The sequence below is a fragment of the Simochromis diagramma genome, unplaced genomic scaffold, assembly GCF_900408965.1.
Source record: "Simochromis diagramma unplaced genomic scaffold, fSimDia1.1 OVJJ01000682.1, whole genome shotgun sequence".
Classification (NCBI taxonomy): Eukaryota; Metazoa; Chordata; class Actinopteri; order Cichliformes; family Cichlidae; genus Simochromis; species Simochromis diagramma.
The window spans coordinates 1,846,919-2,089,424 of record NW_024387359.1 but is presented as its reverse complement, the minus strand read 5'-3'; the positions used below and the strand labels follow the sequence as shown (position 1 = coordinate 2,089,424).

The window sequence follows — 242,506 nt, the reverse complement described above, 5'->3', positions numbered from 1 at the left end:
TCTGTGATTGGCTGTAATCGAGCAGGATAATCACCCCATGGGAAGATGCCATGCCATAATTATGCATTTTGTTCAATTTTTAAAAGGTTGCAATCAATTCTAAGTGTCATTTGATAATTTTGAAATGTGGATATTTATATTCTCACTCGTGTGATTGCCCTCCACTTTCACAAACCTCTTCCGAATGTTCATGTGATTGTCTCTTTATTTCCTGTGAGCGTCATGTTCAGGAACTGGCTTCTAGCAGAGCAAAAAAAAAAAAAAAAAAAAACCCTACCCATCACACAAAGTTTGAGTCATCAGCCATAATCAGATCTTCATGTCCTGTGTCAGTGTATTCATTCAGCTATTGTGGGGGAAAATGCATCCAAATTATATGGGGCAGCTAAGAAATTGTTAACTTAACAGTGGTTGCACCTAAAGCACAATTGCATCTTTCTAGCACAAAGACATTACTAGAGAGAGATTTTCAAAGCAGAAATTTTATATAATGTAGTAATTTTCTTATTTGTTAAAAAAAAAAAAACTATAATTCCAAAAAGCATAATTTAATCTATACCTAATATAATGTAAGAGGATGGAGAAAACAAATAATATTAAATATTAAACAATTGTTAAAAAGAAAGATGTGACAATAAAAAAGAAGAGTGTTTTTGACACTTCAAAGAGAGATAATGAGATATTAAAGAGGACATAAGAGACAATTGATGAAATATTATTAGTATTATTGATCTCTAGCACTTGGCAAAGTACAAGACTCATTCCCTGAACACATTTTGTTGTTGTTTATAAAACTCTAGATAAAACTGCATCAGGAAATCAATCCAGGAAATGTGCCTCAGATTAGTATTTTCAGTTTTACCAAATATGGCACAAAAATTGTGATTTCTATTGACTGAGTTGAGCACAGTTGTAGCTTTTTGGGACAGTTTCTCCTCACTCCAAGTGTCAGCCATCCAAATGTAGCTGCTACCTGTGACGTCTTTAAAATATGCCTCGAGCCCTTATCTCCCACATGCTGTCCGCTCCCCCTTTTCGTCACTCTGTGCGTCACCGTTCGTGTCAGAACTCCTCATTAGGAGTGAGCTGTGTTTGTGAGTGTGTGTGTAATGTTTTTGGTTTCTTAATTTTCTCATAAGCATTTAAAACTTTGTGAAGAGAGCATTTAAATTTGAAATCATTTGTTGTTTACATCTGTAAAGAAATATTGTAATAATAAGACATAAACTAATAAGAGAAGATAATTTAAATATAATATAAAATCCCCTTTTAGAGATTTCTTTTTATTTTCCAATACTGACTGTGTGCTATTAGTAGCAACGTTTTATTTATATATCACACAAACTAAATTCAAAGTCTAAGAAAATGTCAAGGCAACATTATTCAATAGATTTTCTTTGAGGTTAACAATAAAATATGTGGTTTGGCACAGGGTATTACATCAGACACTCTTCTTGAAGCAACATCCAGTTGCTTCAAGAAGAGTGTCTGGGCTTGGGAATATCAGTGAGAATACACAAGCGTGTGGCTTGTAACCCCACCCACTTCTGACCCACCTGCAAACTGTGGCTCTTTTCTTTTCTTTTCTTTTTTTGCAAATATAAAGAAGGTCCGAGTTGTTTTCTGTTAAAAATTCATGAAGTTTTATTTCCCACTACTACCGATTTATAAAAAGGACTAGATGTTTGTTTTTTGTATTTGGTTTTTTGGTTCTCATATAACTAGGTGAATCAAGAAAATGAGAACTCAGTTGTGGAAACGACACCACACATGAGGGGTAAGCAGCCTAACAGATTATTAGATTGTATTTAGGGGAATAAAGCATGTTGTCTTTGTGTACTAACCTTGTACTTAATGTATGATGATAATGTATTTTGATTAAAATGGTATAGTTAGCTTCATTTATGAAGTCTGGTCATGTTTGCTTGGTCAGCCTCCCCTGTGACTCAGCCAGAAAATGAAAATGACAGGGCTTTTTTGTTTTTTTTTTGTTTTTGTAAAGAACAAATTAATATTTATTTTAAACACATATTGGTGTTGCTTAGTAACAAATAAGGGGGGCAGACTTTCTACAACAGATTGCCTTATCTGGGAAAGTGGTGTGCTCATCAGAGGATGACAAGAGGACAAGAGAAAAAACACTTTCCTGCTGCCCCTGCTGGAACATGTATGGCCTGATCTGTCTCTCATTGGTAGTCCAGCCTTTGTATCACTTACTGGTGCAGTTCTTCACTGAAAATTGTTCTACTCAAGAATTTACTAAACTGATGCCGAGATTTTAAACTGAAGCTGCTTCAAGATGAAATCTGGGTTTGAGCTAAACTTCCCAGGAGGCCTTTCTAATCACAGTAAGGTCATTAATGATTAATTAAGGACATCAATTAATCATTAATGTTATTTGTCAAAACAGACATATGGACTCTTTGGAGTTTTGTCAGTGAAGATCAGCAAATATGATTTTCAGTATAAAGGATATTTAATATCAAAGATCATTTTTAAATAGGATTTGATATGTGACAAAAGACGACTGCTGGCACCTGCCTGTCTTATTACTTTACGGCTTTCAGTAAGTAGTGACCTTTGGCAACCAACTGAGCATGTTCTGTGTCACTGAGCTACAATGTATTTGGGGTCATTTGTTAAATAAGAGGACACTTCCTGAACTCCAATATTACTGTGGTTTAAAGAAACTACACGACCAGGAGAAGTACTCTGGACTTCAAGACAGTGCTCATGTTTCCATAAATTGTTCATCTATAACAGATGCTGAGGAATTGTGGGTCTGTTAAATGTATAATGTTCAATTTCAAACCTGTATGGAAATGTAAGAAACACTTTTAGTACCTCATCATGCGACATTGTGGTTCAAGATCCACAATGTGTGTAACCTAAATGTGTGTATGTATAGGGTACAAAAGTCTTGAATTTCTTGTAAAGATTTAATGCAATACAGGATATTATAAAAGCAAAAAATATTGTTGAAAAGTGGCGTCGTGATTATGCAACTGTGATATTTTGAGATGCACTGCACTCAAAATATTGAGTGCCTGTATCTGCTCTAATCTCCTGTTGAGTGATCGACAAATAATTAATCATCTTCGCTGAGAAAGGCCAGATTCAAATGTCAAACATAATTTTCTGTAGATTAACAGAGTAGTTCGGTATAACTGACAGCATCAAAAGCAAGCTGTGAGTCCAAAACACACATGTGAGGAACATTTGAACTAAACTACGGCTTTATACAAAGAATGTGATGTGGCTGCTGCAAAGCTTTGGTTGACGATTCAACGTCTATCATACTGTACGCACAGGACAGGAAAAAGCCAATAATGTCTTAGATTCTTTGTGTCATGGAGTAAATGCGTCATCTGGCTTGTTCATTAACTACATCACTGAGCACAGAGAGAATACATAGGAAGCTGCTTGATTTAGTAACACAGTGCAACAGAACACATTTTCAAACATATAAACATAATCGGTGTAATGTACACTCGTGCAATTAGAAAAACATGTAACACATAGGCTTTAACAAAAAGGATTTTCTGCTGTAAAGCATCTGAGATCCTAATGGTCTTGCCACTCATTGCTTTTGTATCCACAAACTATTAAGAACAACACCTTTGTGAAGCACACTGTTGCACAGGTGACAGTTTTCTTCATTGATATTCACAAAATATAAATACAAGGTTATTATTTAGCGTCAATAGCAGCAGCGGCACATATGTTTTGTATCCAACTTTGTCCACACTATTCAAAAAAGATAAAGACCACCAGTGTGGCTTCAGTACGCTGTCACACATACACACACGCATACAGACCTACAGTTGTTGGCTATAAAGTCTTGGGCAGTCGTTCATCACCAGCTTGTGCCTGCACATGTCTCTCAATGATAATACACCTTCAGGCCTTTAATCACAGGTCGCCCCATTGGTTTGTGTGATTCAGGCCTTAATATTTTAGAGATACCGCCTGCTGTTTTCTCTGTAGTGACAGCAAGAGTTCGTTATGTACCCAGGACAGTCATCAAAGGCAGTGACATCATTCCACATATGAGGTAATGATGAAGAAACACGTACTCCACTGAACACATGATGGTTTTGCAGACATGGGTTTGCTAAGACAGGAGCCCACAATGTCTGACTTCACCTGATACGCCCTAAATCTCCTGCATTTAACTGGTGACACGTAATTATTTTCAACAGTGAATCCATGTTTCTTCTTACATCTTTGCAAATAACTCATTCATAACTGTAGTTGTGACAGAGATGACAGACACATTTTATTAAGATTTGCAGACCCTACTCTACCTCTGTTTTAGTTTTTTGGCAATCTACATTTGCCATGAATATTTCTATGTTGTGTATATAGATTAAAAGCACCAAATGTTAGCATGGAGCCAAAAACTGGATTATTTAAGCATGCTAGAGGGTGAACATGAGATTAAAAAAAAAAAGATTTAGGAAGCATTTAGCAAAATAACCAGTCGATGTAAACTAGAATAGAATAGAATAGAATAGAATTCAACTTTATTGTCATTGCACATGTCACAAGTACAAGGCAACGATATGCAGTTTGCATCCATCCAGAAGTGCTTTAGCCATGATATAGATATATTACAGAAATGGGTCTGTTATAGGTATGAAGGTACAAAAATGTGTCTATTATGGGTATGTTACAATGTACACGGTATGAAAGTATGTTATGAATATGCTATAACTATAAGTATGTACAGGCTGTAGTGGGTACACAAGCTATGTACAGGCTATGAACAGGATATAAATATGAAACTATACAGAAATATGCAAGTTATAAACAGTTGTAGAATTATAATTATCATATTGTACAGAATGATTGTTTATACAGAATTATACAGTAGTGCAGTTAAGATAAGTTAAATATGTGGCTAATTTCTACAGAGGCTATATAAAGTGCTAGTGGGTGTGTGTATGTTCAGTCCATTACTTTAACATGGGTCAGATATATATATATATGTATATATATATATATATATATATATATATATATATATATATAGATAGATAGATAGATAGATAGATAGATAGATAGATAGATAGATAGATAGATAGATAGATCTGACCCACGTTAATAGCTTATATTATCTTTGGGATATTTTAATATGCTTAAAAAATTTTCTGGTACTAGGAGATCAAATCCAAGGTCAAAGTAGAGGTCAAAAGGTCAAATAAAGGTAATATCTTAAAACTTGAAATCTGACTGCTTTTTTATGAATGAATTAAAAGAGAGTCCATTTTTTTCTTTCTTTTTTTTTTATAATAAGAAAACCCCGGTTGAGTGCTTTGTCATGCAATATCATTTTATTACAAAAAACGTTTTTGGTCTTTTTTTAATCAAATCCCCTCATAATGGCGATGGCATACTCCCTCACTTTACGTTCACCCTCCATGTCCATGATTCAGCACATCACCAGTACTCACACAAACAGAAGGTGACATTCATTTTAGCACCATTCCTTATCAAGAATGTTGATGACAAACTCCCAAAACAACATTATAAGTCTAATTCTGATAAATGCACACAGGGCGCTCACAGCATATAAAAACAAGTGTGGTTCCACCAAACACAAAAGGACACTTAATTAAATTTATTTACAATAAGATGAATGAAATTTAAAAGAAAAATCTATTTTAAAAAATGTAAAGTGGAGTGTGTAATATCATAATAGTCCTATGACACTTATCTTTTATTTTTCGTACACTTTTATTTCAATGTCCTCAGACATTTTATCTAATCAGAGGGACTGACTGTTACTTTCACTTAAAGCCATTTTAAAAACATTTGCAGTCAAATGCTACATTTGTCACATAAGATCCTGTTAGGATCAGTTATTGAAACAGAAATCTTCCACGTTGTTGAGTTTGATCGTCTGTAGCTCCTGGCTGTCTAATAGCCTGTAGCTGAAAGACACGCGGTTGACAAACTTCCCGCTGGACACCATCCTCACCACAGTGTTATCACAGCCAATCTTCATGTGAGCTGCAGGTAGAGCAAAAGGAAATCTTAAGTCTTGACTGGTGTTTTATTTAAAGAGAAGAGGAGGCAGAGAGATGGTGTGCACTTACTTGGTCCAGTGAAAGCGATGCAGAGGTCAGTAATGGGAAGCAGCTTTGATGTATCAATGCCGTTTCCCCCCAGCAGCTGTACAAAGTCCCCTGATTCTGCACATCCGGGCATGGATCTCTATGGAAATCAACATAGAGTGTGATACAAATACTAACTAACAAATACTAAATACTTATTGTGCAAAATAAAGGTACATATAGTGAATTTTTAAGGACAACATATATTATGAGAATATGTGTTTTTTAATAAAAAATATCCTAAGATAAATTATTTTAAGTTTGTAAAAAAAGAAAATGTCCTACCAAGCACACTTTAAAAGCTTTTTACCTTTTTTTACGCTGATGTTATTTTGTTTAGAGCTAAGAGAAAGCACAGTCTGGTGCCATTTCATCTCTTGGAGCTACACCTTGTTGTGACTCTCATTTAAATCACTCCATAACTGATTTGAATCTTATGCCTTATATACCTTATACCTTAGTATGAGATCTGAATTTGTTATGATTTTAGGGGTCTGGTCACTTAAAATCACTAATATTCTCAATGCAAAAATCACTTTTTACTTAAGGTTTCAGTTGCTATATAAACTGAGAAACCCTGTAACACTGAAGATGAATTAAAAGCACTGCGGCAATATTCAAGGGTGTTTAGTGACTTTCTTTACCTTGGGGAGGTGGTTGTAGTGGCCCAGGCTGAACTCTGAGATGCTGATCTCTACTGGATATATGATGGAGAAGCTGCAGTTTCTGTGCTGCTGTGGGATCGCCATTGTGTAACTGCCCTCTGGTGACTGTGACATGACATTGCAGGCTGCAAAACAATAGACAAGGGTGGATGTTGCAAATATGATCACTTTGATGGATGTTCAGATAGAAGCATAGGAATGTACACATAACCTAAAGGCTGGGGTTGTACATGCATGATTCACATATACATGGTGTTAAAGTACCTCTTCAATTTGTTGCATTGAATGACAAATGTCAAAAGGTCAAAAATAATTCTATGCTTGTGGTCTGTTACACAAGCATTTTTCAAAGCACTATTTCACTATTATTATTATATCTAATTAGTAAAGATCAGGTAGTTTCAAAGAAAATGAAGAAAACTTTAACGCCTTCACTGAGGTCAATCTCAAAAACACTTAAAAAGCAGGTTCATCATCTAAGTTGCCCTTTCCTTTCATGTTACTGTGGGAGAGCATTTGCAGCCTGTCCTTGGTCCTCATCCAGGAACACAGTGGTGGCAAATTGTCCACTAATGGTGCAAGTGATGACTAAAGCACCATGTCAGGCTGCCAGTATCACCACTGAATTACACATTAATTGCAGTGTAAATGGGCTGAAAGCTCAAATGGTTATGTTTATGTGCATGCAGGGAATTTTAGAGTTTACTTCTGAAAATGATCGTCTACATACGAAAGGGGTTGGTGTGTTTCCTGACTGTCAGGGTGAAGCTGCTGCCGGCACTGTGAATGCGGAAGAAGACCATGGCCACGTTCTGAGAAGAGCGCACGCTTTTCCTCAGCGATCCAGAGTCGCAGTAATCCACATAGCGCTCGAACAAAGGCAGTGGGTGATCGTGGGTGCTGGGAAACTTTTCCCCTTTCATCACCCAGCCGTCGAACACCTTGATGGGATATATATTAAAAGACAGAAGCTTTAAGTAGAATTTTATATTTAATCGCAAATTATTTCTTGATGGTTTTACTAATGATGAGAAAGAATATTAAACTCTTTAGGCTGAAACTTAACCAGTATGCAATCAATAGGGAAGTGATTTTCAGGTAGCTCACCTAAAGGAAGCAGGTTTGTGCCCAATTACTTTATGTTTAAAGAGCATTTTGTCTAATTAGGATCCAAGATAACAGACCCCAGTATTTGGTGACATGGAAACACAGAGCAAAAGCTTTATCACAAAAGCACAAAAAAGTCTATGTCATTACCTGTAATTATCCAAAAATCATGCAATAAAATAAAGTTTTAAGCCCTTCAAGCTCAACGTGACCAGATGCATCTACCCATCTTGTGATATTTTGCTCAATATAAGAGGAGGGGAAAGGTGTTTCACGAGAAGCGCTGTTAGCTTACAGTGATGAAGTCTCCTCCCGTGCAGTCAATGTCAACGCTGTCATAATCCACACTGATCACTTCATTGGGCTCTGCCATGAAGAAAGCGGCACAGCTGAGCTGAGGGCGCTCTGCTGTGAAGGTGAACTGGCCCTCCACTGCAACCATGTCCAGACAACCTGAAAGGCATTCCAGGAAAGAATTTGAAAACTTTGCCAACCAAATATGAAAAATTATAAATAAATGAAAACACATTGATCTACTCTAATTACTATTTATTATATTTATTATCATTTTTTAATATAAATATCTTTTTCTGCTGCGTTTTCATTCATTCTCTACATTTCAGCTCTTTTAGCCTATTGATTATACTTAGGTGTTTATCGAGAGCAATTTTGGTAAAACCAAAATTAAGAGACAGAAAACAAGTCTAATTTACCAAAAGTATACAAAAACGCTGCCTCCCCTTTTATCTGTTCTTCAAACGCATAAGTTGCAAAAATTAAAAAAACAAAAACAAGAAAAACCAGCATAAACCATCAATTATATGTTTATTTAAAATATTATAGATAGATGTCACGTGACTTACGTAAAGGTCGGCGATACATCAACTCTTCGGGCATTTCTCTCTTGAGTTCCGAGTTGAAAAATGAATATAATTCATCTTTTGTGATTTCGTTGTTCTACAGAGAGTGGGAGAGAAGTTTGGCGCGTCTCGTTTGTACCTTTGAATCTTCTAAGAAGTTTCTGTATCTGTCCGGACACTTACCTCAATATACCTGGAGTCTCCCTTGAGGACGGACAAGCACAACACCAGAAAGAAGAGCTGCTCCCGGAAAGTGCGCTCCATAACGCGCATCTCTGTCTGCAAGGCTCACCTGAGCGGAGAAAGTCTGAGCTCCTCCGCGACAAGCGCTGCTTTTTATAGGAGCAAATACTGTAAGGACCAAGTGACATGTTCGCCCACCGTGGACGCCCTCCCCTCCCATACGATCCACTCCTTAAGCAGCCAATTGCGTAGCTGTGACGAGAGCAAGGGACGAATGGATGAAAAAACAAAGACAGAAAGGGAAAAGCTGATCTTCCCTTCCCACTCATCTTCCCTCAAAGCGACTCAGGTAGCTGCTGCAGCCCTCCCAGACTCATACCGATCATTAAACAACTCACATTGAACATGTTTGCCCTCTTCTCTTTGTTCTAAATAAAAAGTGAAACGAGTGATGCATGCACAAGGGCCTTTTACACTGTGTAACAAAAAGGATATTAAATCCTTTCAGTACTGTGCAAAAGTATTGAGCCACACCTTTTAAAATATTGTATAGGATTATTGAACACAGGTGCAATGATCTATTGAGAAATGTGAAAACACACACGAACATGAACTATATAAGACAAAAACATAGTTGTGCATCGTTGTTATGACCACCTTTCATGCTTTCTTGCAGTTTCTTCAAATAGTCTTCAGAATTAGCTAAAAAAAAAAGTCCTCCAGGATTCTCAGAGGACATTCAAAGCTCTTGTCTGAATGTTGGTTACCTTTTCTTCAGTTCTCAATATTGCTACGGTCTGGGTTCTTCAGAGACCAATCCATGGTCCATGACTTGATGTGTTCCAATTGTGCACTTTTGAATCCAGGTGCTTTCACAGCAGTGACGGTATGTTTGGGATCATTGTCATGCTAAAAAATGAAGCCATTGCCAATCATATGCTTTGCAAATGGTATTGTATGGTGGACTGGAATCTGTCTGTACTTTACTACATTAATAATTCCATCAGTTTTGGAAACATCCCCAATACAACAGGCTGAAATGCATCTCTCTACCATAATAGAGAGACACGGCATTCCTCAAACTTTTTCCTCCCTGTACAAAAATAAAAAAAACATTTAGCTCCTTGGAGCAAAATGTAAAAAAAAGAGAAAAAAGCTGAAGACATTATTACACATTTTAATTTTTACCATTTTTAAATGACTTTAGATGCATGTTTGGAAATGTTAGGCATTGCCCATTCATTATAGGAAATATTAAAATTTTAAAACTTTCTGCTTTATGGATACTTTCATTGATGAATCAGAAGTTACATCTGTAAGTGACAAATTAAAGCACTGTTTCTTCGTGGGACAAAATATTAATGATGGCAGTTATCTTTTATGAAAATAATGTGACACACTGAATATTCTTTTTTCCTTTTACAATTTCTAAGACCTATGTCAATAAATTCTAATTGAAATTTTATTTGGGAGCAAACAAGAAATGATTATGCTATCAAAACACCCGGACAAGCATTAGAATATGGATGGATGGAAGTCATTTAAATTGGTCATTTTCCTGGAGGTAATGTAACTGAACCATGAAGCAGCAAAACAACCCCATGGTGGCATAATACTACCAACACCATGCTTGACATTTGTACAGTGTTCATAGGTTTGAAAGTGTCAGTCCTGGAGCAGGGCCTTCTTTCTTGGTCGACACCATCATAAATGCAAATAACTTGAACTTGCGGTTCTTAAACTGATGATCTTGGAATCTGCAGTTGGTTAGAAATGACTCCAAGAGACCTTCCCAGTTTGTATAAATCTACAATTCTTCTTAGTCCTTCACTGAAATTCATTTTTCTTGGCACTGTTTAAAACAATAAGCACTCTAAAACGAATCCTTTTTTCCCTGGCAAAGAGAAAATACCAGTTGTAGTCAACCATGGCCTTGGTCTTGTCAAGGTAAAAGATATTCTAGAACCTTCAATGTGGGCATCCATGTACTTGCTTGCTTTTTGTGACCAATCAGACTTGTCTGCGCAGAATTTACATTAAAATGCACCAACTACTCATGCATCCAGGTGGTGGACATCTAAGAAGCATAATAGGAATGATTACTCAACTCTCAGGTTTCCATGTCTGCTTCTGCAATGGAGTATAATCAAAGCATAACTAAAATAGCCACTTGTTACAACCAGAATATGCTCAAGAGCATCTCTGAATGCACAAAAAAAGATTGGATTAGCTGGTCTGATGAGTCTAGATTTTTACTGTGACATGCTTTGTATCACGCTGCTGGCAGTGGTACAATTGTGTAAGGGATTTTTTTTTTTTTTGCATATTCTGGACCCCTTAATACCACCTGAGCAATGTTGAGACACCACAACCTACCTGAGTGTTGTTGCTAACCATCTCCATTCCTTTATGAATACAGATAGTGCTGTTGAGGCATGGTGCTAGTCCTGCAACAGACTTGTGGCCTGTCCAGGATGTACCCTGTCGCTTTCTTAGTGTCAGCTTTGGATAAGTTGGATAAGGACTGAATGAAAAAGTCAGATCATTCTTACTCTGGACTGTTTCAATGTATGCAAAAACTGTTTGTACTTTTTAGTAGATTAAGCACAAATATATAGTTAAACTAACAGTGTAGCTTACTCTTAACTCAAATAATAATGTAGAGAATGTCAAACACAACAGAAACTAGATTAACACAGGCTGAGACAGAGGATGATTGTCTCTGTTTCTGTCTCACAGCACAGTTGGTTAATGGGAAGTTTATACCAAAAAAACACTGATTCATGTAACAACCTTCAATGTTTTCCACACCATTCACTTCTCACCCAGAGTTCATTCACTACGCCTGCCTCATGTTATGTAGTCATAACAAACCCTGGGGGCTTTCAGCACTGTAGTCTGACTTGTTTTTTAGGGTGAGAAAACTCGAGCCAAACACAAAACACCACGCAGTGTCTTAAAATGTCATCCTAAAATTTTTCATCCAGGAGAAACTCATACCATAGTTAATTAATATGATTTAACAGAAAAACAAATTACATTTGTAAAGAATGTTTGCTTATTTTCTGGGTCTGAAAAGGCATATTCACACATTATTTGTGTAAAGTTCAATACTGCAGAGAAAAGTTTCAAGTTGCATTCTCATTAAGAGTCAAGGACACAGAATACTTGTCTCCCACCTGTCTGGGCTCAGTCCCTGAGGTCTGCAGGTGCCTCTGGCTGTTGAAAAGGTCAATCCATTCTAATGCCGGTGTAATCCACACTCAAAACAACATGTTTGTTTCTCCAAGATAAGACTATGTTTAAAGAAACTGGAAAATGTATTACCGTATTTTCACACACCCTTAAGGCAAATCGAATTTTTATGTATGTTTTTGCAATATAGCATTTGTAAAAGTAATTGCATACCTGTCCCCCCACTGTTCAAGGTTATTATTTAAAAAGCAAATATAGTAATATATTGATATAAACAATATTATTTTAATAATAATGAGAGGGAATACTTTGTTTTCTGAAATACTCAGACCAGCCTGCTTGATGCCACCTTCAAAGTCACTCGAATCATCTTTCTTCCTCATTCAGTTTGAACTTGTCTTGATGATGCCCAAGAGGATTGGTTCGCTGCCTTGGGATTGGTTGATTAGATATTTATGTTAATGTTGCTTTGAAGTTGAACAGGCTTACCTAATAAAGTGATGGGTAACTGTATAAGATATTCCTACTGCAAGAGATTCAAGAAGATGTTTTGTGCATTTGGGTTTTTTCCTAAATTCTTCTCAGTTTTTTGAAGTAGTCTGTAAGCAGCATGGTTTGGCTTTTAAAGTTATCCATACAAAACAACTATGTTGGCTCAAACTACAGATTGTCAATGGACTATTAGTTAAATGTTATGTAATGGAATTAGTTATATGGCAAATGTCATTAAAGCTAAAGACTACCATCCAAACTTCATGAAGAAACCAGAAACTTTGCCTTTTTAAAAGAGCATCATAGAGATATGCAAGTTAAGTTTTATTCGGTGAGATTTTAATTTCTCCTGACAGAGATGATAGACATCAGTCTATAAAAGCTTATCATCATGTTGACCAAATAAAAGTTTAATCTAAGTGCCTTTCAAACAGTAAAGGAGCTGAGTTTACTGTGTCTTTACTCTCTTGTGAGGCAGAGCTGTGGTCAAGCTGTTGCTAGTCGGCTGTATTACGCTTAAGTAAAAACATAGAGGCTAAAATGCAAACAAATTAAATCTTTTTCTTGCTATGCATATTGAACTGGCACACACCATTTTTTTAAATGGAGTGTAATAAACAAGCTTTTATCCTTTGTTTATTATTGTAAATAGTAATAAATATCAAATGCTATATGCATCTCACCTGGTAGCTGGGACCTAACTGCTAACAAAGGCAAAGTGTTTTTCATTATTGTAAATATACTGTGGCCGTTTCTATGGTAGAAATTCTACATGCACATAATTTGCAAAGAACATATATTTTCAATCGCAAATACACTTTGCACGAAGCACACAAATTGTTATTGTTCTAGCATTCGAGCAATATATCTTCTGTCACTTTTAAGCCATGTGTGGAAAAAGTCTTTTGATGAGCTAATTAATCTGAGAAGATTCTGGCCATCTTAAGGGGTTCTGTAGGTTTTCGTTTGGCAGTAAGACTTTTTGCTGAGTAACAGGGGTCACTAAGCATAGGTGATGTCCATCGAATTTACATAAAAGACGGACTTAGTATCGGTTCCATCCATCCATCCATCCATCACTCTGTCCAAACACATTGACACAGAACGTATGTTGCAGAATGCTGTGTACACAATGAAATGGCAAATTATTAACAATAATAATTAGAAGGGCTTTTGGAAACCCCACCATCAAACAAAGCAAATGAGCTATGGCAGCTTTAAAGATCCAAACCAAAATGTACTGGGTTTTGTTTTTGCTTGGTCCCCATTTTTCTTCCAAGTTTCACGACACCAGCTCAGTGGTTTTTCGATAATATCCTTGACAGACAACAAAGCACTGAAAATGTACAACGACAAATGCAAACATTAACAAGAAGTGCTTAGAAGCTCTCAGGATATGAGGCAGAGTGAGAGAAGGTTAACAATGTTGAGTCATGCGTTGAAAACAAATGAGAAAAATACGGGTTAATTCTAAAGGCCGCAGGTAGCATTTGGCATGAAAGAATATCTAATGTAACAGATGTCTGTTTTTGTAAGTCGTAAAAGAAATAAGTTGTACACGTTGAGGTTGGGGAAAAAAATCTTCCCTAGATCTGTAACCTTGTGTTCAAATTGCAATTCCTAGGGTCTAAGCCCTGCTTTACGCATTCCCTATGTTCTTTTCTGCCAAAAGCTACTCTTTCACTTTTATGTCCATTTTACACAATGTGTGTGTGTGTGTGTGTGTGTGTGTGTGTGTGTGTGTGTGTGTGTGTGTGTGTGTGTGTGTGTGTGTGTGTGTGTGTGTGTAAGAATAATTGAAAATTATTGAATTTATTCATTCACACTAAACTGAATGCGGACTCAGGCTGATGGGGTTTTCTTATTCAAAACTAAAGTACTGGTGAAATCAACACAATTCATGCTGTGGAGGACATCAAAGTCAAATTTTCTGTTTTCTCACAGTCTATTTGTTAAATGGTTTCACTAAGATTTGCAAACCTTGCGTGGTGGAAAATTCGGGGCATTTTGAAAGTCAGTAGGATTAATTATCTGAAAACTGTTCCTGTGTGCAAAAACTGTGTTAATCCACTGTGTGTAGATAATGTGCAGGTCAGTGGAAACCATGACCTGCTGGTAGAGCTAAAGGACAAATCATTATAACACATTCTCTTGGGAAGATGAATGTGCCAAAACAGATAAATGCATAGTACAGATAACAGCACTCAATGTGCCAATACAAATTCTGAACATGTTGCCTCACAGGAGCCAAACAGTGTGACTGATACGCTGTGACTTGACTCTGACACTGTCTTGTATCTGCTCTTCTCTGACACTGATGAATGGCTTCACAATCATTGGAAAGTCAGTTAATGAAAACTTAAATCATTATCAAAATTGCAGTTCTTCTGGCGCTAATATATTTTCATTAATAAAAAAAATTGCCTTTCTCATCACACCATAAATTGTCACACCTTACAGATAGTCCCCCGATTCTACAGTTTGATGCTCACACCAATATAAATAGCTGAACAGGTCCAGGTTTGATCATATCATTCTGAGCTTATTGTTAAGCCACAGTGCCATCTTCTTCAATCACCACCTGTCGAGGGGGCATGCAGAGACACATCTACCAGTACCCGTTCATCTCACTGATAAAGCTTTGCCACTAATGTATAATCTTGCTACAATTTCTATCCATATTTTTGTGACTTTGTGGTGTTGTCCGCCTCATTAGCACTAATTGAACTGAATTTTCAGTGGAAGATACTGAGAACAATGACCCTCTTTATAGAGAACTTAATAATGGATTTTAAAAAATTCTGCTTTACTGTATGGATTTCTTTTTGCTAATTATCCTAAGTGATATCCAAACCACAAAGCAGCTCCTGTAACTTACATGAACTGTTATTTTAAAGCCCATACATGCAAACAAATACACAATTATACATAACACTCACAAATAATAAAAATGTGTTTCAGTATGCACAGAATACAAGTTTGCAACAAATGTTTGCTATTCAGTAGTAAGCAAACAAATATGCACAGATGAGTATACTGAATGCAAGTCAGCATCACTATTGACGATTCTTTCCCCTCACCCTCATTCAGTCATTACTACTTCCACTGGAGGGATTTCTTCCTGTTAAAAGGGAGTTTTTCCTTCCCACTCTCACCAAGTGCTTGCTCATGGAGGCAAATGAGACTGTTGGACTAATATTGCAGGCTCTTTACTTTGCAGTTCACAGAGCATTAAGGCAACAGCGGTCCACCGTGTCCATTTCATGCTTTGCCTCTCCAAAACATGAAATGGACGGGCATGCAGAAGTTGCATTAATAGCAGGGGGAGATAATATATTTAAAGCCACAAAGTACTTGATCATTAGCTATGGGGATAATATATGTTTACATGTAAGTGCATTAATAACTCTGTTTAAATACTTTCTCATGATCATTTTCATGTTGGCTTGAAATAAAATACCTCCCTCTGCTGTTATTCCAGTTTAGTACAACTTCTGCATGAGTGTACATTTCATGTTTTGGAGAGGCAAAGCGTGAAAAGGACACAGTGGACCGGCGTGTCTATTACACGCTTTGATGTGATATTATTTCAAGCATAACATAGCTTGTCTTTGAGCTGTATGATGTAGATTGTTGAAAAAAATGTTATATATATTGGGCAGTGTGATGGTACACTGTTGCCTCACAGCAAGAAGGTCCTTGGTTCAAATCCACCATCTGGTCATGGCCTTTCTGTGTAGAGAAACAATGAACTGTGGATCCTTGGGACAGCTGTTGATATTACCCTGTTACTAAAAAATACACTAAAGGCTCATTTGAGGACACAAACATAAACAGTGAAGAAAACATGACAACTTTTGGAGGGATATTAATAACACGTTTGTATCCTGCTCCACTGACAACTCGAATTTGTTTGTATCGTATTCCTCCTGTTTACTTTTCATGATACTAATACACTTACATTTCATTTCAGAGAAATATTACACTTCTTACACCACTGAACATACATATCAGATTTATTTCTGGGGTGAGAAATTGTTAGAATATGTATTATTACATCAGCAATGTTATATTATAATAATAATGCAATAATCTTAAAATACATTTGCTTTCTATGAAACAGTCCTACACAGTGACATCCACAGAGAAAAGTGATGATTGAACCGAAAGGTATGTATCCATGGACTCATGCATATTTGGACAAACATGCATACACACACACACACACACACACACACACACACACACACACACACACACACACACACACACTTACACAAAGGCTTATGTTTTGTACACTTTGATGGCTGAAGTAGGCTTTTGTGTGTGTGTGTGTGTGTGTGTGTGTGTGTGTGTGTGTGTGTGTGTGTGTGTGTGTGTGTGTGTGTGTGTAAGAAGGATTCAGTTCAGCCATGCATAATTCAGATTTAGAGAAACAAAGGCCTGCTTATGTCATAACAGTTTAAGCTACACATTCTTGCACGTTAGGCAGAAGAGACTAAAATCCAGCTTCCTGGTAAACAGGATGAGAGCATATTCAGCATCTTTAGCTTGTAGGTGTCTTCCTAGAAAGGTATTTCCTCATTTTTTAAGCAGACAAAATTGGTGCAAGCCTTTTTTATAGCCCTTTACATGTGTTTATATTTATTATAACTACTGCATATGTTGTTTTCCACACAGTCCTTCGCAATTTTTAATAATATTAAAGAAAAAGAAAAACTTCTCAACGGTCAGTATATATTGCAGTAATGGGAAGTCATCCACTGTACTTCTCATGCCCTCTGCTGGCTGGATGATGTTACCTGTAACTCACATCCACCTTTTTCAGCTTGTCTACCAGCTTTTACATATTTTACTGATCATTAATGTTTCTGTGAATTTTCAGTGCAAATCAAAAGACAGTTAACAGTTAGCTGAAAGTTATCATTTGCAAAGTTAATCATGCATCTTCACTCTTTACAAATGACATATTTTAAATGCATGTGCTGGCTCTAACTTCAGCTTCTGCTCAAACTGTATGCACACACAGTGTTGCTGACTCACAAAATGAGATACATTTCATTAGATAGGCACCCTCACAGCAAGAGGGTTCTGAGTTCCCACCTCCTGTGTGATGTTTGGATGTTCTGCCTCTGTTTGTGTGGGTTTTCTCTAGGAAACAGTCCAAAAGCGTGCTTATTAGAGTAACTGGCCAGAGTGTGTGTGGTTAACCTTGTGATGACTGCTGACTAAACAACATCCAAGCTCAGCTGGATAAGTGGTTAAGATATAAAATGTTTCAATAAAATTCATATCTGGAAATGTTGCGGAAGAAGACTTGTGCAAATGGATGTGGCTGTGGCTCAGGACATCCAACAGGTCATCTCAGAAGGTCGGTCCATCCAGTCTGCAGTTCTCAGGTTCAGTATTTTGGGCATAATCCTGAACCCCAACCTGCTCCTGATGCATTCATCAGGAGGTGAATGTTTGCTAGGAAGCACTTAAACATAGAAGTAGGTTGGAGTGCTCAAACAGAGTAAAAAACACACAAAGCACATTTACCATTTAGCAAATTTCATGCTCCAGAATTGAAAGTAAATATTCTTGTGTTCATTTGTAAATATTGTTCATAACGTTTTAATCAGTGACTTAAAAATTTTAAGCCCTCGCTTTCTTGCATCCCACTTTCCAGTTATATGTGACCTACAGCTTGTTTAGTGATAGCACTAAAGAGTCAACTGATGAAACTGAACAAGACAGCAAAACTTGTAAATATGTAGATTATTAAGGATCTTATTGCATTTTTTTTTTTTTACTTTACTGTATCAGATTTCAGCAAGCTTAATATGGATAGTGTGGAGATAAAAGCCTAAAGAATAACAAAATGACGTCCGTTATTTTTCAGTTTCAAATGATTTTTCAGGTTCCAGGCACAGTGATTAAGACCACATGGTCACATGGAGCCCCCATTCCACTCCCTCTCAGGGAGAATTCTTCTTTAACCTCTCTGCTTGCAATTTTTTGTGTCTATCTCCACTGCAGTTATCATAAAAAAGCATTCATCTTATGATCCTCCTCTTTGATTTAGGAGCTGGAGCCTATCCTCTGCTGTCACAGAGCAAAAAGCAGGGTATGTACACAAAAGGGCCCAAGTCTATTACAGAGCTAAAACAGAGATGACATTTATTCATAGCCAATTTAGAATCACCAATTAATGCATGTCTCCAAACTCCACACATAAAAACCCCCAGCCAGTATACAAGCAGCAAACATGAAGCAATACTATATATTACATGCAAAACAATCTGCTTTTGTTGTCTTTTTTCTTTCTTTTTTTAAATATGTCTTGAAAATTGCTAATTATTGTATATGCTTTTATTTCTCACAGGAAAGGTTAAATGTATAATTCAACAGAAAGTCTGAGTTCTGAAGGTCCCTTTTAATCAGAATATCATTTTACTACTTTGACTCAGTCTCAACAACAGTCTGTCTATCTGACTGTAAAAGCTGGTGTCTTACTGTCAGTGTTATTATTGTTAACTTATTGCAAGTGTGAAGACACACAAACAAAAAGTACTGAAAAAAAATTAAAGGGGGGACAGCTAGATTCTCTTTAACAGTTGGTCACTTTAGTCTAAAGAGACATTGTTGCATATGGAGACTTTAATGTCTACCTGACTGTGAGTCTGAGGATTTCACAAACTGATTATGCATTTCTGTGCTACAGTTTGTCTTCTGTTCTAAAGTTCTCATGTCTTCCTCCTGAAAATCCCTCTTAGTATGAAATTAGCAAACTCATGCTAAAAATAAACTAAATTACTACATTGTGATTTTTTAAAAAGTTATAATAACTTTGCTTAACATGCAAATCAAATACTGCATCTGATTAACCCAATAGTACTATTAGTAGTCTTGTACTGTTGTAGATGCTAAGGGTGGAGTTAAATATACTTAATATCTCTTTTGGTAGTTTAATCTATAGGAACACATTTTATGATGATAATGAGCTCTTTAAAAGCAGAGCACTTTAAAGCTGTTAAACAAATAAAAGGAAGTACAGCCAGTATCACGGCAGCTGGTGAAAGAAATGTATTCACATGACTTTCCAGATTCAAATTATGCAATCATGGTGTTTGATAAACTCTTCTGAGCTTCTGAGATTTCAATTTCAAATAATGGTACAGTCATATAATATGCTGTGCGCTGTATAATAATATACCATAAGGCAGAGACTTGGGACAGGCTGAAAATAGACTGCAGTTTGTGGTAAATGCAGATTATGAAATTACAAGGATGCACAGGTATTATTACTAACATAAAGTTATATTGAAAATGTGTTGCTGAATACTGGAAAGTGAGCTCAGGCGGTGCTGACTATAACTGTCAGATATACTGGTTTTTAAATAACCTGATGGTGGAGTATGAATGCCTCCTACATCTCTTTATACAAAATGTTGAACTTTTTCCATTTTACTTTTTGTGTTAACTTCACAGAATATCACATTACTACTGCTTTTCACCAGGCCGTGTAAAGGGCACTAGGGCCACACGGACACCGGGCCTGCCCGGTGCAATCTGAACCTAGGTTATGGAGTTCAGAGGCCAGCGTCTAACTAACCATCCAGCACTCTCTACCTGTGGAGCTCCACGTAACTCTGCCGCTCTTCCTACAGGTCTCAGATGCGGAACCAGTGCTTACTTAAACTCCCCGCTGTTTGCATTATATACTGAAGGACAAAATATTTGGTTTTGAAACATGAGCGGACTGTCATCAGAGGCTTTCCCCCCTAATGGACCACGAAAGGTAGGCGCTTGCCGAAGTAAATCCAACTCTTATTTTGGGCTTAAAGTGAAAAAACTTTATGTTAGTTGTCACCGTGCACTTCCAGACCTACTGCCTATAGCTTAAGGCTAGTAGCAAGGAACTAAAAAAGAGGAAATAATACAGGCTGAAATCTAAGATTATAAATTACACTTACTACCGTGAAAAGTGGAAGGGGTCGCACTGTTATCTGTTCTTAATTGGAACATAGCCGTTATTTTATTTCTGTGTAGTTCTTGAAAAAAAACAACGTTGTGTTGTTTTATTTAAATAATCAAATCATAAATTAGATTGTCTTGCTTTATACGCGTCATGTGTAAAACTCTGAGCAGACCACGTCAGAAAAGCTCATTAACATCGCTACATAGTTTGTAGTTGTCGTCAGCCAAGCTGGCAAATGAAAAGCGAGTATTTTCCCCTAAAATATAGCCTAGATAACTGAAGAGCTGCGATGACGAACCCTCAGCACGTATGAGGATATTTTATCCTGTACAACCACCTGACTGTGTTTCTTTCTGTTTATTTACCATTTAAACCAGCAGTTTATGAGCTCGGCCACCAGAGGGCCTTCTAAGCAGAAGCCTATTGCATACTGAGCAAGTAAAATTAGGTTTCACTGTAGGTTCAGTGCTCTTATATGCAAGTAACCAGACATTTTGTATTTAAAAACAGCGTTAGAGGAATTGTATTCATTTAGGTATCCATATATTTATTATTTATTTAGATCCTTAAACAAGAGACCATATTTCGATCACTTCATAGGAGTGACATCAGTGAGTTCTTGGACTACATACATGTGTGAAATTGAACTTTACAAACTACACACCAGATTAAAACAAAAAACTGTGCCAGAATGTTTGTTGTTTTTATCTAAGCCCCTACTTCTGGCATTCTTTACTGGGTCGGATTACACACATCTTTAAACATAATCTTTATTTTACGCTCAGCTAGACACCACTAAAGTTTTATGACTGCATCTTGAAGTGTTTTGACGCTAGTGTGCTGACAAATGCATTGACAGACACATAAACTCCTGCCAGTGTGCTCAAAATTGCCTTTGTCATGATCACACACCCACACACAGTATCACACAGGGAAATAGTGCTACGCTGTTGCAGCTGATAACAAAAAAACTGAATGTAACATTGTAGTATTAGTGACGTATGTGTGACAGCATGTGTACACAGCTTTCAAATGTTGCAACTGTGAGAGCTCAGTGTTTTTTACATACTGTTAAGTGGTTCAATAGAGTCACTTATGTAACACAAATTATAAGAAAATCACATGTTTAGTGTAGTTACATGTTATATGGTTTTTTAACTTAATTTATAAAGATTTATAAATTAATTATTTGCATTTACATATTATAAATGCATAAATAAATATATATAAATAAACATATTTTGCTGAGCAAAAGTAAACTATCCCATAGTGAATGTGAATTAGAGGGAAAGCAGCTTAAAACAACTACTAACTGTACTACGTGGCTACTTTTGACAAAGGACAGTGATTGTTAAACTTTATCAATACAGCTTTTTCACTTCTCCCTATTCATCTTTGAATATTAAACCTCCAAAAGTATGAGGCCATTTCTTCCATATCTTATTTCTGTGTGTCTGTCTCTAGGGATCACCTGTCAGGTCAATAAATCAAATCAGTTGTATAGTTATGTGGTACATGTGGATGGAATGGCTGAAGTGATGCTGAGAGAATCATTCACTGAAATTATATGCTTTGCTTGCCCACATGGACATAAACCAGACCTGCTGCTAGAGGCACTGCTAAAGTGCTTCTCTTAATATATTCTCATGTAGAAAACACTCTGTAACTGTATATATTTTTGCAGCGATACTTTGTTTTGATGGCTAGCCTTTTTTTCCCAATATTCATACAGTTATATGAATAACTGTTTTAAAGCACCATCAGCAGGAATACTTTCGAAAGGTTTTAACACTACCCCCTCCACTGACGAAATATACCAGCAATTTTTTTAAACATTATACAATAGATTGAAAAATAATATTTTATTTATGTGCAGTCCTCATTTAGGAGTCTTGCCTAAATGAATAAAGGGTGGGTGATTGCAAATAAAAAGCTAAATATGACTGTTTTGCTTACGGCTAAATGCAGCACTAAGTAAGAATATGTTTAAACAAATGTTTGTTATATGTTCTGAGATTATGTCATTCATATTTGTAAAGTTTTAGAAATTATAATGGAGGGTATGGCCTCAAAATAATTTTAATTGACTAATTTATTGTTTAATTCACAAAAAAGGGGGGGAAAGTGCAACACAGTTTCCCAGACCCCAAGGCAATGTCTTCAGTTTGCTTGTTTTGTCATCCAGTGCTTTCAAATTCACAGCATAAAGTGACAATGAAAAGAAAACAAAAACTCTTTTGTTTGTGAAATTATTAAGCAGTTCATGTAATTTTTATTCATTTTGCTTGATGGTTAAAATGATTGAAACTTGAAAATAATAATAGAATATTGAGCAAAGTGTGTTAGTGGTTTAAGTCCTTAATTGCTAATGTGAAAAAATAATTCAGGAAAAAGTACCTCGTTAAATTAGTTAGTTAAAGCACAAAGTTAACATAAGTCAATATGAATAAACTGTGCAGTTAGATTTTAAATAAATGATATGCAGTTGACTGTATTTTCAAAGCAAAATAAGTTTATCACATGTTGAATGAGTATATTAAACATCACAGTAAGGTTAAGAGTTTGTGCATGGACTGTATATCAGGCATTTATTAATGATGTAGAAATCATCACTGTACCTTTCCTGAAATATTGTTATTTTGTTTTGATGGTCATTCTGCATCCTGTAGTAATAGGTAGCCTACCAAAAAGTGCAAAGTATAAAAGATGGATATAGCCACCATGACATCACCAACTGGCTGGTGAGGTTCAGTTTGAATCCTCGGGTTGAGTGTTCATGCTGTCACCGTCTTGGTGTTTTGAAAGCATGTATGACAAACTAGAGGTGGATCTGACTGTGAAACCACATTCTTGTTGTCTAATCAGTTGTTAGTCACAAGTTAGCTTAAACTGAAAAATCTCTTTTTCTGATATACATGGACTAACGTGCACTAAATGTTTTATTTAATATGACTTAAAAAGTATGATTAAGACAATAAAATCATCAGGAAAGTATTTGCAGAGGTCAGGGCAGAGGATCATTCTCCCAAAGAATCTGGAGTATTTCTGCTACCACAGGTAACGCCCCCTGGGGGCCACAAAAAAATGCATGTTCATTGTAGTTATGGCTATGATTTTCAGACCTGGACGCTATGGCCATCATGAACTCAGTAATGGATACCAGCAATATGCAAGTAGTATCATGAAAACGTCTGAGTTATACATCAGGTCAGATTAATTCCCTACCACCAGTCCTTTCAGCTGTTAACATCAGACTGGTGTTATGTAGTCGTCTTGGGTAAGAAAAGGGTTTACAAAACGTCTTTTATTCCTACAGCTGTGAATATTTTAAATAAGATGTCATGGAAGATGGTTATTTTAATTTTGCTTTCATTTTGAAGACTTTTTTTTGGTTGTCATATTCTTGTATATATTGTTATTCTTGTACAGACTGCAATTTTTTACTCTAAAGCCAAATGTGCCAAAAATGAATTTATGTTGCTTTGTGACTATTCTATTCTATTCAGCTCTATACTTCACTGTTCCCTAATGCCCTGTTCCCAAACACACACACACACACACACACACACACACACACACATATATATATATATATATATATATATAGAGAGAGAGAGAGAGAGAGAGAGAGAGAGAGAGAGAGAGAGAGAACTGACCACTGACCAGAGAGGTTTAAGATTACACCCATCACCGGGTCAGGCTTCGGTAACAAGCCCACATTGTTAGAGCCCACATTTAATTTTAGTGATGGAAAATAATAATATTTTTTTATCCAAAATGTCAAAGCAAATAGTTTAATACAAAATACAATGGAGTGCAGTTTTATTACAGTTTAAATGCATTATGTGACACATCTGCTTAGATACTCAGTTGAAAAACATAATTATGTTTAAGGATAAATTATAATATATCAAATTATAACTGGCATTTACAGAATTTCTGATCCAGTTAGTATCACATTCAATAAACAAATAAGCACGTTATTACCAACTATCCTAATCTTGAGTGGAAGAATGAATGTTTAAATAGAAATATTATAATGATTATTGTGCTTACATGTCAAACGCTAGTTTATTTTTGGCAGCAGAACTGTAACAAAAGGCAATAAAAAATTGTCTATACACACATTTTATAAAACATTTTCTTCCAGAAAACAATTATGTCATCCCCCCCTCCCCCCATTTCGGCTGAAGAGTAAATATACCCTGTTCTCTAAATTAACCACGTGCCTAAAGGTGAGGCGGGAGGTTGTTTGAACAGTAAGTGGTGTTTCATCAGGTCCCCATTACTGTGATAGCATTATCCATAATTCAAGCGGGGCTTTAAAGGACCCCTGGAGTCACAGCATGGCCTCTTGGGAGTTATGAAGGCTCGTTCTGCAGAGTCAAAAATTATACAATGTTGGTATGATGGAGATAGAGAGAGGAGAGAGAGAGACTAGGAAGCAGAAAGGAAGAGAGGGAGATGGACCGTGGCCAATGATCAGCAAGCAGAATAGCTAAAGTAGAGAGATAGAAGAGATTTCATAAAGGCTACTCATCACAGGCCGAAAATGCGACCATGTCACCGAGGACGATCGGAGAAATAAAGCCGGATATGAAGCAAGAGGTGATGAAGAGCCGCCAGGTGGTTTAGACCATCTATTCATTTTATTCATTAGTCCGGGTCATTTGATGGAAGCGCCGGCGGGGAGAACGGGTTATCGGGAAGCTTTAGATCATAGCCTGAAACACATTTTGTCCTCAATATGAAGTCGAAGTCCAAAATCCGCCAATAGCGGGAGCTTGGGAACAAAACCGAATTCGTAGGTCGCATGTTTTAAATAATTATCTACATCTCACGTTTTCCCTCCCTTGATGTTCTCGAACGGAGGTGTGTGGAGAACAGAGCGATTCGACCCCGCAGCCGATGCCCGGAGAAAAAAGCAGCCTGTGTGCAGGCAGCTGTGGACGACAGGAAGGTGGTACCCACGAGTCGGTGTTTATTATCTGGGATCTGACTCCGGAGGCGCGTCGCTGAGGTATGGGCTGCGCTCCCAGTATCCACGTCTCTCAGAGCGGGGTGATCTACTGCCGAGACTCAGACGAATCCAACTCCCCCCACCAGACCACCACCATCTCTCAGGGCAACGCAACCACGCTCCACGGGCTCTTCATCAAGACCGATGCGGCCGAGACCATCCCTTCCGTCATCACCTACCAGAGTCGGCACTCGCGCAACAACTCGTGCCGGGATCGCAAGGAGAACAGTGGAGGGCACATCCGCATCGAGGCCGAGACGCAGACCAGCCACACCAGCGTCAAGGTACAGTGGCTGTGACAGTGGAACGCGTTGAATGAACCGAACATGGGTGTGCTGGCATATGGTCACCGCATCAGCAGAGTCGTGAGTGAAAAGCACACTTGCGAGAGGGCCATTGTTGTTGTTGTTTGTTAGTTGATGAGGCCCAAACCTGTGGGTCCGGGATTAGAAATCTGGCTGCAGTTCATTCAATCCCTCCTCATTAACTCGCCCTGTGTCAAGCCATGCCTGCAGCCAGCCATGTGTGTAACGATGATGATAATTGAATGTATGACATATAACGGTGGCCTTACTAAAGGATCTGGTGTAGGCAGGGTGTTATGCTGCATAATTGCATTTTAATGCACAAAATGTGTTAATCTTAAGAATGAGCTTACACGTTGACTGAGGACTCTGTAGCAGCGTGTAACACAATAAGAAGATAAGGGCATTTTAAGTTTCTATTGAAGAGTACCTGCAGAAGATGGACCATATTTGTGTTTAGTATTTCTTTATAACACGTGTTTGCACCACACTCCACTTCATTGTATCCACAGGAGAGTTATAATTGCTCATAAATGCGTTACTAAGCACTTATACATGATTACATATGTACTCTGCAGTGTGTTATGAAACCATGTTCTATATAAGTACTACAGAGTTTTAAAGGCAAGAGTTACCAGAAGTTTTTACTTTACAAAAAAACCCAAACTCAGGTCTAGCTTTCCCTGAAATCCCCACTTAGCGTGTTTCTCGCCATCAGCCATCTCATGTAGTCTAAATCTGTGCTATAAGAAAAGCTTGTTTGCAGGCTTTTGTTTATTATCTCTGAGTACAGCCCCAAAGCTCCAGGCAGAGGTTCCCGGAAGCAGACAAAGACATGAAATGAGCAACTGTACATGCAGTGGGTCAGTACTTCAGCAATAAAATGCAAAGTGTGTTTCAGATTGCCTAAAGTCAGAGGATCAGCTCAGATTTGATAACTTTGGTTTATATCCTTTATATCAACCCCATTTATGATACTGTTTGCTTTAAGATGTGTAAAAACCTATTAATCTAATAAATTAAGTCATTATGAAGAGGATTATTATTTGAGTCATCGTGGAAAAAAGAATTAATTGCTATTAATTTAATGTAATAATCTGTAATGCAGGAGTCAAGCTTTCGGAAACAGCCACATTTTTGTGGATAAGTACATTAAATGTATTTCAAAGTTTTTCAGAGAACAAGTTTTTTAAAAATAAACACTATTTTTTATACTGAAAAAAATGGTAAGCGGCTCACTTAATGAACATATTACAGATATTTAAAACGTTGATAACCACGTGAAAACTGAGACAAAACTGAGCACAGCACTGCTCTGCTCTGCTTAGCAGTTTTCAAATCTTTTCATGAAGTTCGTGTGCTTTTTACTTGATGAAGGATTTCTCTCATGAGGAAGCATGTGAACAGATACTTCTTCATATTTATGATCAAACCCCAGAGGATATAACTGTGTTTTGCTAAGAAGTAGTCTAGCAGATGATCGTGTCATCAGACTCTGAGAATACATTAACCCATTCAGGCCTGGATGAGATTCAGAGACTTTTATCTCTGAGGCTAGCATGGTTCCAGTTGTTTTTGATTGTTCATATTAAAAAGCTTTTAAATTGTCCTTATTTCACATTTGTGGATAGTCTTTAACACTTTTCATTCATTTTTCCTGATATTTGTCTTGTCTGCTCCTAATATGGAAGAAATTTGGCACGCGTGAAACGACAAGACATCGATATGACATGAGTCATTCCCACGAATGAAAACATTTAGTCACCTTAACCTAGACTTCTTGCCAGGAGCTGGAATTATAGCAAACAGTTTGGTAACATTTAGGTTCAGCAGTTGAGTACTTTTTATAGATTTGTGTCATGAGTTAAGTGTAGCTCAGACAGTGTGTGTGTGTCCTGGTTTGTCAGCAGTTCCTTACCGCTCTCTCTCAGTACCCCCCTCCATGACTGAGACAGGATCAATGATGCCATTTATTATTAAAGCCATCTGCCTTACCCTGCAGGATCTTGATCATCTGACACAGTGTTGATCACGCTCCTGTGTGTGTGTGTGTGTGTGTGTGTGCATGTTTATATACACCAGTCATTTGTTTACCCCTCTGGTCAGTACATCAGGAGTGTGAACAGTCACATGTAAAGAACCGGTACTGGTTTCCCCACAGGGCTTTATGCCAAGGCGCTGATTTAAAAAAGGAATACACCAACAAAAGCATGAATTGGCAGATTCTCACAATCAACCAGACACATTTTGTTTAGAACACAGACTGTATTTAAAAGATGGAAGTAATTTTTGTGACGTGACCCACTGGTTCCTGGAGTCTGCAGCTCCTCTTTGTTGGTGCTGATGGTTTCCGAGGTCACAAGGGACCATATTCAGACCATAGGGTGAAGTGCAAAATTATCAGCTTATGCTAGCAAACCTGGTTAGCAAGGTGCATCTGCATTACACAGACTCACATTTCTGCTTATACTGCAGAGAAACAAACTAAAATACTAGAATCCCAGTCTTTGTTTCAGACAGCACGCATGTTATTTGTTAGATAATTTCATTAAAAATGCTCAAATCAGCGCAAACACTCTAAAGACGGCTAGTTCACTAGTACGTTATGGTTGTCAGTGTTGCTCATGCAAATGTCAACTTGCATAATAGCAGATGCTAACACATTTGGTGTTGTTTCGGCACCTAGTTTAGTTTCGGTAACCCAGTGTTAGAGGCTGGGTTAGAGACACAAATGTACAAATAAGTTTGTCTTTACTAGCATTTAATAACATTTCAGGGTAGGGGAATAGAGATTGTCAGATGACAGAGAGGGAGTGTGCCGCATCAGTTGGAAAAGATGAGACATTCTGAAGAAAACTGCAGAAAATCCCACGTACCTCAAGCACTGCATTTCTGCAGGTTGATGTCACAGTTGGCATCCGCAATGACCAACACAACAATCATAACCACAACTATAGAGACTTTAATTAGAGGACATGAGCCATAGCAGATACGATCTGCCCATATTAGCACTCCTGTTAAAAAAGAGGCCATGCCTCTAACTCTAGGCCTTAATTGTTAATTATATATTATTTAATGAATTCTATATTGTTGGAGCAAATCGGCTTTAGAGGCCAAAAACCTTTGCACCAGGCTATGCATTATTTACATGTTATAACGTGGTAGTCCCTGGGGAGTGACTCATATTTATCATATCATATTTAACAAGTCCAACGTGGATTAAACATGCAAAAATTCAGCAATGATAAAGTTCTGTGTTCTTAAAAAATAAAATAAACCAGACCAAACCCAGTTAACACAATTCTTATAAATTCATGCCAGTTTATAGAAGGTCTATTTTAAGTTTTTTCTTTGGCAAACAAAAGTGAGATCAGGATTGGAACAGAATGTTGCTGCTGGTAATACATAAAGTTGTAGGTCAGCAACAAACAGACCAGTGCTGTGATGAGAAGATACACCATATAATTTGTGAAGATGCAATTTATTCACAAGTCAGCATATCTAATAAACAGACAAAACACATAATAACCAAGAAAATGTTTATCATATAAATTGTGAGACTGGATCCATTATACTTTGTTTCATTGGCTTTCCAGATTGTAATTTTGATTTACACATGACATCTGTGCAAGTATGCACACCAAACCAAAGCTAAGCATACACAAACCTCACGTCCTTTGTAATGCATCAAAACCAAAGCAAGAGCCCTACAAGCATTAGAGTCCCTCCTCCTCTCTAATTACTCTTTAACTCAGATTATTGATTTCATTTAAACACATCAGTGATGTCTTGCATAACAGTAAGAAGTAACAATGTAACAATTTATTTTGCTATTAAGGAGAACTCGTACATCCACTGCAAGCTCTGTGTTCTCTTTTTATTTTAGGTATGAGCCTGTTTTTCACACTAAAAAACAACTTTTTTTTTTTGCCATAAATATAAGATTAAAAACATAAAAATATATAATATAATATATATATAAAATATAATATTAAAAACATTCAAATGAGCTTTTTGTTTGGATGGGGGGTGGGAAACCTATGTCAGTGTTTTACACAGCACTGATGCAGCAGTGAATTTTTTAGCTGTTTGTAAGGATGACAGCACTGAACAAGTGAATCGTAAAGTCACAGATGGGAAAGGCCCATGGACATCCTAATGCAGAGGTTCAAGAAGAAGAATTCAACAGAAGCCTGCATTACAAAGCAGGATTAGGGGCTTAGCGAGCCAACTTCAGTTTTAACCCTGGGTTTTCTGTGTTACCAAGGTGGGTTCATCGTCACAGTAACACGTTTAGCCTACTCGTGAAGAGGTTTTGCTTGAGATAAGAGATCATCGCATACAAAACCACTTCAAATTGGCCAGTCAGTTCTCTGGCACATAGTCTCACCATTCCTGAAGTTAGCCTACTTGCCAGTTCTTCTCATCTTTCCTTCGTTGATTTGAGTAGAATCACACAATAATACAGCACTTTTATTATACACATACAAACACACTAGCACAGCACTGCTATGGCTGTCTTGCTCTGGGTCTGCACTATGTGATCAATCTCTTCATATTTTTCTAATATAGTTTTTCTTTATTTACAAAATATGCTGCTCTGCTGCAGTTAGACTTATCATGTTTGTAAGTGGTCATATGTAGCTATGTATTTGCATGCTCTTGTAGCTAGATTAGGTAACCCTAAGTTGATATATTGGGTTTAGTTTTCTAAGGTTTTCCATGTCAGAATATAATAAAAATCATCTTAAATCTTATAGATACTAAATAATAGTCACAAAGTATTGTAGTGTCATTATTTATTTAAGAAAAGCTGAGCCAAAATGTAGAAACTATGAAAACTAACTACACCCCGTGATTCATTTGCTTGTAGAACCACCTTTAGCAGAATAGCTTGAAGTAACTTGAAGTAGTTTTTCTCTGTATGACTTCATCAGTCTTTCATATCACCATGGAGGAATTTTGGCCAACTCTGATTTACAACATTGCTTCAGTTCATTGAGGTTTATGGACTTTCATTTATGCACAGCTTTCTTTTTTGATCAGGCTCAGCTCTAGATTCTGACTGGGCCACTGCAGCATTGTGATTCTTTTCTTTTCCAGTTATTCTGTTACAGATTTTCTGGTGTTTCTTGGTATAATTGTCCTATTGCACGAAGCCTTTTTGGCTGAGCTTTAGCTGTTGGAAAGATGGGCTCACATTTGACTCTAGAATGCCTCTAGAGGAGTTTATGGTCAACTCAATGACTGCAAGGTGCACGGGACCTGTGAATGCAAAACAAGCCCACACCATCATCATAATTAACACTGTTTGTGCTAATATGCTGTGTTTGGTTTTCACCAATCATGTGCTGCCATGTTATTTTTAAGAGGGAAGAGGCTTTCTTCTGGCAACCTTCCAAAACAAGCCATACTTGTCAAGTGTTTTTCTAATTGTACTGTCTGGCTTATTTGTACTGAACTTTAACATTTCACATGCTAACTGAGGCCTGTAGAGTCTGACATGTAGCTCTCAGGATTTCTGAGCATTGGGATCAATTTGCTGGTACATCCAGTCAGCGGATTATTAGGAACTTGAATGTGTTCCACTTGTGAAGAATCTTTCTTCGTCTAGAATCATGGACTTCAAATTGTTTGGAAATTACTTTTAATCCTTACCAGACTGATGGGCAGCATACATTCCTTTTTTAAGTTCATCGGTAATTTATCTTCTCCTTGGCACTGTGTTAACACACACCTGAATGCTTCAGGCCAGTAAACTACCTATACTTCTGTTTTTGTAGAGGAGCTCACCCTTGCTGATGATCAGTTAATCAAGTGCATTTAATTGCAAGATGAAGCAGTGAGGGTGTACTTAGCTTTTCTGTGTTATTTATTTAGTTTTTTTCTATGGTGACTGAGAAGTACCAGGAACAATCATGCTTAAATACTGAAATTGAGTTTCCCTTGCCAAATGGTAAACGACTGTATTTTTTACTCCACATAAAGTTGACTGAAAGCTCCTCCTGCTTGAGACCTACAGGATGATGCAGGACTTAGGTTGGGTTCCCAATCCACTCATGTAAGTTGGAGAGTAACACTACAATAGCAACCTCCTTAAGTCCCAGCATATAAATAGGAACAGAATAAACTAAACAGTTCGCAGTTACATTGCAGCTGAAACAGGGTGAATGTTGATACTGTTAATATTTACAGCTCCAGTCAAATTGGACTCCTCAGTCAACATGGCGTGAAAAGTGTTGGCCTCAACCCGACTCAACCTTAAGGCAAATACCTAGATCGTTACATAGAGGCATACTGAGAAGCTTTGATTTTGACCGATTTCTTCAAATGCTGTTCTGTGTGGCAGCTCTTTGAGTGCCAACCTGCTTCCTAACAATGACTAGATTAACATGTAATGTTTAACTTATTCCCTGACATTAACTAATAACATTGACAATTCTAATAAAAATATCTTAGCATGTTTTCAAAATGCTAAATTATGCAAACCAAACATGATAAATCCAGAAACGTGATCAAGAGCTGTTATTCTCTACAGTTCTACAGTTTGCTGTTACTTGTAGGATGAACCTAACATCTAAAGGTAGCAGTCAAGAAGTTTGTTCAGACGACAGCTTTAAGCCACGTCAAAATATCAGACTCTCACTGTAAGCTTATCATTGACTTCATGCTGTGGACAGAAGTCTAACAGATAAGACAGAGGCCGACCTCAAGTCCATGTAGACATTCTAAGAAGGCCACTTCAGTGCAGATAAGGTGAGGCCTTGTTGCAAGGACTGTGATTCATGCAGACACCAAGGCCTGGTGTTAACAATGATGAGGAACCTAATTCGATAAGCACCAAGTGCTTGGCATTTATCTGGCAATATACAAAATGAAAATCCAAAACATTTCTTTATTGGTTTCGATAAACTTGAAAGTGACATAATGCATAGAAGCAGAAAAAAAGATTTATCCCTGCTCTGAAGGACACAGTAACGTCATTCTGTATCACTTCTGATTTCTAAACAGTCTGACTTTCAACAAAAGAGCCACTCATAAGGTCGAATCTACACGAGAAATTCCCCCGCTTTGTCATTACTCAAAACAATTACACTCTGGCCCGTAAGCGTTTCTGTTCTCTAGCCATGCTGTAAACTAGCTAGTCATCTTCATAATCTAACATCAACAGAGAAAACACCTTCAAAGGACCACATCAAACATACACTAAGTTTGTTACGTTTATTGCATTCTGGGGGATAAACTGTTCAATTAAATGTGCTGCGAAATGTTTGATGGTCCTTCACAATGAAAGCAATGTTTGATCTGTATCATAACAATGTGTGTACAGTATATGCAATGACATTATATACCTGGCCTCAGGAAACAATTAAGGGGTTATTTATACAGCACCTTTCAAAGCCAACATTACAAAGTGCTTCACAAAAACAAAGACTGAAATTACTCCAAGATGAAGGCAGCTCCAACGTTCAGAAGTTTGTAATTAGTCGAAGATCTAAGTCATAGGCTTAAAAACCGAAGCCATTTTTAAGGGGGGTGGGAAGGAAGGGCTGTGTGACGTGAAATATTAGGTTTGTGTGTTGTATGTTACTCTGTGGTATAATTAATTTAGCAAAATGTGTGAAAAAACAAAAATAAAACAAAAACCAATAAACCGTCCCTTTTCAGGGGATTTTTGTTTTGTTTTGTTTTTCATTTTTGCTTGGAAGAAAAGAGACTCAAATGATTATTCATATTAACTATTTGTATACTTATCTATCTACTGCTGAGTTGTTCTGAATTTTGTGAACACTGGTGTCATGTTTTAAAATGCCAAATCAAACACTATATACAGAACCACTGCATATTGACTGTCAACTGGAGAGTATAACATCACATTTTGGGGTGGCTGTAGCTCAGGAGGTGGAGCAGGTCATCTACTGATTGGAAGGTTGGTGGTTTGATCCATGTCTCCCACTTGTCTGCATGCCAAATATCCTTGGGTAGTTAGTAAGCGCTTAAAAGCATAGGTGGGTGAATGTGGTATGTTGTGTAGAGCGCTTTGAGTACTCCGGGAGAGTAGAAAAATGCTATATAAGAATCACTCAATGTACATTTTCATGAAAATCAAAAGAAATTGGATTTTTAAAAGCCCATTAAAAAATTATTACGATGTTTTTGACGATGTTTGTGCAAAGTGTCGTTCAGATTGGCTCACCCGTTAAGGAGGAGATAGGGTACATATACTACATGTACATTTACAATTATAATAAGTTATACTCTGTAGTTTTTTGTTTGTTTTTCAGAGTTACAGATATCCTTGAAAGCTCACTTAAAACGTAACCACCAATTCAGTACAGCAAAGTAGCTTATTTGTCCATTGTGATCATCGATACTAGCATACACTATATGGGTCACACGTCTTAATCTTTGAATTCAGGTGTTTTTAGTCCCATTGCTACAGTTAATCAAAGACCTGTCCGTGCAGTCTGCCTTTCAAAACATTTTGAAAGAATGGTTTGTTCTAAAGAGCTCGCTGAATTTGAGTGTGGTGCTATAATAGGATTCCACCATTGCAACAAATCAGTTTCTTCAAGTTCTTCAAGAAATCAAGTTTCTTCACTCGCAGATATCCTGCAATTAAGTGTAAATGGTATTTTTAGTTTGGGAACCACAGCAACTGCCAAGTGTCAGAACACAGAAAGTTACAGAGCGAGGTCATTGAGTGACTGTTTAATATTGCTAACTTTTGCTATTACACTCTTATTGTTTCCACTGTAATCGCCATAACAAGATGTTATGAAAATGTGATTTAAATACTGTAGATCAATAAATCTTTAAACCCCTATTATTCTTTTGTGTAATCAACAAACATTGTTTCTTAATTTCTTTACATCGCGTGAGGTAGTGGGACATGCAGCATAATTTGGCAATTAATTATGGCCTGAATCAATAAACAGAAATGACTTGATTGATTTTTTTGGTTAATTTGTGTTGTACTGTAGGTTGTATAGCAGCAGCATCCTTTTACAGTGTTTAGCTCTGTTTACAAAGAACATATTACTGTAATTTAGTGTATTTTTGTGCCATTTTGTTAAAGTGTATCTTTGCAGTATATTTTGTGACTTGTTGCTGTAACAGTGTAGTACCAATATCGTCTTCCCTCAACTGTCTCCCATGTCTAACATGTAATGTCCATTCAATTACACATTTCCATCCTCTTTCCACTCATGTCTCCAGGCGAGTGGTATCAAATTCACTCTCACTAATGATGACACTGAGAAATTAGAGTCAAATCAACGTAGTGTATTGACTTTACTTTAATTGGAAATCTCTGTGTCATGCAGCTTTTTAACATTTGTTCTTTGGTCCACATAAAGAAAAAAGTAGATTGTGATTTTTTTTAAAGATTTTAACAGAGCAAAAGTTCTGTACAAGAGCTATACAAGAAGATTGTCCTAAAACGACCTGCCTGATTTCTGACAGCTACTGGTAGTATGGGACATTTAATTAAAACCAATAATTTCTTTTATCTTGTTCTTGGGAACTGGCTTATATGGCTTGTTTCATAAACCTGGACATGACAACTGAATACTTTATAAAGAAGAGTGAAAAAACTTTTACCTTACCTTTCTGCCAGGACACTGGGTGCACGATATAATTCAACTTGTATTAGAGCTGCATTACATTGAGACTGAGCTTAAATAAACATATTATGCTGTAGTTGCCTGGCTCTTTTCAGTTCAGTGACTTTGAGAATCCACTGTTCCCTCTCTGTCATTCTACATATCTGCTGGTGTTGGATTCAAACAAAAAACAGATGATACAAATTATGTTCTTTGAAAACAAATTTTGTCTCATGTCATGGTTAATGGGCCTCTTTTAATACTCCATAAAGCATTAGGTCAGTCAGTCTTTCAACCAAGTTTAATTTATAAGCCATCGGCATCAACTTTATTTATTTTTTTCATTTTGTGTTAGCTAGGTTGTTGGTTTTCAGCTGCTGTGGATATACAAGAAAGCTTTCATAGTCTCATTTATACCTGTTATTTTAACACGAAGAAGCATCTGTCTCTGCACTCGATCCAAAGTCTTCTTTCACTTATTTCCTCTTAATGTCTATTTGTGAGGACTCAATGAGGTCCCCAATGATGGCTTTCCTTAACACTTCTTCCATCATCTTCTAACTAACTTAGCTGACTGATCCTTCTCCAAATTGATCTCTCAGCACTGGTTAACAGTCCCATTTCTACTGTCTTCCTTCCTGTTCTGTTTCACATCTGGCTGTATCGTCCTCAAGTAAAACAAAATTGCTCGTATAATCAAGAAACCAACACTCAAACCCAATTATATATTTTGAAACTGGGCTTCTTGTTGTCACTGAAGCACTAAACAATGGCTCATTCCCCTCAGTCTTCTTATAACTACGTTTATGCTTTTAACACCGAGCCACCAGATGCTCTGAGTCTTTCCTACCAACTCTGTTGGGTCATTTCTTACTTGGTTGACCTTGTTTCTTTGTCCTGTTAGACCACACTATGTAGATAGTGATCCCTGCTCAGCTTTCCTGGAATGTCTTTGTGCTTAGACACAAACATCTCTGATGTAAGGACCACAAGTGTGAGACAACACAGTCCTGCATGCCTGCAATGTTAAGTTTAATCCACTTATTATTTTTTACAGGTGCTTTACAGTAACAGCGACTAGTTCTCTTCTTACTGTGAAGCAGAAAAATCACAAAGCACTTTGCACACCTGCTTTGCATTTGCTGGAAAATGACAAAACTTCACCAAGTTATTACTGAGAAAAAAATTAAACATATTGTCTCCACTATATTACAATCAGGCATTCCATATATAACTCTGTCTCCCTCTCTCTCTTTCTGTGCACATGCTTTATTATTTTTTCAAGTTAGTAGTTTTGCTTTAGTTGAAAATGCACATGCTTTTGTGCATGAGTAAACTGTGGTACAAAGCTCACTTTATATCTGTGTGTCATTTGCAAGACAACATGGGACAATGGGTGTTTTTCTGTGTGTGCTTTTATGGGGTTTTTTCAGCCTATGTGGCTCAGAGGTGAAACAGTGCTGGACTTTATACATATGAGGCTGAAAAGGTTCAGGAGCACTAAATGGAAATATGCAAAGATGGGTTAATGTGTGCCCAATAGACTGCATTTAAAAGAAAAGAGATCGAAGAATATGGAATGGATGTAGCATCCAGCCAGTGTGGAAGTGACCAACTCAGATGTAATGTAAAGACACAGTTATCTGTTGGTTGGTGCTGAGCAACAGACTAGAAAAACTAGAGTGTAAACTTCACACAGCAGCCTATGATATTAGTCAGAGATGCTAATTTTGCTGCATTTTAACATAGATGTTAAAACCTCAAGTGGCTATTTGACAAATTGTCATTTTTGCCACTTCCCCATTAGTTTCAGTTTTCAGTCCTGGAAGTCGCTGTTTGCTTTAATAAAATTAAGCTTCTTATATTTCAAGTGCTGTACCAGAAGTCTTGATGTTTGTGATAGTGGCTTCTTGAAATGTGGGCAGAAATATGTTCAGCTTCAAGCCTAAGCACCACTGACAAATAATGCTGTAATGATGGGTGGTTAAGTCATCGACTGCTGCCCGCCTCACTGCTTTAGTCATACAATTTGTATGACTGCGAGTAGAGTTTGTGTATAGCATGCGTTATTATGGCACTGGTGCTTCTTGTGGAATTAACAGACATCCTCCTCCCACTCTTTCTCCATCTCTCTCTCTGTTTACGTGTAGAAAGAGTACAAGCTTCTCTCCATGGGGAGGGGAATTTTAATACTGAGTGTTTAAAAGTCTGTGTTTATGAACACTTTAGCAGCAAAAGGCATTCAATAACAAGTTCCATTTTTAATGAGAAAAAAAGCCACTAATACAAAGAAATAAATAAATAACTGGGTATTGCACACATGTTGGCCACTATGATACAGTATGATATGGTACACTGCTGACTCAATGTGTATTTTGAAGTGTGGTGTAAGCATGTGTGTGCATGCATATGCTCAAGAGATGCACATGTAGCTGAGTTGCTTATTCACATCAGAGTGACGCATGTGCTTAAGGAGCCTGCTGAAGCTGTCCAGACAAGCTGCAAAAACACACGCACACACATATAGAGCGCAGAATGTGATGCTCCTGCAGTGGGATTATCAGGTAAACCTGTGAGTTCAATCTGCGGCTGGTGGTTAATACCTTCTAAAGAAGTTTGTAGCGGGCGGCTCCATTCTGGATTGGTGTTGTGGCATGAAAATATGCGTGTCTGCAGCATAGAAGAGTCATCACAAAATCTGTAGTTAAGGCTCCAGACATACAGATATTTGTTGTAGATTTAAAAGGCTATTTGTTATCCTGTTTGACTTCACGCATCTGGCTTGTAAGAGGAAGTACTTGGCTTGTTGCACTGGGGACTGAACGTGGGTGGTAAGGAAGACGATTAAAGTTTGTGAAGTGCAGCGGGGGCAGACAGGTTGTGGAAGGAAAAGCAATATGCTAATATGCTGCTGGACATTAATGGTAAAATGGTAAGAAATATTCACAGCTTTTTGCTCTGTCTGTATTTTTTTTAAGTGAGTGATTTATCCATTCTCAGTGCTGTCACTGTTTCTTCAACAGGTTTCAGCTACAGAAGAATGTGTAGGACCCATGAGATTGTCTCAAGAGCCAATTCAGGTAAGAGTAAGACAGCCCGTTGGGTCATGTTCATATCTAATGTTTAAGAACAACTGATGAGTGCAGTTTATGGCACCAAATTTCCACCCCCATAAGTGTAATTTAGTCTCCTAGATAAACAAAACGGATTCAAAATGTACTATGAATTCCCTGTTTGTGTCCAGTTGGAATTTCTATATGCAACTTCATTTAAAACAGGGAAAAACAAATACACTGCCTATGCTACTTATACCATTTATACTGCTTATAGTTTATATCACATTAGGACTTCTTCAGATTTTATCCCAGAAAAAAATCATTCCATCTCTACTAAAGGACGAGAATACTTTTGCAGATTGGTTTTTATTCGTAAAGCGACTTTATCCACAGTGTGGTTAACAGTATTTGCTGTGATAATGATTTACCTGACTAAAGTTGTTGAAGATAAATTTACTTTTTTGATTTAAAGTAAAATATGGTCTTAGCCACATAAACCCTGTTTGCCTTTGTAGTCCAAAATGTTCTTTTGTATGTCCCCGAAATAATATCTTCTATCCCTTGCGTTGCATTCATTCTTGAATCAGTGCTCTAAGACATATTTGCTGTGATGTTTTCTGGATATAGTTTGCCATTTTAGATTAATTTTATGCATCTTAAATACCTGTAGACACCTTGTCTGTCCTCTGTAATTTCGGTCTAGCTAAGATTTCATCTTGCCTATCAAGAACTCGAGTAATATTGTGGGGTTAGGCAGGGTTGAGTCAGGGACTGTCTGTACTCATCTTCTGGTTAGGGATTAGGACATGTGCTAACAAGATTTATCCTTATGTAACAGAGAAAGTAAGAGCTCTCGGAGGTGACTAGCTGGTTAGATTACAAAGCATTCCTTATTCCAGCAGTTCTGCTACTTTATTAGCTGCTCGTTTATTGCTTTTATTTGATTTGCTTTGGTTTAGGCTGTGCTGCTTTGACCCATCTCCGGGGGTTTTTGAGTTCAGTTCAGCTCCCACTCCAGTGTGGTGATGTGAGAGGCCTGGCATGCCACTCGTGTTCATGCTGAGCTAAAGAATCCCACTCTATCCCTTCACCCTCCTCCTTATTTACCAAACCCAAAAGCACTATAGCAGAAATCTCTGGCAGCATGCAAGCAGGTGGTGGGACCGAGGGCTTTATTAAAAAGCCTTTTTTGACTTCATCTCATGGCCCATAAAACCCTAAAACTGCTCTTTTAGTTTTACGTCCAACCTTCTGCTGGATCCATGACCTGAGTCGCTCCTCCTCTACTTCACTCCTTCCACAGGAACAGAGAGATGAAAAGAGAGATAAAATGTTCTGCAGGAGAGAGTTATATATTGTGAGTTTTCCTTGACATTTACTATTACTGCCTGGTGGCCCTGGAGAGTTTCAGATTTGCTACATACCTCCTCCATCAGCTTATCTAATGCTTCATGTGGTTTCACTTGTTACACACATAATTAATAATCTAAAGTGCATTGTAATTATATCGCAGATCCATGTAAAGAAAGGTAATTCTGTTGTTGAAAACTTTTGTCATTTTGTATCTTTAAACTTTTAATGCCTTTTTGTGTGTAAGCTCAACTATAATAAACAACTGCAATTGCAGTTGAAGCTGTTGCTCAAATAATTCATGTGTTCATCAGCAGAATCCTTAATGGAAGGAAGTTTTATCATTGGTTTACTAAAAATAAGAACTTGTTAAATGTAAAAGCAATGTTTCTGTGTCTAATTAATCCTTGACAATTTTATATGTAAGTTAAAGGCATCACACCTTTGATTTACATCTAGTTTATCGTGATATAATATGTTGAAAAACAACTTACTCATACAGACTTTGTGTCCTCTAACTTTGACATAGATTTACTTGGTTATTTATTTATCTGAAATAAGTCCTCAGACATTTATTTATTTATTGCAATTCTTTTCTTTTTAAAAGATTTTCCATGTGGATATTCAGAAAATGATAAAATCCAGTTAAAATTGATGGCCATTAACCAAATCCTACCACAACTAGTTAGGTAAGCGGTGTTAGGATTTTGTGCTTCTTATTTTTTGTTTTCTTTAATTTATTGATAAAATTTTAAAACATGCTTATTGGAGCACATAAAATTGTACAATGCAAAATGTAATGAGTTTGTTTTAAACTGTTTAAACTGCAGTAGTGCAATTATCATCATTAAGTCATCTTAAAATGGGACTTTAAAGTAATTTGTAATATCTCAACATAAGTAGCAGAGCTAAAATATGCCAAAGTAAAAAAGAAAAAGAAAAAAGGTTTAGACTGGAATGCTGACTGAAAGGTAATTTTTAATGAATTCATTAATTTATAATTATATTTAAAAAGCATGAAATCAGTGTTTCATTAACAGCCTGACCTAAACACTGTCTACAATTTTCAAACTAATTCTGGGATGTGTGTGTAATGTGTACGTAGAATATGCTAAGCTGGGAGGTACTCCAAAATATACACGATAAACTACGCGGGTTATAGTTTTGACATCATTCATATGAAGGAAAAAACTTTTTAACTAACTTTCCCAACTCCCCAGATATAGTGAGGAAAGTTGCTTTTGTTATAGTGTTACGTGAGAGTCATCTTACACTCTTGTACTCTCTTTTTATCCCAGTAATATCTAGCTCAGTCAAAACTGTTGTTAACCGCTATTTGAGCTGCTGTTCTGTCTTGTAATTACCTTGGATCTCAATAGGCATGCACATGTGGAGTTTCTTTTGAGCCACACCTGGCAATTCTAATTTTTATCCCACATTTAAATAATGTATCACTGCACACTATAGTTTCCCTGTTCTGCAGTTTTTTATCACTTCATTTTCTAATCTTTGGGGCAGTTTCCATCATATTCATCCAAATTCTACAGAGCTTATGACCTTGTAGTGTCTTGCAACTTCCCCCATTGAGCAAAGCATTGCCAGCAAAGACTTAACCTGCTTGAGAACATGATAAAAACCTCCCCTACTTTCTCCATATCCATAGGCTAAAATCCAGAAAAATGCACATCCTGCAGTGCGTGCTTTTGCATACAAGAGTCGGGACAGGGGAACAAGGGATGATAATGCTGTGCAATCCCAAAAAAGTTGATTGTTAAAATAAAATGCTGGAAAGCTGAAAGAAAAGATTTCATTGGCCAGCCTTTGACCTGATATACAGTTAAATGGCTCAAAGGTAGTTATCCCAGTGACACATCTGTTTGGAAGTCTCCCAGTGTTAAATGGCATCTGACTTGGGTGTGCAAACATGGCAGATTAACCTCTGAACTCTGAAAACAGCAGCAGTCCAGGAGGATAAGCCTCTGTGCTAGCTGAACAGTGTTTTCATGTAAACTATGAAGGCTATGACTTAACTGTGTCATTTGGGTGGCTTGATAGGTTTAAAAACTTAAATTGTATTTTAAGGGTATTGTAACCAATTAATTGCATAAACACACATCCATTTGCCTACCATTAACAGTGAGTTGCATTTAGAGAGGCGTCTAGCTCTGACAGATATGATGTTGGTGTGATGGAGTGCAACCATGTGTTTAAATATGTTTGACTGTGTGTATATTAGATGGTGGTATTAAGACCAACGGCGCCTCCTATCAGGCTTGTCATTGGTGACATATTTGGGTGGCAGGTCAGAGATGTGTGCGGTCTGTGTTGTCCCAGGGTACGCTAGGTACTGTGTGTGTGGAATTTCACATGTTAGCACCATGGTTACACAAGCCAGCACAGGATCAAAGACTGTAGATCTTTCACAGGCACTCGAAAATGGGAGCCCATTTTCTCCTCCTGTCCTCTCCTTCTGACATCGTCTTTTGGCAGTCTCACCTCTTCTTTTTCATTTTCTATTGTTTCTGTCGCTGCCTGTGAAGGACAACATATGAACACTCTGAAATGCTCTCTGCCTGATTTTACTGTGGAGAATCATGACTTGGACTCCCTTCTGCTTATTTCACCCACTCACTCATTAGCTTTCCCCTCTCTCTGCTGTGCTTCCATGCACTCTATCTGTCACTCTATCCTTTGTTGTCCTTAGAGGGAGTCAGGAGGTGATGCTGCTGCGAGGCAGAGCTGAGTACTGTTGATTCTGGCTGCAGTCCAGCTGCCTGCGTGTATATGTTGTGTTTCCTCACCACTGTACCAAAGGTGGTTGGTGTGTTCATGGTCAAAACACAGTGTGGGATCTAAAACATGTCCTCACTCTGCAGGTTTCATGTCTGTCATGATTCTGCGCTGCTCAGTTTCAGTCAAAGCAGTAATTCACCTCTTGGAGAAGGCATTACCATGACGTTTACATGATGGCGGTTATTCAGCTATTCATTTCATCCATTTTAAATTTCCCCAGTCAGAATCGGGAGGGGAGGGCGGGCAGGTGGAGACTCTCCTAGCATGCTTTTAACAAAAGATAGAGAGGCACCATGCACAGTTTGCCAGCTTATCTAAGGAAAGTCAAGCACACGGATGAGCACACACAATTTCCAATATTTCTCCCAAGCTGCATGCGTGTCTTGGGACTCTGGGAGGAAATCCACAAATCGCCAGAGAGAAAATTAAAACTCAACCCAGAAAAAGCAACAGAGCTGAGACTGAAAATCAAGACTGATGATGACACAGTTGACCATTTTCCCGCTGTTTATTTTTCTCAGTTTTTGATTTTACTCACATCGCTATACTAACAAAACAAATAAAGGTGGTAATACTATGTTTTACTTTACCCAGTTATGCAAGCTTTACAAATGAAGTAGGGTTTTTTAGCTTTTCGTTACATCCAGATAAACTTCCTGTTTTGTCAAGCCTACACGAACACTAAGGGAACATTATGTGCTAATTTCAAAATGAAAACCATCACTAGAGACAAATGACCGATACATTCTTATATATTACTTTCTCAGAAATGTTAAAATTCGATTTCTGTGCATCTATGAATATGCTCCTTAGGGCTCATTATTAGACCTCAAGGGAACAACCATTTCAGGGGCCAAACAGATAGATGTTCCTAAGCAAAGTCTCTCTAGGATCTTTGTTCTTCCCGTGCCGAGAGGTTGTTTTTCTGATTTCCTGTTACGGTCCAAAAACATGCATGTTAGGGTAATTGGTGGTTCTAAAATTAGATGTAGGTGTGGATGTGAAAAGGCAGCCTCCATGTGTTCGTCCTGTGATGAACTGCCGACCTCTGTGGACTGTACCGTACATTTTGTTGCATGTCGCCTGTAAAAGGCTCCTGAGATAGACCCCAAGATTAAGATACAAAATTGACACCAGAGGTCCAAGACCAGCCCCTGCAGTGTGCAAACCACCAGATTATAAATACCCTGAAAGAGGGTACAGTGGTAAGACTTAAGAGGTTACTGCCCCCATGACATGCCATCACTAAGGCTATCCCTAAAGGTACAATAACACATTTATTTTATGAGTAATGCATGTTAAAGGTAATAAATTGTTTCTGTTTTTTTAGCCGTTTCTCTATGTACTGTCATGTTTCGTAGCCTTATAAAATAATGATAATAATATATAGATTGTTCTTAGCAAAAGACAAGAAACAACCAGGCTGGATTTCATAAAATTTGTTGACATTTTAAGCACAGGCAAAGGAAGGAGCTGTTTTTGGTTCCAGTAAGAATAACATTAGGCAGCGATCCTGATGCGAGCAGTATTTCGTGCTTTTTGGTTTCTTCATTAGGGTGGGGCCTCTCTGTTTGCCATTTGCATGTTCTACATGTTTCTTCCCACAGTCCAAAGATATGCATGGTAGATTAAGTAGTGATTTGGATTTAAAACTGTGGATTTGAGCGTAATAATTTTGCATTACGTCAACATAAGGCTGTTTAATTTTTCTTTCATGCAGCCAGTTACTTACTTACTCCATAAACAGTGCATTATGTTAATCTACAAAAAGGGAGGAGTGGATATAATTTAAGCCAGAATTTGTACCTGTTGCTATTCACTGATACATGTCAGTAGCCTCATTTGTCCTGTAACCTTGTGAAAAATGTAACCGGCACATAAAATGTTCTTGGTCTGCTGTTCTGAATAGTGTCCTGTCTGAGTAGTAGGCAAAGTGAAATATCTATTTTATAATTATCCCAGCAATAGAAGTACTCTCTTACCCCCATGCCCATTTCCTTGTCTCTCTCCAGGTCTTGCTCGTGTTTGCAAAGGAGGACAGCCAAAGTGATGCCTTCTGGTGGGCCTGTGACCGCGCTGGTTTCAGGTGCAACATTGCACGGACGCCTGAGTCTGCTGTTGAATGTTTCCTAGACAAGCACCATGAGATAATAATCATTGATGGACGTCACTCACGCTATTTTGAGCCTGAAGCTGTTTGCCGGTGAGTGAAGTCTTTATGACCAGAGTCACTGGTTCTATATTTTCTGTAATTTCTCTATTTTCACTTCAGTGAATGTTTTGAGAGTGTTTCCTCCCAGCAGCTGGGAGAAGACATTTTAGGAAGTAATTTGGTGTTGTATTACATATTTAAGAGTATATTGATACTTCTTTAATGTTTGGAAACCATCTCCTTAAACTGAAAAAGAAAAAAATACTAGCAAAGAAATGATTTAACCAAATCCACATCTTTTTGCACGTAATCATGTGCAATATATAGATCAAACTACATCAGTCAAAAGTTATAGCAAGGAGCAGTGAGTACTGAAGCTCCTATAGCTTTGGGACTCTGTTGTGAAGAACTGGTTGGTGCCATCTGGTGTTCACTGAAAGCAACACAGAAGTCTACAACTTGAAACCTGATGCTCCAAGTTATATTTACAGATTCCTTTATTCAGTTTTTCTCCAAAAGGAAGTACAAGATATTTGACTTCCCAAGTTATAGGAAGCCATAGTTGAGCAGGCACTAAAGTGAGTCTGCACTTTGCTGACATGAAATCAGCCAAAAGCCTGAAAAAGCTTTTTTTGCCCATTTGTCCAAAGTGGCCGTGGCTGAGCTTTTCAAAAATATATGCGCCTGCGAAATGATCCCGTTCACTCCCAGTCCTGTGCCAGATGTTAAATCCTTACTGCTCATAGAGTTGTGTGCATTTGTTTATTCATTTACTTATTTATTTACTGAGAACGACCTGTAGTCCTGTGTTCTGGATACATTTCTACAATTTTCTTCTTTTAAATAACATGACTTTCAGGTTTTCAAGTCAGCTTATTCTTTGTTTTAATAAATAAATCGAAGCTGGATGTTCCTTCGATTTTTTGGCATCTATTTAAAGAAAAACTTTATTCCATATTATTTTTAGCCAAGACAAGTGACTACTACTTATGTGTTTGATTTAGTTTTCCTCCAGACCTTTTAGTTATTGGCCTATAGTAAAAAGCTGTGCCCATATATTTTCTTGTGATTTATTTTAAGTGCTTCATTATTTCCTCAAGTAAAGGAACAGATCCATTTATCTCCCGTCTCCAGAATACCACAGTTTGGCAACTCCTCCCTGTTTCCTCCTTTGCTCCTTTCCTCAATGTGTTTTTTTTTTTTTTTGCCTTTTCCACCTCCCGTCCTTATCCACCATGAGGATCTCTTCCATAATCCATTCCTTCTGTTCCTGCTTTCATTCTCTAACACTGCATACTCGTTCCTCCTCCACCTCCTGGCCCCTTTCCCTTACGCTTTGCCAGTGGCCTTGTGGCTTTGTGGCCAATCCTCTGAGGTACATGTTTGGTTTGGTGTTTCTGTGTAAAACGCAGAAATGTTCTGTCCTCCTTTTGAGGCAATGACATCAACCCCCAAATCTGTCCACATGTTTGTCCTGTACATGAGTCCAAGCCACTTTTCCTGAACTCCTGCTGACTTTGTATCTGTATTTGTGTTATTTTCAGGATGATCCGTGCCACAAAGCCCTCTGAAAACACAGTTATTCTAGCTGTTGTGCCACAAAAGTAAGTCGGAGTTAATCTTCTTTGTAAATTTTAATATTCTGTGTTAATAATTAATTAGAAAATTATTCACATAAGACTTTAAGGTCTTTAAGGCTCAACTTCAAAACAAACTTCAGATGTTTACAGTATCCCATTAGTATGGATGCCTTTGAATGGGGTAGTCTTTCAAAGGCATTTTATCTTACTATGTTGGGTTCATGTACAGCATTACACTTTTTTTAACCATATTAAGCAACCATGAACTCTATCAGGTTCATTTTTTAACTAGACTTTTAATTTGAAAATCAGCACATCAACCGATTATTCCAACACTTTCCAAAAAAAAAGTTATTCCTCAAAATATTTTCATATATTTTTATATAATTCTCTTAAAATCTGCAAGGTCAACAGCAACCTGTCTACGGTTATGGTTGGATGGTGGATTTTATTTTAGTCACATGCAGTGGCGGCTGGCCCATAGGGGGCGCTCGGGCTCCGCCCCCCCAAATGTGGAGGAGTAAAAATATATATTTTTTAAAAATTCATCAATGATAGTTTTACTATGTGTGTGCCCATATACAGCCAGGCGTATTTTAACATTTTCACCAGCTGACTCATTAAAGTTCAACCAACAAACGGTGTTTTTCTTCTTCTGGGGCGCTCGTCAAAGCGCCCTTGATATGCAGCGAAATAGCCTATCATTAAATGGTTGCCAGGGGAAAATAATAAATATTTGACCTATCAGCGTCGCTGAATTAAATGGTTTGGGGGCGCTTAAAATTGCGCCCCTGCAGAAAACGCGCGAAGATTTGCTGTTCTAGAATTTTACCTCAGTCAGTAGCCTAAGTGAGCTATAAGGTCAGAGAGAGACGATGGCAGCGGTATTGTTAACGGTTGAGGCACAGCCTCCCCCAAATTCGGTTAGATCGCTTCTAACCTACCCTTTTGCCAGAAGGACAATGGCAGAAAAACTGCAAGTTAAAGAGTTGGGACCTGACAAGCCCGAAATTCAACTAACCCAGGCAACGAAGGAGAAGTCAAAAGCATACAACAGGACTTTTTGTCGGAGTTGGTTCCAGCGCAAGTCGTGGCTGACAGGCTGTGCATATTGATTTATATGATGCAGCCGGCTTTATATTGTTGCTTGATTACACCACACAACATTGGATTGATGTAGCCTAAGTAATGAGTAAGTGGACACATTCATTTTTGCTTAAAGGCTACTGGATGCTAATTTCTTTCGCTTTCTACCTGTAACTTATGTAGCTAGAGGAAAGCTTTCTGTTGTGTGTTGCCATCTAGTGGGCATGAGGTATCACTGTATGAGTTAATCACCTAGCAACAAATTAAAATTGTGTTGTTTGATGTACTCATTAAATGGGTCATTTTAGTCGATATCATAAAAATTGCCCCCCCTGAGATTTTTTTCAGGAGCCGCCACTGGTCACATGGTAAACAGACAAATTTTCAGTTGCAAGATGATGTTATAATTTAGTATTACTTTTTGATTTTTAGATTGTTTGTTCAAAATAGAAGAAATGTCTATTAAAAAAGGATGGGTATCAACCAAATGCAAGAACTTTTTTTTTTTTCAATAATATGACTTTGCTGTTGAAAATCTTCTTGTCTCCTCACCCTCAACCCAGTCACGGCAGATGGCTCCGCCCCCCTGAGCCTGGTTCAGCCGGAGGCTTCTTCCTGTTAAAAGGGAGTTTTTCTTTACCACTGTTGCCAAGTGCTTGCTCATAGGGGGTTGTCAGATTTTGGGGATTTTCTCTATATTATTGTAGAGTCTTTACCTTACATTGCAAACTCCATTGAAACAATTGTTGTTTTCAATTGGTGCTGTTCATTTTGGATGCAATCACTCATATTTAAAAAAAAAGTTGACTGACTTTTGAGAGTTTAAACTGCACAGTTTTCCATTCATTGTTTGAGCAGACCACTCCAAGCATGATTTTGAAAAATGATTGTGGTTGCAGATGGTAATCATTCTTTTCTGTCACTGTATAGACCGTCTGACCAAGAAGAGCCATCTGTTCTTCCTCTCCTCTGCGCTGGATTTAGCAGAGTACGTCCAACAACTTTTGCCTGTGCTTGTAACTTTGTTTATATCAGATGCAGCCCTCAATGTGTTATGCTTGTTTCTCCTTGAGGCGTTTCATTGATCATCTAAAGATTTTAAACACTTAAACAGCAGCGTGTTGCCAGTTTTGAAAGAGGCACTTATTGTCCGTGTTTTTTAATGGTGTGAAAATGACGTTGGAGGTTTCAATACGATTTGCTACTGACTCATTCAATCTTTCCACCCCCTTTCTCTCCTTCAAATGTCACTTAACCTTGTTTGGCCTCCAGAGGTTTGTGGAGAACAACAGTGTGTCAGCATGCTATAATGAGCTCATACAGATGGAGCATGGAGAGGTGCGCTGCCAGTTCAAACTCAGGTACAAGTGGAGGGCAAAGACACATAGATCATATCATGCAATTATGTGAACATGCACAGACATATACTGTGTAAGTGTTCTTTGGTACTGACTTTCCTAATTCTTAGTCTGGTGGCTTTATTCATCCACAGGGCTTGTAATTCCATCTTCACTGCCTTGGAGCACTGCCAAGAAGCTGTGGAGATCACCAGTGAGGACCACATAATACAGGTAAACATATTACACACCTTCCAACGCAGCAAAAGCTTTTCTTTAAATCACAAAGCTAGTGATAGTGAGTATTTGTGTAATATCTGTGGCTTTCATCCTCAAGTAGTTAATCCAAAAAAACTGTGTATGACTTTAATACCTTTACATATAAACTGTGTCTCTCTTAGTTTTTGTCTTGGTCGCGGCAATTGTGAAATAAATAGAAACACAACAAAGCATCACATTTACAGATTTTACATACATTAACAACAATGTGCTACATAAAAAAGTCGAAGTCGAGTCACCGCAAAACAACATGTACCTCCTTATAGACAGATTATCCTTTCCCCCTCTGTATGGGGAAGAGGTGATCAGGGAAATTTAGACATAAGAGGACAATAAGAAAAATATACAACTTTTTCCTTTAATCTAATAGTTTTGTGGTTATTTCACAGTACGTGAATCCAGCATTTGAACGGATGATGGGCTATCACAAAGGGGAATTGATCGGGAAAGAACTGACTGAACTTCCCAAGAGTGACAAGAACAGAGCTGATCTGCTGGACACCATCAACAACTGTATCAAAAAAGGAAAGGTCAGTCCTGTACCCATTCATCTCCATCCAACCTATCTGTGAGATCTGACAGCATTTCATACCCTGACTGGCCTGTCGTCTCTGAAGGAATGGCAGGGCATTTATTATGCCAGAAAGAAATCAGGGGACAGTATACAACAGCATGTGAGGATAACACCAGTCATCGGCCAAGGAGGGTAAGCCAAGTTAAACAAGCGAACGTTGTTAGTGTACAGCTCCTAGAAAGAAATCTCTGATTCCTGTCCTCTTCCCACAGGAAAATTCGACATTTTGTAGCCATCAAGAGACCGCATATTGACAACAACAATCAGGTTGGTGAAATGATCATCTGATCGTTTACTCTGAAAAGTTTCCTTCCACCCAAGGCAGGGACAATCATTTCCATCAGTTTGTCACTAACACTGCAAAAAAGAAATACCAATCTGAATTTTAGTATGGGTGAGGCATGGCTAATTCTTTAATAATACTGTACTTAGTGTAGAAGCTAATTGTACAAACCTTGGCAAAGGAGAGGTCATTATACAAGGAGTGAAACAGGAGCTTCGGCAATAACAACTAGAAGTTAAAGGTTTTAATCAAATATTTACTCATTCAGGTACTTAAGGATTCTAATGTGGGACTCTCTTTCTTTGCTTACTTAGGGTTTTGGTTGGGTTTTGCTATAGCCACATCTTTAAATGATTCAGTTCTAATATATTGATGTAGTGCCAAATCACAATAACAACCACCTATGAGCAAGCAATTGGCAACAGTGGGAAGAAAAACTCCCTTGTAACAGGAAGAAACCTCCCAACAGAACCAGACTCAGAAAGCGGCAGCTATCTGCCGCAACCAAGTTGGGGGTGAGGAGACAAGAACAATTTCAACAACAAAGTCATATTGTTGAAAAAAAAAATCATATTCTTGTGTTTGGTTATTACCCATCCCTAAATGAAAAATATTCAGCTCCTACGTGCAGGTGCTTGTAGTTAAAAACAGAAGAAGAAGAAGAAAACGGGCAGCTACAAAATATTATTTGTGTTGTGGAGCTTAAACAAATGTCAAACTATCAGCAGCGCTAATGCTGCAGTGCTTTTTGGCCCAATCAAGTCTGGTGATGAAATATACCACTGAGTCCAAACTGCACTTAGTCACTGATTGCAAACTCTGCTGGCAGTTACATCTATATAAATGCTTCAAATGATCTGTAGGCTAAAGTGTCAGATTTACTTCAATACCTCAACAAAACATGTGGGCTCACAGGCTTCCAGCACTATTGAGCACCATGCACAGCTACTCTGAAGCAGGTGCCGCTACGCTCAGCTGGGTTCCCAGCCAATAACGTCATACTATGCTAAGCTACAACTAAGCACCAGGATCTCCCACTAAGGCCTAAGGAAGGCGAGCAGCCAGGCACCAAGGCTATTTATACCCTGGGCAAAGCTGCACAGGCACTAGGTTTAGCTCATTGCTCTCTTTCATCGTGTGTGCATAAGGTGAGTCAGCCACTGACATTTGACTGCCAAAGCCAAATGGCACTCATTCCTGCTTGTCGGGGCTGGGAATCCTTAGGCATGGCAGCGACTGATCCGATTCTAGTCATCCCCCACAACCTAAAATGTGCAGTGTCAAACTGGATGGTATTATCACAGTGTCATTTCTAGATTTTATTCATTTTTTACCACAAATTACCATAAGGAATTGATGCAAAGAAGCAACAAAGGTTTAGCTTTTGATGGCTCTCTAGAACTAAATCATGACCCGAGGCATGTAGTACATCTTCACTGAGATTATCTATTTGACAACCCAAGGCCACGAAGGCCATTTCAGGATACCATTTATGTGACATTGGATCCTCGCTTAAGATCTTTTCCTCTGAGCACTTAAAGCCCCACATTACTCCTCATCTTTTCCCACCCAGATGTTTGGCTGTAGACCATGGTTTCCGTTTCATTGTGTTGTTTAGTTAGCACTCCAGACTTACAGCAGGTTTTGGGTCAGTTTTGTTTGTCTTTCCCCTCATTATAATCTCAACTATTACAAGCTTTAGCCAAGCCAATTTAAAAGATGTCTGCTTGTGCTTTGCAGCCCAAGAAGAACATTAAATTGTAGCCAGTTAAATCTGGAAACTTTGCATGTCATTAGACATGTTTACACTGTCTTAATCCTATTTACTCAGTATGAGACACACTCAATGCCTAATAGCAACTTTAAGCAAAGGGGGTATAAAGAAAGACCAACTAACCAATTCTATGAGATTGAAATGGATTTTCCTAAATATGTAAAAATGATTTACAGTTATAGACAGTGTTTGTATACATGCATAAATGATTGCATAAACATGCAGGTTGCGCTGTCAGCAAGTTGCATAGGTGCAGTGAGTCACTGGGTAAGGAAAATCTTCTTAACCTGATTAGAGGCTCTACCCATCTGAAGAACCTGAGTGTGACTAACAGGATGTACCATGCAAATTGTTACCTATATAAATATGCTGTATTAAATATATGCATGCAAACACACATATATTTTAAGAAAAAGGCAGACACAGCAAACAAGTTTAAAATACACAAAAGCTCATAGCCATGAGTTCTGCCTTTCCAAACATTTGTGTACTGGGTCAGTTCATGAAATTCCTTCCTTCCTAGATATTCCATAATCAACCTTAAGAGACATTATTGCAAAGTGGAAACATTTGGGAACCACAGCACCTGAGCCACAAAGTAGCAGACCATGTAAAGTTGCTGAGTGCAAAGAAGTGCACAGCGAAAAAAAAAATTCCATCAGTGTGCAGACTTCAGACTCCTTTAACATCAGCATGAAAACCGTTTACCAAGAGCTTCAGGGCATGAGCAGGGAACTCCCACACGTGACCTTAGCAGAAAAAAGAAAATAACAGAATAAGCTGCTTAGCATTGGCAGAGGACATTTTGCAAGTTCTTAATGGGCACAACTCTGTTGTCCCCACCCACAGATGTATTTTACTTACAAGGAAATAAACCGGTTTTCCAATGGAAATAAAATTTATTCCCAAGAAGCACTCTTACAATAAAGAAATAATCCACCAAACACAAATTTCTTAACTTTTTAAAAAATAAATGAATCTATGATTTAGTGCATTGAAATGTATGTTACCATTAGCTTGACTCATAAGAATTGTATAAATATCACTATATAAAGAATCAAATGCAATTAGCATACTGCTAGTGTCACTGTGCTTGAGCCTATAGTGTGTGTTAACATGCTAAGTAGTTACTAGTTTTTAGTCTTTGAATTAAGAAGTGCTATGTCACTGATACAGAGACAGGGTGGGTTTATGTTTATTAAGATCTTGTCCTGCAGACATACATTTTATGATATGCCATTTTTATATACTACATAAATCCATTCTGATCAAACACGTTGGTAACACACTGGATCACTTTGCAGGCTATCCACTTTACTTACTTAACGACTTTAATACTGTATTCATAGTCATACTGAATTCTCCAGTCATACATAGGTTGTATTCACAATGCTCTGTTATAGTAATACAAACCTGTATATTCCTTGCAGTTCCTTTGCCTAAATCAATAATTTTTATAGACTGCTATATCTTAACAATGATACAGAAGGCTGAAATAACATTGGAACAAATTCTTAAAAATATAAAGAATGTTAAAATAAATCCAGCATTTTGCTTTAGCACCAAATGCATCTGATTATATCCATCACAGTAAATGCATATCCACAGTGCACACCTAAATTTTAATCATCTCTTGCTCTCTGTCCACCAGCTCCACAAGTTCAACAAGGAGGAGAGATACAGCGGAGAACATTCTCACTCAGGTATCTTGCAACATTTTTTTTTTCTTTTACAGTTCCTTTATCTCTTAATTGCAGAGGTGTATTTTATGGTTCTCGCAAGTAGAACTAATAGATAAATATAGAATGATATGGAATTATTTTCGGATAGGCTCCATTTGGAGAAGGTAAATTATAGAGTTCTAAAGCAGGGTTCATCCACAATGGTCTGACAATGAGAAAATAGGATGGATCATCTCAAACTGGTTTCTTGAATATGACAGCGGGCTGTACTCAAATGCATAAGGCATTGTAACCTTGGTTCTCTGAGTGAGAGAATGTCACATATTCCGAGTGGAGAGATAGTCTCGATATGATAGAGAACTCCCGTTTCACCGCATCCCAAAGGTATTCTATAACCAACCGTTTTACATCATGGATGTGTAGCCAACAAACATAAAGCAAATGCATGTGGAGCAGAATTTTTGAGGACTGTTTTCTGCACCTTGTCGAATCTTTGTCACAAAGAATTAAAGCAGTTCTGAAGGAAAAAGGGGATCCAACCCAGTACTAGTAAAGTGTATCTAGTAAAGTGGCTGTTAAGTGTATTAAATTAAATCAAATCAAGCAGCTAAAGCAAAAGTATTATCTATGCAGAATATATAAATGGCACTGTTGGTTTAATAATTTTTGGTTCATTAATGCGTATTTCATTTTAATGTTGCACATGCAGATGATTTAAAGTACTTATTAACTGCTGGGTAAACTTATTTCCAGTATTTAAGACTGCAGACTGTTAAGTAGCTTTAGCTTTAAAATAAATGTGATGGAGTATAAAGTAAAACACTGTAAATGCAATGGAGTTGAAGCAGAATGCTGAATAACAGTAAACTTTAAACAAGCTACAAGTACATTAAATTGTACTCGAGCTAAGCCCTTGAGTAAATCTACTTTGTTAAATTCCGCTGTCCTATCCATGCTCTCTTTAAATGTCAGTGGATATTGTAAGGGGGTCACCAAAGTAAACAAGTCCACGTTTGTTATTATTCTCAAAGATGAAATTACTTGATAGTATTACATGCATTACTTCCATCCGCAGAGTGCTATTCTCTACGACACCGAGACAGAAGAAAAGATTCGATGGACGACCGATCGGTGAGCTCCCGTAGTAGTGACGGTAAGGATATTTAAAATGTGTTTTATGTTTTTGAGTCTCTGTTTAAATTGGTACAACTCTAGTTTGCGCCACTCCAAAAGCACAACCAGACATCTAAACATATTTTCAATTGGCTTGGCTAAAGCTGATAACAGTTAAGATTATAATGAGGAGAAGATAAACAAAACAGGCCCCAATCCTGATGTACGGCAAGTGTGGAGCGCTAACTAAACAACACAATGTAACGGGAGCCATGGTCTACAGCTAAATATCTGAAGAAGATGTTTGAACACAAAACAACCGTAGGAGATTGAACATAATAAAAAAAATGTGAATAAAGCAAAGGAGAACACAAAATAGGAGTGGGCAAAGAAAGAAAGAATGAAGGAATGATTGGAGATAGCGAATGAGAGAGTGAGTCAGACTGTGTTATGGTAGGTGCTTGAACTAAAGAGATCGTACAGAGAGATGTTGAGGGCTGATAACATGCATACCTCCCTCTTCAACTCACTTTGACGCAGCTGCTATTTTAAGTTATCTCAGCTGCATGCTGCTTCTCCTCTGCTCACCCTCAAAATATTTTCTCTTGCTCTTTTTTATCTCTTTCATTCATGAGCATTTTGATGAAAGCCAAAATCGTGTTATTACTACTGATAATCCACAAGCCATAATATAGTGATCACAATACCAATACCATAATGTTTTCTACATTGCAGCTCCCAGTTTACAAAATCGAAGATACTCTTCTGTGGCCAGGATTCATTCTATGACCATTGAGGCTCCAATAACAAAGGTATGCTGCTTTAAGCAGTGGAGTTAATCATTTACAGTAAAATAAACCTTAAATGTACCAAAGCAAATGCTATGTAAAAATGACCAGAAGTCACAACTTGCAGTGTGTTTTTATCCTTCGATGCCAGAGACAATACGTTTGTGGGTTGTCTGTCCAGCCCTCAGCATGTACGTTCATCCATCTGTTTTGGGTTTTTTTTTTTTTTTCATTACAAGAAGTCACAATGACTCAACAAAGAACTTAGAAGACTTAACCTGTTAAAGGTCACTGAAGCTCCGAAAACACTTTTTTTTTCTTGGTTATAACTCTTTAAATTTCATACTCTTTTGATGACAGCATTGTACACAAATAAAATGAAACCTCCGTTTGTGAAAAAGTAAAATAGTGGCATTTTATTTCCAAAGTCAGCTTTATTGTGACTTCATAATGTTTTTCACTGTTGTGGCTGTTGTCCAAGTGACTCAGGAACAAACTGGAAGTGTTTGGACACATTTATAATATCTAACATATCAAGCATTTAGTAGCTTGAGGGACCACCTTTCACAGCAATAACAGGAAGTGCTAACTGCTAACTGGCTACTCTTTTCCCTCTTTCCCAGGTAATAAACATCATCAATGCAGCTCAGGAGAGCAGTCCAGTAACGGTAGCCGAAGCTCTGGACCGTGTGTTGGAGATCCTGAGGACCACTGAGCTCTACTCCCCTCAGCTTGCCTCCAAAGAAGATGACCCACACACAAGCGACCTGGTTGGCGGGCTTATGAGTGTAAGAATTAGTTAGTATACGTACTTAAACATTGGTTCATAAGTTGAGATGCCTGAAACACTTTATAAGGAGACATAAGAAACAGGCTGTTTTTAATCACAGTGTAAAACTGTTACCTCATGCATATAAAATATAAAAAGGTATTTTCATTCAGCCGAGAAATGTTTGCCTTCAGCAATCACGCTTGTGTTTTTGTACTGCCAACAGTTTTTATTTAATTTGAATTTGTTGAATAAGCCCAACTATGAGGTGAGTCACTGCACGCATACATTTCTGTTTTGAAAGCAAGTTTTAGGTTCCAGCAGCAATATTATAGACCGCTGATGCAGTCTATCAGTCAAATTGTTTAATGTATGATTTTTTCTCCGCAGTATAGATCTGCTGTGTTTTCTAGTAACTACCAAAAGTACATCAATTCAGTGACAATGTGATGGTAAAGGAGATACCAGCTCTACTTTTCTCCTCCTATTGTTATGGTTCAGGCTCATCCTTCAGGCTCATCTTGTATTCATCTCTCCAAAGAAGTTTTTTCAAAACAGGCTCTTTCTGACAAAGTCTTATCTGGCCTTCTTGTTCTTGAAAGTAACCAGTGGTTTGCACCTTGTTGTAAACACTGTATGTCCGTTTATGAAGGCGTCTCTTGATTAAAGACTTTGAGTCTTGACAAAAGTCTTCTTGTCAAGAGGTTTGTCTTAACCAAGAACATAATTCTTTAATTATCCCCTTTAGTTGTCTTTTAGTGTTGCTGTGCATTCATTCTTTTAAAAAATATACCAGATTGTTGATTTGGCCACATCAAAAATTCTTACTATCTCTCTGATGGGTTTATTTTAGTTCCACTGCTTAATTATGGCCTCCTTCACTTGCATCAATATCTCTGTGGACCTTATAGTTAAGAGTTCCAGTGCAAAGACACCAAATGCAAGTTCAACACTCAAAATCAGCTTCAGAAAGTGCCTTTCTGATGATGGGGTACTGTATATAAAAATATCTAAACTAAACAGTTAATGCAGTACTTTTAAACTCCATTGGTTAAAGCGCTGCACTGAATTACAATAATTGAAACACACTTTTAATGGTATACAGAGGCACAACTACAAAAGAAACTCTGCAAAATAAAGTTTTAAAAAGCTTTCTCTCCTTGGAAGTTTTACTTGTTTCACCATCTCTGTGGGGAGTGGCTCACTTTTGGAAGCAGACTCGAGTGGTCAGTTAGAGAACAGCAGTTTTCTTGTCTTCCATGTTGGGTTTATTTTGATGCTTAGTTAATCCACCAACTCTCCCCAATAAATGCATCTTTCACTCCAGTTTGTTGCACTGTGTGTGCAAGTTGAAATATTGAGCAAGACTACCACATTATTTGTTTTGGGGTTCTAATGGAATAGTCAGATGTTAAGAATAATAGGCTCACTGTCTGTCTCAAGAAACAAAATCATTTTCAAAAAATCATTTTCTTCATTTTTTTCCCTCCAGGATGGGCTGCGCAGACTCTCTGGGAATGAATATGTTTTCTGCAAAAGTAAGTTTTAATGCACTGTAATATCAATGGCAACAAAGAAAAAGAAACAGAGGAATACAGTGGGTACTATTGCACACTGGTGTGTTTTCATGAGTGAATATCCACAACAAGGGGGTGAAAAATCAATATATATTGCACAATAATCCTGTGCATTATGTAAATATTTAAATGTATGTATAACTATATTGGCAACACCGGGGCAATAACTTCATAGTAGCTAGCTGTTAATGAAGCATTAGGTTAAAAACATGTGGGACTAGAGATATGTTTGGGTGTTGCCTTTTGGGTGTTGAATGTGGTCTGTTATCTTGATGGAATCCCTTGAATAAATATTAAGTTTGAAGTTGTTGGCAGGATGAAAGAGTCGCAATGTTCTTGTAACATTGTACAGTGTGTATTTTTCCATCTCAGTTTATTACATAACCCCATTATAATGACTACAGTCACAAGAGCACTTAACTGAGAGATGACCCAAAGCAAGAGTCAATTTTCTGAGATATGGTCTAATTTGTCATTATGTTGAAAGCTGTGTCTTTGTAAGTGTAACTGCAACACCACCGGTGCTCCTTCACTTCTCTAAATAATTTTATTGCACACTGTATTGCTACCACAGTCTTTACATTTTCAGAACAATTAGCTATAGCTATTGGTATAAATATTACAGAGCCAACACAGGTACAATAGTTCTTTGGTCTTTTTATGGTGACATTTTTATGTTTGTGTGTGTGTGTGTGTGTGTGTCTATTAGACATGAGTCAGAGCCAGCTGGCTATCCCAGTCACTTTGAATGATGTTCCTCCAAACATCGCTGAAATGCTGAATGATGAGGAGTGCTGGGAGTTCAACATCCTGGAGCTGGAGGCAGCTACACACAAAAGGTACAAAGATGATATAATCCAGAGAGTCCAAACAATATCAAATTCCTTGGATTCGAAAAAGCTACATATGCTTATTGGCTTCAATTCATTTCGTTATCCAGTAGTGATCTGTTTTGCTGCATTTTTCTTACTTTAACCTGTTCCACGCATATTCATCCAGTCCTTTGTGTGATCCCCTGCAGACCACTGACGTACCTAGGCCTGAAGATTTGCACAAGTTTTGGAGTGTGTGAGTTCTTAAACTGCTCGGAGGCTACACTGCGCTCCTGGCTGCAGCTCATTGAGGCCAGCTACCACTCCTCTAACTCCTACCACAATTCCACACACGCTGCAGATGTGCTGCACGCTACAGCCTACTTCCTACGCAAAGAGAGAGTCAAGGTTAGAAGAAAAGCACACATATAAACTGAGTGAGCGGCGCATGAGAATGATAAATCTAAAACAGGAGATACTAAATAATATATACACATTTAATGAATTATATATTTAGGTTTATTAAGGTAAAATATACCAAAAATACACCCAAAAAACATGTTATGCTAATAACAAGAAAATGTAATGATACTGTTGATAGAAGATGTTGTTTGCTTGTGCATATTATTAAAAAAAACTCTAGATATGTTTGCATACCAGCATTTATTAAAAGGAACACAAGCAAAAGATCTGAATACGATTCATTGTACAATCCTAATTCCAAAAAAGCTGGGATACACATACAGATGAACTGGAATAGGACTGGGCGTCTCTGTTTACGGCACCCCTTGTGTTCTAAAACCAGATAAGCAGCAGAAAATGATGGTGGATGGATTTAAATTCACTTTTTTATTTTATTTGCAATTGCAACTGAAAAAAGCCTCATATAGCATCGTGCAATACAGATATAGTATTCATTATATAGATTAAATGAAATCCATCCATCCATCATTTTCTGCTACTGGTTTTGGAACACGAGGGGAGCAATCTAAACAGAGATGCCAGGACCTATTCCAGCAAGTTCTTGCATCCATATATGCAGAGCAGTCCAGTACTTATGTGGCCTTTTGTTTCCACTGTTTTCTTCAGAGCAGTCTGGACCAGCTGGATGAGGTGGCAGCACTGATAGCCGCAGCAGTCCACGATGTGGACCACCCAGGCAGGACCAACTCCTTCTTGTGTAATGCAGGTAGTGAACTGGCCATACTCTACAATGACACGGCCGTTCTGGAGAGCCACCACGCAGCCCTCGCCTTCCAGCTCACTGTCCGTGACAGCAAGAGCAACATTTTCAAGAACATCGACAGGTCAGTAGAAGCAGCACACCTGCTTTTTTTTTCTTTTTGTTTTCTTCTTAGTCACAGCTGATTTACATTAGCATGCAGCAACAATGCAGAATGTGAATAGATGCTGATTTTATTTTACCCTTTGCATACAGGACTCAGTTCCGAACGCTGCGACAGGCCATCATAGACATGGTGCTGGCCACAGAGATGACCAGACACTTTGAGCACGTCAGCAAATTTGTGAACAGTATCAACAAGCCAATGGCTGCCATAGAGGAGACCAGCACGAGTGTAAGTGTCAGATAGCTTCAGAGACACTCAGTAAGAGCAAATAATAAGGTGTATACATTTTGGAAAAATACTGAATGTAATAAACTTTTTAAAAGAAAGAATTATTAATTGTTGTAATTAATTGTTTTATCTCGACTATTATATATGTGTTAACCCCATAAAGCCTGAAATATGAACTCATTGTAGCCAGAATGTTCTAATCTTTGAAACTGGAGTGTTTATTGAAGGACAAGAAATGAAATATCAATTTTAAATTTGATTAGTTTTAATTTGTATCATTCCTTTGCTGCAAAAACTCCCAAAACCTCATGCATTGAATACTGGAGGGGGAAACTGTGACTGAGATTAAAATTTGATTAACTGCTCAGCAGTAGTTTGCTTAGTCTGCCGAAGGATGAAGGCCTGGGGAGAAAAAGAGCAACACTTCCTGTTTGGTTTACTTTTCTTTTTCTTTTTCTTTTTTTTTGCAAATAATACAAATGGTTCCACATTAGCTCTTTCCAGGAAACGTTCCAGGAAGTTATTAGAAATCAGAGTTACAAAACAGATATGTGATGAGACTATATGTCTCAGTATATGTGTTTGTGTGTCTTATGTCCTTCATTTTTCTGGATGTCCCAGATGGTTATATCTGCTGTGTCTTTCCCACAGAGCGTGAACAGTGACTGTGAGGGTCAGGCCAACATCAGAAACTCTCCAGAGAATCGTCTGCTGATAAAGAGGATGCTGATCAAGTGTGCAGATGTGGCAAACCCCTGCAGACCACTCGAGCTCTGCATCGAGTGGGCTGGACGGATCTCTGAGGAGTACTTTGCACAGGTGTGGGAGCATCAGTAAAACAGCTTAGTTTAATAGCGGGTTTAAAGCTTAGAACAGAATCATTACTGTGAAGATAGTCAACTGTTCATTTAATTTTATTTGTTTTTGCTTAATCACTTTGCATACTTTATTAGATAAATGGCCTCCTGCCGTCTAAGCTCCCTGTTTATTGAATTATGTGTGTTTCCCTGCAGACAGATGAGGAGAAGAGACAAGGGCTGCCAGTGGTGATGCCCGTTTTCGACAGGAACACCTGCAGTGTCCCCAAATCTCAGATTTCCTTCATAGACTACTTCATCACTGATATGTTTGACGCCTGGGATGGTAAGAGCAAAAAATTCAACTGTGTTCTGTGTTTCTCTCTCAGGGGTGGTTTTCCACGCAGTCTTCTTAGTCATTTTCTTCTTTGTTTCCATTTCAATAGAGTGGAGTATTATATTTGCACACATATTAAGTCTGACTGTGCAGCTAAAAGGTCAGGATCATAAATCATAGATTGGGACTTGCTGCTTAACAAGTTTAAATGTTTACTTTCACAGAACAAAAGTAACTGTTGTTCTATAAGAAGCCATTTGCTTGCTAAGGATTCCTCTAATGCTTTCACTCAGACCATTTCCCAAATGATCTTTCACATCTTTTCTCTTGAAGTGATAATTGTTTCACATTCTACATGTGACTGCAATCTTTACTAAATGTCCTAAAGTTACCAGCCTGCTTCTGTTAGTCCAAGCAGTCTTGTTCTCTTGTTTCTAAATACATTCTGTGGATGTGAGATTGATAAAAAGAAAATGCATTCCCGACAACACTGTCATCAACAGAAACTGGTGAGATTTGCTCAGATTGCAAAATAAAGACTATGACAAAGTTAAAAACTAGTAATATAAGCTGGACAGTTGCTGACTGGTTCATAGACCACCATTTAAAATGTCACAAAACGGCCGGAGGCCGAGTACCAAAAATCAAACCCACGTGCAGAAAACCCAAAGTGGAGGCTGAGGAAAGGGTTTAACAAAGGTTTATTAACTAGCACAAAAATGACGTTTACGATAGTACCTGACTTAAGGCTTGACTTATGGGGCGTGAGGGTCTTGGGGAGAGGGATAAGCAAGGGGACAGGTCCAAGAAAGCAACGGCAGCTGGCTGGTGATTAGGTACGTATGTGCAGGTGGGAGATGGAAGTGTTGAAGGAGAGGTGGTGCGGTCCAGGTGGGTTTGGTGGTGTGTGGCAGCTGTCCTGAGCGGTGAAGGTCCCGAGGTGGTGCAAGGGCAGGAGGGCAGGCAGGTGAGGCAAGGAGATGATTCTGAAAGCAGGCGGGTTAACCAGATTTCCAAGATGAGTGGTTCAGTGTGATGGAATTTCCTGGAGTAAATAGGGTAGTTGACGAACTAGTGAGGAAGCAGTGTCAGCAAGCAGCTTAAATCTCCAACCTGATTGCCTCAATCAGCTTCAGGTGAGGGAGGCTGTAGGCCCTGCCCACGGGTGGATAACAGGGAGGTCCAGACCTTCAGGAATTTTACAGCCACACACCCAGACCTTGACAGAAAAGGGTTTTTTTTCTTTTGTTTGTTCATTTTTGGGATGCCAGAAAAGGCCAGATTTGAGTGAAAGAATAGAAAGCTGCATCCATAAATCAACTTGATATTAACTGGAACACTAAATTTGGCGACTGAAAATCCTAAACTGTAAATTTATATACCAAACAAGACAAAACAGCAACCACCTGTCACTCAAAGCCAAGCCCCTAATAATTTGCAATAAATCACAACAACAGTTGCCTGAAGGTGCTTTGAATGAATCAATTAATAATACAAAACTTTGAGCCTGCAAGGCTTCGACTTGACAGCGTTATCGTTAACTTGGTTTCCCTGGGTCTTTTCCCGTGTGCAGAGATGGGCAGTAGTACTGTAATCAGATTACTTTTTTCAAGTAAGGGATTACTATTGCAAAAACGGTAATTAGATTACCGTTACTTTCCCGTAGGAACGCTGCGTTACTGCGTTACTAAAACCGTGATTTTTTTGCGAGAATGTCTCATGACAGTGACGTAAGCCAGTGCGACGTTCGTGAAAACAGCTGTGTGCAGATCAACAATGGATCATATATCGAGTGCGGGAGAGAGTATGAGCGTGCAGCGTTTAAAGCGTGGAAGTACTGACCTTACTTTGAGTTTGATTCCATAAAAAGTGACAAAAACATTAGCGTCCATCGTGCGTGGGAAGAAAACTTCTTTTTACAGCGAAAAAAACCCCTGAACTTCCAAGCAAGCACCGAGTGCGCAACGACGTAATGGGAAACTCACAGAGAAACTCGCGGATTCTTCAACTGACCGCCGAGGCACACCTGCACCAGGGTAAACCTCCGCCTACGCCACTCCTGCTTTACAGGTGAAAATAGAGCAAAAGGACCGCTAGTCTTTGACTTTATTTATTTTCTGCTGTGTTTTACTTGCATCTATTTGAAAGAGTGAGTGTAAACACACAAAAAAAATAATTTTATGTGCTGGAATGTGCAGAAAGTATGTTTAAATATTAAACAAATTTCTTCCAGTCAGAGAATGTTGCATATAATTAAATTTTTGCTTGATGCATAAAGTTAAAAGATTAAAACTAATAAAACAAGTTTTAAAAAGAGACTTTTCCATTTGATTACATTTTGTATGATGGATTATGCAGAAAAAGTAGAATTGGGCTGAAAGATCTATCGCTTTATCACCTATTCAGGTTGTAAATCGTGTTTTTTAAAACGTAACTAAGTAACTAAGTAATTAATTACTTTTGAAAATAAGTAATCAGTAAAGTAACGGGATTACTTTTTGGAGGAAGTAATCAGTAATTATTTACTGATTACTTTTTTCAAGTAGTTTGACCAACACTGCCCGTGTGTTATGAATAAATCGTATTTTTTTGGTACCGGTACTGGTTTTATTTTGTTGTATTTATCCGCGACACCTTAAAGGCCAGTCCGTGAAAATACTGTCGGACATAAACCGGTCCGTGGTCAATAGGATGCGACGCCTCCACAAAACAACTTCTGGTAACATAGAGGTCCAGGGAAAAACAGCCCTCTGCTCTCTTGTGCTGTGATCTCAGTAGACACTTTCCTAATAACTTTGTGTGGTCAGTCACAAGTGTCAGGTCATGTTGAAATAAAACATATACATTTTCTTAAATATGATTATTATTATTATTATTAGGAAATACTGTGGCTCAGGATTCTAAAACAGGAAAAATTAAATTTTTCTGGATCAGAAAAAGGAGAATTATCCAGGGTATGCTAACAACGGATCAATCACAAACTGATAGCCAGTGAGTGTGCAGGGTCCTGCAGTTATCCTTTTCCAAAACAGCAAGACTGCAGTGGCTCAGCTCATCAGCCTAGATGATGATTTCTGTTTGAACCATAAACCTTGCTTTGATTTCAGTTTAAAGAAGCTCCTCCATTAATATCTTCAAATGGCTGCTGATTTATGTATTAATGGTTTCTTTCTCTGTTAAGCCAGGTTTTAGTTTTCAGGATCTGAGCGCATTCACATATAACTCTTCTGCTGCACAAAATCATTACTATGAGTGCAGTTTGCTCCAGTTTGTTATCATCACTGAACAGTTTGCTCTCCTCTAACTTTACAGCTGGGCTTCATTTGTTGCATTAGTAAGGTAGAGCTTAACAGCTTGCACATGTAAAACTTATTCACCTACCAGAGAAAATATGCTGAAAATAAAAGCGTTAATGAAAACGTGACTCTTCCAGCTGTCTGTTCAGCATAAGTTACCATAGTGATTTAGCCAGGTAGACACAGAAGACTCTACCTCTAAGCTCGTCGTAGCTCACTAACCTATTAATCTTGCTTCCTGCTACAGCCTTATGGTCAGCTCTAATGTTCCTCAAGCTGTATTTGTGCATGTGGTGGGGCGCATTATCCCACTTGATTTTGGATAGGGGGATAAGTAACATCCGCATGAATGCCAGGACCTACCCTGTCCCAACAGGAAATTGCATTGTAACATGATTAATGTTACTTACTGCAATGTTGTGTCTGCTCAGTGTAACCTTTCTTTGGGGACAGGCACTAAACCAGTCTGGGTTAAGACCTCTGAATCACTTCCCACATTTCCAGTTTGTTCCATAACTCAAATGCAATAATTGAAACAATAAGGCATTTCAGTCCAACTAAAACAAAACCTCTGACAGTGCCATCTTGACTCCTGGCCTCTTTTATTGCCGTCAGTGATTTTTTTTCTTAGTAGATTGCAAGAGAGAAAATGACAGGAAAGAGATAGTGAGAGAAAGTGATGATGAGTGGAACGGGATAGTATGCTGCTTGTACTAGTTCCCCATTCCCACTGAATTCCCCTCTTAGCATAGTCTCCCCGAGAGGCAGCTTGTTTACTGTCAGCTCTGATGTCACGGAAAGATTCCAAACGCCAGTGGGATGAGGAGAAATTACAAGAGTATCAGGGGAGTGGAAGTCAGGGAAATAGTGGCAGGGATGAGGGTGGAGGGGTTGGCTACAATCACTCGACAAGCAGCCGAGCAGAACTTCACTTGCACATAAACACTAAAACACACATGCAGCCTCTTTCAATTCACCAGGGTCACTGTCAGGACAAGGCAGGGGTCATTGTTAGTTCCACAGATGCAGTGTGGCTCATCAACAAGGCCGGAAACAAGGATGTAAACAACACAAGCCGAAGCTGTGGTGCCTCAGGCTGTGGGTGTGTGTGAGAGAGAGAGAGGCAGAGAGACCTTTGAGCCCCAGCTGACCTTTAATGTGGGAGAACCATTGTAGAGTCTATGTAGCATTAGCAACTGTACACAAACTGACTGCACATAGCCTGCTTACAAATGTTAACAGTCCGTGTGGAATGATAACAGGAAGTCAGTGGCAAATGTAGGTGTTTATCCCTGATTTCCTGTTTTTGTGTGTCTGTGTGTGTGTGTTTGTTTGTTACTTTGTTTTTTGTTTTGTTTTTTGAAAATATAATTTACATATGTGTTTGTTGCATTCTCTCTACTGGGATTATTCATGGTTCTTTGAATAATCTGATATTTTGAGACTTGATACATTAAAATTACTTGTATAGATATGAGACATATGACCAACCAGGCTATGTCTGCAGGTGTCCCTTTAATCTTTTGCCAGCTGTCATCTGTCACCATATATGTTTCACATTTTTTTAAAACCACTATCAGGTGAAATGAATAAAAACTACAGTGTCAACGGGAACAGTGAGTTTTTTAGTTGCAGTCTTAGGCTTCAGTCACACAGGGATAGGGGCCTAGAGGCCAGTCACTTGGGGAAAAAAACATATACCGAGACCAGTTGCGCGCGGTTGCTGGCAGTAGCTGTGAAAGCGATTGCTAACGCCCCAGCTGTGCAGGCCAAGAGACCATTCAGTGACCCACTGGTAACCAGAAATGGCTAGGAAAAGTGCGTATTCCACAACCGGCTGCTGAAGGTTATTGCCAGTTGCTAGCAAGAAATTGCACATAGCTATAAAAAGCACTCTGATAATGCTTTGATTGACATGGATTTGTCTGCAAACACTACAAAGAAACTAATCATACTGTAAAGAGTTTTGAGGACAACCAGAATGCCTTCTAGTTGCACCCTTTGAACCTTTGGTTGAAGCTTTTAATGCTGAAGGCTGATGTTGTCCATTTCCAGTAACTGACAACAACCTCCAACAACTATTTGCCAACTAGTCAGAGAGTAGACATTTTTCCTAAGTGACCGGAGGTTGCCAGGGTTCTCACCACCTTTTACAGAGGCACCATTGAGAGTGTGTTGACAAGCAGCATCTCTCTCTGGCACAGGAACAGCAGTGCTTCAGACAAAAAGGCCCTGAGAAGAGTGGTGAGATCAGCTGAGAGGACTATTAGGGTCACACTGCCATCTATTGAGGGTCCAGCCAAACAACACTCCTTATCCAGAGCAAAAAACATCATCAGGAACACCTTCCGCCCCAACCCCAGCCTGTTCTCACTTCTGCCCTCAGGCAGACGGTATCATAGCCTGAGGTGCAGGTCGCACCTCAGGCGCTTTCCACCAGCCATCGAACTGCTGAACAGCACAAAAACAGCTTCTGTTCTCTAGATTATTATACTCTACCAATCGGTCAACAAAAAAATTTCAGTGCAATCAGCATTTCTCTTTTGCAGTAATTGAATTGTTTTTTTATTTGTGCTTTTTAAATATGTACCACTGACTTTATATGTATTTATTTATTTATTTAATTATTATATTTGCCTTTTTTTAATTCTATTGACATTTTTATATGTCTTTATGTAAGCTTGTGCTACGTAATTTCATTCTGCATTGCGTCTTTGAGGTAGTGCTGAATGACAATAAAGTAAATCTTGAATCTTGAAGGGGTGTCAACAAATAGTCTCTCAGCTTGTGTGAAGTATCCAAGAGTCTGTGACAAGGGCTGATTTGTGAAGGCTGGAAGGCAGAAGGTTTTGAAACAGCAGTTCCTTTGTTGTGTCCCTGGTATTTATTGTTTAGATCCCAGTGCCAAAAAACAAACCATGGACAGAAAACCAGTGAATCAGTGACATGGTCACTGGCGGCAAACACTAACTCATGCTTGTGGGGAGTGAAGGCTGATCTGTCTGGTCATTTCTTAATTCTGCTTGTATGACAAAGGTGTCAGAGTAATGTGTGTGGGGCTATATAAGTGCACACCAGTCAGAGTGCTCATGCTTACCTAATCAATCACCAAATATGCCATCAATGTCCGAACTGGATCATAAAGTAATGGCCGTGTATGAGAAATGTGATGTTTCTTTTTCATCACATGGACAGCTAGATGAACTGCTTACCTGGAAAACCATGGGACTATGAGAAAAAGGCACTGCACACATTACCCATTACACACACCAAATCTGTCCAACAGTGGTTTGAGGAAGATTACAAAGAAGTCAAGATGATGATTTGGCCTACAAATGTCCTGATTGAGAAATTGTGGGATGTAATGGAAAATCAAGTCCAAACCATGGACGGTTTTATCTCCTGCCTTTCACACTTTGGTGCCAGATATCACAGGATATCGTCCACTGTCTTTTGTCTGAACTATTTTGGTGAAACCAAGAGGATCTGTGCAATATTATTTCAATGATTTAATGGTTTGAATTTATAATTAGTTACTAACTATGACTGAAATCTGCCTAACAACACACATCTATGTAGCCATGTTTGTTTTTAATTCTACCAACTTCAATGTGTCTCCTTGCAGCCTTTGCCACTCTTCCTGGCTTAATGGAACACCTGTCAGAGAACTACAAATACTGGAAGACCTTGGATGAGATGAACTGTAAGAGTCTACGTCCTCCGCCTCCTTCGTGACCGAGTCCACATCCCCTCCTTACATATATCACTCCAAGCAGGGTAGGACAGTGAATGAAGCCCTGCGGTGGAACAGTTACTCTTTTCAGCTGGGATTTGACAGAAGTCCGTGACCTCTCAGGGGTTCCTGGATACGGCCTGAAAATTTTGTAATCGGAAGAACACAGATATGCCGTTTCCATCTCAAATCACAGCCTCTTGTATGGTTCTAGCTGGAGGTGGTACCAGTAGAGAACAGGTGGTCACTGGAGGCTGTCTCCCTGTTGCCACTTTATGGCCCCCTAAAGTATATCTTGATAGCACCTCCATGGTACAGTGTGGACCTCATGGGTCACCTGACAATCTGTACCATACAGTGTAATACAACAGAAACCTGCACTTTAGCTAATCATGACATCTTACATTTTGAACTCCCTTTTTGTTGACTTTGCTTTTGGAAGTTTTCTTTAAAGCAAATATTTCCTTTCTGTATCTGTATACTGCTATAAAAGAAATATGGAAAGTAAAACGTGACAATTGCCAGAGGCACTGACTGAAAACAAGAATCTGAAGTGATCTGGGCATGCATTTTAGTACAAGCAAGTGCAAATCTCCATACTTCCTTTTTCACAGTTCCAGCTAGTAAAAGGTGCTTAGCTGGAATTAATCTTTGCATTAGCTGTGAAACAACGTAAAGACTTGTGTCTGGGACCAAATTCCCTTCAATCCCTGTCCATTTGCCCTGTTCAGACAAAATCTAAAAGAAAGGGCACTTCCAGGAGTACTTACCTATGTACCAGGGTGCAGTCCACAGATTGCCGATTGTAGGGCTATTTTCGTGACAAATGCTGGATCCTGAGATCATATAGCTGCAGAATACCTTGTAAAATGCCACCTGATAACCTACTGTCATTTCTTCTACATCACCATCTTACGTGCACTGTGAAAGCAGCTAGTGGGGATAATGAAGATCCTTGTCAAACCTGCATGTCAGAACAAATGGAGGAACAGAATTGCACTGTATCAGAGCTATTTAGTTACCAGATGTTACACTCATAGCTTTGTGACACTAACTGTAGACATTTTCACTCCCCCCAAAAAAGATTGACTTGCGAGTATTTCAACAACATAGTTACAGGCTTTCTATTTGAGCCTATGCTTGGCTATTGATCGAGGTACAGTGTGTCAGGTTTTGTAGTTGACATGTTTTTAGTGATGAAATGAAGCCCACATTGACCTGACAGACATATGAAGGAGCTGCTGAGCCGTGTTTAGATTGTAAAAGCACAGCTGCAAAGCCAGCATCTCTCTCTCGTTTGTGTTTTTTGCTTAAGCAGTTTTACTTAGGCTTGAATCCTGCAACCAAAATTCACACTGAAGACATTTGGCCCCTTTTTCGGTGGGGTGGGTGTCATTTGAATGATATGGCTTCCATCTACAGGTGGTAGACTCTAAATTTGTCATGTTGTCCGTGAATCAAATCAAACCAACACAAAGGCCCAATTTCAATCTGGCACTTCCACTGTGTGGAAGAGTCTGTTAATTATGAAGGAGGGCAGAAATAAAGCGGAAAAAGTCTGGGATGCCCTCACCTTTCTCAGGTGAAAACAGGTACTTCCAAACAGCTCCTTTGGAGATGTGCGCCGCTATGAGATGAATGTATTAATATGTCCATCACATATTGGAAAATACGCCGTGTTGTGTTTCAGTTTGATTCAGGCATTTTTAACATGCTCCAGGTCGTTATGGTGATTTTACATACTGCTCTCTGTTATTAGAATTTGTTGCAACAAAAATAAGAACAAATAAATTCAGATGCACTTTTAAAAACATGTACAAATGTAGAAAACTTCCACAAAAGTATTTTTCATACTGAGATAGTCTTCAAACAGTCCTTCTTATCTGTAAGTGTGTTTCCTCCATGTAGCGAGTAAGTCAGCACAGGTGCACACTTGGTGTTTTGCGGACTCTAGAGCCCACCACCACATAATGCTTGTTGGAACAGCACAAAGTGCAAACAAAGTGAAAGGGTGTAGGTGGCTGGACTGGAATTGGTTCAGTATTATATTTCATCCTACTATGACTGAGGATGGAATACTACTATAATAATACTAGTCACTAGACTTGGATATTTAAGATCACCTCTGTTAAGCTTTAATATCAGAAGGTGAAAACAGCACTGGAATCCACTACTGCCAGCAGAAGAATCTTTTAAAGACTTTCATAATAAATTATTTTACAAATTCAAAAAATCAAAATGGCGATATCCAGATATCTATAGGCTACTACTGTGGTGAACTTCTGTAATTACCAGTTCTTGTCCCAACTCTCCAGCTCAGCTGCTGGTCTACATGTGCAAGTATGTGCGTGGTAATCCAGGAGACGCACATCAAGCAGTATTAACCAAAGGCACAGAGAGCTCTTTAAGGTGCCTTATTCTTTGGTCATCTTTACAGAACACAAGTATTTTTGTTGAAACATTTCCTCCTCTATACATAAAAACAAAAACAAACTAAAAATTAAAAAAAAACACAAAAAGAAGAAAAGCCATATGTGTTTTAGATGTTTTTAAAACTAGGATATTTGGCCTGATGCATCACGGTCTGTGCTACAGTTCTGAGTTAGTCAGTGTTGACAGCCCCCGAAGCTTTTTCCATGTATTTTGTACAACTACCAGATTTTTAACGACAGAAGCTGAACCAGGTGCAGTTGGATAAAACGCACGTTCCTTGTTTGTTCACCTCCATGTTCGATGTATTCACACTGATGTTGTCATTATGCTGACGATGAAGGTCTTAATCAACGCCTTAATCTTGTTACGTCTCACTGTGTAGCTCTGCTATTGTTGCAATACACTGTAAACTACCTAATGTATCTGCTGTTCTTGTAAATACTCGGCCAATATTATTTTCGCTTTGCTTTTTACATATTTTGCTTTCATACCTTTTTATTGTGGATGTTATGTGTTGCTGTTAATTTCCAAAGTTATGTTTGTTCGGTTTTTTTTAGGGTGACTTGAAAAGCGGCTCCACCTCTGAATGTTTCATAGCTGCTATCGTTGACTATGAGAAGATATTTTTGCTAGTATACGATGAAGATTTCTATTCACACAGACAATTTAAATACTTCAGATTTAAATGTCAGACAGCCTTTTCCATGAGCAGTAACAAGCAGAATATGATGAGCTCAGTTACATTCGATTACAGCCGGTGACATAACGCTTTGCTTTGAATCTACTGAGCCAGAAGCAGATTGTATAACAGCTTGTTATATAAAGAGAAGCTTTCATCACTTACAAAGATTTCGATTTCCCTCTCATCAATAAAACTGTTGGCCGTGACTGCAAGAACGTGCCAGTTCTATCTTTTCTATCATTTACAACCATGACAATAATTAGAAAGTGATTGATAGATAGTATAGAGTGCGGAAAAATATTTTTTGAAAAATATGAGGGTTATTGGCCATGAGAACTGTAATGTTTTCAAAGATGTTACTGCCTCAAGCATAGTAGTTACAAAAGCTTTACGTAAGAGCCGCCATGTTTGTTGAAAAGGTTTAATGTATTTTGCTCTCTCTGGTCTTATTTTGATGTTTTCTGTCAAACACAAAGTTGTATTGTGAGAGACAATTAAAAAGTTCTTTCAATATAAAGTTGTTACGTTATTGGCACAAAGATGTTTTACAGGAATCTTTTCAAGCTGAAATGTTTGCCTTCTTCCCAAAAGTTGGAGGACAAAATCTAAACGATACATCTTTACAAAATAAAAGGATTCACTTACCAGCATCCTGAAATCTAACTGAATAAGTTATGTGTATTTTGTTTAAAGGTATTTACTAATGTTTTTTAAAAATTGTTGGAAAAGATTCCAAAATTAACTAAAACTGTCCACCATCTCCGATCTGTGAGACATTAATTGACATAAACTACAGCTGGGATGTATTTTTATAATATAATATAATGTTGTACAAAACATGTTGTGATCAGGATGCAGTGCATCAAGTCCTTTAGTTGATGTGTTGATTAAATAAAGCCCACATTGGGCTGACAAAGGTGTGAAGGAGCTGCAGAGTCAGCATCTCTCTCTCGTTCGTGGTTTTTGATTAAGCAGTTTTACTTCGGCTTGAATTCTGCAACCAAAATTCACGCTGAAGACATTTGGCCTCTTTTTTCCAGTGGGGGGGATTTCTATGTTTTGACTTCCATCTAGTGGTGTTCTAGAGGTGATACACACTTTTATGCTACAGTTCTGAGTTCTGAGTCGGTGATGATGCTCCCAAGACTTTTTCCTATGTTTTGTACAACTACGAGATTTTTAAAGCCAATAGTATTTTTGCTTTAGCTTTCTACATATTTTGCTTTCATACATTTTTATTGTGGATGTTATGTGCTCCTGCTGTTCTTCAAGGTGACTTGAAAAGCGGCTCCACCTCTGAATGTTTCATAGCTGCTATCACTGACTATGAGAAGATATTTTTGCTAGTATACGATGAAGATTTCTATTCACACAGACAATTTAAATATTTCAGATTTAAATGTCAGACAGTCTTTTCCATGAGCAGTAACAAGCAGAATATGATGAGCTCAGTTACATTCGACTACAGCCAGTGACCGAACACTTTGCTTTGAATCTACTGAGCCAGAAGCAGATTGTATAACAGCTTGTTATATTTTAAGAAAATCCTTCATCAATTGCAAATTTTCCTCTCATCAATAAAACTGATGTCCATCAGTCCATCAGTGCAATAATGTGCCAATTCTGTATTTTATATATATTACAGTCCATCTGGAAAGTAATAATAGCATCTTAATCTGTTCCACATGAAACAGCCATTAATTTTAGCCACGGATAAAATTAATTTTCATACATAATTTAACACACAACACCCCTTAATGACAAATGAAAAAAAATGCTTAAAAGTCTTTGACACCCACAAGTATTTCTGAGTGTGACCCTACAGGCTTGGCACACCTTTTGGGGGGAAGTTTCTGTCATTCTTTTTTCTTCTTTGCAGCACCTCTGCAGCTCCATCATGTTGGTTGGGAGCGTTGGCGCACAGATATTTTCAGATCTCTCCAGAGATGTTTGGGTTCCGGTCTGGACTCTGGTTGGGCAACTAAAAGACCTGATGCTCCAGACATGATGCTTGGCATTCAGGCCAAAGAGTGCAGTCTGTGTTTCATCAGACCGGAGAATTTTGTTTCTCATCTGATAAAAAGGAAGGACTCCCATCTGAGAGCACTTCAGGTACCTTTTGGCAAACTCCAGCTGAACTATCATGTGCCTTTTACTAAGCAATCACTTCCATCTGGTCACTGTATCATACAGGCCTGGGTAGAGTGCAGCAGAAATACTTGTCCTTCCGGAAAGTTTTCCTCTCTCCATAGAGCAACGCTGGATTTCTGTCAGTGGCCATTGGGTCGTTGGTGAACTCCCTGACTATTGCTGAGACTGGCCAGGCAGCCAACTCTTGGAAGAGTTCTGGTGGTTCCAAATGTCTTCCATTCATGGTTGATGGAGGCCACTGAGCTCACTGTGACCTTTAATGCTGCAGATATGTTTCTTTTCCCCCCCAATCTCTTCATCGATACCAGTTTCTGAGGTAAAGGCCATGAATACTTATATAAATCTTATATTTTCATTTTTTAGTTTCCATAGATTCACAAGAATTTCGACTCTTTTCACTCATTATGGGGTAGTATGTGTGGAATTTTGAAGTAAAAATTAATTCAATTTATTCTGGAATAAGGCTGTAACAGGAAAAACATGTGGAACCTGTTCTGCAAATACTTTCCAGACACACTGCATAATCATGGCAATAATTAAAAAGTGATAATGTATAGTGTGGAAAATATTTTTGAAAAATACAAGCATTATCGAATGATGCCACTGCTAAAGCACTGTCATTCTCATAACTCTCAAAAACACAAAGAAGCATATTGTCAAACTATATTAAAAAACCAAACAAACACACAAAAACAGCAATAGTGCAAATGATTACATGTATAAGCTGCTGAACCTTCCTCTCATTGCACTGCTAGATGATCACAACAGTGCTTCTTGGCACATGGAAGCAGACCTACACAACATGAAGAGGCACAAATGTATATCTACAGTAAAGCCTGGACAGGAATTGAATTGGGCTGTACTAATGTAAAACCATAACAGACTGTGTTTGGTACAAAATGACTTATGTCAGCATCACAGTGCTCAAACACTCCAGTGTGGAAACAAAAGTACTGTTACATTTGGAAGATGAGGTATTTACAGACAGTTTATAGAATTTAAGGTAATACACATCTTCAGTCCAAAGGCAAAGTGAATAAATGTAAACACCAACCATTACACTAACATTTAAATCATTTGTGAACACCATTAAGCATCAACCTCCCAACTTTTTTTTAAAGCGAGTGACATAGATGTCAAAGTCCTCCCCTCTCCTCCAATTTCTGGAAAAGGGCCAGGCTGCGGAGACGAGACTGTCTTTCTCCGTTCTTCCACAGAATGAGCAGGTGGTCCGCCGAGCATGTAACCAAACCTTTCTCCGTGAAACTTACGAACATCTGAAATAAGTCCAAAAGACATTACTGCAGCCCTGACATTACATAATTCTAAGAAAGAACTTTAGTTTAAGCCTTATGTACCTGGACTGCTCCTGAGTGTCCAATCAGATCTCCAGTCAACTCTAGTATCCTAATGTTGGGAATGTCTATAACCTTCTTTGAAGGAGGCCCAGATTGTTTGTTTGAACGGCCAAAACTCCACATCCCAAAGAACCCTGTCGCGTGGACAGAAAATTACTGTTACAGGATACCCAAGGAAACTATGCTTGTTGCTGATGATATTGCTGTTAAAAATTTATTTTCTGTGTTTACGGGTAGAGATGACAGATGACAGGATAGGCTAAAAACAGCATTACCATGACTGTCAGAATAGTAACTAATAGGTCTGCTCTATACGTCATAATAATGATGTGACAGGAACACTGACTTGTGCTAACCTGCTACACACCACTTTTATTTGATATACACAATACCACGTCTGGCCAACATCACAGCACTCCCACCTCCACACACACATTCCTCAGTCTTTAAAGTTTCCAGTCATAATTATTCATACTTAAGTAAGTAATAGATCATGGGGAATCTAGTTTTAGCAGTGTGTGTGTGTGTGTGTGTGTGTGTGTGTGTGTGTGTGTGTGTGTGTGTGTGTGTGTGTGTGTGTGTGTGTGTGTGTGTGTGTGTCTCACCTGAAGAAGCTGGTTCAGCCGGCAAAGGCAAGTCTTGGATCTCCCACATCCTCACACTGCCATCTTCAGAGCAGGACATCAGCTCACTAAAACAGAGGCAGTGTCACACACATACACACACAGATTGTCTGCATAGCAACAGCTATTTGAATAATAGTCGCAGGCTGATTTACTGCTAGATAATTATATTGAAAACAAAACTATTAATTATTAAATTTGATTAAAAATGCACTGGTTCATGGCTGTCCAAAAAAATCTTTTGTCAGTGAAAGATATGACTCCCTACATATTTATCATGTGGCCGTCTTGTCTCGTAGGCATAAATCTACTAATGTTTAGGTAATAAACAGAAGCTTGATTCACAGTAGAGAAGGCACAGAAGCCAAGAAAGCCTTAAGATTCAGTCTATGAGGGTTCAACATAACATAAACCAGGAATAATGAGGCTTCCCTTAGTGTTATGGATGAAAACAGCAGGAAGGCAGTATTGGCGCTACAGCTGAACTACATGAGGGTTGACTCAGTGAAAGAGAGAAAATATTTCAGCCTGGAGTTGATTTGAGCACCTGGAACTCCATTAAAGTGTCCTTTATCAAAACACCTGTTCAACAACTTCAGAGGAAAAGCAATTATTTCAGCTCCACCACAAGTTTGTTTCACACAGCAAGACAATATGTTAAGAACAAGATAAAACATCAGCTGACTGTATGACTGCTTGTCTAGTTTTCCATAATCTTTATATTTGGAAGATATCTTTTTAAACTGTCTACAAGCCCAGTCTTTCATACCTGCAGCTTTCAGAGATTTACTCCACCGCATTTATTTCAAAGTTGTAGTTACTACTTATTTTGCACATTTAGATCCTTTATACAATAAGACTTATTGAATTTGTTGGTGCCCTGTATAAAACCATGGACAAAAAACAAGAAGTAAAATCAGCAAACTTTGGTAAGATAAAAGTAACTTTTGACTGGTACTGTACATGCTCTTAAGAATTAAGTAAAATATGTCCTGACCTATGAACCTGACTGAGACTGTTTTTAATTTTGCGGGTAACTCAGACTTTAATAACATTACAGTGCTGACCTGCTTCTCTGAATTAGTTTGGCTAACAGTCACTGCTCATGAGCATGTTACTCTAACATGAACATGTTACTATAGAGTCAGTCTCACTCCCTCTTGAAAGTTGAGTAAATTGTACTAAGCTTTCACTGATCCTTTGTGTCTAACGTTTCCCCACAAGTAATCTAATCACGTTGCCGTCATAGCAATCACCAGACTTTCATCCTTCAGTTGGACAAACTCCAACTCAACCATCTTGATCTGCAGTTGTTCGGTTATGAAGATGAGCTGTGAGTTGGAGGGTCACCCCAACCACAACCAACAGCAGGTATAACTTAGACACTATGATTCTTACAACTGTAGTGTCTATGGTCAGCATGTAGGAAGTACCACATAAAGATTTTTCATTTTTTACATTTGACCTCATTTCATATCTGCCTTTCTTTCAAGTTGAAAGAAACTCCATCATGCTACCCTTATCTGATTTTTACTACACTACAAACCGCTCAAGTACTTTTCAAAAGAACAAAGAAAAACCAAATGAATACATACAAAATACAAAAGTATTCCTTTAAAAGTTAATACTAACCAGAGAGTGAGCTCTGAGGGTTTCTTTTTTATGAATGTATTCAAGTAAGCATAGATCGCCGTGGAGTGCATGTGCACGTGCTCAGGTGGGTTGTTTAGTTTTCCTTTCAGAAAGTATTTTGCCCGTGTGTGTTCTAGAGGGTAAAAAAAAAGAAGTCTTAGAAAAGGTGTAAGATCTTACCTGTCAGACAGCAGCATGGTGTGTAACACATTAGAGTCGTGGGCAACCTTTCTGTAGGCCACCACGCTTCTGGTCTGAACACTGTAGACGTAGAGACCGCTGCCCACAGCAGCAAGGATGAGCTACAAAACACACAAACAGAAAGTTCTCATTTTAAATGACAATAAAACAACAGAGTATTCCCAGTATACAAGCCCATCCTGCCCTTTCCTGTCCTCACATTTCCATTGGTGGTCAGGTGCTGAATGGACATCTCGCTGGGTTTAGGAGCCCCCATTCGTATTTCAGTCTGATTGTAGTCTTGAGACTCCTCCCAGAGAATGTGTTCATAGACCAGGAGGTTCCACTCAGTCGCATTCCATAAGATCAACTCGCCCATATGGGATCCGCTGGCGAAGAGCCCGTCTGAAGAACACAAGAGGAAAAGGCATGAGTCCAGGGCTACAAACACAGTGAGAATAAAGTGTTGGCATAGCTTCTAAATGTATCAAACCTGGCGACCAGGTGATGGCAGCTGTGGCTGCAAACAGTCCTAGAGAGTCTACAGGAAAAGAGCTTACTGATTTAAATACTCTGTGAAAATGAGTTCACGGTCTCAGCTCCTCATTTTGGGCCATCTCGGATAAAAAGTGAAGTCTATTTTGTAAATCTTGGACTATGTTTCACCAAGGAGGATTATCTGTGGCCACTAATTGGCTAACGGCTGGTAATTGGAAAGTCGACAGCCATCGAGAAAGCAGTTTAACAGTGAGACACGCACATCTTTGTCAGACCCGTTTTAGTTTTTTTAGTTTTTAAATCAAGATAACAAAGGGTGAAAACGCTAATCTCAAGCCTTTGAAACAGATCTTCAGTAGCTACATCCACCTTTTACACGGTCTGTGGGTTCAAAATGCAGTCTCTTTGCAGCTTAAAAATCAAACAGACACACCGAGTTTCAGACTGACCATTGACGTTGATAAGAGCTCGGATCTGATCCTGGTGGTCGGACAGGCAGCGGATCTCAGCCACTGACAGAGAGGAATCAGCAGAAACTGTCAAGCTGTAGATCACTGCAAAGACAAAGGAATATTTTGTTTTAAATAACGCATTTTTAATCTACTCATCTGTTCATCCGCACCATATTTTGTGCTCTTACTTATTTTTTTATCCATGGCAGCTGCTATGTAGTTCTTCGGCAGTTCAATCAAAGCAGTGATTCCTTCGACACGTCAAAGCACAAAAACATTGATCAGCGTCAGGGGCCAGCTCGGTTGGTGTAACAGTAAAAATGTAGTTGTGCAACGGACATTTTTTTCTCACCAGTATCACTGTGGTTGGGTCGCTGACACTGCAGCTGAAAGTCTCTATTCCACACGCATAGTTCTTCCCCACCAGAGAGCCACACACACAGTCGCTCGAGCACCAGCAAACACTGAGACAGACACACAGCTGGATCAGGATGTGAAATATCATTTTAGATTTTTTTTTTTTTTAATTGTTTTAGATTTTTAATTTCTATATACACCAAAATAATTTGGTGGAAAATTCGTTCTTAAGAAAGGCACTAAGGAAAAAAAATGCCAACATCAAGAGATGATGAGCAGATCCTGATGTTTCTAATGAAGAAAAGGAAGAAACTGAGATTCTGGATTCATCCAATTCTCACAAGAAGGCAGCGACAGAGACAATTGGATGGTTTGATCCAGCAATTGAAGCTGTATCATGACTACATTCATACAACATATTTGAAGATGTCAGTGGGGCAGTTTGGTATTATTTTACTATTTGTATATCCAGGATTGGTGCGCATTTTGAGCTATGTGCACACTGGTTGCCAAATACGTGGTCTGATTGGTCAGATCACTTTATTCTGATCTAAAAAAAAAAAAAATCTGAAAACTCAAGCTTGGTTCCAAAACAAATATGTCCAAACTCATCCAGCAAAATCCTGCAGTCTTTGTGAACAGCTGCATTAAGAATGGGTGAGTCTGAAATATCTGCACAGAGAGCAAATTATGTATTCTTCTGCCATATATACAGCAGAGGACCATATGTTTTTATGGGACATAACATAGAAAAATAGAAACCATCTGTTCACCACCACAGTGGATTTTAAATGAAACAGTGACGATGTAACTGAGATGCAGTCTCTCAGCTTTAATTTAAGGGCTTTAGCTGAAGTATTGCATTAATAGTGTAGGAAAAAAAACTGTGTATACACAGTTTTCCATTTTCACTTCCAAAAATAAATAGCTGATAATACAGATGCAAGATGTGTGTGTGTGTGTTTTTAGGGATTTCAAAGGTGTTTTTTGCTACCTTTACAGAAGAATGAAGATCTGAAATGGTCTGGACCCTGTTGCCTGTATCAGGGTCCCACAGCTGACAAGCAGGATTAAGGAGAATCAAGCCTGAATCACAAAGTCATGAATTACTCATGAAACACTTGCTGTACATTTGTGTGCATTGTTTCAGGATACACTGAGGCTTCGGTCTGAAGAGGCAGTGATAAGCGAGGTGTTCAGTGTGACTTCATTTTTGCAGGTGATGGTGGTTATGGCTGTTATCTGCTGAGAATGGCCCCTCAGCTCCTGCAGCCTCTCCCCAGTCTAGCAATCGGACAAGCAAAAATAAAAGCAATTAGCAATTAGTCCCACTGTGCTGTGTGCAATTTCGCAAGACGCAGAAAGAAAGAAAAAAAACCGGCAGCATATTACCTCAACATTCCACACCAAAACAAGGCCATCATCCCCTGCTGAGGCACATCTGGGTAACATGAGAAGAAAGGTAAGAGTTATTTCTTGAATTTAGACTCCTGTGTCACACTGGCCCCTCAGCTGAGAATTGTAGGATTGGCAGGACTCTGCTTTAGCAGGTCGACTAGTCAATTGCAGATACAACCTATTCATACAAGGAATCATTTCCTGCAGCTTCATCTCCACCGAGAAATGTTAAAAAAAAATACATCTGTCCTGGGGCTTATCGCGTTACTTGCTTTCTGACCCTGAACCATCCAAACTGCCTGTTCCCAAAACCAACAGACAGGATGAGCGGATAAAACAGAGACAAAATGAGAAGAGAGGAAGTGTTGAGGATACATTTTCAGACTTCAAAAGCAATCTGGAGAGAATTTTCTGGCCTTTGCCCCCAACTGTGGACCTGTGAGCAGAGAGGACGAGACCCAAAGGAGGAGGTGATTACTGGAGGAGACCAGGCGTAAAACAACCCCCCCTCCACCCTGACATACACACACACTTAGGTCGGGTATAAATCCCAATCTTACACTTATGCAGGTCCACTCTACCATCCCAGTGTGTAGCATGCTTCCACAATACAGCGCAAACGAGGAGAGCAGGTGCAAACCTTTATGTGTGTGTGTGTGTGTGTGTGTGTGTGTGTGTGTGTGTGTGTGTGTGTACGGACAGTATTAAAAGGCTTTGGTTATACTGTACCATGCACACACCATCACATAGTGGTGATGATTGGGCTCCTGTCATGCTCTGTAAGTTTGTTGTAGGTGAGGATCTCCTGTCAATCATAGTGGGATGGAAGCCAGCCAAGGGTAGAGAGGAGAGAGGTTATAGAGGGAAAGAGAGATAAGAGAGGGCAGGAGAGGCGAGAGGGAGGGTTGGGGAAGGGGAGAGGGGGCCGTTTGCGGTCGGCTTACCTGAAGTCATCAATCTGCACCAGAAATCGAACAATGTCAAAATGTCCTTTCAGCACCTGCAGCTCAGTGAAGCAGTTTTTGGGCTGTTCCTCTCCAATGCACAGCACAGGGCTTTTCTGCAGACACAAGAGGGAAAGCAGTGAGACAAACAGGCCGCGGTGCTGTACACCCAGCCCTGAGGCTGAGAGTAGACAGGAGAGACAAGAGTACGGGAAGAAAGAAGTGGAAAGCAAACTTGTACTTCTAAGAAAATATATTTTTAAGGGATACAAATTGGCATTTATATTTTTATTCACTTTTGTTTTTGTTACTTTACCCATCTTACAAAAAAAGAATAGCCATCGCTGCATTCTGATTTTATATCAAAAACATGACAAATATACCAGCTGTTCAATTGTTACTTTTTCTGTAGAGTGAGTTGTTTTGCTTCTCATACTTAAATCCCAACTGGCAATATGTTGGAGTTTTTTGTCATATGTACAATAAGATGGGTGGAGGGTTTCATTACTTCCCTGATATTGTTACTACTCATGAACGTGCTTAACATTTAGTGCCTGTTACAGGTTTCTTATGGAAGCACTTTGCATTGTTATCCTGAAATACCTTTTTGACACAGCTGATAAGGCCTATGTTTTATAGGCTAAACTGTTTTGGAATAGCTAGCGATATACATATTATATAGGTAATTCATGTTCTACTTCATAATGTAAGTGGGCTTCTCAGCAACCATCATACATTTCAGTCTATGTCCTGTCCACAAAGTATAAGCATGGTCTGACACCACCATGTTAAAATACTACATCTCTGATATTGGCCTTACTTTGAGAATAAAGCCAGCATAAAATATTTTGAGCATTGAGTTTAGTAACAAGGAAATTATTTGTCTTTTATCAAACTGAAAATAACAAAAAAACACTTTATCACTTTATTATTATTATTATTATTATTATTATTAACTGCTTTTTTAACGGATTGTTAAAGTAAATACAGAATAAATCATTGACATGGCAGCAGTTCAGTGCATTCATTAGCAGGTAGACTTGGTAAAAACAACCTGCTGAAGTTCGAACTCAGCATGCGAAGGATGAAGAAAAGTGATTTAAGTGAGTGAACGTGGAGTGCCGGACATGCTGGTCTGACTATTTCAGAAACGGCTGATCTACTGGGATTTTCCTGCGCAGCCATCTTTAGGGTTTACAGAGAAATGTCCAATGAGAAAATTTCTAGTGAACAGCAGTGAAAAAGTCAGAGATCAAAGGAGAACAGCCAGACTGCTTTGAGCTAAAATGGGGATAAAAGCAAATCCAACAACCATTTATTACAGCCAAGGCGTGTAGAAGAGCACCTCTGAAGACACAACACACCAAACCTTGAAGCAGATATGAAATGTTGCCCAGTCTGATAAGTCTCCATTTCTGCTTTAAAATTTGGATCGTAAAATCAGAATTTGGGAGTTAAAAAACAAAACAAAACTTGAAAGCATGGAATAGTTCTGTCTGGTGGTGATAAAATGGTCTGGGGATAGTCAAAAGGACCTGGATGACTGTGAACCTTCACAGAGATGCGGTGTCAGGGATAGTTTTTTGGCACACTTTGGGTTCCTCAGTATCAAGTGATCAACATTTAAACATCAAATCCTATCAGAGTATTGTTGCTGACCATGTCCATCTTTTCATGGCCCCAGTGAACACATCTTCCGATGATTGCTTCCATCAGAACACAACATGTTACAAAGCTCAGATCACATTAAGATGGTCTCTTTTACATGACAATGAGCTCCTGTGCTCATATGGTCTCCAGTCACCAAATCCCAGTCTACCATGGGATTGGGATGTGAAGGAATGGAAGATGGCAGCAACTGTGTGTGACAACTACAAAGGTAAAAGGGTGTCCAACCCAGTACTAGCAATGTGTAACTAGCAAAGTGACCGGTGAGTGTTTACGCCTGTATTTAGTGGATATTTATGTCACATACTGAGACAGGCTTCCTGAACATGGAGGTACAATCTGCTTTGGAATACATGAGTCTTTGGAGGAGTTTGGGGGAGAGGAGCGTTTATGGGACAAATTACAGCATATTTCCATAAGTTACACAGGTAGACTCATAAAATCATCACATACATTCCCAAACAAGGCATGCTGCAAACACGAGCTCCCAGGCTCAGCTTACCTCCGCTGAGCTCTGAGCTTCCCGACCACCGAGAATCCACCGGAGCATGACGTCAGCCGGTCAAACACAGTAAAGCCAGTTTTTACAAACGCTTCTCTGAACACGAACCCAAAACTCAAAGCACAACAAAGCAGCTAGCTAACGTTACAAGCTTCTCTATCTGAAAAGTCCCCAGCGTCACACAGAAACAGCCTCTCGCCGTTTTCACTGTGAGGAAGCTTCGGCGGGTAACGCTTCGGTTTGTTGGACAGATAATTTAATTTCGCCAGAACTGAGAGAGTCACGTTAATACTGCAGTTTTCAGCTACATGTTTCAAAAGGTTTTCAGTCACGACCACAACAAACCATTCATGTGACTCGCACTACGGAAGCTTTGCATGGACACGATTCACTGAAGTCGAATGATAATTGGGAAGTAACTATATTTAGACCGCTGCGCATTTTTAAGGTTTCATGGACTTTTGCGACACTTGGAAAAATGAACCCAGCATCCACTCAGGCAGTGTTTGTATTCGTTTGTGTGTTTTGCTTAAAATAATCTGCCCATGCCTATTTAAAACTAATAAATCTGCACTCCGAAGTTGCTTTACTTTTCAGCATAATGTTACATTAAACCTTGAAATGTATTAATAACAATAATAAAAATACTGAATTAACAATTCGGCGATATAAATAAATAACGACATAAATGCAATTAATGATAAAAATAATAAGCTACACACGTTGAAAGGATAGATCTTGATAGAAATAGCAGTGGATCTGTAGAAACCAAAAACAACTTAATCCGGAGGGGTTGTTTTGTTGTTGTTGTTGTTTTGTTTTTTACTTTGAGATTCTCATTTATGGATTTCCGTCTCGAACAGGGACTGACAGAAATCTGGTCTTGAGCAAGGTCAGTCTTTGGAACAACCTCAATGAATCCTGTTACAAAGGTAACACATGCTGAATTTCAGTCAAAAGTGAAATCACTTTTTTATGTTGGTCACACCAAACCTGGGTCTCAGTGCACTTTTAAGCTCAGTAGCGATATAAGCAGATTTAGTTAAATATAACCAATAAAACCCAGGTTGCCTTTTTGGTACATAGGCAAGTCAGATGCAAGGCCTGCAAATCCACAGCAAAAATTACTTGCTGTTGAGAAAATGAGGGAAACAGTCTAATCTGGGAAAGCTGGATGTATTTTTTTTTTAATATTTTAAACAGTTATTACTCAAAAATGAAGCTTTTTATGCTCCACTTTAAGAAATATTCTGCAGATATACATGAAAACAGCCTAGTACTATCAAATTATTTACATTCATCAGTCTGCACAATGAAGCTCAAACATTCAAGATTGCTAAAACACATTTTGGAATCAGGTCAGATCTTTAAATGAGCGTCATTCCTCTTCGTACAACTAGATGGCAGTGTGTAACAATAACACAAGATCAGAAGAAGTCTCAAAACTCTACTAGTGAGGAAAATCCTTTTTTTTTATCAGTTGTTTCCTTTTGTATAAAAAAAATGATGATGTAATTCTTTTTTTTATATACAGATGGGTCAGTTCAGCATTTTCTGCCCACAGTTTCCTCTCTTCCTCTTGTTTATTTTTTTTTTCCTTCATCGACTTCTGCAATAATGCTGACCTTCTCTTCAACCAAACCTTCTTCCTCAGCTTTACAATCTCTTTCTTTGAGTGTATTCCCTGTTAACACACACACACATACACACACACACACACACACACACACACACGCACCCCTAGCTGAGTCTGCTCCTGCTCCCCCAATTGAGACGACACGCAGTGTAGGGCCTGTGACCTTCATGGTGGCTCAGATCTGTGGCTGGCACTGATTTCTGATTTAGTGTCGATCCGCTGCGCTTGTCAGGGGCTGCGAGGTGCTTTCCATGCGGTAATAGAAAAGCTCAAGGGCAGCTAGAGAAAGGAGGAGGGTTAGGGCAAGGGATCGGTTGAGGTGGAGTGAATGGGTTTTAGATGTGAGAATGTTTGTTTTACTACAGTATCTGTTAGATATCTGAATGGATGGGTCAAAAATTTAGATTGCAGAGCACTGTTTTGAATCAATATATAATTATTAGAAAAGTTGTGACTCGTGATCCTGTTACTGAGAGTCTACTGTTACTGAATAAATTGTGCTAGATGAAAAGTCAGAGAATGAGAAAAATCAGAAGAACATGTGGCCATGATGGTAGCACTTGTTAGTGTTTCAGGATTGAATGAATTGGATCAAGTGGCAGATATTATTATGTAAACAATGTAGACAATCCAAGATTTTTGAAAAATACAGGAAATAAGGTTGATAGAGAGAACAGAAGTTAAAGAACAGATTCAGGTGCACAGTGGGAAGAAATGTGGAAAAGAGGGTTTGTTGAGTGCAGTAGCCGAGGAGGACGAGGTGTCAAATATGACCAATGGTAGAAATCATCTAAGATGTGAAAGCCCTGATGTGATTGTCACTGAAGCACTAAAGACCAACAGATTCAGGGTGAGAAAGAAAAGAAGTCTGTGTGCTCCCTCTTTCTCCACCATAGTGCCTGATTTCACCCCCTATCTCCAGCCTGTAAGGAAAACAAATGGTTATGATGATGGAAAAGGAATTAAGTAGTAATTTAACAAAGGGCCAACAACAGTATTCAATAACACACTCCCTCCCTTGCTGTTCAGAGGGGTCTTGTAGAGAGATAGGCTCATTCCTGACCAACACACTTCACTGTCCCTCTTCATCAGGCATTCACTGTGTTCTGCTTTATCTACTGAGGGCCTGCTCCACTTAGACCTGAACACACAGGGCAGCACCTTTATAAGTTCGCAGCTAATGATAATAATAATAATATTCTTTTATTTGTATGGCAAAACATAATTACAGAGTTCTTTGCAGAGCCAAATAAAAAATCACACGTAAAATTGAAAAAAATAAATAAATCAATAAATCAATAAATAAAATGTAACATAAACCTATTTTGTAAATTTCTTTATAAAGCTACTTTAATTAATATATTCTGCTTCTCTGAATTGTTTGGGGACACTCAGCTTTATGTACATTCATTGCATAATAATCTTTGAAATTGTTTATTTGTTTCGTCTTTTCTTTTCGGGGATGCTGAGGATGCTCCATTTTAATGTGATAGTAGTCACTTGTCCGAAAGAAAGGTAACCAAGGTAACATTTATCATTATTTCACTCTAAATGGGAGTATAATGACCTAAATTCCACCAAAAATAAATAAATGACTGAGACTGTAAACTCATCGAAAGATTTTTACTACCATCATAAATTAAGAAAGAAGAGTATGGTGAAAGGTTTGGTAATTTTCTTACAGACTTATGTACAGAGTTCCCTTTGAAACCAGAAGATTCACCCTTTACTGGCTATTAGAAGATAAGCATGTTTAAGGCACTTCCCATTTTGATTTACTTTACAGACCTTTGAGTCTACTTCCATCTTATATGCAACAGACACACTTGGTAAAGTCGTGGATGGAGATCAGAGCATTGTCAAATATTTTGCCACAATGTGCAGTGAACATGCAATTTAGTTGCCTTTGAAATGGTTGTTTTGAAGTCAGGCGTCAGGTAGCCAACCATTGCAGTCAGTTGCTAGTTTCAGGCTGACTTTGGTGACGGTGATATAACACTATAGCAATTGTTTGGAGACAGGTTGTGCAATTGTCTTGTGATCAAAAATGGTCACCCAGTCGTTGATGTTGATGCATACCTCTGAATGCTCAATTGGTCTTTGGAATTATTTTGGAATTATTATGAATTTTACTTCAGGATGATCCCAGAGTACCCTTCCTTTCTTGTAGATGCAGTGGATGTGTAAGTAGCAATTTAGGCCTTTGTGTAAGATGTGTTCAGGCTCATAGCAAGAAAGTTAGCAAAATAGCTCTAGCTAACAGGTTTAGGTTTATTAAATAAGCTAATCGCAGTGAAACCTTAGAAACACATAATTATTTGTAACTGTTAACATTTCTCCATATTACAAGTAACCTTTGGAGCTGTTTGAGACGTCTGTGTCTATTTGTGTTTCTGCTGTCATGATTAAAAACCCACAGAAGTGACTGTCAGCAGCATCTTGATCTTTCTCTTGACATCAAAATTGTCCTTTCTTCGTTATCCTGTGCTGATCCTTTAAATTCGTAGGTTCCTCCTGCGCCTAATTTAAACAGAAACAGGATGTGCACTTGACTTGAATCTACATTGCAGGTAATGGTGGTCTGGGGCTGACCAGGACGGAGGAATGCATTTGAGCGTCTGTCATTGTGATTTGTCACATGAGCATGACTCTAATTGCTGTGTTTCAGTCATCATGGGTTAATTATCAGCCTTGACCTGCAGTATTACATACGTACAGATTACACATGAGGGTGGAAAGATTATTTTTACACAGAACCAAAACTTGGGAGATATTACACCAATACAATATAAAGCTGCCAGTTCTCCTTTATTCTGTATTATCTTCCTCTCTGCCTAACTGATCATCACTGTCTCAGTCTCTCGTCCCTCCTCCTCCCCCCTCCCTCATTTGGTGACCCTCTAATGTTCTGTTCATTTTCTCTTATGAATAGATAATGGACAAAAATCAAATCTCTTCATTTGCATGTAATACAATTAAGACCTTTTCAAACAAAGACAAATGGAGGGAGCAGCGAGATGTCAGTCAGCCTCGTCAGCGAGTGAGCAAAGACAGCATCAGCGAACCTCCCCATTTTAACGAAAATTAATAAAACCTTCAAATGGAATTTTCTTGCCACCATCTGGAATAACAATCACCGAGACACTACGAGACTCTGCCTGTCAAATAACATTAAAGCTCCCATGAATTTGGATTCATAGCATGGATCTGAAGCCACCAATGTATCCGTACCCCTTAAAACTAAGAGGATAAGATTTTTGGGACGTGTGGCCTGAACTGACTTCAGACATAAATTTCTTTTTTCTCTGTAGCTTGTTTTATGATATATATTGCAATATAATTTTAATATAATTTTTACACTGCTATTTAAGTATTGGTCAATTGGTTTTAATGGTAGATAGTGTCAGCTTGATATCTATATTAGACTATAACTAAGCAATGTAAACTTCAAAGAGCACTTATTATGCTCATGTTAAATAAAGTCTGATTTGATATGATCGCATTGATAGATACAATCATATTTGGGTGAAAGGCTGGAGCCTTTCATAATTCTATTAAAAATGCCCCCAAAAGACACCAGCACTGCAAGCATGGTGAACAGGTCAACCTCAGTGGATGCAATTAGCCGAGGAGAGATCAATACAAGGGAGAAGAAGAGAGTCAGTGTCGCTCAGTCACAATATAGTAAAAACTGCTTGTTTCTGGATGATTTCATAAATCACCTGGCGCAAAGTAACCAGTCTACAGACAGCAGCAATGGGAATCAGACTGATTGCAATCACTCTCAAAGATATTGGCGAAGGTTTGCAAATAATTGCTGTCTAATAAATAAATATAGACAGATTCCTTAAACAGTCAGTCTGCACTGATGAATGCAACACATCTGTGACAGGTCTCTTTGCATCAGAGGACTTGACCCCATTCAGTAGCAAACCAATGGCAGACTGATAGCAGACTAATTTCATCTTATTGTCAGTAAGATTGCTGGCATAAAGAGGGAGGAGCTGAACCTGCTTTTTTCAGTCAGGCCAATAATTTTTCTGACCTCATTAGCATCTGTGTGTATTATGGATACACCTCTCATACATACTGTTTAACTTAGATTAACTTAGTGTAGATAGCATGAAAAAAGAACTTTTGTGCACATTTGAAGTTTAATATTTGTACCTTATTTTATTTTTCTACTTGAAGTTATTCTGTGTTTCATGACTAGGCCGAGTGGCTTTGACAAAGATTCCAAGAAGTATTGAAAACAGAGACATTAAACCTATTTATTAAGCTTTATTGGTACTGATAGGCCGATTTCTAGCTTCAGAGGTTAGCACTTTCCCTCTGTTTTCATTGTTGTCAGTGGACAAGTTTGTATGAGTATTGTATTGATCCGCTAATCATCATATCAGAATTACTGAAATGTCAGTCTACTGCTGTTGTTTTGTAAACATAATTACAAACGTGTGAATATTTGTGTGTTACCATTCTGATTTCTAATTGCTCTTTAGTATTTGTGCATAATGTCCCTCTGACATCCTTCTTGTGCACATCATAAACATATGTGCAGAAAGAAAATAACCACACGTGCACACCTGAAAATGCATGCAAACACACACATTTAAACTGTTAAACTCTCTCTCACACACACACACACATACACACACACACACGCAAGAAAATTAATGAGCTCTCATTCATAATCCAGGATAGAGAGAGCCATATTCACCCTTGGATGGTTTATTGACTGATTTCATTTATTTGTGTGGAATAAATAGGAGGTAAACATTGGCTCGCGCTCGCATTTCTGCAACACCCTCGCTGCACAGCATTCTGGGAGAAATGATCCCACCAACAGCAGGGTCACTGATTGGTTACCGCGTCAGTGTGTGACAAATTACCCAATGAGAAACAGGTTACCCATTTCCACAAACTAATTAACCTGGCTGATAGTGAAACAAATTATTACATTTATGTATTATTATTTCACATCTGTTGCTAGACTGCAAAAATCTTTATCCTGAGGGGCTCACGAATGAAAGCCAAAGTCTATGACATGGAATTACATCAAAATAAAAAGATTCACAATAATTTATAGAACAGTACCTGCTGGCTAATTAAGTAGTAGCATTCTAGAAATAGAAGAAGTAAGTCAGAACATTTCTGTGAAAATTGGTACACAATAAAGCAAGTAGAGGTTTAGTCATTGATGATTATACAATCAAACACACACACGCACGGGTTAATCATCCCAGCAGGCCTCACTGTATTGTGATATCCTTTAGATGATAACCTGCTATGTTCTGTGTTATATTTCTAGGTGATGAGAGTTTGTTTCACGGGGGTGACATAAGTATTCAGCTGTCTAAAGGAGAATGGTATAAAACTGGATATATTCATTACAGCATGCTGTCTAAAGTTAGCCTGTGATTAACAGTAATTGGATGTAATATAGCTAACACTTTTTCTTCATGTAGGTGAATGAACTTTCTGTATGATTATAAAAGTATAGGAACACTTGAATCCAGACTTGTGTAAAATAAAATAAAAGTGTTAAAGAATACATTTAGCATAACACATCCGGAAGACTGGCGGGGCCATTTTCCATAAATCCTAAATCCATGTACAAAAAGTCCTCTGTATGTTTTTTAAAATTATTATTATATTTTTTTCCAAAATCTTGGCTTTCAGGGAAGTTCTGACTGACATACACAGAAATCTGTTCACATAATCATTTTGCCTTTCTCCAGAATATGGGTTAGGGACTTGCCAATATGATGTCGGGGAAGAGGAATTACTTAGCTTGGATTTCACAATAGAGAAAATATTGTAGTGTTTTCAATATAATATAAATGTATCTCTAACACAGTAATGAAAAAAAAAGTGTAAGAGCAGCTTGCACTTCAGACATGAGTGCATCCACACTCCTCGTTTAAAGGTGAATGGATACCTTGGAAATCTCTGTTGCCAAAATGCTGACCAAAATGCTTGTCTAATCTAAAAGTACAGTTGTATCAGATACTCACTGGCAGGCACTCACATTTGAGATATCTACTGTTACTGCTCTAGTTTTTTATAATCATGGGAACTCTAAATGTAATTGATTAATTCTCTCATTAGAGTGCTTAAAGGGCCTTTTCCACTGCACTTTCCACTCACTTTGTTTGGAGATTTGCAGCTTCATCAGCAAACATTGTGTCACTAAGGTTCCCTTGATTAAAATCTGAACTGCAACTCAAAGGTCCACCTTTAATGTCTATGTTCCATTTGAAGATTACATTTCAGAAGTGGAATAGAGGTGTGATGGTTAGGACTCTCGCCTCACTCTGGGAATGTCCTGGATTCAAATCTGCCTGCTGGTTGGGGCTCTCTGTTTGGAGATTGCGTTATTCTTGCTGTAACTGCGTGGGCTCAGTCTGAGGACATTAGCTTCCTCCTACAGTCTAGCAACATGGTGAAGAAGTGGTGATTCTGAGTTGGCCATAGGTGTGAATGGGAGTGTGGATGGTTATCTGTCTCTCTGTGTTAGCCCTGTAAAAATGTGTGACCTGTCCAGTGGTTCTACCTCATCACAGGTAGATTCAAACCCCCTACAAATCTGAACTGAGTGAGCAGAAGATGGATGGATGGTTTACAAAGGAACTATATTAATAAAAGGCTTTAAAATAAAATTAATAAAAGGCTTTCCCTAAACTTTACCATTGACTGTTACACAAACAGGTGCTGCACAGGAGAAGCTCTAAAGCCAACCAAGAAACATTGACTTCAATTGCCAACTGTGGGCAAAATGGCTTTTATTTTATTTGCATTTTTTCTGACCATAGCCTTTTCTTGCAGAGGCAGTGCATTATTTACTGATTATAAATAAACTTAAACATGATGTGTTATTCCTAACAACGTAAAGTAAAATGATGCACTTGCTGTGTGGAGCACAAACACTCCAACACACATTTTGTGCTGCACCTCAGTGGCAGCTTCGTGTCCCGTTTCCACACTGGAATACAATCAGAGAAACTAAACACTGGAACATATAAATATCTGTATATATGTAGTTTAAGGGATTTCAAAGGCCATTACTAACTGATGCTTTACATTAAGCTAGCGCTTTGTTTTGTTTTCAAAATTCCTGAACTTATCACTGTGTATTTGCTTCCTGATAGAAAATTTAAGACAACAAAAAACCAGCTTCCTTAGATCAGGCCTAAAAAGTAGAATTCGGTAATGAATTAATACAACAATGTGAAGTGCACTGAAATGTGTGCGGCATAGACTCCATACAAAAAGCAGGATCTCACAGCTGGTTGCACAAATGCTGCATTCAAATTCAGCCTGTTTCTCACTGTTTTATTCTTTTATTACAGAAAGCAGACCTTTTAGAAAGTGCCATCAGGTCTGTTGTCACATTTAGGTCACTGGAGCAAGTTGGAAAGAGTCCGTGAGATTTATAAACCTTGTCTAATTGATGTTCCAGGTGAGATAAATGATGGGTATTACTTTATAAAGCCTGTTTTATAAGTATTATCAATTTACCTAATAAATATAATTGAATTTAGTCTGTAAATTAATTCTGTCTGCTTACAACTAAATCTATAATTTAGCTGGAAACAGACAGAAGTGCTTATTAGTGTATTAAAGCACTCACATTTGGAGGCTGGCATAGAAGCAGAATGAGAGATTAGTCAATAAAATGCAGTCATATAAAAATATGTGAAAATGTTATATTGATGATAAATACTGTACACCAATAAAAGTGTCTTTATTATTCATAATGTATCATAAACATTTTATTAAATGCTTACATGTTGCTTGTAAATGCCATTCTGTGATGCAGCCATAACAGCCACTGCTTTTCCATCTGACTTTTGGGGCTTTGGAGGTCATTATTTGTGCTACTTGTATAACAAAAATAACAAAATGAAGAAACACACCTTTGACTCTAATTTGTCAGTTTGGTCTTTACTGAGATTGAGTTTGACACGCTTGATCTCTCCTAAATTGCTAATGTGGATTCTGGATTTTGAGCATTCAGTGTGGAAGTGCTCATATAGATATATCTATATATATATCTATATATATCTATGTGTGTATATATATATATACATATATATATATATATAGATAGCTAGATAGATAGATAGATAGATAGATAGATAGATAGATAGATAGATAGATAGATAGATAGATGGATGTAAGGCAAAGAAGTTAACAGCATCACAAATAACGCAAACTTACTTTTCTGTAGAATAATTATTTGCTACTTAAGCCTAACTTCAATGTTCATTGCTGCCTCTTTTTTTTTACTTAAATAAGTTTATACCAGATAGAGAATTTGATACAGTTAACGCTAAACAAAGATTTCAGATTCATCACTACAATCATTTAAAATCTAAATACCTTTTGGACTGAGCTTGTAAAGAAACGAGGGTTGATCCGTGTTGTGGCATAATTGAAAATGGTTTTTATTTGATCATTTACACTGAATTGATATAAACATGTCCATGAAACAAAACGGTTCAAACATTTAAGAAAGTCATAGCTGAGAATAAGCACAGACATAATTTTGGAAACATAAGTTATCACAAACTGACCAAATGGGAACAAGAGTGCTTCCGCTACACAAAACATCCTATATAACAGATTATAGTTAAGTCACTTTCAATGTCTTAATTCAGAGTATTTCCCCCCTTTTTATTTTTGCTTTGGACAGCACATGCAGTCAAGTCTTTTATTTATTTATTTTTTTACCCCCGTTCCTGTCAAATCAGTCTCCCTCCTGGTGAATCGTCCATGTTTTCCTTCTTTTAAATCTCCAGGTGTGTGGCTTTTGCGTGGCCAGTGTGCATCCCTTTGGTCTTATAGAGTTGCATGCTGTGCAGCAGGAAGGGGGGAAAGGGGGAGATTGAATCTGTGATCTAGTTTTTGTAGTTAAAAGTATCCACAGAATTTGTCTTCAAAAACCTTCAGTCACCGAGCAAATATAACCGAGTGCCCCGCGGCAATCATGGCCAGGGCTGGATGTGCCCAATAAATAAATAAATAAGTGAATAAATACCGAACTCACGCATCGGTTCGTTTAAATAGAGAAATAAATAGCTGATCGAGGCTACATGCGAAATAATAAATTATAGCCTAAAACGGAACCAGTCCTATGGTTAATAAAGGCCAAAGGGCCCAATGAATAATGTCAGTTCTCCCCCTCTTTCTCGTGAACTGGGTAGAAGAAGAAGAAAAAATGTTATCTGAACAAATATCCCGGGTGTATTTGTCCCATTGTGCCTCTTTGGGTGGACTGGGTGGGTAAGAACAAAATGCACAAGATCTCTGTAGTTGGTGAAAGAAAAACTCGTAGCGCTGACCGTCGTCACTAGGTGAAGCTCATGGATACTGTGTGCTCCAGCGCTTTGCGGCGCAGAGAGGCGATGCTTGTCCCTCTCCAGACGTCACTGTCCGGGGAGCTACACAGCTGAGGAGACCCGGTCACGTTCGTCGGGCCGGATAGAGACGCGGGGACCATTCCGGGGAAAGTGGGCTGGTAGAGGTGCGACTGCAGCCCGGAGCCGTTCGACGACATGTTGGATAGACCCATGGAGTTGGGCGGTGGTCCGGCTCCAAGGCTGCACTGAGACAGGGACTGCGCCATGGCCTGCTGGCGGCCCAGAGCGGGCGGGAGCTGCAGCTGAGACACGCCAGGCATCCCTGCCGTGGCCCAGCGGGTGTCGTTGGCGTGGAAGGAGCAGAGGCTGTCGCCCATAGCCGCTGCTGCCGCAGCTGCGGATGGGAACTGAGGCAAACCGTGGTGCGTCGGCAGCAGAGTCCCCGGAGCCCGGAACACGTTGGTGGTCTTCTTGCGCTTTTTCCACTTAGCGCGTCGGTTCTGGAACCAGACCTGCAGACAAAGACAGGAGGAGTCAGGGGGAGCTCAGTCAGTGACTTTAGTGACAGGTCACGTTACCAACGCTGGGAGCACCAATAATAATAATATATATATATATTTTTTTAAAAAAAGGTCGTGATATCAATGTGTGATCATGGAAAAGCACCAGCAATAAATCACAGCAGAAATACACAGATTTATGAATTTTGGTTAAATTCTCAAATAACAGCTGTTTGCAGTAATGAGTGAACATTCACATTAATGTTGAAATGACACTAAAGAGTACTAGGTTTTATTTTTATATTATTTTAATTATTCATTGCCGTTGACGTCGTGGTGCCGATTTTTATTTTTATTTTTTATTTTTTTTTAAGAAAGAGAGAGAGAGACCTATTTATTTTTTAAGGTTCAACCAGATTTTTATGTTAAATATTTTCTACTTTAAAGTTATTTTGTGGGCTATTTATTATTATTATTATTATTATTATTATTATTATTATTATTATTATTTGTAGCAGTAGTAGTAGCAGTCGTCGTATAGTTTGAGCCACATTTTTTCAGATTCCTGTGCTACATCCGGCCTGGGATAAAAAAGGCAATGTTATTGCTGCTGTAGAGCGGTGGTTTGCTCTGTTAGTCCCGGAGTCCCCGTGCTTCTGTGGGTCTGGCTGTAAGCGGGCGTCTATGATTAATGTGAAGATTTGGTTGAGAAAGTGGGGCGCAGTAATAAGAACGGGACAATCGCACTCTCTTCCCCCGGAGTAACCCAGCCGTGAAATCCGGCCTGAAATGCATTACACTTCAAAGGAAAGAAAACGCAATTTCTCATCCCCCCCTTAAAAAACAGAAATAAAAATGAGACAGGGTGCATCTTCAGCGCGTCCGGCATTAAGACGCAGACAGCGGTGACAGGCCCATCGCTAAATCGAATCTGGATCTTGCTTCTTATTTTCAGCGCTGTCATAATAGCAGATGAGCGTCATTTCGCTAATTTTGATTTTATGTAAATGGCGGAGGGACTGAATGGACTCTTGCAATAATAGTAATGATTATTATGGGGTATTATTTCACATGCGAGCGATCTAAGCGCAATTGCCGTTCTCATCCAATAAGGCGCAAGAGTGAGCCACTGAAGTGGCAGCATTACAGCGAGAATGAAATGCAGTCTGATGAAGTTGTAGACTGACCATCACTGTTAGTTCAGGACTGTTAAAAGGTTGATACGAGGCGATTAATCGAGTATAATAAAGCTGCCGTCAGCATTTGGTTCCCTGTAGATGGATTACATGCGGCAGACACTGGAATTTGGGGCATTTTAATAAGTAAACATTAAAATAAAGCAACCCCGGTTTTTAAAAGAAAAGTGATATTTTATAAAGTTTGAATAAAATCAAATTAAATACTACAAACAACCCAATTAATGCACCTTTTTTTTTATAACGAAAGGATGGCATGTTAGTATCAAGCTTTTTTAATAACACCTGCACTCGTTATGTTCAATGCGAAGATAAACCGCAGTGTGTGTCAGACACATTAACATTAAAAATAATTAAACTATAAAAACCTAATAATATTAATAATAGACGGATGCCATAAAACGTCGTTTATTTTATTTTATTTTTTACAATGACTACAATTCTGTGAAATACTAAAACTTGTTTTTTGCATTCCTTCTTAGGTAATATTTTGATATGTCAACCAAGCAATAAGCTTGATTATTTGCACAAATTGATATAACACATTCCTCTAGCTTAGAATTTGGCTTTTGTGAGAAAAAATAAAAGAGTAAATTAAACAAAAGAATCTAAAATCTTAACCCTGACTGTTTTTTTTTTTGTTGTTGTTGTTTTTGCATCCTAATAAAGTGTTTCAGTAAGCTTCTGCCGTTGTAGCGTCTGCAGAGTAACTTAATTGTGTTATGTTGCAGTAACTATTGAGCTCCAAATGAAAGCATTTGGGCTTTTTTTAAATAGTTCAATATTTAATCACTTTAATGTGCAGGTATTATTTTTGTTGCATTTTCGGTACTCCGGGAGATTTTATTTTTAACGCCTGTATGTTTCAAATCTGGGCTTTCAAAAGTTCATTTTCTTCATTTTCATTTCTTATCAACATCACACTCCCAGCCGCCCCCCACCTGCACTCTGGACTCCGTCAGGCCGATCCTCAGAGCCAGTTCCTCCCGCATGAAGATGTCAGGGTAGTGTGTTTTGGCGAAGCTCCTCTCCAGCTCGTTGAGCTGCGCCGGCGTGAAGCGGGTCCGGTGTCGCTTCTGTTTCTGGGGCTGCTGCCCTCCAGACTGGTTGGGGTTGTTGTTGCTATTGTTGTTCTGCTGCTGTTGCTGCTGTTGTTTGTCCTGCTCTTTGCTGTTCACCTGCACCGGGTTGGATCCCCCGCCGCTGGTGATATCGTCACCCGGGAGCATCGTAGTCCCTTCCACGCCGTCCGGGCCCGGGCCGAGCTCCCCGGAGTGTCCCGGGTCAGGTCCCCCACCGCCGAGCCTGCATTTCAAAGCCTCCCTGTGGCCCAGGAGCTCCGCGGCATCCTTCATCCCTGCACAGACAACCGCAGCAGGTGAGAGCTGCACATTAAACACTTGGTCTATACAGGAAGGAAAAGGAACACGTTAGGCAAATGCAGTGACATATTCAAGTGCACACAACAAGCATGCCTTACATGCGAAAAGGCAGATTTAGGAGCCGCTGAAGCATTGTTTAGGCTGCAGTAGAGGATGAAGCAGTTGTTGTGCATGCTTTAAACGCCTCAACACAAATACAGACATTTAAAAAAAGAAAAGAAAAGAAAGAACAGAAACAGCCACTGCAGCTATTTTCAAGAGACAGCATGCACATTGCAATCTGCTCCTTAAATATTCTTCATTCAATTTGATCACACTGGTATCTTGGAAAATTGTTAAATCAAATTACGCAGTAATATAATAATAATAATTACTTTTCCAATGAATTAAGCGAGTTTAGCTCACTTCAGCCCCATTAAGATCACATAAGAAGCAAATTGACAATTTCTGAGCTTGATTTAAGATTAGAAGTTCCTCCAGCTTACAGTAGAGTTGAAGACCGGAGTTTGGTGATGTTAACTCACCGAGGCGAGCATCCAGGAGGTCGGCATGAGATAGCATTGCGCACCGCTCCAGGGCGAAATGCTATTCCCAAAAAAAAAAAAAGGAAACGAAAAAAAGAAAAAAATCTCTATGACTTTAACCTATTTAAGAAAAATATATAGCCTAAATGAAAGCAAATTCGGTTTGTGGTTAAAAGGGAGGTTCGTTGCATTATAATGTAGTTTAGCGAAATGGGGAGGCGCTTAACAACGGAATGAACCCATGAGCTTCTCCAAACGAGGACCAATCAGAGTTGAAGCCTGAGGTATGTCAGCTTTAGCCCGAGACCCGAGCACCCACTCCACCTGCTCCTCCTCCTCCTTCTCCATCCTCTCACATCCACAAGTTCATTCCTCCTCATTCCTGTAATTGGCTTTGATTTCTCCCCCCAAATTACATCCAATAAAATAACCTGATTTAATATCTGAGCGAAAGCTTCGACCCGCTCAAGAAATGTTGGATCACCACAATATTTGTTTAATTGCGCACGCTGCTCTGCGTGTGCTTTTACAGCAAGCCACTCGGACAAGAATTATTATTACTCGTATTAGGAAGAACCACATAAAGAGATACCACATGACAGCTACGAGTCTGCATCTTTTAATACTGCTTCTTCTTGTTCATTTTTTTTCTTTTAGTCAGCTTGACGATATCATCCACCTATTTACGACATTAAATACCTCTTGGAGGTCAGACCTTTTTTTCTTTTTTTTTTCTTTCCCGTTACTGGAATCAACTAACTTTATTTGTGACCAGGCTAATGTTCAAGGCCAGCAGGTTTATATAAGATTCGTCATATCTGAGCACTTTGAAATAAAAGCAGTATAAAGTGGATGTGATCTCCTGTATAGTTCCAACTGTCAGGCAGGGAGGGACTCGGTCTAAATGATGTGTGAGCAAATTAATTCAGCGAACAGTAAAGTGAGGATGCTCGCCTTTGATAAAGGGACACAGTCAGCCTAATATACCCGAAAGTCTGACACCTGAACAGATAGTCTGACAACACGGGCAACCACGTAATCATGTTTCCAACACTTTCAGGTGGGGATGGGGGGGAGGCATCAGTTGTTTTTTTAAAAATCATCTGTCTAAATTATGTTGAAGAAACAAGAAAAAGCTTTTAAAAATTAACTGAAAACTCTCTTTGTCAGTAAACCACCATTAGACTCAATTAGCACGCCTGCTTTTTTTATTTTTATTTTGCTAGCCTACACACACATGCACACATCTATATATATATTTATATATTTAAAAAGAAAAAAAACTTAAGACAGATGTCGGAACGTTTTGAGAGAACCGGTTTATTTATTGTGTGCTGGGGAAAAAATAGAGACACAAAGGAGGCGTCCGAGCGTGAACCCGGGGCTCGATTGGGTCTCTTTTCTTCGTCCGTCCGGGCTTCAGTTGCCTCCGCGCAGCTTTTATTTGCATGCAATCTGGTGGCACAAGTGACACACTGGGAGGGATGGGTGGATGGACGGACGGAAAGGAGTCGTGCTCGGGGGTCTGTTTGGGATGTGGAGGAGATTTTTTAACAAAAGGGGGGGGGGGGGGGGGGGACTTGGAGATATTTCTCGTCTCTATTTTTTCTCTCTCCAAGGCTCCATTTGAAAGCCGGACTTGAGGTAGCTGTGAAGATTTTTTTTAAGCCGGAGCTAACCGTTTTAAATCCAAATTTTACAAACCAAAAAGGGTCTATGTCATTACTGATCGCATTAATACTCGAATGCAGAAGTGAAATATATTCTTCCTCTGGCATCGTGTTTGAGGAAGTTTTCGTGACGCCCCCAAAGCTGTGAGGATCATTTCAAATCCTCACATTCCCCGATGATGGATCGTGCGCTTCGTTTTACGACTTGTCCAGAGCTGCACGCTTTTATAGCTGTACAAACACGAGCGAATGACTCGTCTCGTCGCGGCAGGTCGACACAACGTGAGAGGTGATGATAACATGTCAAGCAGCGTGAGATATTTGTGCTGAATGTGGGCCTGAGATACAAAACGAAAAGGAAAAAAAAAACGAATCCTAAAAATTTTATGCACAAAGATAAAGGAGAGGAGATAGTTATTTTATGGATGCAAAGTTTATTTTAATGTATTTATTATTAAATATCAGTGCTGGGAATATTGGCCCCCATGTTTATTTAACTGGTTTAATTGTTTTAGATTGTATATAATGATTTAGCCATTACCGAGAATATGAAATCAAAAATATTTCATGTTTTCAGTGCAATGGAGACTCAGACATACATCTTTAATTCCTTCTTAATATTATTACTGTTAATGTCTACTTTTATATAACAGTGTATTTCATTAAATGCAACCTTTCACCTTACAGCGTGAATAGATTTTATGTGTGTGTGTTGCTAAAGGCTGTTGGCTAATTAGGGTAAGCAAATGACCTAGGCACAGCTATTACTGCGTTTATCCTCCTGTAAATTCTTCTAACATGCTCGCATCAATCTTTTCCGTCATATAAATAAAAATAGACAAACAAACAAATCCCCCCGCCCCCGCGAAAGTTAATGCGGCGCATCTGAGTGGAAAGTAGACATTTTCACGCATTGTGGAGATGAGAACTGACTTTTAATAAAACTGAGAGTAAAAAATATATATCTGAAAATAAAAATGTAACACTGTTCGATGTGGTGTAGTCAAACCCATGTGTTCTTGCTGCTGGTGGAGGCATTTTTGAGAACAGACCAGACTTGAACCCGTGACCTTCTGGTTCACAGTGCAGGCTCTCCAAACCATGGCCCAGGCCACTGTTTGCAACCTCTCTCTCTCTCTCTTTCGCTCTCCCTGCTTTGCCTTTGCAGTCTGGATTCACTCAGTTCGAGATTTCTGAGGAGCAAAACAATTGATCTTCCATCTGCACGAGCTCCCGGTTTAACAAATGAGATTCTTGTTTCACGCAGCTGATTTGGTGGCTGTCTGGGGTATTTGGAGTAATAAGTTATACAGAGGCGAGGGAGCTGAGAAACGGCTGCAGCTGATGCTGCAACTCGGCTGCAACCTACAGCTCTCCGCTCTGCGTCAGGCAAAAAAAGAGAGAGAAAAGAAATGAAAAAAGGAAAAAAAGAAGAAGTTTGACACAGACAAAGTTTCAGGAGCAGAATATGACGAAAACAACGTGTCGACCGAAATGACTGATGGGGGCTGTGCGTAAAACCATGTAGCCTGTTACATAATATCCTACTTTAAAACATTTCCTTAAATGTAAAATCACTGTATGCATAGAAATTTGAATATGTATGGCTCTACCCACTTTATTAACAGTAATCCACAGTTTGCAAATAAAGGCTACTGTCTACAGTATAGGGGAAAATAAAAAAATATGCCACAATTAAGTGTAGATACTTCAAATAAAGAACAGGTGAATAAAAAGGAACCTTTTTCAGGTTGGAAATGGCTATCGAGCATGCTCCGAAGTTATAACAGACAATTAGCTCATTAAGGAGTCATTTCTGAAGACTTAATTGGATTTCCTGATAAGTCACGTGACTCTGGAAGGCGCGAAATGAAACTTCTAGGTGACAGCTGTAAAAAGCAGCAACGCAGGGTTCCCGTGCATCTCAGAAGCAAATGTGTAGTCCACTTTGTACTCAGTCTGAAAAATGTATTACTACAGAGCAACATGTTTACAAAGCACGCAAATTAAAATGCATTTCAACGGATTAACCAGGAAAAAGCTACATCAGCCCACCGTCTGCCATGCCACTATTAGCTTTAATACGTCTGATTAGTGCTTTTATTTTTATAAGCAGTCTACGCGAGTATTTCCATCCACTTGCACACAGGATTTCGGGTCAGTGTTTTCTCCACGTTGCGCTGTTACTTTCTCATCCGGCCACGACACGTTCCGAGCTGTCAGCAGCAGCCTGCGTGGGTCCTCCGGTCACACAAACCCGCAGGTGCAGCGCCCCGCCGCCGCATCTCATGCCTCAATTAGCGCCGCTGCCCTCTGCACGGACTCGATTAGGCCCGTGATTTATCCGAAAGAAATATAATTATACCTCCAAATAAAATAATCAGCATTGAAGAGCGATTTCCTTAACGAGATGGAGCGGGGTAGATGTCACGGAGTAGCAGCGCCTCATTAGGGCGGTAATGAGACTTTGGGGTGATCCCGATAATTATCGAAATCTGTAAAATAAGGATCAAGTCAAATGTAACCTTAATTTGTCTGGCAATTGAGTTCATTTATTAGTATGACTATTTAGGAAGGACTCCCTCAGCCTTAATGTAAGGTGTCCTTATTTTAGGCCATCTGGGTAATAGATGTAACTGCAGAGGCGACATTACAGGCCTGTTTTGTCATTCATGGCTCACACTAACATTTGTCATATGACTGACAGGGTTACCAAAAGAGCTCTTGCCTTTATTGTAGGTATCAAGACACAGTCCATTTCACTGCTGCTAACAGGAATAACAGCACTGTTAATGCCATTAATCTCATTAATCTATGAGATCAACATTAAACTTTCATGTGTTTCTCCCAGTTTCAATGTGTAAACAGTGCATAAAAGGTCAAACAACACTTAAAGAAAACACTACACTAATCTACTATAATAAACTGAAGGTTTTATAATATTATTGTGGAATTATTTTATTTTTTTCACACAGGAGAAGCGTGATCAAAATGTGGTGGCACGTTAGCAGTAAAGAAAAGAAATAATTACATCAAGAAAAGAGACTTTGAATGGATTCAGTTGGCCTCCACGGTTCCAAACAAGGCCTGACGAAAGGAATGGACATTTAAGCAAGTGAATCTCACAGTGAGAACAGAAATGCATCAGAAATCATCCTTCAAGCTTCACTGAGTCCAATATGCTTCTAGCCTCTTTGTACTCCTCTGATTCAGCCAATTCCTCTTCTGTTTCCTGAAAACACACAAACACACATATAGGTTTTGTTTTAGTGCCATCTACTATACTTCCAAAGAAGGAGTTACAACTGTCTTCACTAGACAAACAGGTTTGTTGTCTTCATATAAAAGCATTCTTGAGGAAATATTTCAAACTGTATCATAATGGTAGGAACCAAATTCATCCAGGAAGGGTTGATATGAGGTAAAACCTGACACTGAAGTGTGTTTGCATTCCTCTGGTAGTCACCACAGTGACAGCACTTCTAATGACCTGTGATGAGCATGTGCATATGCGTATGCCTGTCTGAAGGGAAGAAAGAAGGGAGGATGAGTAACAGGGAAGGGGACAGGTTGCTAATTTCAGGTTAGCTCCCCCTGCCCAGCATTCAGCTCCCATGTGAGTGACTCACACCTCCAGCTGTCTGACTGTTGCTCTGCATTAATTTCGATGACCCTGAGACATCCATGCTGATGTTTGCCTCTCACCATATCAGCTTAAGTCCTGGAGGGTTTGGCATGCTCTGTGGCTGTATATATACTGTATATATATCTGTATATAAGTGCAAAGTGTGGTGCTTGAGCTTATTCTAATGATCAGTTCATTAAGTCTACACACATTTAAAAGAAAAAACATCTGACTCAACACTGGAATATCCAGGATACCACAATATACTTTAAATTATGTGGCCACAAGTGTCCTGGCATGAAACTGTAGCCAATTGTAGACCTTTCCCACTAGTATGTACTTGAGTCAGCTTGGCATGGCTCGACTTGGATTTTAAGGTCTACCATTAGGTGGGAGTACCTGACACCAGTTACTTTTTTTGTACCGACTTAGCCAGGGCTCCAAGTGATCTGAGATGATCCGAAAACGTGACATCAACAGACAGCATTCCCCCAATTGGCTAGTCAGTGGCGTCACTTATTGAGTCATGAGAGTCCTTCATAAAAATCAAAACCACCATTTTTAAAACCCAGCAACAAGGGAAAAGGCTGAACAAAAAACAACATCCTGGTCCCCAAGTGTGACAAAAAGCCATACACTGAGCAGCAGGTGTACAATCGCCTCGACGTCCACTTTTGTTATGGTGTTTGTGTTGCATACAAATGACATCACAGGACTTTTGGCGGCATTGCTATAAGGACCTTACACACATTAGGTGGTAATGATTGTAATGGAAAACGACCGAAACAGCGTAAAGTCAAGGCAAGCTGAGTAGGTACTAGTGGAAAAGGGCTTTTAGTGTCTGCTAGGCCTCACCCACACAGTGCTAGAGACCAATTGGCAACCCCTGGTCACAAGCGTGCATTCAAATTTGCATTCTCCGATTCACTGGTTGCTGGATGCCGGTAGGTGAAATCAGTTGCCACAAGGTGCTGCACTAAAAAACTCCTTATGATTGCTTCTGTCACTAGCAGTCTGTTGCTGTCCTGCATAATTTGAATGGAATATGCAGATGTGTCTGCAAATACTTGCTAACTAACTACTAAACTGTAGTAAAAACTTTAAAAAGGAATAATGCATACTAAAAAATGACCAGTCACCTTCAAAATAAAGTCTCTGGCCCTGTGTGACTGGGGCTTAGCAACCAATTTCAGAGCGACTGCGAGCAACCTTCAGTAAACACTCACAACCAGTAAAGGAAAACTATTTTTTTTTCCTAGCAAACTTAGTTGGTTAGCTGGTCTCTAGGCATTCCTGCCTGTTGTGACATGGCAGTAAATTTAACAGGAACATTATTACTACTACTACTACTACTACATCCTTGCTTATTTATGGTACAGCATTAAGGGAACTATGTAGCTTGTTATCACACCAGTAACCATAACCTGATGTTGTCTTTTCCATTATCGTTTTTTTTTTCTGTTACATGCTGGTCTCATTGGGAAAGACAACTTTTTAAAGATCTGGCATTAAACTGAAATCCAAACACATTAAAATGGGGATCTTAGGCCTTTTCATTCTTTATTATTAATTATTTTGATTATTAATATTTTAATTATCAACTATTTTAGTGAAATGAAGCCTGACAGGAAGGATGAAGCATGATCCAGGTGTTGATCATGTCTACCAGATGTGAAAAAGGATAGGTATTATTCGCTAGTACTAATACCATACTATGTTTAGAAAGCAAGAGTATGAGAGTTGTGTGTCTTTCATACAATTATAATTACAAATCTGCATTTTTAATGAAGCTTTACTAAGAAACACATAATTAGTTATTAGATATTGTGATACCTACAAAAGAGAAAAAAGATTAAAAATAAAACTTGAATGCTGGGGTTAACCATTTTTCTTGATGCTGGAATTTAAAAGTATAATAAGCTGATCATTTTTTCTTCTACCCACAAACGCATGGCATGAAATTCTTTTTCAGGGAGGCCATGAGATATTAGAAGTCCAACTGAATTAATTATCACAATAGCTTGTGTCCTGTTGTTTTATGAAAATTTAGTTCACCTCATGGTGGTACTTACTAGCAGCTGTAGCAGATCTGCGTGTGCTGTGGCCAGCCGGCGGTGACAGTCTGGGATCATCATTCTGGACTCCTGCAACACCTCCATCTGAAAGCACACAGAGACCGCATCAGTGCCATCACCACCTTTATTAATCCGAAAACCCCTGCCACTGCTCCTATTACCAGCTTTCATTACAGGTCTTCACAAAAGTCAACACATTACTGAACATGTATTTTCCAAGCTTTGACCATTAATTTGAACAGCTAGACAAAGTGTATTCACTGGCTGGATTGTGCTGTAGCTTTACTCCTGGCAGTGACATGCAGGGTGTCCCTCATGCACTCTGCTGTGGTTAACATCTCTCAACAAGCCGGCAGTATGAAAAATGTTATTGAGTTATTGATCGGGCCGGGAGTTGGGCAGCGGGGGACCACCTCGATCTGGCTCCACACCTGGATGAATGAGCCGAGAGCATTGTGATCAGGCGTAAAGAGGTATTACTACGCCTGCAGTGTAACTGTGTTGCAGCCTGGGGTACTTTCACAGCCGCGGCTAATGTGGAATTCCCCCAGCTGGCACCCTAAAGAGCGGAGAGGAGCTGGCTAACACTGTCAGACACAGTCACTCATGACAGATGCTTCCTCAGCTAGGCCTGTGTCGAGCTGGAAAAAGTCAAAACATGGACTCAGTTGCACATGTGTACATTACACGGCTATGCACACTAACAGTCTGCCTGCCTGATGGCGTACAAGTTCATCCAAGTGCCTAAACTGACATACCGAAAAATAGTGGACAAATTGTCAAGTTGGCTGCCATCTAGATGTGACAAGGTAAGCTAGAGTAGGCAAAAGAGTACTGAAACAGAGAAAAGTCACGGTGCCCTCCCGGTTCGGTGGAATGATCCCATCAGCACAGGATAAAGATGACACTTACAGCGTATTGATTCCATTAAAATAAAAACCTGTAATCCATCCTGCCTCAGACCTCTCATCTCCAACCATAATCCATCTGGCCTCCCAATCTCCCCATTTAACACCAACCAAGCCTGCTGCTCAGCCTGAGCTGCCACTCTATGAATGAACAAACAAAACAACACACACACTGAATTTTAATGGAAGCCGTAAACATAATCAGATGTGATATCTGTGGTTCAGTTCCTCCCCGTCTGAATCAAGTTTGGATCCGCATCAGCGAACACTGGCCCAAATAAAGAGCAGTTATATGAAAAACCACGTCCTTCCAACAATCTTGTGTAAGCTGACCATAAAATACCGTAATAGGCAAAACTCATATTTGTCTACATATGAGTAGCAGGCTCTCTTGACAGGATCTTGAAATATTTTTTCACACTATTTCTTTATCGTTGTGATACTGGAATGAAGCAAAGACATCAAGAGAAGCTGTGAATTTAGTTTCCCCCAGGTATTAAACACACATTAAAGGCAAATTCAGAAATTCATTTAACATTTAAAAGCTGATAAACCCCCTCGCTAGCCTACAAAATAAGGGCTATAAAGATCCCATAACGCAACGCTCCGATTTTAAATTATTTTGCCATTTCCTTTTATTTTCTGTACACGGCGGGTAATGATTTGTTTATATATTTTGAGGCATAACTGAAATGTCTCTGTGCTTGCAACACCACATGGAATCAAAAAGTTCCCTCTGCTTATTTATTTAAAAAAAAAAACAGCAAACCTGATCACCCTGATCACTTCCACATCCGCAACACACACCAGATTTCCTCGACTAGATCAAAACAGTGATGTAGTTTCATTAACTTTAACTTCAATATTATTTTGTGAAGAAGCAAATGGTAAAAAGCCAAATTTGGCAAGTAGCGCTGGTGGTGGACAACAACTGGGTTCACGGCACAGTGCTATGTGACAAAGTTGAGCTTATGTGCCAAATTTAAAAGAAAATTTTTCTTCTGGCTTTGACATTATAAGCTCTGGACACCATATCTAGAGACTGTTTTCATCAGCAGAGGATTGGTCCAGTATAACAAAGAAGCAGACCTTGGACCTTGCTGTGGTGAAAGGGTAAATGTGCACATGGAAGAGAACCAGACTTCCAGCTTCCATATCAAAAATACTAAAAGTGATGCAGTGCTTCACAAGGACAAAACCTTTAAAACTAAACTGGTTTCTATGTTCCTTGACTATGTAGCTTGCAAAGATGACACATTAATATATTTACGTATATATCATTCTGATGTTTGGTGTTTATAAACCATCAAGTGTTTGCCATCTGATTATATACAGTGGTATAATGAAAATGTTTAGAATTACAAGATACAATATCCTTTAGGGCTGTGCGATATGACCAAAATCTCATATCCCGATATAAGAATTCTATCGTCCGATAACGATATAAAATCACAAAAATGTAACATTTTCTGTAAATTCTGTGAATCTCGGGCAGCTCGACTTGCGGGAAGTGTTTCCAGCTGCGCGTCATGTAGCTGGAGTCGAGTGTTTTAACAGATGGATGAAACGATACATTTTTAGACATAAGTTGTAACGGCCGCCGTTTTCTTTGTGAGTATTTATTACACGGCGTGCTGCGGGGAAAAGCCTGTTCTAACGTTTGAGTCTAAGGCTTCTCTTTTTTAATTCTCATCCGTAAATAATCTGCTCTTTCACGTGATTCAGTTTATTTTTGAAAAGTCTCAACAGGATCTTGAGCTTTATTGTGAAAGGTTTATGTGGAACATAAACAAGCGGACACACGATGGTGTTACCGTTGTTGTTGCTAACGACAACGCATAAAAACAGGCGCTTGTCCATCCGTAGTGTGGTTATATAAAATATAAGAGAAAGAGAGAGCTTTAACAAATTAATATAGCCACTACAGTGACCATCAAAACCATGAAAAAAATATTGCCGTAAACTTTTTATTTTGCGACACCATGAAACAAACGATAGCGTAAAATGAAACGATAGACGTTTTTATATCGTCATCCGATATATATCGTTATATCGAACAGCCCTAATATCCATACATGTCTGTGTCATACATAAGTAAAGCTCAAAAACTGCCCACACGACTGTCCATTTTGCTAGCTAACGTTAATATTATTATATTATTTGAATTGAATATTTTAAAAGACATAAGAAACATGTTGGAGTGAGAAAATTCCACAACCTGTGTACAGACAAATGATGGAGGGATGCAGGCACAGTGAGAATGGAGAGCAGGATATGGGCCAGTGATCTGTTAGGGACACTAAATTACCAGCATGTGTCAGTAATTATCAAACTCTTTTAAAGTAACATGATATAATTACATCTGAATCAAGCAAATTACAAAATCACTAATGATTCTCCTCTCAAAACCTAATTCTTCATTATCACTGTGGACTGACCTCATTACATGAACGAAGGGCTACTCGAATTATCAAGACACAATTCACTCCCTAACTATGCGAGAGCAACAACCCTCCCTCACTTTACTGGCTGAGATCAACAGAAGGAACAGGTGGTGATAAATGGATAATTCAAAGGCTTTCAAATTAAGACACATAATTGCTGTACAGCATCAAAGAAGCAAAATGTACCTGTTTCTTGATGACATAATCATCTGCCGCCTCTGTTTTCAGGCGCTCGATCTTCTCTTCCTGCTGCTTCGCTTCAGTTATGTACGCAATCTCCTCCTTGGCCAGCCTGCACAGAAACAAGAAGACGGAAAAGACACGGTTAAAGGCAGCCATACAGTGTTGTTCCATCAAACATAAAACGTAAACGCACAGCCTCTCAGACGGATAATATAGGCTGAACCAAGAAAAGCAGACTGTGATGGTCACTTTTTACAGACAGGGCCATCTATCCTCATTCTCCCCAGCACTCTTGTGACTGAGGAGGACACAGTGAGATCATCTCCCACAGGATGGCAAGAAACACACCTCAATAACACGCAGCAAACACATCACTTCTCCTCACTGCTCTGAAGTGGAGATCAGCCTTAAATAATGCTTTGAAATTCAACTTATCATTTACACAGCGCTCTAACAGTGGCTAAAATAGGATGCATTTACATGAAAGACATTTTATTTCTGGAAAGGAGTAACACTTTACACTAAATTTAAACTGGATAACAGTTTTTTTCTTTAATAACTGGCAGTAGCAGATCTAAGCCTGAAAATAATGTGGATGAGAACTATGGTGATTATATGAGTATATGAGGTTTTATTATTTTTATGCACTTGTTAAAACGGAGTTTATTAAACTCTTTAAAATTGAGATTAAACAGCACAACACTGTCATTCATCTGCAGTCAGATTTGTTTTGTTTTTGGTTTCTTTACGACCATCAGAGAAACATCGGGCTTTTTAGCCTGTACACCAGTGTTAGTGAGCTGCCAGCAATATATTTTAATGTAATATATTTGATTGTTTTTTTGTTAACTTTTATAGAAAAAAAACTTTAGGGGGCAGTTGATGTCCACGTTCTGGCCTACTCTAAAATGGAAGAATATATCAATTGTATAACATGCATTTCATTTTGTATATATATATATATATATGTTTTTGCAGCACTTAAACCTTGAACTTATGCATCTTGCAGTCAACAGTATTCACTAATAATTAGAGGTGGGAATCAACATACATCCCACGATACGATATTATTGCAATTTTTTAAAATATTTTGCGATATTCAGATTCTGTACATAAAGGTAAACTTTATCAATATTCATTTTATCTAATATCAAAGTCTCACACTCAGTCTTTCTCTCATTTCAGTCAGTTTTATTGTTGACAAACTGAACGGTTTGTATTACAGTCTAGTCCAACTTAACTGAATGCAACCGTCTGGTACAATTATAGCTATTCTGAACTATGCAATTTATGAAAACTATGCAGCCCATTCAGCAACTGAAGAATTTGAAAGTAAATTAAAACAAAATATAATTTTACATTAAATAAAAAAGTTTTAAACTTAATTAAAATAAAACATGTCTTAAATTAAAATAAGTAAACTGTCATGTTTATTGCTGCCAAAAAAAAAAAGTTAAACACATTTGGACAGTGAAGGATTCTTGCTCAGAAAAAGGATCAACATGCTCTGAAGTCAGAGCAAAAACTTTTTTGTAACAAAATATCGATTTCTGCTGTCCCTGTATCGATACATTATTAGCAAACAAAATATCACGATACTACACAGTATCGATTTTTTCCCCCCACCTCTACTAATTATATTATTTAACTTCATATATTACAATATATGAATGCGTCACTAGTGAGTGAGATCTGATTCTTATTTAACGAAAAGTACACAGAATGCAACATCATAAACTTACATACAGGATAACACTGATACAAATGTTAAACTAAGCTGAATTTAGATTTAAAAAAATAATAATAATAATACTAAATGATTCAATTAAATTTTCTGCCATAATGGCCAAAGAAGGGATTCAAAAGCCCAAGTTCACATTTGTCTTGTGCACTGAAAATAAAGAAATTAATATATATACACACTTCTCAGTCACAGAGCAAAAATCGCAAATTGTCATTTTTGAGAAGGCTGACCAACAAACACAGAATTTTCTTTGTAATCATCAAACATTTTGTTCATCTCTAATCTATATACGCACATAAATGTAGCTCTGTCTGGAAACTTCCAGAATTCTGCATGGAATAAATGGAAAAGCTGTGGGGGTTCAATACCGGGAGGGTTTATTTTCAATGTGAAGAAAAAGCAATACAGCTTACATGAGAGCAACAAATCAGTCAACTTCCTTTGCATATCTAATAGCAATAAATGATTTTGCCTAATCTAACTAATATGAACACATGAAACTGCATTACTTTATTACATTTGGCTGGTTCTTTTTAAAATGATTTAACTCTCTCTTACATACATAGGGAAAATGGGTAATAGAAACGGAAAGCTAACTAAAGAATTTTAAAAATTCTAAAATTGAGTAATCCCAGTGGATTTCCAATCTTCTAACAAAGGCTTTGGAAAATCGAGCCTGTGGCAGACAAATTTGGACAATTACAGATCTTTTTTTGTTTTGATTTTTACTGCAGAGAGGAAAGCTTCTGAAAACACATTTAGATTTCATTCTTTATTTAAAAATATTAATAGTAGGTCTCTGCCCTGAATTCATCTAAAGATCATATTACATCATACATATTACTTTTATCAATACATTTTTGAAATGTGCAAAGTAGGACATTATATCATGTCACTCATGTCTTTTGTGTTAGCATGTCACAGAAAAACACATAGAAATCAGTGTAACCTACATAATGCCATCCAGCTCACATCTTATCAACATGATTATCTGGCTCCTTTATCCACCTTTATTGTCTTCGACACACACACACACACACACACACACACACACACACACACACACACACGCTACTAGTTCTTTTTTAGACATTAATTGATCATCAATTCAATCCCTAATTTAGACCAAGTCAGGTGGTAAATGGGCCTCTTTTTCTTGATTATTAGTGAAAATAGGCTTGAGTACATTGATAAATTCTGATTATTTATCAATTACGGCCCAAATGGAACTAAATCTCTTAAATAGATTCCGACCCTGATTGGCATAATGGAGTTTGAAAATATAGCTATTGATAATGATTTCCAACTAACAGTCTTTTTCCGGCTGCGCCTGCTGGAGGGACTGACAACACAAATTTCATTTTTCATAAAATCAGCTGTGTGTGTGTAAGTGAGTAATCCTTCATTAGTCAGTCACATTACTGGAGACCCTTCCCTACGCGTTGCACTGCTCTTTGCCTAGCCAAGGAAGCCAATAGCACTCTGTCATATTTTACATCAATTACCACTCATTCTAATACAGTTCCATCAGGAAGCTTTTAAACAGGCACCGTATGCAATAGCAGATCCTGTCTTTCACTCTCATGCTTGATGTAGAATGAGTTATGTCACCTGTTAAGAGTCAAAGAAGGTGGCAAAGAGAGGAGAAACGATGGAGGTAGGAAGGCTGAAATAATTTGAATAAAACTGAAGGACAGTCTAATAACAAAATGTCCATTCCTCCCCTTTCCAGTCCTGATGTTAATTTCTTATTTCTCCCAGACTTGGAGCGCTGTGCGAATAAGGGGTGGGGTCGTGGCTGGTTTTAAATAGACCTGCCACCTCAGGCTTAATGGAAAAGGCAGCTCTCTGGAAAATAGAAAAAAAAAAAAAGGAATTAGAAGCCAGCCGACACACACATTCGGTCGCCTGCTCTAGCACTGTATTTTTGAGCTGCGATGTAGTCTGTGCTGGGACCGGAATGACAAAGGCAAATTACTGTTGTCATTTTATTAAGGGCATCCGCCTCGCTAGGGCAGAAAGGCACTGACTGGAATGTGCAGAAGCCACTGGAAATAGGCCTGGCTAAAAGAGCAGGCAGGTTTCCTCTAAAGTCGTACATATAAGTGTGTGTGTGTGTGTGTGTGTGTGTGTGTGTGTGTGTGAGTGAGTGAGTGAGTGAGTGAGAGAGAGAGAGAGAGAGAGAGAGGGTAGAAGAAGTGAAAAAGCTGGGAACAGAGGCAAAAAGGAGACTATAAGAGAAGGACACAACAGAGAGCAATGACACTCTACACTTAAACAGTTTGATAAAAGGTTCATGTCAACGTACAGCTGTTGGCCTTGAGGGAGTAAGATTAAGTAAGTAAGAGTAAGAGTAAGAATCTTATCTTTTGTTCAAATAATATACTCAACTTAAAAACCTCAGAAGAGAAAGCAGGGATGATACTGGCTAATAAAATACTGCACCCTTGCATTGTTGTTTTTCCTATACTGACCACTCCTGGACACTCTGTGACATTATCCTCTCTGGGATGTCCAGCCTCCATCATTACCACCGGGGAGCCTGTTAGCAATCTGACCCTCATCAAAGTGCAATCGATAGCGTATTACACAAACAGCACTGACAGGAGGGAATTAGAGGTCTGCCTGATTGACGAGAGGTACACTCAGACCATCCCACAGACAACTGAGCCCATTATCTCAAGAATCCTCATAATGTCTACAATATTTTCTATTCCAGCATGGTAAATTTGGCCGTTGTACAAATGTGGAGCCAAGCTCGAAATAGGTGCCAACTCTTTTAGTAAGACAGCTTAGACTAGTTAATGAGTTTGCAGGTCCTACATCAAAAGGCCAATATCAATCTATCTAGAAGTGAAGCGAAAACTAAACCATTATAGATGAGCAGTGTTTGCCTACAGACAGGATTTACAGTTTGGAAAAGAGAAAGAATCAAGATAGAATATGTTCATTAGAAAATTTGGAAAACTAGGCAAACAATGAAGAAACAAATGGGACGAAACAGCTACTGTACACCCAGTTGTACCGTTAAAGTTAAAACACAATACAAGATGTCTAAACTTGCCAGGAATTTGTGCAACTAACCAACTTGATGTTAAACATTGATGCCGTTGCTATCTGCCGCCAGAAATACAAGTCGGTTAAACCTATTATTGTTATTTTAATAATGTAAAACTGCAATTACTGGTTCATGAAGCTCCTAAAATACACAAAATGTTCGTTTTGCCATTATTTAACTTTGTCCATTTAAGATATTCTGTGCTTTTAAATTATTTTTTTCAGTTTTTATACTACCGTAATTGTCTTTGACTTTTTGCACAAGCTTTGAACCCTGCGGCTTTTAGTCAGGTGCGGCTTTTCCATGGATTGTCCATGATTTTTGTCATATCGTAAGACGATTTGTTTTGTTTGTTCCACTGTTGTACAGCACTACGTTGCCTGGCGGAAGGGCATGTGATCAGACACACAGTATCGGGGTTCAAGAGTGGTATGTTGGTCACATGTCCATCCGCCAGGCAACATAGTGCCGTACAAGTAGCGCGAAAAACAAACTTCAAAGTAGCGCTACGCGTACAGCGGGAGGTGTGGATGACTAGCGGCGATAAACTTGCGAAAAGCAAGTTATGCTCAACTCCACCAGTGGATTCTGACAGCGTGGAAAAGTGTGAAAACATCCATGATCACCAACGGATTTCGAAGGGCTGGACTGCTGCATGATGGAGAGGAGGACACCGCCACGGCCCTTCTGAGGGTGTTAGACTCTGACACTGACAACGAGGATTTCTTTGGTTTTGAAAGTGACAACGAAGGAAAGGAGCTGAGAGTGGATGACGAAGCCATCCTGAGCCTGTTCGTATCCGACACTGGAGAAGAGGACTTTGGTGGTTTTAGTGCGCAGGAAGATGAGAAAGATGGTGGTGAATGACTGACTTTTCTTCTTGTTAAAGCCGTGTCACTGCACCTGAGCCTAAAAGGTAGTCCGAATCTATTTTTCTGGTGTGCTGTAGGTTATTGTTAGGGATGTAAGAAAATATCGATACAACGAAATATCGCGATATTTCGCGCAATGATACTGAATCGATATTTAAAATCACTGTTATCGATTTTTTTAATTGAAAAATGACATGCATTTACTGTTTATTTCTTTTGTATGTTGGAATTCAAACTCCGGCCACTGGTTTGCAGTTTACCGCCTTTACTATGACGTAAAAACGAGGTCTCGCGATAACTGTAGAAGCGTCTAGTTTGCCAAAAGAACGAAGTAGAACAGTCAGTGGACGTGTGTGATGCTAGCTAACTGATGACTGAAGAGGAGAGGATACAGCCGGCCCCCGCAGCTTTCAAAGCTGATGTGTGGACTTATTTTGGATTTAGGACAAAAGAAGGCAGTAAAGACTATGACAAGAGCTATGCAGTCTGTAAAATCTGCACCGCCAGAGTCAAATATTCCGGTAACACAACAAATTTACGAACACACGTGTCTAGACACCATAGCGACGTAGCGTCAAATGCTAATTTTAAAACGAAACGAGGTGATCCCTCTCAACGGACAATTGAAGAAGTTAACTTTTCGAAACTACCAGCAACTTCAACTCGTGCAACAAAAATAACGCAGTCAGTACTTGTTTTTATTTGCAAAGACATGCGCCTTCTGAGTGTTGTGGAGAATAAAGGATTTCGTAATATGATTAAAACGCTGGAGCCCCGTTACACCGTTCCTTCTCGACAACACATCACGGACATCGCTCTGCCAAAGTTGTACCAAGAAGTCAAAGCGACAGTGCTGGACTCTCTCAACTCGGCTGAGACAGTTGCTCTGACATGCGACGCTTGGACTTCGAGAGCCACTGAATCGTACGTAACTGTTACAGCACATCACATAACGGACCAGTGGAACTTTCAGTCTCATGTACTACAAACCCGAGCCATGCATGACAGTCACACAGGTGAGCACATTGCAGCGTTACTAACTGACGCTGTGGCTGAATGGGGATTGAACGCAAAGGACCTTGTTGTTACCGATAATGCACCAAACATGGCTCTCGCGGCTAGACTTGCCTCAGCTATCCAAAGTAGCAAGGAGTTTCCTATGCATTCCTGGAACAAGTGTCTCTGCAGAGAGAGTTTTCTCCTCTGCAGGAGACATAGTAAATGCACAGAGAAGTGTCCTGAGAACAGACCATGTCGATCAGCTTGTATTCCTGCACAAAAATCTGGAAATTGAAAAATAAACACTGAGAAAACACTACACATGTAAAATCTCTGATATGAGAATGTTTGACATTTTGGTTGAGTCTCATAAGCACTTATTTAGATGAGTAAATTCCTTTTTTCAGGTTGTACTAAAAGTGTTCCATTGATGGACACTGCAGAGCTGTACTTTATTTTATTAACACTTAATTGTAATAGCACTTTACATTTTTTGTTAATGTTTACTTGGATGGATTCTTCAAGCAATTTCATTTTTGATTTATATTTGTTTATGTTAAGGTCACATAAAAAGTACTTTGCTTTGATGCTCCATAGAGCAGTTTTTGGATAAGTATTTTACAATCATAGTACTTAGAAAGACCTTAGTGTTACATGTTTACTTTTTTCATGTTAAAAAATACTTGATATTTCAGTAAAGTAGTTTTTGTTTGTTTATTTGACATGACTTCTAATAAGGCAGATGTTAATTTCTCCATTCATTTTGAACTTAGAGTGTTTTTGTTTCAGATGTTTCATGTCAAGCATTAAACAGTTTGGACTGTTTACTTGAGTTTTCCTAATTAAATTTAGTCCTACTAAACACAAATATCGTCTGGCTTTTAGTATTGCAATATATCGTATCGTCTACCCTGTATTATGATACATATTGTATCGCCAGATTCTTGCCAATACACACCCCTAGTTATTGTTATGTACTACATTTGTTACTCATTTATGAAGCACAGTACATGTTTCGTACTTGTAATTACCGCTACTTGTACATATACTTAAAAAGTTATGCAAATATGTACCCATAACTTGTTTTTCAAAATATTAATAAAAGGGGTGTGTCTCCAAACAGCCATCTCTTTCCTGACAATTCGCTTTGTGCATATTCTCGTACATATGGTAAGTCAACATTGAAACACCTGCGGCTTTTAGTCAGGTGCGGCTAATGTATGTACAAAACAGGATTTTCCCCTGATTTTAGCTTGTGCGGCTAATATTCAGGTGCGCTTTGTAGTCCGGGAAATACGGTAGTTAACTAGCCTAATTTTTTTCTGTCATTTAAACAACTCATAAATCACAAACCAGAAACATCCCTGAGTTCTTTTTTTATGAATACTATTTCAAATTTTCCTGAAAATGCTTGATCTCCAATTTAATTGCATTTGAAAGGTGAGTCTATTATCTAGCCTGTCCTCACTGATTGTCATACATTAGAAGACATTAGATATTCATCAGCCGTTTGCAACATAATTTAACAGCATAACAAACATCTCTCTACACCAAGCCCAAACAGAAACTCTACATTAAAGCCTTTAACAAGGGCTAAGTTTATTGCAGGGCGTGTAATACAGGATATCTGTTTAAGGAAGGTGTAACTGTGAACTGGAATATGTCCTGGTTGCACTGCACACAGAACAGTTTAGTGGTGCTCACATCTATTTTAAAGAAAAACGTTTAATTTAATTGTAAAGAACTTTTCTCTTGTAAGGTTTCTTTTCTTTAAGAGTGAAAGAAGCCTTCTATGTCAACTGCGAACGACCATCTTTGAACAGAGGTGGTGGCTTATGACACCAACTGTCTGCCATCTATAATCCAGTTCTGAGATCCCTTCCCAGATGCCTTAACGCCCACTCACATCCTGGGCCATCTGACCTCAGTAAATTACATGACAGGGTGATTGCGAACTAGGGCTGTGCGATATGACCAAAATCTCATATCCCGATATAAGACATCTATCATCCCGATAACGATATAAATCACAAAAAATTAAAGTTTTCTGTAAATTCTGTGAATCTCGGGCAGCTTCGACTTGCATGAAGTGTTTTCAGCTGGGCGTCGTGTACCTGGAGTTATGACTTTTAGCCGATGCATGAAGCTATACATTTTTAGACATAAGTTGTAAAGGCCGCCTGCATACTCTTTCATAGGATTTAGTTTATTTTGAAAAGTCTCAACAGGATCTTGAGCTTTATTGTGAAAGGTTAATATGCAAAACAAACAAGCGGACGGCGGAGCCACGCCATTGTTCTACCGTCATGGCTGCTAACGGCAACGCGTAAAAACAGTCGCTTGTCCACCCGTAGTGTGGTCATATTAAATATAAGAGAAAGAGAGAACTTTAACAAATTAATATAACCACTACAATGACCATCAAAACGATGAAAAAGTATTGCCGTAAACATTATATTTTGTCACACTACGAAACAAACGATAGCGTAAAATGAAACGATAGACGTTTTTATATCGTCACCCGATATATATCGTTATATCGAACAGCCCTATTGTGACCTACACCCGTCTTCACACCTTCGCTTGTGTGATTAGGCAGAGGATCATTAGGGGATCCATTGTCTCTCTTGGGGGGGGGGGGGGGGGGGGGGACTCTCACAGGGCTTAAATCTGAGACTCTCCACAATTTGACCCTAGAACTGAAGAAGCTTCTCGGATGAGAGGTGAAACGTCTTCAAGCAACTTAAAGAAGTCCAGACGCCTTTCTTTCCAAGCTCCTTAGACTACGATGACCTGGATGACTGAGAACATCCACAGACAAACACAGTGCACAAATCGCATGACTTCACTGTCAGTACCACTGCCCTCCAGTGTACTGTGTGATCGTGAAGAACTAAGCAAACAATTAACTTACATGTTTTATGAATTTAAAAAAAAATAATAATTTAAATGATGCTTGATGCGGATTAGGGGTCAGGGTTAGGTAGGTACAAACTTTATTTACAACATCAAACCAGGTTTTAACTTCTTAAACTCCATCAGGCAACCAGCTACAGTTAGGTTTAGAGTTAAATTTAAGGCCTAGTCACACATGGCCTTGGGTCAGTTGGCAACTGCTTGAGAATCACCAGTCGCTAGGGAAAAATGTGTACTCTCCTGGCAGGTTGTGGTTACTGGCAGTCACTGTGAAAAAGACTGCCAAAGCCTCAGTCACACTGGGCTGGAGACCGGTCAGTTATGCCCTGTTAGCCACCACCTGCTGGGAAAAATGTGTATTCCCCGGCAGGCTGGTGAGTGGTTGCATGAGGCTGCCTGCGATCACTGAAACTGGTCGCAAGAAAAGCTACAAGGTCCTGTGGCAACTGCTAAAAGATGACTCTGGTTACTCATAGATTGAATGGAAGATCCTAACTTGCCAACATCTTCCATGCAAAGTATAGTGCAAACTATGGGCAACCACAGCAAGATGCTTGCAACCAAAGCAATCACAACAAGGTTTTCAATGTAGCACCCTCTTAGCGACCAATTTCACCCACCAACAGCCAGTAATCACCAGGAACACTCACTGAAAGGTTTGCAAATACATATTTTTCCAGAGTGATCAAAGGTTGCCAGCTGGCTACCAACTAGTCCCTATGCCAGTAGGATTTAACTCCTTCCAGTTGTTCTCCATTTGTGTAGCTTATAACTTTCACATAGCAACTTACAGTAGGAATTGTAGCGACTCAACCTAAATTACCCAACACTCTGGGTACAAACTGCGTATGAATAAAAATCCACAACCTGAAAAAACGGTTTCTTGAACCAGCCCCCCCACCAAAAAAATGTTTAACAACAGTTTTTATTAAACCAGTTATGATCATCTAGCAATTTAAGGAAGCCTGGAGTCCAAAGTACATATGCAGCAGTACTTTAGTGCAGTGAAGGTGCACTGGCCTGTATTATTCATTAACTAGTTGTCATTTTTTTACTCCTCATTATAATATGTACGTGTCAAGACTGTGTTGTCATCCCTGCCTGCCTGTAACAATTCTGACCCCAAAATGGGATGCAAGTATTTGCAAAATCTCACCCCAAGTCCATCTCACCTTAACATGGTACCAATGCGGAGCTACCTAGCTTACTCAGCAGGTGCTTCCCACACCCGCAGAGTTTAATGATAATAATAATGTAACGGTGCTTCTACGTTGGGCTGTTTCATGCAGCAGCTCCAATTAGCAAAGATGAGGGAGTTTCCACTGAGAATTTTTTTATAATGACAAATATTAAAATTAATGTTATGTTGCGATAACTTAAGTTTACGAACTTGAGTTCGAGTGACCCAGTTGATATCAGCACGTGGAAGTTTTAAAATGCAGCCAGAAAATGGACACTTTATTTGATCAGCAGTGTGTTAGCTACCTAGCTAACATTAGGGATCAGTCGACCACCACTTTGAATTGAGCTGAATTACACACACTACAATTATGATACAGCGCTATGGTCGAACAAACAGTGAACTCTAACCCCCACATTATAACTATTAGCTACTCAGGGTTAAGCGACGGTAAGAAATAGCCGCTTTGAACAGAATACACTTTCTTGTCATTCAAGCCGCTAGCTATAGGCCGCGCCCCAACACCGCACTAAAGTTAAAATGTGGTTGGTAACACATTTCGACCTGCGGCGTAGGTTTTCGCCTGGCCGCCCGGCTAACTTAGTTAGCTCAAAAACGCCGACCTCACGTTAGCATCTATAAGTAGCTTGCATAACATACGAAATACTAGTTAAGTTGAACGAAAAGCCAGCCTTACCGTTTAACAATACCAGTTTTAATCTTAATCTGCCGTATTCTTGGATCTGCCATGGCTGTAGATGTAATGTATTACTGGGAAGTAACGTGTTGTCGCTAGCTTACTGTGTTAACGGTGTGCAGGTGGAAGTGGAAGGAAGGATGATGAGCTGCTGGCAGATAAATCGATCGTTAGAGTAGCTCATTGTCGAGTTTTCTGGTCTGAATGACAGATCTGGTAGGTAATACAGTTTCGTGAGTGTGTTTCTCTGGTTCTTGTGCATGCTTTTGCTATTTTTCTTCAAATTACACCTCGATAAACCGAAATCATAGAATGACGAAAATAAATAAACACTATGGTGATTAAGTTAATTAAATCAGGAGCAATTACGGAGTACCATTAAGGCTTCTGCTATTCATAGTACTGCTGATGAAATATTAGATTTGACTTTATTTGATTTAATACGTTTCGCTTTAGCAATATCAAATTTATGATATAGTATTGTTAGTTTGACAAGCTGATATCTTTGTTTCTGCAATTTTTAAATTTTAGGCAAGAGTTTCATTATTCAATTATGTGTCGTTATAACGAGGACTAAATCTAATGTCAGGCTGGTGGACCTCGCTTATTTTCTTCCAAATAATTACTCCTTTTGGGAGACTGGGTGTATGATGTTTTATCGTATCTGATGGAGACTGGGAGCTCTATGTTATATGTAGTTGGTTTTCCACAAAGTCTGATAATTGTTGTAAAAGACAGCTAGCCCATTTCAGCTACCTGCTCATCAGTGATCCCAAATTTGGGGTAAAGTAAGGTTACCTCATGAAGCTGTAACAAAGGAATTAATGGCCAACTACTGCCCCTCTAGATAAGAGAAATCAGCTGAGATACTCTGGGTAAGGAAATGAAGATATCTGTCAGCATCACTTTGTGGGCATCAATACTATGTAAGCACCAAAATATGAGTATCTAAGACAGTCAGAGCTACATCTGTAGTTATATGATTGGTAGGGATTGCGAAGAAAAGGATCATTTGAAATGTTGACCTGATGCCTTTTTTTTTCAGGAAAGAAAAACTAAACATATTCAACTGTCTAAAGTAAAGTAGCTTTGTTGTGTGTCTGCATAGGTAGTGCTGCGGCATTGAAGAAAACTGAAGACATTTCCAGGAAACATTTATACATAACAGGAACAGTACAGGGTAACTAATATGAAAGATCCCTCTCTTCCATTAAGCTTGGCCTTGTACTCCAAGTTTGCAAGCCTAACCTAAGCATTCTATACTAAAAGGGACCAAAGCATTTGGTTACACTAATACCAATTAACAATGTTAGTTACAATTACACATGAGCCTCTCAATATACAACAAATAAATATTTTGGGTATTTAAAAACCTAATCTAAAAGAAAAACAAAACAAAAAAACACCCAAACTAATCTACCATCACTGTTTGATTGGTGTGAGTTTAATATTATGAAGATTTAAATATTTCATTATATATGTAATATTTCATTATAATTTAATAATATGGAGACTTTTGGAAATATCTCACATGTACAATTTATTGGTACTTGAATACTTGCATTTGATGTTTTATATTGTGCCAAATCACAGTAAGCTAAAGACCCCACAATAAATCGCTCTTATATAGCACATTTCTACTCTACGTGAGCACTCAAAACTTTATACAACGTATCTCATTCACCCTGTCATACAAGCACTTTTTTCCATGCTTGAGTACTTTTTATCTGACATACACACACATTCAGACCCAGATGTATCGGAGAGCAACTTGGGGTTAGTATCTTGCCCAAGGATATTTGACATGCATGCTGGAGCAGCCACCAATTGAACAATATTGGTAGATGGCCTGCTCTGCATCCTGAGCTACAGCCAGAAGGTAAAGAAAACCCCAACAATCAAATGACCCCCTTTGTGTAAGCACTAGGCAATAGTTGGAAGAAAAAACTCCCGTTTAACAGGAAGAAACCTCCAGCATAACCAGGCTCACCTGCCATGACCTGTTGTGGTTGATGGGGGGAAGACAGGACAAAAGACACTGTCTAAAAGAGCCAAATGTTAATAATAACTAATGATGCAATTCAGAGTTGTGTATAAACACAGTGAATGAAAAAGGCGAGTGAAGAAGAAACAATTGAATAGAACTCAACTGAATTTAATTGAACTGAATGGAATTGAATAGAGAATAAGACTCTAATAATCTAATGATGTCAGATTATAGATTTGCATGGATTAATGCATCTTCTTTTTCTAAAGCAAAAGAAAGAAATGTCCATAATATTATTCCTTGCTATTTTTCACAAGATTTGTATATTTAGTTTCTTTAAGAATTAAACTGTGTGTACACAAATATTGTGTGTGTAAGTTAAGGTTTATAAGCCTCAAAATGAGCCTTTTTTTATTTACACAATAGATCACTTAAATGATACGATTGACATGCCTTATAAAGCTGTGTTACAAAGACACAAAATTCAATATCATTTGAATCTTTGTGTATTTAATATTGATTTGTGTGATCTATAACAAAATGAATCAATTTCACAGTACCTTACATGGCTGCCTGTATCAAAATATATATATTTATATACTAGAGACCTCAGCTTTCCCAATAACATTAAGGGTTTACAATATTCTTGCACATTAAAAGCTTTGGAACAGCAGTACACTTGTGAAGTTAGTGCTGGGAAAGGAGTACAACTTCTTTTTTTTGAGCAAGAGAAAAAGTTTCCACCTGTGAGACCCACTCTCACAAAATGCAAAAAGACACCTAATGTCCCGCATTATCCATAAAAGAGAAACTGTGTTAAATACAGCTTCAGTAGTCTTGTTTTTCATGCACTAGGGTGAATTTAATTGAATCTTGTCACTGATAGAATTATACACACAAGCATAATTTAAGTAAGAAACTACATTCAGAATAAAGTGAAATAAAAGGAAACAGGGCCACACAACAGATTGTTGCATGTATCAGGTCAAATTGGATTAGAGGCAGTAATCAGGTTTGCAGTGATGGTGTTGTGTCTCATAATGCAATTCCACGTCATCTAATAAATCCCAGTTTTGGGTCATATAGATCTTTTAACGTGCAAATACTCAAATTATGTAGAAATTCAAACATACAGTACTGTGAAAAACTCTTGAGCCACCCTTGATTTCATTATATTTTGCTTGGAAAGTAGTAAAGTAAAGGCGGTAATCTAGGTACAGACTTAAATGGAAATACGAGGCAAAAAAAACAGAGTTATTACAATTCAGTCTGAAATATCTTAGGTAAGCTTTCTTGTAATTTCTTGAAGTAATCTTCAGGAATAATTCTCCAGGCTTATTGAAGCTCTTCTTTGGATGTTGGCTAGAAGACAGAAGGCCTTAGATGCTCACTAAAGATGTTTTCACCACTGATTTTCAGTCCTGTGCTCGTGTAGTTAGGCATATCTCAGCCTTTTCTCTCTGTTCGCTTTTCTTAAGAATGGCTTCTTGACAGCCACCCTTCCACTGAGACCATTTCTGATGAGGCTAAGGTAGATGGATCAACTGAAGGGTCAGATGCATCTCTTAGGTCCTGTGTCAGGTCTATGCTATATTATTAACTATATATTAAGGATGTGACTTTCAGATCTGTATATCTGATGGAGATAGCTTTTAAGCCTGGTGCTTCTTCTTTTGTCTAGTTTCCTCAAATATTTTAGTGCTAGTGCCTAAAGGTACGATATAAAATTGCTTCTCTGCTAAGTTGTCAATTACGTGTGTAGACACAACACTGGTTGACTCCTTGAGTTAGAAGCCTCTTTTAAGCTTGAACAATTCATAATCATTCAACAAACAAAGAAAAATATTAGTCTGAAGTCTGCAGTCAGATTCAAGGAATGGCTTGAAAATGAGTGAACAGGCAGCCGACGTCCAAAGAAAAACATTATTGTTATTATGGTACAGTTCTCTTAAATGTAATAATTTTACTTTGTTTACATTTGAATTCAAGACTTTTACTTGTTACAATGGAATATTTTTTACCTTAGCATAAAGTAAATGTGATACCATTTAATTGTTGTAGGCAGTAGGTCGAAAGACTTACAGGCTAGTGGTGGTGTTGTTTCTTGTAAAGCAATTTGCCTTTATTCAATATACAATATCTATTTTTTAGTTTGGTTGTTAGTTTGTTTTTTTATATATCCTGCCTCAAAATATGTACAAGTGGATAAAATCTACATGCTGTGTTGACTTACGGCACTAGCTAATATTTGTGCTGCCAAAAATCTGCAAACTTAGTTTATATGTGATTACATTTGATCCTCTACCACCTGAACTTAAGATTTTCATTTAGATGTGGCACTTTTAAACCCTGGCACATGGTGACTCATTAATCACTGCACATGCTCAGTCCCCAAAATATGATAAAAGAAACATATTGCTATACAACCAAATGTGAAACCAAACATAGTTTAACCACAGCTAAACTAACATGGTAAAGGTAAGTTATTTGATATTTTTACATAGCAGTGTTTAATATAAACACGCTAATTAAGTGGAATTTGCTTGTACTTGAATACTTGCATATGACACTTCCTACTGCATTTATAGTACAAAAAACCCAGCATCATATGAAAAATAATTCCTTACTATGATATTATTATTATCATCATCATTGGATTATTAATGATTAATCAATATAGAATTTATTTTAATTGAAGACTTGTAGTAATGTAGTGATTTACCTCCATGTTTCACTACTATATAAAAAGTAGTGTGAATACTGTTTCCACTGCTTGTGTAGATGTTTTCAAAGCTCTCTTGTTGAGCAGCACTAATGGGGCAAGACAGTGATTCTCTTCCAATACAAAATCATTATAATTAGTTATTCTTAAATTGTACTATACCAAGGCTAAATCGGTTAGCATAAGAGGGTAGAGAGTGTTTCATTTTCTCTGCAACCAGATCGATCTAATGATGCTAAATTGGAGATCTGCCATGGATGTCTTTTTTTTTTCTTCTAAGCTAAAGATATAAGCTCCTGTAGTATATATTATTCCCTCGTCTTCCCGAGTAAATGAATAAAATGAATGAATAAAAGATGATGGGTGTTCCTTCAGCAGCAGAGGAGAAATCCTTTACTGGGCAAAGCTGCTGTGATTGCATTTGAGTGGTGGGAAAACCCCGGGCTCCTTCCCTACAGCTTCATGGCCGTTGATTATTGGTATTTTCCGAGTTTTCCAAACTAATAAGTGGCACTATCAAGCATTTGGAGGCGCCGTGAGACTACAGACGGGCTGCTAGACTTAATTGATATTGAGCGAGGCACTGGTAGGCGCGGACGGGGCCGCTGCTGGGTAATTTGCAGTTTAATCAGCGTTTGTAATGAGAGCCGCTGATTAGCGCGGGGTGGAAATAAAAGAGAGTTACAAGGAACGTCTGTCAGAGTCCGGTGATAATTCACGACTAATTGTAATGATTAGAGCAAACTGGATGACTTTGGAGTTTTCTAAATGTGTTGCCTTGCCTGTGCGCATGTCTCTCTGCGCCCTTGTACTCTTTATATTTTAAATCAGAGCATGCGCGCACATTTTCTCCAACTGGCTTTAAAAAATCGAAAAAAATCCAAAAATCCCAAATTTAATGCTGGCGGTTTTTTTCTATAAGAAACAGTTTGTGAAAGCGTGTGTGTGTGTGTGTGTGTGTGTGTGTGTGTGTGTGTGTGTGTGTCTAAATCGCAGAGATTTGATTATCAAACAAAACATCACATTTGTAAGAGGGGAGGGGACGTCGATGACGGACTCCGCTGCCGTGAGGGTGGAATGTATTCCTCGAGACGCGCTTCGGCCACTGCTGGAATAGCAAATGCGAAATTAGTGAGAAATGTGCGCATGAACGCTGTCGGTCAATTAGCGACAAGCGAGAGGAAGAGCTGGTATTCTCATAGTGAACATTTGTCCGGAGAGTACACACACACACCCTCCATCTCAGAAGCTTTATGTGATTTTCTCTGTATTTTAATAAAGTTGGAGAAATAACCTCTGTAGCCGTGATGACAAAAGACAATTGTTTTGTATTGGCTGTTTGCATCTCCTAGACCTACATTAGTGAAATGTGATTTTTTTTCTTTTCCCACAGACCTTAAAGTGCTATTTCACTCAAATTAAGCAAACCCTGCCACTAGTGGCATCTAGGCATGCAAGATTCATTTGTCAGATATCCATTACCCAGATTTGTATCTCTGCCCTTTGTATAATGTGTCATTATACAAAAAGAACAGATTTTTTGTTATATATATTTTTTTGTTTATTTAAAATCTATAATGTAACTAATCACGATGTAGTGCAGTCAAAGTTACTTCAGAATTTGTTTAATTCTCAAACACAGTGCAAGCACATGAAAAGTATTCTCACTCGAGTGACCTTATTACTCAAAACTACACATATAGCAATGGCAGTTTTATTGATATAGCACATTTAATGATACTTAAATTCAATGCATTTAGCACAGAAAATAAAAACATAAAAACCTATGTAGGTTTATAATAGGTTTACAAATAAACTAATTAAAATATTTTAAAAATGATTGTTCAACAATAGCTATGGGGAAATAAAGCCTTTCTGTGATGGTAAAACCCAAAAAAGGTTGTTTGTTTGTTTGTTTGTTTAAAAAAAACACACTCAATGTGTGTGTATGTTGGGCTTAATTTTTTTATGCATGAGTTTGTGTTGAGTTTGTGCCAAAAATAAGGACAATATGTGTCGCAAAATATCAATAAGGCTGGACATCATACTTCCTCCTGCATTATGTTATTGATGCACTAGTGCCAGATATCAATATTTGTATCCAATCATACCATTGCTGTAAACAGATTTTCCTTCTGACTGACCAGAGTCACTACATCTTGACTCTTCAAATAATTGAGGGTAAAGTATCAGTCCAGCTTCTCACCTGTATTTTCACAGTGTCGATACGGCTGACAGTGAGGGGATGCAAATCAAACAGCAAATTAGTTGAACTGGACTAATATTTAAATATAATAATAAAGAAAACAGCCACACATCAACAAAAAAATGACATGAATGTATTATTTTAGAAAAGCACGTTAGAAAACTTCTATAAAGTCATGAATAATTATTATGGTTTTCCTCGTCCTGTTAAACTGATATTGTAATATCTGTCAGTTTATTGCAGAGTCGTATTTTGATGTATCTAAGCAATATATGAAACAGTGTTGAGGTAAGTGTTACTCTGTAAATCCCACCTTTAATAAGGAGGCTCTGAATTGTTTAAATGCATAGACCGTGGCTTTTAAACTCCATTGTGATGAGTTCCTCAGTTTTCTTGCCATCTAGCCCTTGGTGTTCCCCTCTCCTTAGGAACTCAATTGGCACCTGAATCTCTTTTTGGGACTCACTGCTGTATAATAAAACCCCTATTAAAATGCATAGGGCCTCCGTGGGCACAGCAGCAGCATCAGTAGCATGGATGACCTGTTTGGTATCAGGTGTGATGTGCCACTACTGACCTTCGCCACCTGATCCTTTGCTGTACAGGGAGATAGGGCTGGAAGAGCCAGCAGGAGTCCACAATCGATTCTCCAGCAAGAGGTTATCTATACGTGGTATTTTAATGTCATGGAGTCACGCCAAATTGATAGTGATAAATATTTGCCGGAAGATTAGGTGAAGAGAGTGTGTCTAGGGCGCTCTATCTCAGACCTGTAACCCTGGCAGAGCTGTTCCTCTCTGTGTCAGATTAGCCCCATCCATCCAGTGTCAATGGCTGTCTTGTTGAGAAAATCAGTGAGTAAACACGGCTGACAGAGAGAGAGGGTGAGAGAGCTGTGAGTGTGTATGTGGGTGTGTTGGATGGTAGATGGTCGTCTGATTACTCATACAAATAGACTCCAAAGTCTGCCTGGTCCCTCCCGAAATGTGTTTTCTCTCTATTCACTCTCTTCTTTCTCTCTTCTCCTCTCCTTCCTTTTCCATATATACTGTTCCTGTCTGCTGAGGACCCCCCCCCCCCCCTGTGTCCTGCTGTTCCCACTTTGTCCCCATCAATCACTGCAGCATTGTGTCCTGGATGTTATATAGAGTGACTTAATATCCCTTCCTTCATCTATATTCACTCCCAAAATCATTCTCTGTGAGGATCCTGTGTGTGTGTGTGTGTGTGTGTGTAAGAGGGTGACTGAGGGGTTATAGAGCAGGATCAGATGTGGTATTCATCTGCTTGCTTGTGTGTGTGTGTGTGTGTGTGTGTGTGTGTGTGTGTGTGTGTGTGTGTGTGTGTGTGTGTGTGTGTGTGTGTAAGAGGGTGACTGAGGGGTTATAAAGGTACAAGCAAGCAGATGAATACCACATCTGATCCTGTGGTATTCATCTGCTTGCTTGTACCTTTATGATCCTCACATGTAAATTGGATCCAAACATGTAAAATAAAACTGAATGCAAGACTACTAATATCATGTATTGTTTAGGTGATAAATGAGTGTCCTTGCCCGATCAAAGACAGTATAAAACATGGTCTTAGCTAACACGACTTTGTATTTTAAAAGTCAGGTGTGACGAGTGATCTGACTGATCTGATTGTGAAATTGCTTGAGCATGCTTTGAATAATAGTCCTTTTTGGAACTCAGGAAGATCATAATTTGTAAAATAGACTTAAAGGTACATCAAGTAATTTTAAGGTTATTTAATAGGAAAAAAGAACATTGTATTCACAAATATACATTAATTGGTGTGTAATGGCATTTACCAAAACATTGGTCTGGTCTTATGACCTTATAATTAATCCACGAAAAAGTAAATACGAGCAGGAGCCGGTTTGTGGGAGCCACCACGTTGCCCTGCCATCTTAAACACAGTGGCAGAGATGGAAATTTTATGTACTTAGCTAGTTAAAGCTAGTTAAAGAACACAAACAGTATTTTATATATGATCATTTAACATTTGTACATGTATATTTTCATCAACTTTTTTGTCATCATGTGTTTTTCCTCTATCCCCCTCATTTTAACCTCATCCTCTTCCTCCTTCACAACAGCTGTTATAAGCTCATATATAAGCTAATATGCTAGCTGATGTTAGGCTCGAATGCCCTACAAATCACACTTTCCTTCTGTTAAACATTTTGATTAGATTCACACATTGTATGAGAGTTTAATGACTGAGTCTAACAATGTTCCATACATTTTTTTTTAAAGTGGATATGAACGCTAGCTAACAGCAGCTAACACGGACAAAAACAGCAGCGCTTACTGACAGAAAAGTGTAGGCTATCCTCAACATCTCATCTCAGTATTACCGTCATTACCGTCACAGCCTCCATCAGTGTGAATAGATATGGAAACCAGCTAAGGTGAATAGGCACTGACAGCTACAGTTACAGATTAAATACATCAGTTTTAATGGTTTCTGCTGAGACTGCCTGTTTTTCTCTGCTAGCAACCTTTATGCTAGCCACCTGGCAACTTACTGGTTGTTGTATTTTCAGCAAGAAAGACAGATACTAAAATCCTGAAATATATCTTTAAATAACAGTACTGGCATAAGAAAACCTATAAAACTACAAAAACTAATAAAAATAAAAAATAAAAAAAAAGGTCAGTGAGATAAATGAAGTAATTTTGATCAAGGTTAGAAAACACACAAAAAAATAATTCGACTTTGCAAATGTTAACTAATTAACTTCAGTGTAATCTAAAAATATATTCTAACCAGATAATTAACTCTAAAATACTTTCATTCCACTCAGTGGCTAAGAACAGAACAGAACCTATTAAATTCACTGAAATAGCCTTTGAGTCTTTTTTGCCCTCTGTATGAAATGAAGACATCACATCTCCAGCACCATCCCCATATTTTTGAAGGGTTCCTGACAAATAGGGCCTCCCTGCTACGCTTGGGTGGCCACCTTCATTCCGCACTTGGCTTGTTTACATAGCACCAGGACCATTTCCACGGATTAAACAAATCACTGCCCGAGGGGGACATCCATAATCCACTAACGGGTCACCAGCAAGACAGTTATAAATGCCTGTGTCTACTACTGGGGGTAGGATAAATGTCCACGTCCAAAGATGACCTTCCCTGAATGCAGAGCTCAGTGCTCCCTGCAGTTTATTATAGAAAAGGGAGAAAAAAGAAAGAAGAAAAAAAAAGAAAGACAGACTTTGTCACAAAAGGCTTTATTATATTGTTATTAACAGGCTTGTTTCATCAAATAAATATAGAGAGCAGCAGTTCTGAAAGGAGGGGTGAGGCTTGGCGACGAGAGACTATCACACTTACTAGCTTCTATCACAGACTGAAGGATTTTGTGACACCTACAGTAATCATGGGAGACATTCTTCCCATAAATGAAAAGGCCAGTGAAGAAGATCAGTAAAATACTGCGCCGATCTCTAACCAATTTACTTCATCATTCCGCATTACAGCCTTATGAATTGTTCAGATACGATAACAAGCACTCAATCTGCTTTATTATGTACGTTAAATTAGACTTTACACAAAAAAAGAAAGAAATTGCAGTGGCATTCAGTGGCTTCTTGAATAAAATGTAATTTGTGTGAGAATTTGTTGTATCTGTCACAAATATTCACAATTAGCGGCGGTAATTATTTGATAGTTTCTGCAATTACGGCTTAAACGGTTAAATTTGGAACTGTGTGGAGCCTTAATTGGCCTAAATGCGATATTTTGCATATTTGCATAATGAGGAAATTGGTAGAAAATTGTGTTCATTCATTTGTGAAAAATCCTATGAATTTTATGAATTTGAAAGGTCTGTTCCTGCAGTCTGTGACTTTGCTAGCTGCTCCCCGAGGAGCCGGGGGAAAGTAGGGCACAGGGAGCAGGCCAAATGGAGGTGATTTAAAAGAGAAAGAGGGAGCAGAAAGGTTTTTACAGAACTTTATGTCTGCAGTCTAAGATAACTGAGAGTTTAAAATAGCCAGAGTTAGTCATAGGAACAAAAAGAGCTGTTTGATAATACTGGAAGATGCTTAGATGCCATTTAAGCAAGAAAGCATGTGAGAAAGTTAGGGTTAGTTTGTTTTTTAGCTATGTGTAATATGCAATAATGATAATGTTCACAGCTGGAATAATGGCAGACACAAACACAAATTTAGATTTTCCATTAAACATAAAATCATTTAATTTTACACCTTTAAATATCACGTTTTTGTTTTTGTTTTAAATTTTATATATTGAGCACATTTATTTGTTACATTCACTGAAGTTAAATATACTTTTGGAACAGCACACAGTTCTACTGTTAGAAATGCAAGTAGTTATCATGTCACGTCAATGATAAATCCATCTTTCTGTAAACCCTATTATCATTATTATTATTATTATTATTATTATTACTTAAAGTCTATGCTAAAACACAAAAGGTGTTTTTTCATATTGTACAAATAAAAACTGTCCCTAAAGAATTTGACAAAATTCAACTATGTATATGCGGGTAGACCACTAGATTCCAGGTCATTGGCAGAAAAGGTCAGAAAGTTTGATCACACTGTTGAGCACTAAACACTTTTATTAATATTGTTTAAGACATGCCTATAGCTCCATTTGCACCCTTTTGGCACAACGATAATTGCTATCTTTAAACATAACCTACCATTCAGCAGGCTATTATCTGTAATCAGTTTCAGTAGAAAGACCACAATAACATTTACCTGCAGTAACGTCATTTACATTACCATTTAAAACGTATGTATTCCCATAATGTTGTAATTTAACAGCATCATATTTCAGTAATTGGATTTCTAAGTCAGTAACATTAGGTTGCTGAGTTATGCACAGTGGCATAGCATAGAACTCTAGCCCCTAAAAACATAGGCGGTCTCTGTCTGCACAGTTTAAAACATCACCACATTTCAACCTTCATTACTAAAAATAATGTATAATTTACAGGTGAATGGGTGTGATATGTTCTTTATTTTTAATATTTGTAATTCTCATATATACAAATGCTTAAAAATGCAGTGTTGGTGTTATAACCTTCACACTGAGAAAATACTATACAGCATCAAAAATGCAATTAAGCAAGACTAGAAACATGTTTTATTTTCAGAAACAGACAAAAAGAATCAGCTTCAAATAACAGTTCAAAAGGTGTATAGATAGATAGATAGATAGATAGATAGATAGATAGATAGATAGAAATAATTTTAAAATGCACTTTCATCATCCTCTATCACATTTTCTTGTTCACTGTCTGCTACACAGAAGGAAAAATACAGGAGTTTTTTTTTTATGCCCATCAGAGGTCAGAGGTCAAGGTACACCATAACAATTAGAAACAAAGCAATTATCTTAAAGTTTAAATAAATGTCCAATCATAGTTGTGTTTATGAAAGTGTAACACTAAAACTCGTGTTTAAATAGACCCAATAGCAGTATTTTAAAATGCATTAGATTAAATTGTTGAGTAGTGATTTGAAACATAAATTGTATTTTCTGTCAGTGGTTACATTTGCTATATATTGCACTAAATTAGACTTGTGGATATTCTGGGTGATTTAGTAATACATCAAAATGTTCACGAGCGTGTACTCGGGTACGTTTGTGCACTAAACAAATCAAATCAGCATTCAAGTGACTAACTGCAAACGTATTTCTTTTTTTAATTAAGAAGCCGTGTCATTGTGGTATTTTAAAATGCCTCTGCAGAATGCTTTGCTTACCTTATAACACACCAGCTGAGAACTGCTGGTCCAGCACACAATAAAGCTTAATGCTGCTCAATGTTGGTGTTGCACAACTTTCAGTTAAAACGGTACAAATCTTTCAATAATTTTTAGTTGCCACTATATGAGTTCAGACCCATGTGTGCAAGAACCATGTGTTTCAGTTGTGCTGCATCATTTAACAGTTATAGTGTTATAGCTGACTTCTCTCAGTTTGCTTTCTCTGCCTCCCATTTCTTTTTATGTGTGCTTTTTTCTTTTTTTGTGATATTCCAGCTTTGTCCAATTTATTCATGCAACTTTGCAACTTATGATGCTCACAGTTTTTTTTTGCAAACAAAAACAAATTTTCATTCCATGCTTGTAGGGGCCCCTCTACTGGAGGCCCCGGGCAGTCAGTCACCATTCCCTCAACTACAATGTCCCTGATTGAGGTGGGCAGTGGCGATTTTGTTAAAGCAAACATTGCAAACATCATATTTTCCTCTGATAACTTGTTACAACTTCAACATTGTCCACCAGAGCAGATGTAGCTGCATTATTTACACTAATCTGTTTTTAAAAAGTAAGTATATATTTTTTAATTTACATCTTCTTAGTTTAGATTTCCCCTTGACTTTCCACGATGTCACTGGGACATCTAGCTGCACAGAAGCAAAATGAGTCTGGGTGAGAACTGTGATAAGGTCAGCTCTTAACACTAATCAGAAACTGCTGTGTGCATTAGTGCTCTGCAAATGTTTAGCAACACTTACAGTATGTCAAAGGCTGGGCGTGTTCGCAGTCACTGTTGCAGCCTTAATATCTTGCTGCTTTAATTGGAACACCTACTCAAGAACACAACATACTTGGTTTAAAGATTTATGTCAGAGCTGACTAACAGTTAAAATTTTCTTTCAAATCATTACTCAGTGTAAAAACTGCTGTCTGTATGTTTTAAATGGCCCACGATTGATCTCAAAAGCATGTTCAGGTTATGTTCTATATATGATTGAACATCAGTGTCTCTCTGAGTCCTGCAGTCACCCTCTAAGAACCAAAACAAGGATGCAGTTTATTTAAGAAGTGAAGAGCTACTTTACCACCGGCCTCACCTCATCTGATCTTGGTTTCATTCTGCTCTAAGTATGAAGGCAAGTAAAAATATAAAAAGAAAAAGATCAGGATCAAAATCATTAAAAAAAAAAACATGATTACAAAAAACTTTTTTACTAACTTCTTGGGGGGCTTTGTTGTTGTTGTTTTAGCTGTTATTTGTAGCTTTAACGTTTAACAGTTATTCCTCCTTTTAAATTCATAGTATTTTTAATTATACAGTATCATAAAAAAATAAACAACAAGTTAACTTCTTTAAGTCTAGAATTACATAAAAAAGCATAATGTAATTGTAAACAGATATGCTGTCTTTCAGTATTTGTCAGCACTATAATCTCTAATCAAGGCATATTTTACACTGCTCTGTATCTCCAGAACAGTTAAAGGACTTTTGCTGTATATGACTTAAAGATTTAGAGGATATTTATTAAAACTTTATTTAGAAATGCTAAAATGTTACCTACAGGCCTTGTGAAATACAGATAGTATATATGCTCAGCTGATCAGTTGTTCACTGCCTACCTACTGTTTGGCCACTCTATTAATATTAAATTAAAAAAAGAGTCCCTCAAAGCTCATATTGCATTATTTTGATCTTAATGAGAATCTGGTTGTTTATGTTGTGTGTTTTGAGGATCATCCACATTAATTAGAATTTGACAGATCCAATTAAAATTGTGGGCCCATAATGATGTGATGGGGTTGCCACCAGGGGAGCAGCCTCAAAACAAACAGCACTGGTTTAATGTAAAGGTTGAGGGGCTGGATCACAAAAGCTCGAACAGGAGGCACAAGTTTATGCGAGCGTACGTGCACACGAGCCTGTTTTCATCGTATCGTGCTTCTCTGCCACCCCCACCTCCAGAACCTCATAAAGCTCATAGACGATAATGATCCTGCCATAGACTGTAATGATCCCACCATTTCATGGGGTATTACACTATAATGATGATAGTCCTCGACATTTGCATCCCATCCAGCCTTTAGCTGCTGAGCTGCACCACCATCTTACCTGGCACGGGTAATTTATAGAGCGAAGGCGTGAATAAGCCGCTCTGGAATAATACAACCAGCACTTAGAGTCAGCCGCAGAGATTTATTATGGGAGTGTAAACCCAAAAGGCAAATAGGATCGACATGCTGGGGTGTGTGTGTGTGTGTGTGTGTGTGTGTGTGTGTGTGTGTGTGTGTGTGTGTGTGTGTGTGTGTGTGTGTGTGTTTCCGCTATTTCCCGTTCAAGAATAAAGACATCCACAAGAATCCACCAGTGACAGCTCATAAAGGATGATGGGGAGGCGGATGTGAGACCTGGGAGGGGAGGGGTTGAGGTGGGTGGGGATGTGGGTGTGGTGAAATCATAAAAAGCCCCCCCCCCCTAAAAAAAAAAAAAAAGACAGAGAAGAAATGAGACAAAAAAAGGACGGAAGCTAACGCCACCACAAATATGTTCTTTTCCCGAGAAATTTTTCACGACCGTTCTTTACAAACAGAGAGACACATGCAACACAGAGACGGCACGCACTCAAACACACACAAGGAGGGGGGGAAAAACAACAACCCTGTGCGTATTTTACTCTGAGAGTTAATGGGAATAAAATACCTTGGTGGATGAGTGCAGATGTGTTTGATACAAATAGTCATTTTCCTATTTGCTGCCTCATTGAGCATGATGAATGATGGGAGTCAGGGAGGCGGCGTGATGAATGGCAGCACCTTGGCTCCATTGCATGCCCTATTGATTCTCCTTCTTTATTACTCCTACAACCCAGCTGGCTGCTCCTGCCCTCCCTACACTCTCTCCTCTCCACTGAGGGTGAGAGGAGGAGGAATTGAAGTGGGGTCTTCTTCCTACTGTAAGGCCACACCTCTAACAGGAACAACACCGTGTGTGTGTGTGTGTGTGTGTGTGTGTGTGTGTGTGTGTGTGTGTGTGTGTGTGTGTGTGTGTAAACATCCAAGTGAAGAAGCATAATGTGTGTGCGCTTGTGGCCTGCTGGGACTTCATGGATAAGGGAAAAATGAGTTTTCTGATTAGCAGATTAGAGGCCAACGGTCTCTAATAGGGACTTGTCTGGGAGTTGCTTAGTTAGAGGGAGGGTGTGTGTGATTGTGTGTGTGTGATTGTGTGTGTGTGTGGGATGGGGGGCATTTCGAGGTGGCCACCTCCTTGCTTTCTTGTCTATTTTACTTTAAATGGGCATAAATATACACAATGAACACTGTGTTTCATTAAAGAAGACTTGAAACTGCTAGAGGCCATAAACTCATTAGTAAAGTTTTAAAGGTTAGAGATGGAGTAAAAATATGACATTCTTCAAGACTTCTACAGAATTAGGGTTCTCTTTGCCGACCATAGGGGTCACGCCTTACTGGAAATTAGAAAAAATGCAGGTATAAGGTACTTCTGCACTGGTTTTATGTTTCAGATCCAAAGATTATGATTATTTTATATACAGTATAAAGTTAAATAAACCAATAAATGTGCATTATACTGCTGATGAAAACAGTTTCCAACAAATTTAAGTTAGTTAAAGTAAGTCAAATTAATTAAAAATGGCAGGTACAAGACTTGTATCTTCCACTGTCTCTACAGACAGCCTCAGAAGCTGGGGCTCGGACTGCCGGGGCCTCCTGCAGAAAGGCAGGCCCATGTTACCTCTTTGGGCTGCACCTGGCTGGGCCCCAAGAACGAAGACCTGACAACCAGCCAATCACCCTCAATCTCCCACCCCAGGCCAGGCTCCAGGGCAGGTTCCTGGGAACCCTGGTCCCAGGCAGGATCATTTGGATTTTGTTTTTCTTTGAGGTCATGTGAATCACTGTTTGTCTGTAATGACTGAAAGAATAAGATTGCGGTTACAAACAATGAAAATGAGTTTTCTCCCAAGGGAGAATGCCTTCTAGGGAGAGGTTTTCCCATGTCGTACTGGCAGAAGCCCCCAGAGCAGACCAAGGCTACTGATGGATGGATGGATGGATGGCATCTATCAGGGAGTTAGGGCAATATCCTACAAATTGTGAAGGGAAATCATGAAGTACCGAGTGGCTAATGTGTTTTCAGTACTGTCATTTAAAATTATAGATCAACATACATACATCAACATTCTTATTAAAACACATTAGTTTATTGAGTTAAGTGCTATCTGAAATACTCACAATTTGTATCAAAGTGGACCCCAGAGTTCTGGACACTTTTTTTTAATTCTTTGAGCAGTAGTACATTGCTTTAGTTGCTGACAAATTCAAAGTAATGATGCACAAAGAACATGATAAAATAATGAAATTATCTACGTATTTCTAAGTACTGAGTGCTCAGTGAGCTTTAAGAGTCTTATTCTTAAGCATATTTCCCCTGCACCTGGTACACAAGGTTTGAGCAGTCTTTGAGATAAGTAAGAGGTAAAACATGTATCATATACATTTGAGTGACAGCGCTGTGTTTTCTCTCAGAGAGAAGATCAGAAAACACAACTTGTGCCAGGGACTGTAACCTCAGTCCCGTCGGTTCTGTCAAAACAAAGGCCTGTTCATCCATCAGTCCTCTCATCTGAGTCCACATCTGAGACGCCGGGCCTCAGCATGGACGACAGCTCTGTGGGGGCTGGAGGTATGTTATGACTGGTCTGTGTGTATGGTAGGGGTTCATTCCTGGTTTAGAGGTCATGACAGGTAAGATGTGGAACTTGGAGACATAGCTGTTGTAGTCCAGCTTGATTTCCAGAGTCTCTCCTGAAGTCAAGCATGAAGAATGGTTGTTTTGGTCATTTACCTCAAGTACTAGTTGCAGAGCGTGTCAAAATAATACAATATTAAGATGAAGTTGTTCTTCCATAAGCATCATGTATACGGCACTCTAGCAGGATTGGTGGATGCAAATTCAATCGCAGATTTGAAAAACAATACTCATCGAAAATAATGGGCAATCTTTGCCGCTGATGAATTAAATTTCAAATCATTTCCTAAATGGGCTAGCTAGAGATAGAAGTGATCCCAACCAATAATATGCATGCACATATTACCCTCAGAGGCACACAGACACCATACACGGCTGCTCTCGCACACACACACACACATTTGCAGGCATCTACACACAACCATCTTGCTCTCAGCATGGCCTGCGCGAAGCTTCCCAGACTAAATTACAAATGTTTCAGTGGATTGGAGTTGCAGGACATAATGAAGCAGTGCGGCACGCTGAGAGGTAATTACCCAGCAGCACTCCTGCCGTTCTGCAGCCCTGCGAGGTGAGAGAGAAGATGAATAGCCAAAGTACAAAACCACTGACCCCTCAAAAGTTTCATTTACCATCTCCCCCCTTCTATCTCCCTCCCCCTGGTTTTGGGGAGCTTGGAAGAGGTAATCATCTAGGGACAGTTTTGGTAGGTTGATGAATGGTGTGTGTGGCTTTGGTGCTCGTACGCACATGCACACCTATTTATCTGCTCCGGCCCAAACCCAGCCGAGCAGGGCTAGAGATGTGGAGCATGCTGAGCCTTATTGAGTCACCAGGGCTAGCTGAGTGAGGAGACAGGCCAAGGGAGGTGGAGGAGGAGGAGGATGGGAGGGGGTGGAGGGATGGAGCGATGGAAAGAGGACAGACCGCCTGGCTCGGAGACGTGGAGCCGATCAATTTTCTCCTCCAGCCTATCAGTCATGTCCTCTCACTCTGTCCGTTTCTGCTGATGACACACTTTCTCTGCCCATCGGCCCATTTCCAGGCCAAGAGCGAGAAAAGAAAGTCTAGCTGTGTGTGTTTGTCTTGAATGTGCATGTTTGTGTGTGTGTCAGTCTGAAACAGAGTGAGAGAGTGAGAGAGAGCACACACCTGGGGGTTGTCCAAGGGGAGAAGTGCTGAAGACGGCGGGGGCTGGCTTCTGTCAAAGTTTCCTCTCCCACGAGTACAAGTGAGGACTGAGAAGAAGGGAGGAGGAGAGCATATAGCAGCAGCAGCCCCTTAGGTGAGCCAGACTCAGCCTCCTCTCCCAGGCGTGCCAGCGAAGGTGGCAGGATCCAAAGCCTTGTCAATGCATAATGCATTAGAGGCCTCCTTCTCCTGACAGCCCCCTCTGCCGCCTTCCACTCCAGAAGCCTGCCTGCTAATCAAAAACGACACATCCGAATGTCCGGACATACACACATGCGCATGCTTGCACGCCCAAACAGACACACACACACACACACTCGGGCAGAAATTTACTAATCAAAAAGTGTATTTCCTAGAGGCTGACTCCCAAGAGAAATCCAGCTGGAAGAAATTGGAATAATTTATTAGCTTACAAGTTTTCGTTGACAGTTAGCCCGAGGCTATTTATCTCAGTAATAGAGAACGTCTCCAATGTGGCAAAATTGACCAAATCAAACAGCTTTGATCAGAAAATGAATCTGGCAAGGCTGTCTGTCTCTGGGTGTCCCGTGAGGCGAGCGTGAAACAAACAAAACTGAGAAACAGAAACTGAGAGAGAGAGAAAGAGAGAGATTATTTAACAAGTGACCACTGGGGGGAAAAGAGTGAAGGATAGGCTCACACTGCAAGTGAAATCTCTCACTATGAATTATTATTAACGCAACAAAAGGCGGCCGTCGATATTTAAAATGGAGGATATTGCTGGATAAATAATGTGACAACAGCAGAACATCAAAGCAATTTGTAGAGTTTACGGTCTCTCTTCATCGAGTTTGGGATGCCATAAATTGTCCTGCTTTTTCATATTACAGCAGCAGAATAGCTAATTCACTTTGTCAGCTACAAAAACAGGGAAACAGACAAAAACAAAGGTGACTGTCTGACAGAAAAAGTCCCATCAACACTGTACTCAAGATGTCTGCTTTTGTGTGTAGGCTACTTGGATTATTTTCTCTTCAGTTAGGCCGATGGTCCCCATTGTTTTTATCTACTCACTCAGCCCTGTGAGATGGACTCAGGAATGTCTGCTCCCTCAACATCTTTCATGTTCAAATGAGTTCAGCTGGAGTCATTTTAAACTGGGTCTGGATAACCTTTAGTCAACCCTTTTTCAGTAATTGCTAGATTTATTAATATTAACAGTCCATACATACTTTACGATGTTGGTTTTAGCTACTATTTTATTCATATCTTTACTTGTAGTTTTTAGCGACCAATTTCACCTGTTTCCTATGTTCAGCTAATGTTTCATTAGCACTTTTAGATAACAGAGTCAGTATTTTTATCCTGCAATTTGAACTATTAATCCATGATATTCTTTCTAAATAACTGACATGCTAGCCGTGAATTTAGCTAGGTAATTTATATTTTGTTCACAATTTTAGTCAGCTGGCTACTATATTTAATTTATTCATAGGCCTAATGATATTGCTAAAGAACCGAACAGCTACTATATAAGCTACATGTTATTCATAATTTTAGCTAGCTACTATTTTTCTCTTTGCTTATCTATAATGATATTGCTAAAGAATTTAACTTCTAGCTATAACTTTAGTTAGCTAATTGATAACATTTTATTTAAGTTTTAGGTAACTACTGTATTTAAACATTAATTCCTAATTTTGCCATAGGAGATAGCGGTCTACTAACTAGAAGTTTAATGGTTCAATTCCTGGCTCCTCTATTCTTTATTTTTGAAGTATCCCTGTGCAAGCTAGCTGCAAGTAGCATCATCATCATAGCATCATCTATTTAAATGTGTTTGTGAATGTTGAATTTGTTTAAAAAACAAAAATAAAATGACTGTGTTAAAGAGGAAGTAGGAAAGTGTTTTGAGTGCTCAGAGTAGAAAAGCATATGTGTGTAGTCTATTTATTTATCTGTACCCCTAGCTAATAATTTCAGCTATTAGACTTTTACAAAACTCTTTCTAACATTTTACTCACTTTTTAAAGATTATCTCCTTTAATATTTTATGCATTTCTTTGAGCTACTCTTCTCTACTTATTAATTTGATTTAGTTAACTGTTCTGCTCAGACTTGTTCAGGTCTGCTTACAGTTGCTCATCTTTCCATGTAGGCCCTGTCTACTGCAGAAGTTCCCTCTGGAGTAGGCCATTTATACCGCTGATTTGGATTCAAGTGAGTTATAGTACAACAATCCATGCACTCTTGTCCACTATAATACAATTCCCATTTGCAATCTCTGAGTCCTAAAGGGATGTGGAGATGCTTCTAAGCCAAATCTATTTCCACTCCTGCACAGTATATCTCTGTCACTCTGTCTCAGTGACAAAGACACTGAGCCGAGCTGTAAAACATGCTTTTGACATGATCCCCAGACATGCCTCTCACGGTGAGGGACACATTCATTTGTCGAGGAGACTGACAGACAGTTCAAAGGGTCATCGGGCTGACACCAAAAGGGGACAGTAAACACACCACAACCGTCTCAATTAGCAGCTGATTCACAGCTGTCACGCATGGATCCCGAAGATAGGTCTCATTATGTTAAATGGATGTCAATCACACAAGCCTCAGGGCAACAAAGCGTAGGAGGCGGTGCTGGAGAGAAGCGAGTTAGAGAACCGCGGCCCTAAATGTGAGTTCCAAAGAATGACATATTTTGCAGTGTTTGAAACGATCAAACAAGTTTCACTTACGCAGAATAGAAAAGTCAGTTCAGCGTTTCTTTCTTGACCTCCCAGCTGAATGGAGAAGTTTATAGAACAACAACAAATTCTTTCCATAAGTGTTGAACCGCGCAGCAAAGAAACAATGATTGGATCACGGCGGGAAATTTCTCCATAGACTGGCATTAGCATTGACCCCCATCCTCCTCCCTCCCCCACCTCCACCTGTTCTGCTCCACGCCTCCTCCCACTCCTCGTCCTCTCCAATCTATCCGCCTAATGAATTTTTACCTGGCACAGGCTGTTTTAAACTCCATTTGGACTCGTGCCTACAATTACCTCCTCAGAGTCTCCAAAGTAACTGCGCACAGCCTAATTAGTATGCATTATCAATTAACAAACTTAATAGCTGGCAGATTGATTGGATCCTCTGTAGAAGGGGGCAGAGCTGAAGCGAAACACCAAATGAAAAATCATCTCCCCACGCACTTCTCATTTCTCTTGCACACAGATTCATGGATGCCTGTGTTTGAATGTTTTAGCAGTTACTTGACATTGTACATGTGTTGTTACTATATGTGGCTTTTTGGAAACTATATACAAACACATTAATTTACATAATGCCGTGTATTTTTAAAAATGCAGCTGTGCAAGAAGTATTTCATTACTTTATCCGTGTGACTGCACTGATGCCACTGATGATACATAAACATCTTATATTTTAAATTTATTGTTTTTATTATTATTATTGTGGCATCACTGTGTAGCCAGTAGTTTATCATTTTATCATCTCAAGTTAGAACAAATGGTGACTACTGTATGAGTAGTATTTGATACTTTGTTTCAGTGTTTTTGATTTAGTATAATGAGCAAAATATTGTATAAAATGTTACTTTATTAAATCACACGTGATGACCTGATTATAGTTCATGTGTGCAGTATGGTTCAGCTTTCTCACATTCAGTCAGTCACTGTCAAAAAAATAATACTGCCACTATTCAAAGAAGCACATTAGTTTAAGCTCAATCATCTCAGTCCATAATCATAAAGCTGATTTCATCCCTATCCTTAATTTTTGCACAGCGATTCCTGGTGCAAAATATACCTGTGTGTGTATTTATAGCACTTCTAATAACTTATTTTCCACCACTGGTGAATGCATGCAAACAAATTCACTATTATGTCATATAAAAGAAATAAAATGTAAAAGTACATGTATTCAGTGGTGACTGAGATGTTTGGATAATCTAAGAGTTCTATTATAACGTTATATTTCACTCTATAAAAGTATTATTTAGAGTCATGTACATATAATTATATTCATGGTTGTAACCACCTACGATGTCATCAAGGTCTGAACTTCAGTATGTTTTTTTTAAGCAAAGACAGTAAAAAATGCCATGAATCAATGTCTGATTTTCAACGTGACTTTTAATGTGAAAGACTCTTTGGGAATTCTACAAATTATACAAACCCCACAGGGAAGTAAGGAACTTTTTCCATCGTGCCATTTTCATTTCAAGCAATGAAATAACTCTTTTATTACTTTTTTTCATTGTTTTATAAACACAACAGTCATCTTCTATATTTCTTTGTCTCTGGTTTTGATTTTGAGTTTACGTTTTGGTTGTATTGCAACTCCAGGACCCAGCCTCTTCTAAAGTGTAGCTTTTTCTACTGTTCATTGGAGCATTTTTATTATGGTGCATAAAGAGAAAAAAAAATCTGGACCTCAATAATTAATAAAAGCTACTTATGCCTCTGATTATATTATTATTCATCTATAATTATCTTAAGTTCCAGTCACTGATTGATGGTTTTTAGTGATTTACAAGTTATGCTAACATATAACTATGTGATGAGTTCATCGTAGGTTTAGGAAAACCTTGAATATTCACCAACCACTCATTCACAAATTATGTGCAGTAGAATTAATTTTTTTTAAAGAATGAAAAGAAGTACAAGTAAACTATAACCTTGTAAATTGTATATGTAAAATGTCTTTGGTTGGCACACATATGTGAATACACTGATCTTCAATTGAAAGCACCAATACTGCACTATATAAAGTAATGAGCTATAATTAATGCCAATTCCTGCTTAAAAAGGGTAAATTTAGCTAATTATTAATGTAAGAGTTTTTTAAGTAACTAGATAGGTAGCTGTGAAATAATTGAAGTTGGTATTAATGTAACGTGAAAGTATATTAATTGATTAACTGCAATACTAAATCAAACGCACTGCTTTTGAACATTGCATATTTGTGATAAAGCCTTGAGATGAGATGAGATGAGATGAGATGAGACAGAAAAGGACACTTGCAGTAATTCAGTACTAGGAGTTTTAGGAAGGAGAAAGGTGGATGATGGGAGCCGCAAGGGTGAAAAATGAAAAACAGCTTCACTGGGACACATGTTAGGCAAAAGAAACCCAATTTGTCAGGGAGATGAAAATCATAGTTAAAGCATTCATTTTGTGTACATCGACATCACCATTAAATTGTGCTGTCTGACATAAAAGTCGCTGAATGGATGGGAACGTCAACATTTTTCACTCTTCTCTTAATTAATGCCACCTGTTTCCCCAAAACCTTTTAGAATCATTTCTGAAGGAGAGAAACGGATCACCTGCTGTGTTACTGGCTTCCCTACAAAAAAGCCCAAAAGCCCAGAAGAGATCCAACGGGACTATTATGTTCCAAAGTCTTCATCTGACTTTGTTATTTGTGTGCCAAGTAGGGATATTATCCAGTTTGTCAGCACTAAAGTCTGTAACTTCAGCCCACTTTAAAGGACTTAACATTCTCCCAGTCCAGACTATTTAACTGAAGCGTGTGTTTATGAGGGAAAATAACCCACCTTAATATCACTCTTTATCCACAACACTAATGCTTGAATAACATTCATAAACGCATTACCAAAACATATTTGACAGAGTCGTTTTAGATGCAAATTGGCCAATACGTCCTCAGCTTAAAGTGTGCTGTCTGTGGTGCTAAAATTTAATGCTGCATTGATTCACCGTGTGTGCATTGTAATGAACATTTTCACTAGATTCAAATTGTTGGATTAAAGAAACTCGCTTATTTACATAAATATCAATAAGAAGACATTATGACAATTATCTGCCCTATTGGCCACAAACTTTATATGCTTGAAAATATACTTTATTTTCATTAGGAGGCATGAAATGCAGTCATTAGTGCATTAATTAAGGCCACTATAAACAATTATCTGGGTTAGTTTCTCAGTATTCCTTGAATGGGTCATTGTTGTGATGGAATCAGCACCATGGTGAGACTAATTTCTACACAGAGCTACTTAGGACAGCACAAAGGGCATGAATTCCAGCAGCAAGTAAAAGAACAAATGGAATAATGTTTGTGCTTTATGGGTGTGTTTTTTTCTTCTTCTTCTTTTTGTGGCAGAAATGGCTTCTCAGCACAATAGCAGTGGGGTCCAGAGGATAAGGAAAAAAACAATCCATTACCTGGTGCAAACAGCGGTTGTCGAGATAGTTCATAGTGCGGTAATACAGCGGCAGAAATGTGCTGTAAATGCAGGGAAGCAGTGAAATTGAAGAGTCACATACAATAAGCGTCACCTTAGCGGTGGGGTGGGGGACAGTGACCGCGGGTGGGAGGGTGGGGGAGCCCGGGGGGCAAATTCAGCATTACCTTTGGAAACACTGCTGCAACCTTGCAGCAATGACAGAAAAATAGGTTTTTCTTAAATTAAAGAAGTAAAGCTGATATTTATTGAAACAATGTAAAAGGCCGACTTGGGGTTGAAACCAATGCAGTACAAGAAATGACAGGATTGTTGATGAGTGTCATCTTACTACAACTGTCAACCAAATGTCAACCACTAACAAACACACCTTAATTTTTTGCTCCATGTTTCTGAAATCTGACTATGATCAGTGTCTTGCTAACATTTACAATAGAAAAATGCAACATTTGTGGTGCCTAGGTTACTAAGATATAAAAGTATTTATTTAATGTCACGGCCATCGTGTTGGCATCGTTTTATGTTCCATTTAGGTTTTGCATGTATTGATGCATTGATCCCCTTAGGTGGATTACAAGTACTTCACAACCAAGTAAAAGTACTCAGCTACTTGATAAAAAGTGCAACACAATACCAAATGTGCCTCCGAAACCATCGATGAAAGCTCCCCATGGTGCATGGTGTGTATAGGCAACAGAGAGGGATGTAAATCGCAGACTAATTAAGGAAGAGCCCACAGGTCCCTGTCCAGTTTAGCTTTTAAATTGTGTCTAATCGACTGAGAGCACGTTTAAAAGGCGCGAATGAGTGACTTATCACTAGTCCTGATTCGATTTGTGGAGCTAAATGAACATTTGAAGGGTTTCAAATGGCTGAATGGGCTCTTAGCACAAAGCAGGTTGTGTGCTGCCATTAGGTTCTGACCAAATAAATATATATGTTACACATCATCATCACAAAAAAACTGGATCAGTATTTCACTACGAACAATGTGACACATCAAGGAATCTATCAAGAGGCGCCACAGTGTGTTTGTGAGATAGAGAGAGCATACAAGGGCATTCAGTGTTGTGTGTGCGATAGCTGTGAAAGCCTCCTTCATCGTCAGTTTTTTTTTCCAGTCTTTTTTTTTTTTTTGCACTGATGTATATTTCGCTGTGCGCCGGCCTTAATTTTGATTTATAGTCCGTCCATAAATTAGAAAAATATGTTTTAGAATTCCATCCCCCGGAAAAAGCCCAGCCCGTGATGTCAGGGGATTGGGTGATATTTAAGATGTCAGAAATACATATTGGATTAGTGCGCTTTGTTCCCCCGCAAAAGCAGGTGTTTAATCATAGCTGATGGCTGGAGCGAAATGCGTTAGGACAGGCCGGGCACCAAAAAACGGGAGCCGCGTTCCCATTGCGATAAATCATACGGCCCAATGTTGTTCCACTCACACTCACATCATGCCCTCCCTCTTTTTACCCCTCCCTCCCAACATCAGTCTCGCTTTGGCACGCGCACGCTCACTAGTAGTAGAGTATCACGTGCTGCCTGGCCACGCGCTTCTCTCTCACCTTTGCACTCGCAGGGTTAAATCAACCGATCAGCAGTGTAATTGAAGCACTAGTCCATCATCTGATACGGTGACAGCAAAACAGTTATTCCCTTTTATTAATTTACATCTGATTCTTTGGGCTAATCGACACACACACACACATTTGTATATATATATATCTATATCGATATATATATATAGATAGATAGATAGATAGCATGAGCACAGGTGAAGTCTCCTGTCGTCGTCCTTTCCTCAAATTCTCATGGATAATCCGGGCCCTTTTGAAACTCGTATAAATCTAAATGACATAAATGAATGCGATCAATCATTGGGGGGGGGGTTAACTCGCGCCTTTCTGGAACTATAATATATTTTTTGTTGATATTAGTATCTTGATAATCCCACGAGGTCATTTGCTCACCTAATCATGGCTCCACCTCAAAGCCCCACACCATCGTCGACACCGTCATCATCTTAAACTTGATTACCGCGCCCGGGCTGTCCAGCCATGAATCCGCGAACATATATATATATACATATATATTTTTCGAGATTGATGAGAGGTTCGGAGCCCAGAGGGGCTGCAGGGGATGGCGAAGGGAGACGTTTAGAAGAGCAAACATTTTCAAGGTCACCAAGTGAACTGGAACCGGGGGGGGGTGCATGGAGAAAATAGTGCTTTTTGACACCAGCGCGCCGTTTGATTAAAAGGCAAAGTAATGGGTTTAAACACACGCAGCGAAAATGCCGCCAGGCTGTGTTGGCTTTTTTCCCCCGCAAATTACTTAACGGTGCAGTGATGGAAATAAGGTTGTAATGTTTGGTAATGAAAAAGAAAGCCTATATATTCTTTTTTTTCCTGCTCTTCTTGTTTTCTGACACACAAATAGATTGCCTGAGCTAATAACCGGGGCGCATTAGATTTTTTTTTCTTTTTATTTCTCCAGTGTGGGAATTGGAACACATTTCTTTTTTGCACTGGTCAAAACGATGAAACATAAGACGCTTTTGTGACGGGTGAGACTAAAAGCCTGCTGAGGATTTGAGAGAGGAATTCGAAGAGAGAGAAAAAAAACTATTTAGTTGGGGGAAAAATGTCGAGCTTGCATTTGTGGGTTAAATGGGGGCCTTGAATGCCTCCTGGTGACACCGGGGATACCTGCGGAATAAAGGAATCTGCAGAGCAGAACAAAGAGGATTGCAAAACACACTGGAAGATGATTTAATGCAAGGTGCGTGGAGGAAAACAACCTCGAGCATATTAGCTTCTAGAGAGAAGTGCTAATCATGCATGGTCGCCAGTGGGAATAAGCGCCTGCAAATCAAAGCTGTATGCTTGGCTAAATATAGGCTTTATTGGACATGGAAATTCAATAATCAAACTACCTTGGAAAAGAGAGCAGAAATCCACTGAGGGGCTCAGAGGCCGCTGGATTTTTTTTTTTCCCTGAGTCTGTCTGTCTATCTGTCTGTCTGTCTGATGGCTGTGCTGTTTATCCTGGAAGCAGCTCTTCAATGAGTCTCTTAATTCCTCTCTAATTCCGTGTGTCAGGGCTTTGCATCCCCGCTGTCCCGCCCAATGGCCCTTTGTCGCCCCCGTTTTCAGCTCTCCCCGGCATTACTCAGCTCAATGACACACGGCAAATTGCATTTAATAAATTAGCTTAATGGATTCGACGATCGGTTAGCGGGCACAGTGTTTCCTCTGGTTAAGCAAAACATTTATATCCCACAATCTCTCCCTCTCTCTCCCTCTCTCTCATACTGTCGCTGTTACGTCACAAACAGCTCTGCGGGAGCGCGTGCTTAATTGCTCACCCTTCTCTGGGCCATGCGCAATAATTTGGCTTTGCTTGTTTTCGAGTGATCCGAATTCATTCACGACTTCGTGGCTAAGGGCTTAGATGATTGGATGATTGGCTCATTGGAGTCCAGCTCAATTTAAAGCTCCTACTCCTACTGCGTCTACATCCCTGACCCGCACTGACACTTGTGCGTAAAAGGTGATGCCAAATCATGCTATGCCCCTGAATCACCATCGTCATCACTATCAGCACGACCATCATCTTCCACTCATGAAGCTATACACTGGCTGCACGCGGTTAAATGTCACAAACCCTCATTCCCCCCTCCCCGCCACAGCAATCCTTTATGGCCTCTGCATGTTTGGTTGCGCAAAACAATCTCATCGGACATTATTGATGTTACAGATGTTATAGTAATCAAATTACTGGCCTGTGAAGGGCCCCTCTGTCTTCGCGCCGTGTGATGAATTATAGTAAAGGTCATAGCCTGCTGGTGCTTTATGGAGGGTTTGTATGTTAACGCTCAGGTGATTGCCTCCAGGGTCGGCTGGCCAGCCAGGCAGGTACCTCGCACACTCACACATAAACGATGAGGTTGGAGGTTTTTGATCTCAAGAGAAAAAAAAGTGGAGGTGGGGTCACTTTTTTGATAACACAACTTTACCTTTCCTATTTACATTTAAGTTTAGCTTCCCAGGAGCATATGGCCGTCAGAAAACAAGTGAGATAAACAGCCCTCAGTTTTGAAAGTAAAAGAAATAAACAGGAAGTTTTGTTTATTAGAAAATATATATCTATACATTTCCAATCCCTCTGTGCTATAAATCACGGAGTTCAGTAAAAAGTGGTGTACTGGAATTCTTCATTATCCATGACTTTCCAATGAACCAATGGAAGCTCACATTGTTGGTTTAGATATCAGATTTTTAATTCTGTAAGTGTACAAGAAGAGGAATTATAATTTTATGTGATTATTGATAGTACATCAGTATTTCTCTTGTTATTGGTGTTAATCTTTCATGCGCTATAAAAATGAAAGACCAAAAAAAACCCAGTGCTATAGTTATCAACCTTATTTTTCCTGCACATTTACAGTTGATTTTTTTTATGTATTTATTTGTAATGGTAATAAAGACATGTTCCTTGGCTATAGCTGGTTGGTTGATATATATAAAGTTCTATTTAAGACTTAACGTGTCATCCAAACACAACATTGATTTTTTCTTATTATGACAGTAAATCAGGATGTGCAAACATTTTTAATGTACCTGTAACTGTAATAAACGTATTCATTGCACGTATAAACCTTTAATTTAAATGTTTGTAACTTATAAGATGATAATAATTTGTTATATCTTTTTAAATATGAACATTACTAAAGAAGTAGTTCATTCATGTGTGAACATGTTTGTTCCCCCTGTGGATCTCATTTTACCCAGACTTTATCTTAAAATCATCTGCTTTTTAGACATCACAGTCACATTATCATCCAAGTTCATCAGCCTTTAACAAACTCAAGTTCAATGAGTTTTTTATTGTCATTCTTATATATGCTTATATATTCTATATTCTTATAAATTCATAAGAATAAAATTTAATTTCAACAGGAACATGATGTAGACACATAATGTACACAGTGGTACTCAACTGTACTTAAAAAAAGCAAACACACAGTTACTGTAATTGCAATTACCACATTACCAGCAGTGCGACAGTAACTGTATGGTGTTTGTTGTTCTGGCAACAAGTTGTAGAAGAATATCGGTGAGTGTGAGGAGGAGGAAGCACTTATAATAATAAACTTCAGATACTCGTCACTTTAACCTCTGCAGACTTACTCTGGGGTTATGTGGTTATAATAAAGCCAATCTTTATTTTAATTGTGTAATGTAATATTGTCAAACTACCCAACGCAGAACTCTTTCCTAAGTAATTTACTTGCTGACAATACATGAGTACAATACATTTATTAAAAGAAAGCAACAGTCAGTGGTGATTAAACATGTTCAGTCTGTAGTCCAGTTTGGCTCTGTTCTTTCTTGATTTGGGGGTTTACATTTTTAAAAATTACAATATCCGGCTATTATAACATCTATATTAATAATGCCATGTAAAATGTGCACCAGGGAACCTTCAGAGCTTTGGTGAAGTTCAGGTCTGAGAAGTCAAATAGATGAAGCTGAGTAAGGAAATCTGTGATGTCCAACATCTGAGCAAGTACTACACTGTCAATTATATTTATTATCGCTTGCATCCTTTGTTTAGAAAGCTTAATAACAAAACTTTTTATCATGTCTATTTTTATTGCTAATTACACATTTTTAAAGCCTAAAGATCAAATACCTAGACACCCAACAGGTACCAGAACCAGATCCAGGCTGCTGTTGTAATATAGGTTACTGTATTGCTTTCATGCTGAAATAGTTTTGTAGATTTGTGTCTTGGTGGCAACTTAATCTCAAGGATCACAGAAGATGTTTTCAGAACTGATATTAGTCAGATTTATGTTTGCTTGCTGCACAGGTCCACACTTGTTTTATTATTATTATTTTTATAATAATAATTTTAAGAAGTGGATAACACTTAGCTCAATGATCTCAAATGAGGCAACACATAGACGCATTAATGTGTACTTTATTTCTCGGAGAAGCTCGTAAATCCAGTGATTTTCTTGAATTCATTGTCCCCACAGAGGAGGTGCACTGACTGGTTTGGGGAGGGGAGGGGGTGTCTTGGCTGTCATTCTGGGCCACATTAATCCACACGCAATTAGGTGTCAGCGCGCCGCTGTTCGCAGTTTGATGATAGCCTTGGGTTGCGCACGGCGGAGAGAGCCCTAATCAGGAGAGTAAACTCCGCTATATTTCAATTTGGGAGGGCGCTCTTCCGCTCCAGGGGGGCTGTGGCACCGGTGATAAATAAAACGCCCATTTACTCCCCCCCACCCCCCGCATTCGCCCACCACAGACATCCAAACTGCGCTCGCCACCAGGCCTCGTAATCATAGCCCGCATTTGGACGGCGAACATAAATCACACAATTGGAAACGCCATGATTAGAGATGCCAAACTCAAACAAATGCAGCGTGTAACCTTGTCAGCCCGGCGAGCTGATATGAAATCATCTTCAATGAGAAATGAAACTAAATGGAACAAGTTGACACTTAAACCAAACACTGGGTCCCTCTCTGTGAACTTCAAATAGCGTTCGCGAGGCACGAAACCGAAATCCACACGATCGCGTCCAGATCACAGTTGTAATCTTAACCTAACAAGATTACCGCCGCCCTCTCGTGTAATCCCCCCGCAGTATTATGACACATCTGTTATTAGCACATGTGACAAAGGTGTCGGTCTGAGGGGGCCGGGCCTTTAAACTCCTTTCAAATGTTAACCAGCATGTTCTTGAAGCCGCTTAAATTGTTAATTGGCTGAACGAGTCCATTTATCTAATCCCTCAGTTTCCTCGCTGTCCTCAAACTCTCCAAACCGCCAGTGGATTTGGGCTCAAGTGCTGCACACGATCTCTATTCAAATATTTCCATATGACAACTGCTCACAGACCACTCCAATTAAAGGCCAGTTGCTTTCTATTTAAGCCGCCTCAAAGGATCTCCGCTGTGTGCGTGGCGCAAACAAAAGGATCTTTCCAAAGCGTTTAGCCTCCCCGCCCACCCCCCAAAAAAGTGACTCCGGTCGACCTAGATCCGCCCACTCAAAGGCCATCTCAGGGGATTAGATGCTGGATTTAGGAGGAGAATTGAGGTTGCAACACTCTCTTTCCCCCAACTATTTCTTTTCTCTTTGCGCTAAAGAGGCCCTGTCTGTGCGTGATCAGCACCGTGGAAATGAGATGCGCATTTAAATCTGAGAGCAGTGTCCGCCGCCTGTGGCCATGCGCTGCCAGGAAACCTGCCCCGCCTGGGGGTTAATTAAGCGGCCTTCAGAGCTGCAAGAGAAGGAGAGTTCAGGTTTGATTCTCTCTACATCTGTGATTCCTAGCAAATTCATCCGCCCCCCCCCGCCATTGCGTATAAAGGGAGGATTTTTAAATAGTAAATTAGCATTCAGATGAGGTGCATTACAGCTCTGGGCTGCAGAGCGGGACAGAGGAAGAGTTAAAGATGATACATTTTTATGTCCAGGGGAAGATACTGATGAGTGCTTGTGACACAGCCTGCATTCACGAGGCAAAGTTTTTGTCTTTTTTTTTTCTTAACCCTCTTGTGGTTTTTCTTTTCAGTATTTAACTAAAAGAAAAAATGATGTGATTGATCACTATTTCATCTTCAGGTTCCTTGCCTTTGGCTTATTTTCTGCCACACATGCACACGTTAACATTACATACCTTGCATTCGGGTTAGAAAGGTGTGGAAACGCAGTGTCCCTCCACTCTCTTGTCTTCCTTCACACCCTGCTCTTACCATGTGTATGTTTTCTTTGTGCTGCTGCTATTCCTTCACAATGTTCGAACATTGTCACATTTCAAGCACCTACACCTTTTCCTCCTACAATGCCACACGTTTTACACTTTGTGTTTGCCGGACCCAGCCTTTGTTTTCTCATACTCTGTCCCAGCTGCAAATTTCAAGTTGGGAAACAACAAATAGCTTTGCTGGGGTGGCTCTTAATCGATCAAGATGCCAAAAAGAGTCCCTGCTCAGACAGGAGTGATTTTAGAAGAGAGTAAAGATCTGGAACATGATAAAGAGGAAGAGTTTTCAGAGCAAGAGGCTTTTTTCGCCTTTGTTGGACAGGACAATGCAGACTTTAGACAGGAGAGTGGGGAGTGAGGAGGGATGACACACAGGAAATGGTCTGGGGTATAATCCAGGCCCTGCAGTGAGGTCACTCACCTTCAGGACATGGGTCATCAGCTTAACAGGTGAGCTATAGCAGCATTGTCAGTTCAGAGTCTGTCAACTACAAAACAAGCTCATCAGCAACCATTAAGGAGAGAAATATGGATGCCAAAAAATTGTGAAATTATGAAATTGATTGGCCCTCTTGCCCAAAGATTGGTTACAGGTTAGTGATAGGTTAAGAGGCAGGGTACACTCTGGGCCACCCTGCATGACTGCCAGCGTGGTGCAACCAGAGCCAATATAAATGATGGTTACTCATGTGCCATCAAATCTGATTTTGAACTTTGCTATCCCTGATACTGGGATGTTCCAGATCCAGTAACAACAAAAAGAAGAGCTGCAACGTGTGTGGGCCCAAGATGGACAGGAAGACACTGTATTTAATTCAATTCAGTTTTTTTTTATAACCCATCAAATCACAACAACAGTCACCTCCAGGTGTTTTATATTGTCAGGTGAAGAACCTGCTATAGAGAAACCCTCAACAATCAGGTGATCCACCCTGCACTGAAAAAAAGAGCATGTTAGATTTACTTAATTCAATAGTGGACATTAGTTGCACACAGATGTTTTGCTTTGGCAGAAACTTGTTTAAGTTAAAGCAACACAACTTATTCATATTTAATAAACCTGTGCATTTTGTGTTTATAAAACATGATTGAAACATGTTTAGATGAAGTAAGTTGAGCTCTTGGAATATTTTAATCCTTCACAAATTTGTCATTTTATTCCAGCACTATTCAATAACTTTTACCCCAATACTAATTGGTTACTTAAATACTACATGTTGTCTTCATATTAACATATTGTTCAACAAAGTCTAGAGTCTGGTTAACATAAAAATCGAATGGATTTACAACAACTTCCTTCCTCCTTTCTTTATCTGGGTTGCAGGGAAATAACCCCGAAGTGATAGGTTAAGAGGCAGGGTACACCCTGGACAGCTCAACAGTCTATCACATAGAGACAAACAACCATTTCCACTTACATTCACCAGTTAACCTAACTCTAATAACTAGCAACTAGCCACTCTTACTAGACTGTATCATGTCATCTCAACGAGATCAAATTAAGTTGTTGAATTTCATACAGATCCTACATTATTTAATTACGTTCAAGATAGAAACACAAAATTATTTTGTACAAATTTGTAAATAAAACAACCACCCATTTTCCTTTTTTTCAGTATTCCAAAAAAAAGTAGAGGTGGCTGCTCAACTTGAATGAGATGGATGCCTTCCTCAAACCATGATCCAAAGTGCGCGAGCCAAAATCACGTGCGGTGTTGCAAGATTTAACATTGCTTTATTATTGACTTACTTCACTTGAACATGATATGAACAATTTAATATACCCTCTCTGCATATCATGTAGTATCTACACTATATACAGGGAGTGCAGAATTATTAGGCAAATGAGTATTTTGTCCACATCATCCTCTTCATGCATGTTGTCTTACTCCAAGCTGTATAGGCTCGAAAGCCTACTACCAATTAAGCATATTAGGTGATGTGCATCTCTGTAGTGAGAAGGGGTGTGGTCTAATGACATCAACACCCTATATCAGGTGTGCATAATTATTAGGCAACATCCTTTCCTTTGGCAAAATGGGTCAAAAGAAGGACTTGACAGGCTCAGAAAAGTCAAAAATAGTGAGATATCTTGCAGAGGGATGCAGCAGTCTCAAAATTGCAAAGCTTCTGAAGCGTGATCATCGAACAATCAAGCGTTTCATTCAAAATAGTCAACAGGGTCGCAAGAAGCGTGTGGAAAAACCAAGGCGCAAAATAACTGCCCATGAACTGAGAAAAGTCAAGCGTGCAGCTGCCAAGATGCCACTTGCCACCAGTTTGGCCATATTTCAGAGCTGCAACATCACTGGAGTGCCCAAAAGCACAACGTGTGCAATACTCAGAGACATGGCCAAGGTAAGAAAGGCTGAAAGACGACCACCACTGAACAAGACACACAAGCTGAAACGTCAAGACTGGGCCAAGAAGTATCTCAAGACTGATTTTTCTAAGGTTTTATGGACTGATGAAATGAGAGTGAGTCTTGATGGGCCAGATGGATGGGCCCGTGGCTGAATTGGTAAAGGGCAGAGAGCTCCAGTCCGACTCAGACACCAGCAAGGTGGAGGTGGAGTACTGGTTTGGGCTGGTATCATCAAAGATGAGCTTGTGGGGCCTTTTCGGGTTGAGGATGGAGTCAAGCTCAACTCCCAGTCCTACTGCCAGTTTCTGGAAGACACCTTCTTCAAGCAGTGGTACAGGAAGAAGTCTGCATCCTTCAAGAAAAACATGATTTTCATGCAGGACAATGCTCCATCACACGCGTCCAAGTACTCCACAGCGTGGCTGGCAAGAAAGGGTATAAAAGAAGAAAAACTAATGACATGGCCTCCTTGTTCACCTGATCTGAACCCCATTGAGAACCTGTGGTCCATCATCAAATGTGAGATTTACAAGGAGGGAAAACAGTACACCTCTCTGAACAGTGTCTGGGAGGCTGTGGTTGCTGCTGCACGCAATGTTGATGGTGAACAGATCAAAACACTGACAGAATCCATGGATGGCAGGCTTTTGAGTGTCCTTGCAAAGAAAGGTGGCTATATTGGTCGCTGATTTGTTTTTGTTTTGTTTTTGAATGTCAGAAATGTATATTTGTGAATGTGGAGATGTTATATTGGTTTCACTGGTAAAAATAAATAATTGAAATGGGTATATATTTGTTTTTTGTTAAGTTGCCTAATAATTATGCACAGTAATAGTCACCTGCACACACAGATATCCCCCTAAAATAGCTAAAACTAAAAACAAACTAAAAACTACTTCCAAAAACATTCAGCTTTGATATTAATGAGTTTTTTGGATTCATTGAGAACATGGTTGTTGTTCAATAATAAAATTATTCCTCAAAAATACAACTTGCCTAATAATTCTGCACTCCCTGTAGTTACGCTTAACTTTAAAGCATGATGCAATTGTGTTAAATACATAAATGCTTACATAAATCCAAGAGATGGGCAATCCCTTTTTTCAGTCAGAGCGAGCACTTGGTAACAGGAGGAAGGAAAAACTCCCTTTTAAAAGGAAGAAACCTCTGACAAGCTGTTCTCTGATTCATCCACTAGAGTGTGAATGTTATATAGAAAGCATGCATAGGGAAAATAAAGCGCTTGTATGAATGGGTGTCAATGAGCAGTTTGAATGCTCAGGTAGAGCAGAAAAAAAATTATTTAAAAAAAAGTGATAGTTACAGTTATCTGATAAGAGCAGCTGTTCTTTTCATGCATTTATCAAACACACTCCGTATTCATTCACAGTGCAGCTCGGAAAAAAGTAATGTAGTGAATTTAGTAACTTCCTCGAGAAAGAATTATCAGCTGATTACCCTTTCCGTTTCCACCTTCAGTCTGAAATTGCCTTCACTATCTTATTTCCACGGGGAGGGGAGGCGTTCATTTTCTCCATCTAATGACTAGAGGTCAATACATCTTCTTCAGCCTCACATCATCTAAAGTTAACACTGATGCACGGCAATGTCAGCATGCCGGGGTTTAAGACTTCAGCGGTACACAGTGAAACAGTTGAGCAGAGGTTTGTTTCCATATTTGCGCAGTAGTCATGCGTGAACGCATCACAAACAAGTGAGCGCGAGTCTGCGTCCACAACACTTAAAAATGCTTCACAGCAGCTCCACAGTGTCAGTGCCACGCATGGCGGTGATTAGCTGACCATCAGCCCCCTGTAGCACTCAGTATACACAGTCTTCGGCCTAGAAGTCACTCCATTTTGTGGAGTGATTCAAATGTTTGGATCCATGCAAGCGGCATCTCCATTAGACGTTTCCTGTATTTACTTGCAAAGCTTGTACAATTAAAAGAAACTGCTATCATTGTTCCCACAAAACAGATTCTGTTCATGGATATTTATGATGATTCATGAGCGGGGGGTTGACTTTGACGGTGGGAAACCATGTAGTCAGATTTTATTTTATGTTTTTTTATGTTTTTTTAATGTTTTATTTCATTATTATAATTTACAATATTTTTTTTCTTTTTTTACCTTTGTGCTCATTAGTTATAAATTTATGAGTTTAAGTCAGAAGATAGTCAGAGATCACAAATTTGGCAGGTTTTATCATGGTGTATTCATAAAGTAGTTAAGTATTGGCAAAATCTATATGTTTTTCTAATATGAAAGAGCGCATTTGGTAAACCTCACGATAAATGCAGGTAGGTTCAGTAAGATTTAAGAGATGCTAATACCAACAAAAATAATTTGATGCTGTTTATTTTCTCAGTTAATCAGTGAATTGTTAAGTGTAAACTCTCTACTTCCCGGAGGTGTTAGAGGCAGACAGTCCAGAATGCACATTAAGACCAACAAACAAAAGGTACAAATCCTCACTGTTCTCATCTGCGTGGTTGAAGCTCCGATTATTAGCAATAACTGCAGAAATTCACTGTGTTCTAAGGGGAAATAAACTCATGCAAACATAATGCACTGTGTAACAAGAAGAAAAACAGCAGATACGACCGCTGTCAGTAACCAAATCATGAGGAAGGGCACAGTCAATTTTCTAAATGCAACTAAATTCCTTGAATGAACATCCCATTCACTGAAAGCAGAAACAAACACACACACAGAGGCACTTCTTCTCTGATTTCCAGGCTCCGCTCTGGCTTTTATAATCATTGAGAGGAACGGAAGGCTGATGCAGATGCAAAGTGTTTGCAGGCAGAGAGCCCTGGCACTCTGCTCGCTGTGCTTTATTGTGCGCTCGCTGTCACATACAGGTCTTCATTAGGAGCGTCGAGAGACTTGGCGAGGGGGCTTTTGTGCGCATGAATCACTGAGGTTTATGTGTCTTTTTGCACCACTAATATGCCACTATGTCAGATGGAGTCTGCTTTAGTGCAAGCCTTTATGGGGGCAAATTGGTGGCGAATAGGACAGCGGAGCACTTTAACAGCACTCACCTTCTTCTCACCCCTTTTAACTTATTAACTTATATTAACTCATTTTAACCTGTCAACTGCGCTGCGTGTGTATCCCCAAATAAATCACAGCGGTGCGTGCAAAAGAGTGTATCTCAGTGCAAAATGTGTTTACCCCTGTGTGAAGACACACACAATCAAGCCTTTTTTAAAAACACCCACCCACACACCTCCCCCACCACCTCCCCCACTACCCCCTAGTCACTACTAAAGCAGCCAATCTCCATTTTGACTGCGTGATCACTTTTTAATGCACTTGAGTGGTTTTTAAAGTGCAATAAAATGCTAATTAAAGGCTAGTGGCGGGTTTTTTTCTCTTAAAGCCTGACCATAAATGTGTTTTCTTTTTGTGCACGCTTTCACTGTAACAAGGGGGAACTACAAGCATGAGTCAATTGTTAAAAGCACCTGCAAGACGGCCCTCGGTGAGCTGTGCTTCTTTTGAAAGAATAAGAAAATAGAAGGTGAAGAACGTCGCCTTTGAAAGAATTAGCAAGTGGCCGGGCTTTCTTTTTCATTTGAAGGGTGGGTAAACTAGAGCATAGGCCTTTAAACCTCAAGTATGTTCCACATTTTCTTTTAAGAAAATCCTATTAAAATGTTCAGTTCAGATGAGAAACTGCAACTATTTTTATTGGCAGATTTCACAATGAATCTTATTCAGTTTTCTCACCCAGTTAAAACCAATTCTGTTGTATAACAATTATAAATGATGAAAACAAGCGATTATGTACCTACATATGAGCCAATTTGAATACGAAATTCAGAACAAAATCTGAAGCCATATTCAATTCTTGTTTCATTTTGTTGGAACGTTAGAAATTTAACAGCCAGAAAAAAAAATCATCATGTTTTTAAGAATTCAATGTTCGGCAAATTGCAGCCTGAATGATATCTGAGCAAACATCACCTGTTGAAATGTTCGCAATATTGATAGAAATCAAACTGGATGGTCACGTGGAGATTTCTGGAGATTTTGAGAGAGAGAAAAACTCATTGTGAAAAATGGGATTCATTGTGATTTCTTTTTTCTTTTTAAAAAACAAATTGGAACGTACTCTTATTTGTCCACTTCTTTAGATACATCTGTTCAACAGCTTGTGAATGCAAACATTTACTCAGCCAAACATATGAAAGAAGCCCAGTGCAGTTAGGTATTTAGGTATGATCAAGACGAGGTGCTGATCTTCAAACCGAGCTTCAGAATGAGGAAGAAAAGTGATTTAAGTAACGTTGAACATGTCGTGTTGAATTGCTGATCTACTGGGATTTTCCCAATTGCACACCAGTTCTCTGGGAGAAAGACCCTTGTTGATGTAAGAGGTCAGAAAAGAATATACAGACTGCATCAACCTGATGGGAAAGCAACAGTAGCTTAAACAGCCACTCGTTACAACCTGAACACATAGCAACTGAAGCAGAGGAGCTACAGCATCAGAAGCCCACACTGAGTGCAAGTTAGACCAGCGGTCCCCAATCCCCGGGCCATGGACCGGTACCAGTCCATGAGTTGTTTGGTGCCGGGCCACGAGAGTTGAGGCTTGGGTGTGAAATGTATGGTTTTAAGGGTTTTTATCGTTAAATATTTATCATTTTTATTGTTAACTCAGTTTCCCCAGGTCTTTTACCGTGTGTTATGAATAAATCTTCTTTTTTTGGGTACCGCTACTGGTTTTATTTTGTTGTATTTATCCGCAACACCTCAAAGGCTGGTCTGTGAACATATTGTTGGACATAAACTGGTCCATGGCACAGAAAAGGTTGGGGACCTTTGAGTTAGACGGTAAGCTAAGAGCATGAAACTGAAACTACAATTTGCACAGCCTCATCAAAATTGGATGATAGAAGATTGTAAAAACAGTGCCTGGTATGATGAGTGCTAATTTCTGCTGCAACATTTGGACTGTAGGATCAGAATTTGATATAAACAGCATGAAAGCTTGCATCCATCGTGTCTTATATCAAAGGGTCAGGCTGGTGGTAGTATAACTGTGTGGGGGATATTGTCTTGGTGCACTTTGGGCCCCTTAGTACCAACTGAGCATTGCTAAAACACCCAAGCCTTCCTGAGAATTGTTGCTGACTACTCCCAGTCCTTGTCAAAACAGTGTGCCCATCCTCTGATGGGTAGGAATCTTCCAACACCGTGTAACAAAACTCAGATCATCTCAGACATGATAATGTACACAAACGGCTTCCACAGTCACCAGATCTCAATCCAACAGAGTAGCTTTGGGATACGGTAGAACAGGAGACGGCTGACCAAACTGTGGTCAAGCGGGCAGCGAATACTCTTTTTACTAAGATTAAGGCACTTTTTTTTATTTTTGAAACATCTAAAAGGCAAGCACAAACCGATATATGTATTCTACTTTGTATTTTATTTTCACTAAAAAAGTAAAAATATATTAGTATAGAAAATACCTGTTAACTGTTATCACACATTTCATTTATAGCGTCATTTATGAAATACCATGTAAGTACTTTTTCAGACTACATCAGTGACATCTTTAAAAGCATATTTCAGCAAGTAACCTATCAGAAACCCTTCGCTCCTCATCTCCTCTGGACTGTAGATCGATAAATGTGGGAAACCAAAAAAGAAAGTGAAAAATCAAATCAGCAGAGCTGAATGTGTCTGTCCTCATAATGAGCCTCTGATTGAACATTTCACTGGGCAAACATGTAGTCATTAGTCTCTGTGCTCCAAGGAAGCATTTAAAAGAAACTTCAGTAGGAGAAAAAAAATCAAATTACAATACAGGAGTCACAGGAATAGCTGTGAAGCATCAATTTAAGCATAATCACCACAATTACTGCTCCCATGGGTCTACTGAAGTTACGCTGTGATTGTTTTCAGGGAAGAAGAAGAAAGAAAACGTCTTTGCGAAGATATGACACCTATTCCTCAGATGTCACACATCTTCTCGTTGCTGCGCGGGTCTGTGTTTTAAGTGCGTTCAGCTCATCAAGGGAGCATAATTTTGTGTTTCCAGAGGATTAACTGCATTAGCGTGTTGTGAAATGATCAGTTGCTGTTTATGCACTGCAGACTTTTACCAATCAGCCTGAGAAACAAATCAAATACGTGTGCATATGTGTGTGTTTCATGAGATAGTTTAAAGGGTCAGTTCAAGGAAATTACAGACATCTTTTTGTTTAAATTAACTTTTTATGGCAACTTAAATGAAATCTAAGGAAAGAATTGTGTTGTAAATACATGTGAAAAGTGAAAATATATGCTGTCTGGAAAATAACACTTTCAAAGTGAACAGCGTAGTAAAAATGGGAGTTTTTGACTGAGTTTAAGGAGATTTTCCAAATGTGTTTGCTAAAGTGAAAAGAAAACAAAAATATCATCGTCGTCCTAAATGATCTCCCATTGCCCTGAGTTGGAAACCTTTAACATATCCAGGCATCAATTTAACCACCCAGAATATTTTTTCACTTCCACAGCAGTCTAGCCCACTGGGCATAAATTAATCTGCCAGGCCTGAGCATATTTTTAAGCTTTGTTTTGTTTGTATCCTATCAGTCTTCTGTCACCCTTAATTGTTTTTACACATCTAACAACAGCTTGTGGTAAGTCAATCTATAAAATATGGCCTTAGCGATCAAACCACATTTATGTCATCTAAATCTGAGAAAGGAGCAAATCTACTCTGCTCAAAGTTCTTAGCTTAACGTTTTTGAGGTAATGTGACTCTTCTGGGACTCCAGTAACTTTCCTTTTGTATCTCATACTAGGTCTTGGTCCAGCCCCTCAGTTCACTTCCTCGCCCCTTCTTTTAAGTCAGCTCTCTTTCACGAAGCTTGGGTAATAATTGTGGTTATAAAGCTTAGGAATGTCTGGCCATTCTTTGTGTCAGAAAGCAGACTTATCAAAGCTAAACTCATGGGCTAACAGCTTTAAAGGCACAGTAGGTGATTTTTTTTTTTTATTTTTTTTGAGGTTATACAATAGAAACGTGGGTAAGATCAACATCACCATCCCACTTAATTGTGTTTTAAGGTTTGTGGTTACAGATCGGTTTAAGTTCCTTTTAATTCAAAGTTTAAAAATACCTCTTTAAACTATATATGACCATTTAACATTTGTACGTGTATATTTTTATCATCTCTTTCTCATTCTGCCTCTCTGCTCCCTCATTTCCACTTCATCCTCTTCCTCCACACCTCAGGCCTCATCTCCTGAATTAAAGTCAGGTCACGATATTGTGACAGTTATTTATTGACAGCAGATCAGGCACGCTATCCTCCTGTCTTAAACAACAACAGCTGGTTATGAGCTAACATTATATCATCTAATTTTAGGCTTGAGTTTCTTTCCCTCTGATAAACATTTTGATTACATTCTCACATTGTATGAGTTTATTTGCTAACTGTCTTTGAAGTGGATCCATTTCAAAGAAAGTTTCACTAATAGTAGCTAACAGCAGCAAAAATACCTACGTTTTATGTTTGAAAAATTCAGGATAACCTAAACAACTCACCTCAGTATCACTGTCGATGATGATCATTGTCAATGATCATGACAATGAGTCACTTACTGACTCATCGCCTCATATCCAACTCCTTTCACAAAGTTTTATAGCCTCTTCCACAGCGAATAGACGTGGACACCAGCTGAGGTAAGCAGAGGACTCAGCTCAGACTCACTACAGTACAGTATAGGGTCTACCTTACAACATAAAGCACCTTGACGCGACTGTTGTTGTGATTAGACCCTGTATAGTTTTATGGGCGATCGTGGCTCAAGAGTTGGGAGTTCGCCTTGTAATCGGAAGGTTGCCGGTTCGAGCCCCAGCTTGGACAGTCTCGGTCGTTTTGTCCTTGGGCAAGACACTTCACCCGTTGCCTACTGGTGGTGGTCAGAGGGCCCGGTGGCGCCAGTGTCCGGCAGCCTCGCCTCTGTCAGTGCGCCCCAGGGTGGCTGTGGCTACAATGTAGCTTGCCATCACCAGTGTGTGAATGGGTGGATGACTGAGTTTGTAAAGCGTTTTGGGGTCCTTAGGGACTAGTGAAGCGCTACACAAATACAGACCATTTACCATGTATAAAAAAAAATTGAACAGATGAACGAGTTGTTTGTCCTACAGCAGCCACCATAGCTAGGATTATGCACTTAAATTGGGATGGGTCAGAAAACAGAACTTAGCCAAATGACATCTAGTGGTGAGATTTTGCACACTGTACCTTTAAGCATAATAACGGCAATAACTGAAAAATCGAAACAAAATGTGAGGTTCTTTACAAGAGGTGTCACCTTTATTTTTGACATAATGTACTTTCCTGAAACATTTTTTACTTTCAGAACTTTAAGTCTTATGTGATATTATTTGTTGTAGGCCACATGTGAGCCAAACATGGCATGAGGGCTGGAATCAGCCAATGGGCGATCTCAATCAGCTTCTTAAAAGGAAAAAAATAAATAAATATTGGAGGAAAATATCTTAATAAATATCTTAAATCTGACTGTAGGCATTCCCCTATTCTTTTTCTAACCATTGATAATGTATTGTGTTGATGACGTTAACCTGCTATAAAAACAACTGAACCCTCGGAAACATGAAGCTGTTGTGCAACCCTGATTTTTTTCCCCCATATAGATTACTCAACAAGGGTAAACGTGACACCAGAAATGTCTGAGGGACTTGGCCTGGACATTAAATAGTCTCTAATCTGCCATTACCTTGGTACAAAGTCTGTGTGAAGTCTGATCACCCATGTGAGATGAGCACAGGTAGTAGTCCGGTTAATTCACAGCAAGCGAGGGGTCGCCATGTGTTTTGTAGCCTCCACGCTGTGCCCGGACAACTCCCCCACTTAAACCAAAGAATTTTCAGTAGTAAGAACATAGCTGAAGCACACCTGTCGTGTGCATCACATGAAGAAGGCCAACAGTCTCTAATCGGATTCTCCCGACACTGTCCGGGGCTCATGTGTGCAAACCACAGACAGTTAAAGAGATGGAGGCAGCTGCTGTGAAGTCCTATTTTAAAACCTCAAGATGAGTGTTTCTAGAGACAGGAAGTGATTAGCAACAGGCAGATCTTATTATGAAACCCACACTTACTAGCTATTAACTTATCAATCGCAAGCCATTAGCGAGTAAGCTAATGACTTGGATAATATATATATATTATTATGTGTGTGTGCACATTTAACTCCAATGCCTGACCAAGCACTTAAAATGTTGCATAAGGGATAGATCTTCCAAACCACTTACACTACTACTCATAGTACTGGTTATGGCGTTGTTTATGATGATGATGATAATGGTGATAATAGTGACTATGATGGTAATGAAGACAGCACTGATGATGATAGCAAAGATTATGGCAATAGGTGATGTTGGTGATAATGATTGTGGTGGTAACAATAATGGTGAACAGGATGGCAATAGTGAGAATCATTGTGGTTCTAATGATGTCATTAAAAACCCATTAAAAACCAGTGGGTCATAGCTGTAGAAGTCCCAGTTACGGCTAGTATACAGTATGAATATGTTACCATCACTTTATAATACATCCGTGCTGTTAGAGCTCAGCCTTCACCTGTGGACGAGAGGGGATATGAAAAGTGTTGGATAATTATAATTCACAACATGACCTTTATTGGTTTTTGTAAGAGTGGAAGAGAGCACACCGTAAAAGATAACTGAACAGTAAAGACTTCCAAAGGGTTATAAAGCGAGAGAGCTCATGTGTTGTCTGTGAATGGCTTTTTAGGTACTGATAAATCAAATAAGTGGGAGACGATGCTAAAGAAAGAGCTGCTAAGAGTACTATTTGCTTTGTTTGAGTCTGTAAGAGAAGTTGACATGTTGATTAAACAAATGCAAATGTAATTTTATTGTTATGACAGAACTAAAACTCGAAATGTAGCGAAGGAATAATTTGGACTGCCACTGCCGTCTTTGCTTACGCATGCTGTATCTTTGTCTGCACTATCCGTGGCTCCTTGTCAGATGAACGAGGGGTTGATCAGACTGCACAGGCTAATGAGAAGTCGCTCTCGGTGGTAAGGTCAGACAGGCGTTTCCCGAGCCGGGCTTTTCTTTCTCTCTGCGCCATCGTTCCCTTCATCTCGCTCTGCTCTGTTCAAACAGAGGCTGTGATAAGACCAAGTGAACAGGCCCATCATGTCACTGTGCTGCAGCCCAGTGAGGGGAACCGAATCAAGCTGTCACCGTGCAGGAGTGTTGAGGGAGAGGTGAAGGGGAAGAGAGGTAGCCGCCTGTTCTCCCATTCCCTCCACAGAGCCCATTATAACAGGTGCCAACACTGGGAGACGGATCTCGCATGCACACACACTCTCACACTCACACACACAGTGTTGTTTCCATTACTTCAGAGCACATGGCACTGACTTACATTCATCCTCTAGAAACTTATCCAACCTTAAACCAAGTCTTCACCCTGAAAATGTAATGTTTTATGTTATGACGACTTGATTTTGTCAGCCCAAGTGAGGTTGTACAATGAAAATAAAGGTAATTCTATTCTGCTATATTACCATGTCTGCTTTAGTTTAGCTTGTTAGCATTCTTTCTTCAAAGTTATATGATTGAAATCTAGCAGGCGATGAGCTACTAGCACAGAGTAGCACAGACCCATTTTTGAATCTCAGTGTCAGCATCTTAGCCTCTGTCATGTGTTGTTTGTTTTTTTTTTACATTTTATTTACCCTAAAATGTTACCTTATTTTGGTGAGAAGGTGAAATGCTAATGCTATCATTAGTAAGCTTAGCTAGCAAGTCACACTCATTAGGGAACTAGGGACTCAGTAGGGAACACGCACACACAGATATCTGATAATTAGTGATGACATACTAAAGCTTTACTCACTAAAGCTGAAGCACAAACTTTTTAAATGTCTGCAGTTCACAGCAGGTCATGTTCCCACACAATTACTATACATATTCTTTGTTTTGTTTTGTTTTTTTGTTCCAGAATATGAATTAAAAATGCTAAAGAAAATCTTTAATGATGCTTGAAGTTGAGCATTTGAACATCTGAATCCGTTGGGATCAACGCGCTTTAGGAGCCAGCCTCAGTTGGCCAATAGATGAGCTTTGGATTTCGAGGTTGCTGGGAGGTGTAACATGATCACTAGTCTCTACTTCAGTCGCATATTGATTGATAGAAAATCCAGTGCAGTGGTGCTCTTTTCCTTAGTGTTTGCTTTATGGCCACATGCTAAGGAAAATAAAGTTGCTTATTGAAAGTAAGATGATCACCACAGTTAATGTGTCTGTACAAGATTTCATAGCTATTTATCCGATATCAATCATCCTTGTGTTTACATTAACCTCTGATGATGTGATCAGTCCAGTTACTTAAAAATGTCCATATACAACCTATTGACAGCATAATGACATTTTTCTTCACAACATCAGTTATCCTGCACCTGGCCTATATGTAGGGGCCTTCGGCTCTGCTCTAGTATCTGTGAGTCTTATATTGTTGTTATGCTGAGGTTTCCAAAGTGATTCTGTTTGCACAGCTATAAAAAGACAATAAACCAGAGCCAGCTAAGCTTCCGTTAATTAAATGCACATTATGAAGTTGAAGTCAGACAAAAGGCATCTATTCATCACCAGGATGTTAAACGAGTTATTTCCTTAGCTGGAAATAATTTTAAAAATTAAATTAATAAACGAAAGATGAATTAGTCTCTTTCTAAGGGATTATTTAAGTCAGCAAGCGCTGATGTAAGGCTCTAATGTTTATTCAAACCTTTCCACCATTTGCTGCTCTCTTCTTCCGTTTATGCTCATCATCGCACGATAATACACCAACATATTAACGCCAACGTCACCTACACGATCAGGAGTTCAGCAACTAGATTTGACACCGTTTATATTTTAGGCCGCTGAAGGTTCTTTTCTATCACACATTATGACATCATCATGTTACCAACCAGGTATTCGTGGCTTCTGACTACAGTCACAATACTGTGACATGGACATGGGCTATTTACTTAAAATAACCTCAGGATTTGTACTCTAGTGTTTTCAGACTGAACCTAAATCACAAAATTATAATAATATTCTTTAATATTCAATATTGTTTTGTGAAAACCAACACATATCTCTTTTTTTGGAAATATCTCAGTCAGTAAGGTAATCTGCTGACTGAGCGTATGGGGGGCAACTGGAAATTTTTCCGTGGTTCTGGGGGAGCCAGCAGGTATCCTCAAGTTCTATCCATCAGTGTTGTTTAAGAATATAATTAGATCATAAAAAATTAAGAAAGTTACTTCATTGTCAGATAATAGCGCATTAAGAGCAATATCTCTTTTGCTCTCCACATGGACTGTTAACCTGCATGCAGTCATGCCGCTAAAATTCTGCTCTAACATGTGGAGCATCTAACATGTTAAGATCCCAGTCATTTAAACTCTATTAAACCCTTTATTACAGGCTTGGCTGCTTAGTCTGTAGCCACCGCTAGCTGCTTTCTAGGCTTCAACATCAGCTAATCTGACCCTCTCGGTCATGTTGATGGTGTTAGTGATTTCTGAAGCTTAAAAAGAAACAGTTACCTAATAATTGTTTGGTTACGGTTTATTTTATTCATATGTTCCATATATTCTACATATTTCATCCTATATGTACTAATTATCAGGTATCTATCTGGTAAAACCACTTGCTAAGCTTGCTAGTGCTAGCTTGTTCGTTTGCACCCGACTCTCTCATCCAAATATGGTTGCTTCTGGTTCTGAAATGGTGGAGGAGCTACCTGCTCACTTTGTTACTCTGAGAAGAAAATTGTAATTTGAGCATCACCTGTGTGTTATGATGATTGTTTATTTAAATGGTCCATATGGTTGTGAATATCTTGCCAATGGAGGCTAGTCATTAGCAAGGACAGGTACACGTTTAAAGGGTTAGGGTGCTTGACTTACTGAATGAGTGGATGATTCTGTCCTCATTTAACACCTCTAGTTTACCAGCTAAGTCACTCACTATCTCAGATATAGATATCCTCATTCAGCCTCTGACGAATCCGATTTTTCGACACACACACACACACACACACACACACACAATGAAAATGTAACTTAAACGAGTCTTCTTTTAGGCAGAAATCTGGGCTGATTGTGTCAGAGCCAGTCACATAGACACAATCATATAATCACCAACAAGTTGCCCAACCCACTGCTTCCTGTGGGCCTCATGTGAAAGAAAGTCTTTCTTTTTGTGTGAAAACTTGTAAAGCATGCAAGTATTTTTGGAAACCTTCTCTGTGTGGATCTGTATGATGAAATGCAAGGTGTGTGTGTCTGGCAGGCCTGACACAGTGTGTGTGTGTGTGTGTGTGTAATGGGAACAGCTGGCTGAGGGAATGAGTACAGAGGGAGAGGTGATGGATGCGAGTGGAGCTCCTGTGACAGATGAGCTAACAGGTGTTCACCACAGCCCTCAGAGAGACGCTATTTATGAGCCGGAAAAGACAGCCAGACGCAAAAGCACACTCCGCCACCGGCCTCCTCAGTGCTCAAACACATCACGTACATCTGCACAACTTTACTCAACAATGAGCGACACGGCAGAACTGCCTTCAGACGGCACAGAGGTTTTAGTTTGCAAGAAGCAGCTTTGCTCAACAGTCAAGTTGAAGCCTTTTCATGGCTGTACATACACAAAGTCCTCATGCATCTTGCGCTGCAAAAATTACCATAAAACATTTTTATGGTGCACCTAATCTTGCACCTTACTTTTACTTTTCTCAGTTTGCAACTAAGCTACAACTAAATTTGGTGTTCTTCTCATGTTTATACTGACTCTGCTTCCACATATAACGCACTCTCTTTTAAAAGTGAATGACCTTAGCTTGTAGGAGGGCAGTGATTCAAGAGGAATCAACCTCTTTAGTTTAAAACAAGTTCAAACAAGTAGGGGCTTTTGCAAACGTTACCAGCCTCAGCCTGCCAATTAGAGCTCAATTTTTGTTTCAGCCACATTCTGTTAAAAGACTAGACTGCATGACACAGCTTAGTTTTAATAAAGTCACATTTTTATTGTTGAGATGTAGCAGTACAGATAAAAAAAACACTCTTGGACATCCGAGTCTGATGTTTGGTTATCTTGATAATGTCAGGCACTGTATCAAATGTGATTTGGTAACGTTTCAAGACTAGAATGTAAAACTAAATCAGTGTTTGGTGTCACGGTATTCATACAGTTTTATGATCTGACATTGTGTTTGTGGGTCAAAATGCCACAGAGCATCCCCCCCTCTCTCCTGTTATTGGCGGCAAAGAAGTCGAATGAAACATCGCAGAGGCACAGACATGTTGGCACTGTGAGTGGAGCGGTGATGCAGTTCTTCCCCCAAATGTATGTACAGATGTTGGTACATTATCATGCTTCATCAAACCATAAACAGCATGAGATTTAAGTAATTACTGCCGAGGAAAATGGCCAGTTAGTCGGATATTTTTACCATGGAGTTGTGTCTGGAAATACTTAAACACAACGACAGCAAGTTCAGTTTAATTCTAATTTATTCTAACTTCCATGAAGCTTCTAAAGATTTAAGATTTCAATTATTCCCGTGTTTGAAGATATTCTGTTTCCAAACACATAGGCCACAGAAATAAACACTGAATAGCATTTTTCAGTTGTTTACACTTCATTCTTTGTGAACACTTCTCGCTATGGTTCTTCTGCATTTTGGTGAAATCTTCAATTAAGCGTCGCCCACGTTTATTTTTTATTACAGCGAGATGAAAAGAGGGGAGGATCCTACGCCTGGGCGAGGGCTTGTTTGAGGTCTCGGAGCAGCATGGAGGCCATGAGGCTCTTTTCTGTGTTGATGGTGAGCAGCGCTCCCGAGGACTCGCTCAGTTCTAGAGACACCAAGACCAGAGCTCTGCTGCTGACTGTCTGCCCAGCAAACCTGCAGGAGAGGAGGAACACTTGGATCAGTTTCAAACAACCAAAGAAGAAGCCAGGAACTGAAGTGCAAGGCTGAGAGTGGGACCTTAAAAGGCACATATGGGTCATACTATGAGCGACTGTTTAATTCTATACCACTGATAAATAAAAATTTATATAATTTTTATGATTACTGATCTTATTTGATGACCATCTTTGAACCTGTCCAGTGTAGAGCTGATAACAACAGATAAACCAGGCGAATGACATTGCCCCCTATAAGTAAACAAAGATATTAAGCCAATACTGCAATTTAAAATGCAGATTCAGCTGATCGCTGACCCCAGCGCTGACATTTTTGTCTGCTTGATTAGTTTGTGTTATTTCATACCCAATAACTTTAAAGTCTTTCAAACATTCATCACACCATCTGAACATTTGTCTGCAAAAAACTGAAACAGAAACATTAGCACAGATGTCGGCAAGTATCTTTTTAAAAATGTTATTGTGATATCAGCTCATATATCTATTAATCTCTACTGTACGCACAAACAACAACAACTTTACTAAAATTTTACCCCTTCAGATCCACATAAACACTGATAAATGATAATTGCATTGTTTCCCCAAACTCATAAATCTTTGCAATGGAAGCTTCTCTAACATCTCACACCTTGTAATTACCCTAAATTAGGCAATGAGACAAAAGAGGAAAACGATGTGACAGGAAATACAGAGAGCAATGCAACAGACAGTTCATTAGGGAGGAGACACGCCCTGCAGTCAGTCAAACTCAATTTCTCCTGTTTTTATGGACTCCGAGTGTCTGTGAGTGTGTGGGAGCCTTGAGACCAGTATGGGGGACGCTCCGTCCAACCAACTCCCTGTGGGCAGTGAGGAGAATTCTCAGCCTCCCGTTTCCTTGGATACCATCCCCTGTAGACTGGGGGCATATCTGTGCACACATGGTCCCCATTGAGAGTGCTAACAAGAGGCAGACAGGGGCTATGACCCAGTGTGACCCTCTTTGAGGGTGCCGGGCTCCCTCTCCTGTCCCCCTTTGGCCCTCTGCATCTCTGAGCCTCACGTGGCTAACTCTCAGCCATCTGCCTCCATTTAGCACTACATCGCGCAACAAAGACCCCCGTGGCAGCCCGCTTAGGCCTGACAAACAGCCCACAAAGAGCTCCACTTAGGCCTGACTAAAGCCTGTGAAGAGCCCCCACAGGATGGCCCGTGAACAGGCGCCGTCACAGAGGCTGCGTGGTGGGAGCGACTAGCACATCCACCAATTAGCGCGCACACGTTAAAGATGGGAAGGGGGGTGGGGGGCACATGCGTACACAATGAAGCCCAGTGTGTCTGTGGTGTGTCTCTGGGGATGCTGCTAAATTACCATAAACAGAGAAGAGGGAGTTTATCAGGGAGCTCTCAGGGAGGAGAGAGAGAGTCCTCCTCAGGCTTAATTAAAATATTAGCCACTTCAGCAGGAAACAGCAGCCATTCATGAAGAGGATGAATTTCTCTCTTGCAAAAGTACCAACCTCTTTTGGCCCCGCTCTTATTTCTTTAAATAATTCCGGGCATGTGTATTCATCTAGGTTTCCAGCTGTGTGCAGGATGTGTCTGCAGCTGCACTGCATTCCAATCAAAACAACAAAATCCTACTTGTGCTAAGGAAATGTTTTCTTCTTTTTTCACCGGAGAATCACGAACAAATCTAAACATAAACGCTTGTCCCTTGCCCTGTTCCCTAACCCTCCCTCCCCCCACTGTCAAACAGCCTAAGGTGTCTATGTGGTCCCTGTGGCTTTGCTAATAGATTTAGGATATAAATCTTTTATTTACTCCGACAGTTAACACTACCCCGAGGCTGCTTTTATTTCGTCTCAGGAGACGCTGCCATGGGCTTTTGTTCACGTGTGGTAATAAGAGCGACTGAAAGAAACATGATTGGGTTTGATTTCTGAGCGTATTTGCTTTGAATACTCTCACTTTGCCGTCTGTAGCTGTGTGCAGGTGCAAAAAACAAAACAAACAACAAAAAAAACCCCCCATAAACATCAGACAATCTCTGCGCGTTTTTAAGGACTAAAAGGGGGAAAGATTAAGGTCAAGCGCGCCTTAAATGGGTCATTGGTATTCTCCTGCACTCTTCACATATCGGGCTAAACACTGGATTAATTGCAGTGTATGGAAAGAAAAGCAAAGCATAACCCCTGGACTTAGAGCAGGTGGATTGGCATCGATCGGCAGGGCTGCGGCTAAGCATCACTCTCCAATTATCTGTGATTCTCCTCAGTGCAGAGAGCCTGTGTGTGCCATCTGCCTCCCCTCCACCCCGTCACTGGAAACACAACGTCGGCTTCACCTTTACATTCAGCCTCACGCGGAGAAGACAGCGAAGGCCCAGAGGATACGGCTCGGCACGCAAGAATGGATTAAGTACACACTCCTCACCCGCATCTCAACTAAACATGCAACCATGTTTGATTAAAGAAAAAACAAAAAAACCCCAAAAACCATCATGTATGTTTTCACCAAAATCAGAAAGGCTGAAGTTGACTGTGTGGAGACTACAGCTGGATGCTAGAGCCATGCTGGTTCTTGGCCAGGTGGACAAGTGTCCTTCAACTGAGTGGTCCGTGAGGCCAGACCAGAGCTGAACACAAGCGAGCAGACTCAACCGCGGCCAGGCAGATGGCCAAAGCTATTAGCCCCGGTTAGAACCAGGAACCCTCCGCGCATCTCCAGAGCTAAGCCATACAGACAAACTGCAGCACTGCACTCAAAGGGCAGAGGGACAGACAGACAGCAGAGGACACAAACAGACCAGAACAAGAAGATAAAAGATAAAATAAACCTGCCACAGAGGACATTTGTGTAATTAGGCCGGTTTTAAACAGAGACAACTTCAGTGAAAAAGAGGAAAATCCAGTGTTTAGACAAAAAAAATAATAATATCAAATTGTAAAGTAAAGAGAATGAACAGCTTATAAATCAAGCGCCTGAGGTTTTTATTTATTTATTTATTTTTCGCTTTTCAAAATTAGCCTCTAACAGGAGGGATTGGCAATGCATGCAAAATTCGATCAAATTTGCTTTCAAACGGACTGAAAAATAGAGCACATTTATTCTATTCCGCCTGTTTAGACATAAACAAGAACAGCGTTTTCTACATTTGCTTTCCTGCTTGATTTATTGCCATCCTCCTTTCCAGCAATCAATTTTTGTGTTTCAGTGGCATCCCCACCCCTCCACCTCCGCTCAGCCTTCACGCCTGTTTGGGAAAAGCAGTGCTGCACCCTGCTGATAAACAAGGGGAATGCAGGGATGTAGATGGGAGGCGGGGGGGTTGGGAGGAGGCAGGCTGTTACTTTGTTAAAAAGCACCTGTGCCGACTAGAGCGCTGTGATCTATAACACAAAGCCTCATGAGCAAGAAGTGTGTGTTGTGAACTGTATCATTCTTGGGCTTCATATTGAAATCCCATCCATTATTTCTACATTAAAGCCCAAGTCTCACTCTGCAAAGGGGAGATTCCTGTGTGATCTTACCAAGATTAGAGAGGCCTTTCTCCAGGGAGATCAGAGCAGAAAAACAGGGCCTGGATTGGAGGTCACCTCACATACCACATTTAATGCAGAGTGACCTCTACAATAAGCTCTCAGTGGGTGTATCCGATCTGATCGATCACTCGGCTTTGTGTGTGTGGGTTGGGGTGTTATTCAGGGGGGAAACAGTAACACACAAATACCACAAGTAAAATTATCACCAGTGCTCAAACACGGTGCTAATATTATGCTATTTTTTTCACTGCAGATTCTGAAATATAAAGATTTATTGCTTTACACTGCTTCATGCACTGATCTGTCACAACATTAAAACCACCGTCTAATGTTGGGTACGTCACATCCACATGGTCTCCCAGCAGGACACTGGACTGTAACAAGACTGCAAATGCTTTTCACTTTACCAGGCTCCATGATATATTTAGGGGTGGGTTTTGATTATCGATTTATTGATTAAAATCTATTCTAGCTTGGATAACGTGATATCGATTCATTAAAATCCTGAATAGATTTTTTAATATAAATTTATTTTGCCTGAGATGCCAGAATCTCAGGTTAAAACTCACAAAATTTCAACAACCACCAAACAGCTAAAACAGTAAATGAGAACAGGAACACGGATTCTGCACAAAGACGTAAACACAAAGCTCGGACCTGCCGACGAATCAGAATCAGTGAGATGTCGCCTTTCTCACCCGACGGCACGGACACGGTCGGGGCTGAAAGCCGACAGCTCGCCGATTCTGATGTTTCGGCAGGTCTGCGCTTTGTGTTCACGCCCCTTTTGAAGCTGTAGGTTTTATCTCTCTCCAAACAATATTGACTGAACCAGCAGCAAAAGAAGATCCAAACTACGCTTCACATAAACATCGTCATGAATTCTTTCTTACTTTTGTTTTGCTTCCATCACGATAAAAATCACACTTCATGCACAGCTCTCTCTCTCTCTCTCTCTCTCTCTCTCAGTGTACTTCAAGAACAGTTTCCTGTCTAAAAATCTGTTTTCTGCATTATTCTCTTGCTTATTATGCACAAGTCTACCGTTGTTTACAGCGCTGCCGGCCGCTGTTTTTTCCTTTTACTTACTTCTGAAAAGAAAGCCTCATTTCTGCTGTTCAATAGGCTTCTGAACAAATTTAAACTTAAAAAAAAAAAAAAAAAAATATGCAAAATTGCAAAACGCTTAAGATGCGTCTCTAATAAAAACTTTGTAACTTTGCTCTGCTTCACTTCAGCAGCATCAGGTACTGTTCATATGTTGGTTAATGGTTTTCTTTCGTTTTTGATCTACTGCAGAATATTTTTATAAAATCCCAGGCCTGGAAAATCACCTTCATGTTTTTCTGTGTTTTATCCTCAGCTACTTTGACACAAAGGCATCTGCTGTGATGCTCACACCTTTGATCAAGTCTCACAAGTGTCAGCTCTCTTTTTATAGATACAAAAATATGGAAATGTGCTGATGCATGATCTGAATTATAATATTTTTGACTGTCTGAGGCAAAATTTCCCCGATTCAAATAGAATCGAATCGTGGATCAAATCGATTCAGGACCTTGTGAATCGTAATCGAATCGATTCTAGAAATCAGTGACCAGCCCTAGATATATTTTACTGTTTGGGGGATTCAGAAGAAATGCTGGACTTCTGATGGGCGAGTTTCACTACTTTATACAAACTGTTTCAACAGATTAATTAGCTTAGGGTTCAGTATCTTGCCCAGAAATAGTTGGGGATCAAACTACAGACCTTCTCTTTAGCAGACAACCCGCTCTACCTCCGAAACCACAGGGTTGGGAAATGATGATTAAAAGCAGTCTGCTGACATTGTTAAAGAAAGACACATCTGCAAACTTCAGACTGCTCATTGTCTGGCCGACCAAACAAAATATCTACATCTGAATAGCCAAAAGCAGCACTTTTGTGCTTTTCAAAACTATTTTCATAATTAACCTTAAAACTGTATGTTAAGTCTGTATTGAAAAAAAAAAAATCACTTTTGCAGCTCAGGAGCAGCTCAGGAGGTAAAGAGAAGTTCAGCAGTCCACTTCCTGAGCTCCTCCATCCTGTGTGATACTGAACCATAAACTGTCCCAACGCATTCATCAGTGGGGTCAGCAGGTAGAGCAGGTCATCTGCTAATTAAAAGGTTGGTGGTTTAATTCCTGGCTGCTCCAGTCTGCATGAAAAAGTATCCTGAACCCTGAGCGTTCATTGGAAAGAGGCATGTTGTATAAAACCCTTAGAATGCTCAAGTAGAGTCGAAAAGCACTACAGAACCAGTCCATTTCTGTGTGTGTGTGTGTGTGTGTGTGTGTGTGTGTGTGTGTGTGTTTAGACTAGACAAGCACATTTAGCATTACTCTTGCCAAATCACTTTATGATTATTATATGTTTTCCATTTTATTAGGTTACCACATAACCACCTCTTACAGATCACGCTGTCAAAGATGTCAGTTATGTTTGAGGAGACTGTCAGAGAGGAACACCATCTTCTCCATCAGACAGAACTCCATGGGAAGCAAGTGCGGAAGAGGTGGTCACCGTATGGACAGCAGCGGACCATATGGAAGAGTGTCTTTATCACTAGAAGGGTACGGGGTAATGCTGGGATGCTGTCCTCTTCTTCAGCAGTCACAAATGCAGCAGGGAGATTGATAGTGTGGAGTCATTTGAGCTATCGGTTATTCTGAATGAAGTATGGGCTTATTGGATGCACGTCTTTCCTACTGGCTAACATTGATTTCCACTCACTCTTTCAGCTCCCTGTACCCTTGTGCAAATGTGTCCCTCTTCTTCGCTTGTCCCTTATTTAGCCAGCTTCTCCAACATTTCTCCTCTATTGTGGCCTTAATCCATAAAGAAATTATCACAAGATCACTCAGAGATGAGCAGACAGAGACACGGGCCGGTGTTAACAGACAGACACAGAGACCGTGAGGAGGTCGGAGCGCGGTGCAGAGGGATGGAGTGAAAGACAAAGAGGAAGTGAAAGAGAGACAGCAGCGCAGAGGGAGAGACAGATGGGGGTGCAGAGATGAATTGAAAGAGAGACAGAGCAGGAAACAGAGGGAGAGAGGGAGGTGTAATTATCTATCAGGTGTTCGGGTGTGCGTGACAGAGGAGGAAGCTCATTAGCACACTCTGTGTACACCAATTACACAGCCAGGCTTCTCAGGGCATTCCCCTGGCATGTCTATGTGAGGCTGCTGGGGACAAACAAGCACTTCCACTCAGTGACACCCACATGCACGCTGCTTAACCAAACTCGGCCTAAAATGCACCGGGCGCCCGGGAACAACTCGCAGACAGTAGTGTAAAACTACTAAATGTCTGATATGAGTCCTTATCGTTGGTGTTAGCTGCACGAACATCTTTTTTTTGGTGAGGAAAGATTTGCTCGTAAGTGTTGGTTTGTTTTTTTAGAATGCAGCACTCCATTCAAAATGTAATACTAATATTAGGGGGAAAAGGTTCATTATAATGTACTTTAACGTGATAACTCTTTTACTATTAGGTACACTTTTACTTGGATCTCCTTTCGCCATCTGCCTTGACGTTTACGACATTCTTCAAAGATACAACAAGCTGCAGGAAACACTCCTCTGAGATGTGGTGGAACAACAGAATGGTAACATGGACCAAAATCTCAAAGGTGTTATTGGATTGAGATCTGGTGGCTCTGGAGCTATTTGAGTACACAAAGTGTCCAGAAAGGGATGGAGACAGCAACAACACTTGCTTCTAAGGATCCCAAAGTGTCCGAAAAAAGTAGAATTATAAGACCACCATCATCAGCCTGATCCACTGATATCAGACAGAATAAACCAACACCATCATGCTGTTTAGACCCAATTCTGAACCTGCCATCCAAGTATCGCAGCAGAAATCAAGACTCATCAGACTAGGCGATGTTTTTGCAATCTTCTATCCAATTTTGGTGAGCCAATGCAAACTGTAGCTTGAGTTTCTTGTTTTTAGGTGACAGGAATGTCTTCTGATGCTGTGGCCCATCTTGCTTCAAGGCTTAATCTGTTGCACATTCAAAGATGCTGTTATGCAAAACGTTGTTAAAAAGTTTGTCACCTTTCTATAAGCTCAATCTCCTCTGACTTCTAGCACCAACCACCATTATCGCCCAGAGAACTGCTGCTCACTGGATGTAGCATTTCTCTAAACTCTAGAGCTGGTTGACTTGGATAAATCTGACACCAACCACCATACCACATTCAAAGTAACTTCAATCACCTTTCTTTCTCATTCTAATGCTCAGTTTGAAGTTCAGCAGAACATCCTGACTACATGCCTAAATGAATTGAGTTGCTGCTGTGTGCCATGTGTAATCTCAAGGCTTCAAACTGATATTCCACAATCCAGTGGGTGTCGTCACAGTGGTTCTTTTAATCTTTTATGTAACTAGTATTCTCCCTTGAAAATAAGACCTCAACAAGACTTAAGTGATGAAATAAAATCACCTTGTATTTGAAGGAATAACTACAGTTCAAGTTAACTTTGGTAAAGGACAATTAACAGTGACCCTTAAGCCAAACGCTAAAGCCATCCGAGTCTGTACTGACTTGGCACAAAAACGTTATTTCATGTCTTTTTGCTAAGCTAACCAACTGTTGGTGGTAGACAACCCAAAAAACACACATCTGAAAAAAAAAAAAACCATAGCGCTTATATAAGAAAATCTCAAATCTATTTGCAGGTCCAATCTATAGCAAGAAAAAGAGCTTGATAATAATGGAGAGGTGAATGACCTTTACCTGCTGAAGTTGTTTTGACTGGAAGGCACTTCTCCTACGTTGGCTACAGACAGGACCTGCTTGTTGATGGCTTGCCTGGATGCATTAGCTGTTGCCATGGTGATGGTTGCAGATGTTTCATTCATGCCCTGGAGCTTACCTGAGAAGATCAAAATGTTTACCCACCAATAAAAATATAGTTCGGCATTTTTAAATCAGTAAGTGCAAAATTACACAAAAGTCCACAGTCAAGTACAGAAAAAAACACAACCCTAGCTGTGCAGTACTGTGGAATCAGGTTTCAAGATTAAAACCTCCCAATGAAATGATGCCTTCATCAATAAAGCAAAAACAGACTCCCTGGTTGGTTCATGAACACTCAGCAATGAGCAAGCAGTTTAAAAGAAAATCACTGGTTAGGTAAAAATAAAAGAGACAAATATATTAAAAACCTATTACCATAAGAATTAAACTCCACTCATTTGGTTTTAAGAATGATAAATCTGCTAGAGAGAAAATGGTCCTGAAAAGCAAGTTGTTCTTTTTAAATTCTTTTGTCTGCGTTTCAGAGGCACTCAAAGAAAAAGGAAAAAAAGCACATTGAATGAAACTTAATTAATGCAGGAGCAGCATTTAGGAGGCACTTAAGAGCACACTGATGGCTCAGATATGAGAGTACACTCTCCAGTCTCAATAGCGACAACAGCATGCACTTCTACAGGTGTTTGTATGTGCTGGAAATACTGTTAAGTGCCTCAAAGAAGCAAGCAGTGTTTTAATGACAAAGAAAGAAAAGGAAATGCTGATTAGTGATTGACTAAATTTAACATTTGCCTGTGTGTGTGTGTGTGTGTGTGTGTGTGTGTGTGTGCGTGCGTGTGCGTGTGTGTTTTGTATCTATCTATCAATCACAATCAGAACAACAAAGTCACAATATTGCAAACTAACCAATCAAGTCATTCATATTTCTCATTTTCTGTGAAGCTTCATTACCGATTTGTCAAAAGCATCTTGCCATAGCGTGGCCTGACGGCAGTTGCAGCAGCGGAAATCTTCTAAATACAGCAAAAACCTACGGCTTCCTTCAGGTGGCTAAAATCTCTTTTGCTGTTCTGACCGTGTCTGCTCAGTTTCTGAGCCGTTCAGAGCTCCTGACTGCTTCGAGCAGTGCCTGATGCCAAATACTTTAACACCCTGACAGTACAACATCTGAAAAACTCAACTATCCTCAGTAGAGGAAAAACAGTTTAAATGGTTTCATTTGAAGGTAATAAACAAAGTGAAATTCGCTGATAAGCGCAGCAGAATCTTAAATATGATCTATTAAATTTATTTGCTTCTCTCAAATTCATCAGCCAGTTTTGCTAAAGTGCTTGTGAGATTATAATAATTTCAGTATATATCATGAATTGACATTTCCATCTCAAAATATGGTGATTTGATTCAATTTGGTTCAATTTGTGTGCTTCTGTGTGTTAAACACCTTGTTTCATTTCAGCTAACAGAACGGAAAAACAAGACACACTTTTACTTCGTTTGACAATAATCTTTGAGTCACACAGTAATTCACCTTGCTCCTTGCAGAAGTCTTGTTCTGTCATGGTGCTGGCCATTAACAACTCTCCTACAGCAGGCTGGATGGACACACTGAACTGGTCCTCCTTGGTGCTGAGGAAGGATAAACACACACATACCACAGTAGCAAATGATTTATTTACAGAAGAAAAAACAAAAACAGATTCTTACAAAGAAATAAGCAAAAATGCCCCCCCCCCCAAAAAAAACAAACAAAAAACCAAACAAACAAAAACACTTTACTGCTTTTTTGCTGCATAATTTAAGACATCTGTGCACTTTTGTGTATGAAATGTTTCTCTGATCATCTTGTAAACCATGCTGGGTGAATGGCATTTTGGGCCACATTGATCCCCCCGTTCGCCCAATCTCAAACTGATTTTCTGATAAGGTTATTGATCGGCTGCACAGCGGTGCCAATGGCATTCAGCAGGTTGATTGGGCTAGGGCTGATTACTGGAGGAATAATTGTTATTCCAGTGAACCAGGATCAATTGTGCCTGATGTCTCACCTGGGAGTGCTGGCACAGAGAAAGGTAGGAAAAGGAGAATTAACAAAGAACACGAAGAGAGGGAAAAGGAACATAAGAGAAAATGACATGTAAGGGTGCTGCGATGATGAACAGGAGCAGAAAAAAGGTGGTGAGGAAGATGTACAACTGAAGGTCTTTGGGGTGGGGGTGGGAGGGGGGACCACACCTGACTGAATATGAGTGGATGTCAGGCTGTCTTACCACAACTGGAAGTTGGCTGCTTGTGTCGAGTCGCTGAAGTCAATACCCATGGATACCGTCACCGAGGCCCCTGGCTCCAACCGCTCTGAGAGTGGAAAAGAGGGGAGGGAAGACAAGAGGAGAAAAGGAATCAGTGAGTGACAAGGGCACAGTGTGCAGTGTGGGGAAGGTGGAGAGAAGGGAGGTGGGGGCAGCAGCAGAGTGGAACAGACAGGCATCCACACCACTTGTGTTTTCTACTTCACAAAGCAAGGCCACCGTGTGTGAGAAATCTATCCTTCAATCTCATTCCACACACCTCAGCCTCAGCTACAAAAAACAAAAAACATGAAGGACTAGCATATTTCCAAAACAACAGGCTTGTCAAAGGGAGCATCAGCACAGAGAGAGAGACAGAAGTGAAGCAAAGCCAAAAATGCTGAAGAGTGAATCTGGACAGCTGAATGCTAGAGGTGATGGAGGAAGAGGAGGAGGAGTGGGAGGTTAACGATGAGAAGAACACAGAGAGACAGAAACATCCTGCACGCTTCCCTACTCGGCCTGCGTTTCTCTCTCTGTGGAGCAAGCCCGTTTACTGTACAACTCTTTCCGCAGATAGAAGAGGAGGAGGAAGTGGAAACCCAGTGAAAAACAGAGCCGTCATGGACGCCCTCCAATCCAGCCTTCTGTGATGGGCTCTAAATCAAGTAAAGGGTTTGCTTTGTCTTTAGGGTCTTTGAGTCTGTACACAAATAAATAAGCAATGTGCACTATTAGCTAGAGCTGGGAGATAGAACGATAACGATATGTATTGCGAAATAACTTTTTCTCGATAGAAAAGTTAAACTATTGCGATAGGCCTCATCTCTCTCGTCCTCTTAAAAAAAAAGAAAGAAAAAAAAGAAGTAGAAGACGAAGAACAGCCAATCCAAATTAAATAGCGCAGAGCCGAACCAATCACAGCCGCAGCGTCACGTCAGGTGACTTATTACGTACAGCACAAGTGCCAAGCCGCACATGTGTATTTGTTTGGTAAGCAGCCAGCCGCCGTGCCGCCCGGGTAATGGAGGAAATGAGTGTGCCGACTAGAGAAAAATCAACCGAGAGCGTGACCGAAGGTTACCGAAGAGAAAACCGATGATTGTTCCAACGCTGGAGAGATTGTTGAACGGAAGAGCCATAGAAGTTCCGTAGTGTGAAGGTATTTCAGCTATTTCAAGTCTGACAAAAAACAGAGTAGCGCGCACTGTAAATTGTGCCGAAAGCAAGTCTGGAAATACAATAAACCAGTGCATGCTCAATCTCTGAATGGAAGCGCTGATTCGTCATTCGGTTTTTGTCAGACTAAAGTAACTGTTAAAACTGTTTGAAAAGCTCAGCTATACAACAAGGAGAGATTGAGAATTTCCTTTGAGTTCTCAGTTTATTTGATATTGACAAAAGTTAGTCAATTTTGTCTGTTCTTCTGTAAAACAAACTAAGATTTATTTTTAGAATTAATATTTTGTTTCTAAGTGGAATTGACAATTTAGTAGTCTGTTTCGTTTGTTCTATTTTGAAACTTAAACGCTTTAGCGGCTGCCTTTTGTGTAGTTTGCAATATTTGCCTTTATTTATCTGAAAAAGTCTCATGTTCCTTAAGTACATCTACCCTGTTGAACTTATTATGGGAAATAAATATTTAAATCAAAACAAGCTGCTGATTATTTCACATTTTACTTGTGAGCAACGGCACGTTTAAATCTTACAAATATAGTTATTTGGCTTATATCGTGATAGATATCGTTATCGCCTGAAATGAAAAAAAAAACAAAAAACATATCGTGATATGAAAAAATCTTATATCGCCCAGCTCTACTATTAGCTATTTATTTTATTTTAAGAAGAATATCGACTGGGTTGTGAACACTCAGCTGGGTGTAAGGACCTCTAAACAAGTAGCAAAGGAACAGTTTATTCTTGTTTTAGTATTTAAAATTTTTTATTCTAACACAGGGTAAAAATTGGAGATAATCTAACACGGACTGGGAAAGAAGATAATCTGCAATACACCTACACATGTAATGTACATATCCACTAACCTAAATCTACAATAATTGTTTTGGCCATATTGAGATAAGCTACATGTAAAGTACTTGTTCCAAATGAGTTAACAGAAAAGCTGTTAATTGGTTTAGGAACATGTCGGTAAACAAATCAAGTAATCAAAGGGCAAGATTTCATATTAAATACAAACGGTGTCATGTATTTCTCCTCACCACACATTAAGGTTTGTCTGTATTCGTCCTCTGCAAATTATCCAAATAAAGTTCAGCCGCCCACTCGCCAGGCTCAGTTGATCCAAATTAGAAACTGTTTGGCTGCTCGAGTTTCTTCAATGCCCAATCAATCTCCCCGAAACTGACAGTTTTAACATGCTCTGACGCACAGCAGTTCTCTTTCTGTGTGTGTGTGTCTACACAAATGGAATATACCAAGTGTAGTCATCATACAAGAGTGTGTAAGGGCAATAAGTGTGAGTGTATGTTTGTTTGTAATGATTAGAAAAGGGATTAGCTGAAGTAACGTTGGCTGTTTTCAGGCTCAGGGAATGAGATGGTGTCATTAGCTGATGAGAGGTTACAGTTTTTTTTATTACATTCATTAATATCCATTTAACAAAAACAAACAACTGCACAAGATGATTGTGCACAATCAGGAGTGACCTGATTGTGAGTGTACTGGTCAGATCAAGGAATTCTTTTAAGTCACTATCCAGACCAACGGTTAATCCACTGACTGAAAAACAAAGACCTCACCACCACAGCTGCCAGAACATCAAGGACTCAGTGACAGTAATACTGCCACAAACATTTTTACTAATGCAGGATGACATAAAACGGCAAGAAAAAAAAATAAACATTTAAATGAGTTTACACAACATGAAAAACATCTAAAGCTTAGAGTGTTGTTCTGGTTTAAAAGTCAGGTTTGTAGTATGGTCATTGCTTGTCCTATAGGCAGACTCTAGGAGGCCTAAACTCAGACTGAAGTGGCTGCTGACTCAAACAAGCTCAAACAAGGTGTGAAGAAAGACTTATCAGGACTGAGCAAAAGAGAAGAGCAGAGAATCTGAGTAAACTTGCACTGCTCCCTGACAGGTTCTCAGGACATCTGCCAGATTAAAAGTACAAGGGACAGAATTATCTCCTTTCTTGTAATAAAAGCTAGCCCAGTGTATTATACGCTAAAAGAAGTAATAAAGGAAGCAGTGATAGTATTTTTGTTAGTATTTGCAGAATTCTAACAGCTCTTATTATCGCTGCCACTCACACACTTTGGGTAACTGATCTTTTTTGCTTGTGAGAAAAAAAGCTTCTTCCAGTGAAACCCCTCGACACATGCATTGTAACTAAATTACTAAAAGTAGTAAAAGTTTGGCTTATAAGCAACTAAAAACAGCTTGCAGAAGCACAACAAAGCATGCTAAGGAAGAACACATCAGGAGACGATACATCATTAGCACAGATTTAAAACTGTAATCCTCAGTGTAGAAGAATTACAGAACATCATCCAGTTCACATATTTCTTTTGTTAGCACTGATGTAAATCCATGACCTACTTTAATTATAAGACAATGCTGAACATGTGCCATCCTGATTAAAAATAAGTAGTGTGCTTACTATTTACTGGGTTTGTGATGACCCACTGTGGAGTATTTACTGAAATCAAACTCACCAATGGTGTTAAAGCAGTGGATGTTCAGGCTTGCAGGGCTCTGGTCTCCTATATGGATCTCCTCCAGGGCGTGGTCTGAGCTGTTGGTCAGTATGACCTGTACTGCAACCATACTGGGCTGGTACAAACATGGCTGCCTGGGGAAATGGTACTTGGCCGACAGACCTTTTCCTGTCATATGGTGAAGCAGCTCATAGGTTTTCAAAGGGCCAAAAGATGAAGTGGTGACCTGGAAGGACATATAAAACAGGGATATACCACTGGTTCTAAATGTGGGTTTTTTGGAGTCATTTTGAGGAAACAAACAATGGTGACAAAAAAAAAAAAAAAAAAAAAAAATCATAAAAAAATGATCATTATAGTAATAAACTGCAGTTTGGGCAGGAATGAACCACAGCCTGCTGATGATTAAAAAACAAAAACAAACACCGAACAAAACCGCAAATGCAGCACATTACCCAACAGCGTAAAGCTTCCTGAATCAACACAAAACCAGAGACTGCTTTGTACATTACAGCACAAATGCATCAACACAAAAAGTCAAATTAATACAAGAATCCTCGGTTTGCCCATCACCTATATTCACGCAATTTATTTCATCCAATCAGCAGCCAAAAGGCTGCATTTTTAGCAATGTGGGACGAAGTGTTGGCTGCCCGCTCTCCTACCCCAAAGCTCCCTTTATTAACTCTGTAGGATAAAGAGGAGCGCATTTAAGAAATGCCCTCCAATCAGCCCAGTTAGATGGAAATGGGCTGGATGCTCAGTCAACCCAGGCTGAATAAAAACAACCTCTAATGAAAAGAAACACAAGTGCCTGCATGGGCCAAAACTGCCATTCGCTGGCCTTTTAAAGGGGCTTTTACCTTTTCAGAGGCAGAAAACAGCATTAACTTAAAAAACATACAGACATGAAATGAGGGGGAAGAGTGTGGTTGAATGTTTTTTTTTTTTAAAAATGTAAAAATTAAACATCTCATTACTAGAATAAAAATTGTTAACAACCGGTGCGGCTGAGATTTTTATCTGATGCTCTCGAAAGAGAAGATAGGACAGCCAGCAGTGGTACACTACACAATGCAAAGTGGGGGGGAAATCATCATGTGCACAAACACCAGACACACCTCTGCTGTAGGAGGAAAAAAAACACTAAGTTTGGAGAAAAAAAAAAATCTCCAAAGTATGACAGCTTTCAGTAGTTTAACAGTCAATAGAAGTCAAAGGCTCTTCTGTCTGGAATGACAGCACTAATTAGTTAAAAACATGAGACAGATATAGCCTTTTCACACCCTCTGAAACAATTAGCACCTGAATGCACTCACACACCAGCACAGAGCCTAAACAGATGCATGTCAATCTGGTGAAAATAATGATGAGTACAGAGACTTAACACACAAAAAAAAATAAATAAAAAAAATAAAAAACTATTTATCACCTGAAAGAGATTAAAAAAAAAAAAAAAACTCAAATAAGTCACAAGAGTAACAAAATGAATGGCAAAAGAAAAAAAAACAAAAAAAAAAAAACAAGCGGTGGAAGAAAAACAGATCCTGTAAATAAATGATTAAGCGAGGTGTTTCAACTAACCGAGTTAATTGAATATGACTAAGAATATAATGCGAGGAAACTGTGGAAACGGGCGGGCTTGATGGTATATCTCAGCGTGTTGAGTAGTGTCAGCGTGCATTGTTTTATTAAAGTTGAACGTGCTGCCAGAGCGCTCTCAGTTGGGTGGGAAATGTAAAAGGCATCCTTCGCCTTGTCATGTGCTGCGTGAGGATGAAGAATCGCTTTGACATACGACGAGAGCTGCCGAGACGAGTCTGAATGTGCTCGCTTTCGAGGAAGCGATCAGACGAAATCAGACACTATCGCTGTACTCTTGGAGCAACGTGCTGAAAAGCAAAAAGTCTGACAGTTTGGATAAATTTGATGAACAAACAAAGACACAAATGTAAATTAGACAGCATCATAGTCTTCTTTGCTTATTTCCTACTGCATACTCTCCATCTGGGGACTATTAGACTAGCTTTATGAGACTGAAGGCTCAGAATAACTTTCTCAGTACCTCTCCCTTTAACATCCAGAGCTGTGTGCCTGACATGACCGCATTAAGGATATCTCCTCTTAGTGACATCATACAAACCAAAGATTGAAAGAAAAAACAAAACAAAAAAAACATCTGAAATCAAGTTTTCAGAGTTTTTGCTCACAGGGATTACTTATACACTGACCATCATATGAAACTTGTTCAATGTGGCCACTCATCACTTTAGTGTATATATGACAGAAAATTCTATGTTTCAACAAATACTATACAAACAAAATTTAACAGCTTTCTTCAGCTAACGAGTACGGCAGATTAAGCCTAAAATCTGATGTACGCAGTGGATTGACCCTGGATTAACATTAACCCATGGGACATAAGTTTCTTTTCCCAGGCCTTAAAGGTTAGCTAGTAGCTCTCATCTCTTTAAAGTAGGGGTGGGCAAATCCAGGCCTCTAGGGCTGGTTTCCTGCAGGTTTTAGATGTGTCCTTGATCCAACACAGCTAATTCAAATGGCAAAATGACCTCCTCAACGTGTCCTGAAGTTCACCAGCGACTTGGTAAAAGACTAATCATGTGATTCAGGTGTGTTTACCCAGGGTGAGATCTAAAACCTGCAGGACACCAGCCCTTGAGGCCTGGAGTTGCCCACCCCTGCTTTAAAGGGACATCCACAGATTAGTAGCAGCATGTCAACCAGAGACCACGCCGTGACCACGACATTCTGCAACTTCAAATAACGTCCAGGATGCCCAGAAAGAGAACCCAGTGCTTGTGGACTCAGGTAAACTCAGCTCTGCCTCAGATGCACGTAAATCCCTTCCAAGCTGATGTCGCCTTGGTACAAGAGGAGAAACCAAAGATCAGTCTGAAGCCTGCGCTGTTGGCTGAGTCAGATAGATGGTAATACAGAGAATTCATTCTTTTGCTTTTATAATCACCTCATTATAGACCTTTGCTGAGACTGCTGGCTTAGTTATGGTTCCTAGGATATTTAAAAGTAAAATAGGAGGCAGAGCCTTCATATTTCAGTGGACCAAGCTCCTAGTTTGGATTTAGGAAACAGACATCTTCTCTACTTTCAAGATTAGGTCTATGTACAGGCTTATGTCCTACACTTAAAACCTTCCAGTCCTAACTTTAAGCTTTATCAAAAGCTTAGCTACACTGCAATAGGCCTAGGCTGCTGGCGGCACTCACTTCTTTTCACTCTCTCCGTTTATATACCACTCTGCATTGAATCATTAGTTACTGTTCATCTCTGGCTTTCATCCACAGTGTGTCTTTTGCCCCGTGTCCCTCCCCTCACCCCTAACTGGCCATGGCAGATAGCTGCCCCTCCCTGAGCCTGGTTCTCTTGGAGGTTTCTTCCTGTTAAAAAGTTTTTTCTTCCGACTGTCGCCAAGAGCTTGCTCATAGAAAGTCATGTGTTTTCTTTCTATTGTTTTAGGGCCTTTACCTTACAGAGTGCCTTAAGGCGACTGTCGCTGTGATTTGGCGCAATATAAATAAAAATGAATTCAACTGGATTCAACTCTGCCATTTCAGAAACAAATAAAAGCTAAAACAGTCACCTTTAAATAGGTAAGTGCCTCTGCAAGTATACAAGTAAGTAAACATCAGAGCTTTAACATTCATCTGCTGCTAATAGTAGGATTCAATAAATATTATATCAAGTATTACTTTTACTAAGTATGACATCTGTGGCTTATTTTCAATTATTTACTTCTTCAGTAGTAACAAAAGACTTTTGGCCATTTATGTATTTTATTGCCACCAGTATCAACAAATTCATAACCACGAACACATACAGAATAAACTCTTCTAACAACAACACCATCATCTCCCCTCGGCCTCGTGACATGCTCGCAGCGTCTCTTGTCCCCAGACCGCCGTCTCTAAAGGAGGTCAAACAAACATTTGTTGCTGCGCTGTAACGCTGCTCTGCCCCCACAAGCGCCCGTCACGCCACCGCCGGCCCGCAAATTTATTGGGCCACTTTTGGATGTGTCAGAGCAGTCGGTGTCGATAAAGCTCGTCGTAATGTTTGCCACCCCATCACAGCAGAGATTTACCTCCCTGACAGACACATCCTGTTTCAAGGTCTTATCTGTCGCCTCGCCCCAAGCAGGCGGCAGGAGGGACGGACAGCGATAGGACAGGGTTTCAAACTGCTTATTATCACCAATTTGACACAGCGGACAGTTAAAGCCTGACACAAGTGCCCACGCAAGCCGCTTCACCCTTCCATCCATTGTTGTCCTGTTATGCGGTGCAAGCCCATAACACCTCAAGTGTAAATAAGAAGGGAAGAGGAATGTAACCTTGACTTCTCTGTCAGTCTGCCTTTTTTCCCTCCCCGCCTCTCTGAGCTTGGCTCTCAGTCTCCACCTTGGACAGGAAGGAGGGAGGTGACAATGAGCGAGGAAGTTGATTGAGAGGCTCTATTATGCATCAACTTAAAGGAAGCTCCCGTGATGGATGACACAGACACCAGTCACCTTCAGAACCCGGACGACACGTTCCCAGCATCCTCTCTGGCAAATGACCTGAAAATCCCGCTGACATATTCAAAAGGGCTAACCAGAGCCGGGCAGCCTTGTGCTGTGTGTATTAGAAGGCCAATTTCAAAGAAAGCAGGGTGAGGCGTACAGAGATGTATGGGCATATATTGAAAATCCATTTCTGTTTTTCAGACACCGGATTCCATTATGCTCTACAAGAGTTGTGAGGATTAAGGTGAGGGACATGTGTTTGACTTTAGGGCCTAATTGTTCCCTTCAGTCAGGAGATGACAATTAATTGAGGGCCGTCACAAGGACCTTGACTGCAAATTGAATTAAATAAATGTTACTACAGCCTCCTAAAACTACTTTAATGTAACAAGAAGTCTCTCTGGCGCATATAGACAGAGGTTAGTTCATTTATGCCAATTTGTCTGTAAATTAGGCATTCTAAAATGATTAATTTTGAAATTTTCCATTAAAGACTATTAGCAATAATAGAGGACTGTTATTCAGAAACAGAGGTGTCCTTCATCGAGTTTTGCAAGTACTGTCAACACTTTCTTTGAATTAGCATCATAGTCAAAAGATCTTCAACTGCAACTGATTATTTTCTGCATTAACACTTAATAACTTGGACAATAATTGAATCAAAACACTAGAACTGAAGACTACGAAAGCAAGTGTTCAGATTTAATAGCTGCAGCCGTCAAATTTGAACCATTTGACTATTAAAATTGTGTGCCGAAACCTTTTTTGATGACCGATTCTAATCAGATAATCATTTCAGCTCTACTCAGAGCCAAATACAAAAACATGAATTTTAACTAGACACAACTTTCACAGACACTCAGATCAGGATTAAAGAATACTAACAGATGTATGCACGTGCTTATAAATCACAGATACTAGTGGATGATAAGAGTATACATTTACTCTGGCATAAGAATAAGGAAGCAACTCGCATATACTTGGATATTTTCCCAACAGTACACATTGTTATTCACAGAAAGGATTCGTGATTTGGTCACAAAGCTTTCATAATAAGAGCTTCTATTAAATCTTCAACACTTACTTTTAAGCACTCAACATGCTGCTCCTCTAACATAGCCACTGCTGCAGAGAAGACAGAGTGTACTACTGACACGGTTACTTTATTCACTTCTTCAAACAAACTTGTCAGCCATTCAAGCACTCAACTCCTACAAAGCACTGCTGACCCAAATATTGTCTGTGTTTTTTCTTTATTGGACACTACTGGGGGAACACAATTCTTGTATCCTTAGGTTTGTTATGTTAAAAGCAAAAAGCCATTAAAACTTGACATCATATCAAGTTACAGCACATCTGCCTTGCCTACTCTCATTTGCTTTATGTCTGTGTTTGTCACACTGTCCCACATGGTATTGTGGGTCACCCACAAATAGTAACCCACTACTACTTGTGCATGGCACCGTGATGTAGGGATTAACTGTGTTGCCTCACAGCAAGAAAGTTCCTGGTTCAAACCCCAGGTGGGGCTTTTCTTTGCCACTGTGGGTACTCCAGCTTTCTCCCAAAGTCCCACTGCCATGCATACTAGGTTAATTGGTAATTCAGCTGTCTGTCTCACATCTATGGCTAAACAGCTTTAAGTATATGAAAAATGTGACTTGTAGTCTGAAGCAATTGCAAGTCAATTACAATTGATTTAGATGTTATGCTTTACTGTCATTTTAATTAATATTTTAACATCTGGTCAAGGGAAAGCAGTTGACAGCTATGTAGGTGTCAGCAGCGCATTTATTTGAGAAACACAATAGGAAAAACGTACTGTAGTTCAATTCAGAAAATACACTTATAATCACATATTTTATTAAAGTCCAATTATTTATGGAGGTCAAATCTTCACATGCATTTTAATGCTATTGTAACCTTAACTTGAGGATCAGAAAACATGATGTATTGTGAGAAATGGACAGTAAAAGGCAGAAAAATAGCCTAGCAATTATGTTAATAACTGTAAAAATAAAGATTTAAGAGCTTACAGCAGTGGCCCCCGTTAATTAAATGGCAAAGTGTTTTTGCTAAGACAAGTTTAGGTGTCAACTGTTAATGAAAACACACATATGATCATTAGAGGTTTGAGAGAACACGGTCATAACCTTAATCACGCCAGACCAATGGCGTCAACAAAACCTATATGAAAAAGATAAAATGCTTATATATATATATATAAAAATAGATATAGAAAAATGAATTGCGCCTGAAACAAACTTATTAATAAGCAAGAAGTGGCTAAGGCAGTCGCCATTAAAATACAAACATTTCCCAAACTACCTGCTGGCTACACTGACTGGCTGCTTCCGTGTGGGCATTTATTCCTACTTAAGCTGCAATCTCCGCAGTTTGAGTGGCAGCAGGAGGTTTGGAGGGCAGGAGCTTCTATATTCGTGGCGCTCGAGGTCCTTTTGCTGATTCATAATTAGATGTGAACCCAGAGCGCCCACTACGGGGGAGGTCAGAAGGGTGAGGAGGGAGGCGAGGGAGGAGGAGGGGGCGAGCCGGCGTCCGCCTGATGGACACCAAATGAACAAATTATGATGGCCCCCTCTGGGTGTGATGGGGTCAAACGCCCCGCGCCCCGCCGCTGACAGTTCAATTTCCCCCCAGCGCAGCCCCATTCGCTGACTGCTAATTATGAATGAAAAGTTATCAGCCTCAGCCACCCCGCCGCACACACGGACAGCGGTCGGAAGAGGTTTGGGGGTGAGGTGCGATGGTGGGGAGGATTTAAGAGGCATTTGTGAGAGATCCTAATGTCAAAATGTTATTAGAGAGAGCGGTAGCATGAAGAAGCTGAGGAGAGGAGGAGGAGACAGAGGAGGAGGTGGGTCAAAGACAGTGGCCAGGGTTAATCTAAATGCCTTTGATAACCATGCAGTAATTCTCTAAAAAGGCCCGAGCGCTCAGCTGAGACAGACTCGCTGCCTCTGTGGGCAGATTGCTGAGAAATAGAAATGACACTGGGGCCAACGTGTGTGTGTGTGGGTGTGGGAAAGAGCTGTTGTTGAAGAGCATGCATGGGGAGGGGCGTGCGTGAATAAAGGTGAGGTTATTTACCCTTGTCTATGAATCCCGTTGCCCATCATGTATTTATGCATAGAATTGACTCTAAATCAGATGTTGATGTGCAAAAAGTTCCCTGTTCTAATCTGCATTTCTATTCTCTATTACTCCCTGGCCTTCACCTGAGGAGAGATTGGCTAACAAGACTTGTGCTGCATAAATGCTGGCCTGAGAGCAGCTGTCAATCATACTGACTGACAGGCGAGCAGGACTGACGGGCAAACTTAGAATACAGACCAACGCACCGCAGGGCTACGCACAGCAGCAGAGGCCATGCACATAAGCTGGGAGTGCGCACACAGACACACACAGTTAAATCTGGGTGTACAAAAAGTTAGAGACGGCCTAAAGTCACTTTTAAAGAGACCAAAGGAAGCTCATTTACACGCCTGTGATGACAACAAAAAGTCAGCGGAGTTTACAGAGCAAAAAGCAAAAAAACAACAAAATGCAACATAAAAACATAGTAACCCACGCTCAGCCCTTCTTTATTATAGCAATCCACTTCAGTCTTCAGTTCCTTGGATGCCAGTAGTTCAGGAAGAGTCGGGGTTCACGTTTATAGTCAACAAATTACATTTATACAGTTATTTTATGCCTCGATTACGGTCACTGTATTCATTGTGTTGCATGCCAACTGTGGTGCTGTGGTGCCAGAGGGCCCACCCCAGTCTTCTCATGAACAATAGGTTTCACCACTCACATAAAAACCTCTGTATCAGCACTGTATGCAAGACAAAGTCAAAACAGGAAGCACAGCAACTGTTTTTTGTTTTTCAAACACTTCACCAGACTGTCTCTTCTTTTTTTTTACTGTTGTTCTGCTTCTGTGTAACGTGAGAATCTCTGAGCTCCTGTCATTGAAATCGCAGTAAAGTGCGACAAAAATCGTGCTCACGTCTTTGAGCTGGGACAAAAACTGTGAATGACAAGTTGAAATGACACTAAAGCACAGTGAGCGGTTTTGATGTCACTTTTGGTGAGGGTCACAAAAGTGAGCAAAAGGCAATTGTTAGTTAGTAGAAGAGCTTCTAGTAATGGATTATAGTGGCAAAGAAGTAATGGGGGAAAACACCTAGACTAAAAATTTTAGGTAATTCAGCTTCAGCTTTTTTTTGAAGTAGTAAATTACCCTTTGCATGTACAAAGAAGCTATAAAAAAAACCCCAAAACAAGTGGAACTAGACACTGAAGTAATAAAATATAACAACAACTAAGCAGTTTAAGGAATTCATTCACTGAAAAAAATAAATAAATAAATAAATAAAAAAACATTAATAGATTATCTGTTATTTATTTCACCAACTAATATCTTTGGGAAAAGCAAGCTATGCCATGCTTACAAGGTTGAAATCAATAAATAGCTTTGTATTAGAACGATAATCATTACTCACAGCCCACAAACAACAAAACTACTCAATTAGATTCTAACCTTCTGATGTGACATTGTCAAAGAACAGAGTTTCCATACAGCTGTGACACAAAATAAGACACAGCAACAGCACAAAGAATAGTCTGGACATTTCCCTCCCAGGAGGGAGACAAGATACAAAATACACAGACATGCAGAGTCGCTCATATACTGAGGAGAGAAAGGAGCCGTCACACTGGGAAAGGTCAACCATCAGATATACACAACATGAGGACACAAGGGACACAACATCTGACAGAGAGAGATGGAGGGTGACACAGGAGGAGGAGAGAAATAAGGGAGCGAGAGAGAGCGAGAGAGAGCGAGAGAGAGCGAGAGAGCGAGGGGATGGACTCAGAGACGAGAGAGAAATAGAGATCAAGGGTGTGGAAGTGCAAAAGACAGTGACGGTGAGAAAGACAGACTATAAGAGATACAGGAAACAACGAGAGCTGTTGGACCATCCTGACTTGCTATAAATATAACAAGGCAGAAAAGGTCAATAGTTGGCGTCTGGAGCAGAAATGTTCCACAAGGGAGTGAGGCTCATTTCACCATCTCATATGCTGCTCTGCTGTACTGTCAGTGTCAGACAGAAAGGAACGACTGACTCTCAACACACATTGATGGAGGAAAATGTCAGCCTGTGTGCATCTAATACACACATGCACACATGCGCACACACGCACACACACTAACCTGCACAGTGGAGGAGATGTTGGAGAGAGAAAGGCCTTCGAGGTCGGACAGCAGACTTTGAGAGAGCACAGAAGGCTTTGGTGCGTTGGTGGGTGCAGGAGAAACTAAAGAACGCAAAGAAAACAACAACAACAACGTAAAGATTATTAAAGCTACTACAGCGATGTCGCACACAAAGTTACTTTTTAAAATATAATTACAATATTAATAATAATAATACTTTATGACAAAAGAAAGCAACTGAAGGCTGTTTAACTTTTACTCCAGTGTTATTATTAAGTCACGTCACAACATGTCAGAGCAAACTGACGTATAAAAATATTTCAGCATTGAACGTGAGCAGTCATACTGATATAAATGTCAACAGGGTCATGGGATCTTGTGTCAAAAAGTAATTTAGGAAAACCTGATTCAAACCCCAAAACATGAAGATTATCTGGATGCAGAGTTAGACACACAATCTGCAGGTTACAAGCCGGTTTTAAACTAAAGGCATTCATTTTTGCATTTGAAGGCCATTGTTGGAGTTCGACGGGATTTAACATAAACTACTCCTCACACTGTGATTCTCCTGTTCCACACAAGCTGAACGGCACTTTTTAATATCGCATAAAAACTGTGGTGTTTTACTTTGCATTGATTTTGGAAGCTGGAACTGTAAACACTCTGAATGTTTTTTGCCACTGAAGAAATGAACAAGTTTAGAGCTCTTTTCCATCATCATCCTACAAATCCCTGTAAGCATTCGTCTTTTATGCCTCCCTTGAGTTCCACAGATACTGCACCAGTATCCACGGAGTTATGTCCAAGACAGAAGTTAATGACATTTTTGCTTTCTATATTTGGTAGCTTGCATCAGTCACAGATAAACGTGCAGCAAATGTGTGCACGGACTTGTGAGATGAGTTTCAGCAAAGGTTTTCTACAGGATGATTACCTACAAATTGTAAGCCGATACATGAACTGACATCTATATGGTTAAATACAGTCCCACACCATAGAGAGTATAAAAGATGGAACACATTTTGAAACCTCAATGGTTTGTTAGCTTTTGGAGCCAGAGATGATCTCATTTGGAGGAGAAGCGATTTATCAAATAACTCCAGGAAAATTGGTTAGCAAGCTGTCTCCATAAACTGTGCAGATGCATCAGACATATACACATATCAGCTAATTAGTGCAAAGTAATAGACCAATAAAACACTCGAATTTCATTCAACAGACCTGAAGCTAAAACTTCTTGGGCAGTCTTTACCTCACAGCACGATACAATATTAGCAAGACAATCCATTAAGATGCTTCAAAGGCGCAAAATAGAGGGCTGCAGGTCAGTGACTCAGTAGGTGAGACGATAGCGACCAGCTGCAGCTGCCTGTGTCAGGACATCTGGACATAATCCTCCAGATGGACGAGTTATACATAAATTCACCTCACTCAGAGCTGTTATGAGGTGGGAAACTATCTATACAGTTAAAAAGGCTTTTCCATGCTGCAAAGTTGGGAGTGTCTGAACTAAACTGCAGTTTTTGGCACTCTGGCTTCATTTTTTCAGCTGAGGTTTCCGCCTCTTGGTCCACACGTTGTAAATATTTAAACTCTACTACAAATTCTAACGTGATGTTGTGAATGCCTACACTACAGTTCTCCAATGAACTGGACTTTATTTTTAGCCAAGCGATTAATGCAAGTCCAATATTTTCTCTACCTCTAACTGGTACAATTCAGTTCTCCTCACCAGGACTTGATCATCTATGTCTGCTTGCTACTTTGGGCGGTGAGGAAATAGAATACACATCAGAGGTTTTTTTGTGAAGCCTGCTGCTCTTGTTAATGTGAGTTTATGCAAGCGGAAACTGTAGGAAAACTCACAGTCATCTAGATCCAGTAAAGAGACTTCCTTCTTGGAGTTCACTGCCACCTAAAAAGAAAGCACAACAACATGATGGTTTCAATTTCAATTTCACCAACAGTGTCTGAACACATTCATCCCACGTTCACGGGTAACATGTCTGGAATTTTCAGTGATCGGTCACATGTCATTTTGAGTCACAACTGCTACTCACCACCCTCTGCAACTGAGTCAGGCTTGTACGGTGTTGACAATAAAACAGTGCTTAAACGTAAGAGGGCTTTTATCGCTCCTTCTCCATACCCTACTAACCAACCTGGCACCACTCACATCGCATAAAGAGCCATAAAATTCCACTCTGCATAGCCCAAGCTGAGCAGATAGGGAGGGGGGAAAAAAACCAATGTGATATGAGTGAAAACAAACCATAAAGTTAGAGGCCGTATCTTATCAGATTTTCTCTGATTGACGCTCGGTGGTGGTAATAGAGACGGAAACCTTGTTACTAAAGGGTGTTGTGATAGAGCAAGACAGACAGAGAGAGAGAGGTGTAGAAAGAAAGGTAGAGATGCATAATTCATAAGCCATGCCCAAATGACAAAGTGTATGAAATGAGAATTTCATAGCGCAGAAAAGCAAACGGAGGGCGAGAAATAATGTGATGAGCAAAACAGATAAGAAAAAGATTGTAAGGGCTGAAAGGGGCCAAATGAAATGCTGGAAGGGAAAAAACAAAAGGTGGTATAGTGGAGCCAAATCATATCCCAAGGTATAAATCCTGATTTAGAAGCTCTTGTGCACCTACAGAACAAAAACTCGCTGCGAGAACTGCACATTAATATTTAGAAGGCTAAGCAGAGCAGGGCCATTATCCTAATATCATACTCTATACTGATTTAGACATTATGCATTGTAAATATAGTACAATATCATACATTATAATGTGACAAAGGTGTGTTTTCCTGTATTGTTTTATACCATTATCTTCTCTTTAGCACTGCCTAATGGATCTTTCTCCCCTTAAATTTCATTTATAATGTGTATTTTTAATAGTCTAAGAAGTTCTACAAAGACACTGATTCAAGGCCATTATTGCAAGCATGTGCAACTACAGCGACCAGTAAGTTGAAGTTCAATTCAATTGCATTCAATTTAGAGATATTGCAATGACACAGAGCGATCCCCAGTAATCCTATAATCACGTAATAAAAAGCCAAGGCAAAACAGTGGTGCGTGCCAGTGGATGCGACATGATTTTTGGCATGCGCTACTGTCCAACAGAAGATAAGCGGTGTGGGCAGAATCAGCCTCAACCTTGTACAACAAAGCAGTAGTTGAGGGTCATTTGATCCAGGCTGAAACGACAGATCAACGAACTGCAAACAACCCACGACCCCACCATCTTTGGAAAAAGCAAATGCATTTTATTTTTGGTGGAACTGCACTGATGCTGTTGGCAGCTTCTGTTCTCAAAGTTAGAAACTCTCACTCGCAGTTAAATCCAAATAGGCCCACTTCATCCATGCATTATATTGTCACCTTGGGCTTGGCCTTTTCTTCAGTCTTCTTCTTGGGTGCGGGCGAGTCTGACTCAGAGTCCGACTCAGAGTCCGACTCAGAGTCTGAGGAGCTTTCAGAGGATGAGCTGCTAGCTTGGCCTACAGGTCCATTGCCATTTTCAGAGTCACTGAAGAAGAAAACAAAATGAGCTTAGTAGTCAGAGAACACACATTACAAAAAAAACAAAACCCAACACTCTCCATTATTTCTTAAAAGTAAAATATTTATTTATTCCATAATATAAAACAGTCTGGAAACCAACAAATAAAACAAACTTGGTGCTATTGTTTTCCTATTTTGCATCCAACTTGAAAGCTTCAGCCCCGATTAGAACAACAAAGATCAATCTGTTTTTGTTTGTGAAGTTAATTCAATGTTGCATTTACTCAAAAAGATTTTTTCCATCTTTCTCTTCTCTCTTTCAGTCTTGCTGTCCCTCTTCAATTTGTCCCGATAATGAGTGTTTACTCCGCCTGCCTGGGATTTTCAGCCGTTAAATTAATGAGGGGAATTGTGACGGTAACTGGCTTTTTAACTTGGGCGATGATGAAAAGCCAGTATTAATTTGGCCTACAGATTTCATTTGCTGCGAACAGGAAAAAGTGATATAAATCACTGTGGGCCTGATTAGGCCCTGCCTGAAATGACTGGGCCATAATGAGGGCATTATGCTGTGTTTGTTGTGGAAGCACTGGGGTGAGCTGCTCTAATTACCGTGTGTATGTGTGTGTGCGCGTGTTTGTGTGTGTTTGAGCACTGGGGTGAGTTGCTCTAATTATACTCTCTAATGGAGAGAACAGGGTCAGCCGCCGGCCTGTCACACAGTGAAATCAGGTACATTCGGTGTGAGTTTGTGTGTCCATGAGCAAATGAAGTAGAGTGCATAAGAAACTAAATTTGCTAGTGTGTAAGAGAGTGTACGTGAGCATACTCAGTAGTAATGACTCAAATCTCATTCACTGGTAACACCGGGCTGTTAAATGACCAATCAAAAGTCATTATCCATTAGCCATGTAAATGTGGGTTACGCTACTGGAGGAAAATTCTCATTGATTAGCTTGTTAATGGAACTCGCGCTAACAATATTCCAGCAGTGCTGCCATCATGTGTGTGTGTGTGTGTGTGTGTGTGTGTGTGTGTGTGTGTGTGTGTGTGTGTGTGTGTGTGTGTGTGTGTGTGTGTGAGAGAGAGAGGGAGATGGTGCATATAGAGTGTAACAGGTGTGTATGATGTTTTTTTCCCTCCATGTGAATCTCCCAGAAGACTTTAACTAGAAACATAAACGATCAGGCAAAGGATTCTGACCACTGACAGGTGACGTGAGTAACACTGATCATCTCTTCATCATAGCACCTGCTAATGGGTGGGACAACACATTAGGGAGCAGGTGGACATTTTGTTATCAAAGTTGATGTGTTAGAAGCAGAAAATAATTGTCAAGCATAAAGATTTCAGAGTTTGACAAGAGCCAAATTGTGATGGCTGGACGACTGGATCAGAGCTTCTCCAAAACTGCAGCTCTCGTCAGGTGTTCCTGGTCTGCAGTGGTCAGTATCTATGAAAACTGATCCAAGGAACAGTGCTAAAAAACACAAACTACAGTCATGGGTGGCCAAGGTCGCTGGCCCGTGTTGTCCGATCCAACAGACGAGGAGCTACTGCAGCTCAAACTGCAGAAAACGTTCATGCTGGTTTTGACAGAAAGATGTCAAAATACACTGTGCAGTACAGTTGGTTGTGTATGGGGCTGCGTAGCTACAGACCATTATAATGTTTGGTTTTTTTCCTTCTAAGAGAGCCACTGGATTTAGTTTCCATGCCCCTCGCATATCTTAGAAGTAGATGAGACAAAGACTCTGGCACAAAGACCATGGCTTCGAGCTGGACGACTGCTAAGCTTTACTCCGGCATCCATAAACATGCCAGTTTGAATACAGCTATACCTTTTTTTAAGTTGAGATTTTACAACATTTTCTGATTTTCACATTTTGTTTTGAATGTCCTTTTTTAAATGTGATTGAGCAAATTTTGCATCCTCTATCCACACTATAGGTGCTAATGTAAATCCTGACATATCAAGTCTGAGGGGTTTAGTGGAGGAAAGCTACAACTGAGCATTAAGAACTGTAACTGTGAGTGGGCTGTGATGAATAATATAAACTGCTGAATCTTTCAACAGATGGAGTTTGCTCGGATGCGGCAGAATCGTGGGCACATTTGTTGCTGACTACGTGTTTCTGGCAAACACACACCTGCTTAATTAGCAAAGCCAGAAAGAGAAGAAGAGAAAGATGGAGGTAACATCTGGACACGCTGCCTTTGCAGGGAAGAAAAATTATGCTTTCAGACTGTGACAGACAGCAGGGATTTCAGTGTACCTGTCACCAGCAGGCTTGCTTTTCTTCTGCGGTGCTTTCTTGGTCTTTTTCTTCTTTTTTTGATCCGATTCAGACTCACTGGAGCTCTTTTCAGATCCACTGGAGCTTTTTCCAGAATCACTGGAGGTCTTCTCTGAATCCTCACTGCTTTCCTCCTCGCTCTCACTGCCCGATTCTGTACAGACACATGGACACTGTACATATTAAACCCAAAACAAATCAGACTTTATTCTTTGCTGAAATTTCCTTTCATATTACTTATGATCTTAATTTCTTCAGCAACAGCCACTAAATGTACTGACATTCAATTAGCACCTTATAGTATGCATTTATAGCTTCTTTTTTTGGGGGGGGGCACCATTTCCACCTGTATATCAAATACAAACGATTTTTGTCATTTTATTTATCAATTACCAGCCTCACTGTTTGCTGCTGACTCTGATCTGTGCTGCAGCTACTACTTATCAAAGATGGTATGAAACATGGAGACCGCTACAGTGACACTGCCTGCAGATTTCTGAAGGCCCCTCTTTAAGTTTTAGTTGGTTGTTTTGCAACTGCATGGGATGAATGAGGGATGGATCTAAAACTTCACTGGCTAACAGCTTGTCAATCATCATGACTCTGAAATGACTGCTGCTCAACACTAATATATTCCAAACCAAAAGCACAACGACATCAAATGTTGTTCAGCTCAAATTTGTAAATTCTCAAAATGATCAGTTAGCCAGACCTGGATAAACATCAGAAAAATAGACTGAAGGATAAAATTAGAGACACATTTCTAAAATCAAACACTTTTGAAAACACATCAAAATGAAAAATACATTAACAAATCTGTATAGTTTAATGTTATTATGCTTAGTAAAATGTTGTGTGTTCTGTTTTGCTTGTGTCTACAACACTGCTGATCCAGCATCTCAGATTTGATTTGATAAATGGTAAAAAAATAAAAATAAAAATGGATGCATGGATCCAGAACCATACACACAGGAAGTTTTAACGCAGTGAAAATTTGGCTGTGCTTTACACCTCCAGCTTCTAAACAAGATACCAAACTTTGATATGCTTTGCCCCGTGCAGGATAGTCAGATCATGGCCTCAAATAATCAGTGTGTCACTAAATCAACCAGTCATGCTAATGTTGCTTATGCTAATAACCAACAACATTAACTTAGCCTCATAAAAGGAGAAACTTTAAATCGGACAGACAGAAACAAACCTTCGCTGCTGCTGCTGCTGCTTTCACTTCCACTGCCGCTGCTGTCGGATCCTTCCTCCTCTTTCTCGTCTTCATCATCTGAGTAGAACTTGTCATCAGATTTAGGCTGTTTGGTCTTCCCAACTATTGGTGCCGACTCTCTCAGCTAAATGGACACAGCAGAGGGAAGATGGACCGGTTAAACTACAGAATCCAAGCCTTGCAATTTAAGGATGAGTTATAATCTATAAAAATCTGATTCCTAACACGTAACAGAGGCATGTTCACATTTTGCACGTTGTGTAGCTGCTGGTCACTCCACACAGGCTTCCTAAATGTACTCAATTAATCAAAACCAGCAGTGGCTTTTTCAATTAAAGGAGTTTTTAGCAGTATGTCGTCACCACCAAATCCCCAAATATGTTTCTGCTAAAGCTCAGACTTAAGTTTATTGACACCACCGCTTTATTGCTGCTTATTGTTGCATCAGGAGACACACAAAGTAGCAGTGATAAACCTGAGAGAAAATGCTAAAGCAATAATGTCCCTCACAAAATAAAAAACTAAACTAAACACAAGAATAATTCTATAAAGGTTGTAAATGATCATGCTTAAAATATAAATAAATCTTTTCTACGTTTTCTTTTCTATATTTTCTGTGTTGCTCAGTCATTGGTTGACTGATAAAATGTGAGAAAAATGAGAAAAATGCACCACTTCATAAATCCTCACAGAATAATCTAAGGTGCTGCACAAAGGCCAAGTATGCAGCAAATGAGAATTACTTTGAAGTGTAATTTGAAAACGAGAATAAAGATTTGCAGCTGGAAATTATCAAAACTTGTCACCTTTAAAACCAGTCAGTTTGGAGTTCCCCTCCAGTCAGCCAAGTAATAGTTGGAGGTAAAACCAATGATCTTCTCATTTTTTCCTGACAAATGCGATGTGGTGCATTCTCTTTCCTCCCCTAAGGGCATGAGTTTCCTCACATTTGAGTTAGTTTTGAATGTCTGATTTGGCTCACGTTTTTCTTTACACATCTTGAATACTGCAAATATGATGAGGAGTGTGTAAAAGGCAAAAAAGCAACACATCTGAACTTGTCATGTAACATATACACACACTCCGTGTGTTGTGTTTTTGCAGAAAATGTGTATTCAAAAAACCCACTGTGAAAAACACAACAACAAAAAGTGACCGCATTAAATATAAGTGAGTCCAAAAAAACATTTTTAATGCGTAAAATAGTCTCCTGAATTTCACACATCTGGTGTGTAAAGACGTTTAGGAAGGTGGATTTCTTACTGGTTCAACAATCTCCACGTTTCTCACAGACTGGTCGGGAGCAACAGCAGGCCAGTCTGGGAGCTCCTGGTACCCAGTGGCTTTAAGGTTAACACTGTGGGAGAGAGTGCCCAGCTGGTAACGGTCTCGATCTGAAAGTATCAAGAAGAAAAATTATGGGGAAAAAAATAAAAAAGTTTTTAAAAAAAAGTTGAATAAGTGGTGGAGAAATGGGATGGGGCAGCAATGACCTCACTGTGTTCTAAATGAAGGAAACAGCTTATAGTGGCATCTTCTCCACCAAGCACCGTCACCTCTCTGTCTATGATAACACGTGATCACACTCCCTGCTCTGCCTTCCCAAAGGGCGGCACAAGAAGACAATCAGTGCGTGTGCTCTGGGAGGTGTGATTTGCCAACCACAAAAAGGGACTACTTCTGAATATTAAGAATGACAGAGGCCGTTAACACATTCATAAACATCCAGTAAGTGCAAACTGAGCTGGAATTTTAATGTTGTAGAAGGCAGCTTTTCTCTGGTGTCAAGCGGGGGGAGAGAAAGAAAAGACAGCTAAATGAGAAAGCCGGATAAAAGGTTAGCATGAGCTCAATAATTTACCCATCTCATTAGTGTGAGGTAAAGGTTTCTGACCTAACTGCCCTTCAGAGAGACACACACACAGCAGAATAATAAAACATCAGCCTGAATCAACTTTGCATACTGCAGGAAATAGAGCCACTAGGTTTGAAATAGATGAGCAGCTAATATGTATTCAGTGATGCGGGAGAGGAATGAAATTTAATCTGAAAATGGAAAAGGTATTTAAAAGTACCTTTGAAGTCAGACTCGAGCACTGGAGCCGGTTTGGGGGCCAGTAAGATGCGTCGAGCGTACTTGCTGATCGCACCGCTCTTCTCGTTGGGCACTATCAGCTGCCGTATGAATCGTGTTCGGTCTCTGATGTCGTAGTTCTGGTCGTATTTGCCGAGGTTCAGGATGTACTGGGTCAGCAGCTTGGTCTGGGGACAAAAGTGTGGGCGTTTCAATGCTTTATGTACTTAACCAGCAGGTCCCCACGAGATTAGAAACTTGAAGGGAGACCAACCCAAGACAGACCATTAGGTTGTGAATATTTGAAAAAGTCAAGCACAACAAAAAATGTCAAGGAAACAATTCAAGTATTTAAGAGGAAGATGAAACCAGTTAAAAATAAATAAATAAAATAATTAAAAATATATCATTAGAGGTGCTGTTTTGGACAGAGCTGTGGAAGCATAAAGCAGACATGTTTCCAAAACATCCAACTAACACTTTAGAAATCAATGAACTCTTTCAGTGATGCCTGCAAACCTGGTGTACAACCAGCTGAACTGAGCCAGGAGCAAATGTGAGTGTCGCTCATCAACAGGCATCTCCTTCTCCACAAGGCTAGGATCCTTACTTCAAAACCCCCGTCTCACCCAAGCACAAGGAGACGGAGCACTTGCACCAACATAAATGATTTAGGTAGACATAAAAACAAAATCTGCTCCTGTCGTGACAGCAGCATTATCGCCCCAATCTTTTACTGAATTGTCATTACAAGGAGCAAGAGGTGTGATAATGTGCTTTGAGAAGGCAGCGTCTGGGCTCATAAAATCAGCTCACACACCAATTTTACCTCATCTGACTCAATGGGTCTGCAGACACCAAGTGGCTCTAGAAGATGCATTACATTAAAACTGCTTCACAGCTCTGTATTTCAAATGGGTATTTAGCAATGAGTTGCAACTATTTGCACATAAAGCTGTGTAAACGGTTACACACACACACACAGCCTTGATTTTTCTCTGCATGTCTTATTTTGCACCTGCTTAGAGTTGGTCAGGTAGAGCTTTGCAGCTAGATTGACAGTCTGCAGCTTGACGATGTCCTCCTCTGCTGTGAACGTCTTTGCCATCTTGCGCAGTACATCGGGCGCAATCTTTGGCACCTTCTCGCAGTACTCTCCCATCAGCCACAGGATGCTGGCTCGGGCCATGGGAACCTGCAGTTGAGGGTGACATATCAGAGACAAAGAGCAGCACCTGTCACAGTGTTATTTCAGACACAATGCTCCAGTGATAACTTTCACGAGCAGCACAATCATGAACCGTACAGTGACGTTATCGAAGAGCTTGGCCATGTGTTTGATGATGTCACCGTGCTGAGTGGGTTGAGTCTGAAGCAGCTTCTTGATGACCACGATGCTCTCGGCCACCACGGTCTCTGGAGAACCGAAACAAGTCTTCACAAAACTGGACAGAGCCGACATCTCTAATGACGAGCTCAAAGTGCAAATATGGACTCAGGTAACTATTCAGTGAGGGCTTTTTACCGTCTCTATTAGAAAGCAGCAACACCAGACCGTTGAGGCATGTGTCCGTCACCTCAGAGATGTTGGTGGCGCACCTGCCGATGGCCTGGATGGTAGCTGCTGCGAACGCCTTGTCCTGACTCTTCACGTAGGTCTTGGAAAAAAAAAAAAAAGAAAGAAAGATCAGATGTACTCAGTGTAATACCCCAACTGGAAAGTAGGTAACGCATCTAATCACACAAAGAAAACAACAAACCTGGAATTCTCTCAGAATTGTGGAGATGTTAGCTTCATTAGCTAGATTGGTCAGGATCTCCAGCTGGAAAAAAATCATAAACAGAAAGGTGACTGTTGTTAGGTTCACGAAAAGGTCAAAGAGGCTCAAAAGCCAATATGGCAGTATTTAAATGTGTCAAGCTTGTACATAATATTATACTATTACACATAATACTAAGCTCAGTATTCTTATTTGAGCTTATATGTACATAATGCAGAAAATAAAACAGGGGCTACCTTTAGTGTTTTGATATGCGTGGCATCTGTCGATCTCACATAGAAACTCTTAATGAAGGGCTCAAACATCCCCTGTTTGAAGAGAACTCATGTTACTACACAGGCTGCATCAACCCAACACACTCTGCTATCCATGAGCACTCACCTTTCTCTGTATAGACATCGTGGCGATGTTCTGAAGCACAATGTACTGCACTTCTCTGCACACAACAGCAAGAAGACAGACATGGACATAGACACTAGCAGCAAATACGCAAATGCTGTATAAATATACACACATATATATGTATTATTCTTATTCTTATTACCGGTATTATTATTTACCTGTGGCTTCTCAGGAGTCGAACCAGTGACTTGGTGACAATACTGACTTCATGTTTAGGAGCCAGATGCCAGTAAAGCTGAGCAACAGCCATCACTACCTAAAAATATCAACCCAATAAGATAATAAGTAGATTATCTCACAGCATCTTATTAAAACAAACTTGTTACTTTCTGTCTGCTCACACTAAAATCGTCTTCCTTCACATGCATTTGCTCAGGCTCTACACCGGCACTCTCAAAGAGACTCTAAAAGTCATTTTTCAGAAGCGCTTTAAATAGTAGGAGGACGTGTGTCCGTCGTTGCAGGCACAATGAGAGGCTTCGGGCGTCTATGAAGATTGAGGATGTCACCGTGTTGTTGTGAGTAAAGACACAGCATGTCACATTTTAATCAACACTTTCATTTGGGAGCATTTTTCCTTCCCGCTGCTACATAGCGACAGAGACCTTGAGGCTCCTGGATGATGGAGACCCGCACTCACTCTGGTTTTTATCGCTTTTATTCAGGCTTGTGTGGCGCATTAAGACAGGTATTCTCGTGTCTTTGTGTGTGTGGCGTGTCCTTTGTATGTAGTACTTTGAGTGAATGTGTTATTGCACATAAATGTGTCCTTCCAGGGTTACAACAGCATTAGCTGATGTGTTCAGTAGGCAACAGACACAAAGAGATGCTGTGTTTCCTACTATTTCCATCAACTTTGGATGTGTGTTCATTCGACTAAAAACAGTCGTATTAGTCTATGCATGTTTGCATACCATTAAAAAAAGTGCCATAATAATGTGTGAATGGAGCCTGTAACTTGTTTATGAGGGGACTGCTTCTACAGATGGTGTTACAGTTTGTTAGCCTGACGTCTGAATCAAACAGGTCTAGAGGTCTGTCTGTGACAGGCAACCTCTGGTCTCTCACTTCCCAACTGATCAGGGATGATTGTTGCTGAATGTTGCCCACTGTCTCCAGATGAAAAACACTGCATGATCATTTTGGCTGCTAGAAGGCTGCTGCAGTTACCTATAATTCCTACACACTGCAAACACTCGCTATATTCTCTCCAAGCTATACTGAAACTTGAAACAAAGAATGTTCTCCTTCAAAGTAAAAGTAAAGTAAGTAAATTAAAATATGTGCTGTGGCAATATTTTAACAACTACAGCAATCACAAAGAGGTTTTTGGTGCAGTACTGTATACCTCTTTGCCACCAATTTCATGCTTCCAGCAACCTTCAGCATCCACCCATCAAATGGTTGCAGAATATACTCTTTTCCCCAATGACCAGCTGTTACCGACTGTTCTCCAGGCCTGCATGAATAAAACTTTTGCAACTCATTTCATAGAGACTTGGCATATAAGTATAGACCAGTGACACTGTTTTAACAAAAACTAAAACAGTAAATTTACCTCCTATCTTTCTGCAGATACCGCCCGACTGCACCAGTCTGTATCTCTGCATCTCACACTGATGCTAATCAATCAGCGATACAGATTCTTATTGATGGAGCATGAGTTACCATGGCAATGTGAACCACATTAGTAACCATGAAAACCCAGGGTTAAACCTGAACTTGTGTCTACATGTCAGCGTTTGAGTGACTCACAGCGGTGTTCCTGCTCTGCAGTAGAGGTTTGGTGTTCCTGAGCAGCAGCCTGTGATCTGGATCCATGATGTAAGGCTTTGCTTCTGTCTGGTCTTTTTTCTCCTCAGAGTCAGAGTCATAGAAGGCTTTATTCTCATCAAACTCAGCACCCTGAAACACAAGCATAGTACATCAAACTAATGCACAAAACTATTTTAATAAAAATAACCCTCTAACAAAATTAAAATTAATGATTTTTATTGGATTCTTGTGAACTAAAAATGCCCAGCCCTCAAGCTGAAGGAACACTGCCTTTTAAGTCTTGTTGGAGTGCTTGGTTGGTGAGATGCATCTATAAACTGTACATGTCCTCAGATATGTCCAATTAATTCATAAGTAAGACTGTCATAAAAAAATGAAGCACAAACATGTGGACTGTACTATTTGTCAGATAACTCCATTAAACCGTGTGTTTTAATGCTCTAAATTTATGCTTTTTAACCTGGATGTTTATAGAGACTGACTCTCTTTCGGAGCTGGTGTTAAGTGGCTATTCCAGGAACTGCCATTTTTGGCATGGACCACTTTGACAGATGTGCTGACACAGGCAGCTGTGGCCAACTGTCTGCTAGGCCTCACTTCCTCTAATTTAAGTCACTGAACTGGTGATCTCGAGTGCATTTAAGCTCATGGTTCACTTTGGAGAATGCTTAAAAAGGCAATAGCTATCAAGTAATGTGGTTTGGTGTGAAGTACAAGGAGAGTTATTAGTCTGTTTGATAGCACTAAATAGCCTGTGCCCGTGTGATGCACCCATGCAGTTTATAGATGCAGTGTGCTAACCAAGCTTCTTAGCATAATCCAACCCTGTTGTCTTAATATGGTAACTTCTGTCTCCAAAAACATAACAGCAGTCAACTGTTTCACAAATGTGCAGTCCAAAAGAAATCAACAGGTGGCATCACACTGGCTTTGCACATCTTTTACATACAGTCTATGTAACTGATACTTTACAAATGTGAATCACTATTGCTTTTTGACCCGTGAAACCCTTACCTCCGTCCAGGGACTGATGAACTGTGTCCTGGCATAGCGGGTCAGCATAGAGATGATGACCACCTGGCCCCACTCCTCCACATCCACCAGCAGATTACACAGTTTTCTGTAGTTCTTGTGGATCAGATCGATGCGATCTGGGCACACCTCCTCAAAGGCCATGACCACACTCCCAGCCACCAGCTATAGAAAGAATCAAAATTAAAACAAAGAACAGAGAGAAGCAAACTCATGAGGAAAATGTTTTTTTCCCCCCCATTTATTTCACTCCACTGTTAACATGTGAGTTAATGAGGGTTGTATAGATTTGTTAAGCAAATTGTTTTGTTAAGCAAATTGGCCAAGTTGCAATATACACAAACTCTAGAGAAATAAAACACTGGTTAACAGACGTGACCCTGGTTGCAAAGTATTATAATTGCACTTTCAAAAAAGCAATGGCAATTTACAGCTTTGATTAAAATACACAGTTCATCCTGTAAGCAGTTAGTTGATAATTGAAAGTAAATTGTTTGCACTTAAAAACATAAGTTTTCTACTGCTTTGTGTTTGAGAGAAGCCCATCAGTCAGAGTGTTTTTCTCAAGCATAAGTGTTCAGTTCATGTGGAAAGCAAGCCAAGGAGGAAGCAGCAGCTGAGAGATCCAATAATCAACTATGCTTTATTGGTAAAGGGAAAAAACCCATTTGACTGTTGCTCACCTCCCACTCCCACCCACACCATCACCCAACTGCCTGCTGCCTCGCTGACTGACTGCAAGGCTGAGTGAGTGACACGGCAGTGTATTAATATGCAAACAGCATTATCGCAGGCAGGTGAAGATGAAGAGAAAGGGAGCAGAATTCAGTCTTCCCAATTAAAGCCTTCTGGCCCCTGGTGGCCCTGTGGGAACCCAGAGCATTTACCCATCAGCACTGTCATGAGCCTGCATTGATTGTGTGAGTGTGAGAGATGTGCATGTGCATAGCTGCCGTCTGTAGATTCCCAGAGAAATCACACACAAACAAGTATGTTTTACTATACTGCAGTGCTGTATATATATAGCTATATTTCATGATATGCACAGGAATTTTATGTATATTCAAGGAATGACATGGCGCTCCGGACAGTGATTAATGTACTAAGGCCAATAGTAACACACACAGACACATGCATAATTCTAACTTTCATTTTTCCTGTCTTTATTATTCCAACTCATTTTTCATGTGCATTTCTCAGTCCTTCTTTGCATGTCTTCAAATAACCCAGAATGCAGCAGTTAGGCTGCCAACAAAAAACAACAGATACTCCTGTCACCCCTATTACTGCTTCACTTGCTTCAGTGAAATTCAGAATTTTAAAATGTTATTACTTACATCAGTGTATCCAGAAAGTATTCGCAGCACTGTGTAGAATTTTAAGGTGAAAAATGAATTTAATCAATTTTGGAAATATAGGCTGAAACATGATCAAATGTGGAATAAGTGACGCACTTCTAATACTTTGCGAATGCACTGTACAAAGTTCTATAATGCCAGGCTCCTGTATATATAGCAAAACTGTTGACAAGTCTTTCCAGTAGTCTGCCTGTTCAATCATCAGGTCCTCTGTTTTAAATACAGAGGCAACCACACCTTTGAGGTTGTACCGCTTAAACTTTCTGCCGTCATCAGCCCACCAGGTTAACTGAATCTGGTCTTCAACAACTGCTGAAAACTAATTATTATACTTTAGCTTTTACCTAATGTTTCACCCATTACTTTTAATTGTAGTTCACACAAAAATCAGTTTGAAAGTATAACCCTAAACCATGTTTCACTATATCCTATCATCATCATCATCATCATGAGTCTAAATGGAACTTTAAGAAAAAATAATTAGTTAAAGCCACAAAAATTAAATCATCACACCTGTATCCAATCATTTCAGAATTTAAAAAGAATTAAAGCACTTGTACAACCACTGTAATATATAGAAAGACGTTCCAATGAAAACTATTCATAGAGTCTGACCGGTAGCATAAATCTTTCCAGCAACCTTCATTTAAGCATCAGTGTCAATAACATTTTACAGCAGACTAACTTAGTCAAAGCATTTAGTAAAACATGGATTTTTAAGTATGTCTGTGTGTATTTTTGTCTTCTTCTGACCCTCTCCTGTCTCTGAGGCTATTAAAAGCAACACTCCTTAGCACGTGCATCCTGCAGCAAGGCTTTGTGCATTCTCTACCAACTTCCCCCATTAGACACAGCTCCAAGGTAAACTACATGCACCATCAACAAAACTGACACCCCAATCTATGGAGTTCATACACCTCCTCCCCGTCCCCTACCTCGGCCATATTATCTACCCTGCATGACAAGCCGGTAATGGAAAAATCACACTAAGCAAATGGTTCTTCTAATAACAATAAATTTCCTATAAAATTATGAAGGGCTCAAACCGTTTCCTTGCATCTATTTTGCTATGAATTCTAATTAGGGTGCCAGGAAGGCAGAGTGCTGGGTCATCACGTCAGAGACAACGCGCGCCTTTTTGATTGATGGCCCGGTGTGGGGTCGGCCTATCCTCCCTCTGCTTACTCTCTTCTTTCTCCCTCCCTCCCTCTCTCCTTTTTCTCTTAAATTAATGGGCATCTCACCTAGCCCCTAATCATAGTACCCCCACTGCCACTCCCCCCAACTGCTCCTCCTTTCTCTTCTCATTTCAATTTTGCAGAAGGTGCATGGGGGAGAGGACGGGAGAGATCGATCATTTATCTTGTAATGGCTGGATAATAGATCCATCACGGTAAAACAGCTGCACAAACTCCTGTGTTGTCTCTGTCATCAGGCCTTCCCATTTTCTCTTTAAACCATCCTGCCTATAAGCAGCCCCCCCACCCACCACCACATGTGTCACAGCCATTTAACCAAAGAGGCACATCTGTAAAGGTAAATGTCAGCAGGCCTGGACAACGCCATAGCCTGAATGATAACCAAATGCTTCCATCTCCCACTAACACCATTGTGATACCAGTTCAACAGCTTTAAGCCACACAGCTAACTTAGTAGTGACACATGAAGAAAAAGTGTGCAACAAATTGAAATCTGACTGAAAAGCTGCCAGAAAAATGTAAGGTTCCAATAGAGTTGTTGTTAAAAACTGAAATTTCGATAGCTTTATAAATACAAAATATGTTTTTCGTTATGTAAAACCAGATCCGTAACCCTGCTGTACACGCTGACTCGTCTACATTAAACATTAGCACACCTAAATGTCTAGGCATGAATGCATATGGATACCCTTTATAGTCAAGTCTCATTAAATTATTTATAAGCACATCTAATAACAACTGGCATTGATCAAAGTGTGATACAGCGTTAAAAAACACCCACAAAAACTCCCATCAAAACTCAATCTGATTTACAGGCAAAGGAATTAAAATGAGTTTTCAACCAGGTCTTTAAAAACAGTCTTTGTTGGTGAATGGGGTTTACCGGGGGTTAGGAACAGCTAATCGAAAGGCTCAGTCTCCTCTATGTTTCACCCTGGACAACAAGACAAATAACCCAAGGACATCTCCTTAGCAAACTTCCCTGATCTCGTGGGAACGTGCGAAATTAAAAGAGGTAATAGTCACCTTTCCAGTCACCTTGTGACAAACACAGTTTGGGGAATTGGCCTCTTTTCTAAACTGCAATTTTTAACTTAACTATGACATTTTTTCATAGCAGGAGAAGGTGGATTTTTGACAAATTCATGTGATATTCAACCAATGTTCATAGATCCAAGTCAGAACTAGTTATGACTAGTCATAAGCAATGACATTCCTGAAAATGCTGATATTTTTATTAAAATAAAAAAATGATACAAAATGCAAAAATTACATACAGAGGATGGCGATCTGGCCTGTGTTATTTTTACGAATTAGATATGTAATCTTTAGTCATTTACAACTGCTCCAAATGCCTCGTCTTTTTCTCCAATATTATAAGCAACATTATCGAGAGGCTAGCCTGGAAAATTAGCATTTCACGTCTGCAAACATCAACAGATGTGATTTTGATGAAGAAAATCAAACCAGCAAAAGCTGAGATATATCAACTCAGTCTCTAGTAGACAAGCAAAATAGTCCAGATTTCTAATGCTGAGAGCTAATGCCGTCTGTAATTTGAAATTTGGACATATACAGTTAATTTTTGGCAAAACTGTATGAAAATAGTGTTCACCTGTTAACATACCTGTTAAAACTGTTCCCTTTTATTTAAACTGCAGTCTTGTTTTCACTTTTAGATTTCAGCAGGGATGAAGATAGATAGATCGGCACATTTGTTTGTTTGGACCACACATATTTGGTGAGATGTTCACCTTTGTAAACTTAAGGCAGTCATAATGTGAGATATTTTCTTAATATGAGACAAGGATTAAAAAATACTTTGCCACCCCAAAGTAAGTACGACCGCTGAGTTCATAACAGAACCTACATAACAAATATTCACAATCGCAATCAATCCAGCTGATATATAACAACTGATGTCATCATCAGGGTTTTTATTTCACACTTACAAGGATCCTAGAAAGTTTTTGAAGGCAGCACAAAACAGCCATCCAGCTAGTACACTAACACTTGAATGTAGTAGCAGGAGTAATCCTTTCCATTACATATAATATAACAAGAACCTCTGATGGCACCGATTCAGCTCTGGACATTATTGTGGGACTTGTAAATTCTACATGGCATCGTCGAATGCATCGCCTCACTTGAAAGCTATTCAGCATCCACTGCATTTAGGTTTTTCACCATTCATCACCGACTGATGTGCTTGTGCGTCTGTGTGATGATAGTGCTCTCTCTCTCTGTCCCCTGCCTCACAATGTGGGCTCCAACAGGGAGAAGTCATCTGTCTTCGTTAGCGTCTGGGGCTAAATATGCTATGCATCTGGTACTGGGCTTCCACTACCCCCCCCCCATTCCCGTTTGGCCTAAGCCGCTTTGCTTTGTTTATATAATGGTAGGCATACTCCATGAATACATAATTATAACAAACTGTGCATGATTTGCACATGCAAACACAACGCACTGCATCCTCCAGCCAGTGTCTACATATTTGAAATTGGCATTTCAGCACCCTTAGTATTCACTGTGACCTCGTCAAATTAATGCGCTGCCTGCTGACTTCTAATGCACCTTCTGCATTGTGTCTGTGATTGGCCAAATTGCAGAATTTGAGAATCCAAGTCATTTACGGTCCATTTTGGGAGAAAATTTGAAAAAAAGAAGAAGCTGGCCTTTGAGAAAATTAAGCTGACACTAGCATCAGTGCGAAAATTCCTTCCAAATGGACACTTAACAAGGAGCATCTGAAGATGTGTGGGTTTAAGTGGGTGTTAACAAACCGTGGCATTGCCGAATGAGCTGTGGGATGGAGAGCTAAGAGAAGAATCACTTGACTGGGGCGCCCTCCAGTGGTCTTCGTTCTCAAACATGGGAGGTGTACTGTGAACCACTACGGTACTCTGTGTCTGCTTACCGTGCTTTTGTCTTTCAATAGTTTCTCGATCACTTCGATCAGCTGCTCCTTCTGATCTGGGTCGAGGCTGAGGACAAAAGACAAAGAGGTTGGAAACTAATTGTCAACTACAGAATGGCAATTATTCACATACAGACTAACAAATTAAATCATGTCCCTGCTGTGCGTTCAGAATACAAAGATGTCTGTGCGTGTTTAACCAAAGCCACTCCCTGCATCAATCCGTCACTGCTTCACTTTAGACTACTGTAAAACATCATTATTGACCATATTTTTAACCTGTAAAACACCCTAGGGTACACTGCTGGTATGTTAGCAGACAGGAGAGTAGCTGCTTTTGATTAACAGAGACCAGTTAGATCAGCACGAAACATTTTCATAACCAATTAAATCCAGTAGCCCGAAACTACTACTAATCCAGAGCTCGATACATCCCCTCAGTTTATCCTCTGTCTGAAACAAGCTGTTTTAGCCCCTCCCCTTTTAAGGCAACCCTACCTCCTAAAACCGCTTACCTGTGATTGGCAGCTCTTCACAAGTTGCTGTGCTCACACAAACAGGTTGCATGCCATGTTTAATATGAGTAGTAGTATGTAGCCCTATATTCAGTTTTCATTCATTTTATTTAAAAAAAATCAATTAAAATACAAATTCCAAACTGAACATAAGATCGTTCTTTGTGAAACAGGCTTCCCCAAAGCCTACGAGTTGCATAAAATCAGGTAACAAACAGCAAATATATATACAATTCCAAATGTACATTATCATAGCGAAAAGAATCACTAAATATCCTAAGATTGCCGTAGGAATCATAAAATAAAAACATTTTGAAAAATCCAATACATCTAGACAGTGGCACATGAAAACGATAGGATAAGCCTCACGTAGAGCAAAGTTTTGACTGATCCATGCCATACAGGCTTCAAAATCAAGTAGCAACAATTATTTTAGAGGTGTTTTTTGTTTGAAGACAGGCATTTTAAAAATGTGTTGAAGCTTTTTCCAAATGTATGGACTTCTACAGCTCACAGTAAACTTATTACCCCAAACTTATCACTTTGTAAGGGTGGTTTCTGTCTTCTATGTGTACACTGGAATAAACTCACAAAGCCTTGTGCCAAGTCTCTACAATATAGAACAGAACATATAGAAAAGCATAAGAGGTCTACGGTATATAGAGCATGAAGGAATTTCAAGAATCTGATAGAAGCAGTGCAGATAAATAGCAAAACTGTGCCAGGTTTTCTAAAGAACCATCACTGATCATCAAACATGCACCTACTACTAAGATAAGAGAGCGATAAAAGCGGGGCAAAGCCCCTTATGCCAACATTGCCCAACCTTCACTGCATTAACTGCTCAGTTCACTGTTGAGGCAGTAAGACGAGCCAGTAAAACTTACAAGTGCAGCGGCTTTATCCATTGATGTCTTTACCTGTACAGCTTTTGGATCGCATGTGCTGAAGTCTTCCTCACATATGGGGACAGGTCAGCTGCAGCCTCCTTGATGGCCAGCATCATAATGGGGACAATAATGGGGACACGGATACTGGACAAAACCCTCAGAGCACTAGCCCGGATGAACTGGTTTGGGTCCTGGCACAGAAACAAATTGTCAGCGAGACAGTGTGCCACAACAAAAACAGTGCCTCCCAGCACCAAGAGAAAAGCAGGGAGAAGTGAGACATTTATCATCCTCTGATCATCAACACATTCATCTATCCGCATCCAGAGAGACTGAATGTTACCTTAAGGGCCCGCTGGAATGTGCTAATAAACAGCAATGCCAAGTCCTGTTTCTCCTCGGCATACCTCATCAGGTACACGTACACCAGCTTCTTGAGCTGCGAAGAACAATGACATCAAAAACAGCAATAAAACGAAACGGCTATAAAAGAAAAACCACTGCAGCAGACATGAAACTAATCGTGCAAACCAGCTGTGTTGGAAAATTTAAGCAGGTTTGTGTGAGGACACACTGTTTTGTTTTTTTACAGACAAGAAGAGTACAAAATATAACACAATACAAAAATCGGCTTCCTTTACGTTGATTTTTCTAAGGGAAAAGTTTGAGTTTATTATTTTAAAAGACTGGGGGTTGGCGGTTGGGGGCGGGTCGATGGAGGTGGAAAGCTTTCCTGTTTTAATTTCAAAACCTGCACTCTCAATAGAGAACGGTTTCAGACAGAGGAGCTGTATTATGTGTTTATATTTCCCTCCCGAGTCTTGTGCTTTGGCTCCCTCACCTATTCTTTGCTCACCGGAAAGCCTGAGATAATATTTGTTCTGGATTCTGACAAGTTTAACTAGAGGTCAAAGGTGCTTTGCCTGCTGATTCACATCAGCTATTCCGAGAGAGAATAGACGGAGCTAATTTTCTTCCTATGAGCCTGTTGGGTTGGAGACCATGAAACTGGGAGGAAAGGGTTATGAAAAATGATTTACCTAAGGAACTATTTTTAATTTATAACCTGATTTAAGCTGGAGGTCAGGTCTAAGGTTACATTTTAGGTACAAATCACCAAGCGCTTTAGCTAGTAATCAGCACCATGCTTTCTAATGCAACGAGTATTGACCTGTGGTTTCACAGCACAGTTCTCAATCATCATTGAGGCCATTACTGCTGGAAGTAATGGCATTACTCACTATAAAAAAAAGGAGACAAAACCCATCTGCCCTCAAGGATCGGGTTTGTGTGACCACAGAGCATGCAACGGACTTCGTTTTGAACTGCTAAATAGGCAATTACGTGCAGTACAGGTGAAACTTGCTCCATCTCGTGTTATTTTATTTTGTCCCTGAATTTCAGTGTAAAATTCAGTAAATAAAACAAAGAGCACCAACATTAAACCACGAAACGCTATCAATAAACTGCATGTTCTTGTGCAGTTACGCTCACGCTCTAATTGTTGGGGCTCATGGGCAGCTCGAGATGACACGAAGTAGAAGGGATGACGGCGGGAGCGAAATAAGAGGCCATTTTTAGCACGACATACTGTAGCTGAGCAGAAACTGAGAAGAGAGAGAAAGCACAGACCAAGACCTCACACTACCTTAGCAGCTGGTGTGTATGAGGCAGGAGAGAGAAGATGTGACTCGGAGCTCTCTTCCCCCAATTACATCCACCCACCTGCTCCCATACCCCTGCCACGAGCTGGTTCGGCTGCATGCCTCGCACACAGCGCCTGGCCTGGCTGGACCCCCCTCCACACCGGCTTACATGCTGCCTCTCATGCTACCTGATTATTCTGCTGCTGCTAATCAATATTCACAGGCTCTGGGCATGGGAGCGCCTCTTGAGCTGCTGCTGCTTAATGTTCGGTCATTCACTGGAATAGGCGGCGGTTGAGTTTTTCCAAGGCTCGCAGGATTCAGTGGCATGTTGGCGCAAGCTCACAGCAGCTTTACAGAATATTTATGCTGTTGCTACTGCTGTACCAATTTATGGCTCAAAGTAGGGCTGAGAAATAATCTAATTTTAATTAGCTCTGCATAATAATGCTGCTGTTTTATCATACTTTGCAGTCTAAGACACAGAAGTCAGTGCAACTTTGTGAACTTGCTTGAAATGTAATACACCTAACAAAGAGGTGCATTTTCTTACAACTGAAGAGATGTATTAGGTATTTATTTCCATAACACAGACTGTATTCTTACACCGAGTCTATTTAACAATATTATCTCAATCTGCTGCGACCATTTCCCGTTTCCTTGCTTTGCTTTCTGTAGAAACACTAACTTTAAATGTTCAAGCACATGCATGCATCTAAAGCAAGAAAAAGATTCTCAGTGGATCTAACTATTGTTCTGTAAGTTCCCCCTTTGGGCGTCATGCTTTGGGAAGCCACGTGCTGCGTTGCGTGAGAACGAAATGAATCATAACAGTGAACTGCATTAAAATAAATGAAGTAGTGCGCGTTATTTCTCAATCGTGTCATACCTCAATATTTTTACTTGCAACATTCTTCACCACAGCAGGAAACAACTCAGAGGCACTTTTGCCCTTGGCAATGAGCTGGAGAAAAAAAAGAAGAAAGAAACAATTTAAAAATATATATATATTACCAGCACAAAACAGCTCAGTTACTTAAAAGAAATACTTTAGTGGATTCCTGTGATGCACTCACCCCGACAATTCTCTTCATGGCCTCCAGTTTGAGCGACTCCTTGTTGCTCTCCAACATCTCTTTAAGGTCTTCATTCCTGAGGACAGAAGACATCCTGGGTGTTATTGTAGTCAGTGGTTAGTTGCTTTACTTATGTCCGAATTATGATTCAGCGGGAAATCTAGGTTGCAACTTAAGCAGTAACCATCCGCCTAACAGTTTGTACACCTCTAGAAAAACGTAACTACATGTTGGATCGACACAGACTGGAAGGTTACAGCCTCGGGTTAAGATCGTAAATGGTAAATGGACTGGTTCTTATATAGCACTTTTCTACTCTACCTGAGCACTCAAAGTGCTTTACAGATTCACTATTTAGAGAGCAGACAAGCACTTTGAGCAGCCAGGGATTGAACCACCAACCCTCCAATTAATAGATGAGCTGCTCTACCTACTGAGCTAGAGGAGGAACACCCCTGGGGTTTCGGGTTATAAAAGTTTTTAGATTTGAAGCATAACTCATGCTTGTACATAACATGGGCACAAATACAAAAGAATATGTAAATGGATGAGATGTCTGCTCACAATGCAGCAACAATGGTGTCCTAAACAACAACACAACAGCATCATAACAATGATGCTACTCAGCAATCACATGATCACCACATTAATTCCTTGACTAATTCAAACAGGCAATGTTGCTCAAAAACAACCCACACAACAGGATGCTTGTTCCACAGAGATGCTGTGCAGGATGGAAAGCAAGCTGCAGACAAAAATAAGGAGTGCAGATATGTTCTGTTTTATTTTAGGTATATAATAACCTGGTGCTTATCCATATAGGTCAGAATTAATGACAAGATCAAATCTGCCAATATTTAGCAGTAGTGACTCAACAACATGGAGCTTGAGCTGCAATCCAGATGCATGACATTATTTATCACTGACACAGATGCATTGTGTTTATGAGCTTTGGGTCAGCCCATTGTGAGGAAGCTATGTCTTAAAAACATTAAGTGAATTTGAAAAACACAAACCTCCAAATTGAATTTAGGCAAAAACCTATTACAATTTGGTGGTCTAAGGTCAAGGGTCAAGACTTTATCTAGAACTCAGGAATTTACATGCTAATTATTTCACACAAATCCCATATGGAAAAGATATAAATAAATCTTATAAAGTTTGTATCTGTCTTGAGTGAAACTTGTATGACAAGCATACAAGAGTGAAAACAGATATAAGATCCCTTGAAAAATGATATAAATGAAACTTGTATGTTTTGGATACTTACTAAAACAATATATGAAAGTAATGAGAAAGTGGCCACGTTCATGAGTAAATCATATAAGCCTTATATGATTCACTATATGAAGTAGGCCACATCTTATGCAAGTCTTTTATAAGTTTTTACTATTTCTTTTCCATATGGGATGTCTCATAGGATAAAATGAGCAATTATATTTTATATCCTAAAGCTCAAAAGGTCAAACTTTAGTTTCTTAATCTGTAAACAAAAAATAGTTTTTGTAGGACAGCAACTAAATCTTTGAAACCTTAACAATATTTTACATAGAGCCTCAAAATGCTTGAACTAAATTTGAAAAAAAGCTCCACTGCATGTGAATCTGTAATATCTGATATTGTTTGGTATGACTTCAGTATCACTTCAGTCAGTTTACACCACTGAGAAGCAAACGTAACTAATGAAATTCCCAACAACCTTGATTTTACTTTATATCTTACTGTAATAGACAAAAGGTGACACTGTTAAATGATATAAAAACTGTCAATTTACGCTGTTAACAAGCATTTCATTAAAAACACTGACATGTCAGATCTGCTACCATGATATGTGAACTTGTCCAAACATTTAGATCAAACTTTAAACTGTCTTTAACTGCTCCCTTGTACAAAGTCCATGAGATGCTGAACTCGCCTGTGTAACACCCAGGCATCAAACTCACCAACGCCTAGCAGTCTTTCCAAAGGTGAGAATGTGCAACTTTGGGAAGGAAGAACTCCCTTTTAACAGAAAGAAACCTCTGACAGCACCAAGCTCAGGGAGGGGAAGCCATCGGCCTAGTTCAGAGGTGACGGGAAAGAAAACAGCATCTACGCTTCTACAACTTTGGTCACAACTAGACCTGATCCTGTGACATTTTTTAGCATTCAGGAGTGAAAACAGCTTTACTTTTAATTCATTATAGGTTTTCAGTATTTTATTTAAATCCACTTTAAACATTGCCAAGTTAAAAAGACTGCACTCAACTCAATGACTGTTGTTCATACTTTTTTTCATATGATAATCTTAATTCTAAAGGAATAATTTGTAATGGTAATCTGAAAATTCAGTTTCCATCCACAAATAGTCATCATTTTAAAAATTTGTTACCTGTATTAGTTACATCTAAAGATTTCAGTGTTATTTAAAGGAAAACGCATATATTTAGCTGTCAGATATTACAAGAAAACAATAACCTGTGTTGTCTTACTACAGTACCCGGCTTTGTGTGAGTCCTTAGGGCTACTGTTGGTGTGTGTGAGTGACTGTTCTTCCTGACTGAGCTCAGGCTTCAGAGTAAGCTGTAAGTTCTCAGCAGACACCAACACTGTCCTCATGGCTCCTGTTGCCTCCGAGCGCAAAGAAGAGAAACCAGCGTCCATACCGCTGCAGTCCATTCAGTGGTGTCTGTGCGTGTGTGTTAGCTGTCTAAAGAACAGAGTCCACAAAACCACGGCTGACTGAATTTCCACGGACCAAAGAGAGCTGTGGTAATTACTTTCCTTCAGGGTGTACTCCCAAGTTCTCTTGGCTTTATTTACAGCTGTCTTCTTGTCCAGTTCATAACTGTCAAAGCTAGGAACTGTGGAAAAACAGCACAGGCTCCACTGCTTTGTCACTGTCATTCACCGGTACTCCCTTCCTCTTCTGTTGGGCAAAGGAGGAAAAAAAGTCACAAGATGCCCCGTCAGCTCACTAATGGCAAGTCATCCTTATGCCTGAGGGTAATGACCGCTTACTTGGCTAATTAGCCATTACTATATTAAACTGTTACTCCTCTATTCTGAAAAATGCTGACTTTCATATGGAAAGCTGTCTCACCTGGCTCCTGGTTGTGTATGTGACTCTGCCTCTGTGCGACTATGGTCACTTCCCTCTAGAGGAAAAAGGAGGGCCTTATCTCTGGTGGGTAAACACTGAGCTACTTTTCATCACCACCACTGCACAATAATCTACTTTAAATTGGCACCACTTAGAGCACATGCGTCTGCCAAGTTTTACTGACAATGCCAACAGGACAGGCCGACATCAAAGATAACAGCACCGAGCTGAATGTCAGGAAATACTCCTGAAGATATGAATGGTACAAAAGGGTTTTGAAGAGAGAGAAATGTGGACTTTATTCCGGAGTAGATGAGTAACATGAGGGCCTGACTGAGTAATGACTCGACTTTGAAATGTTTCGTAAGCAACATTGGCGCAAATTGGGAAAAGTTTTTGCTCTACACAGTATCACATTCATCACACACCTATGACAGAGGATTATTTTGGCAGGTATATCCAAAGCTCCCTCTTCCAAAAGATTTTCTTGAGTAACATGATAGAAAGTAAAAAGGACAAGGACATAGCTACCATGTTGAAGTCCTGTTCTAAAGTCTCAAGGTGAACATTTTCACTGTTGCCATCTTCTGTGTTTTGAAACAAGCCATGGATGAATCTGACTGAAATCACGCTCTCATTGGCTGGGGACTTCTGATTGACAGGTTGTTAGCCAGTGAGCATAATGTGGATAATTTCCACAGTCAACTTACTGCTGAATTTAGTAGAAACTACAATGAGTAACTGAGCCCATCGACAAATGTTTACAAAGTCAACCTTCCTACACTTTTATGGGACCAGACATCTTTTTGCAAACACAGGTATCACAACCACACGATGGTCACAAAAAGAATGCACAATTAAAGTGTGTGCTTGCTACACTTTAATCTAAATTGATCCTTTGCACCATCTATAGTAACCATTTAAATATACTCTGTTGCAGAACACAGACAGCAGGAGACCTAACAGCCAAAAAGTTATTCCCGTTATAGTTCTTTGTAATCCGCCGCCTGGGCACATGCTTGCTTGGTGCATTGTAATATAAATTCTCTGTGGACGAAATTCACAACACAGGGACCCAAGTGGACCCGTGAACATGAAAAGTATAAAACGGCAATCACTACTTGGCTGTCGGGTCACCAGCTGTATGTGTCCACAACAGAGTGTAATCCAGGCTTCAGTGAGCACTAAGTGCAATAGTACATATTTGCACACGAGCAGAACAAATCTGTGTTTGGTAGCGACAGAAATATCCAATTTTCTTTCCTTTTTAAAAAAACAACAACAAAAAAAACAAACAAAAAAAAAAAACATAGCATCCAATTTTTTTCTGTTTACACTGAAAACCTAAACAACTCAAATAGGTTAAAAAAAGAAAGAAGAAGAGCTGCATCACGTGTGGCTGATTATTAGCTTTTCAAATCTTTTTTCCCCATCACTGCTGAGATTGATTAGAATATAATACACCCATGGCAGTCTCCTAATGAATATTTATCACAAACAGGCCACATGTGTATCCATCTCATTTAATGCTGTGTTGTAATATGTGAACGCAAACACATTTTATTATGTAGTCTCTCCTTTTTGCAGAAATCTGATCACAGACCTTATGATGTGTATAGAAAATAACTTGTATAAAATTAGAAAATAAAATATTTTCATGGTGAAAATATTTCTTGGCACTCAATCATCATCTAACACGGAAAAGAGTCTGAAGTGCCAGATCTAAAAAAAAAAAAAAGGTGGTTACTAAATGGGTGCCAAATTTTGCAGCATTTTTGAGCCATCATAACTTCGTAAGAACAGGAGCTCTTCCGGTGAAATTTTCAAACCTGTAAAAGCACATTTAATCTGTCGTCAGCAGTTGTAACCAGTTCAATTACACACCCACACCAATGGTCCCAACCTAAAAGCAAAATCATGATTTTGTTTTGTTTTTGCTATGACCAAACTTTAGCATCAATATCATGTGACATAACATACTTTATGTCAAAGGGGCTGAAAAATGCTGGCAAAATTTAAAAGCACTAAATTTCATTGCACCTCTATGTCCTTTAAGTGCCTGCAACTCGGAAAATATTCATAATATGATGGTACCGTTTTCTACTGTGAGCTGAAGTTACTGGGAAGAATAAACAGCTGACCCTGAGGACATCAGATGTGAACTTTTTTCACATTTGGTTATTTTACGTGGAATCACCCTGAAGTTAAATGTACGATGCAAGGTTGTTAAAATATTATGATCCACATTATCAACAGGTTGGGAAAAGCAAGACTAGTCTACAATACTGGAACAGCAGTAATAAAAGAAGAACTGTAAAAAAATTATTTTGCAAGTGGGAATTATCAGCTGATTCAGGGATAAACTGGCAGCAGCAATACAAAAAAAAAAAAAAAAGAGTAGCAAGCCTAAATTTGCATGCCTCCTGACTAATGCCAGTAGTCTGGAAATACCAAATAACCATTTAACATGCACAACCAGCCTCAAATACAAAATTCAATCTTCCAGCACTTCCCAAGCTTAGGGAAGTGAAAATAGTATAATTCCATTTAAATCCATCGCTCCTTTTATTTTTTTGTGACTGCTTCCAACACAGAGAAATACAATAAGTATATACAACCAAACCGCTCGGCCACAGTGAGACATCTCTTTGGTCTCAGATCAGATAATAAATTAGCCTTATGTTTCTATGATTTGTTGAACCCTAGCACAGAGCCCTCAAACAGAAACAAGCACCCTTTAAACACTAGAACATATTAGAACAAAGTTGCATCTCTCATCATGTGCAACACACATTCAGCAATTTTAACTAAACTTCCAAATTTGATCTAATTTTAAAAGAACTGACTCTAAATATATCCTCAGCTATTAAAACATTAATGAACAAATATGCAATGTATTCTCCAAGCACGGACATGGTGAAGTTGACAAGCCTTGCGTGCAGCACTAATATGAGACACAGATAATGGCACTAGCACAAAATGCATTTTGGATTCACAGACTTGGTCATTGTGAATTGTGTCTGACAGACATACAAACAGAAGGATCATTCAAGCCCTTGCATATTCTTCTGGTCCCTCAGCTTGGCCCTGAGGTGGCCAAACACATGACCAAACCTCCCCCAACTGGGTAGATGATCATGTGAGACAGTGTTAAGGTTTATTTCAACTTAATAAGAAACATTTCAGAAAACCAAGATCTACATCAGTGATGAAAAGCAAAAGGATACATGAGGACGGTTCCTGTAGGAAAAGCTTAAAATCAAATCAGAAGCTGAAATGTGACCCAAAACTTTTGTGAATGTATAAAACTTACTAACAGACTAAGGCCTGAATTATGCTTTAGTAGGAAATTTACTAAAGCACAGTAGATGCAGTGTATGGTTAAGAGGGGTTTCCGGTTACGTCGCAGGGACATAGGCTTAATGCATAAGTCTAAATCAAGTTAGAGCTCCTCAGATTTTAAGTACTGCAGTCAAGTCTAGACCAGAGAATCTGGTACCCTGTGTATGTACCTTCAAACAGACTGTTACACTAGAAGAAGTGAGATGCATAGTCACAGAATTTGCAAGAAATTTTCAAAGTCAAAAGATGATTAAACTGGTTATTGGCTGCCCTCTAGTGGTCGAATGCAGACATGGAACTTAAAATACATGAGCAACACAAGCTTATGAAGGCAACTTATTAGCATTTCTCCATTTGCTGGTCTTAGAAAGAAATGTACTGACTGTCAAATTCTGGGTCCAGTATTTATTTCCTTTTTTTGGTGGTATATTATGTTTTGCTAGTTATTGTGCTTTTTTCTGCCGAGAAAACAAAGAAATTCTCATGATAAAAAATACATTTTGAAACTTTTCATTTTATCATCAATCCATATTTGATCATTTACTCTCAGCACAGGTATAAATGCTTGCAAATGTATGGGGCACTTATGTGGGCTATATCATAGGCTCTAGATAGATTTACAGCAGAAGTATAAACTAAGCGTTATGCGCACAACTGATCCAACAAAGATCAACGATATAAGTAAAAGACCATCTTACTTGTTGACAAGTCAATAGGCCCAGTATGACATTTGGAAAACATTGGTTTAAAAAAAAAAAAAAAAAAAAAAAAAAAAAAAGCTAATACAGCAGTAAACTGAATTGTAGATCAAACATAGAAATATTCTCATACACTACAGTTTTATAAAGGTTGAGACAGAAAGAGGTGAATAAAGTACAGACAAGAAATACAACAAACTTATCTTTCCAAGGATTCCTTTACTTGCTTAGAGCTGGATAACAGCAGCTTTAATGAGCATTAAAAAAATGAAGGTTTCGACATTTTCTTTAAGCCTTTTGACCACTGTGTAATAGGGTCAACGCAATCCACCTGCAGGAACAGGACTACACGTGTGTCCCAGCGCTTGTTCATTTATAGCCAGCAAATTCACAGCAGCTCTCATCTTAAAGTGCTTTAAACTGGTAAAAACTTTTGAAAGATTTGGAAGAGAACTCCAACGATCAGTTGTTCCACTATAACCACCCACTTTGCGACAGTGGGGAGGATTGCGTCCCTTTTAACAGTGAAGTGTGTAGTAGGGCTGGGCCATATTATACCGTTCACGGTAATACCGGTATAATGTTAGGCAACGATAGGAAAATGAAATATCGCGATAGAATGGGAATAAAACGCGCATGCGCACTGCCTTTGTTTTCATATGCACATGGCCGATTGTTGAGTGAAACAGATGAACCAGAACTGGTTTGTAAAAATGGTGCAACTTCAGTGATGTGGAACGGGTTTGGTGTTTGTCCGTCAGATACACGACAAAGCACATTTTTTTGCAGAACATGCAAGCGGCCGTTGTTATTGTCATATTTGTCGGACTAAGATGCTCTTAAATCTGGGAGTAATCTGGGTCCTAAACTCTGTATGCTTTAGGTCAAACAACACTGCAGCATCACTGAGAGTTAAAAAACTGTCTAAATTCTTTCATCTTTAATAAAACGATCAGCATTGCTGCTTTACCAGGTGTAACTATAAAGTTTAACTTCCAGGCATCCATGAAAACAAAAGTTATTACATTTAACAGAGTTAGAAGTTAGCAGGAAGCTAGCGGAAGTTAGCTCGCTAGTTTCGCTAGTTACCTAAGCATGATATTGGATGTTCTGACTGAGAGGTTAGTCATTAATATACTGCAACAACATGGGGATAGAGCAGCTGCCAGAGAATTCAACATTAATGAATCAATGGTACAGAAGTGGAGGAAGCAAGAAGAATGAGTTTAATAAAGTTTGATTTATCTGACTGCTTTGTTTTGCTTAATGTGCCTTATAATCCCGTGCACCTTATGGTCCGAAAAATGCGTACTGCACACTGCAGTTTAATGTTGCAAAGCACCTCTTTTTAACTTCAGTGGATATTATACATGGTTATGCTCAGGATATGTCAGCCCATTTCTACTGGAAATGCCTTTTGGTTAAACTTTCAGCAATGAATTTGCATTTGCACTGTTAAATTTTTATAAAGCTTTAATGTACATAAAAACCAGCTTCTTGTTTAAGTGAAAATAAATGGAAGGTTGTCTTTTTGCACTAGTAATGTTGTGGAGTTGTATTTTGTCTCGCATCAATTATATCGTCGGTTATATCGTTATCGCAAATTTTCAAATATATATCGTGATAAATATTTTTGGCCATATCGCCCTGCTCTAGTGTGTAGCATCCGCTTAAAAACATGCAAGCACTTTCTGCTGTTTCACAATAAATACCGGTATCTGAAGATTCTGTGATGAAGCCACTGCAGTTGATATTTTATCAAGCTCTCCCTGTGCAGTGATTGCAATGACTGGAGCCTTACTGAACTAACTAACCCAAACAATCACAAAGCGGACAGAGATGAATACACAAAAGAGCCACCAAAATTCATAATCACAGTAAAATACAAAGTAATCAGGTGGAGATAGTAATAAAAAAAAAGATCGCAAAAATGACAAAACGTGACAAAAAGTGTACACTACAATATGAAAAACAACCACGAGATGGAAAAAAAACAACAGCAAAAAACAGGCAATACAAGTACACCCTGAGCACACAGAAAGGTGCAAAGCAACTGGAAAAACCAACCAGAACAAGGAAAACTCAGTGATCACAAACATGTCCAAGCCACGTCTTGCCATTTTATCGCTCAACTTTGCTTACTGCAGAAGAGACAGGGGGCTGTCATTTGCCACCATTGCCCTGCCTGTGGATGCTACTGGCCTCTTTTCAAGACTACGAAACTGGAAGTTAGCCATATGGAGTTCAACAAAAACAACCCAACTGTGCCAAAAACAACCACCGTGACGAGAAACGGAACACACGCTGAGCTAGCTTACTTTTTAAAGTTGGCGCTGAACAGTCCGAAGGCAGCTCCGGTGCTCGAGGAGGTCGGGGTGCTCGCTTGACCCGCTTCCACTGCAGCCTCCTCTCCTCCTTGGTCGTTGTATGAGACTCCTGTCGACATGCTGAGCTTTAAGGCAAACGGCCGACAAAGAAAACTTACTCGCCTTTTCTTACGAGCTATGAAATGTTCATAAAGTTGGTGATAATGTTAACTTAATGTTGACGCTAAAGTTCCTGCAAAAACTTCTTTAATGTATCACCCAACTTTTTTACACGCAGTAGCGGAAGTGTGAGTTGGACAAGTGAGCGTCACATGACAGGGATTCAGAGGCAGAGAGCTCATAGATCTATGGCAACTAGAAGAGACTCGGCCAAAAAATAGATGTTGCCTCAATGTTGAATAGCCAAAGTATCACAATAAAGTCCACAAGGTCAAAACAGCAACATTTTTGTCAAGACCAGGATATTTTCAAGGAAAGTTCGTTTTCCTTAAGTTTGTGCTATTGTTGTCATACTTTCTTTTTACACTTTAAGTGTAATAAAGTATGACAAAAAGTCTAAATGAGTGCGGGTATAAAAAAAATAAATCAAATATTTTCCAAGTAATAATATTATTTTTTTAAATAACTTTGGGATATTTTTAATTCTTTCATTTTACGTAGAAAAGTCGATGTACGACCTGACATTTAATCGCAGATAAAATGTCACAATTCTATGACAAAATGTAAAAATGAGTGTGAGTAAAGCGTTAAATTATTTCTAAATAAAACATTATTTTTTTTAAAAATTACTTTTTGGATCTATTTTTTTTTTTTTTTTTTTGACGTTTCCCTACTTCCGCCTGACGTCTCGTTATGTCACGTGTGTTCCGCTGCTGGTGACCAATCCCCCACCTGGACAGTCTGACGTTTGACTTCAGCCCTTTTCTTTTCTATTACAATTTGTTCGAAACAGTTGGTCTTTTGTAACTGTCTGCGCCGACTTTGGCTATAAATAGTAGCCTTAAGACACATTTAGCGGAATAAGTCGTCCTATTTGGACAATGTCAGATTTCGACAGCAACCCCTTCGCGGACCCGGACTTCAGCAACCCGTTTCAGGTAACCTTAACAGCCTACATTAGCCACTTTAACTTTAGCTGCCGTATCATTTTACATTAAGACTGCGTGGCTAGGAAAGACTGGCATGGGGTTGGTTTGAATAAACCTGCTCTGATAAGGCGACTTTAAATTAGCTGCTGCCAAAACCCTCCCGTCCTCCTGCTGCTCGGTTTCAGTTGAACTGTCACTTAATGTTGCCGCACTCTGACTGGCAGAAGTGACATAACATTAAAAGATATGAGGCTATGCTTCCAGGTGTTGGCTCTGATTCAAACTGAAGCAGGTTGGGTCGCTGGGTGCTGTTATAATTATCCCCCCATCCCTTTAAATTCCCACCTGTTCGACATATTTCCTCACATTTACGACCTGGTTAAACAACGTATGCTCAGATGTTGCGTATTGTTTCTTTTATGTTTGACATTACGTTAGAGTGATTGACTTAACTTGCCAACCTGGAGACGATAATGTTAAAAACTGATCACCTGATCATGTAATGCTGTGTAGGAACGTAAAAACAGAGACAAACATCCTTTCCCTTGCCTTTATTGTGCTGTTGTCTTTATTTAGGCGTCTGACTGAAGACGTCTTGTGTTTACGCTCACACAGTGTTGTGTCATAATGAAAGCATTCATGTGATCATGTGCTCCTTGGTATTTCCAGGCCTATCCTCCTCCGCTCATATCAGATGTACTCAACAAAACAATCAAGTCTTGCTATTTTCTGAAATTTCTAACATTAATGGACCAAAAACACAAGACTATTTATTAATTAAAATAATCACGAGGTGCTTCCCTCAGTTTCATTAAGACCACATTGATTGTTTTAACATAGATTGTTTGATTGGAGCATGGCAAGAATAAGCCAAAGAAGTGTTTGTTTGTTTAACATCAACCAGCCAAACTGGGTTTATTTCTTTAGCAGTTGATTGAGAATCTAAACATTTAATGCTGTTTTTAGTATTTTCTATGAAATGCTTAAAAGATAAATAAATGGACTGTCATTTAGATCTCCAAAAGTTGATTCTGTTCATCTGGACGTCATTTTGAGTTTCTTGAAATCAGCAGTAACATCTTCAGTGTGCTTGTTATGTCCATCAAAAGCTTAAAATCAACTTTTTTTTTTTGTCATACACAACAAATAACATGAGCAAATCTTCATATTTGGAAACTAGAAGCCCTCAAATATCATTGCTCATTCAAAGAACATTATAAATTATGCTCTTTAAATGAGGATAATTTACAAAATGCACATTATGGTGTCTTCTGTTTGATGTTAAACTAGTGGTTAAACCCACGTATTTATAGTAATCCTGTAATTTATTTACAGTACGCTCATTCTAAGAGTCAATATTGTGCACATCCACACACACACACACACACACAACGTGTGTTATGTTGCTGGTAAGAAGCAGGAAGTAAAATAGCAGTAACTGATAGATGACAACACCTTGTTCTACTGTAAATGCAGTAAATACTTCCCTGCAAGTGTTATAACAACAAAAAGAGAAGCCAAAGCCACAGTTATCTAAGTTTTTTTTTTTTTTTTTTTTTATACGGGTCATCTCATTTGTTGGTAGTTTGCTGTTAACTTCCTCTCAGTAGCCACAGTACACTACTGCTGATATTTAGCAGTATACAGCTGAACTAAATAGATCAGCCTTTTGTCATAAATAACAGATCTAATTTCTGAGTCAGAATCAGACTAATCCAGAATTAGACCTGTGGTTCTTTAACCTCAGACAATGTATTTGTTAATTGTGATATATCTGTGCCTGCTTGGTTCTACACAGTACAAGGAAAGCACGTGTGTTTTTTGTTTGTTTTTGTCAGAGAATACCACATTAAAAAAAATCTATTTTAGTTGGTTTGATTCATTGCACAGACTTAAAAGAACCCAGCGTTGATGGGAAGATGGTACAGGCTGACCACACAGACGCAAGGAGAGTGAATAATTAATTGGGTTCATTAACATACTAACATGAGTGCTGAAGCCCTGCTGTCCTCCCACTTCTCTGTCATGCGTTGGCTCTGGCTGCCTTGCCTCAGGATAATGGGAGCTTTTTCCCTTCTCTGAGCTATGTTCAATAGTTCATGAAATCATATGGTGACATGTGGTTCCAGGGTACTCGTTGGCTCCTTTCCTACTAAGCTTCATCACTCGCAGTCATGCATCAGATTGTTGAGGCTGTTTTGGCCTATTTCTCTGGATGTGGGCTCAGACATTAGGCTCTATGTTAGCGAATAAAAAAAAACTTTGTAAGGCTGCTAAGAGCTCACTTTGTAAGGTTTGTAGCTTAATCAAATGTGAAATGAGTAGAAACCACAGAGTTGAAGTCTTAGATATGGTGTCGTCAGGTGGTTGAACTGTGCACCTTTTTTGAATCCTGCACTTTAATCAAGATCATGGTGAACACACGTTTGCTGATTCTCCTTGTGTTTTTTGGGTGGGGGTGGGGGGGTTGTTGTTGTTTTTTTTGTTTTGTTTTTTTTGTTTGTTTGTTTTTTAAAGGTTCTGGAGCAGGAACTCCAGAGCTGGAGGTTTCAAAATGAAGACTTCGGTGAATCTGCAGTATGTGTTTGTCCAGCCACGCACTAGTGCAGCGTTAAATTTTAAACACGACAGGCCCTGAAATATTTATGCTCCTGGTCTGGTGTGTGTGTGGGGGGGGGTAGAAATTTAAGAGTCAGAGAGACGGTGAGGACTGCACTGAGACGGGATAAGGACAGCACTTCGGACTATACGGATTAGATGTTAATCTTGAGCAACAATTTGAAATTCGTGCGTGACTGACGGCAGCTGATGGTGAGCTTATTATCAAAAGAGATGTATGACAGTGTAGCTTAGCTGACACCGACAGGAAAAAGGAAGTTTTGCATGCAAATGGAGGTAGAATATAAAGTAGTGGCTTGCTTTATTTTGAAAGTAGTTTTGATATGTCAGTCTGACAAATTAGGACTGTAGTTAAAAGAAGCATGGAGTGCTTTAGCAGTTTAGGAGCACAAAGTATGTCTTTTTTATTTCGGTCTTTGGCTGCCAGAGCAGCTCAAGAAACTCGTGGTCTTGGCTATTTATAACGACGTTCTCGTGAAAATTATTGGAATCATCTTGTCTTTGCCAGTATTGAATTATAGGCCTGTTGCATTTTGAATACAGAGAGCTTTGGCCTGGATCTCAGCAGAATAATGGAGGGTTTTACTCTGTAGGGATTTCTACTGCTATCCCTGGTTGAAACACAAAGACAAGACAGATCAAACAAAATGTATTGCTTTATAGTATTACTCAATTACATTTATCTCATGTAAAGCATTCCCTTTGAATCCTTTTTTCTTCCTTTTTTTTTTTTTTTTTAGGATCCATCAGTGACACAAGTGAGACAGACGTCTCCTCCAGGGTTAGAGGAGTACAATCCCTTTGCAGATGGCAAATCGGTGAGTACTTGGATATTTGCATTTAGTAGCAGTGAGGTTAAAGATCAGGTAGGTCCACCAGAATTACTCAGTAGGTATTTGAGCCTAAAGTTTTACTTATTTTTCCAGCTTTGTAATACATCATGTGAAAATCACATTCCTTTAAAATTATATTCAGCAGAATAAAAGACTAATAAATCCCACATCTGTCCGCCAAGGCAGACAAGTGTGACAACAAAGAGTTGTGCTTTATCTGTAAAATGCCACATTCAGTCAGAGAAGAGCAGCTGATGATTATTCAGTCTCAGTTTCTGCTTTAGTTTTGGGGTTTTTTTTTAAATAAAATATTTCATCATATTAATGGATCCCAAGCTAATAATGGAATATACAATTACAGTTTTGTATAGTTCAGACATGTATTCTATGCACTTAGCTATGTTATTGGTCGTGGGTACAGACCAGGCAAACCGGACCTCTCTTTGTTGCTGATGTCACTGCCCTGTTGTTTCAGCTAGACATGGCCAGAACACCTTATCTAAATGCTGAGAAATATCCATCCCAGTATTGTTCGACTCTGAGCCTCTTCCATATCACTAATCTCACTCCGTCTCTAGCGATGAGTCCAGAAATCCTTCGTAAGAAGTTTTTTTTTTTTTTTTTTTCTTTCTTTCTCTTATCTGTAGCTGTCGTCTTGTTATGAGTCGCTGCCCAGTCTGTATATATAGGCAACTGCTAGAACATAAAGTGATCACATGGTTCACATGCTCAGCTCCTAAAGCCACCAAGACATGTGTCCTGAAAGCTTCCACTCTAAGAATTGCCACCTTATTGAGGTGGAGTTTTGACTTGCCCCTGGTAGGGTCTCCAGTAGCAAAGTATTCAAAAGATGGCGATGGGTAAGAAAGTTGGGACCTCTGTTATCCTCCCCAGGAGAGGAATACTAGGAATCCTTCAGACCTTGGGTTAGGGTCCATTGGCAAGACCCCGATTATTAAGCCTTTACCCGTGCAGCCCAACTGGCTCAGCCATTCTTCGATAGCTTCACTGCCTACAGGAGGAGCCACTGTTGTTTTGTGCCTTCCAACTGCACATATCTTAGCACATACACACATGCAGTTACATAAGACTAAATCCTAACATTGAGCAGTGGTTCCCACCTTGGAATTCAAGATCGCTTTCAGCAGTCGCAAGATATGTGACTGCATCAGTGTAATCATTTTCAGCCATCTAAATGTTATTTGACTGAATCCATCTGAGAAGCAACTTTATCAGTGACAAAGGGCTGTAAGAAGACTGTTTCAATAAAAAGTTTGGAAGCCAAGAGACTGAAGTATTGTGGTCAGTTTAGCTTTTTGCAACTTTGTGAAGAAATGGCCTTGAAAAGATGTTATAGGGCTGCAAAAGGTTGGGCACTAGATCTTTGAGCATGGATATTGTATCACTGCTTAGCTTGGCTCAAACATTTTTTTTCTCTTAAGAGCTTACACAGGCTTCTCTCTCTCTCTCTCTCTACAGTACAACCTCATCAATTTCACAAATTTGTATTGTACTTTTTTTTTTCATACATGTGCTCTTCACCGTTTGTTGCTTTCATTTGTTTTTTTTATTTCTTTATTTTTTTTGCTGTGCATCTTTATTAATGCTCTAATAAAATATGAGATTTAGTTGTGTTTTGAGTATTTCAATACAAGCCTCTGATTAACTGTGAGGTCACATCATTAGCAGTTATAGGAATCATGTAGTTTTGCTCTAACCGTGTGTACTTTATAGACACCTGCAAGTATGGCCCCCAAGACTACAGGCCCTGCTGTCAGCACTCAGCCAGCCATCATGAAACCCACAGAGGAGCCCCCAGCCTACTCACAAGCTCAACCACAGGTATATGTGTTGATGGTATACAGCCAAATAACAGCAGTTATTTCAGTAGAACTTTTGGCTATGCTTACAGCTGCTGCTGTAGTTTCTGCCACTTTCTTTTCAGATTATACAAAGGCATTCTTATTTTTACACAAAGAAATGCTGATTGAGTTACCAAAGCTATTGGAACTGAGGTGAGAGCGTTACGTGTCACCATGAGTAAGCAGACTATGGTGCATCTATTGTTTTAGTCCAGCAACACCAGCAGAGACTGAGAGAAAATGTATTAACACCACGGCTGATTTCACACTGAGTTTGTGGACAGAAAAGTGGCTCTGCGGGAGACCGCCTCTATCTGTGATCGGCCTTTGTAGCAGAAGTAGACACAGAGTCAGAGGGAAATCGTGGTTGGTGGAGGAAATAACTTGAGCTTGAGCATCTCGTTTGTGAAGCAGACTCTGGGGAATGTGTTGTTATGATGTCTGTTCTCCTGCTGGTGCTGTCTCTGCAGAGAATTGGATTTATTCCAAAAGTAGAAATAGAGCATTTCTAGTGAGCAGGGAGGGGGAAAGTAATTCGCCAAAAAGTTTGTGTACTATTTCCAATGTGTTGACATTAGTTTGTGTGTGTTTGCAGGAGCAGTCGCAGGCAGCTGCTGAGCTGCTAAGGAGACAGGAAGAGCTGGAAAATAAGGCTGCAGAGCTGGACCGCCGGGAGCGAGAGATGCAGTCAATCAACGTATCTGGGGGTTAGTATGTCATCACAACACAGCCACAGATCAGTGCTGTCATATCAAAGCATTACAGATAATGATGACGCTTGTAAATCCACAGAATGGGTCATTATATGCCAAGCAATGACTACATGTTAATTTAAATGTTAATTCTCATGCACACAAAAAATAAGCGGGAATCAGTATTTGCACTCAGTAACTGCTAACTGTCATCTGACAGAAGAGCAGCACGTAAAACCTGAGCAACACTTTCAAAAAGATGTTGAACTAACTCACAAGCTTGACTTTTTTTTTTTTTGTTGTTTTGTTTCTGCTATTGTAGGCAGGAAAAACAACTGGCCTCCTCTCCCAGAGAGGTTTCCTGTGGCTCCATGTTTCTACCACGATATTACTGTAGACATTCCCGTAGAGTTTCAGAAGACAGTCAAAATCATGTACTACCTCTGGATGTGTAAGTAAACTTTTTCTTAAAATTGACAGAAGAAATTTGCTGTCTTGTACCAAGTCTGGAGTTTTTCATCCTCTGGATTTCAGAGCTAGGCTATAAGTAGTGCATCACCTGTGGCCTACTTGTACTTACAGGGACGGCCACTGCAGCTCAGATTACTCATGCTCTTTAGTTCCTTTTTTCTTTTTTTTTCTTTTTTTTTTTTGTGTGCAAAATGACAAGAGAGGGTGTGTATATCCATTTACAACTAAAGAAAGGAGTCGAAATGACTATAAACATACGTATCTGATAAAAAGATAGCATCTGCAGTTTTATTCCTGCTTGCATACATAGTTTTATGCATGTTCCCCACAGACTGTATCTAAAAGATGGACTTAGACACTGTGAGATCACCCATTGATTCTGCACTTGCCAATGAAGTGGCCTTGTTTGCATTAAACATTTGTGCTAAATTATCAGCTAATACTAGCAAACTTTTTTAGCAAACTGCATTCTAAACTACGTTCATACGTGCAAACACGTAGAACCACATCTGCTGAAATAATGAAATTGTTAATGAGCTGATAATCTGCTGTTTCAGATGACTCATTTAAAGCAGTCCTGAGTAGTTTAATCCACCAACTCCCCGAGTCAAAACCTCACAGCTCCTGATGGTGAAAAATAGTGTCTGTTGGTGTATGTGGGGGGTGGAATCAAGACTTCAAGTAGAATTCAGTAGCCACATGACAAATGCACGTGCCGCAGTCTTGCAACCTGATGAAGCAGCTTGATCATATGATTTGCTATAAGGCTGGTTTACAGAATTCAGTCGTTTTTACTAATAAGTACAAAGACTTTGATTTTTAAATCAACCGGCTGTATCTTTTTCAAGCTCAGGTGAAGGGTCTCGGTACCACTGCTATGTCAGCTAGCGGGCTATTGTCATATTTCACACTGTGCTGTAAAATCCCTGCAGTCAAACTGACTCAGTGAATGTGTAATACCTTTAACTTTGCAGACACTGTTAGGCCCTCGAGAGCAAATAGTAATGAATTATTAACTGTGTGCGCGTGTGTGTGCGTATGTTGTTTCCAGTCCTGCACTGTGTTACATGTTTAAATATTAAGTTTCAGTGTTTCCTCCTCTTCCATCCAAGGCTTGATTTGGTAGGACTTGATTGGACACTTCTCCTTCAGCTTATTTTCCATGTTTTGGCATGTACACTTAAACAGCCGTTCTGGCACACTGTCACACTTAAGCCGAAGTCCCCCTCCACATATTTACTGTATTTTTTTTCTCTCTCTCTTGACCTTTCAGTGCACACTGGGACTCTGCTTGCAAACCTGATCGCCTGCCTCTCCTGGTTTGCTGTGGATGGAAACCGAGGTGTGGACTTTGGCTTGTCGATCCTCTGGCTTCTGCTTTTCACACCGTGTTCTTTTGTCTGTTGGTACAGACCGCTTTATGCTGCATTCAGGTAAACAACATGATCCAAAATTGTGTCCACAAGTACAACAATCACGATGACCCTCCTGTGCCCACTGTGCTCTTCATATCCTCCACTTTCATCTTTCTACAGGATCGACAGCTCGTTCAGGTTCTTTATTTTCTTCTTCATTTACGTCTGTCAGATTGGCATCTATGTCATCCAGTCTATTGGCATCGCTGGCTGGGGAGCCAGGTAAGATAACACGACTTAAAATAAATTTCCATAGCACTGTATTTTTATGACATTTTTAGGTAAGACAGATGTTACAAAGACACATCTGGGGTTACTTAGTGAGGTGGTTGGCTTTGCATTTAGTCTAGATTTTGGTCTTAGTATTATACTGAGAAAAGTATCAGTACTCTATATCGTAGATCTCATGAACTGATCAGTTAATGCGATGATTAAGACCAAGTCTGAAATATTTCTATATTTGTGTTAATTAGATATTGAACTTCTTGTCTTTTTTTTTTTTTTTTTTTTTTCTTGCAGTTTTTGTTTTGCTTTTAGGAGGAAAGCAGGAGGAGATCCTGCATTAGTTAAGAACCATTTAAAAAAAAAAAATTATTAGAATATACATTTAGTCTAGTGAGTATTTACAGTGAACAGCTACAGCATGCCACATGGATAACACTGTCTAGGTCCCTGTTGTGCCACTGTAAGTGTCTATGGTGGCACATCCTTTAGGTCTAGGTAGTGTGGAGGCCGGGTCTTTGCTTTACCCTCTGTAGTTTGAGTGCTCGTGGTGTGTGACTTCACCCAAGTAAACTACAGCATTTTAAACAAGTAGTTCTCTCAGAGGATTGAGATGGTAGTGAGACTGGTTAGTTGTCACGTTGTTGTTGTGTGTTAATGATTTTCTTATCCCTAGCGGGTGGATCTCAGCTTTGACTGGCCTGAATAAAAGCATCCCAGTGGGCATTATAATGATCCTCGTTGCTGCTCTCTTTACCGCTCTGGCTGTCCTGTCTCTCATCATGTTCAAAAAGGTAAATGCACAGTCAGCCTATAAGATATCTGAGTGATGTCTGTTACAGACTCTTCAGGCCCTAATTTTGCCCTCTTGTCTGCCTTTCCTTCTCCCCTCAGGTCCATGGGATGTACCGTACCACCGGTGCCAGTTTTGAGAAGGCACAGCAGGAATTTGCCACGGGCGTCATGTCTAACAAAACAGTACAAACGGCCACTGCTAATGCTGCTTCCAGGGCTGCACAAGGAGCCTTCAAGGAGCAAGTCTGAAGCAGAGAGCTCGCTCATCTGACCCTCCTCTGTATCCAGCTTCCACTTATAACTGCCTTGTTTGAACAAGTTACAGCCCCCCTCCCCATCTTTCTGACACTACTGAAGGGGTTTTTGTGGGGGCGCTACAGATGAACATCCACTCATCTACAATCTGTAGCCTCTCAACCTTCAAACAGGCTCTCTTGTCCCAGTCTACCTGCTCCTGCAACATCGTGCACTCTAGGAGTCCTTTAGCCAGAGTGCTCAACTTTATTGTCTCTGTGTGGATTTCAGGGTTTGTGTGGGTGTATGGCCAATTAAATGAAGGTTTGTGTGCCTTTTTTAAATGTTGTTGCTGTCCTCGAGGCCTGCTCGTCTTCAGGCAGATTCTAATGTAGCTGAACCAACTGTCTGAAGTTACCTGGGCATTTCTCACCATGAACAGATGCTTGCTTTCTGTGTGTTTATCAACCTAATCACCACTTTCTCTTTCTGAATTTATTTATTTATCTGGCAAAAAGAAGTTATCTTTGAGTTAACGCAGCATTATTTGATCTGTTTCGGTGCTTTCTTCTTTCATGAGTGCATGGCTTAACACTGCTGACCCCCAATGGAGTAACTTTATACTGCTGAAGATGAATGCTGTGCATTCCACTCCGCTGCTTTGCTTTCTACTCTCTTCGCTCGATTTAGAATTGGGTATGTAAAAAGTATTTAGCCTGAAATTCCTTAAAGTGATATCTCATCTGAAATCTTACCTACCCAAGTATCAACACTCACCGGTGGAGACTGTAGAATAACAGAAGGAAGATATTTCTGTCATTAATGAAATATTACAATTAGAATGAAGCAAGAAATAAAATAATATAATTAACCCTTCAATTTTAGGCAAACGGCAACTTCCGGGGCCGAAACACACCGAAGTGCCAAAAACGCTCCAAACGCGAGTCAGCCCCCATAGATTCCCAATGTAAAATCTCCAAGTGTAGCCATTAGATTAACGTGTTTGTAGCTTTAAACAAGAAACGGGTTGAGCCGCGACAACTTTACTTGCTCGCTAACATCAGCCACTCCACCCTTTCATCCAAATATGGTCACTTTTGGCTCCAAATCCAGCTTTGGCGCTGTGGAAGTGCTAACAATCAAGTTTCAAAACTCAGAGTTCACAAAGCAGTGGGCAACATCACAGTGGCTACGCCATCGTTTATAGTCTGCGTCGTTAGTACAGGGATGGACAGAAGCAGATTGTGATCACAGATTGATGGCACTGTTTTGCCATCTAAGCAGACAACAGTTGTCATTCTGCAAAAGCTACAATCCACAAGCAGTGTCTGATATTAGAGTATCACTTTAAAGGTAATTGTCAAGTATTTATTTGACTGAAATCTTCTGCTTCTATTGATCTGCATATCTGAGCAAGTCGCATTTTAAATCTGGACTTGGGGTTCTTTCTCTGACGTTGGCAGTCGGTACAGATACTTCTAACAGTGCCCTCAGGCCTTCCTGCTCAGTAGTCTAGATGCTTAACTTGCTTTTTTATTGTATTAGCTGAGTCAGCTTGATTTTCACCTTCAGCCTACCATTTTGTGTCCTTTCCTAAAGAGAGCCACTACTCCATACACACAGCTGCACGATTTATCAGCAAGGAAAGTGTAATTCGTCTCTAGCTTCCCTTCAGTGCTGGAGATTTACCTCAGCTTTACTCAGGATGCTCTCCGCTTGCATGACGAGGTTAAATATTATACAAGATTGTACAAAATTTGACAGGCCTCTGGTTTTAAGTATGTCTTGTAAATCAGTATCAGTATGTTGTAATCACAATAAAAGTGACTTAAATTTGACAAAAGGGGCCAGTACGTTGATGTTGTGTTGTGACACTTGTGTATTCTTAATTTTTTGGAAGTCAAGAAAAACTACAACCACATCTGTTCTTTTACTCTCTCGTTTTTGTGATCAGATTTAACAATACAATTCCACCTGCTAAAATGTCTTTGAATCTGTCTTTCTATGTGTTATTCAAACTGCAAAGCACTTTCCTTGATTTTGCATTTTGTGTGTGTGGGTGTGGACGGAGGGAGTTGGGTCTTTAAATTTTAATGTGTGTGCAGGACAGTCTGGCTGTGGGTTCCTTCTTGCCTTTTCTGTATTTCTTTGAGTTGTTTTCTCCCTACACACTGGCTTAATTTGGGCCAGTACAGTTAAGAAGCATCAGGCTGAATTACACTTCCAGTTTTTGCTGTTAGTTTTAATATAAACATGAAGCTGCAATGCAATGTGAACTGTGCGTTGTACTGTAGACCGACTGTGGCTTCAAGCTGTGCTTTAGAGTCATGAATTGTGGTAGAGAAACAATGAAAATTAAAATGCTGATCCACATCTCTTAAATTTTATATATATTCATATATATCAATGTTTTTGAGATGAAATATGAAGGGATGTGTGTATGTTTTGTGCAGTTTACAAATGGTAGACTATCTGCTCTAAATGTTTGTGCAATTTTAAGGTTTCACCTACAATCGCATGACCAGTAGTTTGAGTTTTGTATATTTATTGTATTAACACTGAATAAAATTCTTCTTCTATATGTTTCATGGCTTCTCTTTGTATGAAATTATGCTCATATTTGCATTGTAGAGAAAAACGTTAAAAGGTACCCATTATACTCATCTTCTGTGTCACACACAGGCATATAGATGAAAATGTAAGAATTTCCATGCTGTTAAACAGAGCAAGGAATTATTATTATTATTATTATTATTATTAGACAGCCTTTCCAAACATCCTAAATTTATTTTGGATTTTTTTATTGCCTTCTTATATTGTCTTGTCAATCCCAGTCCATTCTTTGGTAATTCTCTCAAGCTTCTCCAGATTTAATGGTCTTCTGGAGGTAGTTCCTCACAAGGACCAACGTATGTTTTGGGTCGTTATTATGTGGGAAGACACAGCAATGGCCCAGATCAAGTTTTGATCCTGATCGGTTTTCTTTCAGAATCTTCACATGCCTTTAATTTCTTCATGAGTCCTTCCTGACAGCATGACACTCTCACCCCTGTGATGATGGTGACTTTGGGTTCTACACCTCTCCATTGTTTCTTCAGAAGTGGAGTGTTTCTTGGTGTGTAAGCTCACAGTTCATTACTGTGCAGGGTTTAAGTGACTATCTTTTTTGAGGCTGTAATTCCCAACTTGGCTAAGTCATTCGCTCGTGTCTTAGCAGTTGTTCTGGGGTCTTTAGACTCATCTCTCATGAGTTTTCTTTCCCAAGTCTTTCAAATCTTTGGCTTCCTACTTCTGCGAGACTTGTTCTGTGCTGTGCGACTCTTTCTTGATTCTTGATGAAATTTCTCCCTTCAGTTCTTGACACTTTGAAATGCTGTGATAGCTTTGTACATCCATCTCTTGCTTTGTGAGCATCAACGAATTTTCTTCTCTAAACTGAAGTCTAAAATCATTTCTTTTGTTTTTGGCATGATGACAAGTGACAGCTCACACCCTCGCTGAAGTTTTTATACTGTGTGTAAATTGGAAGGTAACCCTCAGTTTTAACTTGGTTTTACCAGCTTTGAGCATTGCAAAGTTAAAATTCATCATTGCACAGCAGTGGTTTGTGCTGTGGCTCAATAAAAGAGCCATTTCTCAGGAGGCTAATAATATTGACCCTAGTAATTTAATTCTTGTAGTCAGTTTTGTTAATTTATGATTTCTAATGAAAACGAATTTAGAAAAGCTATGTTGAAAATCTTATGCACTGTTAAAAAAGCACTTGGGAAAAATTATGAAAAACTTCAAATTTCATAGGTGCTAAAAATGTGGTCTCATCTAAGAAGAGTATGTCTTAATATATCAAGCATGACCAAATTTTCAAATAATGAGTATTAACTACTGGCTAAAAGTATTAGCTGTGAGCCAAAAGTACCAAACTTCCTTAAAAACTTTGTATGATGTCAACTCAAGCACAGCATGAGCACTGGCTATGAGTACAGAATCCCCACCCACAAACCTTTTGTTACTGAGAGGGAACCAAAGAGAAGAGAATGATGCCATAAAAGGAGAGGAGGTATGGTGACCAGGTGGTGGGTTATTAGTTTTCCTGAGTGGGACTTTAAGTGAATGGTTTATCCTGCAGGTTAACATTTCACCACCTTGCTGCTTATGGTGAACCACAAGTACGCAGATTGTGGATTATAAATAAAGCCTATCAAAAATTCAAAATTGTTCCTGTTTTTGTCAGCTGTTTGTGAATTTCACAAAAAAAAAAAAAAAACTATCTCACGAGGAGACAAGTGATGGATTCATCCCCACTGAAATCCACTCCAGCTAACAACAGCTTTAAATGTTTTTTGGATTAAAAAAACAACAACAACATTGCATTAAAGTTGCACAAAAGCCCGGAATAAGTTTAGATATTTTTTAACCCTCAGTCAAGCAAAACTATTCAGCAGATTCAGAGAATAAGACTTGAAGCTGGGAAAAAAGCAGGGGGGGAAATGAGCTTGCACTATCTGTCGAAAACCAGATGAGGTCAGTATTTATCAAAGGATGTAAAGATCAGTCACCTCAGAGTAAATATGGCTAGAGTGACTTCCAGCCAACAGCATCAGATTTTGTTTTACAAGAAAATTAATCTGAGTTCATTTAAGAGGTTCAAACTGTAGGTAGGCAGAAGAAAGGGGCCACATCTGAGAAAGACTGTAAGATTATCAATAAAATAACAACACTCAGTGTACAGTGTAGTACTAAATGTGAAGAGGCTAAAGGAACAATGTTTCACTTTGTTTAACAATTTAGGATTAATAAAACATGCCGGACAGAGATCAAAGTTTCAACTTTTTAAATGCTGAAAATCTAATAACATGTTTTGTGAAAATAAAAAGGAAACTCGTATATCAAAAGTGAAACAATGGGGAAGACAAATCATGTCAAATGTTTTACTACAATGAACGACATATACTGAAAGACGGGCAGAAATATGTCTACTAAACAAAGACATTTGAAACAATTCTGACCTTTAT

General features: G+C 39.3%; 7 protein-coding genes and 3 long non-coding RNA genes across 16 annotated transcripts; 5 read left to right on the top strand and 5 right to left on the bottom strand.

The window, feature by feature from the left end:
• Positions 1–5,110: 5,110 nt before the first annotated feature.
• Positions 5,111–9,082, bottom strand: LOC120718719 (corticotropin releasing hormone binding protein). The gene is made up of 7 exons (XM_040007370.1): positions 8,935–9,082; positions 8,755–8,848; positions 8,187–8,344; positions 7,515–7,725; positions 6,764–6,909; positions 6,102–6,219; positions 5,111–6,015 (listed from the first exon to the last, which is right to left on the bottom strand). The coding sequence occupies exons 1-7, from the start codon at positions 9,022–9,024 to the stop codon at positions 5,861–5,863; spliced, it is 972 nt and encodes a 323-aa protein (XP_039863304.1). The 5' UTR covers positions 9,025–9,082; the 3' UTR covers positions 5,111–5,860.
• An 11,130-nt stretch (positions 9,083–20,212) lies between these two features.
• Positions 20,213–72,037, top strand: pde8b (phosphodiesterase 8B). Of its 3 annotated transcripts, none has more exons than XM_040007278.1 (22): positions 20,213–20,404; positions 38,538–38,594; positions 44,726–44,916; positions 46,410–46,469; positions 48,462–48,519; positions 48,804–48,892; positions 49,024–49,102; positions 49,537–49,677; positions 49,765–49,853; positions 49,934–49,988; positions 53,430–53,481; positions 54,536–54,613; positions 55,309–55,385; positions 55,985–56,149; positions 57,623–57,668; positions 58,417–58,546; positions 58,729–58,927; positions 59,609–59,826; positions 59,958–60,096; positions 60,748–60,915; positions 61,110–61,239; positions 68,152–72,037. In XM_040007278.1, exons 1-22 carry the CDS (start codon positions 20,357–20,359, stop codon positions 68,259–68,261), a joined length of 2,379 nt encoding a protein of 792 aa, XP_039863212.1. In that variant the 5' UTR covers positions 20,213–20,356; the 3' UTR covers positions 68,262–72,037. The 3 variants fall into 3 exon arrangements, with proteins under 3 accessions (XP_039863212.1, XP_039863211.1, XP_039863213.1); XM_040007277.1 differs by lacking the exon at positions 20,213–20,404 and adding an exon at positions 24,657–25,888; XM_040007279.1 differs by lacking the exon at positions 20,213–20,404 and adding an exon at positions 29,872–38,446.
• Positions 72,038–72,753: 716 nt separating this feature from the next.
• On the bottom strand, positions 72,754–83,532 carry wdr41 (WD repeat domain 41). Its single transcript, XM_040007281.1, has 13 exons — positions 83,138–83,532; positions 80,968–81,083; positions 80,018–80,066; positions 79,781–79,909; positions 79,620–79,682; positions 78,621–78,732; positions 78,457–78,519; positions 78,266–78,370; positions 77,539–77,723; positions 77,319–77,440; positions 75,489–75,574; positions 74,884–75,017; positions 72,754–74,802 (listed from the first exon to the last, which is right to left on the bottom strand). The coding sequence occupies exons 1-13, from the start codon at positions 83,183–83,185 to the stop codon at positions 74,662–74,664; spliced, it is 1,353 nt and encodes a 450-aa protein (XP_039863215.1). The 5' UTR covers positions 83,186–83,532; the 3' UTR covers positions 72,754–74,661.
• Positions 83,533–93,196: 9,664 nt separating this feature from the next.
• otpa (orthopedia homeobox a) lies at positions 93,197–101,985 on the bottom strand. 2 transcript variants are annotated; one of them, XM_040007353.1, is made up of 3 exons: positions 97,699–101,985; positions 96,773–97,188; positions 93,197–94,647 (listed from the first exon to the last, which is right to left on the bottom strand). In XM_040007353.1, the coding sequence occupies exons 1-3, from the start codon at positions 97,772–97,774 to the stop codon at positions 94,126–94,128; spliced, it is 1,014 nt and encodes a 337-aa protein (XP_039863287.1). In that variant the 5' UTR covers positions 97,775–101,985; the 3' UTR covers positions 93,197–94,125. The 2 variants fall into 2 exon arrangements, with proteins under 2 accessions (XP_039863287.1, XP_039863288.1); XM_040007354.1 differs by having other exon boundaries at positions 97,738–101,985.
• Positions 101,986–102,349: 364 nt separating this feature from the next.
• Positions 102,350–120,307, bottom strand: tbca (tubulin cofactor a). 2 transcript variants are annotated; one of them, XM_040007357.1, is made up of 4 exons: positions 120,213–120,307; positions 108,646–108,751; positions 105,105–105,191; positions 102,350–102,639 (listed from the first exon to the last, which is right to left on the bottom strand). In XM_040007357.1, the coding sequence occupies exons 1-4, from the start codon at positions 120,290–120,292 to the stop codon at positions 102,559–102,561; spliced, it is 354 nt and encodes a 117-aa protein (XP_039863291.1). In that variant the 5' UTR covers positions 120,293–120,307; the 3' UTR covers positions 102,350–102,558. The 2 variants fall into 2 exon arrangements, with proteins under 2 accessions (XP_039863291.1, XP_039863292.1); XM_040007358.1 differs by having other exon boundaries at positions 120,109–120,261.
• On the top strand, positions 115,941–120,926 carry LOC120718713. Its single transcript, XR_005692545.1, has 3 exons — positions 115,941–116,278; positions 118,659–118,665; positions 120,916–120,926. It is a non-coding gene; the product is annotated as an uncharacterized LOC120718713 (long non-coding RNA).
• Positions 120,927–134,485: 13,559 nt separating this feature from the next.
• On the top strand, positions 134,486–154,434 carry LOC120718617. The gene is made up of 3 exons (XR_005692532.1): positions 134,486–134,496; positions 146,680–146,690; positions 154,154–154,434. It is a non-coding gene; the product is annotated as an uncharacterized LOC120718617 (long non-coding RNA).
• On the top strand, positions 137,307–141,986 carry LOC120718616. The gene is made up of 3 exons (XR_005692531.1): positions 137,307–137,481; positions 140,858–140,919; positions 141,120–141,986. It is a non-coding gene; the product is annotated as an uncharacterized LOC120718616 (long non-coding RNA).
• A 14,704-nt stretch (positions 154,435–169,138) lies between the features above and the next one.
• Positions 169,139–227,566, bottom strand: ap3b1a (adaptor related protein complex 3 subunit beta 1a). 2 transcript variants are annotated; one of them, XM_040007168.1, is made up of 27 exons: positions 227,255–227,566; positions 217,815–217,890; positions 217,628–217,702; positions 215,436–215,531; positions 215,123–215,283; positions 213,688–213,754; positions 208,196–208,378; positions 207,161–207,310; positions 205,564–205,661; positions 205,385–205,439; positions 205,240–205,311; positions 204,983–205,045; positions 204,748–204,880; positions 204,529–204,638; positions 204,241–204,417; positions 203,224–203,410; positions 202,412–202,542; positions 201,128–201,272; positions 199,906–200,080; positions 197,507–197,654; positions 195,988–196,036; positions 194,119–194,222; positions 184,349–184,577; positions 180,653–180,737; positions 179,914–180,011; positions 178,365–178,503; positions 169,139–170,045 (listed from the first exon to the last, which is right to left on the bottom strand). In XM_040007168.1, exons 1-27 carry the CDS (start codon positions 227,380–227,382, stop codon positions 169,892–169,894), a joined length of 3,288 nt encoding a protein of 1,095 aa, XP_039863102.1. In that variant the 5' UTR covers positions 227,383–227,566; the 3' UTR covers positions 169,139–169,891. The 2 variants fall into 2 exon arrangements, with proteins under 2 accessions (XP_039863102.1, XP_039863101.1); XM_040007167.1 differs by lacking the exon at positions 227,255–227,566 and adding an exon at positions 220,294–222,137.
• A 564-nt stretch (positions 227,567–228,130) lies between these two features.
• On the top strand, positions 228,131–240,075 carry LOC120718612 (secretory carrier-associated membrane protein 1-like). 2 transcript variants are annotated; one of them, XM_040007171.1, is made up of 10 exons: positions 228,131–228,360; positions 231,042–231,162; positions 231,711–231,788; positions 233,538–233,645; positions 234,261–234,372; positions 234,680–234,808; positions 236,102–236,261; positions 236,364–236,465; positions 237,142–237,259; positions 237,360–240,075. In XM_040007171.1, exons 2-10 carry the CDS (start codon positions 231,160–231,162, stop codon positions 237,507–237,509), a joined length of 960 nt encoding a protein of 319 aa, XP_039863105.1. In that variant the 5' UTR covers positions 228,131–228,360; positions 231,042–231,159; the 3' UTR covers positions 237,510–240,075. The 2 variants fall into 2 exon arrangements, with proteins under 2 accessions (XP_039863105.1, XP_039863104.1); XM_040007170.1 differs by lacking the exon at positions 231,042–231,162.
• Positions 240,076–242,506: the final 2,431 nt, after the last annotated feature.

What these genes read in the sequence shown, in the direction of transcription:
- LOC120718719 (XM_040007370.1), bottom strand. Translation starts at nt 9,024, where the DNA reads ATGCGCGTTATGGAGCGCACTTTCCGGGAGCAGCTCTTCTTTCTGGTG. An exon ending in GAGACTCCAGGTATATTGAG is followed by an intron (nt 8,849 to 8,934) that starts GTAAGTGTCCGG and finishes CACTCTCTGTAG; the next exon opens with AACAACGAAATCACAAAAGA. An exon ending in GATGTATCGCCGACCTTTAC is followed by an intron (nt 8,345 to 8,754) that starts GTAAGTCACGTG and finishes AATGCCTTTCAG; the next exon opens with GTTGTCTGGACATGGTTGCA.
- pde8b (XM_040007277.1), top strand. Translation starts at nt 25,607, where the DNA reads ATGGGCTGCGCTCCCAGTATCCACGTCTCTCAGAGCGGGGTGATCTAC. An exon ending in GTGAGGACCACATAATACAG is followed by an intron (nt 49,103 to 49,536) that starts GTAAACATATTA and finishes GTTATTTCACAG; the next exon opens with TACGTGAATCCAGCATTTGA. An exon ending in ATTTTCAAGAACATCGACAG is followed by an intron (nt 59,827 to 59,957) that starts GTCAGTAGAAGC and finishes CTTTGCATACAG; the next exon opens with GACTCAGTTCCGAACGCTGC.
- wdr41 (XM_040007281.1), bottom strand. Translation starts at nt 83,185, where the DNA reads ATGCTCCGGTGGATTCTCGGTGGTCGGGAAGCTCAGAGCTCAGCGGAG. An exon ending in AAGCTCAGAGCTCAGCGGAG is followed by an intron (nt 81,084 to 83,137) that starts GTAAGCTGAGCC and finishes TTGTGTCTGCAG; the next exon opens with AAAAGCCCTGTGCTGTGCAT. An exon ending in TGCCATGGATAAAAAAATAA is followed by an intron (nt 78,371 to 78,456) that starts GTAAGAGCACAA and finishes TTGTCTTTGCAG; the next exon opens with TGATCTACAGCTTGACAGTT.
- otpa (XM_040007353.1), bottom strand. Translation starts at nt 97,774, where the DNA reads ATGCTATCTCATGCCGACCTCCTGGATGCTCGCCTCGGTGAGTTAACA. An exon ending in CTCCGGTCTTCAACTCTACT is followed by an intron (nt 97,189 to 97,698) that starts GTAAGCTGGAGG and finishes TTGTCTGTGCAG; the next exon opens with GGATGAAGGATGCCGCGGAG. An exon ending in TGACGGAGTCCAGAGTGCAG is followed by an intron (nt 94,648 to 96,772) that starts GTGGGGGGCGGC and finishes CTTTGTCTGCAG; the next exon opens with GTCTGGTTCCAGAACCGACG.
- tbca (XM_040007357.1), bottom strand. Translation starts at nt 120,292, where the DNA reads ATGAGCTACTCTAACGATCGATTTATCTGCCAGCAGCTCATCATCCTT. An exon ending in ACCTGCACACCGTTAACACA is followed by an intron (nt 108,752 to 120,212) that starts GTAAGCTAGCGA and finishes GTTTCTGTGCAG; the next exon opens with GCTGGCCAAGGAGGAGATTG. An exon ending in ATTATGTCATCAAGAAACAG is followed by an intron (nt 105,192 to 108,645) that starts GTACATTTTGCT and finishes GTGTGCTTTCAG; the next exon opens with ATGGAGGTGTTGCAGGAGTC.
- ap3b1a (XM_040007167.1), bottom strand. Translation starts at nt 220,472, where the DNA reads ATGGACTGCAGCGGTATGGACGCTGGTTTCTCTTCTTTGCGCTCGGAG. An exon ending in AGCAAGCCTGCTGGTGACAG is followed by an intron (nt 197,655 to 199,905) that starts GTACACTGAAAT and finishes TTTCTTCTTCAG; the next exon opens with TGACTCTGAAAATGGCAATG. An exon ending in AAGAAAAGGCCAAGCCCAAG is followed by an intron (nt 196,037 to 197,506) that starts GTGACAATATAA and finishes CTTTCTTTTTAG; the next exon opens with GTGGCAGTGAACTCCAAGAA.
- LOC120718612 (XM_040007170.1), top strand. Translation starts at nt 228,304, where the DNA reads ATGTCAGATTTCGACAGCAACCCCTTCGCGGACCCGGACTTCAGCAAC. An exon ending in ATCGCTGGCTGGGGAGCCAG is followed by an intron (nt 236,466 to 237,141) that starts GTAAGATAACAC and finishes TCTTATCCCTAG; the next exon opens with CGGGTGGATCTCAGCTTTGA. An exon ending in CTCTCATCATGTTCAAAAAG is followed by an intron (nt 237,260 to 237,359) that starts GTAAATGCACAG and finishes TTCTCCCCTCAG; the next exon opens with GTCCATGGGATGTACCGTAC.